The sequence below is a fragment of the Zootoca vivipara genome, chromosome 10 (assembly GCF_963506605.1).
Source record: "Zootoca vivipara chromosome 10, rZooViv1.1, whole genome shotgun sequence".
NCBI lineage: Eukaryota > Metazoa > Chordata > Lepidosauria > Squamata > Lacertidae > Zootoca > Zootoca vivipara.
In genome coordinates, this window is record NC_083285.1 from 58,987,335 (window position 1) to 59,242,423 (window position 255,089).

At 41.6% G+C, this 255,089-nt stretch overlaps 1 protein-coding gene across 15 annotated transcripts; it reads left to right on the top strand.

Moving 5' to 3' along the window:
- The first annotated feature begins 63,035 nt into the window (after nucleotides 1–63,035).
- On the top strand, nucleotides 63,036–240,418 carry PLEKHA5 (pleckstrin homology domain containing A5). Of its 15 annotated transcripts, XM_035127637.2 has the most exons (29): nucleotides 63,037–63,255; nucleotides 63,586–63,662; nucleotides 71,049–71,106; nucleotides 172,795–172,878; nucleotides 173,670–173,790; nucleotides 180,208–180,312; nucleotides 186,401–186,473; nucleotides 192,274–192,374; nucleotides 193,943–194,058; nucleotides 201,100–201,564; nucleotides 207,306–207,774; nucleotides 210,117–210,203; nucleotides 213,692–213,811; nucleotides 214,594–214,647; nucleotides 218,207–218,287; nucleotides 224,171–224,233; nucleotides 225,248–225,328; nucleotides 225,463–225,612; nucleotides 226,057–226,158; nucleotides 227,101–227,215; nucleotides 227,376–227,419; nucleotides 228,332–228,520; nucleotides 229,317–229,437; nucleotides 234,304–234,419; nucleotides 235,313–235,522; nucleotides 236,654–236,836; nucleotides 237,540–237,655; nucleotides 238,943–239,088; nucleotides 240,088–240,418. In XM_035127637.2, exons 1-29 carry the CDS (start codon nucleotides 63,164–63,166, stop codon nucleotides 240,120–240,122), a joined length of 3,774 nt encoding a protein of 1,257 aa, XP_034983528.1. In that variant the 5' UTR covers nucleotides 63,037–63,163; the 3' UTR covers nucleotides 240,123–240,418. The 15 variants fall into 15 exon arrangements, 13 of the variants coding, with proteins under 13 accessions (XP_034983524.1, XP_034983528.1, XP_034983511.1 ...); XM_035127620.2 differs by lacking the exons at nucleotides 218,207–218,287; nucleotides 228,332–228,520 and having other exon boundaries at nucleotides 63,038–63,255; XM_035127621.2 differs by lacking the exons at nucleotides 218,207–218,287; nucleotides 228,332–228,520 and having other exon boundaries at nucleotides 63,039–63,255; nucleotides 210,120–210,203.
- The last annotated feature ends 14,671 nt before the right edge of the window (nucleotides 240,419–255,089 follow it).

Consider the following 255,089-nt stretch of genomic DNA (forward strand, 5'->3'; position numbering starts at 1 on the left):
CCGAGAGAGAGACCCTTTACTGGTGGCAGGAGGTTATTCTATCAATCAGCCTAGAGTTTTTCTTTGATACCAGGCCACGTGAGCTGGAAGAAGAGCCTCTTTACTTACAAACCCACAAGAATAAAGGGGTTTATTTGGAGGGGGCGGGAGAAGAGTGTGTGTGGCTTCACCTCTGGAGTCCTGTGTCGCATTTTAGTAATAGAGAGGGGGGACATTCGTCGCAACCCACAATCACCCTCTCTCCTTCTTCTGATCCTCAGCAACTAGTATTCAAAGGCACCACAGCTGTACTCATCATGAGTCATAGCCACCATGAAATTGTTTAATCCCCTTTTAAAGCCATCCAAGTTGGTGGCCATCATTACATATTGCATTAATTCAAGATTCTTTTTATCTATTCAATGTTTATTTAACATTTTATTTATTAAAAAAAATATGTATATACCACTGTCCCATAAAATATATATCACAGTGGTTTACAATACGAATGCATGAAGCCAAACAATAAAATCAGGAAAAAGTTAAAAGCAAAAAAATAAATTAAAAACAAACCTCATAGACTATTGTGGGGGGTGCATAAGCCTGTCAGAATAGAAAGGTTTTCGGCGCAGATTGTGCCTGCTGTATCTCTAGCGGCAGGGTATTCTACAGGACTGGGCTGTTGACACTAAAGGCTCATGTGCAAGGTTCCCGTATTAATTTATAGGCTACAGTACTTAACAACTTGGGTTCAAAATACCTCGGGGATCATCTGACCCCTTATATCCCTACCCAATCACTGTGGTTTTCAGGGGAGTCACTGTTAGTGGTCACCCATGGTTCAGATTCTTATAACAGTGATGCTACCACCCTACCTGCAAGATATCCATGTCTCCTGTCATATTTGCTGATAAACCTGCTGGAAGTAATAAGTACTGTACTCTTAAACACCAGAGCTAGCAGCTCCCTTCTGTGGATCCACACATCAGCCTTTACGGTTTGATATTTTGCATATTAACCTAAATGCAGATGTAAGGAGTTGACATTATCTAAAGGCAGAGATAGCAGCGTGAGGAAATTCTGTTACTAAGGCAACTGTAACAATAAGTATCACCATTAACTCTGAACAATTCTATCTATATTTAAATTGAATAAGATGGGTGATTTAAATTGAATAAGGTATTTGTACCATATCTACAAATATTTAGGTAACAGAGAATTAAATAATAATAATGAATGGCCTGGTTCCATTTTATTCCCCTTTTCACAAAATGGAACATCCAAGGTTTCAAAAAATAAATAAATGCACAGCTCAGGAACCTTGGATTGGGTTTCTGAAAAATCTGTTAGTTGACACATTTCTAGGTTGCAGAGAAATTGTTTGGGAGGGTGCAGTTCTCAAAGGCAAGCTTAGCATCAAGCCAGAATTGAGATGTGTTCTTTGTTGCATTATCAGTGAACTAGGTGAGAATAGTTCATGTGGCAAGCTAGGCAACGTGAATCAAGAACTGAAGATCTGCAAGTCTGGGTCACACTAAATTCCATCTAGTTTGCTATTCTTTTTCCAACAGTGATCTTTGAAAATTCACAAACAGGACAAGAAGGTGATAGCCACTAGGTGTTCACCAGTTCTTCTTTGGTGATCACTCGTAGCCGAATTGAATAGAATAAGAATAGAATAAATCTTTATTGTCATTGTCCCCTTGCGGGAACAACAAAATTTGTAAGATTAAGATTATCTTCCATAAACACAGTTTTAACCATGAGTCCATAAGTGATTGTGGAGGCCAATTCTGGATCCACACGTCCTTCCACATTGGGGACATTGGTTTCCGGGTGGGAGTTGATCCCGGTGTGGATTTGCTAAGCGTGCCTTCCTCTTAGCACGTTTCTCCCTTGTGTCCTGAATTCGAGTGTCTTCAAAGCCCATGACACCTTTGATAAAGGCTGTTCTCCAACAGGAAAAAAGTGCCCTTTTGCAGGAGGTTTTCCAAAAAAGTGAAAAGGAAGCAGGGGCCAGACCTTCATGTGGGGTGGCGGGGAGAGGCTGCACCTAGAGACCAGGGAGCATGGCTGGCGTCTTACAGCTAAAACAGAAAAAACTAAAACCATCCAGGGGGAGCATTTATTTTAAAAGGGACAAGCATTAATAGTGTGTGTGTGTGTGGAGAGAGGGAGAGAGAGAGGGAGAGAGAGATCTATTAAAACATACAGACCATTACTATATTGGAATCAAATACTATTGGAATTGTTTTTAATATGTTTTGATTGTTGTAACACCTGGGTTTCTTTGGGATGGAAATTGAATATAAATAAATAAAAATGAACCAGACTGTAGGAGGCAATGTGAAGTAGACCCTGGTAAACATCCGTTTTGACCTTTTCCTAGGCTTTGTGTTTTATACTGTGCTATTTTTGTCCATACGAGAAGAACGACCACATATATTTTCTCCCCACTGTTGAAGAACAGGGTCTTAGTCTGACTCCACTGCCATTGGATACCAGAGAACAGGCAAACAGGCAAAGCCAAAGTGATTTTAATTGCTTCCCCCCCTCCTCTCCAAAAAAAGAGGGACATTTACCTAATTTCACTGAACTGCCATTTACAAACCCATAACCCGGTTGGCAGATAAATTAACATTTTGCAAAGCGTACTGAAAAACAAAATAAAAAATAAATCCACAGGAAAAGCAATAAATCAGCACTGGCATCAAAACATATAATTTCAATAGCACTTCTAATATGCAAAGATTTTTTTTTCTCCCCAACCAATTGCTGGGATCCAAAATGAGGCAGCCACTGTCCCGCCCCTGCAATATAAGGGATGGTTTATTTTACAGGGCTGTGTCACAGACCGCCAGTGACTGCCCAATTGCTTATCTTGTTTCCCTCCTGTGGGGGTGCAGGATCAGGGCTCTTGTCAGCAGGGCTTGCTGGTTGAGACTGGCTGGGAGGCAACCCTGCAGCCAGCCAAGACCTGCCATTTCTCCTCCCTGGCAGTGGGGCTTGATAAGGCAGATAGGAACACCTGGAGAATACAGAACTGTTTCAGGTTAAGAACGGACCTCCGGAATGAATTAAGTTCTTAACCAGACGTACCACTGTAATGGCATTGTGACAGCACAACAGTTTAACTTTTAGTTCATTTCCTACTTATCCTACTTATGACCAGCCCCTTTTAAGAGACACCTGGGATTGAACCAAGGCCAATAAATGTACCCTTCCCCTGAAAAATAAAATAAAAATGTTTTTCTCTACAATTTTAACAAGTTGGTTTAGTAAAATCTGGTGGATTGATTTTCATAGGAAAGTTTTTGCTACCCCCAGGCCCCATTTTAAACTTCAGACTGACCCAATGCCAACTGGGACTGGGGCTCAGACAGCGATCTGTTGTCTGATGAGTCTGAGCAATAAGGTGTATAAACAGGTATCAGAGGAAAGAACCTCTCCTCTCTCCTTGAGCCCTGGAGCCAGCCGAGATTTCAGACAGAGGCTCACGGCTGGAGTTTCAGCCTTGGCTGTATCTGATGAAGGGAAGGACACACACTTAAGACCTCAATTTATCACCTCATGCTACAGTGATATTTTAATCTCAGAATGGAGAGATGGATCCAGCGAGCTGAGTTTAGAGGAAATAACTGTAGCTTATTTATCCCCCAAAGTCCCAGGAATAGCTTTGCTTCAGGAACGAGGAAGGAAGGAGGGTGAGGGGAAATGTGCACCAATTGAGGGGAGAGAGCCAAAGGGTCGGACATGTGCTATGTGGGATGTGGGGGTGCACATTTGTCTGATCTCTTTCCACCCCATTCACTTTGAAGGAAAGCGGGTGATGAAAATTGTGTGTAAGTACCACCCACAACGTGTGTACACCCAGCATGGTGTAGTTGTTAAGAGCAGGGGACTTGTAATCCGGTGAACCGGGTTTGCTTCCCCGCTCTTCCACGTGCAGCTGCTGGGTAACCTTGAGCTAGTCACACTTCTCTGAAGTCTCTCAGCCTCACTCACCTCACAGAAGGGAAGGGAAAGGAGATTGTTAGCCGCTTTGAGACTCCTTAAGGGGAGTGAAAGGGGATGCGGGTGGAGCTGTGGGTTAAACCACAGAGCCTAGGGCTTGCCGATCAGAAGATTGGCGGTTCGAATCCCCGTGACAGGGTGAGCTCCTGTTGCTCAGTCCCAGCTCCTGCCAACACAGCAGTTCGAAAGCACATCAAAGTACAAGTAGATAAATAGTAGATAAATACCTTCTCCGGCGGGAAGGTAAACAGCGTTTCTGTGTGCTGCTCTGGTTCGCCAGAAGCAGCTTAGTCATGCTAACCACATGACCCGGAAGCTGTACGATGGCTCCCTCCGCCAGTAAAGCAAGATGAGCACCGCAACCCCAGCAGAGTTGTCCACGACTGGACCTAATGGTCCCCTAAGCTACCCGGATGCTTTTAGGAAGATAATGCCCTACCCTAGGTTACAAAGGATAAAGGGTACAAAACGATAAGTTTTCTAGCTCTCTGACTCCTTGGTCCTTTGCCACCTTACAGGGCAATCCTAACCACATCTTCTCAGAAGCAAGTCCTATTGAATTCAGTGGGGTAAGGGGGGTTAGGATTGCAGCGCTAGACACCTGTGAATCCTCTAACCTGCAGACTCCCAAGCCGGATGCAAGGCGCACACATCCCTGTTTTATATTCCTCTCTTACTTCATTCGAGATCTTTGTTCTGCACTTAAAGGGGCATTTTATTATCTCACTTTCCGGTTCTGGCAAGTTAGAAATAGCAGCCAAGAAGGAAAATTAATATGTTTATAAAAAAAAGGAAAGAAAGAATGCAAAGCTTTGGTTTCCGGAATGGATGTTAATTCATTATATGTGGAGATAATTATGCAAATATCATTCCTGTGTTGTCTGACAACATGAGAGGCATTTGAAAACACTGGTTTTGTTGTTGTTGTTCTTGCTACTTGTTGTGTTTGGAGCATCTTGTGCTGTCTCCCGATGTGCAGCCAGCCAAGCAAAAATGCAAATGTATTTCCAGCTTACACAAATCCAGATGCCTTGGGAGCTGACGGATCCGTGCCAGCCTTCACCAACCATGAAATCTACTTAACTCAGTACTGTACTTTCGCACAGGAAGGGTTAAGTGAGAGGCAGAGCCAGTGGGTGGCTTAAACAAGAAGATAGGAAAGTAAATGTTAAGTGGTAAACAATCCTGACTGCAGGCAAACAATAGCTGTGGTTCTTTTAGGAGAGATGCAGGTGGTAGAATAGAAGCTTCATCCCCTCTGCTATGCCCACTCACAGGGCTGCGCCAAGATATTTTGATGCCTGAAGCAGAACCAAAAACAGCCCCACCCCCACCAGCTCACAACCCTTTGCACCCAACATAACTGAGGCCTTCCTTATACTGAGTCAGACAATCTAGCTCAGTATTGTCCACACTGACTGGCAGCTGCTTTCCAGACCTACCTGGAGACACCAGCAATTGAATCTAGGACCTTTTACATGCAAAGCCATGTGCTCTACCATTGAGCTAAAGGCCTTCCCCTAAATGAAATATCTGTCAAGAGCAGGCTTCCTCAACCTTGGCCCTCCAGATGTTTTTGGCCTACAACTCCCATGATCCCTAGCTAGCAGGACCAGTGGTCAGGGATGATGGGAATTGTAGTCTCAAAACATCTGGAGGGCCAAGGTTGAGGAAGCCTGGTCAAGAGGCATGTGAGGCAAAATCATCATCATCACCCCTCAAGGGTCTCTCCTTCTCACTGTCGATAAAAGTAGTATAGCTATACAGTGGAACCTCGGTTTATGAACACCTCGGTTTATGAATTTTCGGTTTATGAACACCGTGGACCCATCTGGAACGGATTAATTCATTTTCCATTACTTTCAATGGGAAAGTTCGCTTCAGTTTATGAACGCTTCAGTTTATGAACAGACTTCTGGAACCAATTACACACATGCTTCAGTTTATGAACGCTTCAGTTTAAGTACTCCGCGGACCCGTCTGGAACGGATTAATCCACTTTCCATTACTTTCAATGGAAAAGTTCGCTTCAGTTTATGAACGCTTCAGTTTATGAACAGACTTCCGGAACCAATTGTGTTCATAAACCGAGGTACCACTGTATATTAAATAACGAGCTGTTTGCTTCTTAAGACAACTGGTTAAAGGTAAAGGACCCCTGGCAGTTAAGTCCAGTCATGAACGACTCTGGGGTTGCGGCGCTCATCTCGCTTTACTGGGAGGGAGCCGATGTTTGTCCGCAGACAGTTTTTCCGGGTCATGTGGCCAGCATGACTATGCCACTTCTGGCATCCCATGGAAATGCCGTTTACCTTCCCGCTGTTGTAGCGGTTCCTATTTATCTACTTGCACTTTGACGTGCTTTCGAACTGCTAGGTTGACAGGAGCTGGGACTGAGCAATGGGAGCTCACCCTGTCGCTGGGATTCGAACTGCCGTCCTTCCGATCAGCAAGCCCTAGGCTCTGTGGTTTAGACCACAGAGCCACCCACATCCATCTGGTTAGCCACTGCGATAACAGGATGCTAAACTAGATAGGCCATTGGCTTGATTGGCTTATTGTTAAGCATCTTATCAGCTCCTTCTTTATGTTCATGCAAGACCGTGCATGACGAAACCTTTGGAGCAAAGTTTCCAGTTTATGAGAAAAGGTCTCTCTTTTCATTCATTCTCTCTCCCCCACCCCCTGCAACGTATTCTTGCTGGTCAGCCAACTACTTTATTCCTCCAAATCCCATAGTAGCCAAGCAGAAAAGCAAGTAGCCCAGATGGCCCCATTTGATTTCAAGAGTTTGGCAAAATTCTTAATGAGCTGGAACTGACCACCTCTGAAGGGGATTCGGTCTTATGTTTATATATTCAGATGTGTTCTATCTTGAGGTTGAAAAATAATTCCTTTAAATGCCGAAGAAGAAGAAGAAGATCAGTATAGCCTGATGCTAAAAAACAACCAGCGTGGTTCATCTGGGATTAACAAAATTCATCTGGGATTAACAACATTCCTGCATGAATGTTGACAGTCACAGAATTTGGGGCATTCACTGAGACATTTAATTTGTATGCCTCATATTCTGATGTTGTTACAGGCTGGGCTGTGACACTTCCCCCCCCCCCCAAAAAAAAAACACACACACACGGAAGCCTGCAGCTTAAAAAATGAGCAGGTTAGTTCAAATCAATATGTGAATGTAACAAGCCCCACAGGTTTTGCGGGCCTTCATAGCCCATTTTAGATTTCTCAGTCACTGTGCTGCAGTAGAAGTCACAACTGACAGAACTGATCAACATTCATTAACCTCCAGAGGGTTTGGACTACAATTCCCATCAGCCCCAGCCAGCCAAGCCAGTGCCTGGTTAGCCAAGATTGCATTAAACAAAACCCTAGACCTGCCAATGGAGACAGCCATTTTCCCTGAATACTCCTGGTGGTATCATGTATAGAGCATTTTTGTCAGTGGGAAACCCTTCAGGCTGCCCAGATTACAGCTGTTTGCCTGAAGAAGAAGCAGAGTGTTCATGATTGAGGGAAGTGAAGTGCCCTCTGTAATCTTAGATAATGGCTTGCCCCCCCCCCCCCAATGCTGAAAATTCATGGCACTTGGTCAGCTCCCTCAAAGCCACTGAAAATCTCCCCACTATCAGATCCACAACTTTCATGGGGGACAAACGGACCCCACAAGATGTGCTGGTTTCTCCTGGTTTCATTGCCTGCTGTGCACCCTTTCTTCACCCTCCTTGCCTTTGGGCTAGGATTTAGCTTCCCTAACCCTACAATTCCAAAGGGACCCAGGTGGTGCTGTGGGTTAAACCACTGAGCCTAGGGCTTGCTGATCAGAAGGTCGGCGGTTCGAATCCCTGTGATGGGGTGAGCTCCCGTTGCTTGGTCCCAGCTCCTGCCAACCTAGCAGTTCAAAAGCACGTCAAAGTGCAAGTAGATAAATAGGAACCGCTACAGCGGGAAGGTAAACGGCGTTTCCATGTGCTGCTCTGGTTTGCCAGAAGCAGCTTTCTCATGCTGGCCACATGACCTGGAAGCTATACGCCGGCTCCCTCGGCCAATAATGCGAGATGAGTGCGCAACCCCAGAGTCGGTCGTGACCTAATGGTCAGGGGTCCCTTTACCTTTACCTTTAACCCTACAATTGCTTCCCAGACCCCATTCTGTTCCTGTGTGAGGTTTTAATCCCAGTCAAACTGACAACCACCCCTTCTCTCAGAGAATCTGGACTGGAGAGTTTGCTTTGTTCCCTGTGCCACTGAACATTCCGTGCAACCACCCCAGCCAATCCATGCCAGAGGTTTCATTACCACAAGAACAACATCGATACATTAAAACAGATCATTAAAAGGTGCCCAGCACCAGGGAATACTTGCCAGAAAGCCTGAAAATGGGCATGAAGGCAATGGGTTTGCAGAGATCATTGTCAGTTTTGTGGGGAAATCATGGACTGCAGTAGCAGCCTGCTGTTTTGAAAAATGGAAAGCCAACTGTGCCCAGTTGAACCATCCACAGGGTTATCCTTGATTCCCCTGTCTACCATGTGGATAGAAGATCATAAACAGCCTTTTCTAACTGAATGCTTTTGGAAGCAGCAGCAGCTACCTTCCTTCAATTAGAACTCTGTTGGCTGCTAACCTGGTTCTTATTCTGTTTCATATGAATGGAGACATTGTAGAGCAGAACTGCAAAGATAACGGGTGCTTTTCAGATGTGGTGCATACAAGTCCTTACAAAACCCCTGAACTGTCTGCTCCTTTGGACCTCTGAAAGGTTTTTATGTTGGATCTGGAGGGCAGGCAGAGATGAGGCTTCATCGTTGTGACATGGACCTCAGGATATTTCCTATGTTAACTCTCCCTACTTTCTCCAGAAAACTGGAAATAAGAGTGCTGCTGCATCAGACCAAAAGCCCATCATGGTCAGCATCCTGATCTCACAGTGGCCAGCCAGATGCCTAGATGAAGCCTTCATGCAGTTTATGAACTCAACAGCACTCTCCAAACCTGTGATTCCCAGCAGCAGGTGTTCAGATACTGTCATACTGGAGCCAAGGGGTTCATGGCTAGTAGCTGTGGGTAGACTTGTTCTCCATGAATGTCTTCTAAAGCTATCCAAGTTAGTTGCCATCACTATATATATATAATAATTGTTCATTAACATAAAAAAATTCATTCAGTAGCACCTTAAAGACCAACTAAGTTTATATTTTGGTATGAGCTTTCGTGTGCATGCACACTTCTTCAGATACACTAGAAACAGAAGTGTCACAGAGGGTGGTGGGGGTGGGTGGGAATGGGTGGTGGGCTGATGGGAGTGGTAAACCTGGAGATGGCTGTTAATGGCTGCTGATGGCTGCAATTAGTCCTGGGCTGAGGTGCTAAAGAGAGCTTGATCATGCATAATGAGATAAGAATCCGATGTCTCTATTCATCCCAGGTGCTTCCATGGTTTTAAGCTTGGTAATGATTTCCAATTCAGCAACTTCTCTTTCCAGTCTGTTCCTGAAATTTCTCTGTAATAAAACAGCTGCTTTGAGATCTTGTATAGAATGTCCTGGGAGATTGAAGTGTTCTCCTACTGGTTTTTCAGTCTTATGGTTCCTGATGTCAGATTTATGTCCATTTATCCTTTGGCGTAGGGTTTGGCCTGTTTGTCCAATATAGAGAGCTGAAGGGCACCGTTGGCATTTGATGGCATACACAATGTTAGAAGATGAGCAATTAAATAGTCCTGAGATGGTATGTTGGATGTTGTTGGGGCCAGTAATGATGTTGTCCGGGTGTATGTGGCAGCAAAGTTGGCATCTGGGTTTATTGCAGGCTCTGGTACCAGTGTCCATGTTAAGTCTGGTGGTTGTATTATTGTGGGTGAGGAGTTGTTTAAGATTGGGTGGCTGTCTGTAGGCAATGAAAGGTCTTCCTCCCAGAGCTTGAGAAAGGGAGCTGTCATTGTCCAGGAGAGGCTGTAGATCTCTGATGATGCGTTGTACTGTTTTAACTTGGGAGCTGTATGTGATGGCTAGTGGTGTTCTGTTATTTTCTTTTTTGGGTCTGTCTTGCCGCAGGTTCTCCCTAGGTATCAGTCTGGCTCTGTTGATCTGTTGTTTAACTTCATCAGGTGGATATTTTAGTTCTAAAAAGGTTTGCTGTAGATCTCTTAGGTGAGATTCTCTGTCTGTAGAGTTGGAACAGATACGGTTGTAACGTAGGGCCTGGCTGTATACGATGGATTGTTTGGTATGTTTAGGATGGTAGCTAGAAGCATGTAGATATGTTTGTCGGTCAGTTGGTTTTCTGTATAAGGTGGTGTCTATACGTCCATCCTGTATTTTTATAGTAGTGTCCAAAAAAATGTATTTCTTGCATGGATTGGTTCATTGTTAGGTTGATGGTGGGGTGAAAGTCATTGAATGTCTGGTGGAAGGTTTCCAGGGTCTGTTGTCCATGTGTCCAGATAATAAAAATATCGTCAATGTATCGTAGGTACAAGAGAGGTTTGAGTGGGTAGGAGTCTAGGAAACGATGTTCTAAATCTGCCATGAAGATGTTGGCATACTGTGGGGCCATGCGGGTGCCCATGGCTGTGCCACTGATCTGGAGGAACAGGTCATCACCAAATTTGAAGTGGTTGTGGGTAAGGACAAAGTGGCAGAGTTTGGTAGCAAAGTCCGCTGTGGTTTTATCTGAAATGGTGTTCCTTATGGCTTGTAAACCATCATTGTGTGGGATGTTGGTGTATAGAGATTCCACATCCATAGTGGCTAGTATAGTATTGTTAGGAAGATTGTTCAAAGATTGTATTTTCCTCAGAAAATCTGTGGTGTCACGTACGTAGCTGGGAGCACTGATAGCATATGGTTTCAGAACAGAGTCCATATAGCCGGAAACACCCACTGTAATGGTGCCAATACCTGAGATGGGTGATGCTTCTGGGGGGTGGGCTGAAACCAATTTCAAATTTCTATTTAAGGGCAGGACACCTTTGTTTGGGGTTCCTTCATTGCTCTCCTGCGTGAGGGGAAGGAACCTGTTGCAACAGCAAAAATAAAGGCCTTGCTTCTCAAAATTCTCTGGTTGGCCTCTGTTATATTCTCTGACCGATGGAGAACCCAATAAGAGCAGATTTTTGCTTACTACAACTACATCTTGTGGATCTTCTAGATTCCCTGGTTTAACTATGCAGTTTGTGAAGAAGTACCTCATTTTGTCTGTCCTGAATCTCCCATCAACCAGGTTCATTGGAATGAGATTGGAAATAGCCAGTGGCAGGAAGGACTGGGGAAGAAGTGGGCCAAGCTGAATGGTTTATTCTTAAAGAGGAAGAAAGCAAAGGGGCTATGCAAAAGCATTTGCTAGGAACCCATATGTACCTTTCTTGGTGCATGGATGTCTGCACAAATATCTTGAGTAAATACGCACAGCTCCCTGGTGAGCCAGATATTCCTCAAAGAATGCAGGTTTGGATGTGTTGCAGATAGCATTATCTATCCAATTAGCGGGTTCACTCACAAGAGCTATCCCATGTCTAAGCAAACTGGACCAGAGTTCAGAGCTTACTACAATGACTAGGGTTGGTGGGAGACAAATCTGCAGCGGGTGCTCACAATTTTCCTCCTCCTGTTTCCTGAACAGAAAATCACATCTTGCTAAGTCAAGCAGAAAATGGAAAGGAGATGACACTATTTTATTTGGTGATAAAGGAAGCTCAGAGGTTCCTCTCTCTTTGGTCAACACGTCAAGACAACTTTGACTGTATCCATAAGATGAGGTTGGGAGGTCAGAAGGAGGGTTTGTTGCTGATGTTACCATTGATGCTGATTATTGTTGCTGAAGGAATCTAATAGTTTACTCCAGTGACTATTTCCAAGCGCCCTTAACAAACTAAAATTCCCAGGATTCTTTGGGTGGGTGCTCTAAATATATGGTGAGTATGCAGCCAGAACTCAATATACTATCCCTGTTTTTCTAGGTTTCTGTGAGGAAGAAACAAAATCAAAGCTGGGGGCGTTTCAGGGTTTCTATGTTAAAAAAAATATGGTGAGACTCTTCCCATGTGAACTGGGGTTCCTGGCATTAGGGCAAAAAGGCACTGTGCTGGTGTAGTTTGGATACCATGAAAGTCAGGTGAGATGTGGCTACAGGTGATCTTACTCAAGCCACTGTCTCTTAGCCTCAGGGGTCCCCTTCTGCAATAGAAGGATGATTGATTATAATAATAACAACAATCCAAATACTAATTTGCTTATTTTTGTAAATATTAGAGAAATAATGAAGTGCTTGGAAAACTCCGTGTCTTGTTTAAATGCTAACTATTACTAGGATCACGCTACCCAGCAATCATGTTTGCTGGGGCTCTGCTGGAATTTCCCATAGTAAACAACATTAAGTGTGACAGGCAGATGTGCATTCCAATTAACATTCAGGGGCATTTGCCAGAGAACTGTGATTGGCCATGTAAAGTGTGAGCAAATGTTGTGTCTTTCTACCCAATGTCATTTTTTGCTACACATTGCATCCATAAAAGCAATACACAGTAATATTAAAACACCCTTAATTAAGATGCAAGTGGGACGCGGGTGGCGCTGTAGGTTAAACCACAGAGCCCAGGACTTGCTGATCAGAAAGTCAGCAGTTTGAATCCCTGCGACGGAGTGAGCTCCCGTTGCTTGGTCCCAGCTCCTGCCAACCTAGCAGTTCGAAAGCACGTCAAAGTGCAAGTAGATATATAGGTACCGCTACAGCAGGAAGGTAAATGGCGTTTCTGTGTGCTGCTCTGGTTCGCCAGAAGTGGCTTAGTCATGCTGGCCACATGACCTGGAAGCTGTATTCTGGCTCCCTCAGCCAATAACGCGAGATGAGTGCTGCAACCCCAGAGTCAGTCACAACTGGACCTAATGGTCAGGAGTCCCTTTACTTTTACCTTTAATTAAGATACAAAGTATATAAAAAGCTGGTTTTTAGGATTTAGCCTCTGTACACCATATGCATAGACTTTGTGATCATTTTTTAAAATGCAATGTATGAAACAGCTCTCTAGATACATAAATTTGTTTCCTTCTGCTGTCGTCTCCAGACCACACTGACTATTTAATTTCTGCATTGATGTCTCTGGCAGACATGGGAAAATGAATCCACCATAGGTCATAAAAGTTTGTTTGTTCACTGGCATTGAATCATAGCATCCTGTTTAGATGTATGTAGCTTATTGATTGGAGGAAGGCTGTCACAGCTGCTTATAACAGTAGCCACGTTCCAACAGGAGATATTAAAGCTGCTGCGGCCCCTGCCAAACTGAGATCCTCCCCCCACTCAATTGGGTAATAAGGAGATATTGACTTCCTTTGAGGTCAACCTCAAAATGTAATTTATTGAACCTCGGTGCCTGTGGAAAGCACAAAACAAAAGATGTATTAGCTCCACACATCCTGTTTCCAAACAGATGATGACATCCTGACATGGTTTTCCAGTTAGTTCTGTTTTCAGACTTGCAATTCAAGCGATTCCTAACAAGTCAACAGCAGGTTTGTTTTTTTAAAAAAGGAATAATCCAATGATGTCCACTGGGAGGAAGAATGGGCAAGGAAAACCTGCGGCCATAGAAGTGTTGGTGCATTTCCCAGGGCAGAATGGGGAATCTGTGGGTTCCCAGTTAAACCATGGTTACACTATTTTAGGAGTAATAATAATAATAATAATAATTTATTATTTATACCCCGCCCATCTGGCTGGGTTTCCCCAGCCACTCTGGGCAGCTTCCAACCGAATATTAAAAACAGTACAGCATCAAACATTAAAAACTTCCCTAAACAGGGCCGCCTTCAGTTGTCTTCTAAATGTAAAATAGTTGTTTATTGCCTTGACATCTGCCGGCCCTCTGTCTGGTTCCCTGTAACCTCACTTCTCGCATTGAGGGAACCGCCAGAAGGCCCTTGGTGCTGGATCTCAGTGTCCGGGCTGAATGGTGGGGGTGGAGACGCTCCTTCAGGTATACAGGACCGAGGCCGTTTAGGGCTTTAAATTCAACACTTTGAACTGTGCTCGGAAACGTACTGGAAGCCAGTGTAGATCTCTCAGGAACGGTGTTATATGGTCCCGGCTGCCACTCCCAGTCACTAGGAGGAATAATGATGGCCACCAATTTGGATTGCTTTGAAAGAGGTTTTGACAAATTTGTGGAGGATGAAGCTATCAGTGGCTACTAGCTATGGTGGCTATGTTACACCTCCACTTTCAAAGACAGTATATTTCTGACTACCAGTTGCTAGGAATCATGTGGAGAGACCACTATCTACCTTGTTTGGGAAATAGCTTTCTTCCTGAGTCAAACTGACTGCAGATTTAGGGAATGGGGAAGTTGCCTTGATATCCCGACAGCTGTTCCAATTCTGCAAAATGTCCTTTTCTGTGGGTTTCTGCTAGTTGATGGAGAACAAGAGGTGTTTCCTTCGTGGGCACTGACAGGCAATTTGCTGTTCCAAGTATCTTGGGTGTGAGTCACACCCACCTACGGAGGTGAGAACATGCACAGTAATATATGCCTGGCCATACAGAGTTCTTAAAGTGTGGGAGCTGAGGGCTACAGGTGTAATTTGAATTGGCTGTGGAACTGTGTTTAGGAGGGATTAGACAGGTGTTGCAGCTGTGAATGGGGGCTTTAATGGGGGCGAGATCCAGGGAGTTTTCATCAGGAAGAATCTTAGAAGATCCTCTCGCATAATTCAGATCTATCATAACACGAGTACAGTATCCTAATTTCCCACTCCCACATCAATAATGTCTGCAGGCAGGGATAAGGATGCTGATGACATGAAATGCACTGAGTCATGTAGTCTCAGGGCTCGTCCACACTTCTGCTTGCCCCATGTGTAGAAAGCATGGTTTTCAACTTGACCCACGCTTTTTAGGCATGGGTTCAAGCATATATTTTTTCCTTGCCCCACTCTTTTCCCAGGGAAAACCTGCTCTTTAGCGCTAAATCAGAGCAAACGTCAATCTGGAGAAAACCTGAATTGCCGTTTGGTCCGACTAAGCGCTAAAGAGCAGTTTTCTCTGGGAGAAAGCAGGAAGAGGATAAGTGTAGATAAGCCCTCATTCCATAAGCAATATTGGAGGGGAGGGAGAATTTGCTAAAGGCAGGCCATTTCCAGCACCAGTCCTGTATTGTGAGACCCCATATTGCTGTGGATGACATGAACCATGTAGGCAGGGCCAGTTGTGTGATTTCGCACCACCTGATTGGCAGTTGCTCTCCATACCAGTTGGGCAAAAACTGGCTGAGACAAACCCACCCAACTGGTCCTGCCTACATGGTTGCAGTATGAACAGATTTATTGCAATGGCATGGGGATTGCACTGCATGGGATAAGAGAGAGATGGACAAAAATCTCTCTTTCAATTTTAACCAACCTGGTGTCCTCAAGAGCTCTAATAGGCCCTATCCAGCATACATGTGGTGGCCGGGGCTGATAGGAGTTGTAATCAATAATATCTGGAGGACTCCAGGCTGGTGAAAGTTGATCTGTTTCCAATACATGTTTTTACCCATAGTTCGTCATGAACCTGTAATATAGGTATAGGTAGATATAGGGATATAGATATAGAGACACACAAATGTTTACGTCCAAAACACACGTCCTACCTTTCACTGGCCCTGCTTAGCACCCTCCTTGAGTGCTTTGGCCTGGCCTCTTGCTTGCCTGGATGGGGGATAGAGACAGGTAGTGGATGTGTGTGGAAGCTCACAAATATATTGCTCCACCCACTTCTGCCTCTGGTCCCACCCACCACTGGCATGTGGCCCCCAGAAGTTTTCCCAGAAGGGAATGCGGCTCTCAGGCTTGAAAAGGTTTCCCCATTGATGTAATTACAGGGGAGGTTATCCATAACAGACCCACTAAGTCTAAGATGTAACCTCCTGCTATCTTATCCCAGTTAGAACATCTCTAGCCATAATTAAGATGAAGAATCTCACCAGAAAGATTTGTCTGTTGCCTGGGTTTTTAAATCTCCTTTCCAGTGCTTAACTGGCCAATTTTAGAAGCCTCTTCCCTTCCATTATACTTCCCCCCTTGCTGAGCATTTTTCTTTAACCTGCCCTGCCTACCCTGTTACTGAGCTCACATCCCAGAGACAGCAGGAGACTAGCTGCAGAGTCCGGAGTTTTAAGGGGATGTAAAAGGCTGGGCAGAAGGATGAAAGTGTGCAAACAGAGAGAAAGACAGAAAATAGTAGACTGGGATGTTTCAAGAGAAACAGAATTAACACAGAGTGAAAGAATTAGCAAGATTTTTTTTAAAACAAAACAAAACAACTAGGCGTTTCAATGAGGCATTTCATTTTGAAGACTCGCAGGTGAAAAATACCACAAAACTATTTGTGTGCAGGTGTCCACTTAAGAACAGGTTTTTTTAAAAAAAAATCTTCAGGTTATAGTAAGAGTGACCCTACTAGGAACTGTATTGCTGCACCGTATAACTAATTACTTTATTATTACAAGTGATAGGTAAATCTGTCCATTTCAGGGGTTTTTTTCAATCTTAAGTTTTGATACCTGCTTGCATTTCTTTTAAAAAATCCCAGTGGAAATTCATCAGCATTTTAACAAAAAATTGTAGGCAATATTGCCTAATATTCACATTAAACAAGTCCTCTTGAGCTCAGTGGGGCTAACTTCTCAGCTGGCAAGTATAGGAGAGCACTGTCTATCTCTATAAATGTACATACATATAAAACAATAATTCTAAAGATGATTGTGTAAGAGGGAGCATTCTCCTGATTTTGGATGTCACACCATCTCAGAAGAGACACGTCCTCCCATGTAAGAAACAAGGAGAAGTCTCTCTTCTCACTAGCTGCCTCCCACCACCTACGGCTATGTAAGCCCTTGAATATAAAATAATTAACATTTTCTTCTTATTTTTTTTTTAAACTGCTGCTGCCCTGTTAATTAGGAGCACCCTTTTAATTGATTAAAAGATGGTGCACAGCTAGTTTCTCTCATTTTATACATCCTAATTAAAAGTATTACCTGCCTGATTACCGGAAAACCGGCACAGAATGGCTATCCTTTCCAAATCTCAGCTGCAGAGATGAAGTTCCAAAAAACCACTTCCGCATCCCAACGGAGGTGGTGTTGTGGGCGGGACCCTTCTGCACTCTGGCGATGGGGCTGGGAGCCCAGCCCCTCGCGTGCAGGGAGTTCCCGCCTATGTCACGCCCGGGCTGACCAATAAGGTCGGCTAGGGGGTTGGGCCTCACCCCCCTTTAAACAGAGCGGAGGGGGGAACTCTGCCTCTTTGCCCGCTTCCCCCTCAGCTGTTCGGATCACCCGCCCACCCACCCTTTAGGCTAGGCTGACGCTGCTATGGACTTCGGTTGGTTGCCTTGGTTGGCCAGGGGGCCTGGTAGGACTTTTCCCACTTGGGCTAGCCAGGATGGTTTTTTCACCTACCTCATAGCAATTCGTCACAACTTTGGTTTGGCGGTTAGGCATTGGAAATTAGCGTAAATTACATCATCATATGCCCAGAGAGTAGTGAAATATTCCGATAAAGGTGTTGGGGGCGGAGCTTGTCCTGAGCCCGCGGAGGTCAGGGCCGTAATGCACGCCCCAACGGCAGCCACAGAAGGCGGTTCCGGTAGATGTACATCACTGGGCACCTTGCTGGTGGTTAACTTCTCACAGACTGCAACACACGGGTTGCAGTCAGATTTAGTGGTTAGGTTTCCATGCCTAAGCCAATACCGCTCAACATCCGTAACCAATAAAGTTGTGGCCTTTTCACCCAATTAAAATCTATACAGTATGTCTTGTGTCTTATTTCATGGGAAGGAGGGTCATCGCCACACAATGTCCCTACATGAGTCAATGGGTTGGGTCTACCATAACCATACTCAGAATAGATTCGCTAAAACCAATGGACATAATAGACCCATTAATCCAGGGGTTAGCAACCTTTTTCAACCGTGGGCCGGTCCACTGTCCCTCAGACCTTCTGGGGGGCCAGACTATATTTTGAAGGGGGGGAAATTGAACGAATTCCTATGACCCACAAATAACCCAGAGATGCATTTTGAATAAAAGGACACATTCTACTCATGTAAAAACATGCTGATTCCCGGACTGTCCGCGGGCCGGATTGAGAAGGTGATTGGGCCGCATCCGGCCCATGGGCCTTAGGTTGCCTACCCCTGCATTAATCTAAATAGGCCTGCTCTGAGTAAAAAAAAAATAGATGGATACAACCTACAACCTCTTTGTCACTATCAGTGGCTACATTTGTAGAAGACAGTAAGCTATGGTTTGCCATTATCAGACAAAAGAAGAATCTATTGGGTTTAAAAACAACACCCCTAAAAGTAGTCCAATGAGGATTAAGCATTCTCAGAGGTACATAATGCTCAGGGTCTTGGGGGGGGGGGGGGGATGAAGAAGATGGGGAAATGGAATGGAGCATTCTGATACAAACCGTGGCTGGCTGGCACGCTGAACAGAAGCATGCAATGCTGCAACATCTTGTTGCAGGTCCCACTTGTATGACCTATTTACTAATCTAGGCTGAGGTGGTTGTGAGAATATACCCTGATTTTCTTCTCTGTACTGAAGTCATTTCCCCTTTGAAGCCTTTTAAGAGGCCCATACATCTTCTTTCAAAGAATCTGAGGGTACTCATTAAAAAGGCTCAAAGTCCTCCACGATCTGATTTCAGGGAATAAAGGTTTGTGATCTGCTTCATGTCCAAAACTTTGGCTGCCAGGAAGATACCTGCTGTGTGCTCTCCCAACGTGACTGTATTGCATTTGTGAATGAAGTACTTTCTGAATATTATCCTCAAGTCTTCTGCAAAGGGTCTCTCTGATATTTTTGGGAGCTGAGGGTGTTCAGTGGTGTTGAAAGATGTGCCAGCTTCATTTTAGATCAAATATACTTAGGCAGCCAACTTTCCACTTAAACACTTATCTTTGAATCCCCCCCCCCCACCGTCAACATCATCTGTGAGCACTTATATAATACTGTTTAATGTTATTTATTTATATTGTTTACAGGATTCAAGCCTGCAATGGGCCCTCAACATGGCACATATCAGGCGATGATTTAGCCTACATGCTGTCACTACCGAACATATTTTTCTGTTTCAAAAAGCAGAAAGGTCTTGGAATGAATACTTGTGAAATTGGCACAGACTAGAAATAGACCTATCTCTACCTACTACGTGCAAAACATGCAATCTGCTCCCTGGCTATAGTCCCCCCCCCCCAAAAAAAACATAGAATGTACTGTACCTTAATTCCATCTCTCCCACCCAAGCCTCCAATTTCCACCTGGCTCCTGATGATGCACTGGATAGCTCAGCTGGTTAGAGCATGGTGCTGATAACGTCAAAGTTGCAGGTTCAATCCCTATATGGGACAGCTGCATATTCCTGCATCACAGGGGGTTGGACTAGATGATCCTCAGGATCCCTTCCAACTCTACAATTCTTTGATGGACTTCAGCATTCTAATAAAGATGAAAGTAGATCTTGCCAACCTGAAATCTCCCCACTCCCTTTCTAAGGGTGTACTACGGTATTGCTTCACACTGAGTCTTGCTATCTGCCAGGCCTAACTGGCCTGCCTAGTACATACCCAACCCAAACCTGTGCCAGCACATTACTGGAGAAGACCAGACTCAATGGCAGCCAGATTCAGATACGGCAAGCTGGCTTGCGGTTCGAGGACCCGCCCCCCGCAAGAAATAAAGACACAGTGACACGTGGTATTAAGGTTAATGGGTAGAATAAGGCCACAACTTTATTGGTTAAAGCAAGTGAGAGGTATTGGCTTAGGCATTGGACTCCCTAGCAAGCGTGACTCCACCCCGCTCGGCGGGGGGTCATATCAGGTTAACACCCCAAGGGAGGAGCCTGTTGATGCAAATACAACTGAAAGCTCCCCCTGGTGCCACCGGGGTCGTGCCATGGCCCTAGCCACCCGCAGGGCGTCGGACGGGATCCACGACCGCCGGATCCCTTAAGGGGATACCCCTATATGAGGAGGGTTGGATGATGGCCACAACCAGTCCTCGAACACACCAGACAACTCCATATTCCAATGCCTACCGCCAAATACCGAAGAAGAAGTTGTGACGAATTGCTACGAGGTAGGCGAAAAAACCAAGAGGCCGGTGCCAATTAGCCAATTGGAGAAAAAACTCCTACCCGGACCCTTTGTGCCACCAAAGGCGACCCAAAGGCGACCAACCGAAGTCCATAGCAAGGTCAAAATGTACCTGACTAAGGGACGACCTAAAGGGCGGGTGGGTGGGAGATCCGATGTGGTGCAGGGGCAAAGAGGGGCGATCTGGAGCCTGCCGCGCTATTTTAAAGACCTGTTAGCTCCGCCCCCTCAGCTGGCCCTATTGGCCAGCCCTGAGCGCGGCAGGTAAAGGTGGAGCAGGGGGCGGATCCCGCCCCCTGCCTGTTGCGTAGAGCAGGTCCCGTCCGCAAATCCCCCCCTCTCTGAAGAGGAGGGGTCTTGCGGTTCGAGGACCCGCCCCCCGCAAGAAATAAAGACACAGTGACACGTGGTATTAAGGTTAATGGGTAGAATAAGGCCACAACTTTATTGGTTAAAGCAAGTGAGAGGTATTGGCTTAGGCATTGGACTCCCTAGCAAGCGTGACTCCACCCCGCTCGGCGGGGGGTCATATCAGGTTAACACCCCAAGGGAGGAGCCTGTTGATGCAAATACAACTGAAAGCTCCCCCTGGTGCCACCGGGGTCGTGCCATGGCCCTAGCCACCCGCAGGGCGTCGGACGGGATCCACGACCGCCGGATCCCTTAAGGGGATACCCCTATATGAGGAGGGTTGGATGATGGCCACAACCAGTCCTCGAACACACCAGACAACTCCATATTCCAATGCCTACCGCCACCCGAGCCCAAAAGGGGCTCGCCGCCAATACCCTCACCGCTGTAACCAAGCCCTAATGCTTCGTGTGATATCAGCCAGCCAGATGTCGTTTCCTTGATCTGAAAGATGCACGCCATCATCACGGTAGAGAGCCACCTCACTGAACTTGATTTCAGGGTGCTCCACAACATTGCCCTCCATGCTACGCAGTTTGCGTGCCAAAACACGATTCAGCAGTTTCCTGGATTTTTCCAAGGCCCGTGGGTTATGACAGTCGCGCCACACTCTCCTCTTGAGCAGTGTGGACCAAAACAAGGTAGTAGCCGGGAACAAGGCAGCAAGTCCATCAAAGTCCTTCTTTATATGGAGCAATAAGTCCACGCTCTTTTTGTAAGCAAGATCATTTTCCCCCAGCTGGATAATGAGGATATCGGGGGGACCGCAAGCAGCAGCTCGAGCTGTCACAGCAGGCATCAGCTCTTCCCAACGCATCCCACGCCTTGAGATCCAGGAAACGCACACGTCAGCCGGCAAACCCAGGTTGTTGCCAAGGCCCCGATCGCACGCCCGCACTCGCGCCCAGTGCACGATGCTGTGCCCACAAATCCAGACTCGTACTGAGGGTGAAGCTGCGGAATGAAGGGAGAAGAGGGAGGAGGTAAGTGGCTGCCGGCTAAAGATCCTTACGAATGTACCCCTTATAGGCGTTCGACTTCCAACGGCCCAATTCCTTAATCCTGTCTGTAGGGAGGCCTAAATGTGCTGCAGAGGTAGCAGCCCCTATCCTAAAAGAATGTGCAGCATATTCCTTTGCTGGAAACCCACATGCGTCGATTGCCATGCGCAAGACCCGCGTGAATTGGTGCCTCATCAGCCGGGAACCGTCCTCATGAATAAATAGTGGGCCAGCGCCAGCAGGTCTCAGGCACAAATAACGCCTAGTGTCCTTCACAGGACATGGACCTCGATGGTCAGAAGCTGTTAACTTTAACCAGGCACCCTTGCCGCGCTGATCAGTTTTCGAACTGCGGATATGTACTAACAGTTCTGCGCTGGACAACTGAATGTCATTCAAAAGAAGGCCACGATATTCATTGTCTGAGTGCTTTTCCACTACCACCTCTCCGACCCTGAGGGCCCCAAAGAAGGAGATGGCATAGGCAGCAGAAAATAAACGTGCCTCGTATCTAGACCAACAAATTGACCTTAACTTTTGGCGAACCAGGCAGAGCAATTCGTAAGTTATTGGCCTACGCCCTTCGGCTTTTTTGGGCTGAAGCCTGCCCCAACCGTCAATTGCCCTGTGGACGATGAAGTCCGCACAAGGGTCCAAGGAGAACATAGCCTTACTGAAGAAAGTAATTGCAGCTGTATGTATTTTTAAAGTTTTTGCTGCCCGCCCCAAAGTGTACTGATGCTCCAAGTATTGTAAAACGTGATCTGTGGTCGGTGGGATATTATGTGCAAGGGCTAGAACTTTGCACCGGTAGTCCAAAAAGTTACCCCAGATTTGATTGTAAGAACGGAGGGTAGAAGGGGCCACGGAGGCCAATACTCCCTTAATCACGTTGCGTTTCCAAGGCTCCAGAGGTGGTCCGGGAAGGGTTCTGGCCACTGCTGAGCTAGAGGTGCCAGTGACCGGAAGCGGTCCATCTGAAATCGAGATAAAGCATCCGCTATGTCATTATTTATCCCGGGCACAAACTTGGCTGAAAACAGTATGTTACACTCTAGGCAGAGCAGCACAAATGAGCGCAGTAGACTGGAAACCCTATCAGAACGTGAGGACTGCTTGGCCAATATGTTTACCACAGCTTGATTGTCGGTCCTGAAGCAAACCCGGCGGTTCCGGAATTCGGCTGTCCACAGGTGCACTGCAACCACTATTGGGAAAAACTCAAGAAAAGTGAGATCCCTAGTGATGGCCTTGCCTTGCCAGCTCTTTGGCCAACGCTGAGCGCACCAGCGCCCTCGGAAGTAGACGCCGAACCCAAGGGACCCCGCCGCATCAGATTGGACCTGAAAGTCTGCATGTAACGTCAAGGTGTCCTGCCACAATGAGATACCATTATAATGCTCCAAAAATTGTAACCACATTTCCAAATCCGCTTTGACGGACTTTGGGAGGCGGACCCTGTGATGAGGCAGCTTGAGGCCGGCGGACAATCTAGACAGCCGCGAGCAAAAGGGGCGGCCAGGGGAGACTACCCTGCACGCGAAATTAAGATGACCAAGGAGGGATTGGATCTGCCTAAGAGTAAGCTTTTTAAGTGGAAGGACCTCACGTATGGTATCACTAAGGGCACGGATTTTATCTCGGGGAAGGCGGGAAGACTGAGAAATGGTATCTAGCTCAATGCCAAGAAAGGTGAGGGAGTGAACTGGACCCTCCGTTTTATCGGCAGCCAGGGGAACGCCTAATTCATGAGCTAGGGACGCAAATGCATTTAAAAGAAAAGCACATTCTGCTGTGTCTGGTTTACCCACGAGTAAATAATCATCCAGATAATGACACACCCCTGACAGGCCGGTCCTAAAACGCAGGGCCCATTCCAGGAAGGTGCTGAAGGTCTCAAATGCAGCACAGGAAACCGAACAACCCATCGGCATGGCCTTGTCATAGTAAAATTTTCCTTGGAACTTGAAACCTAATAAATGAAAATCCCTAGGATGAACTGGCAAGAGCCGGAAGGCGGACTCAATGTCACACTTTGCCAGGAGGGCACCCGGCCCATGCCCCCTAACTAGCTTTACTGCCTGATCAAAAGATGCATATTTGACTGAGCATAACTCGGGTGGTATCGCATCGTTAACGGAGCCCCCTTTTGGATAGGAAAGGTTGTGAATTAACCGATATTCTCCCGGGGACTTCTTGGGGACAATGCCTAAAGGGGAGATGTGTAGGTTTTGAAGTGGGGGGTCAGGGAAGGGGCCTGCCACCCTACCCGCTGCAATCTCTTTTCCAATCTTTTTGATGGCGACCTCGGGCATTTCCCTGACGGATTTCTGATTTGGGGAATCCTTGGCTGTAAGTGAACCCGCTACAGGAATCCTGAAACCCTGTGAAAAACCTAGCCAGAGATAATTAGCGGCTTTCTTGTTAGGATAGATATCCAGAAGGAGACGCAATGGGGCAAGCTTAATGGGGGAACACGCCAGCCCCGGTTCCCTGTTGGTTTCCTGCGGTTTCATGTCAATTGCGGTTCCCTGCTGTTGCATTGGTGGGGCCGGGGGCACCTCTAGGCCCTTGTTGGTAGTGTCCCCGGCCCCCACGAAAGGGCTGCCTACCCTTGTGGCATGACATTGCTGGGTGAGCTCCTGCGCACTTTTCGCATTCATGCGAGTACCTGCAGACAGACCTGTTACAAACACCTTTATTGTACTCCCAACACAGCAGTTTTCGCCTTACCTCCTTCCTGGCATCTGCACGGCCCGAGCGGTAGGCCTCCTGCGGTTTCTTTTCCACATACGGGCCAACCACAACGTTCCAGATGCCACTCTCAATTTTGTCCCAGCGCGCATTAGGAATGCGAGAAGCCTTCCTGCGGAACTTCTCGTCATATCTAATAGCCGCCGCTTCACCGGCTAGGGAAAAGGCTGTCCTAATATTGGTCAGATAGGCCACCAGATGAAGGGCCCGCTTGGGGTATGCGGCCACTACAGCCCCCATGAATGCCTGGTAGCCGTCCAGCCAGTTCTCGAAGGTCCTAGGTACCCTCGGCTTGCCCCTACGCCTCGAGTAAGAAGGCTTTTTCTCTCCCTTACCCAGCTCCTCAGCAGGTGGGACCAAATCGAACATATCTACGTACTCCCCATTCAATACTTTTTCCCTCAGTTTAGGGGAAAGGTGGTCACCAGGAACTGTGTCCGATTCATTGTGCGTGGAGGAAGTAACATCCGCTACTAGGGCCCCATCCTTCCATTCCAACGCACCCCCAAATTTTTTACGGTGGGAATTAGCCCTCCTACGCCAGGCCCAGTCCGGAAGGCCAGAAATCCCTTCAGCCTTCCCCCAGTAAGACTCCAGAGATGCATCGCTATCATAATCGGATGACGTACCTGATTCTGAACTGTGAGAACGCGACTTCCTGCAGGCATGTTTCTTCTTATGATGTCTCTTTCGTGCTGGCTTGTCCCTGTGATCCTCATCATCTCCAGAAGAGGCATAGGAGTCCTGTACATGCTTACCCCCGGAACTGCCTGTTCGCCTTGCCTGGTGTTTTTTCCGGACCTGACGCCGCTCATCCTCCCCATCAGAAGAGGTGTGGGACTCCTGGATATGCTTCGTCTTGGCACGCCGCTTTCCACCCGGCTGCTGGCTCCTCGGGGCATGAGGCTGTGCTTCCTCGCCTCCGGAAGAAATATCGGCCCCGGGATGCTGAACGCTATGCCGCTGACCCTGTGGAATGCTCAAGGAAGACTGGGGCAAAGATGAGTCACGGAGGGAAGCCTGCACCGTTTGGTCCCTAGCCACAGATGCTGCAGATATTAAGGCAGCGACCGGGGACCTGTCCAGCCTACCTGACTGTGGACCGTGACACAAAGACGCTGACGTGCCCGGCCGATCGTCCTGCTGCGTATCAGGAATAATATCGGGCGATGAAGACCTAGATTCCTTAGAAGAAGGGTTAGTCATGCGTTCCTCGAAACCCAACATAAAGGTTTTTAGTTCGCTAAAGAACTGAGTCACCACCTTTGGGGTAGCACTCTTCTTACGAGGAGCCCGCGGCTTGCTGCCTACCTGTCCTCTCGCGTTAGAGGCAGTGTCAACATGGGCGGGCTTCTTTCCCGACTCCACATCCTTTGGTGGCTGCACGTCCATGGCGACTTTGTTCCCCGACTCCATGTGGAAACCAACCAACAACAATGACAACAGTATATGTCCAACAATCTATTAATTAATTATGCTATAATTATTATTATATATATTTTTTGTTATTTTTCTTTGTTTAATTTATTTATTTATTTTAACTTATTCTATTTATTTATTTATTTTTTATATATATTTTTTATATATATATTTTTTATTTTTATTTTTTATTATTATTATTTTTATTTATTTATTTATTTATTTATTATTATTCTTTACTATTAAAGGAGGAGACCGGCAAATGCAAGCTAAATTAGCAAAGGCAAGCTAAACTGTATTATTCTTACTATTGTGTGCAGGGGATTGGCCTTATCACAAGCAAAAACCGAGCAGGGAGTCCAAGGCGGCAGACACCAGCACAGGCAAGCTGAATCTCAGATCAGGGAAGGCAAGCTAAATTGTAGCAAGGGCCAGATAAAACACACAAGGGAAGCAATTGCCTGGGGCACAGCCGCTACAGGCCAAGAGGGAACAAAAACTTGTACCGGAGAGAACTCCCAATGCAATTAAGTGTCTATTGCTGATAATGCAGCCCCCAAGGAGAGGCAATGAATCAGCCTGCTCAGTGCCCTGGCCCAATTAAAGGCAAGATTCCTGAATTAGTTCGCTTATAAAGGCGCCCAGGCAACGCACTGCTGTATTATTATTATTATTATTATTATTATTATTATTATTATTACTATTATTATCTAGCAAAAGGAAAATAGCAGGAAAACAAAACAGGGCACAAAGAGACACACTCAAAATGGCTGCCCGGGGCTGCACACGTGGGGACACTCAAAATGGCGCCGGGTTTGCAAAACAAAACAGCAAGAGACACATTCAAAATGGCTGCCGGGGGCTGCACACGTGGGGACACTCAAAATGGCGCCGGGTTTGCAAAACAAAACAGCAAGAGACACACTCAAAATGGCTGCCGGGGGCTGCACACGTGGGGACACTCAAAATGGCGCCGGGTTTGCAAAACAAAACAGCAAGAGACACACTCAAAATGGCTGCCGGGGGCTGCACACGTGGGGACACACAAGATGGCGCTGAGTTTAAATAGGGGCCACCGATTCAATAACCAAGTTCCAGAAGGCAACCGCAACAAGCTACAAACACGTACCACGTGCGCCAAGCAGCCGGCACCTAGGGAAGGTCAGGCTCAGGATGGGGCAGAGACTAGCGGCCTCCCACGTGGTCCGACTAAATGGCGTCCCACGTTACCTAGGTAACCAGAGGGGAACAATACGTGGCGCCTGCTAAGGGATGGGGAGCATGCAAAGCCCAGGACTGGCAATGGCCCCAACCACCAAGGGAAGTAAACCACCCCCCGCACAAACACCCTCAACGTAACGATACCACGATACCAAATGGGATGCGCTGATCGCGGGTACTCACTGCGAGGTCCCAAGCACACAGGGCGCAACCACGGCACAGCGGGGAGAGGTGGGATGAACCACGCGGTCACTCCAAAGATCCGATCTAGCGACGGATAACCAGATGACCCACAGCGTCCAGGAAGCGCTACAGTGAGGAGGGCAGAAGCACTACAGGGGAGGCAAGCCGCAGATCCTCAGCCGAGACAGCAAAGGCTGCTGTGTATCCGAAGCTGTCTGCTTTCCCGCTGATCAGCTGAGAGGCGGGAGCGTGGGGGCAGGCAGTACAGGAGGAGCGCAATCAGCAGCGCTCAAAGCAGCCACCCGGCCAGCTGGTCCGCTTGCGGTAGAGGGCTGAGGACAGCGCGTGGTCGCTCTGAGGAAGATCCAACGACGATCCAACGACGATCCAGCGAAGATCCAGATCCGATGTGGTGCAGGGGCAAAGAGGGGCGATCTGGAGCCTGCCGCGCTATTTTAAAGACCTGTTAGCTCCGCCCCCTCAGCTGGCCCTATTGGCCAGCCCTGAGCGCGGCAGGTAAAGGTGGAGCAGGGGGCGGATCCCGCCCCCTGCCTGTTGCGTAGAGCAGGTCCCGTCCGCAAATCCCCCCCTCTCTGAAGAGGAGGGGTCTTGTTGTTAGTGAACTCTGTACTTAAGAACACTGTATAAGCTTCCAAGAATACACTTCCCTAGAATACACTGAAGAGCACCAAACTAAATCTGACATCAAATGCATCTTTAAGTTTGATGTCCACATTTTTAAAGTTGCAAACAGCAGCCACTGGAGAGTTTCATTATTGCTACTGGGCACTCAGTAGGTTTAAGCCTTTTTACCCTGCAGAAGTTTTTACATGCACACAAATAAATCACTCCTCCAAAGCTGCTATTGGCACATTTAATGTCAATCATCTTGTTTGACATAAAGGGGTGTCCCGCGGCATACAACAGCCATGCTGACTCCTCTCTTGCCTAGTTTTCAGAAGACTATATTGCTGCACAAAAGCACAGTTTAAAGTCCTTCAAGCAACCGTTAGTTTCGTTATGTGTCAAGATGCTTTCAGGATTCCAGCTGCAGAAGAACACAGACATTGGTGCCAAGGCCTCTGTCGGCTTCCAAGAAATGCAGTACACATATGATTGTTTTGAAGCAGCGCCCCTGAGTACAGCCTGCCAATTCTGCTATATGGGGCTGGACGGCTTGCCTGCCCGCCTGCTGGCTGTTATTTTCTGACAATCTCTCCTTGCTCTTCCTTACAAGGAACGAACTGCAGAGGAGGCATCCACGGGCAAGCAGCAAATTACCCACCGCCCTTGTCCAAACCGTGTCTCCATCTGCCAATTTGTCCGGGGTGAAGGTTGCCTTTTGCTTGTCACTTGCCGCACAACTCCTAACCGACTTTAAAGATTATTGCACTTTACAAAATTGAATTTAAACAAGCCCCTTTTTAGGCTGCTTGTCAGGCAAAGCAGGAAAAGGAAAAGCAGGCAGAAGGCTCTGGGCAGCTCGCTTAATAGCCTGAGGCTGTGCGGGTTTACTCAAAACTAAGACATTAACAGGATTGACTCTCAAGGAAATGTGTAGAGAATTGCAGCCTTTAGGGAAGAATACAGGAGATCAGATTTCTCTCTCTTTCTTAATTCCCACCACCCCGAGCACACCACAATTTCCAGGATTCTTTGAGGCGGGTGCTTTAAGTCTACTACCGTATGTGCACCTGGCCTGGAGAGCTTCTGCCATTCAGTGTAGACAAGGGTGCCAACTGGAATAAAATATTGCAGAGGCCCAGGTAAGCCCCGCCCCACATAATCATTCAAGACACAGGCACATGCTCACTATTTGAATGGCAATGCCCATCAACTTTGTGGGAGGCCTGGCTCTCTCAAAGGGACCTCAGCCCCTAGGAATTGGCTCCTATGAGTGTTCATAACATTGATCTGACTCAGTAAAGCAGCTTCCTATGTTTCTGTGAAATTTAGGAAAGGGCAGATGGGAACGCTATGGATCTTCCTTCTCCTGGGGATTTGCATAGACATGGCACATCTCCAGGTTGTGATCCAGCAACCCTAAGTGCTAATTATTTATTTTTTGCTAATAAATGAGGTCTTGGAGGGAAGCTGGATCATTTTATTTGTATTTTCTGAATTGGTGGCTTGCAATGAAATAGTGGTAGTCATGACAATAATCTGCTCTTTTTATCCTGCTCTGAGATGCATTGGGGAGGATTTCACAGCAAAGGAAACTTATTTACTCGATGACTAAATATAGATAGGGCTCTCTCTCTCTCTCTCTCTCTCTCTCTCTCTCTCTTCACAATGAAACCCACTGCTATGGTTGCTTATTTTTAAACTGCCTCACCTTTCACAAGTTAATAGAGAAGGCATGAGAGTAAATTAATAAGCCACATATGAATGGCTTAAGAAACTCAATGGCAATGCCAAAGTTTACCTATGAAAATGTGGTCCAACCAGCAGCTCAACATTGGGAAGATACCAACAGAGAGGATTTATTATTTCATTTCATTTATTAAATTTTATTATTTATTTATTTATTTATTTATTTTGTGTACCGCCCTATAGCTGAAGATAACAGGACGGTTCAAAACATAAAAATATAAAATGAGAACACAAAATACAGAATAAAAACAAAAACAAACCAATAACCCCCCCCCTTACAAACACATTTAAAAGGGCATAGAATGCTAATCAGCCCAAGCCAAAGGCCTGGTTAAAGAGAAACATTATGCCTAAATATATTTAATGAAGGTGCCAGTCGAGTCTCCCTGGGGAGAGCATTCCACAAGCAGGGAGCCACAGCAGAAAAGGTCCTGTTCTCGTGTTGCAACCCTCCAGCCTCTCATGGAGGAGGCACACGAAGAAGGGCCTCAAGGTGATGATTGCAAGGTTCAGGTCAATTCATATGGGAATAGGTGGTCCTTAAGGATGAGTTCCCATGAGTTCCCATGGACTGTAAGAAGATCAAGCCTATCCATTCTGAATGAAATCAGCCCTGAGTGCTCACTGGAAGGACAGATCATGAAGCTGAGGCTCCAAGACTTTGGCCACCTCATGAGAAGTGAAGACTCCCTGGAAAAGACCCTGATGCTGGGAAAGATTGAGGGCACAAGGAGAAGGGGACGACAGAGGACAAGATGGTTGGACAGTGTTCTCGAAGCTACGAACATGAGTTTGACCAAACTGTGGGAAGCAGTGGAAGACAGGAGTGCTCTTGTCCATGGGGTCACATGACTAAACGACTAAACAACAACAACAAGGATGAGTTCACGGCATGCTTTAACCTTATTGCAAGACCACCACATATGGAAAAAGTTACCTTCTTTCTCTTTACATTTCCAACACTTATTCGATTTTGATTTATACAGTTTTGCCAATCCACTAGGTGTTGGTACCATCTATATAACATTTTCATATAATTTACTCTTAAACCATAACATGTTGTAAATTTTATATCCATATTCCATAATCGTTCCCATGCTTCCATTTCTATGTTGTGACCAGTATCTATTGCCCAGGATTTCACTTGTTCATCCTTTGTCTCCCATTCCAATAACATCTTATATATTTTAGATATCACTTTAACATAACAGGTCTCTAATGCCATTCCCTTTGAGGCCAGCATTAGCAAGTCCCAGAAGCCATGTCTCTGCACCCAAGCCTAGCAAAATTCACTGTCATCTCTGGATGTCTGCACCACATTCCTTTTCTCCTCCTCCTCCTCCTCTTCCTCTATTCCTGTGGAATTAAGCATCCATTGACCCTCTGATTTCAACTGAAACACCTGGATTCCTTTGCTTGGCTCTTGCTTCAAGCACACCCAGCAGTTAATTGCCATGAGAATTAAAAAGTCTGCATAAGAAAAAACCTTTCTTGCCTCCAAAATGAAGAAATGAAGTCTTTAGTGATGGGGGGGGGGGAGGGAGAGAGAGATAAATAAAGACAAGAGACCCAGCTGGTTTTTCAACATTAAGATTCAGAGCACAGCATAGCATAGCATAGCAGTGGGGGCTCCTCCCGCATCTCTAGAACGTGCAACATAGCTGCCAAGTTTTCCCTTTTCTCGCGAGGAAACCTATTCAGCATAAGGGAATTTCCCTTAAAAAAAGGGGAGAACTTGGCAGCTATGACGTGCAACAGTTGACAGTGACCATGGACTCTTCCTCCAGGGGCTCAGCAACATCTGAATATTTGTGCAGCCAGCTCTCAACACAGTGTGATTAACATAAGCAAGTGTTTCTCGAGAGCTACGGGAGGCCAATTAAATCAAACTGTGGTGGGAGCAGACATGTGGACTGCACTTCAGCCAATGCATTCTCACCACTTGCTGTCTGCTCCCAGTTCAACACACAGCATGCTACATGCTAAACCAGATCGTGCCTGGAAGCATCTGCAACAGGCCACCTATTCTCTGACTGCATGAAGTGTCTCTTAGCAGGGTGGGGGGTTGGGATATACAGTTGTACCTCGGGTTAAGAACTTAATTCGTTCCAGAGGTCCATTCTTAACCTGAAACTGTTCTTAACCTTAGGTACCACTTTAGCTAATGGGGCCTCCCGCTGCCGCTGCGCCGCTGCTGCGCGATTTCTTTTCTTGTCCTAAAGCAAAGTTCTTAACCCGAGGTACGGTACTATTCTGGGTTAGCGGAGTCTGTAACCTGAAGCGTCTGTAACCCGAGCTCCCACTGTAGATACACACACACACACACACACACAGAGAGAGAGAGAGAGAATATTTCTATGTATAACACGCCCCCGTTTATAAGACGCCCCCTATTTTGGGGGACTCCAAATTAAGAAAATGGGGGGAGATTGCCCTGAGTTGTTGGGATTGCTGAAAATCACTCACCCGCCAGAACTACACTGCTGCTCACACATGTCACCTATCGTCTGTCCCCGCACCAGCAGAAGCTGCCTATCGCCCGCCCAATTACCGCAGTAACTGCCAATCAACACAAGCCCTTGCTGCAGCAACCAATAACACACCCAATAACCTCTCATATTCTCCGGCTCGTGGCAGCAACCAATTGCACTATCCATGTATAGTGCGCCCCACAATTTTAAACATAGTTTTTTAATTTAAAAAAACTTCGTCTGATACACGGAAATGTATGGTATATATGAATGAAAACATTTCTATAGAATTTTCCAAAATGCATGAAATACAGAGAGCGCATTACAAAACCTTAAACAAACAACAACAGTAACAAGCCATTTGCTGTTATGGCAAGCTAGGGTGCGACCACATTTGTGCCATTCTCGTTGCCTCTCCTCAAAAGTTGCCGCATTGGAGAAAATGGCAAGCAAGAGGTGGCATAATGGGAGCTGACAAATTAGGCATGACATGGAGAAAGTGGAGAGAAAGAGACGTTTTTCTCCCTCTCTCTCATAACACTAGAGCCAATGAAGTTGATTGTGGTGGACATCCAAGGATGCCAATTCTGGGAGATTCGGGATGGGTAAAAGAAAGGTATTCATTTCTACAACACATACCGGTAGTCAAACAATAGACTTGCTTATGCAAAAGGCAGTGATGGCCACTGTTATGTACTAAGCTTGGATCCTAGAACAATAGGCAAGTAGGATCCTAGAATGCAACAACTGATTGGCTTGCAGGAGAAGACCAATCAGGCTCCAGGAAGAAGTTAATCAGCCTATTAGGCTGGTAGGATCCTAGAATGCAACAACTGATTGCCCTGCAGGAAAAGACCAATCAGGCGCCAGGAGGGAAGCAGAATCAGCCAATCAGACAGGACTCATTGTGTAAATAATGTATATATGTAAAAGCCTGAGGTTTGGGGGGCATTTCATTCACTGTTTTACAAGCTGCAATAAAGAGCATGAAGTCACTATAGGACTCTGAGTATATTTCAGCCACCAACCTGGATGGTTTCAAAAGAGGACTGGATAAATGTATGCAGTGGGTACTAGTCATGATGGCTAGTTTCTGCCTCCACAATTGGAAGCAGCAATGCTTCTGAATACCAGTTGCTGAAAATCAGAGAAGGGGAGAGTACTCTTCTCAGTGGCGGAGGAAGAGGAGTGCGGGGGGGGCGTGATCCCGGTGGGGTGCCATCATGCCTGCCCCACGCCCCCGCAGGCGGTGTGCCACGTCCCCAGGACGCACACCAGCCCCACCCTGCCTGCTCTCCGCCCCCCAGTGCCGGAGCATGAAGCTCCGTCACTGACTCTTCTGCTTAGGTCCTGCTTGTGGGTTTCCCACCAGCATCTGGTTGGCCAGGGTAAGAAGCAGATGCTGGACTAGATGGGCTATTTTCCTGATCCAGCAGGTTTGTATGTGAGACTACCTCGAGGTCCACATATTCTGTACAGGCTGGTCACTGGTACCACTATGTGGCCACAGGTCATGCGTGATTTTGCAGCAGCATAATTAAAAGTGACCCTTTGCCAACACAGAGGATGATGGACATATTAATGGATTTGTCTTTGACTTTGGGGTCTCTACAAGGACTGCAGTGATTGATTTTTTTTCATGCAACGCCAGAAGCCAGACTCTGGCAATCCAACCTTTCACAGACAGGTCATTTTTTTTACAATGGCATGCCACCTCTAATCGAACCACCAGCAGCAGTAATATAATAAAGTGAGCCTTAGGCAGGAGCTAGCTGGGTCAATGGTCAGACTTACTATAAGGCAGATTCCTAGGTTCTTATCTTCTTTTTGTCTGCCTCATCACAGCCACACTATGCATTTAAAGAACATTTAAGGTGGATAACTAAAGTGGAAGCACCCTGGGAACTGTAGTTTAGCCCTCACAGAACTACAATTCCCAGATCCCTTTTTAAAAAACTACAGTTCCCATGATTCTTTGTGGGAAGCCATGTCCTTTTAATATACAGTGTGGGTGTGACCAACATCCTAGTATTAAAGAGAGATGACAGAAACAAAATCTCTGTCCACTATCTCCACGTTGAACACGGTTAGATAAAACTCTACCCACCTCCACTTGGGTCATATAATATTTTTCTAAAAGCCCCAAATACTTTGGCTTTTCCTATTAGGGAACGGTTGTCATTTTTCTCACCTTTTCCAACTCTATGATACCCGTTTGGGAAAGGGCCAAGCTGAAATATACAGTGTTCTCCACAGCTGCCAGTGCACATCTGGGGGAGAGATGTGGTGTGTCAAAGCCAATCATAGCTTGATCAGTAGGTGGCAGTGAGACTTTTTGGCGGTGTTGACTCACTGGGCTCTAGCTCAGTAATCTGCTTTGCATGCAGAAGGTCCCAGGGTCAGTCTCCCACATCTCCAGATAGAGCTGAGGGAGACCCCTGCCCCAAACCCAGGAGAGCTGCTGCCAGGAGGGTCTCACCTGGGGTATATATAAGGCAGGTCTTACACTACAGCAAGCTTGATGATGGTGAAAGCTGCTGCTGCGAGTGATGGAGCTTCTAGGGTAGAGAAAGTCAGTAACAGATGGATGAATCTGCCCTTGCTCTCTGTAGGTACTACATTTAATTAATTTGCTAATCCTAAAGAATTTGCAAGGCACCACAGTTCTTAGCAACTTAGCTCTTGGAAAATGTAGCAGGTTTTCCTTAACATCCAGTGATCTAGCTTGTATCTCTCTGAAAGCCCAACACTCTGAAGCTGTGCTGCCGCCCCGGCCTTCAGGTTTAAGGAAATGCCTCTGGGAGTAATAAGTATTACTATTACTATTATGGTTACAGGTAGGTAGCCGTGTTGGTCTGGGTCGAAGTAAAATAAAAAAATTCCTTCAGTAGCACCTTAAAGACCAACTAAGTTTTTATTTTGGTATGAGCTTTCGTGTGCATGCACACTTCTTCAGATACACTGAAATAGGAGTCCCCAACAGCTATCAGTCAGTCAATCACCCACTTCCACCACCCTTCTGAGTGATACCCCCTCCCCTCCCCACCCCCTCCCCACCCCTTCTGTACATAAGCGCCTGGGGACTCCTATTTCAGCGTATCTGAAGAAGTGTGCATGCACACGAAAGCTCATACCAAAATAAAAACTTAGTTGGTCTTTAAGGTGCTACTGAAGGAATTTTTTTATTTTATTACTATTATTTTATCATATATGTTAATCCATTTTTACAAAAGTGTCTCAAAGAGAATTAAAGGATATATGTTTGATATAAAGGTAAAGGTAAAGGGACCCCTGACCATTAGGTCCAGTCGTGACGGTCATGCTTCCAGGTCATGTGGCCAGCATGACAAAGCCGCTTCTGGCAAACCAGAGCAGCACACGGAAATGCCGTTTACCTTCCCGCTGGAGCGGTACCTATTTATCTACTTGCACTTTGAGGTGCTTTCGAACTGCTAGGTTGGCAGGAGCTGGGACCAAGCAACGGGAGCTCACCCCATGCGGGGATTCGAACCGCCGACCTTCTGATTGGCAAGCCCTAGGCTCTGTGGTTTAACCCACAGCGCCACCCGCATAAGCGCCAAACTGCTTATCAAACATTTAAAAGCGAAAAGTTTGCCATCTCATTTGAACAATGCAGCAAAAGAAGCATTTTTATTATCAAGAAGTTCAAATGCTTTGAATTCAGATTAGAATTCTGTAATTACATGAATGAAGTCAAAGAGAAGCATAAACGTCTGCAGTCACATTTCAGGAAAACATTGCTTATAAAAATCTAAAACCTTCCCTGCAATATAACCAGGCCCTCCTTTCATCCTCATATTTATTAGATCTGAGGTGACTCTGTTTAGGTTTGTTCCTTTATGAAGTTACCTAGAACAACTGCACACTTAACCCCTTTCCCAGCCATATATATGTGCATCAGGGCTACAGCTAACAATTTGTTGATCCCCCTTTGAAATGCTAATTGGCTGTATGCAAATTCCAGTGCTACGAAACTCCCTGTCCTTATTACTTACAAGTTACCTAGAAATGTTCAGATACAATTAAGGGCAGACATTTACAGCCCTTTTTAAAAAGATCAAAGAAGTTTGTCCTTAAAATCTGTGTTGCAGGATGTAAATGAGGTTTAAGGGGGGAGGAATTCTTATATATATATATTTAAAAAACTTAGCATGTTAAATTAGATCATAACCCAAGATTGCCTCTGCTTTTGAAAGTGTGTTTGCATGCACTGGGTTAAAAATTGCCACCGACATCGGCAAGGGAGAAAGTATCTCCATCAAGCCCCTCCTGAAAGGTTTCTGACTGCTGGCGAACTTAGCAGGGAAGAAGTTGGAGGCACAGCCAGAATCAGTTTGCTCTGCCAGTCGCTGGGTCTGGCGCAATCACCTGTTGGTCTCCCTGCCTTTTGCCTTTCGAATGGTAGGGGGAAATTGTCCTGCTCAGCAATACTTACTGTTGTGACGTGGGGTTTGTGATTTCAGCTCTCTTGACAAAACATGCTGGAGACAGTTCTCTAGTAACAGCTCTTTATTAAAGTGAACAAGACTGAAGACTGAGGAGAGGAAAGCTACATTTATAGGGACAGGGGACTAGCTAGGAAGGGATACATTTTGGAGGGAACAATATCAAGCAATCACAGTGCTGCCTTTTGGAGGAAACCAATAAGACAGAGGATCCAAATACAGCAGCTTAAATGAACCAATAGTAGCTGTACCCTCTGGAACCAAAAGGCAGTTACTTTATCCTAATGCAAATACAGACAATAATAATACAGATATAAAATCCTTTGACTCAATACACAACACTTACCAAGTCTGTGATGCCCCTTTGGTGTGATGTGAGCAAAACAGACCTATGGCATGGGACCATTAACTTAAGCTAAGCTGACGAAAGGCACATGGTAGTCTTCTGCACCACTGCATCCCTTGATCAAAATGCTTGCGTGCAATCTTCCTTGCCTTATTTAATGCGACAATAAGGTAAAGAAAAGCCAGATACAGTCAGCATTCCAAGAGATATCAGCTTCCTTGGCTTATCTGTTCACATATACCTCACCGTACCTAACTGGTGAAGATATACAAGGAGTGCAAGATGAATTTCCCTGCAATCCAAGTGGTTTATCTTCTTCAGATCTGTGCCTTTCCACCTTTTGAATTTTGCTTTTATGCTCATTGTATGCACACAGCTTTGAGAAGTTAGCCAGCCCTGCTGCCATGCATGATGGTGGTGTCCCAAAACTGCAAAATTATTATTATTATTAATAATAATAATAATTCCTGAGAGCAGATTCTGGCTCCTGTCAACACGGGGGGACAATAGTTTTCAGCATCTTCAATCCAGAGGCAATCTCTGTAGTCGGTAGTCATTGAATTGTCCACGTCTTGACTGCAGTTAAATTGTAGATAGCAAAGGTGAACAGGTATGGAAGGTTCTTGTTGTGGATAATGCAGGGGTGGGGAATCTGGTGCCCTCCAGAGGCTCTTTGACTCCATTTCCCATCAGTCCCAGCCAGCACGGCCAATGGAGTCCAAAATGTCTGGTGGGCAACAGGCTCTCCGTGCCTGGGATAACAAGGCCAGTGCTGACCAATGCTATAAAGTCTTGTTAATGGGTAAATGGTTTCCTTTTATAAAGTATTTCAGACTTCTCTAAAACATTTTGTAGCAGTGGGAGGTGACAATAAGATCGAACCCTTTTAATGACTAGACCAACTAGATAAATTTATACTTGTGGGGTCTGAAAGAGTTTGCAGCACTAGAATGATTTTTCTGTGTGCTCCCTCACACATTACATCCCGACCCCTCTTGTAGAATTATATTCACCATCTTTTATTTCTATTTCTTTGAGTCTGCCCTTTGACACTGGTGTTTATTTCTTTTTTTCTTTCTGTTTGTGCTGAATTTACTTTAGCATAATCTATAAAGTTGAGGGAATAGAAAAATAAAGAATATAAAGCTGAGGGAATAGAAAAATAAAGGTGGTTGGTTTTTTAAGGAATGGGTGGAGTAAGTCCATATCCCTTTTACACACACATCATGTAAGGAGTATGTCACCTAGTTTCTCACTAATAAATAGCTTTGCTCTCATTTTCCACTGCTGTGGTCTATGGGCTGGAACCAGACTAACAGTGCAATCCTACCCATGTCTAGTCCTGTTGAATTTAAAGTTGCTTACTCTCAGTTAAGGAATGCAGGTTTAGAGAAGATGCACTGAAATAACTTAAGACCCATTGATTTCAACGGATCTGCGTTAAGAATGACTAAGTCTGGATCTAGCTCAAAGAGTGTGAAGGCACTGGGGTAACTGACAAGTGTGAGACCCTCTTTCTTAAATGTTTTAATGTTTGCATTAAGATTTAATAGAATTATTGTTATCCTTATTTACTAAATCCATATCCCCACACCATCAACATGTCAGTATTCCCAGAATACAAATGCATTGCAATAGAATTGAAGAAAAACAAAACATATGGAACAGTGACAAAATCTACAGCTGCTAGTACCTGTACATACTAGACTGTCTGTATTTATGTTCTGGCTGTTCTCCAATGAATGTCAATGTGGTCCCTAATCTTGATGAAGGAGCGATGAAGCAACTGAGCCCCGTGGCTATAGTGTACATTTCAGAGCCCAGGCTACATAAACAGGAGGATCTGCTACAGCTCTTTCCACATCAAACTAAGGGAATGCATGTTTAATATTGCCCCATTTTTTTTAAAAAAAAAATCCTGCTTTTAACCAATTGGAATATCTGGATGTGGGGTTAAACCAACCATGGGTGCTTTGGGACAGTTCCTGTTTTCAATCACACCACGTTGCACAATTTGAGTTGTTTGGGAGGTGCTGTGCAACAACCTACCATACGTCCTCCAAATACTGGAGTTTTTGCAATAAGGACAATGATGGCTAATGCACTGGGATGTGTGGATCAACACTTTTGTTGTTTAGTCGTTTAGTCGTGTCTGACTCTTCGTGACCCCTTCATGGCTCCTTCATGGATCACTGCCTTGACGTGGTGAAGGGGCTTGAATAACTCAGAGAAGCTATGAGCTATGTCATGCAGGGCCACCCAAGACGGACAGGTCATAGTGGAGAGTTTTGACTAAACGTGATCCACCTGGAGAAGGAACCGGCAAGCCACTCCAGTATCCCTGCCAAGAAAATTCCATGGACAAAAACAACAGGATCAACATTTGCTTTGGTGCAATTCAGAGTAGCAAAAAATCCAAAGAATAGCTACGTTTTGATCTGCTGGTTAGTTAAGTTCTTTTATTTTTATTTTTATTTAACAAATTTATAAACTGCATCATGGTATGAAGCCCCCGGGGTTGTACGAGATAAAAAGGCAATATTGAAACTGGTAAGTTGTGAATTTGTTATGTATCCCTGCCAGGAACTGACTGCCATGTAAAAGTAGTGTCTGTATGAGAAAGTGACACTTGCACACAGAACTGACACAGCTCAACTCACCTTTCCAGACATTCTGGTGGTGCCATGCATTCATGACACAGCTGCCGCCTGATCCTGGCAACAAGCCACCATGGATTTGTTTTGCTACAATGAGATCTCATTATTGCACTCAATTATTTCCCCAGAACTATTGATTTGGCAATATTTACCGGAGCTTTGCCTCTTTCCATCAGTACATAGAAGATAATCAATATCCAGTTTATGTGGTGCTGTTTAAGTTTCGGTTTCTGGTGGGGGAGAAGTTTCTGGATTTACAGCATCAAAGTCCACTATGCTTGCTGGCTATATAGAGAGATTGCTGTGTATCTCTGATATATTAATTGTGGCTCGTTTATGTGTCCATGAGCTGCCCCCAGACTTTCCAAAGTCCCACAGCTTGATTAAAAAAGAGAAAGGCAAGTTGACATCACTGGTGGACGGCGCCCATTGATACTGGGGAGAAAGGGTGAGATATAAATTCAATAAATAAATATTGGTAGGGCACAAAGCAAGGAGGCCAGCAGAAGGTGGAGACCGAGCCAAGCAGCAGAGCCACCTCCTGGTAAGAAGGCAGGTAAGTGATTGGGGACAACGTGAGGCTCATGGGGTAGTGTGCCTGTTATAAGAATTTTGAGGTCACACATATATAATAAATTTTAAAAATCCTTCAGTAGCACCTTGGTCTTTAAGGTGCTAATGAAGGATTTTTTTTTATTTTGCTTCGACTCAGACCAACACGGCTACCTACCTGTATATATAATAAATGTTCATAAATGTACCACACAAACAGTACAGGAAGACAGGCCTGAAAACCATTTTGACTCTCCCAAACTGACCAGAATTAAAGTGATATCCATCTTGTTGTAGGAGTTTTCCCCACCCCACTGAATCACACACACACACACACATTTCCACATGACTAGCAACTTGGGAGCCATAATCCTGTCAGCCGGAGGCTCTGCCAACTAGACATTTCCCCATCAATGGTGCCAGACTGCTAGCCATCTCATTCACAATGGAAGACTCCTCCAAACAAAAGACAGTGATCAACTCTTACGAAAATGTTAATTTTTCTTTGTGTTTAGGAATTCACACCTGGGAGGGGTGAGAGGAGGACTAGGAGGTGTCAAAAGTGCTCAGATTTCTACCTTGAACCCTCCTTTTTTTGTGAAGTATTGATTACATAGCTGTGATGTAGGAATGATGTATTGGGGGTGTTTCTTGGTGATGGGGAAACTGATAAAAGTGGAGGTTCTCTTTTGTTCTGGGTTCCTTCCTTGTTCTCTTGCTTGAGGGGAAGGACCCTGTTGCAACAGTAAAAATAAAGGCTTTGCTTCTCAAACTTCTCTGGTTGGCCTCTGTTATATATTCTCCGACCGATGGAGAACCCAATAAGGCTCTTGTGTACCCCATAAGGGAATAAGGCCAGATTTTTGCTTTTAACAGTGCCATTCACCCTAAGAGACCAACCAACCTCCTCTGGTTCACACATCTGTACTGCAGAAGCCCGTGTCTAAATAAAGCAACAGGAAATTGCCCTTTCTCCCAGCAGGACAACTTGGAAAGACCCTAGCTTAGGCAAGCAAGGACTTTCTGAAAGAAAAAAAGCATACATTACTTGGAAAACGCAATGAAGAAATCAATCTTTATTGAGTTCACCTAAATGCACTTAATGCAACAATTAAGATGCTCTGTCCACGGTTGTCTTTACTTAGATACATTAAATGACTTCACACCATTTGTCACTCCCTTGAAGCTGCTTTGATTGCGAGCATTGCTCAGGTCGGGCACTCCTGATTTGTTTGCATCAAATGGTGTTTGCTAATCCTTGCTGATGTATTTGCTTCTTGCCATTCAAGGCAAGACAGGCTCGGCTGGAAAGACCTGCGTTTTGATGGGCGTCTTGTTTGGCCTTGTTGACTGCTTCCTATCCTACACATCATCTGTGTAGGGAGCTGCTCTGAAGATAATCTTATCACAATTGCTCTCGTCTGAAAATGTTCCAGCTCTTAAACTATGACAGATGGGAACCAGTGGAAAAGCAAGCTATTGAGCAAAGCAGCTAATAGTGGCAACATTTGTCTTGCAAGTGGAATGTGCGAAGAGCCTGCTGGGTCATTAGGATTCAGATGATACTGAATAAATCTGATCAGCTGCAGAACACTTGAATATTCTGTTTCAAACCCTTGCAAAGGTCTGTAGAATTCTCTATGTGGGAAGTATATTCCATACACACCGAGTTTTTGCATGCTGTTTTGTCAACTTCGCCCACTGCATCTCCTGCAGCTCTTCCAAACATCTACATTCCCCAAGATACTGCGAAGTGTTTTGAACACTGAACAAGCACAATATAAATATTGCTGCTTGCTACTGACCGAAACTTAATCTGAGACAGGGGAAGTGAGAAACAGGAGCGAGAAACAGAGGATTGTATTCAGTGCTGAGCAGACAGACTTCCACTCAGACAATGGTATTTTGCTGCCTCCTCCTCTCTTCTTGCACACCTGCAAAATTTGGTCCACAGCATCTCCCAGCAGTTTTGAGGGTTCATGGAGAACTGGGAGGGATGAGTCCTAGTTCGAGATGAATAAATCTGTCACTTTTGGTTCTCCAAGTTTTGGTTTTTTCCATATTTAAGTTAAATTCTCCACATTTCCTTAAAAATCTTGATTATTATTTTTTTAAAAAATCCTTGTGCAAATTCATCAGCTTTTTTCAGTGATTCCCCCCCCCCAATGCATGCATTTTTGTATGCAATTTTGACTAATATACACATTTTTTTCAAAGCAATTCCCCCTGATAAAATGCATTTTTGTATGTTAGGATTCTTGCTTCGTGTCTGCAGTCATGGGATTGTTGTCTATCACATGACGGTGTATGTCTTCATTCCACAGTGTGGGAAGTGACGGAGACAGGATGTTTTGGATTACTGTGTTCCGTGATGCAGGACTATTGTCCTTTGTTCTTTCTTTGCTGTCTGATGAGAAAGAGGAAGGAGCTGAGTCAGAAGGCTCCGAGTGTATTATATATAAATAACCATAGTTTAGCCAAAATGCTGTGCTACTGAGTTTGTTACGTGAACTGCTAATACTCTGCAGGATCCCTAAGTGTGCTGATGCTTCTTGGTATCAGTCACTGTGATGTGCAGGCTGGAGAAAGCTTTTGAAGCTCCCAAACGAACGACCAGGAAGGAGAGAACATGCCAGTCGGGCATGTGTCTCTGCCAGGGTCTACATGTGAGTAGGATGACCCTAACAGTTTTCACTGATACATGTGTACTTTATGCACATTTTATCCTAGTTATACACAGTTCTGTACAGTTTGCTGTGGGCACTGCATTGCAAAATTCTGAGAAGTGCAGATTTTGAAGACTGGCTGTTTTGGTTAGCACATTGTGGGTTGAGAACAGCGCATCTGGAAAGGGGTGTGCAGATGGGATTGTATTCCATTTAAAGGGCAAGGAGGATATCTTGGCAGTAGTCCTGGACTTGCAGTTGTCTGGTGAGTCACAGGTAACAGCTGTCGTCAGGAGTGCTTTCTGAAAACACCTGCTAATTGCAAACCTATTTTAAGTGGTCCAATCTGGCCTCGGCCATCCATGCACAGGATTCCTCCAAACTGCAATCCACTTTATTGGGGTCAGCCTCAGAGGCCGATATGGTCATTGCAGCTGGTATAAAATGCAGCTGTTCATGGATGTGGTGGAGGTAAGAAAGCATGAAAACATAACACCAATTTTGTGTCAGCTTTACTGGCTGCCAGTGAACCTCCAGATCCAATGGAAAGTGCAGGTATTAACCCAGGCATCCCCAAACTTCAGCCCTCCAGATGTTTTAGACTACAATTCCCATCATCCCTGACCACTGGTCCTGTTAGCTAGGGATCATGGGAGTTGTAGGCCAAAACATCTGCAGGGCTGCAGTTTGGGGATGCCTGTATTAACCTTTCAAAGCCCGAAATGACTTGGGACCAGGTTATTTGGAGAGCTGTTTTCACCCATATAACCCTGCCTGTACACTAAGATCAGCTTCAGGGTTTGTTCTCATGTGTCTGCTGCTAAGATTGGTTCACTTTGTGTAGAAAAGAAACAAGACCTTCTTGATGGCAGCTATAGAATTGAGGAGCCTCCTTCCTATAGACTTGAGCCTTGCCCTATCTGTACCAGAAATAAAATAAAAAAATAAAAAATTAATTAGATTAAATTCCTCCCAAAGAAACCTAGGGGGACAAGCAATAAAGCAGCAAAACATTAAAAAATTAAAATTAAAACATTAAAGATTAAAAACATCTTTTTAAAAGCAGTCATGTATCCTCACAGTTAATAGTTTCAAGGTTGTCGGGAACTGAATCTTTTAGCCATCAAATGCCAGAGTGAATAGGAATGTCTTTAAATTCCTCTTGAATGTTAACAGGAAGCCGGATGAATCTCACCAGGGAGGGCATTCCACAAACAGGAAGCCACCACCAAGAAGGTCCTGTTGCAGAAGGTGCCGATTGGGGGGGACACCAGCACCACCAAGACCTCCCTTAACAATTGTGAAGCTTGAGAAATTTTGAGGAGATGATCTCTTTGGTACTATAGTGTCCCAAGTGGTTTAGGGCTTTATTTAGTGGAATGAACACCTGAAGCTCACTGGCAGCCAGTGCAGCACTTTCAGGACTGGTGACACGTGGTCCCATCAGACTGCCCCACTCAACAATATTCTGCTCTACTTTTAGGTGAGCGTTGAAAGCCTTCCTCTGCAATGTTGCCTTTATCTGAGAGTGTCACGAGGTTGCTTGGGTGTTACAGAGCAGCTTTTTAATTGTTATGCATCCTCGTTAATGTGGCTATTATAGCACGCCTCGCTCCTGCTTGTGTGTCCCTTTGTGAGGGTGTAGCCCTGAAAAGCGACTACAAACACTTTGCATAATATAATTAAAATAACACATACTGCTACTGAGATGCTGGTCAGCCTGCATCTGAAGTGACGTGTCCCATTCTGAGCACCTTGGCACATTTTTGTATTGGATTTTGGGGATATCTTACAGCAAGAAGGCATGATACAAGCACATCAAAATGCATGCACTACTACAGCATAAAAACAAGTAACAGCCAATTAAGGGAGCAATCTCATCCCTACATCTGCCAGTGTGAGCAGGTTAGGATATGGAGGAGCTCCAGCTCAACTAGCAGAAGTCCCCAGGCCTAGCTCAGCTGGAGATAAACCAGCATAAATCCCTCATCCCCAGGAGCACACAGCCAATCAGATCACACCACTCTGACTGGTTGCTAAGCAAAAGCTCCCCCTCAGGTAGTTGACTAACACTGACAACAAAACTAACCCTTAAGTTATATACTGAATGATCTCTGCTGTTGCACTTCCAGCAGCCACGACAGTGGTCTTCATAATATGTGGAGGATTCTCACACAGAAGATGGATTTGACTGATGGGTTACTCAGATGTAGCATGTCAGCCAAGGGCTTTTAAGTGCGGGTTTGGCAGTAACAACAACAACAACCATTAAATTTGTACTGCCCTTCACTCAAAGATCACAAGGAGGTTCACAACATAAAAATATAAATAAGAACCCAAAACACACAATAAAAACAAGAAGAAAGACAATAACCCCCCTCTGGGCTTATCCATACTTACCTTTCCTCCTCTCTTTCAAGGCACAGTCCATGATTTAAAGTTCTGTGTCCAAGCACACACCCACACACCTTTTTTTTTTTGCTCCAGAGCTTTCTCAGCGAAAACCTGCTCTTTAAAGCTCAGTTGGAGCAAATGTCAGTCTATGGAAACCCAAATTGATTCAGCTTTAAAGAGCAGGGTTTTGTGGGAAAAGCTCTGTGTCGGGACAAATGATTGCCTCCATGCCCTGTTTCCTAATTTATACAAGTGGGGCTGCAAGAAAACATTTCAGCGCGGAGCGCTCCTGTTCAGGATCCCAGCCAGCCACATCCTTTCCCAAGATACTCCATTGCATTCCCCCATCCCCTGTAACTGTCAGTCAGCATTCGGTGGCCACTGAGCATGCTGCGTTCGCACTGGGCTGTTAGCAGGGTTCCTCTCTTAGGGTTTGAGTTGCTTTTTTACTAACAACTTTTGTAAACCTTTTGGTTTTCCCAGAGGAATGGTCAAAGTGCTGGACTAGGACCTGGGAGACAAGGGCTCAAATTCTCATTTTTGCCATGAAGCTCACTGGGTGAACCATAGATGCAACATTTTGCTCCTTGGAGAAAAAGGTGGCCCATTAATGCTGTTAATAAATAAATGAACCTTGGGGTTTTCCTGAGCCCAGTGATATTGGACTACATAAGGACCTATGTTTGGAGTTTGCTGTTGGTACGGTACATATTATGTTTTGCATGTTGTTCATCAACATAAGCCTATAGGATAGGGTGGGAGGGAGTTAAGCTGAAATTAGACAGCCTTCATTTGCTTCAATTTGTATCCCTTTCTATCCTAAGGGCTTAGGGAGGGTTGCAGAATTACATTGGCACCCGGCACCCTTTTCTTCCCTCGTGGCTCTTCAAAGGAACGAACCAACTGAACCGGATGAACAAAGGTAGGCAACCTTTTGTTCCTCAGGTTTGTTTGAATGTTGCAGGCTTGGTCAAATGCACCTTTTTAATATGTCTTTCCCATAACACTGACAATTCTTCTAGTGCGCCTTTCCTCCCCCCCCCCCTTTTAAATAATTTTATTCAAATGATTTCAATAAATTGTTTTTATATATATTAAAAAATCTTATATATTAAAAAAAATTATATATTAAAAAATGCTGTATGATTTCATGCACTTTAATTTTGAAGTGACGGCTTCCTCTTGTGTGTGTGGGCAGCCCAGGTTTAGCTAAAACAGTTTGGACATCTTTAAAAGCCAGTTCTTCAGTCATTGGACCATATTCCTTCAGGGGCAACTTTCCAGGGGCCGTGTGCCAGGGCAGATTGTGGCCAGGGGGACATGGACAGAAAAGTTGATGCGGCTGTTACCTTTATACAGTAGGCACTGCTCCAGCCATGCAAAAGTCAAAGGTTTACAAGCACACCTCCTTCCCTCTAGGCATGCGAGAGGCACTGTTGCAATTCAAGGGCACATTCCAGTCAGGCAAAAGCACTCAAGGTGGGTGAATTAGTGTGTGTGTGGCCAGGCCCACACAGAGAGACCTGGAGGGCCTGAATCTCCCCACCCTTAATTTAAAGGTGATAGCTGCCTTGAGGTGCCAGTCCCAGAACCTGCCAAGGTCTTAGGGAAAGCGCCCTCTGCTTGTCCTGGAAAGAATGTGCTGTGTAAACTGAGAATTCTCTCATTTTGCTTCCAAGGATCTTTGGGATTTGGGGGCGGGGCGGAGATGTTCTTTGGTGAACAAAAAGATGAAGAGGAGCCACTCCCCCCCCCCCAAAAAAAACGGCTTGAAGCCAACACACACAGAGGGAACTGATGTATCAAATGCACCAAAGGATGCATTCTGACATCTGACATGTCACCTTCTCCAAGGGCAAGAAGATCTTGTATGTTTCTTGTAACAGTTCCCACGTAGAATGTGCTGCAAACTTCACAGGCCGATTCTTTGAAGACCACATGGGTCTTTTCTTCCTTTCTCAGATGTGCATCCTACCCATCCTTCAAAAATTAAGGGCAGCAAACACATCACTTAATCATCACAACTACCCTGCTTTCAAGTGCGCATTGAGCACATCTAATGTCTTTTTCCACATCATGATCAGAGAAAAGTAATGAAGTGTGAACCAGCAGGAATCTGCTCATTTACCAGGCACTCTGTCCTGTCAACCCATTACAGGATTTTAGCTGCCTTTTAAATCACTAATCGATCAATTAAATTAAAGCAAAACTTCCAGACAGATATCAAGTGAAAGCGAAAGGCCACAACTTGTTGGCAGAAGGGCGCTGTTTCGCCTCCTCTAACCTCCCTCTGTTGTAAAAGCACTGGAGGGGGCGACATTTTGCTGCCTACGTCTCATTAAGCGTGTCCCTTTTCTTTCTTTTACTCAAAGTATATCTAAGGTCAGCAGGGAACACTGCATTTGAAACCAAAGAAGTGAAGTAGTCAAGAGCTCACTATGGACTGCTGTGAAAACCTGAAGTGGCTGAGCGTGACTTCGGGAGATGATGAGATGGAAACTAGGCCTCAAGGCCCATCTAGCCCACCATTCTCTAAATCTGCCTTCTTCAACTCGGTGCCCCCCAAATGTTTTTGCTTGTACAGTGGTGCCTCGCAAGACGAATTTAATTCGTTCCGCGAGTCAATTCGTTTTGCAAAAAATTCGTCTTGTGAATCGTGGTTTCCCGAATGCATTGAAATTTCTTTTTTTGCCCATAGGAATGCATTAATTACATTTCAATGCATTCCTAAGGGAAACCACAATTCGCAAGACAATTTTTTCGCAAAACGAATTCGTCTTGCGAGTCACCATCAGATCGCAAGACGCATTCGTCTTGCGAAAAATTCGTCTTGCAGGGCATTAGTCTTGCGAGGTACCACTGTAACTCCCAGCAGCCCCCAGCCAGCTCCATCTATGTCGCGAGAGGAGTTATAGTCCAGACCACCTGGAGTGCACCAAATTGGTGAAGGCTGCCCTAAATAACTCATATATAATAAATAACTCTTCCCGCCTGAGATTTCCAGAAACTAGTATTCAGAAGCATTACTGCCTCTGACCATGGAAGCAGAACATAGCCAACAATGGTTAGTAGCCCTTGATAGTTTGCTCCTCCGTGAATTTGCCCAGCCCTCTTTTAAAGCCAGGTGGCGCTGTGGGCTAAACCACTGAGCCTAGGGCTTGCTGACCAGAAGGTCGGTGGTTCGAATCCCTGTGACGGGGTGAGCTCCCGTTGCTGGGTCCCAGCTCCTGCCAACCTAGCAGTTCGAAAGCACATAAAAATGCAAGTAGATAAATAGGAACCGCTACAGCGGGAAGGTAAACGGCGTTTCCATGTGCTGCTCTGGTTTGCCAGAAGCGGCTTTGTCATGCTGGCCACATGACCTGGAAGCTATACGCCGGCTCCCTCGGCCAATAATGCGAGATGAGCGCGCAACCCCAGAGTCGCTCACGACTGGACCTAATGGTCAGGGGTCCCTTTACCTTTACCTTTTAAAGCCACCCACGTTGGTGGCCATCACTGCCTCCTGTGGGAGGGAGTTCCATAGTTTAACCAAGCCTGGTGTGAAGAAGTGCTTCCTTTTATTTGTCCTGAATCTTCCAGCATTCATCTTCAGTTTGGATGTCCACGAGTTCTAGTGTTATGAGAGAGGGAGAAAAACTTCACTTTCTCAATGCCGTGCATAATTTTATAAAATTCTGCCACACCACCTCTTGGTCACCTTGTTCTCCAACCTAAAAAGTCCCAAATGCTGCGACTGTCCCTCCTCTGTGACATGACTGTGCTTTCAATGGGTTGGACATACCCAAACATTCTTGTGATGGCTTTGACATATATCCTGATAATACACTATTAAGCATCACTTTTCCTAAGTACTCGAATGCATAAACTCAATAATCCCTGTCAGGCCTGTGTTATTATCCCCGTGTTAGATAAGGCTGGAGCTAAGAGAGCGAGAGAGCAATTTGCCTAGTTCCACTCAATGAACATACAGCGTGAACCGAGGTCTGAGCCAAGAGCTCCTCGATTTTGGCATTGGGCACTGCACTCGACAACACACCTCCAGGAAGTTCCCAAAGATTCTTCAGGGAGTGGCAGGTTGAGGCTTCACACTGTAGCATTCCAACGACAGGAAACTTTGATGGGTGGAGAGGACTAGGAAGTGGGCCCTGTGGCAGAGCCAGAAGGCACTATTCAAGATTTGCTGCTGAGACAATGCCAGATTCAAGGAGGAGGAGGGGATGAGCAATGGGGAAAGAGAAGGAAGGTGGTGATTACCACCTTGTCATAATCAAGGGCCAGCTCAATACACTTTGCTGCCCGAGGCAAAGGGAAAGTGCTTTCCATTCCATGTACAGAAGCCAACCAGACTGGCTATTGAATCATACTTAGTGCTGGTGATAGGACCTTCACTGCACCTGTGAACAGACTACCGTATAAGATGACCACTGAGCGTATAAGACGACCCCCAACTTTTCCAGTTAAAATATAGAGTTTGGGATATACTCGCCGTATAAGAAATACGACCCGGAGTATAAGACGACCCCTGACTTTTGAGAAGATTTTCCTGGGTTAAAAAGTAGTCTTATACGCAGGAATATACAGTATCTTAGATGGTCCAGGCAAGGCTTTCCATTCTCCTGCAGAAGAGGGGAACACCCAGGAGGCTCAAGAGAAATGAGTGGAAGGAAGCTGCCCCCCTGAACCTCTGTTGCCTAAGGCAGTGGCCTCACTTTACCTAATGATAGGACCGGCCCTGATAGCAGGAAGAAATGGGTGGAGATGGGGTGGAAAGGCAATGTAACTATCCCAGGATGCAGAAATGTAGATGGTTATGGAAAAGCAAGGATAAAGGGAAACAGTTGGATGGAAGAAGAAATGAATGAATGGAATATACAGGAACGGTCAGCACAAAAGAGCAGGGACAGTAAATTTAGTGGGCAGGGTTAGGGTTGCATCAGGCGCAGGGAATGCTCCAGTATTTCTCTACAGAACTCTCTTGCTGAGACATGGAAACAACAGCCCCGTTTTAATCAAAACCAAGAAGATATATTAGTGATTAATTCCCTAATAAAAGGAAGTCAATTGCCCTGCTCCCAAGTATATTAATCAATTCTTTCACTTGAAAAGCAGCAAGCCAAGTTTTCTAAGCTGGACATATACAATTACCTAAGCTCTTGAATATAAGGGACCCAGGTGGCGCTGTGGGCTAAACCACTGAGCCTAGGGCTTGCTGATCAGAAGGTTGGCGGTTCGAATCCCTGTGACGGGGTGAGCTCCCGTTGCTTGGTCCCAGCTCCTGCCAACCTAGCAGTTCGAAAGCACATAAAAATGCAAGTAGATAAATAGGAACCGCTACATCGGGAAGGTAAACGGCGTTTTCATGTGCTGCTCTGGTTCGCCAGAAGCGGCTTTGTCATGCTTGCCACATGACCTGGAAGCTATACGCCGGCTCCCTCGGCCAATAATGCGAGATGAGCGCGCAACCCCAGAGTTGGTCATGACTGGACCTAATGGTCAGGGGTCCCTTTACCTTTTACCTTTAAGCTCTTGAATAGCTACAGTTGCTCCTGATCAAGGCAACTATACCGTAATTCTCTCAGGGTCCAAGAGAGAATTGGATGCAATCAGTAGCTGCAACAGAAGCCTCAAATCTGATGTGACAAGTGAGATTTATGAACACATCTTTGGCCTTTTTTTCTCTATGAAAAAAAGACCCATGCTACAAAGTGGGGGGGGGGTGATTGTTTTGCTTGTCCTTTTCTGAACCTTTTCCAACTCTACAATGTCCTTTTTGAGGCGAGGCGAACAGAACTGTACACAGTATTCCAAATGCAGTCACGTTTTCACAACACACAAACACAAAAGGGCATCAGAGATGTGACTTCAAAGAACTGTAAATACTTCTAGTTCACCCCTCCGGGATGCCACAGTTTTCCAAGGCTCCTTTAATCAAGCACCCTTTTAATGCTATCCTACATTCAAAGTTAAGATGCAGGGCTGATGCAACCTGGCTGTCAGCCAGAAGCATTAGTAACAGGTTTCCTGAAACATGGGTTGATAATTGCTGCACACCTCTTGAAGGCGATAGTTGGGTCTCCTTGACTTGGTGCAGATTCCCATCTCAGGTCACTCTAGCAAGGTGAAGGTTTGCACCTCCTGCTTACACTCACTTGCTCTGATGCAGCAGTGTAGACCCTACCAAGCCAATGAAAATTATGTTCCTGCTACTTAACTTGTTGACCTTTTCCCTACTTAATCTGTTGGTTTGCTGGGGAAGCTAGGCATCAGGGGATGAAGTTAGACATCTTCAAGATGGAGAGGTCAGGCACAATTTGGCTGTGAGTTGGAAAGGTCAGATGCAATAGTTCAGACACTCCCTTCGTTACACAACCTTTGTTACTCCTAAATATTTTTTGGTATTATTTTCTCTGTGGGCAAACATAGTCACACCCAATTTTTATCACAAGAGTGGAGGCTTAAATATATAGCTTACATCAACTATCCTTTAACTTATGCACTGTGGATTAGTTCATATCACAAAGGCCTGGGACGATAATTATTTATGGGCAGCTGCAACAAAATTAACAATTTCTCCCTTATCCTCCATATTAACAGGAAATGAAAAAGAGGATATTGGTGGCTTATTTGGGTTTTTCTGTTTGTTTACATTAATCATTGATCTGCTTTGCATGCCTCCACCAACTAATTTTTGCTGGGTTTGATCAAGCCGGCTGAGAGTAAACAAAATTGTTTTCAAAATTCTCATCAACCAACGCAGACTGTTCAGCTGTCATTCTCCTGGACTAACAAAGTCTTTGGTGGAGGACTTGCAGCAGAGGTGTGAGAGAGGATAGGCGATCTCAAATGTGAATCTGGAATCAGTAATTTATCCAGATGGGAATTCCATTGCTTTAAAGGCAAGTTCAGGAGAAGCGTGGTCGAGTCCAGCTTTTCTTCTCTTTTTTGCTTGTGCTTTAGGCAGGGGTGTTCAGCTATGTGCCCAGCTGTCTTATCCTCCCCAGGATCCCTTTGGATGTTTTAAGTGTCTGCACCCACTGAAACATTCCTTCGAACATAGGGAGCAGGTTGTCTGCGAAAGAAATGGTGGTGAAGTCGGTTTTGCTTCTTTCATTGGAATGCAATTTGGGATGGTGCAGTGGGTGGGAAAGCAATGCATTGGTTCTCCTCCACCGCTAATGACCGGAACAGTCATGTGGAATATAGGAACCTAGGAAGCTGCCCACTGGCTCATCTAGCTCAGCATTGTACACACTGACTCTTCAGGATTCCAAACAGGATACTACCTGGAGATGTTGGGAATTAAACCTGGGACCTTCTCTACCACTGAGCTACCGGTACAGCCATTCTCCAGCACCATCTTGCTGCAGACAGCACAGCAAGCAATGGACAGGACTGTTCTCTCTCTCATTTGGAACTAGGGTGACCAGACTGAAAGAAGGGCAAGGCTCCCATGCTTTTCATAGCTATGCTAAAAAAAGGGGTTGGGGCCACTTTGCCTTTAAGAAGGTGGTGGTAGGAAAATCCGCACAGCTTTAAAAATGCAGGAGCTCTGTCTTCTCTTACACACCTCAACATGCAACGAGAAGCATTAATATTTGTGATGTGCTCCCCAGATCTCCCAATGATGCAGGGGAAGAGATCCCTGGAGGTTGGCTTCCTCTTGGAAAAGAGCTCCCTGGAGATGGATGGTGTGTCAGCAATGCCTGGCTTATTTACAAATATCCCAGAAGAGCCTAGATGGAGGCAAGCGGCATCAGCACTCCTGGCATGCAGCAGATCTCCAGAGAGAGAGGTTATGTGCACACCATCATTGAAAGCACATTTAAAAGAGATCCCTCCCCCAGGGAAAAGTTTCATGGGGACTGTAGTTTACCCTTCACAGAGCAACAGTTCTCAGCTCCTTTACAGTTCCCAGGATTCTTTGGGGTGGCGGGGGAAATGTGCTTTCAATGTATGGTTTCTATGCAGCTGGAGAACCCCAGCAACCCAATATTTTTTTGGCCTTCCCTTAACTCTGTATTTTTCCATTTCTCTGAAAGCTTTCCGAAAGCTCTCCCTTTCTGATAAGATTCCTCATGTCTATTTAGAGTTGGAAGGGACCCTGAGGATCATCTTTTTTTTAAAAAAAAGAAATCTTATTTATTGATTTTTCACAAAAAGAACTTTACAAATTTTGGCATAAAACAAAAGTTGCTTTATCCATTGACCTCCCACCCTCCCCTTCAATGGTTTCCATATTTACCCTTGAATGCTGCATATTCTGGGGGCTCTGAAGATCCTATAATCCAACTTCCTGCAATGCAGGAATATGCAGCTGTTCCACATGGGGATCGAACCTGCAACCTTGGCATTATCAGCATCATGCTCTCTGAGCTATAGAGTCTTTCCAGCCCCTGTGAGAGTTAAATATCTCCCAACCTAGACCTTGGCTTTGGGTGAACTAATTCAGAGGTCAAGGATTTTGAAACCCAGGAAGCTGCCTTCTACAGAGTCTGACCACTGGTCCTTTTAGCTCAGCACCAACCACACTGGCTGTCGGCAGCTCTGTGGGGTTACAGGTAGTGGACACTCCCAGCTCTCCCTGGAGATTGAACTTGGGACCTTCTGCATGCAAAGCAGATGCTCAACCACTGAGCTACGTCCCTTTCGTCATGTCCCCCACTCATTAAATCTGGAGGGGTCCCAAGCATAATTAAAGTAGCAATTGTTTTAACTACTTGCAATGTAAAGGCAGATGGACATGTTTCAAGAAACAGAGAGCTCTCCATCGCTGAGACTTGCAGTACTGATGTCCTGGTACTGTTAGGTGTCCTGATGCAATTGTGCTTTTAACAGATCCATGCTAGCAGCTGTACATGTACTGATATGAACATACCGTGTTTCTCATATTATAAGACACGTCTTATATTTATTTTTTCCTCAAAAAAAACACACTATGGCTTATTTTCAAGGGATGTCTTATTTTTTTCCTCCTCCTCCTGCCGCGGCCGGCATTGCTGCTGCGCCTATCACTATGTCTTATTTTCGGGGTATGGCTTATATTCCTTGAATGCTTAAAAATCCTGCTATGGCTTATTTTATGGGTATGTCTTAAAATATGAGAAACAGGGTACACAGCGTAAATGATGTCAGTAATTAAGTGAGCTTAATTGGATTGTGTGTTGTATGAGGGACATTGTTACTATGTGTTGTTATTTGGGGTATGCAGAGAGGAAAGGGACCCTCGCTGTTCCCATTTTGAGCGGCAGCCCTGAGTTTGTATATTAGCAATTCTGCCCGAAGCAAGGGTCCGCACTCCTATTTTCCTTTAGGATAATCAAATAATTGTTTTCTCTTCAACTATGTTTTTTTTATTAAGCATTTCAGAAGGCACAATTGACCTTCAAGCAAGCTGAACAACAACAATAACAACTGAAGACATTTTTGTTCCAACCAACTTCTCCAGCTGGATGAAAAGGTCTCAGCCTTAGGTCCTCATTTTGCATTGTTTTGAAACCCATCTTTAGCTGTTTTCAAAACTATTTTTAGCTGTTTTTATGGTATGCTTGTGAATCACTTTGAGACGACTAGATAAAGCAATTCCTTATTTAAAAAGGACCTTTTATTTATTTAAATGTACTTATTTGATTCAAATACGAATCACTTCCCATAAAGTATCTCAGAGTGATTTCATAATAAAAAACATCTGCAATAAAAACAATGACATATTTTATAACAAGGTAAAGAACAATTTAAAATGCTATCTTGTATTAAGCCTAACAACAACAACAACAACAACAACAACAACCACTGTACTAGAAAACAAGTATAAAAAATGAATCAGACATAAAATGATAATCATGAGATAATGTTCTTGAATATTATGAATTATCACATCCTTCCAGAATGCAGTGTGGAACTGAGCAAAAAGTTGGTCAACTGGATTTTTGTGGTGGCATATGATATGAATAGAAAGAAACCAATGCTCAATCGAGGGATGATAATCACATTATTTACGAAGGAGCAAGCTATGGGCCAGATGCTAGACAAAATGTTTTTTTTAAGTGGCAGAAGGTTGGCCCCAAGTAAACAGGCTACTAATGACTCCCTCTGTTTTACAAGGGTAATTCCCCCCTGTGTTACTCAGCGAGGACCAGATTTACAGTTGCACTAAACAAGGGGTGTAAGAAGAGGCCAAAAGAAAGGAGTACCCCTGCTGTGGTGTAATTACTTGGGAGTTTCCTAGTGTGGCAAGCAAGTGGCATTCTGTGGCCTGCACTGAATTCCTTTAGAACTCTTCGGAGTAGGAAAAAACATGCAAGTCGAGCTGGAGAGCAAGAAGGGGAAATGTATTTCAATGCTGTTTTCAGACTGTTTTCACATACTTGAGTAATTGTGCTTGGTTGATGTTTTGGTTCGAAGTGTTGTTTATGTTTTTAAGTTGCCCTGTGGCAGGGTTGAAATTGCAGAACTTTTATGCCAGGTGCACCTTTTTGCATGCCGCACCTGTTCAGATTCCTTTTCTTATTACACAGTTATTAAAGCTACAAGAGCCCTATCCTTCTTTGCATCTGGTCACCCTCCAGAACAGATGCCAGCTCAACCTGTTCTTCCTGTCGCGGGAGCAGCGTGGGTGGAGTTCCTTTTGAAGTTCCCCAGAACTGGAGTCAGGGCTTTTCCAGCAGTGGACTCTGAGCCAGAGCGTGCTTTAATAAGCAGTTTGTGCTTCATTTTCCGAGCCTTATCTGCCTCTGCCATTTAGAATGAGCTGCTCCAAGATGCTTTCTGTGATGATTATTTAAAGTATCAATTAGCCACCTTTTGAAAATTGTTGTTTAAATGTGACAGTGAAGCTTCATACAGCTAAACCGCAAGAGTCCACTGTATTAAGACGCAGAGCCACAAATACTTCTGAGTCGGTTTAGACATAAGCATGCAACTTTGATTTCAATGTGAGAGCTCAGGTGTACGATATGGAGGGCTGCTGTTTTTGTTTACAGGTGTGCGCAGGATTTCAGTCCTCCTTCTGCCTTAAAGTACAGCTTACCATGATGATGAAAAAAGTAAAATATATCTGAGGTTGACTCCCCATCACCCCTGTTCTATAATATGCTGCTAAATCAGGAGATGAAAACACTTCTGCTGCTTCCACCAATGATTTCCACCTTCCATTATTTCAATTGCTTGCCTTACCTCCTGTGTACCCTGCTTGTTATGATGGAGCGATAAGGAGGGGGGTGGACAAAAGGGTCAGTGGGGAAATGGGTAGGCTAATCATCTTTTGATTCAGCAGCAAAGGTAAAGTGGAATTTGCAGGGCTCCCAACATTTCGATTGGCCCTTCTCTTGTGCTGCAGCCTGACATGCAGAGCCTCACCAGTAAATAAAACCTCTTCATTCCCCTTACCTGGAAATGCTTCCCCAGTCCCACCTTAATTCTCTAGGGTCAGAGGGCGCTTGCAGACTGATTCAATCACATGCCAGGAGATTTAGGTTGTGCAAATCATAGTTGATTGGGAGGGCTTGCAAAACAAACCTGCTTACTCCAAAAGATCTGGCTTTTTGTGGAAAAAGGAAGTGAAAGGGAAATGCGCTAGAAAGTGTAGAATAACATTTACTGTGATGCAGTGCTATCTAAACCATCCCCCAAACAAATCAAGATAGATATTCAGTAAACAAGTCGTCTGGAAACACTGATGGTGCTGATACAGGCTCAAAAGTAGAGGTTGTTTTTTGTTTTGTTTTAAAGTTAGCCCCTCTAAATTCAGTTAACAGCAGACATAATTCTTACTTCTCTTTCTTTAAAGCAAGGCTTAACTCGATGAAGATGTTGACCCAGTGTGTGGCAGCGGAAGAAGAAGAAGAAGAAGAAGAAGAAGAAGAAGAAGAAGAAGAAGAAGAAGAAGAAGAAGAAGAAGAAGAAGAAGAAGAAGAGGCAAATGCCATGTTAGGGATCGTTAGGAAAGGAATTGAAAATAAATCTGCGAGTATCATAATGCCATTATACAAATCTATGGTGTGACTGCATTTTGAATAATGTGGAATACAGTTCTGGTCACCTCGCCTTAAGAGGGATATTGCAGAGTTGGAAAAGGTTCAGAAATGGACAAGCTAAATGATCAATGGGATAAAGAAACTCCCCTATGAAGAAAGGTTGCAATAGTGGGGACCTTTTAGTTTAGAGAAGAGGCGAGTGAGATGTGGCATGACCTAAGTTTATAAAATTCTGCATAGCATGGAGAAAGTGGGCAGAGGAAAGTTTTTCTTCCCCTATTATTGCACTAGAACAGGCATCCCCAAACTGCGGCCCTCCAGATGTTTTGGCCTACAACTCCCATGATCCATAGCTAACAGGACCAGTGGTTAGGGAAGATGGGAATTGTAGTCCAAAACATCTGGAGGGCCGAAGTTTGGGGATGCCTGCACTAGAACTTGTGGGCATCTAATGAAGTTGACTGCTGGAAGTTTCAGGACAGATAAAGTACTTCTTCACACAGTGCATAGATTCAGGTAGGTAGCCATGTTGGTCTGACAAGGTGGAAAAATATATATATATAATGTCCAGTAGTACCTTAGAGACCAACTAAGCTTGTTCTTGGTATAAGCTTTTGTTTGAATTCTGTTTCAGTGCATGCACACTTCTTCAGATACACTGAAACAGAATTCACACAAAAGCTTATACCAAGAACAAACTTAGTTGGTCTCTAAGGTGCTACTGGACAATTTTTTTGTTTTTTGTTTATATATTACACAGTTAAACTATGGAACTCACTCCCACAGGAGGCAATAATGCCGACCAGCTTGGCTCGCTTTAAAAGAGGATTAGAGAATTCATGGAGGGCAAGGTTATCAACAGCTACTAGCCACGATGGCTATGTTCTGCCTCTATGGCTGGAAGCAGTAATGTTTTTGAATACCAGTTTCTGGAAGGGGAGAGTGTTCCTGTGCTCAGGTCCTACTTGTGAGTTTCCCACAGCCACCATGTGGGAACAGGATGCTGGACTGGATGGACCATTGGCCTCATCCAGCAGGTCGTCTTGTGTTCTTCCAGGGTTTCTCAAACTTGAGTCTCCAGCTGTTGTTGGACTACAACAGCCATCATCCCTGACCACTGGGTCCTGCTAGCTAGGGATGATGGGAGTTGTAGTCCAGCAACAGCTGGAGACCCAGAGACAGTGCCGCTGTGCAGCGTATCTTAACCATTTTCTGTAGTGCTTTTAAACTGACCGAGTATCTTCTTTCATTTGTTGGCGATGGGAAAAGCAATTGATGCTCAAGTTTCGCAAGTGTACCTGACCCACTGGGTAATTGTTTTTCCAGTATCTTCTGGAAACATTCTGCTCCAAGCTGGCTGCATAGCTGCAGAGTGAAAAGCCATTGCCTTTTCTTCTTTTAAAAGGATGGTGCAGAAGGGGGAAAGAGACAGCCTCATCAAATCTCTCAATGATTGCCTGGCTGTCATTTGCCCTGTGGTTTGGGGACTAAACTGCTACACTTTCCCACCGCATGTGAACATAACAGTCTGACTAGGAAAGTTAATACTGTAAAATGAGAGTTCTGGCTGCTTAGGCCCAGGGAAGGTCCAGATGTAGAGGCGTTGCTGGATGGGAGGGATCCGGTTTCAGTGGCAGAGGGAGGCGCGGCCGACAGATTAAGATAATGAGGGGTGATGGTGATCTAATCAGAGATGGAACAGATGTCACAGGGAGTGAAGGAGATGGGAGGGGACAGCCTGTGTACGCAGAGCAGGAAAATATGGAGGAGCGAGGGGTGAGATGGTGGGGAAGATTTAAGCATAGCTGTTAACTTTCGGATTTGAAAATAAGGGATCAGCAGCCTCACCTGTCCCGGGGACTGTCTACGGTATATCTAACAATCCAGGATAGCCGCGGGAAACGATGCTGGAATAAGGGAATTTCCAGCAAAAAAAGGGGGAAGGTTGGCAGCTGTGGCTTGGAATAAGGGAGTTTCCCGCCAAAAAAAGGGAGGGTTGACAGCTATGGATTTAAGTGAGGTTTCTGTGCCACCATACAGAACTCCTGATGCTGGCTGACTGCGGCTTACACTTAAGACGTTGTCTTATATAGAGTCAGATCCCGCTCAGTATTTTCTATGTAGGTGCAGGGAACCTTTTATTCCCTACCCGGTAATGTTTGTGGGGGACATGACAGTGGCAGTGGGTGGGCCCAGGGACAAAAGGAGGCCTAGCAACAAATACCTTTTCACAGCATGCTGGTTTCTACACACACTGCTCTTTTCCCCCATCTAGGGAAGCAAAAGGAATTGGCAGAGTTGAAGGACACGTTCCAGCCAAGCAAAAACACTCGAGGAGGATATGAAACAGGAGCAGTGAGAGGAGGCAAGGGGTGGCTGTGGATAGTACCAAGGATCAGAGAGGGGGAAGACCCACACACACACACCCCACTGACCTGGACTCTGACCGTAAAATGGTGTTAATAAAACAGAGCCTCACAAGGGCTGGACACAGGGCGGGTGTGTGTGTGAAGGAGACAGCAAGCAGCCTTCTAACATAAGGGTGGGCGGGCGGGCAGGTAAAGAGGCATATCTGAGGTCGCTCAGCCCCAGCCAACTAGAAAAAACAAGTGTCTGCTTGTGAACAAAACCTGAGAACAGTCTTCACATCCATGGGGAAGGGCGGGAGGAGAGAAGGAATAGAGAAAGGAGGTGTATGAGACCATGATAATAGAGTGAATTTAAATTCAAGACATAAAACATCTGCCTGCACAATAAAGTATTGTTTTTACTTCTGCTTGTTTCCTTCCAGTCTTTTGAAGGCACTCAGGTACGCAGAAGCCTTCCGAGCGCTCCAGGTTGTGGTCAAGCCCATACCTGCTTAACTTTAGAGACAAAACTACAAAGGTGCAGCTTGTCATCTAGGGGAAGGGATGTGGTTGAAACGTGACCTCACTCTTGGGGTTGCTTTTTCCATGAACAATGCAGTCATTAGGCTGCATTGTTATTACCTGCCAGCATATGTATATTTCCTTGTATTTCCACAACTCCCCTCCACCTTTCACATGACCTCTCACTTGACCTCTGCGATTACTCATTTTCAGTGATTTCTTTTTTGAAGCTGTCAGAGAAAAGGCATTGCTTGACACGAAAGCTCATACCAATAACAAACTTAGTTGGTCTCTAAGGTGCTACTGGAAGGATTTTTTAAATATATTAAAAGAGTATAGTCCTGTAAGAGCTGAAACTCACTAGGTTCAAGATAAAGCTCTTGTTAGTTAGACACAGCCACACGAAGAGCACCAGTTCTTTAGATTATGCCCTCAGGCTCAGACATGCATCCAAAGCCAACTCAGTGGAGCAGCGCGTGTTGAAAAAAATTAGTTTAAACATATCTAACTCTGCATCGAATTGCAGCCTTTGCTGGATTAGTTGCAAAGTTGAAACTGACAAAAGTATTATATAGATTTTGCCCTAGCTTAATTTGTTTCATCGCCTATGCAGCTACCCCTCTTTGCAGGCTGAGTGATCACTCCACTTCTTGCACGGCTGGCATTGAATCTTATGTTTTCATCATTTGTTGGGCAAGAGTGCTTAGGCCAGATGTTTTATCTTATTGTTCTTATTCTTTTTTATGCTTGTTCTGCTTGCTATTTGATGTTTATCTGCCTTGCTTTATGGTACTATGATTACGTTGTTTTACATATTATATGGCTTTCTTGCACCCCCTCTGGGATTGCCTGGCAAGGAAGGATGGTGTGTGTGTGTGTGTGTGTAAACAAAATAAAAAACTGCTTCTATATCATTATTAATTTCTTATTCTTTATTCAATGTATTTGTCTCCTAAAACAAATTGCTCTAGGAGACTTGCACACACACACACACACGCACAAAGTGTTAAGTTTAACAATAAAACATCAATGCTCTAAAACCTAACAGAGAAACTGCAATAAGCATTATTATTATTATTATTACTATTGGTCATCATCATCATAATCAGTTATTAACTCCTTCCCATTAGGCATCCCAAAGTGATTTACAATATAATAATGCATATAAAAGTTTCATATTAGAAAAAGTTGAAGCAATATATAAAAGCGATTAAAAATCAATTATTAATATAAAACCAATTTAAAACAGTAACAGCACATAAATAAAATCAGTTCAAATCCAAGACACGCACCAACTGGGATGAAGATTTTAGTAGGCTTGTTGAAAGAGGAACATCTTTAGGGGGCATCGGAAAGGCCAGAGAGAAGGTACCTGCCTGATATGCAAGGCCCGAATCCAATCCTGTGGAATGGACCTCCTGATAGGCTGACATGTGCAGGATGCCCTGTTCTGCAGAACCCAGTGATTGGTTGGGTGTGCAGAGGATGAGGCAATCTCTTGGGTATCTTGGTTCTAAGCTGTACAGGGCTCTGTACACCTGCACCAGTGTGTTGAACCTAGCTTGGTAGCTAATTGGGGCCCAATGCAATTCTTTTAGCAGTGGCATCATATGACAGCAATTGTCCCATGGAGCCAAGCATCCTAGTGGCCAACCAGATGCCAGTGGGAAGCTGGCAAGCAGCACCAGAGCAGAACTTCACTCTTCCCACCTGCAATTCCCAGCAACTGGTGTTCAGTCCTACAGCCTCTGACAGTGGAGGGAGAACATAGCCATTGTGGCTAGTAGCTGAAGAGGAAGGCTGCATCATGCCCACCATGTGGGGAGTCCCACAAGTCCATGTCTAGTCACTGCTGGAAACAAGATGCTGGCCTAGACAAACAATCCTGCCCAGAAGGGGTTTTTTGCCATCCTTTATATTGGACAGAAATTTAGGCTCCAAGCCTAGATGCAGGGCTTCCTTCTGAGTACGGTAGGTATCCACAGCATGCACTTAAAGCACGTGACTTTCCTCCAAAGAATCCTGGGAACTGTAGTTTGCTCCTCGTAAAACTGCGTTTCCCAGCACCCTCTGCAAGCTACAGTACCCAGAATCGTCTTGGAGAAGCCACATGCTTTGAATGAATGGCATGGATCAGGTTGCAATTCTGCCAACGCTTTCCTCGGGTTTATGAGCGCACGGGGTAGGATTGTGCTGTAATCAATCCATCAGATGCTTCCGGCTGGACTTTGATACTACTCCTAAATCCGTCTGTTTGCCTAGCAGTAATGTTCGCCTTCTCCAGAAACAAGGCACAGCGGCTCCTACATGAGAAATGTTCCCACCTTCCCGGAATGCTGCACTATTCTCTAGCACACACATGCAGCACGGTGCTGAACGGTGCTTTAGTTTTCGCCCCCTCCGGAACCGTGAAGAGCATCGCAGCCTTTGACGCAAACACCCCAAATGACTCCTCTGCCCATTGAATGCCACCGAAGCTCGGGAGGTGGGGGAATGGAGAAAGAGAAATAAAAATAAAATAAAAAGAAGGCTAATATGAATACGATAATTCACTCTGTCATAAACACATTTTGCTACGGCCCATTGAATAGCGCCAACGCGCGTGCATGCTGGGGGGAAAACACCACACCATTCTGCGGACAACATATGTGTAGAGGTTGCGTGGGTAAGCATTAAAACACACACAGAGCCCCTCTTCGCCCTTCCAGGAGTTTTTAAGCAACACCGGAGCGCGTAACCTCCGCTGGTCGCCAATAGGAGGCGCGCTGTTGGGTTTCCCCCGGCCTTTAATTTCAAGGCGGGGATAAAGAATCCACGGTGGGCGGGGCTTCGCAGCGCGCGTTCGCGAGCCAACGAGTCGGCTGCGGAAGGGGGGAGGGAGAAGAGCTGAAGGGGAGATACCGAGGTGGTGGAGGAGGAGCGTGGCAGGAGAGCTCGGTACTGATTGGCGGCTGATAAGCCCTCCCTGTGGGCGGGGCTCAGCTTCTCTCCTCCTCCTCTCCCCCCCCCGCCTTTCCCCAACTGTCTTTTCTCACTCTCTCCAAGCTCGCGCCGCCGTCCAGGTGTTTTCGGCTGGTTCGTTTGCGGCGGCGCGCGCGCGCGGCGGCTGTGTTGACGGCGGCGGCGCGCCGCGCTCCCTCCCCCGCCCATTCCCACTCCCTCGCGCTCTTTCCTTCCCGTGCCCGCGCGCGCCGCTTTCGCCCCGGCTGCTGCTGCCGCCGCCGCTACTGCCGCCTCCTCCGCCGCGCTCGGACATGGCGGCGGACCTGACCGCGGAGCGGCTGCGCTCGCTGCCCGCCTGCTGGAGCTACGGGATCAGCCGCGGCGGCCGCGTCTTCTTCATCAAGTAAGCGAGCGAGCGAGCGAGGCGGGAGCGAAGGCGGAGGGAGCGGCGGCAGCGAGGGGACGCGAGGCGGGAAAGGAGGGAGGCATGACCCTGAGGGGAAGAAGAAGAAGAAGCGGAGGAGGAGGAGAGGAGCGGCTCCGGGGCTGCCCGCCCACCCGGGGTGGGGGCGTCGAAGGCGGCGGTGGCGGCGGCGGCGCTAAGTCGCTCCTCCGGGGTAATTGTGAGGGAGGGTCGTCGTGGTCGGCTTTAGGGTCCGGCCGGGGTCGGGTCACCGCCGCGCGCTCCTCCTGCTCCTCCTCTCACGCGCCGCCCTGTGTTTTCTCCCCTTAGCGAGGAAGCGAAGAGCACGACCTGGCTGCACCCGCTGACGGGAGAGGCGGCGATCACCGGGCACCGCCGCAGCCCAGGTAAGGAGAAAAACACAAAACAGCGCAGCCCGCTTGGAAGCGTCGCTAACCCCACTTTCCCCCTGCCTTTCTCTCTTCTCTGTATGCCATTCTCTTTCAGCCCCCCCCCCTTCCCGTGTCCTCACAAGCCCTCCGTGGAAAAGAGTGTAGAGATCTTATTGCAGGGAAGGTGGAATAGAGTGAGGAAAGAAAGAAAGAGGTGGAGGTGGGTTTCTTGATTTTCCTCCCCCACTTACCTGCCTAGCCCTTCTTTTCTTGCTCTCCTCTCACACACTGTTTTCCCCCTACACACAGGCACACAGCCCCTCTCTCACACCCTGCTCCTCCTCACTTGCTTAAAACCTTCTTGTGGACTTGAAAGCTGACACTGAGTCACTCTCTGTGGTGCTTTCCCCCTCCTTTAAACATTTCGCCTGGAGGTGCTGTCAACTCCTCTCTCCATGTTTAAAAACCCTTCAACTTGGGTGAGGTGGGCTCTTCATACAAAAGCACCACAATGAATCACCCCCATTCCCCCACACCTGTAAACCCTTCCTTCACTCCCATCTCTTGTCTTTGGGGGAAAACTTGTCCCCCCCCCTCCAAATAGAGCCACCACTGAGTCACACTTGCCACATTATAATCCCTCCAATTTGTGGGGGCTTCATATAAAACCACATTTGAGCTTTACCTCACCCAATCCCTTCAATTTGGCATTGCAGACCCTCTGCATATAAGCCTGTCTCTGCTACCTCTTGGACCACAGTTCCGATCTTGACTCAGCCTCTGCCACTGGGTTTTCCTCGACATGTGCTTAAAAAATCACTAAACTCTTGCAGAACGTCCTGGCTGAGTTTTCTTCTTGCTTCCAACCATAATCCAGTTTGACTTGTCTGTACCCCTCATTAACTTTACTTAACCTTTCTTCTTCTTTTGCTGTTGACTGGAGCTTTTGTCCTCACCTTCCTTGGGAAGGGGCAAAATGACAACTCATGCTCAGTGATCATTCATCTCCCCCCGCCCCCGCAAAAACCCCTTTCTTTCATAGGCCCTTTTCTCTCTCCCTGTAACCCATCTCTTTGCTCAACTGCTTCCCCATCTAATTACTCCATTCATTTACTACATGTTTCCAAAGTAGAGAGAGAATTCTCTTTTACCAAAATGCTTTGGATTCACATTCGAATTCAGGCCACAAGCCTGGTACTAATAAATTGTTCTTCCTTCTCCACAAAAAACTCCTAATGACCACAATGACCCACCATTGAAAGGCACTATTTTGTGCTTCTAAATCTCTTAACTCCCTCCCTCCCTTTTCAATGACCACTTGAAAGGAGTGTACAGGTATACTATCCCAGACCCTTTAAACTAAAACTGTCTCTTGCTGTGCCCCCATTCTCCAAGTATCTGCCATTTCAGTCTTTTGTGTTTTCACAGCATCTTTTGAGCTAGTTGTCTCTGACCCTTCACTTTGTACACATTATCCTACTGCCCATTGTAACTTTCATTCCAATGAGCATATAGTCTGCATTCTCAAAACTAACTGATCTCTCAGTTGTTTCCTGCCACCCCCTCCCCATGGGCCCTCTGTCTCTTCAATGAAATTTCCTCAATTCCTAAATCTTCTGTCCCAGCCTCTAGTCTAGGAAGTAAGGAGTGCACACTTCAGGCTAACTTTTTTTTGAAGCTGGTCTATAGTGTGACTGCAAAGTACAGATTTCACATCCAGTGTGAAAATGGCTGGCTTCTGCTTTTATGGCTTGGATGAACATATTAACTCTTGGTGGGAAATGATACACAAGAGGCTCAAATGCCCTTAAGTGAAATGTGTGACACTCCTCAATAATTTTAACTCCAGCAACTCTACTTTCCCTAAGAACTGACACGTAAACATTGTCTTTGTGTGGCTCACCTCTATTACTGTACTGTCATGCCATCCTAGTTAATTAAATTGCACTGATTCACAATTCCAATTAACCCTTAATCCCACCCACCCCTAACTAGGCAGTTTCCTTTACATATTTCCCATTGGCCCTCCAGTCCTTCATTATCTTGTACTCCTAAGTAGTATTTATTCTCAAATGTCCAGTTTACTAATTTCCTTATTAACCCCCCCCAGTATATCTTCTTCGCTGACTTGTTAGCCATTGGCTATCCCTTACTGTTATTATCCTCATCTGCCATTCTGCTCTGCAAATTCTCTTTAGTAACCAACCCTATAATCCTTCTCTCTTCTTTGGGAAACTAAACCCATACTAATCTTTTTCCAGTTGGCTCCTGGATTTCAGCTCAGCTAACCTCAAATCTGTTTTCTTATCAACTTAGTTGTGTTCCTCCAAAATCTAGCTTACTACTCTGCTAAGCTGCAGAGAAATCGGCAGCTCTCTTAATGCATCTTCTTCAGTGGCCACATCTCCACCCACTGGACAAGCGTTCTGAACTGCTTTAAGATCTTCAACATAGCCAGATGAAACTTTAGCAAGAAGCTGTTTCTCCCTTGTCTTGCTTCTTGAATCTATTCCTATTCCCTGTTTGTGCTGCCCTATTCCGTTCTGCAAGTAGATAAAACAAATATAGACATTTATAAACCCTTTATGCAGTATGGCTATAGGGAAATGTTTATTTTCCTCGATTAAGGGACAGTTCGAGCCTGTGACAGTTGCCTAGCCATTCAGGGTCTCTGAATGCATTGTAGGCTAACGGGAACGAAATTACATTTAACCAGCAGCACCCAAGTGCAGGTTGAATAATGAATCTCTCTGCAAAGGTGAAATGTTCTCTGCAGTTAAAGTGTTACAAAAGTCTGGTATCAAAAATGAAATAATTGTACAAGCTTTCAGTTGTCTTGGTGATGTATGCATGCTCTTCTACCTTTTTGTCTGCCTTTTATATTATAACTGCTATGCTTCTTGAAAGTAGCTCACAGCCAATGGATTCCTTTACTGTACTCTCTTGCAGTCGCACAGTCTGTATGCTTAAAGCTTCCTCCCTGAGCAGAACACAAAATCACCTGCTCATACCTTTTCAGCATCATGATCTCTAGAGCTTGGCATCTAATGATGACTGGTTTGTGAAATTCATAGATTGCACTCAAGTGCATTCACCTAGAAACTTCCCCTCTCAATCTAGGATAAGAGAGTGGTTGGGGAATGGTGGGACTGAGAAAGTGGGGGCAGGAGCTTGAGGAATAACTGGGGAGGAGAGGAAGGTAGAATTTGTCTCCTTTGCCATTTGTTTCTCTGGAGAAGAGTAGCAGCAGAAAGAGGGATTGGCTGGAAAAGGGATTTAAAGCAAAGCTTTCTGCTTTGCTACCTGATGGCTCAGTACACTGGCTGTTGAGAGGTGGGTATTTAGAAATGTTTTTCATTGGTGTAAATACCTGTTGTAGGGAAAAAGGAAAGAGAGGGCAGCCTGGAGATGTTCAGTTGGTACATCTTGTTTGCATGTTTCTTATTCACACATTACATTGCTCTTTTGCCTTTACTGCATGTGACCTGGAGGAGAGGTTCTTGTGTTCTGTTTATCATCCTTCCTAGTCATATTTGTGGGGAATGTCTTGGAATAGTTTATAGCCAGATACATTTGGAGTTCAATGTTGAGTGTAGTTGCGTTTCACACTTGGCATTCATGAATTGATGTATGTTCTCCCACTGTATTTAAGCTTTTTTTCTCTGATCACATTTTCAATACATTCTGTTTTCACCATGCACATTGTTGCTCCGCTTCATCAATTTGCCAGTTGTGCCAAAGCATGTTAACAGCTTCCATGAAAACTCAGGGTTTTTTTGTTGTCTTAAGAATATTTTTAGGTAATGAACCAAACTTATTTTTTGGCAAATGGAATGCTTCATACTGCTGGCATGGTGAATTCTGAATAGTCTTATGATAATATTTGGATAACTGATCGTACTAATATACCAACCAGACCTGCTGTTCTTTTTCTTACATGGGAATGAATGTGGAAAGCTTTTTTACTCTAGCTTGTGCAATATTCCCTGATACAAGTTTGCTGTACTGCTTGAAATGCTTCATATTAGCATAAAATATTTCTCCAAAAGATTGTATCTCCTATAAACATTTTGGTTACTAGACTGGTATTTTTCATGCTATGTACTGCAGCTTAAAAAAGACAGGTGATATGTATCGCAATAAGCAAAGCCAGATGTATTAAGACAACAAAGGAAAATACAGTACTCTTGTCTAAGTGATTATTTTAGGCAGTGAAGCTTATGATTAAAAAAGCATACTGTTTTAGTAGTCTAGTTTTTTTCTCTGTGGTCTTGCGTTTTTCTAGTGAAAGAGGAGGACAGGCTTTGATTTTGATTCCTCTTCTAAAAAGAGCCTTTAGTGATTGATGCTCCATTGCTGACTAGAGAGAAACACCGTATTTCTCTTCCTCTGCCACTGGATTAGTAGTGAGAATAAATTCTCAATAGTATTGTCTGGTCTATGAACACTTGCAAGCTCAACTTGAAGATATGGCAAGATGATGTAACTATGCTGTCATAACAAATAGCTTCTGTTGTGATTCTTACCCAGCTACCATTTTGGAAGGATGTGACTTAGAGTGCAATCTTGTTTTTAGAGTGACTTGTGTTCAAATATGTTACAGTTTATAGAGTTACATGACTACAAGTAGTGTCTAAAGTAATATGTGCATCTGAACTAGTACTGATGTATGTTACTGATGCTAGACAAAACTCCATGTGGTGGAATATAAGACAAAGTCTAATAGACAAATATTCCTGAAACTATTTGTTTAAGAGAGCAATCAAAGCACAACATCTGTTGGGATGGGTGAATTAGGATCCAGTGGATCTTATTCTCAGCCAGACTATTCTGGTGTAAGTCCCTCGCTCTAGCCTGCCCACATCTGTGGCGCTAGGGAGGGAGTTGTCGCTGCGGCACTCCTTGGTGTGTGGAGTCCCACAAGGCGCAATCCTTTCCCCAATGCTTTTTAATATCTTTATGCGCCCTCTGCCCAGATTGTCCGGAGTTTTGGGCTGGGTTGTCAACAATATGCTGATGACACCCAGATCTATCTACCTGCCTCGGCCCCAGACACACTGACCAAGTGCTTGGAAGCTGTGGCTGGATGGCTACGTGAGAGCCGGTTGAAGCTAAATCCTTTGAAGACAGAGGTCCTCTGGCTGGGTCGGGATGACATGGGGTTGGGGGCCAACTCCCATCTCTTGCAGGGGCTCAATTAGTGCCAGCACCTTCTGTCAAGAGTTTGGGTGTAACCTTCGACGCCTCCCTTTCCATGGAGGCGCAGGTTGCAGCCACAGCTAAGGTGGCATTTTTCCATCTCCGCCGTATCAAGCAGTTGGTCCCTTACCTCTCTCGCCCTGATCTGGCCACAATGATCCATGGGACGGTCGTAACTCGCTCTACGCGGGGCTGCCCTTGAAGCTGACCCAGAAACTCCAGCGGGTGCAGAATGCCGTGGCGAGGCTCCTTATGGGGTCCTGGCCGCGGGATCACATTCATCCAGTGCTTTACCAGCTGCACTGGCTCCCGGTGGAGTACAGGATCAGGTTTAAGGTGCTGGTTTTGACCTTTAAAGCCCTATGCGGCTTGGGACCCTTGTACCTACGGGACTGCCTCTCCTGGTATGCCCCGCGGAGGACCTTAAGGTCCACAAACAACAATATACTGGAGATCCCGAGCCATAAAGGTGGCTAGATTGGCCTCAACTAGGGCCAGGGCCTTTTCAGTATTGACCCCAACTTGGTGGAACGCTCTTTCACAGGAGACCAGGGCCCTGCGGGATTTGTCATCTTTCCGCAGGGCCTGCAAGACAGAGCTGTTCCGCCTGGCCTTTGGGTTGGATTCAGTCTGACCCCTGTGTTTTTCTCCCTCATGGTTTGGATTTATGGACTACTTAAAATGAGGCTGCATTTTAAATTTTAAATTGTATTTTAATCTGTATTTTAATAAATTGTTTTCTTTTCTTTTATGTCTTATTGTAATTTTATTGGTGTTAGCTGCCCTGAGCCTGGTTTTGACTGGGGAGGGCGGGGTATAAAAATTATTATTATTATTATTATTATTATTATTATTATTATTATTATCTAAGCTGATTGATCCAAAACCAGTGTATTTTACAATAGGGACGCAGGTGGTGCTGTGGTCTAAACCACCGAGTGTCTTGTGTTTGCTGATCAGAAGGTTGGCGGTTTGAATCTGCTAGCTTCTGCCAACCTAGCAGTTCAAAAGCATGTCAGTGGAAGTAGATAAATAGGTACCGCTGTGGCAGGAAGGTGAATGGCGTTTCTGTGTACTGTGGTTTCTGTCATGGTGTTTCGTTGCGCCAGAAGCGGTTTAGTCATGCTGGCCACATGACCCAGGAAGTTGTCTGTGGACAAACGCCTTGCTCCCTTGGCCTGAAAGTGAGATGAGCGCTGCACCCCATTATCGCCTTTGACTGGACTTAACTGTCCAGGGGTCCTTTACCTTTTACCTTACCTTACTTTACTTTAGGGACCCAGGTGGCGCTGTGGTTAAAAACCACTTAGCCTAGGGCTTGCTGATCAGAAGGTCGGCAGTTCGAATCCCTGTGACGGGGTGAGCTCCCGTTGCTTGGTCCCAGCTCCTGCCAACCTAGCAGTTCGAAAGCACGTCAAAATGCAAGTAGATAAATAGGAACCGCTACAGCGGGAAGGTAAACGGCGTTTCCATGTGCTGCTCTGGTTTGCTAGAAGCGGCTTTGTCATGCTGGCCACATGACCTGGAAGCTATACACCGGCTCCCTCTGCCAATAATGCGAGATGAGCGCGCAACCCCAGAGTTGGTCACGACTGGACCTAATGGTCAGGGGTCCCTTTACCTTTACCTTACTTTACACCAGCATAAACCCTGAAAAATTAGCATGCTGGAGGAGTGGTGTGGGTGGGACTAGGTGGGGAGAGGTAAAAATTAGAACCTAACTATGTTCAACTGTGTCATATGACCTGCAAGCCAGTGGAATTTACACCAGCAAAACGTTGGCATATATCAAATTCTATTTTAAAGACTTGTTTTCCCTCTGTCATATTAAAGCTGACTCAGTTACCGGTAGCAGTGGCACCACTTCTGAGTTTGGATCTGATATACTTTATGCGGGTGTAAAGCAGAATAAATTATGATGGCTTCCCCATACTTAGGATTGCTCCGTAAAATGACAATCCTGAGGATATATGTGAGAGAGTAAGTTGCAGTGAAGACACCAAGAGTGAGCTTAGAATTGTTCTTCATCGATTTTTCTTGGTATAATTTCAATCTTATTGGCTGTTGTTTGGAATTTCAACCAGTAGTAAGTGTACAGATAAAAGCATTGCTTTCTTTTAATAATGCATAGATTTAAAATGGACTTGGTTACTGTCAGTTGGTTCCGTAATGTGATCAAATGCTCTTTGTATTCCTTCTTAGACCTACCCACAGGCTGGGAAGAGGCCTATACATTTGAAGGTGCAAGATACTACATAAAGTAAGTAAGATTCTACAATTAAAGACATTATGGATTATACTGCTGAATCTCCGTATAGCTGTATGTCCTATCTTATGGAATTATATGCTGTGCGCATTGAGAGTAGTGAAATGGCTATATGCATATGTGAAAGTATCCTGTAGAATGGGATTTTGGAATGTTAATGGCATAATTGTATGATAGAGATTTCAAGGAGGGTAGACTGGCATTTGTGACATCATGTATTTTTATTTTTGCAGTGATCCTCTGAGGTAGAGTAGACTGTGAAATAGCAACTTGTCTGAGGCAACTTATGCATGCATCCCGTGTTCGTAATGCTCCATAGCTGTGTGGGAACCTGATTCCACATTAAAACTTAACACTCTCACTCCTACATACCACTTAGATCATTACTCCACTTTTAAATATATTAACATATATTGCTTACACCAAGCCATGCTTAATTCTATTTTAAACTTTGAATTTTCCAGAGGTTTCATTGTCTTTTGTTGTTTTTTATACAGCTAGGGCCCTAGCTTTCAGGGATTTAGAATGTTTCAAGTATTTTGAATATTCTAGATGAAAGTTGTACCCCCAAACAAAGTTAGTCTTAAAAAAAAAGACAGGATAATTGTTTGATTACTATGTGGTCGTGTTATGCTTCAGTAATCTCTGTTGAAAAATATTGGGTTGAACCCAAAAGTGTCTTCCTGCTTGCAGAAGGTATCTGCTGTTCACAGAAGTGCTGTTTTTTTAAATATTTCATTGGAAAGATGTACAAGAAAAAAGGAACTTGATCCAAATATGTTCTTACACAAGCAGAAGCATGAGACCCATCATAGACCTTCCTTTTATCCCAGTTGGCACACGTTTCCCTTCCACTCACAGTTCAGTGTTTAACATCTGCTGCAGCAGAAAGATTTCCTTGACTCCAAAACCGTATTCAAAAATATATGGCGTTTTAGGGGGCTTTAAATCTTGTCTGGCTTAATTTGATCTACACCTCGCATTTTACAGCATGCCTCCAAGTGATAAAGTTTTTTCCACGGATCATTATATGTTTTGAATTGTATGTCTCAATGTTCAGTTGGTTTGATGGGTAATATAGCTAGATATTTATGGATGAGGAAATACTTTAAAATCCCTGTCCTTGTCTGTTGCTTGTCTTAGCTTAGTATGCTGCACACGTTCAAGCCATGCCTTGACCAATTTTCTAGAGCCATTTCAATTGACATTTAGGCCCAGTTTTGGCACGAAAAATGCTTTGGAATGATGATGTGTGTCAGGAGAGACACGGGGCCCTATTAATTCTCCTTAATCTCTTAGTAGCTTTAGATACCACTGGCCATGGTATCCTTCTGGAGTGGCTACCTAAGTTGGAGTGAGCGGCAGCACTTTCCTGTGGTTCCAGATCAACTCGGGTGGTTGTTTCCACAGGCTGATGCCCAGGGAGCCTTTAGTGTGTGCTCTGCAGGGTTAGGTTTTATCTTGTATGTTGTTTAACAACTACACGAAATCACTTAGTGGAGCCCTGGAGTACATTCTCAGTAAGACAGTCTGAGTGCATGGCACCAGCCCTGGACCGACTTCATTGGCTACCAGTTAGTTTCTGGGTCCATTTCAGAGTGTTGGTTTTGAGCTTTAAATCCTTATTTGGCTCAGGACCGTAATAGCTCAAGGACTGCCTCTCTCCATATGAACCAACTTGCACCTTGCGATTGTTATCTGAGGCCCTTCTTCATGTGCCCCTTCTTTGGGATGTAGTGGTAACATGAGAACAGGCCATTCCTGTGGTGGCTCCCTGCTTGTGGAATGTTGCTCCCAGGGAGGCTCCCCTGGTGCCATCATTACATAGCTTTATCTGCTACATTTGCATTTCTTTTTTGCCAGGCCTTTGGCTTTTATTAATCTGTGGCCTTCTTCTGGAATGTTTGATTCCTGCCCCCCCCCCTTTGTATTGTATTGTATTGTAGATTGTTATTTGTTTTTCTTTCGTGTCTGTTTAAATTTCAGTTGCTTTGAATTGCCTTAGTAAAAAAAAGCATGCAATAATTTTTAATAGCAACAATAACAATGATAATGCTGCATGTTGCCTTATCTGCCTTTCACCCTGGGGAGACAGGGTTGCAATAATAGCAGAGAACGGGTCTTGTGAAGACTCTGGGAAAAGATTCTGTATGGTTTTCAGTTTTAACACCTTCGTTGGGAAGACACATCCGTTAAATTTGACTTGAAGCATAAAGACTGTGGCTCAGTGCAGGGCACATGCTTTGCATGCAGAAGGTCCCTGGTTCAATTTTTGGCATCTCCAGGTAGGATTAGGAAGAGACTGCCTATTGACTAACAGGAGTTCCAGATTTTCAGTGTAGATAGTATTGAACTAGAGTGACCAGTGGTCTGACTTGGTATACAGCTGAAACTCGGCAAATTAGAATATCATCAAAAAGTGCATTTATTTCAGTAATGCAACTTAAAAGGTGAAACCAATATATGAGATAGATGCATGACATGCAAAGCAAGATATGTCAAGCCTTTATTTCTTGTAATTGTAATTATTTGTTGTTAGGTGGGTCAATTATTAATGGAATTGATTTAATGAAATGTAATAGCGATGTTTATTTTTGTATTATTGTAACTATTTGTTTTATTACTGTGGAATTTCCAAAAGAAAGCATTTGTAAAAATTAAAAGAAAAATAAAAAATAATAAGTTGCGTTACTGAAATAAATGCACTTTTCGACAATATTCAAATTTTCCGAGTTTCACCTGTAGACTAGAGCAGCTTCCTATTTTTTTATTTATTTAGTAAAAAGAAGTGTATAGTATATTTATGACTGGGAAGATGAGGTAAGAAGCTATAAATGTTCAGCTTTTGTGTCAAGTCCTGCTTGGAAGATAGTACTGTATTTGCAAAGCCTTGGATAAATCATAGCTAACATGCATTCATGTAGTCCCACTAATATTGTTAACTTTACAATGATTGAGTGGTCAATTTTTTGCCACAGAGGCTGCAATTCTAACATGCATATGTTTGAACCATTGAAATACGTGGAGCTTATCTTGAAGTAATGCTTGCAGGATTGGAGTGTTGGGCATGCAAGTCATTTTGTACTGTGGAGACTCTCACTTTTTCTTGAGAGTTAGATGTTCCAAACCATATTTGAGTGCTTACTAATTTCTGTCCTGTAAATTTCTGATTACTAATTTCTGCTTTTATTGTGACATGAGGAGAGAGGAAGTGATGTTCCTTCAAGCCAGTTTTAATCATGTTTCTAAAGGTCTTCTAATGGTTAAAATGCAGGGTGACATGTTTAAGTACCTGAATCTGGTTGTCATTGCTATTCTGTCCTTTTACCTGTACTGTATCTTAACAAGTGTGGGCTTGGCAAGACAGTAGTTTTTTCAACAATGCTAATGTAATCTGAGGCTGCAGTCCTGTGCATGCTTACAATTTCCAATGGTGTGACTTATATATGAGTAAATATTCATTGGATTGTGCTGTAAATTACAGAATGCATCCTATCTTCTCCTATTTATAGTTATGTTATTAACAAACACCTATGTTTTCCTATATGCCCTGTGCTACTTCTGTACAGTTATTATATGATGTAAAGCTTTAGCATCTACCATGGTATCCTTCTGGCGTGGCTGTCCCGCACATCTTTGCAATGGTTCAGGTGGCATGGAGTACCTTCCATCAGCTTGGGTGGGTGGCCCAGCTGTGCCCCTATCTGGACAGGGATAACTTAACTTCTGTTGTCTATGCTCTAGTAACCTTGAGATCAGATTACCGTAATGTGTTATATGGTGCAAACATCAGTGGTTAGGTTGCTCGCTGTGACAATTCAAAGTGCTGGTTTTGACCTATAAAGCCTTAAACAGCTCAAGAATGCAATGCTCAAAGGACTGCCTCTCCCCATATGAATCAACCTAGACAGTGCAATAATAATCTGAGGCCCTTGTTTGTGTACCTCCTTCATGAGATGTTCGGAGGTGGCAACATGAGAACGGACTTTTTCTGCTGTGGCTCCCTGTTTGTAATGCTCTCCCCAGGGAGGCTCACTTGGTGCCTTTGTTACATATCTTTAGGCACCAGGCGAAAACATTTCTCTATAACCAGGCCTTTAGCTAATTAACCTTTTATGGCCTTTAAATGTATTTGTGGTAGGCAGGCTATTGGTTTGTTTTTTGTTTTATTATGTATTTTGTGTTCTCATTTTGTATTTTTAAACTGTCCTGTGATCTTCGGATGAAGGGCGGTATACAAATTTAATTTTAAAAAGTGCTTTTACTGCTGAAAATAACCATTTTTAATCATTTCATCTTGCAGCTTTTGTGGCAGGATAAGTACAGGATGTTATCAGAACTGCTAATTGAAAGACGTGTTGCTGATAGTACTTGAACATCAACTTGTTCTGTTGTCATTGAAATAATTATCTAAATATTGTTCCAAAGCTTAGAGAAGCATATGCTCCCCTTCTCTGAAGTACTCTTGGCAAACATGGGAATAGGGTGCTGTATGAATCTGCCTGAAAAATATGCATGGTTTGGAGAGTGCATTGTGTTTGCAATATACTATTGCCATATGAATAGCAAAACAACACTACTGTGCCACATTAGGCTGACAGTCTATCCACTTTTGTTGGTGACATGTTCTTCATAGGCAGGTGCACGGATGTTCTAATATCTGGATTTGAGATAATATCTCTCGACAAGAGCTCCCCTTAATCCTTACTAGTTGAAGATTGATTTTTGCTCGGCAGCATGAATAATCAGATTCTTTATTAAATTGTAAGGGCACTTCTATGGTTTATCAAAGATGGAAGTTTACACTGGCATTAACTAATTGGGATCCTTCTCTCTCCAAGCAGCAATCTAACTATGGCCTGATTTTTACTGTTATATAGCAATGATGACAGCTTCTCCCTCTTCCCAAGCTACACTCTTCTGGATCTCAGGCCATACTACTTTCCACATATGCTGTGCACTGTACTGGGACTTAACACTTTCCACGTATATTTTCCATGAGACATGAATAATTTGGTTAAGGTCCCAACTATGAAAGTTGCATAGGTACAGCTTATTATGGGGGCTCATACTACTGTGGTTAAACCACTGAGCCTAGGGCTTGCTGATCAGAAGGTCGGCGGTTCGAATCCCTGTGACGGGGTGAGCTCCTGTTGCTTGGTCCCAGCTCCTGCCAACCTAGCAGTTCGAAAGCACGTCAAAATGCAAGTAGATAAATAGGAACCGCTACAGCGGGAAGGTAAACGGTGTTTCCATGTGCTGCTCTGGTTTGCCAGAAGCGGCTTTGTCATGCTGGCCACATGACCTGGAAGCTATACGCCGCGGCCAATAATGCGAGATGAGCGCGCAACCCCAGAGTCGGTCACGACTGGACCTAATGGTCAGGGGTCCCTTTACCTTTACCTTTACCTTTACCATACTACTTAACTATTTTAGATACAAAAAGGGTAAGATTGTGAACCAGGCCTTCCACCCTGTTCAGCAGCTTCCTAGCCACACAACCACAAAAGCAGACAAGGGTCTTCCAGGGACCCTGCCATGACATGCCTCCTATTCTGCCCCCTGCAACATATGCAGGGATCCCGGCCTTATAGCCCTGGAAGGGACCCTATGCAGAACTATAGCCAAGGGGAAAACACATGCTCACAAACTCACTCATGTACTCCATCTTCCCTGACAAAAAAGATTCTTTTGATTTCTGACTTAGAATACATGCCAGTTATTGGATCATTTGTGTGTGGAAAAGCTTCAGAAAAAATACCAATGAACTAAAGCATCAGTTGTCTTAAATCCAGGGAGGCCTTCAAGCCGTTTTGACTTGATGTGAAGTAAACACGTATTAAAAATAGATCATTTGAATCAGAATGCACTTATAGAGCTGAACATAGCTAGTCAAATGTTTATGTATTGAATATTTCATTGTTGTTCAGCATTTGGGAAGGGGACATTGCACTGCTGGCAAGTATCTGTGAAAAGTTTATTCACGTGAGCAGTGCCAGAGGAAGGAGATTCCACATACTGTATACCTTCTTGTAAAGGTACTGGAAGGATGATGGAGCACATGGGTAAGAATATTGTTCCCATTTGTGTTCTTATCCGTCATGTTCATAGCTGAGTTTGGGAAAGCTGGAGGGGGTGGCGGCAGTTTTAATGGTGGGGAAGTGGTAGTATTATATAAGAGGGACTCCTTTTGCTTGCCACTCTGTGCCTTCCAAAAACTCTACCCTCCCTCAAAATGTAGTGATGAGCAATTTGATGTTGGCAATATAAGTAGTCTAGCTTTCTACAACCTACTGTATATTTCAACATATCTAAGCCTATGATATTCTTATAGGGGATATAATTAAATATAATAGGCCTTTTCATTCTAAAGTTATTTTTGAGTTTAAATTCATTTATTGGATATGTTTGCTAATAGAACTGTTCACTGCTTTCCTACATGCATTCATTGAATATTTCCCCACTCTGTTTGTAATTGTAGCCCATTAGAGGGCTATATGAAAATGTGTGTAAGATTAGGAAACCTGATGACAATATTAAGTATAATTTCAACATGCTGGTTGAATAAGAATATTTAATGATTTTGCTTTCAGTGTAATAGGGCTCATCCATGTTTGAAATCAAGCCTTTGAAAATGTTTTTTGGTGATGCCTCTAATAAGTTCTTGGTGTGCTTAATGGGTGTGTTTCTGAGATTGGTATTGTATGTTTATGGCTTTGATTCAGTAAAACATGCTAGATAATTGAGGTTTTGAGAAAATGAACGTCAAGCATGATTTTTTTGTGCAGATATTGGATAAGTGTTTCAAATTATATGTCGACATTTTGACTCGTTTAAGATTATTCATTGGGCAATTTTTATCCATATTCTTATCTGTTTTCTTTTTGGAGCTTGGTTCTGTGCTAATTACAAATGGGACATGAGCTCCAAAACACAGACTGGTAAATAGAGTTCTGTTTGCTTTGGGTAATAAGGTTTTGTCTGAAGGTTGTGATAGCATTTTGTATTTAATGAGCTTAGTGAAGGATTTCAAATTGTATTGGATTAGAAGAAGAATATAAATACTGCATTTCAATAATATGGGTTAAAAGAAACATCTTCTGCAAAGCCTTAAAGACCAAAACAATAGTATTGGAGACTTAAACATTTTTATTTACAAGATGCTTTAAAATAAATCTTGCGCAAACACACACACACACACACCCTGCAAGCAAACAGATGTTAATTGGCAATAGTGAAGGTCAGACAGAACATGAGTGATAAATTCATGAAAATCTTTGTTTCTAACTTGTCAGTCTTTTAGCAACCTTAAATGACAGGGAGTTTGCAAACGTTGGTTTCATTGGTTTACCTCTATAGTTCATAGCCCTTTTTTCCTTGATACCACTTTATTTTTCATGGACATTGATGCTCTGTATAGAAAACATGTATCTTGAACCAGTTTTATTTAGTTGTGTTTTAGAGTTAACAGGGAGTGACCTAAATCACTAAATCACTGGGTGATGTGTGTCTAGCATTTTCTCTGTGTGATGAGGGTTTTTGTCCCACAAAACTGTATCAGACTGTGTTCCTACATTAATCCTTTCTCTTTAAATAGTTCTAAACTTCTCTGAGAAATAAGGACATGATTTCCCTGTGGCTACCAGGGACACATGTTGTAGCCAGAAGGGAAGAAATGTGGGGAGTGGCAAGTTGGCAGAACAGAGTTAGGATGTCTACCCCCCCCCCCCCAAGCACCTTTTATGTAGAGGGTGCATGAAGATTTTTTGCTGCTTGTAATCGGTCTGTGGGTGGGAGACTGTGTGACTGCAATGGCTATGAAAGGCCTTTGATAAATTTGACAGGTGTTATACAAAATCTTTCTAGTCTGGCAATACTGCATTTCAAAACATGATCTACTCTCCCTTATAATAATATTGAAAAGGTTTCATTGAAGTTGTGGTCTTAACTTTTGCATTGACTTGAAACTTAAAATGCTTCATCTATAGCCATTGGACATGTGAGCTGAGATCTCAGCTGAGCTCAGGGCCGTCTTAAGGTCATCGGGCGCCCTGGTGCAGGGATCCCTCGGGCGCCCCCCCACTCTTAAAAAAAAACCTCTTACCTGGCGTGCCGGGTGGCAGGAGCCTCACGGCGGCCCCCACACCTCACAGCAGGGCCGCACTGTGCCGGAGGCTGCCTGCCTGTCCGATGCCGCCAGATTGAGTGGGGGAGGAGGCGCCGCTGCTCCACGCGGCCCTCATCCCTTATCCCAGCGGGGTGCCTGGACAGGCCGGGCCACGGCGGGTTCCTTCCTGCCAACAGGGCGCTGCATTTCATTGGTAGTGGCGTCACCTCTACCAATGAAACACAGCGCCGGGGTGAGGGATGACCCTGGCGCTGCAGAGCGGAACAGGGTCCTAGTGCCCCTGTTCCGCTCGCTTCCCTCCCTGTTCTCGCGGTGTGGCTGGTGGAGGGAAAAGGGAGGCCGCCGCGAAGCTCCCCCACTTGCCTGATCGCCCAGGCGCCGTGGTGCATTGCGCCACTAGAGTCAATGGGCGAGCCGGGCCTGGCTGAGCTTTAAAGTTGCTGTATTCTTGCACAATTCCCTGTTTGAGTTCAAGGAAAGTGAACTGTCTATAATGACTTTTGCATGCCTGGCACCACATAGAGTTTGGAAACATATAATTAACCTGCCTCTTGTGATTGAGTTGCAGCATATGGTGGAGCAGGTGGCACGAGACCCATAGTGGCAGCATAATGATATTTCTTCTGTATTTTAACTTGTATGCTGTTTTGGGTTCTCCTTTTTCAACTTATGACTGCCCTGAACAAATACATAAACAAAGTTCCCATCCTGATCACTCTCATAATGGCAGATGTTGTTCCACAAGGGGGAAAGAGGTCAGACATTTTAAGAAATGCTGAAAAGTTGGTTGGCACTTCAAAGAAAAAGAAAGATGAAGTAAGTATAAAGGGATTGGGGAAGACATAAGTTTTGATGGGTGCAATAATAGAATAATGAATGGTAGTTTTTGTAAAATATGCAGGGATTTATGATATGTAAAATGAACTATGGTAAGAAAAGAAGGGAAGTCATTGATATCTTAAGGATGTACGAGTATTTTAAATTGTAAAACAGAAAATTAAATAAAAATTAAATAAAAAAGACATGGCTTCGTCTGACTCCTACCTCGGGGTATAGGGTGGCATATAAACAACAACAACAACAACAACAACAACATCTTGAAGGACAGGGTTTATAGTTTGAGATGTTGTGTAAATTGGGGTGGAGAGTCAAAGGCCAGGTTGGCTAATGTATATTGGTTTAATATTGGCTTTGCTTAACAGACCCATATTGAAACAACATAAAAAAATTCCTTCCAGTAGCACCTTAGAGACCAACTAAGTTTGTCATTGGTATGAGCTTTCATGTGCATGCACACTTCTTCAGATATTGAGTTTTTCTTTAAGAGGTATTTGGCATTATTAGCTAATGATTTTTTTATTAAAAAAGTAACTTCATAAACTGTTTCTATTGAATTGTTCACTTTAAAAGGTCAATCTACTTTATCTCGAGCAAGACAGAAGTTGTGGCAGGTAATGGCAGCTAAATGAGAAGTTAAGAATAATGTTCACCCAAACATTTTGAAAGGAAGAATCGGAAACATACCTTAGTACACCAACTTCCACAATGCATCTAGTTTTGGGGGTGAGAAGAGAAAAGGCATAGGATAATAGTTTGTTTGACCCACATTTACCTGTCTTGTTTCTTGCATTCACTGGCAGCTTCTCTGCACTTGTGAAATAAGTTGCTAATTAAAACATGGTAGCACCTTTTATTTTCCCAAGGTAGATACATCCTTAGGATGCTTTGATTATGAGCTCTTCTTGTCTAGGACTGTTTCTTTGCTAAGTACAGCATATCTAAATACTGAATGTGTGAAATCCTTTCTTGGATTTCCCTAAGAACTTGTTTATTTTAATCTGGGATACTTTGTTAATGTGTAAGAGAAAATGTAAGGGTATAAACATTCAGCAAAAATGTACATCCTGCCTACTTTTTGAGAAACTAGAGACTAACAAGTCATAGGACCAAAACAATATTTTAAATTAAAACAAGCCCTGTTAAGTCCATTTGTAAGAAACATTTAAAAATCCTCTTCAGTAATAAATCCAATAGTGAAGCATAAATGCAACAGTGAAACAAAGACAGAAAAAGAATAAGCTGAAGACCCTTTTGAAAAACAATGTATTTACTACTTGTCTGAAATCATATGGTGGCAAGGTCTGACATGCCTCACTTGGCAAGGCATTTGAGAGAGTGGGTGCCACCACAGAGAATGCTCTGGTTGTCATCAGCTGTGTCTCATGAGGTCAAGACATCTAGAACAGGGTCTGAGATTATAGTTGGAACATGGGCGGGGTGGGGAGTATGAAAGAAGACTGTTCTTAAATTTCCCAGGTCCCAGGATTAACCACCCTTGAGTTACAGAGGCAGTGCAGTACCATCAAAAACATTTTATAAATCCAAACAAATAAATTGCTCTGCCTACCAGCAGTATTCCTGCTTTGTGTGAATTAAGCCATGCCTTGTTCTGGCCCCTTCAAATCCTTCACACATATAGAACAGTGATTCAGCCTTTCAGTTGCCTTTCTAGGATAGTAGTTAAAATGAGAGAATGAGTTGATATTATAATATTATTAGTATTATTAGTATTAAGTAGTCATCAATGTATTGATAACTGCACAGTTCTAAACTCTGCATGAACTCCCCCAGTGGCTTCATGTTGATATTAAGTAGTATGGGGGAACAAGATAGAACCTTGCACTATTCTTTAGGCCAATTTCGAATGGGAAGAGGAGCAGCTTGCTTTGCTTTGCTTTATTTAACTGCCAAGATCACAGGAAGGTCCACAACATAAAAATACAAAATGAGAAGACACAATATACATAATGAAACAAAAACAAATCGGTAATCCCTCACCCACAAACACAATTAAAGGCTATAGAATGTTAATCAGCCAAAGGCCTGGTTATAGAGAAAGATTTTTGCCTGGTGCCTAAAGATATGTAATGAAGGCGCCTGGTGAGCCTCCCTGGGGAGAGCATTCCACAAATGGGGAGCCACCACAGAAAAGGCCCGTTCTCGGGCTGTCACCTTCAGGCCTCTCAAGAAGGGCCTCAGATTATGATCACAGGGTCAAGGTTGGTTCATATGGGGAGAAGCGACCCTTAAGGCATTGTTGTCCTGAGCTGTTTAAGGCTTTACAGGTCAAAACCTGCACTTTGAATTGGGCCTGGAGACTAATTGACAGCCAGGCCTCCACCTATACCTGTCCAATAGGGCTTAGCTGGGCCACCAGCCAAAGATGATGAAAGGCACTCCGTGCCACTGAGTCCACCTGAGCCTCAGACAAAGGATGCAGATGTAACCCCATCAAGAGCAGGCATCTACCCATTTATCTGGTCTATGGAGCCACCCACTAATAGTACCTCAGTCCTATATAGATTGACCTTTAGTTTGTTGGCTTTCATCCAGTCCATTACCCAGGCAAGACAACAGTCCAGCACCTCCACTGCCACACCTGCAAAAGTAAAGAAGAAGCAGAGCTGTGTGCCATCAGTATATTGCTGACAACGTACTCTAAAACTAGCATCACCTTTTGGGTCCCATTTTTCAGATAGTCAAGCCACTTCAACACTGTGCTCCAATTCCCGTCTTTTCACTACACAACTGTTTTGAGGACCAAAAATTAATAGTTCTTCACAGCCATAGCTCTACTGGACAGCATTGGCGAAGAAATAGGACTTCTTTGCCACCATTGCTACATTTACACACTAAATGAAAGAACTTGAGTATTATTTGTGAAGAAGTCTCAGACTGCCTTACCTTAGAGTTTGGATAGCTGTAGTTGCCCTTGCTTCCCTCAATTTTAGATCATACTGTGGAAATATTTTGCATGGAGAATATGCTAAATCATTTTCTTTGACTTTTCTGGTGTGTGTAAAAAGTAATACAGTATTGGGTGTAATCATCCATAATATGAAAACTAAACTCTACTCTATATAGCCAATTAAATTAATTTAAAGCTGCTTAATGTTATGAGACTGAAATTAAATTGGATTAATTGGGAAGATGCTTAGGCACTAAAGCCAATTAATAATCTCACTTAATTTTTAAATTGCTCCATAGTTTTTCCAAGTCTGATGTTTCATTCCTAGCCTTAGTTTTAATTGTTTATTGAGTTTCTAGAAGAAGCAGATGAGTTAAGCATGGCTTCTGTTCAGAGGCTGTCACTGGGAAGTGGTTTATTTCATACTATTTGAGTTTTGGTTTCTAATGCTTAAGGGAGAAGAAAATGCTGTGATCAGAAATAAACAAGGCTTGATGTTGTGAGTGCTGCAAGGAATTTTCAGCCTATAATAACAACTGTGGGACAAACTAGGATTGTTGTTTTTACAGACACCTGCATATCAGAAATTAATTAAAAGGTGAACAAGCACAGGAACTTCTTCATGGAAAGAAGAAAACAAGACAATATATTTGATTTTAAAGGCTCATAAAACTTCCCTACTATCTGTTACTGTGATGGAATTTACTTGTGTCCTGTTTATGGCTTGCTGAATTTGATCAAAGACTAGATACAGTATACAGGTATACAGTGAGGTATTCATTTTTCTGTATACATCAGCAGCATGTTGGCTATTCTAGCTCTCCTTGTTCATCAAATTAGCAGTGTTATCATCAACCCTGAGGCAGTATATTGTGAAATCGACAGGCTGAACTGTCATATCAGGTGTGTTCCTGCGTGGGAGGATTCCAGTGGAATTCTGATTTGTGAGTTTTTGTTTGAAACAGCTAAATCCCCACAATCTGAACTACTATGATTCGTACTTGGATGCTACCCAGTACCTGGAATGACTATTTGAATATAATTACTTGTGTGCAGCCATCCCGGAATGTGATTATCTCTCCTGTTTCTTCTTTACGTTTGGATTTGATTTCCTGGATTTCCCTCTATTTTGTTCCACCTCAGAACAATTGGGAATATAGGTTTTTGGGAGGTTTGCAGATTTCAAGATCAAGCACTGCACTGATCCACTTTAAGAAGTAGTTTGGTTCCAGACAACAAAATCTTAGTTTTTTCAGGGGATGTCCTTAATTGAACAATCAAAAAGTTGTGCTGGAACAATGAATATGAATGGTGTTGCTTTATGAGCACTGTTAAACATTGTTTTGGCGATTAGATGTTTTTATTGCAGGAAAAACCATGGATAAATTGTCCTTTTAAATATTTTGGGACAAGCCATCCAGAATTTACAAATGTTAGTATTGTAGCAGTGTATTCTAAGTCACTGTTTCACAATATGGAGTGGAATCTTCCTTGAAGGACACAAGAGACTGTAATAATGAGGAATGAAGGATTTTATTTATTTATTATTTATCAGATTTGTATACTGCCTGTCATCCAATGTTCACAGGGCGGTCAGTAGTTGTGTACTCTGTAGTTTTCCTGAGCTTGAGTCATTAGTTGAGTCATTAGCAGTCTTTTCAGTTGAGCAGCAGTGCAGGGGGAAGGACAACTCTCTTTCCTGTTTCCTTGCTGCTGTTTCCATCACTGTGTGGCTCCCTTTCTTGCCCCTCAAACTCCAAGTTAACACATCAAATACAGATAGGTCAGTGGGGGCCCATTCAAAGCCAACAGCTTTTGCTGGGGATTTGTGGTGCTGTTGAGAGGAGGGAAGTACAGTGGTACCTCGGTTTGCAAACTTAATCCATTCCGGAAATCCGTTCTTAAACCAAAACCATTCTTAAACCGAGGCACGCTTTCCCCAATGAGGCCTCCCACCGCCAGTGCCCAGAATTCCACCGTTCGGATTCCGTTCTTAGACCGAGGTAAAGTTTGCAAACCGGGACACTACTTCCGGTTTTGCGGAGTTTGTAAACTGAATAGTTCGTAAACAGGGCTGTTCTTAAACCAAGGTACCACTGTACTTGGAAAAACCAATGGCAGCTCTTTCACTCCCTGTGTTGATTTGAAAAATGTAGTGTGCATTCAGAAGGAAAACCAAAGTAAGGAGCTCCATTGAATCTGGAACAACAATCAAGAATACAAATCTACTTTTTGGTTTATTTACTTAATTAGTTAGGGCCAAACTTTACTGTTTGTCATATGCTGTGCAAGTTTTAAAATAAATAAATGGCTGACAGGGTGGTGAAGCTGTATCAGGATGGTGGTGTGAGGGGCTTTAAGCTTTCCCCTCCCCACTACTGTCCCAAATAGAATGGGATGTTATTGGGATTGTGGAGTAGGCAAAGGATTAAAGCCACCCACCTTCTCCTTATGCCACAGTCCTAGTGGCTTTCACACACACCTGGCATCGGCTATTTTTGTGTGTGTTTTTAAAAAATCCCCCATGCTGGACTAACCACATAACAAATATTATGTCTTGTTTTGTCCTTGGTTTGCTGTTAACAGTACTGTTGATTTATATTTGGGTTTACAGATGTACCTAGGGAGGAAGGTGAATTGCATGAGTATTGAATGTTGAAGAGTTTTCAGACTTAAACCTATTATGTTAATAAGTTACCTTTTGCATCTGTTTTGTTTTTTATTTTTAGTTTGTATATTTTTTAAAAAAGATTTTTTAAATTTAATCATCAAATTTACAATGTGTGAATGATTATTGCTTGTCCAAATGAAAGGGGCAAGGATGTGTGTTGAGAACGTTTCTCCCCAGATGGGAAAGCAGCATGGAACTTTCCAAATCTGTGTTGTAGTCCTCTAGTATTGGTTTAAGTCAGATTTTTCTATGTGGTAGTAGTAGGACCACTGATCATCCATGGAAGCCAAGCTTGTAAGTCTAAGCCAAATGTTACAAGGGCATTTGCCTCCTCCGTCCTCTAGAATACTAATATATATGAATAACAAGGCTTTTTTTCTGTTTCACAATTGAAAATGCCTAATTATGAAAAACAGCAAGATGTTTTTTTGTGTGTTACAAAAAGGAGGTAAGGTTGCGAAAAAGCTGGAGAGTTAAGCCAGTCTGGCATGTTACCAGCTTGGCTGTGCAGCTGTCTACACATCCACAAGGATAATGCAATGTGCATGCTTTCAGAACTGGAAAGAACTATGTTAAATCTGTACCTTTAAACACTTTTGCCACATGGTTCTGGCATGGCTAAAAAAATCTGTGAATAATCTGCTTTGTGCAAATGGTCAATGCTTGTAAGAGAAGTATAGCAGTATTTTAGAGGACGACAGTAAAATTGTTGTGAAAACAATTTTGAGCATTTTGTACGTGTGTGTGTGTGTGTGTGTGTGTGTGTGTGTGAGAGAGAGAGAGAGAAAGAGAGAGAGAGAGAGAGAGAGAGAGAGATGTATTTGTCTTCTGTTTTCAAGGTATATATTATGTGTAGTCAAATGTATAGAGTTTTCATTGAAACAAAACAAAACAAAACTGATGCTCAAAACCATTTTACCTTCTATAGGAAGTCTTCCATGACTTTTACCAGAGGGTATTCTAGAATTACATGTCTGGCAAAACATTCTAAATTGGATGCTGTGGGAAATATAATCACCTTGGTAATGAAACCCATAGAAAGTGGGTTCCACCTTGTCAGATGCAAGATGCCCAGACCTGTTCACCAGGAAATGCCTGCTTTCCAAAGCCTCAAAGCATTCTCATTCCTATTTAGATAACAAAAACTATTTGGCACCCCAATAAGCAGTTCACATGCTAATATTTTCTCCTTCCCTTCAAGCAAGAGACCTTCCTTGTAGCTTCAGAAAAAGCACTTTCATTGAAACAGTATCATTGTTGCTTTCCAGAAGAAAACCACATAATAGTTCTTCAATAAGAATGTTGGGGCGGGGGGACGGGACCCTTCTAATAGGAAGTGTCTGATCTGGGCAGTGAGATGCTGCTGATTACAGTACTTGGATAGAAGTTTTGCTTAACCTTAAACTTTAATTGTTCTTCCCTGTGACTGCTGCTGTTGCAATATATGGCATGGGTAGAAATGCAATCTGCTGAGGTGTCTTTATCCAGCAGCTGCCTTAGTGGGCTTATAGATCCATTTTCCTGTCTCTGCGTGACTACTTGCATTTATCTTTGGTGATCCGCAGTTTCTAATCTCAAAGATGGGTTAACTATCTGTGTTGGTTAGGTGTGGGGTTTTTTTGTTTTTTTGTTACTGAAATGGTTCTGGCAAGTGAAATAGTTCTGATCATTTAACAAAACTGGAATACTTTTGATCCTGTGTAAAACATGGCTGTGTGAATGTGTGCTGGACGTTAAGGGGAGGGAGCCTGTTGCCTTGAGATCTGGTGCTTCTCCTAGTAACCATTGTGAATTACAGTGCATATACATTTGCAAAGACAGTACAATGCACTGGTTTACAGAGCTCTTGAAAGAAAGACAATATACTGTACCTAGGGACCTGCACAATGTTTATATACTTTGTTGTTGTTTTTTACAATAGGGGTAATTACTTTCAGTCACTGTTTATCTTAATTATCATTAGGTGATTAATATCTCATAGCTAGCTTAGTTTACATGCAGCTAAAATAATGAGCACTAGAAATATTTAATTTTGTCTCATGAGTCAGCCGTAAGTTAAAACAGCACAATTTACAACAAGCTACTTGTTTGCCTCTGTCCAAGTCCTAACATATTAAACACTAAAGTGATCTCGCCATGTTCCCAACCCACTTTAGCAAAGTGGGTTGTACTAGATGACCCTTGGGATCCCTTCCAACTCTAAGATTCTGTGATTCTATGAACTTAGACATAAACAGCACAGTAGAAACAAAACTAGGCAGTGGTGAAAGGCAGAACAGGTGGTGTCAAGGCTGCAGGTGCAGAAACTGAAGAGGAAATTCAGAGTCTTAGAGAATTGAGTTGGAAGGACAAAATGCTAAGTGTGGATGATCCTCAAAATGTTCATCCTTAGTGGGGGGAAATGGATGCTCCAGACAGTGAAGACGTGTTTGGGAATTGTAGCAGCATAAAGCTTCCATAATCAGTGATTTGGACATGGTTTAATTCAAGGGCTAGCCAGCAAGGAGCCCTCCAGAGACAATGAATTGAGAAACAAGACATGGAACTGAAAGGAGGACCAGGGAGCACTTTGGTTCGCCAGAAGCGGCTTTGTCATGCTGGCCACGACTGGACCTAATGGTGAGGGGTCCCTATGTGGATGGTTACCCTGAAAAGTCTTGGTTTCATCTGGAAGTCTTTATCCCTGGGGCTATCACCTCTGTCCAGTCTGAGGACCCATGGAGATGACTGACCTGCAAAGTGGAGGAGAGCAATCTACAGGGGAAAACATCACAGTGACTAAGCATGGCAAGTGGCTGGTTTGCTAGAGGCAAAAAGGCAAGTTTGAAAGTTGGAAGCCTTTTACTTATATGCACAAGTACAAGTAACCCTTTTAATACATCAAGAATCAAGATGAAAGCTAACCTGGTACAGGAAAATTAAAATATATATGCATAAATGCAACTTTCAAATGTACTTTGAGTGTGTGTGAAACTGTAAACTATATAAGCTACTTAAAAAAGATAACACAACTGTTGGCCACTAGGAAAAAGAGCAAAATGAGGAAATAAAAGCTAGGGTGAATGTGATCTTCTCCAGCTACATGCTTGTCTCTTATAGCTGTTCTTAAACGTATTAATAATTTGGTGGGCTCTTGTGTTATAATTACATTCTAAGATGCCTTATGCAGGCAGGGTATAAATTAAAGTACATGCAGTCAGAATTAGTAAACAAGCTTCATAAAAATTTAGAAGATGGTAGGAGTTAAATGCAGCTCTAGAAGCATTTCATGATACAAAAAGGGACTGATTGGTGAATCTGTTACTTCATTAGGAAGATATCCTGTGTAATTCTGCTTCAGAAATACTAAATTTAGGCCAAGCTTCAGTAAGTTATTTCAGTATAGCTGTAAACATGGTGCCTAAATACGATACTGTAGAACAGGAACAAAACAGGTTTTGTTTGAAGAAAATAATAATTTTTTGCTTCTTTTATACAAATACTAATTATTGCTCTGAATTGCAACACATGTTCACTTTCAAATGATCATTGAGAGAAAAAATTTAGGAAACACTAAGATGGGCCATTCAGATCTTTTGTGATATTGTCTGAGAGTGCTCTGGCTGGCTCCCAGATTCTAGCTGATTAAAATGGTGAAAAAGAGATGTATCAAGAAAAGGAACTGACTTGTTTGGCTTAGTGAAGTTTTTTGTTACTAGGTTGTGCATGAAGAAGCAAACGTGTGAATGTGAGAAGCAATTTAATCTTATTTTAGTAAACCTGTTTATTTAGTTTCATATGCTTTTGAAATTGCTACTTTTACCTTTAATAAAGAATTTATGGTCTCTTCTCCATCTTTTGCTAAGGAAGTCTAGTCTCCTTGCGTAAGCATCTTATACTGCAGAAAAATGACACATGCAATTGTATAAACAATATGTCTTTACTTCTTATACTGTACTAGCTGGCCTTGCCACGCGTTGCGGTGGCTCAGTTTGTTAAATGGAGCCTCAGAGTCCCACTTCAGACTCCCCTCACCTTCAGAGTCCTCCTGTTTTTCGTGTGTTATGTTTACATAGGTGCATTCCTGTGTCTCCCCCCCACCCTGTTCTGACCCATTACCTATCCCTGTCCCTCCCCCCATCCCCCGGTTCATCCCTGTGATTGGGCCCACCCTGTCCCGACCCATGACCTATTCAGCCCCCCCCATCCCCCACCCAGGGAGGCCCCTACCTCCACTCGGCCTAGTCTGGAAAGCGGCCTAGTCTGCAAAGCCAAGCCGAGATACTGTGAAGAGGGCAGGTTTCATCCCTGTGTCTCCCCCCACCCTGTTTCGACCCATTACCTATCCCTGGCCCCTATTCCGCCCCCCCTCCCCCCAGGCAAGGCCCTACCTCCACTCAGCTTAGTCTGTAAAGACAAGCCTGTGGAGAGAGTAGGTTTCCTAGGTGTAGTACCAGTGTAGCCGTCGCTAGAGGGCGATGTGTTGCAATCTCTCCTGTGCTCCCAGCATGCACTTGCAGGTGATTGCTGAGTTCTGGAACACAGGGCTTTGGGGGTTTTACCTGGCGTAGCTGACACATCTGTGTTTGAAAACGGTCTGGGGACACTCACACAGTCACATTTGACTTTGTGTCCAAATTTCAATGCTATTGGTCAAGCGGTTTTGTAGAACATAGGAGACGAAGGAACATACCCAGTTTACATTTAGATAGATAGATAGATAATAGATAGATAGATAGATAGATAGATAGATAGATAGATAGAAGAGTTATTCCATATGAATGCTGCCATTTGATTTATTTATTTTAGCACAATACCAAAGGAAAGTGGTTAGAAGTAGATGAAAATGTCCACATCAGTTGTAGTCCATTAAAATAGGGATGCATTGTGCTGTATTTTATCTTAAACAAGGAGGTGATCCCTTATTAAAAAACAGAGGCCCTAGTTTGTCTTTGAGTGGAGATAATGATACTAGTGCCAAAATAGCTTGCAATAGAAGAGAGTGTCAAAAGTCTTTTGATCTCTTCTGTCATTAAGTGTCTAAAGGGTAATGTATGGCATAAAATATCCAAAGTGAGAGAGATAATGGAAGTGAAGTAGGATGATTTTTGTTTTTTGAGGCCGCTTTCTCTTTTTGACTTGAATGACAGTTGCCAGTTGCACAGAGGAATTATGATGTTGCTGTCTTAGAGTTTAATGACTTCCGCATTTAAACACTTGCCTGACACTCACAAGCCTTATTATTGCTTTTTTATCCTGCCATTTCTCAAAGGAATTCAGAACTTTCAACTTTTCTGATAATAAATTAAGCAAAGATAATGTGACTTGCTCAAAGCCTCAAGATGCATCTCTTTATACCTTGGCCTTTGACAGTTCAGGTATTTTCTTTTGTGGGACACACCTCTTTCTGAATTTATATTTTTCTCTTACATTTGGAACATTTTTATTTATATTCTAACTGTAATGATTTTATGTGTCATTGTTTTCCGTTGCTGTAAACTTGTACCTTATGGAGAAGGGTGGGTTAGGAATATTTTAAAATAATAAAGCTGATATATGCCAGTTCATGAAAGAGCAAGGAATGCACCACATATCACTGGGAAATTATACAACTATTTTTAAAAATTGAGAAATTTGCATAAAATCGTTTCAGGTTATCCTTTCCATCTATCATTATCTTCTGTATTTAAATTTGAAACTCCACAATTTCAAATAACCTTAAAACGCTTCTGTGTCTCCTTGTTGGTGTCCACTGAAATATGGTGCAAATATTTTCAATATGTTAGTCTGAGAAGTTTTTACTAGATATGCTTTCCTTAAAAATCAGTATATTTCAGCTGTCTGATGCAATTTTGTTTTTCCTGTTAAAAATCAAATTTCTTGTATTGTAGGAATCTGTTACTTTCCAGAAATGTGTTCTCCATGGTGTGGCATTGGTTTCATACATCCAACTGTTTATCCTCTAGTCAGCACTAATGTTTCAAATAGTTTGTGGCATTCTGAGCACAAAGTGAAAGATTTATTTTCTCATAGCAGTGACTTTTATGGGGGCATGAAATGACCCAGCCATTGTCAAATGGTGGAACAGGATTCTAAACGTGATCTTCATCTGAAAAATATTGTACTCAGAAAGAAAATGATTGGATTTTGTTATAGGGCGTTCTTTAGGTTAGAAAACCTGCATTCCTTCTGAAAGTAATAGTCTGTATGCAAAGTCATCCTCACAGAAGTTAGATGTCTACGGTAATATCCTGAACCATGTGCACTAACGTTAGGCCAGCTGTTTCAGAATATGGCTGTGCTGGCTGAGGCCGATGGAAATTGTATTCCAAAACTTTTGGAGGGCATCAGGTTCATGAAAGTTGCTTCAGACAGAACAAATGTGAGAGAACCCCTATGAGTTCTTGATGGGAGTAATTTGATAGTACATTACTTAGCCAACCTATAATAAGGAAATAAACAACTATCTGAATTTTAGAAAACATCTGAAGGCAGCCCTGTTTAGGGAAGTTTTTAATGTTTGATGTTTTATTGTAATTTTAGTATTTTGTTGGAAGCCACCCAGAGTGGCTGGGGAAACCCAGCCAGATGGGCGGGGTATAAATAAATAAATAAATATATTATTATTATTATTATTATTATTATTATTATTATTATTATTTTATTATACATTCTGTGTTAGGTTAGCTTGAATGGAGTTTCTGCCAGGCTCTTCATCCAGTAAGAATAATTACTCAAATGAAGCTCCAAAGTATACTGCTATGCCTGAGGAAGAGAAACCATGTTTGGCATCTATTTGTGTCAGGAGACAATGGAGAAGTGTGCCTTTGGAGGTGAGGTCAAGTTGCAGCACCTGCTGTTGCTGTAGAGACCCATGCGGGAGAGACATGTTTTGTTGCACCTGGGGCAGATTAAGACGTCCAGCTGTGCTACTGCAGCTGCACCATGGCGTTTCTTTTCTCTGTACTCCTCCCAGCAGTCATTCTTCCTCTGGTCACTGCTATGGACACACAATTTGACTGCCTGTCTCCAGGCACTGCACATGGCAGAGTTGATGTTGCTAGCCTTCATGTCTTGTTTGTAGACATATTTGTAACACAGTTGGTGTGGCAATTGGACTGGTGTCAGAAGCCAGCTCTCTGTAAAGCACGTCCTTGGGGATCCTGCCATCTTGCAAAGATGCTCAGTGCAGTGCTTAGCCTTGGTGGTTATATTTCATTTATACAGCATGTATTGTTAGTTGTATTGTGGACTTGATGAACAGAAGCATTAGATCAAATCCAGTGACCTGTTGGAACCTGTGTTCTCCATTCCTGTTTGCAATTCATTTTGTAATAACACAATGCTAATTATGGTGTTTTGCTTATGAATGATTGCAGTTAGTTGCATGTATTCTTGAAGGCTTTCATGGCCATGCATGAATTGCGCCCCCTGCCCCGGCGCTTTGCCAACCTACACAGCAGTAGAGCAGTATAGGATACTCTTTGAAAGGGAAGAAGATATGTTGCTTGAAATCATCTGATTGCTTCATTGTATGACTTAGCTTGAAGGTGGAGATAATTGCAAGAGTTAAAGAATTACTGTAACTAGGACTATTTCAAAAATTTTCACCACTACTGGTAATTCTAAAGGGTCAACACACTGTGTAGTTAGTACCGGTAGTACAGATGTAAATGAATAAATTCTCCCATTGTGATGGAGTATTGCTTACCAGCAAGTACCTTGAGCAGCTTCTCCAGGTGTGGTTCAGCATGTTGATGCCATTTTCCAGACAGATGTTCCAAAAAGAAGCATTAGCCTTATTTTGAAGCAATTTATTTTTGGCAGAGACAATGATTTCCTACCGGTAGTTGGATTTTATGAGACTAGATATGTTTAAGCTGTGGTATTACTTCACTTTTTTCCAAAGACAGATTCTACATTTTTTTTTACACACTTGGGAAAAAATAAATTAAAAAAACCAGGCATTACTGAGACAATGAATGATTAATGTGATAACGCCTTGAAATATGCAGTTTTTGGTGAAAAAAACAACAACAAAAAACTCCACGAGAAGACTATATATTTTTATTTAGAAGCAAGAGAGTCCTGTTGTCAGTACAGTTTAACAGTGCTTATGCGAAAAAGTTGCTTTACAAGTGTCAGAAAACTTTGCAGGTGGATAAGGATCTTTGGTCTGACAGTTTTCGTCATTTTTTAGGTGTTGACAGTATCTGCTGATACTTCTACACATTTTAGCAACACACAGGTAATGTACTGTATAGGCATCCAGTCAGATTTTCAAAAAAAAGGTAGCATTGCTGTACAGGATTTTTCTCTCCTTGATAAGAAAAAAACAGGGATTCTTTGAGAGCAACTGAGAAATTGTTAGCTAGATAAGTGTGGATATAGTGATAATAAGCTCATTCTAGCTTAAACCCCTGAGTCTGAGATATGCTTCCTCTCTTCCAAGTTTTCTTTTAAGTGCTGGTGTTTTCTAAAAAAAAAAAAAGTTATTTAAACCTATGATTGAAAATCTGTTCACTTCTCAATTCCTCAGCTTTCAAGCACTTGTAATGTCAACTAGAGAACATCTGAAATTGACATCAAATCTTCCAACCTAGACAAGACCTGAATTTCTAATTTAAAGAAAGAAGTGTGGCAGGACAGGGAGGAGGAGAATGGTCACATTTAAAGCATTAAATAAATCAGCTGAAAAGAAAGCCCCAAAGGGAAGAAATACAAATTATTTCACATTACAGGTCACCTTTCAGAGTTTTAATTGACAGATAGGTGCTTCAAGGTTTGGAACTGCATGAATAATCAAAGTCCCGGTATATGTGGCTAAGATTTAAAATGAAGATCTTGAACGCTTGTGGTTATTAAAAATCCCATGGTTCACTCTGCAAGATTAGCAGAGTTAATTCCTATATCCTAGCCAAATTCTTATTATAGGTAATTGCGTTCTAGCTGTCTTTACTCTCCTTACAGCTTTAATTGGAGTAGAGTCCCTTATACACAAATGTCTATTGAATATTCCTTAGCATTTGAAAGACGTCCTTCCACAGTGGAGCCATTGGTTCCTGGGTGGGAGTTGATCATGGTGTGGATTTGCCAAGCATGCCTTCCTCTTAGCACGTTTCTCCCTTGCGTTCTGAGTTCAAGCTTCTTCAAAGCCCATGACACCTTTGGTAAAGGCTGTTCTCCAACTGGAGCGCTCGCAGGCCAGTGTTTCCCATTTGTTGGTGTTTATACTACATTTTTAAAGATTTGCCTTGAGACCGTCTTTAAACCTCTTTTGTTGACCACCAGCATTACGCTTTCCATTTTTAAGTTCGGAATAGAGTAGTTGCTTTGGAAGACGATCATCAGGCATCCGCACAACATGACCAGTCCAACGAAGTTGATGTTGAAGAATCATTGGTTCAACACTGGTGATATTTGTTTCTTCCAGTACACTGGAATTAGTTCGCCTGTCTTCCCAAGTGATGTGTAAAAATTTTCAGAGACACCGTTGATGGAACATTTTGAGGAGTTGGAGATGGCATTTATAAGTGGTCCATGTTTCACAAGCATTTAGTATGGAGATCATGTTAAGTCACAGTTTTTGGGATGAAAGTAGTTTTATTAAAACTATTATGACTTTCTCTACCAAATAAGATGTGAGAGCCTGTTAATATGCATGATAAAAATTGAAGTAAACATTGAATTTCACCTTCCTGACACATTTAATATTTAACTTTTAAAAAGGAAGAGATGATACTGAACATCTACCATTAGAGTAACTGAGGGCGTTCTTTGTTAAGCCTGAAGTCTGCTTTTTAAATTTCTTTTATCGCAAGAGGGAAACTCCAAATGAGCAAAGCAAACATTTGCAACAAATATTAGTGTACAAAACTTGACCATCAAACAGAGACTCTTCCTTTATTTTGAACTGTGGAAATATTTGCCAGGTTGGCTGAGATTACAGGGATTGGTTAAGTGCCAGCAATCTCTGGTCCCATGTTCCAACTTCCCGCCTGTACCTTCTAGTGTCAGGGCTGCAAATCTGGTTCTCTCTTCAGCATTACTTTGGAAGTGACTGCAGTTGGTACCTTGGTGTGAGGCCTCAGTCACACTCAGCTCAGAGTAGCTCTGAGCCACATATGAGGGAAAGGGAGCTAAGCCTATCTAAGTCGCCGCTTAGGAAGCATAACTCTTGTCCTTGGGGGGCAGGATGCTGCTGCTGGTGTTCTCTGCAGTTGTGACTAACCCCATCACTTTATTAGTCATCATTGTCACCTAAAGGGGTTGGGGGGAAACCCACAGAAAAAAGCATGAATCCACATTGCTGCATGTTTTGGTCTCCCAGGACACTCTGTTACTGCCTAGTTGGAGTAGTAATGTGAAAATTACACTTCACATTTTCTCATTTTTTTAAGGGTGAGTTCAGTAAATACAATTAGTCATTTCTCCCATTTCTAAAAAAATATCTCCATTTGGATAAGGTTATTTTGCTCTTAATTTGGTTTTCCGCCTATGTGACTGGAAAAGAAAACCGATGAATACAATAACATGTTTAAAAGTAAGGAGACTGCAGTTTGATGAAAGACCTATATGCTGGGGAGAGAACCATATTAAGTTTGGTTTTAAGCAGGAGGGAGAGACAGTGATAAGGTGCCCTCCCAACTAGATGAATATATGGGGAAGATGAAAGGTTGATGAGATCCAGTTCTGTTTCTCCTTACTGGAATCAAATGAGACTGTAAAGACCACAGACTGCTTTAGCTGGATGAGGTCCAATGAAGTTTAATCTTGACAAGTTGGAGGTTATGAGTGGTGATGGTTCTCTTGTCCTGGAATTGGATAGGCAATCTGTTATAAATGGGGGTGCATTCCTCTTGAAAGAGCAGGTACATAGTCTGGGGGTGTTTCTTTATCCAGCTTTGTCACTGGTGAATCAGGTGACCTCTAAGTTGTTTTTTCAGCACCTACTGAAGACCTTCCTCTTCAAAGAAGCCTTTTAAGTAGAGATCATTCCCAGTTTGCAACTGGGAGTTGTTTTTAGATGTTTTTGTTGTTTTTGTGCTTGCTTGCTTGTGTGTGCTTGCTTCCCTCAGTATCTTAGTGAGGAAGGGTGGAATATAAATTTAATAAGCAAGTGGCAATGAACAGCTTTTGCTTTCTCACTGTAACTCATGTGCTGACAGCTTAGAGCTGTACTTAAAGATGATGGCAGAAGCTTCAACTAGTGCAAAATGTAGCTGCCCATTTGTTAATCAGGGTAGCCTGCCAGGACTATGTGACACAGAATAATGAGAGTTGCACTTGCTCAGTATGCTACTGGGTCAAATTTACTGTGCTAGTAATGATCTATAAAACCCTCTACAACCTGAGACCTAAATACCTGAAGATGTAGCTCCCCTTTGACCAAACTGTCCATGTGTTGGGTTAAGCCTGGAAGGCTCTTCTTGTTTCCTCACTGCCAGGTGAGATTTGTTTTGTAACAGGGTGGTTAATGGCTTTCTCTGTGGTGCTGCCCTGGCTATGGAATGCGCTCCCTTCTGACGTATGGCTGTCACCATCTCTTTTAAGGTTTCGTTGACAACTGAGGACACTCATTTCGGTAAAGGATGTAATACAGTAACTTTAAATGAGTTGATGTTATGATTGACAATTAATTCAGTAAATTTGCAGTTGTGGAAAATTGTGCATAATACATTTATCCATCAGATAACAACCAAAATGTAAGCCTTTGTGTAAGCGAATATTTCTACAATTCAGCTTTAAGTTTTGCATTCTGAATTTCAATTGTGCTAAGAGCTATGTTCTCAGTGAAATTAGATCACCTGCTGCTCCAAAACTCATATTTTATACCGTGCAACTTCTTGTCAGGGTTTGTCAATGAAAATGGGAAATTTCACTGCCATTATGGCTTCCAAGACTTATCTGACATCCTATCTGGTTACCTATCTTTACTTATTTATTTTATTGTACGGTATCTTTTCCCTTCTATTCTCTCTTTCAGTCTTAAACTTTAGTGTTGCAACAAATTAAATGTGTTCAGAATAATTTTGACCAAGTCATTGTTGTTCAGAAAAAACAAGCTGAAATGAAGGGTAGTTGGCTGAGGCTGAAGGATTTTTCATTCAGAAGTGATGCTTCTTTGTTAAAGGAACATGCTGTAAGGAAATAGGAAGGTATATTTCAATGTTAATGAACTTGCCTTAGTTGAAATGAAGTAATTCATCACCTCATGCTTTGATTACAGCTCAGGACATGAAAACTTCTTTGATGTTTCCATTAATTCTAGCAGCTGATCCTTAAAACATAGATGCAGTGACCTTATTAATCTTTCTCTACATTTTATTCCAGCTTTCTCTTATTAATGTTTTATATTTATATTGCAATTGTTAGTGTTCATGATGCATCATCACTTAAGGATAGTGGGTATCTTGAGGAAAAGGCAACAAATTGCCTGATGTTCTTGATGGTTTCAGTGCAGGTGTATTTGGAAAAAAGAAAAATGGGGTGGAGAGAGTCAGGTCCTCAAAGCGGTACTGAAAAAATATGTAATGTGTTCTAGTCAAGAACTTGAGGGACATTGAAAGAACTATAAAAAAACAAATAACTAATAGATTATATGGTGGGGCAGGGTAGAGTTGGTGGGAGTAGCTGCTAATGCTTTCCCATTGCCTTCACCTAGCCAAGACAGTTGAGCTGAGTTGGGTTGTGAAATAAGGAAAGCTGGGCTGATAGCTCTGTCAGGAATTGTATTGACCAAGCATCCCTCATGGGCAATTGTCAGGAGTATGGGCAGGAGTCAGGCTCTGGGGCCTGTAGTGCCTTGCAGGACTTGGGCCTGCCTCAGCTTGTGCTGGGGAAGCAAGGCGTGGCCACACAGGTGAAGACCTCAGCTTGTGCTGGAGAGGCAAGGAGTAGTCACCCAGGTGAGGCCACTTGAGATCTCACTGCACCTGGTGGCAGGAGCTGGGAGGGATAAAAGCCCAGCATTTCCCTTCAGCTCTTTGCCACAGCAACGCTATCCCTGCCTGGTTGCATCTGGCCTCCTGTTCCTTGGACCCTCGCCTTGTCGACGCCTTGCTCCTCGACCCTTGGACCTTCGCCTTGCTTCTTGTTCCTTGATCCTTCGCCTTGCTCCTTGCTCCTGGGACCCTTGCTTTGCCTTCGCCTTGCTCCTCGACCCTTGGACCTTCGCCTTGCTTCTTGTTCCTTGGACCTTCGCCTTGCTTCTTGTTCCTTGAGCCTTCGCCTTGCTTCTTGCCCCGTGGACCTTCATCTCTGCCTTGCTCCTTGACCCGGCAACTGCCTGCTGCTGGACCCTCAGCCCTGCACCTGTTCCTGCTTCACCACCATCTTGCCTCTGGTCCTGACGCCTGCCGACCGGACCGTGACAGCAATCTTGTGTACTAATTATTTTTCATTTAATGGACAGCTGATATAACAAACTAAGGGTACAGCTATGGGGTCCCATAATAGTACCTGAAGTTCCTAACCTGTGTGTGGTTGCCCTTGAGGCATGCTATATATGTTCTATCCTTAATCCGTTTTTGAACCACTATGTTCTGTTGATGGTACTATATCTTTATGTTTTGATGTGAAAATAGCAATACATTAAATAAATAAATAAATAAATAAATAAATAAATAAATATACACATTAGTTTATCATTAACTAATTCTTTCCTAGATAACGAATCCAAATAGTAGACCAGTGGTTTGTACAGCTATGCACTTCATTAGCCAGGTTCCCAGGTAAATGTGTTAGAAATTATAGCCACCAGTGTAAGGATCGCTGTGCAGGCATAAAGGAATAGTTTGCACCCCAACAAATGAAGAACACTGTATGCTCCCAGAAGTAGCTCTGATAAACCTTCTGTGCAAATATTCCAGGACATTTCAGTAAAAAATCTGATGAAATATTTGGCTCTGCCCAACATGTCTTGAATGCTGTGCTACATTAGTTGCAGTGGCCAACACTTCAGTTTGCACTAATGCACAGTCCTGTAGAATCAGGCTTCCCATAAAACAAACAGACTGCCTTCTTCCTTAACAGCCTCCCTCCTTCTTAAGATCTCTGAAGAGGCAGGCTCTTCTTTGTCCTGATGGTGGCTGAGGTGCAGCTGGGTTGGACGCAGGAGATGCCCTCTGTGGAACCTAGATTGTGAAATGTCTTATCTAGCAGAGATCTGTTTGGCCTCCTCTGCTTTTTTGCTGTTTGACCAAGGCTTTTCTATTCCAGCAGGCATTGATTTGCTGGGTTGAGGATTCTTTTGTAGCTGACCCTCTTGGGTATTTTTAGTTTGCTTTCATCTGCTGCACCTAGCTCTTTTTGTTTGTTTGTTTGCTTGCTTGGTTTGTTATGGCTTATTTGATGAATTCATTGGATTTTATGTTTTGTTGAAGGCTGTGGGTGCTGCAAATGCAATGGAAGGATGAGACATGCATATTTTAAATAATGAACACAAGACACAGCTGGAGATAGCAAGTTTAGATCCTTAAACCAAGCAAACTTTCACTTTTTAGGATTGGTTATTAGTTGTTTCAAATAGGAACTTCTGAGCTCTTTTGCATTTGTTGCATGTATCTGTTTTTCTCTGATTCCAGGAACAAATTGTACTGTTTAGTTCTGGTGAACCCCACTCCCCTATTTGAAGTCATATGGTAGATTTCTTGCTGTAATGCACGAAAATACAGCTTGGATACTAGTTAAAGAGGTTGCCTTGCTCCAAAGCTTTGCACATTTTATTTCAAAGTGGGTTTTTGTTTTTTGGCTTGGCATGTGAAAAGGGGACCCTTTGGGGGAAAATGTTCATGTCTAGTTAATAAGAGAATACAAAAGGCAGCTGTGCCAAAGTAATCTTCTCAAGTTTGTCTGAGCCACTTCAGGTATGAGTTTCATTTCCACACCTGTATGTTCAGACTGCTGTGTGTTTCATTACCAGCTTACACATTTTCAATTTTTGAGTTGCCAGGCTTGCAGGCAATTTAAGATTATTATTTTTTAACAAATCAATTCAGTATATACCTGCAGATTCCACACACATACAAAAATCACTTGGTTGCTATTTAGTACAGGTATCGCTCTATTTTTAATGCAGAATCCATTTCTTAACAATTGCATGATAGGAAGTTGCAGCTTTTTCCAGCATGGAAATAGATTAAGAAATAGTGCATCTGTTGAAGATCTGGCTGCTCCTCTTAAAATAATATAGAAGTTATCCTATGTGGAAGTGGTGTCTAATCTGGAAATATAATGCAAAACCTTGGGTGCCAGCATAATCGTTTTAAGCACTTAGATTTCTTTCGGCCCTGGTTTAATTACAATTGGCTTGCTTGTTTTGCTGTGTCTTCTGTTGGAGCAACTATGAGCTATGCTGCCATGCATGTTGGGTGCAAAAACATCATATGATATTCCTGTTGGTCGAAGTGTTGCATAGAAACACTTAAAAGCTATTTCTCAGCCGCATCAGTGCCAACACTTCAGCAGAAAGTGAAATACAAGCAGGAAAAAGGTTAAGTTAACCTTTGGTATAGATCTGGAGGGGTAGGGTAGTGTCAACTTTGTCATTTGGTCTACTTTAATGACTACAGTACTCCCTGCTCCCACTGTGAAATCATAAAAATCACAATGTTGCTCAGCTTTCCTGGACTTCAGTGCAAGTGAGAAAATGCTTCCCTTCCTTCAAGCCCTCTGGGAAGCACCTTACTCTGCCTTGGCAAGGTGGGGAGGTTTGGATAAATAACAGCAGAGGAGTCTTTTGGGGGGGGGCTTCTCCAGACTATGATGGAAGTGAGAGCCTATTGAAAATCTTCCTCCATGAGTACCTGTAGCACTTATGATTATGATTATTTATTGATTTCATACATATATATCAAGAAAGAAAAATATAAACCATGATAAATAGTATCCTTCTTAAAAAGCAGAGACATCACCTTGCCGACAAAGGTTCGTATAGTTATAGCTACGGTTTCCCCAGTAGTGATGTATGGAAGTGAGAGCTGGACCATAAAGAAGGCTGATCGCTGAAGAATTGATGCTTTCGAATTATGGTGCTGGAGGAGACTCTTGAGAGTCCCATGGACTGCAAGAAGATCAAACCTATCCATTCTTAAGGAAATCAGCCCTGAGTGCTCACTGGAAGGACAGATCCTGAATCTGAGGCTCCAAGACTTTGGCCACATCATGAGAAGAGAAGACTCCCTGGAAAAGACCCTGATGCTGGGAAAGATTGAGGGCACAAGGAGAAGGGGACGACAGAGGACGAGATGGTTGGACAGTGTTCTTGAAGCTACCAACATGAGTCTGACCAAACTGTGTGAGGCAGTGGAAGACAGGAGTGCCTGCCGTGCTATGGTCCATGGGGTCACGAAGAGTTGGACACGACTAAACAACAACAATCCTTCTTAAGAATAATGCAGCAGAAGGGTTTGGCTTTGCCTCTGTTCTCTTTCACTAAATCGTCTATCACTAATACATTTACCTTTTGCCACTGATACATTTGTGCCATAATTCATTTCCCAAAATGAAAAGATAGGGGGATTATCTGTTCATTTTTAGGAGAAAAGCAGCTGAAACAAATATTTTTTAGCAGAGACATGGTCATCAAGGAAGGAGTTAGCTGCTCCCCACAAATGCACACTGGATCTTTTATTCAGCTTGAAACCACCTGCAATACTAGTATTTTTCCTGATGGATGGGAATAGTACTTTAGTTTAGGTGTACATGCTAGCTTTTTAAAAGTAGTTCATTTGAACTTGAACATAACATGCTGTTTTATCTTAGAGGTGTGCCTAAAACCAGAATTCATATATTCTATATAGCAGGCATCCCCAAACTTACCCTCCATATGTTTTGGGGCTACATTTCCCATCATCCTGTTAGCTGGGGCTGATGGGAGTTGTAGTCCCAAAACATCTGGAGGACAGAGTTTGGGGATGCCTGCTATATAGGGATTAGTATCCATGATTTGGAGAAAGCATGGGGCCTTGATGAGAGATAATAGTTTGAATTCATAGGTAGAAGAAAAATGTACAAGACGGAATTTTTATTATTGTTGAGAACATTCTGTAAGATTTAGAATATTATTTCCCCTTTCCTCAACATAATTTGTTTCAGTTAAAATGCTGTACTACATTTGATTCATTGCTTCATTTAAGAGTAAATAGGTTTTGGTCCCAAATCACCAAATAGACTTGCCCATAGAAATGTACATAGAATTCTAATTTTCATTACCAGTCAACAAATTATACACCCAAAAAGGTCTGGGAATAGTACACCTTTAATGTAATGGGTCTTAAGCATTTGAGCATTTATCCATGACCTTTTAGTGTAGGATATTCTGAATTCAATTGGTTTCATTCCAGGGAGGTAAGAAAGCATGATAAAGGTCAAAATACTCTGGTTTACAATTTGTTCTTCCCTCTAATTGTATTTCTTTAGTTTCTGTTTTTAGTGAAAAGTTTAGACATTGAAGTTGAACAGAGTTCAAGGCTGAGCTATCCTTTTATTTAGATAATATGGGTTGGGAGAATGAATTGCTTTTCATACGAATTCATGGAACTTTCTTACATTTCATTGACCCAATGGTTAGAATGCTGAAATTTTAAACTATGGTTAGTATTACATTTCAACTAAAATTTCAGTATGGGAACAATATAGAATAAAAGGCAAGACTTGCTTTGGCCTGTTTGCTTTTGTTCTTCTCTCACTTCCCTGCTGTCATGCTCCTTTAAAAAAAAAAGGTCATGCTTAGTATCCCTGTAGAATAAGAGATTTCTTATTTTTCAAAATAAGAAATATTAGCCCACTTTACAAGTTAGAATTTGCTTCTTATTTCAAACCTTGTGTTAATGCAGCAAACAAATGGTAAGAAATGAAGGTTTGGTCTACCTAGTTTGAATTGTACAGTGTCCCAACTTAAATAATTCATTCATGCTCTCAGGAATCTCCACGGCATTCTGTGGATAATGATGGAAATTGCTTCAAGTCTTCCTTCACTAAGGGCATTCCTATGTCTTCATAGTGTGAAGCTCAAATAAATAGCCCATTCTTACAAGCTACTTTGAGAAGAAGCCTAGTTTTGTGAATGCTGACAAGTATGCAAAGTTCAAGGAGTGAGAAGGTAGGAGATGGTATAGAGTAAGATATTCATCTAGAAGGGTAAGCTCTTTTCGGTTCACAAGTGAAAAGCTCTCTTTTGGGGTGGGGAAGAGGAGTACAGTAAACTGGTTCTAAAAAGTCCAGGTGTGCTACTTTGCTGAGGGACTCCTGAGAGTTTGGGGTGCTCCCTGTCTCCTTGAAAGTTCAGTGTTATTGAGGTGCAATACCTAGATGGAGAAGAATGAAAATTAGCCTGGGAGGAGGACTATGGGGTTCACTTTTGGGAATAGAAGGGGTGTGTGTAAAATCGCATCTTGGCAAGGATTCAGGAACCCATACTAAAACTAAGTTACAGGTAGCATTGGACTCTGACCAGGCTACACAACATAAATGTTACTGTATGCCCTCAATGCTGGAGAGGTTACAGAAAATATGACTCACTAATGCACTTATGGTGGGTGTCACGGTCCGGTCGGCGGGCGTCAGGGCCAGAGGCAAGATGGTGGTGAAGAAGCAGGAACAGGTGCAGGGCTGAGGGTCCAGCAGCAGGCAGTTGCAGGGTCAAGGAGCAAGGCAGAGACGAAGGTCCACGGGGCAAGAAGCAAGGCGAAGGCTCAAGTAACAAGAAACCAGGTGAAGGTCCAAGGAACAAGAAGCAAGGCGAAGGTCCAAGGGTCGAGGAGCAAGGCGAAGGTCCAAGGAACAAGAAGCAAGGCGAAGGTCCAAGGGTCGAGGAGCAAGACGTCGACAAGGCGAGGGTCCAAGGAACAAGAAGCAAGGCGAAGGTCCAAGGGTCGAGGAGCAAGGCGTCGACAAGGCGAGGGTCCAAGGAGCAGGAGACCAGATGCAACCAGGCAGGGATAGCGTTGCTGTGGCAAAAAGCTGAAGGGAAATGCTGGGCTTTTATCCCTCCCAGCTCCTGCCACCAGGTGCAGTGAGATCTCAAGTGGCCTCACCTGGGTGACTACTCCTTGCCTCTCCAGCACAAGCTGAGGTCTTCACCTGTGTGGCCACGCCTTGCTTCCCCAGCACTAGCTGAGGCAGGCCCCAGTCCTGCAAAGCACTACAGGCCCCAGAGCCTGACTCCTGCCCATACTCCTGACAGTGGGAGTGTTCATTGGTTACACTTCAGTGCTAGGCAACTTAAGTATTTTCATGTTGTCATCCATAAATTTCCATGATGTTTCTGGAGGGGCATAAAGTTGACTTCAAGACCATTTGACTTCACATTTCCCCAGGGAGGCCACATGAAAAGCAAACCTAATTCAAATTTATATTAAGTCCTGATGCAGATGTAATGGAAAACATTGCTTTCCTGATTGCTGAACAAGCCTTGGTGTCCATACACCCCCCTTCCTTTCCAGTTATAAAGGGGAGATCTGAAGCACCCACTTCTACTTTTAAGATAACTGCAGTTCCCTGTTACCCTGCATTTTAGAGAACTGTGGTTTATATTAACTCTAGTTACTGAGAGCAAGCCAGAATCCAACCATTGTTTGAGATCCTGCTTTATTCAAGTCAATTCCTTTATTCAAGTTTATTCCTTTCTGAAATGGAAATATTAGGTCCATAGCCTCTGCTCTTTCTTTTCTGATAAGCCTTCTCAATTTTTTATATGTACTCTCCTTTATTATTAAAAATGACAAAGTAGAGGAGCAATTCATTTTACCATTGGTATTTTAGTTATGTGTTACAGTAGTAAGTTCTTCCTCTTTGTTTGTTTTGTTTTGTTTTGTTTTAACAAGGTCCTGCTGACCCAGAGGTTTTTAGAAAGTTGGTCAGTTTCTAATGTTCCATTTCTGGGAAAGGTGATGTCTTGGTCACCTAATTTATGAACTTCATTGGGAGTGGGACAGCAGGAGCTCTTGGTTCTATCTTTTAACATCATTAGCCATGGTGCCTTTCTGGAACAACTTGAAGAGTTGGAGGCACTGTAGTGCAGTGATTTTGCTTCTGCCTGCAGAATTGCTACAAGCAAGTAGCATTAGTTGTTCAGCCCCATTGTTTTTGAACTGTGGAAACACACAGGGGTCAATTTTGACTTGTATGGTATTCAACGTCTATATGGTTACGATGTCTCTCCTTTCCATCTGATTTGGGAGATGCTGTGAAGGTGTTGGAACTCTTGCTACAAATTAGGTGGATGACCTCTTCTGGGAGGGATTGTACTCCCCTTATTATATTATTTCCCATAATTACAGATAGAAGCTTGGCTTTTTGAAAAATTGAAAAACTAGGTCTGTGAACCTGTAATGTAGAGACAGCTTATTATTTTCCTTATCTGCAAATGCTAGGCATTAGTGTTTGCACTGTAGTATGCTTTTGCGGAACGCCCAGAGTAACTGTCATAGCACTGTATAGCACTGAGTATTCTAAGCCAAAGCATAAATAATTTACTAAGCCTGCTATTCTTCTTTGCACATATCTTGTTCTTTAAAATAACTGAATTGCTCCCTGCACAGAGTGCTTTGAAAATCCACCCCTGCTTTTGTAGCCTTGCAGTGTGTGCTTTTTCTTCCCCTTGTTGAAAATAAACACAGTACAAGCTTGTTTAAACTCCTAGAGTCATAAAACTTGTGTGCTAGCTACAGTGTGTTTGAATGGATTTCAACATTTCGTACATTTGGTAGCTTTCTGCAGTTGTTGAGAAACTTGATTTGACAAGCTTCTGAGCTTTTGCATATCCTGGCTTTTTGAAATGGTATTTTTATCCGTTTTAAATTTATTTCTAGTTTCTAAAACTGTTAAGATTCTCTAACCCCTATAAAACAAGAGATCTGGATTTAAGGCTGTAATGATGCTTTTGCAAGGAGAGACATGGCGGTGGTAAAACAGTGGTATGTTCTCAGCCATAACCAGCACAGCACAGGAAAGGAGGGGTTAATTGCCAGCCTTGTTCCTGAATGCTGTTGTGTAGTGGTGGGGTTGGTGGTGCGGAGGTAGCTTTGTAGCAAACTGACTGGCCAGCTCCCAACCTGAGTGGAATTGCCTCTTGTCCGTGCTGTCTCAGACCTGTCCTCTTGTTCCCTTGCTTTCCATGTTAAATCGGGAGCATTTATCTTTTAATTTTAATGCCCTGTTACCACATCTCTACATCTATTTCCCCATTTTCCCTCCTCACCTTCAACTATGCTTCGTGCACTTTATTCATACCTGTGTTGCATATTATAGTCAGTGCAAGTAAGCAAAAGCAGCAACTCTTTGAGATAATTACTTCTCTAAGAAGCTTAGCAGAGTTTAATAGTTTTCAAGCTTTGACGCCAATATGACTTCCTTAGATCCAGCTCCCCACATGGAACTATAATGCATTATTACTTTGTATTGCTTGGTGTATTCTGCTTTCTTATTACCACAGACCCTTGCTGCTTGCTATGTGAATCATTAGTCTCTCCAGAGTGATGCATAACTTTGAATTTCATCAAAACCTCCTGTTTATGAGCGATATGCTATTTTTTCTGTAATAATGCCCAGATTGTTTGGAATTGAAGAATGTAGTATGACAATCTGATGATAAATAGTGTGTGTGTGTATCAGTGTATGTTTGAAGTTGCAGACATTTATGCTTGGAATAACTTCATTTGCAAAATATAAAAAATTAATCCAGTAGCAATTCGGAAAATAATTTCAAGAAAGCTGCAATTTTAATGAGACTTCTTAATCTGCTGTCAACCGCCTAAGGTTTTACTGTTTCAAAGTAATGGCCCTTTATTTTCTGAAAACTTCAGCAAGCCCAATGCTTCACCAATAGCACAGCAAAATCACAGCTGTCAACCTGTTCTGTGTAATGGCTGAACAGCCTGTGCTGCTTAATCTACATTTTGGTCCCAAGCGTTGAGCTTTGTGATCAGCTATTATACTTCCAGCCTCAACTGTACTTAAAAATATATCTGCTGAATTTGAGTGTTCTCAAAGATGGGTTTGTTCTGCTTGTGTCTGATGTGGTTGAGTAAGTACTTCTCTTCCTCCAGTTACCCATTTCCACTTTAGGACAAGGGAATCTACCACCTATGGGCAATTCAGATTTAATCTGGAAGCCAGGCCTATTAGGGTGTTTGGTCCAATATGAAAAGTTTTTTACCTGCTGTTGTTTTGTTGAAGATGTTTGATTGGTTTAATTGTGTTAGTTGTTTTTTATATTCTTGCATTTTATGTTGATTGCCTGGATTCCCTTTTCGAAGAAGGGTGAGCGACAATTTTTAAAAGCTTGCATAACACAGTTTGTTGATCTTCAGAAACTGTTATCTTTGGGATTTGTTGTAGTTTAAAAATGAAACCTGGGGTTCTGGTGAATCTGTGAGCTTTGCAAAAGAGCCTTGAACATTTCTGCCTGCAAGCATTTATACTGTATTGTTCACCCTTCCTTCCTAAATCTGTGTCTGAGCTTCTTTAAGGGAATTAGAATTCTATCTCTTCAGCTTTCAGCAATGGGCAGATCAACATTTATATTGCAGTGGGACTTTGTTTTAGACAGGTGTGATTGCAATCAGTGAAATTTTCGTGTAAACATGGTGAAAAAATTCAAGCTGTTGGACTTGTTACCTAGAGTCAATATACAAGAAGCCTTCATAATTGCTTGGGAAGCTATATATGTAAATTCTGCTGAGGCCTCTGTAGCAGCAATATATCTCCACCGTAAATGAATTGTATAATTCATTACTTCCTTAACCTGATCCCTTCATATGGTTTGGACAACAACTATCATCCCTGACCATTGGCTGGGGCTGATGGAACTTAGTCCCCCCCCAAAATAAGGTCCTTTAGAATGATGAGGTTTGGCAAGGCTGCTGCCGTGCCATAATGCTTTCTTGTCTTCCCCGACTTCCAATGTTTGGCTCTTCCCACCAACTGCTGTATCTTTGTTTGTATTATCAACAAATGGGTCATCTATAAATAGATTCTTTATTTTCATCTTTTGAAAAGTGAACAAATTTCTTTAGAGCAAGTATTTCAGACTCTCTCCCAAGGCCAGTTAGGGCAGGAGCTTTTATGTGTACCCTGCCTTCTGAAGCTGGGAGGAATTTGCCTTCTGTATAATCCTCTATTCTTCCTACTCCACAACCTCAATAACTTTCAGATGCCCCTCTGCTTGAGGAGCACGGTTTAACTGCTTCTCTTAAATTTCTGTTAGTATAGTACTGGCTGCACTTCTCAATTTGATTTTTCATTTTCTGCCCCACTCTCCCAGCTCTTACCCTGAAATGCAGGCATGGAGCTTTCGATTAAAAAAATTAAATGCCTCTAAAATTGTTCTTAAACCCATGGTCTTCCAAACTGGAAGAGATCATTTTGGTGATGGATTTGTCCAGGGAAATGGTGATGTCCTTTGCAAAAATCTGTTGATGTTGATTGCAGCAGGAGGCAAACCACTCTCCCACACACAGCACCTACAACCTATATCCTTCCAACTGGTGTGGCATCTGGGGATCAGGAGGCAGTCTAGGTTTTGAAGGTTCCATTGCACCTTTTTATTTTTGCTGGTTCTTCAGTGTGCTATAAAAGATGCTGCAGGTGCACATGCCTTCCTGTACCCTCTGCCCCACCCCAGTGAACTGCCAGGGTGCATTTATTATACAACTGTTTTCTATTACAAGCAAGTTATGCTTAAGGAAATTGGTTTGAGGAAGACTCTGGTAAAAGTGAATTGGCTTTAAGCATCCATGCACAGTCCCTTCTTTCTGAGTGCTTAATCATAAACTCTGTTTACCTTAAGCACAGTTTAACAGAGTAGATATGTGTATTTGCACAGATTATTAAGCCCATTATACATCATCTTCAGGAAGAAAAGTATGAGAGGGGAATAAGAAAACCAAGGGAATTAAAACAGTCCAGTGAGACTGAAAGTTTGCATTCTTTCTCGAACAGAGGGTGATCTAGGGAAAGTCTGTGTAACTTTAATCAGTCACTTTTTACAGCATTACACAAGCTCAGTGGGAGAGTTGGTGATGCAGGAAGTGACCACTATTATGGGCAACTATCTCATTGCCTCAGAACAGTTTGGATGATGTCTCCTTTCTGTAAAGCCCTGAACTCTGAGGAATAGGGTGGTAAGTTTTAGTTCCTGAGTGAAACCCTTTTGAGAGAACTGTTGGGCAGCAGAGGTAAACAAGAAGAGGCAGGTTTTTTCAGCCAGCATAAAGATCAAAGTTCAGGAAGACACAACCTGAAAGACAAAACAGTGCTCTGTCTTACTAATTTTATAACACTTACATAAATCATATCATTTGTGTGAAAGTCCTTATTTATGTACTGCTGTTTTATGTATGAATCATTAGCTGTAAGTCTCTTCAGAGTCCTTTCATAAAAACATCTGGAAAACAAAAATAATTTTAAAAATAGTTATACTTGCACACAATCAATATCAAGTCACCTTTTTCATGATGGCTATGAGTAGTTTGTAAGCACTTGTGATTTGGTCACACAGACCGAAGATGACTGTTCATAAGTTAAAAGTTATCTTCTCCTTACCTCCAAATACCTTGCTTTCTCTTTGTTTTAGAACTACAGTGGTACCTTTGGTTACGAACGCCTCGGATTATGTTTTTTCGGGTTATGAATGTTTTTAACCCGGAAGTGAGTGTTCCGAGCTCTCAGAGGCCTCGCTGCTGCCCAGAGCCAAGCCCGGACATCCGCAGGGCCTATGGAGGCTCCGCGCTGGGCTACAGCAGCGGGAGCATGCCAAGGCCTCCGCAAATGCCAGGGGCCAGGCCCTGACATCCGCGGGGCCTACGGAGGCTCCGTGACTGGGCTCCAGCAGCGGGAGCACGCTGAGGCCTCCACGAATGCCGGGAGCCAGGCCCCAACATCCGCGGGGCCTGCAGAGGCTCCGCGACTGGGCTCCAGCAGCGGGGACACCTCGGATGCCTCTGCAAATGCCCGGAGCTGGGCCCCGACATCCTCAGAATGCCCAGCAGGTCGCATCCCAGCCCCAAAGTTAGGTAAGGAACACTTATCTAATGAAGACCAAGAGCAGTGAAGCTGTTAAGAAAACAAAGATGAGCCTGGGCCGAAAAGCCCTTTACCAACCCTTGCCCCTCCCCCAGCTGTAGCAAGATGGGTGGCATCTAGCCACGTAAGCCCACCTACCCTGTGCGAGGGGGAGAGTGGAAGATTTTGGGATTTGTTTATGTGAGTCTGCCCTGTGCCTTTGTCTCTGCTTTGCTCCTTTGCTGCAATGACTATCATCAGTGCATGTAAGAAAAAAAATAAATGTTAATTTTTTCATCTACAATACTGTCTTATTTATTTTATAGTACAGTACATTGATTATTGCCTTCATTTTATGGATCAATGGTCTCATTAGACAGTAAAATTCATGTTAAAATGCTGTTTTAGGGGGTGTTTTTCATCGTCTGGAATGGATCAATCCACTTTTCCATTACTTTCAATGGGAAAGTGCACTTCAGGTTAAGAACGCTTCAGGTTAAGAACAGACGTCCGGAACCAATTAAGTACTTTACCTGAGGTACCACTGTACTTTTATGCAGCTTCAGTCTTCGTCGCTTCACCTACCTACTGCTTTTTTTCTTGACATCTGCAAGTATCTGTTGCTGCATCAAATGTTATCATCTCCCCCTCCTTACCTATTTTTGTCTCTCCTAAGCAGTACTTTATACTTTTTCCCTCCACAATAGCATGATCTCCAGTTCTGTAGCTCCAAGTAAGAGAGTATCTTATCAATTGCAGCACTTAAGATGCCATCCTTGAAACAGAATAGAAAAATTTAAAGCAAATATTTTGAGAGTTTTTTGGGGCACATGTAAGGGTGGAGGCCAGGCATGGAACTAGACTTAAATGTAACTGGAGTGAGACTGAAAGAAATAGCAATTGTGTCAGTGCACATTTATTTAATATGTTAAATCATTAAGCTGCTCCTCTACGAAGAAGTATCAAGTAGCTTTGGAACCCTAGCAGGTAGAGACTCTTCCTCATCCCTGATTCAGCTGCATTTCACTCTCCCTGGCCTAACTTTGATCTACTGTTACTCCAGCACTAAAGTAGCTTGAGCTACTTCATAGTTAACAACTTACACTGAGATTATGAATACTTGAAACTCAATTTTTTTATTTTTAATCTATGCCAATGGGGATTAATTTACTTTTGATTCTAAATTATAGACTCCCCCGCCCCAGTGAATGCAATTTTAAAGAGGGATGCTTCTAACAAATAACTTTCTATGTGGTACAGTTCCTGTATTAGCTCCCTAGGTCTATAATTTCACACCTGAAAATAACTTGGTGTACTGAATATTTCCTGCTAAGAATATGACACTGCTTTCGGGTCAATAGCATATTAGAAGTAACATTGCATTATTTTTTAGCTATTGTATCTTATGCATGGACACTTTGTCTCTATGCCTAACCAACCTCGCAGGATTATTGTGAGGACAGATAGGGAAAATCCGGTGTGCTGCATTGTGAGCTTCTTAGAGAGTAGGTAGGCTTTAATTATGTGATAAATTTGTAAGTAATTCCCCACACATGGTGTTATACCTTGGAATGATTTCTTTAAATGTCAGATATTTTTTACAAATAGGTTTCTTGTTGGAGGCCCTAAACCTATCTTGGCTGACAGAAGTCTAATGGTTCATTAGACAGCTGCTGGCTCCAAAACAAAGGCTTTATGCTAATACCCCTTTTCTGGAGCGGTTGAGAGGTTTCACTAGTTGAGGAAAGTAACTGGTTGTACAACTCAATAATGTGCCTGGCTACAGAAACCACAATGTGCATGTTGAAGCAAGTTATGCAGAGTCAGCTACTCTTTTGCATACCTAGTTAATTTGTATGTACAAATACATGTACTCGCTTTTCAGGTTTAATGACTGTGACTGCAGCTGAGAGTTTAGTCTGGTTCAAAGTTTATCACTACATAAGCCATAGTCAACTGGTAGGCAGTTCATGTGCCATTTTCTAATGTGTAATGGATGTTCCTGATGTCAGTATCAAGTATTCCAGTATCACATGTTTTCTGCATTATTTAAAATTTATCACCACTGAAAACATTTGCACATTGTGGAGTGGAGGAAATGAGACATGCTGCAGATGGTGTTGATTGTAGAAAGAGTTCCCCAAACACTATTTTGAAATAGGCTCAATAATAGTGTGATATCTGATTACATCCAAGCCATTGATTATAATTCTTGTTTTGTTGCCATTCAGAGTGCACACAGAGTGCCTGCCTGTCAGTGTTCAACAAATTTTCTTCTAAGTAGAAGAGTAGCGTATCTTTTCTTCAGAGCTGATTAGCAATGAATTCTCACTGTTGTGTTAAACATATCCCGGTGCTGATCAGAGTGACAACAGAGAGAAGAGTCTACCTTGTTATATATTAATACTTTGATACCTCCTGTTTATTTGCACCCAGTAAGCAGAACACAGTCTCTGAATTGGATGGAAAACATGACTAACAAATTGGTTGGTATCATTATGTGACATTCTGAGAACCACATTCCAAACAGCATTTCCTACTGCAGTTGATTTCATTAGCAGTGGAAAAAATTACATTTTCTCAGTAATAAAATATTATGGGTTAAATGCTTATAAAATACACTATTCCCAGACCATACACTACCAGTATCTTGTGGAAGTTTATCTGGATCCCATGGGACAATAAATACCGAGATGAGCGTGCAACCACAGAGTCGGTCATGACTGGACCTAATGGTCAGGGGTCCCTTTACCTTTACAAGAAACACAAAGTAGTGAGTTTTAGCTCTTAGTATCGCATCTAAAAGCATGCCTATTCAAAACACATTGTTGGTAATCCTTGCAACGACCTGCAAGTTACATCAGCATTATTATTTCCATGTTGCAGAAGGGGAACAGAGAGTGGCTTGCTGGGAGCCAGCTTCAAATTCCACGCCAGAGGAGGGATTTGAAATGGAGACATCCTGATTAGTACATTTCCTTTTAACCACACTCACTACACCAGTTCTATAGTAATCTTCTTGTAAAGGAATATGTTCACCACTTCCCAATAGGTTTTCTTTTCTTATGAAGAGACCTCTAATGAGCAGAAAAGCAAAGTGTGTTTTCCCATAACTTGTTTGCAGGTAGTTGATATTGGAGTGCAATTGCTCATCTTCTTGGGCAGGTGGCAGCAGATCTTGTTGATGTTTCCTTGCTCTTGTACGCCCAGCCTTTACCTGCAATTACTACTCAGGAAAATTACTTCAGTATTTTTGCCTTTTTATTGGCACAGTGGGGAAGAGGATTAGCTGCTGAAAATTGGAGCAAGCTAGATGAAAGCTTTTGTCTTGTTTTGTAGATGGTTACATTTAACAGCGTTGGGGATTGTGCTTCCTTAGTGCAAAACCTGCTTTTTCCTGGAGGTTTATGAGGAATTTTGTGAATCTCTTTTATTGAAAGAATACTCTGGTATTTTTTATTTGCTATAATAATAATAATAATAATAATAATAATAATAATAATAATAATAATAATTTATTTATACCCCGCCCATCTGGCTGGGTTTCCCCAGCCACTCTGGGCGGCTTCCAACAGAAAAATAAAACACAATAGTCTATTAAACATTAAAAGCCTCCCTAAACAGCCTTAGCCTTAAATATACCACCCCCTTGCAAAAAAGAAAACCCACAGTCTTCCTGTGGACAACTTGTTTGCGTTCTTCCTTTTCTAAAATAAGCAAAAGTTCCTACAGTGCCATATGGAAGTATCTGCAGTTTTCAGAACTCTTATTGGAGGTAGTGATGGGCCTCTGGGTTGCTTCCAGGAATTGATCTGTTTGTATTAATAGGACAGGCCATTAAATGTAGCGTTTATGCGCATTGGCATAATGCTGTTAGGAATGCATGGTTTTTCATTCTTGTCACCACCAAAATCAAGTCATTGCCTACTGTTTCTGCCCGCCCCCATGTGAGGCAGAAGGTGAAAGGACTCAGCTATACAGCTGCGAATAAAACGTTTTAAGTGCAATATACAATGTGAAACTAAATGGTGGTGGTGAGCCTTATGTAAATAAAACTCAATGTATTTTTTAAAACACTTTTAAAAAATCATTTTCAGAACAGTTTTTATATGTGTGTAGATTCCATCAAAGTGACCTGTGTTGTTGCTCTTTTCTCTTCTAAGACCAATAATATTTTGTGTTGAATCACTCCTGCTCCTCATCCCCACCCCAAGCAATAAGCTTCTCTGTATTTTGATCTGGAGTGTGGGGTGAGTTGATACAATTACTGTATATCCGCCACGTTGTGACCTTATTTATTTATTTTGTTGAATTGAATTGATAACCCTCCCTCCCTCCTGAAGGAGGAATCTAGCATAGTGTAACATAGCTGATCCATGATGGCAGTTCTATCTGATAGCTGCAGCTCTCTTACATAATTCTAACTTGATTGTTGATAGTTGCCAATCTATGATACCACATGGCCCTCATCTTCTATTCAAGGTTGTTGCGCTCACATAAAAAAGCCAATCAAACATGTAATGTGTAAGAGCATACCTTCAGTTGCTGAGCAGGAGTATGACACCCACTAATACAGGAAGGGAAGCAACAGAAGATCTGGCTGCTGGGAGTAGCAAAGAACTGCTTTGGTTTTAGCTTTGAGCAGAAGATTCTAATGGTGATTATGCCAATAAAGATTGGCTGTTATTTTGTGAAGGCAAAATATCTCACCTCACTCTTATCTGAAAAAGAATCCTAATGACATTCTGAGAATCCTCATTTTATAAATATATAAAAACAAAAAAATGTATTGATGCTGGGAGTAGATTAACTAAGAATTCCATTGAGCAAGGCCACTTATGGTGGTTAACTTGGAATTTTCCTTGGTGAGCATAGCTTGCCAGATCCTTCTGGCGGGCTCCTTTAAAATGCAACAATAGCTGTAACCTTAGTATAGGTCAAGGGGGACATGGCCTAGGTCAGTGATGGCGAACCTATGACACGCGTGTCAGATGTGACACACAGAGCCCTCACTGCTGGCACGCGCCTCATCGGCCCATTTGCGCTGTTGTTGTTGGTCCCCCCTCCATTTGTTCTCCCGCTCCTCCTACAGCTTATTTCTGCTAGAGTTTGTCTCCGCTACAGCTTGTCTCCGCTGTTAAAACCCAGATCCTTTGTTGCTGTTGTTGCTGGTAGCCAGAGATTGGTTTTTAACCCTTTCTGTGCTGTTTTTTCCTGGTGCTTTGGCAGGCTATGATTGGGTGTAACAGCGTTAGTTTTTTAACCCATTCTGTGCTGGGTTTTTTGGCGCTTTGGCAGACTATATCGGTGCTGCATGTTAGTTCCAGCGAAGGTATTATTTGTCATTTATTTCTGTTCTCTTTCCCCCCCCCCAAAAAAAGCGCAGCAGCTTTGGGGCATCCCCCCCAAAAAAACCTCCAAAACTTTGGTCAGCAGCTCCCCCAAAAAAGCTCAACAACTCTGGGCACTTTGTGATAAATAAGGGGGTTTTGGTTTTGTTTTGTTAAATAATTAGTTTTTGGTTTATTAAATACAGTTATATATTACAATTATACACTTTTGTTATTTAAACTATAAATATCGCGAAATTATGATTTTTTTCTCGAAGTGACACACCACCCGAGTTATGCTCGGTTTTTTGGCAAATTTTGACACACCAAGCTCAAAAGGTTGCCCATCACTGGCCTAGGTGATATAAAATTGAATAGGTGAATAGGTGATTGAATATGAATCTTACAGGGAGCATAGACTGGAGGAGGGCATTTAGCTGCCCCTAGTCTTTGCGTATAACATGTTCTGAGGTGTGATGCTCCAGAATATTGTTTAGAAGTCCACTCCTTAATCCTGTCCTAATCTATTTTATCACTGAAAGCCTGTTTTGACTTTTATTTTACTTATTTTTAACATTTATTTTTACTTTTGGATGCTTTCCATCTTTTTAAGTGACTTGCAACACGGAGTGTTATGACCAGTGGGACTCACCCAGTTAGGAACAGATTGATTGGAACTCCTTCAGGCTGGATACATGTAATGCTACTCAAATTTGAATCATCTTCTCATTTATGTTATTTATGCAGACGGAACAGACTTTAGATGGGTTCATTTATGGTGAACTGGTGAATTTGTTACAGGTAGGTAGCAGTGTTGGTCTGCCGCAGCCGAAACAAAATAAAAAAAATCCTTCCAGTAGCACCTTAGAGACCAACTAAGTTTGTCATTGGTATGAGTTTCGTGATGACTTCAATGTTCATGAAATATTATAAACATTGCAAAAGGAGCTTAAAAATGCATGTCAAAGGCACCTTCTGTTTTTCATTATAACATCAACTGTGTAGCTATATATATATATATATATATATACACACACACACACACACACACAATATCCTCTCTTTATACTGAATTTCAAGCAGAGCACATATCCCTTGTTATCTGGTGAAAGTAGTTAAGGAAGGTTGACCTTAGAAGTCTCTGATGTGTTACTCTTTCAACTATTTTTTTGACTTTTAGACTGATAAATCTTATGGTCCCAGAGATACAAGGAATGTATAACAGTGATTATGTACAGATGCTTTTTTGTTTTATTTAATTAAGTATATATGAATGAGGAACTTTTAGGTTAGTAATACAATACTTTATGGTAAATATTTATTATTTCAAGTGGTGACCAGTGATATGGGTTTTCAAGAAAAATTTCCTTTCTAAATTAGCATAATTTGCATAGGGTAATCTGCATTAAAATATTAATTTTGATGCCTTAGGGTGGAGTGTGGGACTAATCAGCTGATTACTGTGCAGGTTTTACAGAGTGCTTTGTCCGGGGGGGGGGGGTGTTATCAAGTGCCTGGCAGCATCACCTGCATGAGCAGGTTCTTTGCAGGAAACTGTATTGTGAAGCCAATTCAGCAGGCTTTGATTTTACCACAAATCAGCTAATGGACTACAGAACGTGAAGCAAGCTTTCCTTTGCCCAATGCACAGTTGGGAGGGAACTTTAAGGCAGCCACACTTCTATCTGCCCCACACCTGACATCACATGCAGCTAGTAGGTGTGATTCGATGAAAACAACCTCACAGTCCCAATTTGAACCCTTGGCAGGACAAGTTTGGGCCAGAGGTTTCTACCCCTGCCCTTGAACAATCTAAGTTAGCATGTTTGCTTTAGCTTCGTTTAGTAAACAACCCTAAGAATTTTGATACTTCCTAGTTTATCTAATATATATTAGCAGTGGTAAATTATTAAATGTTTAAGGCTGAATGAACAGCTTGCCTTTGTTTGAACTTAAAAGAGACACTGCCCACTTTTTCAGGACAGATAAAAGAAAGTACTTCATGCAGCACATAGTTAAACTATGCAACTTCCTCCCACAGGAGGAAGTGATGGCCTGCAGCCTAGATGACTTTAAAGTGGGATTAGACAAGTTCGTGGAGAAGAGGGAAATCAATTGCTACTAGCCATAGTGGCTATGCTCTTCCACCACAGTTGGAGGTAGCAATGCTTGCTGGGAATCACAGGAGAGGAGAGTGCTCTTGGGTTCACTTCTTGCTTGTGGATTTCCCACAGGCATTTGGTTGGCTACTGTGAAAACAGGATGGAAGACTAGATAGGCCAGTGTTCTACTGTCTATTGCAACCATGCAGGTAAATAATAATAATAATCATCATCATCATCATCCTGGGATACTGATACCATCTGTTGTGTCAAATGCAACATTCTGGACTCCACAGTCCTGACTGTGTTGCAACATTGAATTGTTTACTACTGACAAGATTAAATCTGCATTCGAAATGATCTGTCACCATAATATCTTTTAGTACTAATTTACAGTATTTCACAACATTTTGTTCCTTTCACAATCTCAAGTTATATATGATGCCTTCTAAAATTGTAAACGGGAGATATTTCAGCTCCTAACATACTTTAATTATGTTATGTTATGTTATGGGCCCCAAAGAGGTGAGCTGCTGAATTCTAGTTTTAAATTACGGTGTGTTCGGAGTTTTAAACTTCTCCCTCTATCTGAAATAGTAGGTCAGAATACAATAACCAAGGGCAGACTCATTCTTGGATTCTTTTGCAGACCCAGCAGGGAATCAGAGCCCCCACCCCCCAGTCATTCTGCAGAATGAGTCGCTTTCTGAATCCAAACACTAGCAACCCAGGGCTATTCATTGAAATAGTGATATGAAGGCAGATGTGTATTGTAGCATAATGGCAAGAGAGAGCCAGTTGGAGAAATTTCCTGTTTGGTAAGAAGGGACTTGGCACACATGGCTGGCTGAGGGTAGCAAAAGGGAGCAGTCCTGTTTGGCATGAAAAAATGGCACCCTCAACAGATATTTCAGGTACCAGTAATTGTACTGTAATTTTAATTTGCAAAACTAGATAGCATTAGCAAGTCTCATTTTAATATTGTTTAGTAGCATGTTTCTGATAAGAACTTAGTTGAGGAAGGTCCTAAGACTTCTGAAAGAAGTCATATCTCTAGTCATATTGAAGTAATCAGTGTTGCTTAGTTTACAAGTTTGTGACTCGGAGGCTCTATCTGAGATCTAGACTGTACTACACATGGTTTGAGAACACACTTTGCTGATTAACATGTATGCCTGTCCCAGCTGGTTTTTCTGGGATGTGCCCCCAAACAATGGGTGTAGTCTGCAGCTGCCATGGGTAGTGTCCCTGATTAGAACCCATTTTTGTATTCTTTTAGTGAAATCAGCACATCACTGAGGATAATTTACCTTAGGCTTCTTCTGAGAATGAGTATTGTAGCATTGCAGGTAATTTTCTAATGCTTTCTGGTGCTTTACAAGCTCTTTAAGCATGAAATGTATAATTTCTGAACTTCTAAACTCTTTACTTCTAAACAATTTACTGGTGACACAGCTTATTTTTTAATTCAGTGCAGCTTTTTGATTTAAATATAGTGAAATGTATTTTATAATACTGTAAAATGTTGGAGGCTCCAATACTTTGGCCACCTCATGAGAAGAGAAAACTCCCTGGAAAAGACCCTGATGCTGGGAAAGATTGAAGGCACAAAGAGAAGGGGACGACAGAGGACGAGATGGTTGGGCAGTGTTCTCAAAGCTACCAACATGAGTTTGACCAAACTGCGGGAGGCAGTGGAAGACAGGAGTGCCTGGCGTGCTCTGGTTCATGGGGTCACGAAGAGTCGGATACAACTAAACGACTAAACAACAACAAAGAGAGAGAGAGAAATCAATTTACAGTGGTACCTTGGTTTAAGAACAGCTTAGTTTATGAACAACTTGGATTAAGAACGCTGCAAAGTAGGTGTTTTTGTTTGTGAACTTTGCCTTGGGGTCACGAAGAGTCAGACACGACTAAACAACAACAAAATGTTGGAGCAGTATCACTTTAAAATCTTGAATTTACCACCACCTGGTGACCATCATTGTTAGTGACAAGCAATTTGGTTTAGTATTCTCCACTGTTCTGTGACAAGCAAATTGAATAAGGGCAGCATTGCATAAAGTGTGCTTTCTCTTCCTTGAAGTGATGTCGTTTTAATTATTTCTATAACTGATTAACTTTGAGCATATCTCTAAAAGGTATGCTAATCTGCATGCACACGAAAGCTCATACCAAAATAAAAACTTAGTTGGTCTTTAAGGTGCTACTGAAGGAATTTTTTTATTTTACTTCGATCCAGACCAACACGGCTACCTACCTGTAACCAGGTATGCTAATGTTGAGGTTGTACAGTACTGTAGTTAGAAAAATTAGTACTATGAAACTGCAGAGATCTTTTTGGCCAGCTGAGGGCACCACCTTCTTTACATTTCTATGATCTTTGTTTACAAGGCTTCAAAAAGCACAATTGGCTTCCCTGATTGCATCTTGAGTAGAATCAGAACGATTGTTTTATTTTTCCACATACCAAACAAAACTGCTCCATGAGTTTGAAGTTTATACAGGAGGCTCCAATACAGGAAATCATTTTAAAGCCAGAGTTTCCTTTAAACTTCTGCACACAGCTCTGCTTTGTAGATTGTATGCACAGCTTGCATGTTTTAGGGATAGATCTGGAATTGCCTCTCCTGTCTAAAACTCGAATAGTTGCTTGGTAGTGAATGGCAGGCACAGCTAATTTGGAACAACTGTTTCTTTGTTGTTTAGTCGTGTCCGACTCTTCGTGACCCCAGTGACCCCATGGAGCAGAGCACGCCAGGCACTCCTGTCTTCCACTGCCTCCCGCAGTTTTGTCAGACTCATGTTGGTAGCTTCTGTTTCTTTGGGAATATAAATAAATGCTGTTTCATTTTTATAATTGTTTCTGGCTTGTATAGCAAGTAATATTCTTGCTGTACCAGGGGTTTGTATATGTGTGAGTGCAATGCATTCCAGATTAAAAACTTAAAAGTTTTAATAGAAAGTACTATATGGCCATTTATAGCAGTGTTTCCCAACCGAGGGTCTTATGGCCCCCTGGGGACCCCCAGGATATTCCAAGGGGGGCACAGGTGAAAATCGCATGAATGGGAGTGGCACAGTACAAGGCTAGGGGGCCACAGAGGGAAGTGAGCAGTGAAGGGGGGGGAATCATTTTTTTTAAAATCCTGATTGGCTATCCGCTTGGCCAAGGTAAGGGGACAGCCCACCAGGGCCTAGCGCTACTTTTTGCAACTTGGGTTTACAGTGGTACCTCGGGGGAGAAGGAGGCCAAAGGCGCACCGATAATCTCCACTCAGGGAGGGAGGTGTGCACAAAGCGAAAGGAAACTCAACCCGGATCGGGCTCGCTGCCACGGACTCCCCTCCCTGCACCCTCCTGTCTCTATCAGCTGCAGGATCCTAAGGGCAAGTGACGCCCCTCCCCCGGATAATCACCCTCGCTGCAGCACATTCCTTTCCAAGTCACGATGGGGATCTCTCCAAAGCATGCTTTGGTACACGGCAGCTGGCATCACTTGTGCATCTCTCTCTTTCTCTCCCTCCATCTTCGGAAGTGTGGCACTCAAAATGGAAGTGCACACCCCGAACAGAGTACGTTTGCATCCCCGAAAAAATCGCAACGCGGAACACTCATTCCCCAAGTGTTCGTAAGCCAAAAAGTTTATTAACTAGGCTGTTCGTAACCCAAGGCATATAAGAATCTGTATAAGAATCTTTGTATTTGACAAGCAACTAGAGGTTCTAAGTCTAGAGGCTATGAGTGAGTATCAAATATACATAATTCAAATATACATAATTCTACTGTTAACAGACATCCCACCTCTCTCTTGAGACACTTTACAGTGGTGCCTTGGCTTAAGAACAGCCCTATTTACGAACTATTCGGTATAAGAACTCCGCAAAACTGGAAGTAGTGTCCCGGTTTGTGAACTTTACCTTGGTCTAAGAACGGAATCCGAACGGTGGAATTCTGGGCACTGGCGGTGGGAGGCCTCATTAGGGAAAGCGCACCTTGGTTTAAGAACGGTTTCTGTTTAAGAACGGAATTCCGGAACGGATTAAGTTCGTAAACTGAGGTACCACTGTACTTGGAGCAGTCCTGGTTTGTTTCCAGTGGGAGAGGGAGATTGGTGAGGCTCCCGTTTTGACCAGTAGAGCCTATGATCCAGAACCCCCAGGTCAGGTAAGTGTGGTGGTGGGGTGGCAATGGGTAGGGCTGGGCGAGCCAGAGCTGCTTGTTGCCATTGCTGTATGTTGCAATAGAACTGGCAACATTTTATACATTTGAGAACATATTTTTATTCCAAATGGTTCCAAATGTTTAAAAATCCAAATGGTTAAAAATCCAAGTGTGTAGATTCCAATAAGTGTTTTAGAAAGCTAATGTTCTCTGTTCAATTGGCTACAGGACAGTTCAGAAATAGCTAAATACTTGTCAGTGTTTTGTAAAATGCTACACAGTTTGTGGCAATAGGATATATACTTGTTTAATCTTTTAATTTAAAATTTTAAGTAATACTTTCATTGAATAATACTTACATTGAAATAGCCCAGTTATTCAGGAATGCCCAGATAGGAACCCATGAGGACTATAAAGAAAATATAATGCCTTAAAACATTTATATTAACTAGGCAATTGTCCACAGCCAAAAGCAAAATGAAAATTTACATGGTTGTGAACAGGAAGCTGCCAGAATGGGAGATAAGCAGAGTTTGAGCCATTTAAATTTGTTGGGCTGCATTAGGCAATCAAAATTAATGTGCTGTGTTCCCTTCCGTACCCAAGAATTATGAAGCCCTCTTGCATGAACAGAGCCAACCTGTTTGACTGTGTCTCTTTGGTGTGAAGTTTGGTATGGCATCAAGAGGAGGTCAGGTTGTGTGCCTGATTGCTGATGTCCTGCATTCATAAAGCAGATGCCTCCCCTTAGTGAGTAGATGGTGCCACTTGTGAAGATAGGTTATTGTCTCACTTAAATAACACATGAAAGAAGTACTTAATTTTGTGAAATGCCTGACAATATTGCACTGTGATCAAAGAGTAGTTGCTTGATAAAATATGAATTATTTCCCAGTCATAATTAGGTCATAATATATTTACATGTTTTATGTAAGATTTGTTTACATAGAACTTTCTTGCTGACAACTTGTGTGAAAGTCAGGTAAATGCAGTCTTTTGTGTGAAATTACTAATAGGTTTTTTAAGATGCAGTAACGCAGCTGAGAGAATTGGACTATACATTTTTATCTAATAATTGAAACCTGAAATTAGACATGGTTATTGGATTTCATCTTTTAAAAAATCCCAGATCCAGGTCAACTTTGCTGTTGCTGTTAAATAAGACAGGGAGAGAACTTTGGTTAAATAATAGTAGATGAGCAAATAGTAAAACAAGATAACGGTTTACATTTGGCCCATTACTTGTAATGAATGGTAGTACTTTTTATTCTGTAGAAACCATATACACAGGTTTTGTTTCTTTTCTAATATGTGGCAAGTGTGCAAGTGCTCCTGTTGACTGACAATATTCTAAAGCTAGGAGTGTGCCATTTGTAACTTACAACTTAAACTTGTTTAACAAGTGCGATTTCAACTTCAACTTTGAAGGCCAGCTGGTGGAAGTCACACAAATTAAATGCATGGGATTTGAAGAGCTTAAAAGCTCTTTTTGTGCAGGATTTTCCTGGTACAGAACGAGCGTTTAAGCTCTCAGACTTGCTTACTGGGCTCTGCAAGGCTTTCACGAAATCTTGTGGGAATTCAGATGAGCCTTTGAGATCTCGTGAGAGGGTCCCAGAGCCCATGTAAGAGCATCCTAGAGCCTGGTAGGCTCCCTTGTTTCTGGTTTTTACTAACCACAGTTTCAGACCAGGATCAGGGACACTATGGTATGTGCCAGCCTCCAAATCATTGTTTTTAAAATTGGGTTTTGGAAATCTAGGTTTGGAACTTGGTTTAGGGTTATTATCACAAAATATATTTAGAGAAAACCAGGAAACAGAAGAGGGAATTGGTGCACAAGGGGGGGGGGACCACAAACCTTAGAATCATAGAATCATAGAGTTGGAAGAGACCACAAGGGCCATCCAGCCCAACCCCCTGCCGAGCAGGAAACACCATCAAAGCATTCTTGACATATGGCTGTCAAGCCTTTGCTTAAAGACCTCCAAAGAAGGAGACTCCACCACACTCCTTGGTAACAAATTCCACTGCCAAAGAAGCTCTTACTGTCAGGAAGTTCTTCCTAATGTTTAGGTGGAATCTTCTTTCTTGTAGTTTGAATCCATTGCTCCGTGTCCGCTTCTCTAGAGCAGCAGAAAACAACCTTTCTCCCTCCTCTGTATGACATCCTTTTATATATTTGAACATGACTATCATATCACACCTTAACCTTCTCTTCTCCAGGCTAAACATACCCAGTTCCCTAAGCCATTCCTTATAAGGCATCGTTTCCAGGCCTTTGACCATTTTGGTTGCCCTCTTCTGGACACGTTCCAGCTTGTCAGTATCCTTCTTGAACTACAGTGCCCAGAACTGGACACAGTACTCCAGGTGAGGTCTGACCAGAGCAGAATACAGTGGTACTATTACTTCCCTTGATCTAGATGCTATACTCCTATTGATGCAGCCCATAATTGCATTTGCTTTTTTAGCTGCTGCATCACACTGCTGACTCATGTCAAGTTTGTGGTCTACCAAGACTCCTAGATTCTTTTCACATGTACTGCTCTCAAGCCAGGTGTCACCCATCCTGTATTTGTGCCTTTCATTTTTATTTTTTTTGCCCAAGTGTAGTACTTTACATTTCTCATTGATAAAATTCATCTTGTTTGCTTTGGCCCAGTTGTCTAATCTGTTAAAGTCATTTTGAAGTGTAATCCTGTCCTCTGGCGTATTAGCCACCCCTCCCAATTTGGTGTCATCTGCAAACTTGCTCAGGATGCCCCAAAGCCCATCATCCAAGTCATTGATGTTGAATAAGACTGGGCCCAAGACAGAACCCTGTGGCACCCCACTAGTCACTACTCTCCAGGATGAGAAGGAGCCATTGATGAGCACCCTTTGGGTTAAGTCAGTCAGCCAGTTACAAATCCACTGAATGGTAGCATTGTCTAGCCTGCATTTTACCAGCTTCTTTACAAGAATATCATGGGGCACCTTGTCAAAGGCCTTGCTGAAATCAAGATAGGCTACATCCACAGCGTTCCCTTCATCTACCAGGCTTGTAATTCTGACAAAAAATGAGATCAGATTAATCTGACATGACTTATTTTTCAGAAACCCATGCTGACTTTTAGTGATCACAGAGTTTCTTTCTAGGTGCTCACAGACCGTTTGCTTAATGATCTGCTCTAGAATCTTTCCTGGTATTGATGTCAGGCTGACTGGGCGGTAATTGTTTGGGTCCTCTCTTTCCCCCTTTTTGAAAATAGGGACAACATTTGCCCTCCTCCAGTCTGCTGGAACTTCACCTGTTCTCCAGGAATTTTCAAAAATTATTGCCAGTGGTTCTGAAATCACCTCTGCCAGTTCTTTTAATACTCTTGGATGTAGTTCATCTGGCCCTGGAGACTTGAATACATCTAAACTAGCCAAGTATTCTTGTACTACCTCCTTACTTATTCTGGGCTGTGTTTCCCCTGCTGAATCATCTGCTCCATATTCTTCAGGTCGGGCATTGTTCTGCCCTTTCTCTATCCCCTGTTCACATTTCACCATCTTCTCCTCTAAGTGACCCCACTGTTTCCTTGTTCTTCCTTTTGCTACGGACATACTGTACCCATAAAAGCCCTTTTTGTTGCTTTTAACCTCTCTAGCAAGCCTGAGTTCATTCTGTGCTTTAGCTTTTCTGACTTTGTCTCTACACGTGCTGGCTATATGCTTGAATTCCTCTCTGGTGATTTCCCCCTTTTCCCATTTTTTGTACATATCCCTTTTAAATCTTAACTCAGTTAAAAGTTCTTTAGATAGCCACCCTGGCTTCTTTAGGCACCTTCCATGTTTCCGTCTCATTGGTATTGCCTGAAGTTGTACTTTTAATATGTCCCTTTTAACAAACTCCCAACCATCATGAACTCCCTTCCCTTGATTAACCCAAACTGGGGTTTGGAGGATGGGGATGTGATGTTCATTAAATCCTAGTCTTTTATTCAATATTTTGCAAACTTTTCTGTAATGACTGACAAATAAATAAATATATTTGTGCCATTATTCATTAATCACTTATCAAAACTGGTCCTCTTATAGGCTTGGTTCATCTATCCAGTTAACCCTTAAGCCTGTTGTTTATAATTTAGAATAATTTTAGATCTGGAACGTACTCTGCCCAATCCTCAGTTTTGGGGCACTGGGGTCTTCAGCTTTGCTCAGTATTCCCAGCTCCTGGTCTGATACTTTAGCCACTAGAGTACTTCTGCTATGGGGCAGCTCTATAAATTATGTAGGTAAATAAATAAATAAGGGGAAATCAAAATTCACCTAGAGAAGGATCTGAAATATCTTTTTTGATCCTTGAATTTGCTTGAATTTGGATTCTTTTATTTGATGTTTAATGTGTTGTAAACCAATTTGAGACTTTTCTTTGAAATATAAAATGGCATAGAAAAAATAAAATAAAATAAAAAAATACTTAGGAGTTTCTAACACTGCTCCAAGAATCACTTTGATGAAATATGGTGCTGATAAGCTCCAAAATTAAATGTGTAGGGAAGGGGAGCCAGGAAGGAAAGAGGTGAAATTCTGCATTTGACTTGAAATCTGGCTCCATAAAAAATGGATTTTAAAATGCATTGAAATCTATATATACTTCCTTCTAGTGGTGCAGCAATACAACCACAAGCACATTTGCAAAGCTAAGCACTGTACAGTATGTTTTCAAATTGGATGGAAGAACCATGTGTTGAGATTATTGCATTGCAGGGAGTTGGACTAGATGACCCTTGGAGTCCATTCCAGCTCTACATTTCTATGATTCAGTATTTTGACACCTGTCACTTGAACAGCAAGTGATAAACACAAAACAGGTTCGGGGTTCCGTTCACAAATTTAACCAAAGACTATGTCTATACATTTTTTCTTTTTTTGCCTGTTTAAAAACTACTTCTGTATTTAGGTAAGCTGATTTAGTTTTATTTTGACACATTGATATTAAGGTTAGAATATCTTTGCTCTTCAAATGCTTCATACACTGATCAAAAGAAATGTGTGAGAGCTGTTGCTGAAAGCATTATTGCATGCACTTACCTAGAAAACAGAACAGATCTTGTTAGATTAAAAAAAAACACCACCACCTCAAGCATCCAAAATATTTGCTCTTCTGCCTTCTAATCTTGTACTGAGCAAGTGTTACCCACACCTTTTTAAAGCTCATAATAAAGTTTCATTGTAGTACTTCTTGCTTGATTGAAAGAGATTCCATTGGTAATCCTCATTGTTTTCTTTGTGGCAAATTTGCTAGACATCTAGAATGAAACTATTAAGAACAAATTGATTTTGGTAGTTCATTCTTCACAAAAAGACTTAGCAATCAAATTTGTGCTTATTTGTGCTACTAAATGAAGTCAATATTAGCACCCCAGGCATGATCTTCCTTTTCCAGATTGATAGCTAATTAGAATGTTTGTTCAAAATAACTTCTGCTTGCTTAGTTCTATGTTTTGTGTATGTTGATATAAGAAAAATACAGGCCTCTCTGGGATCCGATCTTACATTTCTCTGTGTTACTATAAATATTTCTGCACTACTCCAGTTGTGCTTATCTGAGTCCTTGAATTGGTTTGCTCAAGATGCATTTTACTATGGTGCATACTGCTGATAGCTTGATGTTTTGAAGAAGATTGTGCAATAAAAATCCAACCTATCATTTTGTACGAGTTTATAAGGAAATGCCAGGGATGACTTTGGGAATATTGCCTCATTGGGTAGTAAGCATTTTGTTTATGCCTGGATTATTATTTAAATTACCTTAATGTTTATATCTTTTTCAAAACTGCTACTTTTTAAAAGTGTGACTTGTTCCTCTGCCTAAAACAATACAGGTGGAAACAAACATTCCTATTCAAGAGATTGTGATCTGAGTAAAGGAAATACTGGAAGAAGAGGGGAAACTACTATCAGAGATTTCTTCAACTCCTTTGGTCTAGAATAAGAAAGTCTTTAATGAGCACTGGACTGGTTCCCATGCAATACTAAACAATGGTTTAGCTCTATGTAGACAAGTCTCGGCAATCTCAAGTGAAATGTTGAACTGAGTTTCTGCCAAGTTTACATAATTGTGAATAAGTGACTTTAGTGTCACTTGTGAACCAGGAGTCCTGATTAAAACAAGCAGTGGTTAGTTGCTAAACAAGCTAATTTGTTTGAAGGTGGTTTGTTTTGCAAGTAACCATGATTTGTTTGAAACTAGGATCCCTTGTTTGCATGTAATGCTACGCCCATATTCTTATGAAGAAGTTAAATACATATTCATTAAAGATTGACAAGAGGGAATGGTTGCTACTTTGAATCCAAGAACCGAGGGATTCTTGGAAGTCATTGAAGTCTGTTCATGTGTGCTCACCCACCTGTTCACCCATATGTATTATTATAGAGACTTTTATATGCATATCTCATATGCTGTTGGTAGCTTACTCATTAACACAGGGTACCACATATTTCTAAGTGAAATTGCGCAAATTTTGTCTGACCTTGGTTGCCAAGCAAAAACATGTGGCTGCCAAGAGCACTCCACTCTTCCCCAGATTTGGTGCTCTGTATGACAGCGGCTCTAGACTCCACTCCTGTTCTAAGTTGGGACTAAGTTGGGAGCAGGAAAGGGCAATTGATGAGGACTGTTCCTGCAGGTACCCTCTCCATCTTCAAAGTAGGAATGGGAGAGAAATGGTCCATTGAGAATATTGTAGGGTTCCATTTGGAGAGATATGCTTCTGCTGCTTGTTTTCTCATTCCCGCCCCTCATCAAAACAATCTCTCTTAGGAGAAGGATGGAAAGATAATCAGGATCTAACTGTGCTATGTTCTTTTGGGGGATTGGAATAGATTTAGCTCCCTGTTTTCCTGCATGCTATGTGCTCCATCGCTCTCTTTCACTCTGGCAGGGGGTGAAGGAGGGAGATGAAGTTTGTGCTCAGTCTCCATAGCAATGCTATGGATGCTGTCTGTGGGCTGATGTTCTTTTGCCCTCCAAGATTCAATGGCAGCTGCTCCTCCTGGCAATTCACTGTGGGAGTTGGGAGGGAAGCATGCAAAGTATGTGTAGTAGCTCAGAATATGGAGGGAAGGAGTATGAAGACAGGTGAAACTTACGTTAGTGAACTAGAGGGTGTGCAACCTCCCATCTCTTTATTTAACAAGGATGTTAAAATTGTTATTTTGTGAAATATATTATTGCACCTACCCAGCAGGCATATTTTTTTTATTGGTATGTTCTTTTGCAAATATTTTTCCCCTTTCTCATTATAGTGAAGCAGCATCTTTATTATCTTTTGTCTTCTCTAATAAGATGTTATACATATTTGAGAAAAGATTTTACAAGAATCAAATTTCTGACTACTTAGATTACCGGTAATCAAGTTTTATGTCATATTCTTTGCACTTTTATTCCTTGTATTTCCCATTATCACATCCTTAATTTGTAAATACTGTACCGTAATGTTACCTTCGTTCTTCTCTTGCTAATTTGGCTCTTTTGAAGCTTCTAGTTTCAACAACAAAAGTAGATCGATAATTGGAATGTTCAGTTTCAGATGATGGTATACCAACTGTTAGCAATGGGTGATATTCAGTTATGGCAGTTCACTCATTTCAGCAATAATTCTGCTGGCAGGAGCCTTGGTTTTAGTGTAGTGCAACTGCCAAATCCAGAGGGTATATTGCGCTTGCAAATATGTTGAACTAGTGCAACTACTGCTGCTATTAGAGTATTAACAACTGTTACAAAGTACTCTTATTAAGCTTGTGTGCTACCACTTACACAACATCATCTCTTAAACTTATTGTGCTAAAGTTTCATTGGCTCTCACTTACTGATTGGAGAAGCTTAGACATCTAATAAAGTACAGTCATACCTCGGTTTAAGTACGCCTCAGTTTGAGTATTTTCAGTTTAAGTACTCCGCGGACCTGTCTGGAATGGATTAATCCACTTTCCATTACTTTCAATGGGAAAGTCTGCTTCAGGTTAAGTACGCTTCAAGTTAAGTATGGACTTCCGGAACCAATTACACTCATACCTTGGGTTAAGTACGCTTCAGGTTGAGTACTCCACAGACCCATCTGGAACAGATTAATCCACTTTCCATTACTTTCAATGGGAAAGTTCGCTTCAGGTTAAGTACGCTTCAGTTTAAGTACTCCACGGACTGTCTGGAACGAATTAATCCACTTTCCATTACTTTCAATGGGAAAGTTTGCTTCAGGTTAAGTACAGACTTCCGGAACCAATTGTGTTTGTAAACCAAGGTACCACTGTACAATCAAAGTCCATTTCCCAGACCTAGTGGGAAGGGTTCAGAAAGAGTTCAGTGAGAGCTGCTTATCTTGTTTGATATAATAGGGATGGATCTGTTTTATATTGGATTTGTTTTTTTGTTTGAAATTATAGTAAAACAGTGAAATCTGGTTTCACTGGCTTTAAACAGAAACATATTCAGTAGCCATGGCAATACTTAAGTGCAGTGTTGAAACAACATAAATAAAAATCTTAGTTGGTTTGCTGTTTTTCCATGGCCTGCCAGCTATCCGTAAGTCACTTAAGCTGTGACGAATAGTAAAATTCCAAAGTGCAGTGTTAGAGTGTTGTCTTTTCTTATTGTATTGGGAAACAGCATATTATTCTGGGGTACAGACCAGTGCACAGAACAAACTAAGGATGCTAGATAGTACCAGACTAAAGTGGACGCGGGTGGCACTGTTGAACCACAGAGCCTATGGCTTGCCGATCGGAAGGTTGGCGGTTCGAATCCCCGCAACAGGGTGAGCTCCCGTTGCTCGGTCCCTGCTCCTGCCAACCTAGCAGTTCGAAAGCACGAAGTACAAGTACATAAATAGATACCTCTCTGGCGGGAATGTAAACGGTGTTTCCGTGCACTGCTCTGGTTTGCCAGACGTGGCTTAGTCATACTGGCCACATGACCCAGAAGCTGTACGCTGGCTCCATCAGCCAATAAAGCGAGATGAGCACCGCAACCCCAGAGTCATCCGCGACTGGACCTAATGGTCAGGGGTTCCTTTACCTAAAGTGGATTATATTTACGAATGCTAACATGAACTTCAGATGCAAAATTTATGGTTGAAAGAATATTCTGCTAAGATTTGAGGGTCAAATGGTGATCCAGTTCAGTGTTATTCTCGTCTATCAAAGAATAGTATTGAAGTCTGGGTACATGTTACAGCCAAATGTTGCAAATAGCCTCTTGCACACATGGTCCAATTAATTCTAGGGGAATAGTGAGATCATGAGAGAGGAGAAAATCAATACTTCATGGTGGTTCTGATTTGCTTATTGCAGTTAGTGATTTTTTAAAGATTTGATTTACAGCCCTGTGTTGCTTTGAAAGTAGGCCATCACACACAGAGATGCCTAGCATCAGACTGTTTTTTCAAAGTGGATACAGAGCATGCTCATATTGAATATTTACTCTGAGATTGCAGCCTCTCAGAGCTCCGTCAGTGAAACAGTCATCGAAGTGAGAAGGAAAAGAGCACAGCATGTCCTTTTGTCACTGTTATGTTCGCGAGTACATGATTTATTAGTAGAGCTGAAGACTTAAGTTGGAGATAAGCCTGAATTTGGTGAGGGCACAATTTCAACAACAAGCTGTTCTAGGTGAGTTAATATGGGCTATACTTTCCTCTCCCTTGTGTCTAACACAGGAATATAGCTTTATTTTGTTTCCAAGTCTAGCCCCAGAAATGCTCTTTATTTCTTCACACAATTGAATAACAACAGATTATTATCGTCATCTAAACTGAGCTTCTATATTGGCAGTAGAAAGAATATCATTTAATTGTTGTGTGTGACCATTACCAGTGGAGTGAAGTAAAGTAGCATGCCCTTTACAAAAAAAGATTTCAAGGAAGTGGGACCATTCTATAGGAATGAAAAACTGACACGAGGCTTATTTTCCCTTCCATGGGCTGCACATGCTTAATTGTCCTAGTAATATCTAGTGAATTTCTTCATGTTCTGCATTGGTTGTAGTTTAAATCTGTTTCTTTGCCTGTTGAGGCTCTTTGAAAGCATGATGATCAATGTTTTTAAAACAATTACAGAGGTGAATCATATAGCATTCATTGTATAGTTCCTAGCAAAAACAGTTCTGTTATACTTTAATATATTTGTTTAATCTTGATATTACGCACTATATGAAACAGAAGGCAATTTATTTTAGTAAACTTTAAGAAATGGTTTGTGTGCAGTGGGAGGTATGTGTGGATATACTTACCTGAAGTAAAATTAATGGTAGGTAATGTTGCATCTATTTGTACTGAATGATTCGAGTAACCTTTTGAAATGAGTATAATTTATTTGACAGGCATTTTGTTAAACTTGTCTAATTATTTTTCATAGCCATATTATTCCCTCAGTTGTTCAAGATTCTATATTCTGTGTTGCATTTTGCAGAAGTGATTTGTCTGTTTAACTTAAACATAAAACTGCTAAAGGTGAACCATGTACCGGTAGTTTGTGCCTACTGATCAAATAGATACTGTTGAAAATATAATTCTTTTTAAACAATCAGATTACAAACTGATTTAAGAATACCTTGTGATTTTAAGGGCAGGTACCTGTTGCCTAGTGCAATATGATCCATGAACATACACAAGTATACGTAAAAAGATTGCATGCATGTAAGCATTTTGGCTCACTAGTTGAACATTGTATCTTATTTGGGGATGATAGCTAGGCGCTTTGTAGATGTTTTAAAAAGAGGAAGGATTAGGTACAAAACAGATTGCTCACAGGCAAAGGCGGGGTTTCCACCTTTCAATTCATTTTGAATTCTAGTCAGGGAAGCAGTAAATGATGCAAATGGGTACTATAAATGTATCTGTAGGTACCATGTACATGCCAAGTTATAAAGATGGTGCTATTGTTTATTATTGTGTTGGTCACAATTTTATGAAGGCTCACAGTGTTTAAAGTAATTTCAATAACAGAAGATTTGCCAAGACAGTAGTCACTAAGCCCACATCTATCTCTATTTCTTTGAGTAATGCCTCTATAAACAGTTATGTGTTCAGCTTATTCAGAAAATGAGGAAATCTAGAGGATTATTTCCACACCTGTGATGCCATTTTTAGACTTGGTTTCATTTTGGACAACTCAGTTGTAACAAATTACATCAGCATAATAACTAGTATTTGGAAATTTAACGCATTTTATAGCCCAGTGTTCAGAATGCTTTCATGTAAAAATACACGAAGTAAGCTTGAGTACCTTTTAAGAGGCTAATGCTCACTCTAGAAAGCTCATCATGTATGCTTTTGCAAGCAATTTGATTTTTTTTTATTGTATCGTACACAGCATGCTTTCCAGTGCCAATACCTATATGAAACACACACGCTGCTGCTTGCTGATTAATGTAGAGCTCTCTCTGCAGGGGTTGAAGGATGTTATGAATAGATATATTCTGTGAAGAGAGGCTTGCTGATTTTTGTTCAGTTGGCTTTTCAGTAAAAGGGCTAGGCTAGCATGAATACACAAATCTGGAGCAATATGTGTTTATAGGGTGTTTGAAATCTTTGCTTCACAAGGCTAGGGTTTCATACTACCGTGTTTCTCCGAAAATAAGCCATACCCCGAAAATAAGCCATAGTGATAGGCAGTTTAACCTTGTAGGTTAAACTGTACCATACTTAATTTAAAAAAAGACATCCCCTGAAAATAAGCCACCGTGGTTTTTTTTGAGGAAAAATAAATATAAGACAGTGTCTTATTTTTGGAGAAACACGGTACATATGGATCTGAAGACATGCCTAACAGTGAGAGTTTTTCATTTTGAGCAATAAGAAATAAACACACACAAAGTTTCACTGTGGAGAACACATGTTTTACATGCAGAAGGTCCCAGGTTCATCCCCTGGTAGCTAAAAAGATTTCAGAGAATATGGTTCCTGAGAGAGACCTGGCAGACCTTGGAGAGCTGCTGTCAAGCAAATTAGACAGTACCGCCTTTTGAACAGCAGCCCTCCTTGCCATATGACAACCTACTTTCAAAACCAAGGGGAATTTCCAAAGATAGGTTGCGAAACATCACAGGGGTCTGATAAGAAACAAGAATCAATCCTGGCAGACCTGAAGTAGGCATTTTTCTACAAGCTGGCATCTTGGAGGAATTGTGGTTGGAGGGGAAAGGCCTAATATAAGGTGTAATATTATATAATAATAATAAATTTTTATTTATACCCCGCCCTCCCCAGTCAAAACTGGGCTCAGGGCGGCTAACACCAATAAAATTACAATAAAACATAAAAAGCAATTAATTAAAATAAAAGATTGGCTCTTCTCTTCCCTCCCAATTATGTTTACCAAGATTTTCCCCTAAGAGAGTCAGTGTGGTGTAGTGTAAGAGTGGTAGACTCGTAATCTGGTGAACTGGGTTCGCGTCTCTGCTCCTCCACATGCAGCTGCTGGGTGACCTTGGGCTAGTAACACTTCTCTGAAGTCTCTCAGCCTCACTCACCTCACAGTTTTTGTGGGGGAGGAAGGAAAAGAAGATTATTTGCCACTTTGAGACTCCTTCGGGTAGTGATAAAGAAAGTGGGATATCAAATCCAAACTCCTCCTCCTCCTCCTCCTCCTCCTCCTCCTCCTCCTCCTCCTCCTCCTCCTCCTCCTCCTCCTCCTCCTCCTCCTCCTCCTCCTCCTCGTGTCTGTGTTCTTACAGCATTCAAAATAATCTGTAATGCCATAACATAGGCTTTACAACAGCGTAGCACCAGCAGATGAGACAGGACTTCCCCTTCTCCCCTGCAGCTCCTGAACCCTTCCAATCTACTCCAAAGTATTCAGAGGAGATTTGAGGATACTGCAAGGTGGAGGATAGGGAAGGAAAATGGTATGTGAACATAGAAAATGATACTTTTTCCTTCTGTTTCAGTGTTTTAGTTTGGCTTTAGTTCAATCAGTGTTTTAGTTTGGCTTATTTATTTTGTAAAATTTATATACTGCTTGATTGGGTTTTTTAAAAACAAAAACAAACGAACAACATGCCTGAATGTGGTTTCCAAAAAGATTTTTTAAGAATAAAAAGAATAATTCCAAAAGCATCACTGCTTACAGGTATAAGAGTATTTCACTCCTTACCTTAATATGCTGCTTACTGTTGGAGTGTACAGAAAGGGGAGAAATTAGGTACCAGAGTAGATTTGTGGAAGATATTAAAACAGGACTCTAAAATGCCAAAGGGTCGTATTTTCTCTTGGGCCTTTAAAATGTGTATACAGTACAGCTGATACAGTACTGAGAAGCTCAGTATAAACTCACTGCTACTAGGGAAAAGCTGGATGCATTGAGAAGAAAAAGACCACCAGGAGTGTGTATTTTTAACGGACATAGAAATTTCCATCACTATTCTTCTCTCATGAAATACATGGGTTTGATAGATGTGCACACGGTAGTATGCCACCCTGTAAATGGATTGATTAGACTAAATGCATGATGCTTAAGCATAACACATGAATTTTTGTTGAAATAATATTGTATGTTGAATCTAGGGATCACATTATCTGGATATCAATAGTTGGAGTATGTTAAGTATCTTAATATAAATCACGATGAAAATGTCTTTTGCTTCTACTGGAATTGTGCTGTGTTCCTTGGGCAAGGTCTTTTCTCTGTTCCCTGTTGTACTGAGGACACTATCAGTAGAAAACATAATGATGGAGTGCAATTAAACTGACTGTGTCTAGATTAGCAAGATAAGAGATGCCATTCTGAATCAACCCATTTATTCATCAAATCGGATATCGTGCTTTTGGCAGTGGTAAATGCTTAAATGCTTCAAAGGAAGTAAGAAAACCTCTTCTTAATGCACCTGGCCAATTGTGGAATTATCTGCTTTCTTCCCGAATGCTCAGTTTATAAAAATAGCTGTTTTACAACTCCCATGGTGCAGAGGAGGCTTCCTGGATTGGTATTGGTATTGATTTTAATTGGGCTTACCTCAGTAAGGTTCAGGTTGGGAAGAAGCACAGAAAAAGAAATCTGATTCCAGGATTTTTATTGTACAGTAATAGCAAATAGTGTAATAGGTTAGATTCTGCTGCAGCCTATTTGCTCCTGGCTGTTACTGCAAATTCTCTCAATCAAGGCAGGTTCAAGTAGGTGATGAGGAAACTCAGTTGTAATTGCATTCCATCATGCCTGTCAGCTGATTGGCTGTCAGCTGAATGGTTGGCCCAATATGATGGAGGGAAATTTGCACCACTTGTTTCAACTACTAGGCATAGAAATGTTCCCTTTGTATATTTTTCTAACAATAAATCTTTGGAGTACTTGTACTCTCCTCATTTTAGATTTATGTTGTGGGAGTACTCTTAATAATTTTGATACCCACATATAAAGTTGGGTGTGAAGTTACACAACAAAAGATATTGCCAGCAAAAGATGTTATCCAGAGGAAAACCATGATGTAAAATTATGCAAAACGCAGCACTTTGAAAAAATCTGAAAGAAATGAGTAATAAATTATGGTGAGGGTATTGATGCACGTTCAAAATACACAGAAAGAAGAGGGGCACGAGATGGGGGAGAGTGACCTTGCTCATTCTTGATCTGTCAGTGGCTTTTGATACCATTGACCATGGTATTATTCTGGAGAGTCTCAAGGAAGTTGAAGTTGCGGGTGCACTGTACTTCAGTTGTTCTGCTCCTACCTGCAGTGCCGGTTCCAGAAAGTAGTTATGGGAGGCCAACAACATGGGAGTTGTTGGATCCTGTGAAGACAGAGGTGTTAATGTTTTATAAGTCCAAGAGTTAGGAAGACAGCCTATTGTGGGTGGGGTTTCACTGCCTTGCAAGAAGAAGGTTTTTGTACCTTGAGATTACTCATGGATTCAGCATTGTCACTTGAGGCACAGGTGGCTTCAGTGGCTAGGAGGTCTGTTTCCAGCTGTGGTTGGAAAGAGCAGTATAGATGTGAGCCATATTGGAGCCTTACACACATGAGCAAAAGAGCAAAGAGCCTTGTGTCCCTCTTCAAAAACTGAAAAAGGAGAGCTTCATGCATGCTTCTGATTTTCTCTCATTTGTGAAAGCAGGGGATACTCTGGTACCACTTTGTTTACCTCCATCACAGAGAGAAGCTATTCAGAATATTAAGCAAAGAGATTAAAACACACTTGACAGTTTATTTGGCAGAACCAAACAAATTATACATCCCTTTGATAAGCCAGCTGGGAAGACTGCTAGTGGTGATGGAGAGGGAGCTGGAGTCTCTAATGGTATTCTAATTCTTGAACATGACTGTTTTTAAGAAGTAATATTCTTATTTCTCTTCAAATGTCAGCATGTGTTGTTACCATTAGAAAAAAAATTATCTTCAGCATTGAGAACAAATGCCTCTGTTCTTCCCAGCTGAACTGAAACATTTACTGAAATCGACAGATTGCAAATAGAGGCTAGTCCACTTAGAAGATAAGCTTCTTCTGCTACCAGCTATTACTTTGTCCTTTTAGTGCAGGCACCCCCAAACTGCGGCCTTCCAAGATGTTTTGGCCTACAACTCCCATGATCCCTAGCTAACAGGACCAGTGGTCAGGGATGATGGGAATTGTAGTCCAAAACATCTGGAGGGCCAGAGTTTGGGAATGCCTGTTTTAGCGGGTATCTGTGCTGTAAATCTAAATAAGCTTATATTGCAGCTCCACAGAATTAAATCAGAAGGTCCACCATAGATCGAGTTGGAATGTTCTCATAGCAGATGCTTGGTGGACTTTCTTTTACAATTCTAGAACATGCTTTGTTGGCACTTAGATTGGAATATTCAGCTTTGAAGATGCTACAGCTTTTGTAACCAATTTCATGATCAACAATTAGTCAAAAGGGATGAGGATGAGGGATAGACACAGTTACAAAAATAGAAAAGCAGTAATGAGCTCCAAATACTATGTTTGTCTACAGCATGGGTCGGCAAAACTAAGGCCTGTAGGCCGGATCAGGCCCAATAGCCTTCTAAATCTGGCCTGCAGATGGTCCAAGAATTGCCGTGTGGATCGCCAGTGTGTGCGTTTTTTCCCTCCCTCTCCCTCACACGGCGGTGGTGCCGGCACCTCCTCCCTCTCTCCTCCTGGCTTCTCCCCACCCTGCCTAGAGGAGGAAGGGGGTTGGGTTTTGTTGGTGCCAGCCCCTCTCCAGAGCCCTTTCGTGTGCCACTCATCTTCCCTCCGCTGCCGCCAGTCCTTGCCGCTCACAAGACATAGGAGCTGAGCGCCCCTCTCGAATGGCCGCCATTTAAAGCAGCCCCTCTCTGGAGCCCTTTCACACGCCACTCATCGTCCCTCCTTCATTTTTCCCCCTTCAAAATATAGTCCAGCTCCCCACAAGGTCTGAGGGACAGTGGACCAGCCCCCTGCTGAAAAAGTTTGAGGACCCCTGGTCTACAGTATAAAGCTCTGTTGCACAAAAGAGAAATACAAATCATAAATGTATCCATCTTTATCGGTATCACGTAAAATGTTACAGTACCAAACCAATTAACTATGGATTGCAATGAATTAAACTCAAGCAATCCCTGGGTGAAAGAGGTCCTCATCAGAATAAAATACAGCTGCTGTGAAAGCACAGAAACAAGTGCTATTAAATATTTTTACACAAATTATTATTTTTACACAAATTACGTTTTCTTCTGCTGAGGGCCTCCAGGTGTTCACAGAATTCAGCACAGTACATACCATATTATTCCTGAAATTCCCTTTTGTGATTGTCCTGTGTGTCTTCATTCCACTTCCCAGTTTAGAGGTTGAAACCCCATTTCATACATTCATCCTGGTATAGCCTTGTAATGGTGTGGTGGTGGAGTAGCATAAGCCTCTCTTCTCTATTCACTTAGTCGCTAGGGTGAACCGAAACCCTCTAAGTATATGCAAGTACTGTACATTCTTCTCCCCTCAGTAAAAAACGAGGAAGGAAAAAGAGTGGGGAAATCTGTAAGCAAAACAAAAAAACAGGTCAAAGCTGACTGTCATCCCACTCCATTAGGAGAGCTTTTTGCACGGTTTGGCTGAGAATGTCAAAAAAAAATGCTCTTCATCAATCCTTCACTCACTCTTCAAGTTGCCAGTTGACAAGGACTTTTCCCTTCAGAGCTGGTACTGACGTTTGTGTTACTTGGCACCTGCTCCTTTGCTGTTTTTGTCTGTTACTTAATATTGTGCCTCTGTGATGGATTGGAACTAGAGTGAGGAGAAAGCGCAGGATAGAAAGGACAGGACGTTTCCCCTATGCTTTTATGTTGAAAGGAAAATTTGATTCAAGGTTCTGCAGAGAGCTTTGGGAGTAGGTTGCTTCTATGGCAAACCTATGTTGAATTTTCAAAATGCTTTGAGGAGCATCACATTCCATATTTTACCTGTAGCTTTAAATAGCCCTAGGACATGTTATCATCCTTTAAGAATGATATTTGGATTTTCCAGAATGCATTTCCTCTTACTTCAATAACAGTTCCCAACGGAGTCCCATTCTTGGGTATTAAAGAGCTGATGATAGCCTCAAAGTTGGCCAAGTTCTACTTGGCAGTATACAGTACTTGTGTAGGAAAGAACCATTTTTATTATGAATACAGTGGTACCTTGGGTTACAAACACTTCGGGTTACAGACTCCGCTAACCCGGAAGTAGTACCTCGGGTTAAGAACTTTGCCCCAGGATGAGAACAGAAATTGCACGGCAGCGGGAGGCCCCATTAACTAAAGTGGTACCTCAGGTTAAGAATAGTTTCAGGTTAAGAACGGACCTCTGGAACAAATTAAGTTTGTAACCAGAGGTACCACTGTAACTTGGGGTGCGGGGAGGGGGACACACACATGAATGTATCTGCTGGTTCCAAGCATGAGGCATGTGATAGGCCATCTCACAGAAAAGTTAATTTTAAGATTCTATGTGAATTCTGTCTTGTTTTAATTGATGGGTGTTGTATTACAACCAAATGGATGAATCTTTTTTTTATCAAGCTGTTTATTCTGTCCCACCAAATCCACATCTGATGCAATGAAATTATCTTGAAGCTTATTTCTGCTATCTACAACTTGAGCAATACTTTTACCATAACACTAACTTTTACCCCAGCATATTATAAGCACACCACCTGCCATCTTCTTAATAACCTAGAGTGTTTCCACCACCATGCTCAATTATTATAACTATAAGGGGTTCTGCAGTGAATGAATAAAACTGCTAGCACATTTGCAAAGCTACGCATGGTCCAGTATAGTTTCAAATTGGATGGAAGACTGTGTGTTCAGATCCCTGCATTGCAGGGGGTTGGACTAGATGACCCTCGGGGTGGGTTCCTTCCAACTCAATAATTCTGTGATTTTAAGAATGTTACAAATCTCTTTGGTGTTTCTACATTGGTGTACAAGAACTTTATTTCTATTCATATTTTACTCCTCTTGCAGTGTGTTTTGAAGTAATTATATAATATGCCTAAATTTACTTCTCAAAATTTTCTGACAATTCTGCAAAATTCTTGGGACAGTTTTCTTTTTTTTGTCAAAATTGTTCTAGCCAAGGTTAACTCAAGGGACTTCATTTTCCTTCAAAAGAAAAAAAACCATCCACATGTGATTAGTTCCATTGACATAGTGGGCTGATTGTTGGAGGAAAGCATGTATGATCAAACCTTGCTTTTTCAGGATTCTCAGAAAAGGTTTTTTTGTTCTGTAATCACTTCTAAGGACTGTAACTGTCAAATAACAAAATACATTACAATTGGATTGCATTACCAGTATTTCCTGAAAGCTGGCAAGAGATGAAATTTTTTACCACAAGAGGGAGCAGAAGATGCTAACAGTTCTGAAAAAGGGTCTCCCTCTCTCCACCTCACATCCAAGCCTTTAGGGTGTGTGGAACTTAAAGTAGTGAATGTTTGCTGTTGCTGGCCTAGCTGTTGTTGGCATTATTGTTTAAAAACCTAATCTTCTATGCTGGCCTCTTGGACTCAGGTGGGATTAGCTCTGCTAACAAGGCAGGAATTTATTGCTTCCTTAGGTGCTCCTGGCAGTGACTTCAATTTCAACTTTCTGCCTCTAGCTCCAAGCAGTGCTGGAGATACACTCTGCATTCCTTGCTTAAGACTTCTGGTTACTTCTTTCTTCTTCTATACTGACTTTCAGGGCCTTTCATGTGATTTCATGTACCGTAATCTTAAAGTGACTCGATTTTCACTTCACTTCCCTTTCTCCTGGAAGCCCCGCTGCAGAGGGCTCTTTCAGGAGTTCAGCCACCTTTTAATGTTACCACTGGCCTCACTGTTCTTTCCTAACCTCTTTTCCTTTCATGAAGTGTGCATTTGGGGTTTTTCTTTCCCCCCTGTTTTGCTTACCACAGATTACCAGTGAATATTAGGTCTCTTTGCCTGCAAGGGCAGCTTTTACAGTTTTGAGGTGGGTTAAAAAAAAAGCGGGGAAGACGACCTTAAATCTTCCCGTGTGGGTGGGTGGGTGGGTGGGTGGGTGGTGGTGGTGGTGTTTTAAAAAAGGAAACACTTGTAGGAAACTGGTGTGAAAAATAGCAAATGTGTGAGAGGTGCCCTGTATTAAGATACCATGTTTCAGACAACTATATCCTAGGGATTTTGTGTCAAGCCCCTTCAAATTGATTTGAGGGAGGGGCAGACTTAAAGGGATGCTCTATTCTCCTGTAGTTGTGTTTGTGGGCACAGATTCTGTGACATTAGGTAGGTGCCCTAACTAGTACTGCATATAGAACAACAAGCAAGGTGTTTTGATTTGAAGAGCAAGCACTGAAAATGTTCATCTGGAGGAGTCATACTTGCCTCACTCTCAAATCCTTTTCAAGTTGCTGAGCTAAGCTGCTTCAGTGATGGAGGGAGCTTGAGAGTGGAAGGGAGCTTGCCCTCCTTTGCATGCCTCTTCCCTTCCATCCTGACTCCACCTCTTCCGAAAGGAGGAGGGACTGGTGCTGCCTGCACATGATGAGGCTGCCCCCCACCTCCGGGCTCCGGGCTCAGCTGTTTCCTGCTTCCTGCAAAGTTGGCAGATGGCATAGCTGGGCTGTTCTGCCAACTGAAAGTGATCCCAGCCTATGCTCTGCTGGTTGCTCTCACTAATAATACCGCCAGCCTTAGGAGGAGGGGGGACTTACAGCTGCTGCATTTAATTATTACTGCTGCCTGCAGCAATGATGGTGTGTTTGGATTTGTTGAGGGGAGAACTCAAAAACTGCAAGTGCTGCTGCCAAGACCCTTCCATTGCGTGAATTCTGCCCCAACTCCACATACATTGATCATAATTAGACACGCCATGTATTGTTTGCAATAGGGATGTACCTGTGTAGTAGTGTTGCTGATAAATGACAAAAATGTGTGTTGTGTTGCGATTTGCTGTTTACAACAGTTGAGTGCTTGTGCACACAATCATTGTTCTGTAGCCAGTAACTGTCTGTGGCTGCTTCTTGCAAATGGTTCCCTGCCCTAAAGGTAAAAGACCCCTGACAGTTAAGTCTAGTCGTGAACGACTCTGGGGTGGCGCCGCTTATCTCACTTTCCTGGCCAAGGGAGCCGACGTTTGTCCACAGACAGTTTTTCCAGGTCCTGTGGCCAACATGACTAAGCTGCTTCTGGCAAAACCAGAGCAGCGTACGGAAACACCGTTTACCTTCCCGCCGGAGCGGTACTTATTTATCTACGGTACAGTGGTACCTCGCTAAACGAACACCTCACGACACGAAAAAATCACAAGACAACAATGTTTTGCGATTTTTTGGCAGACTTGGAAGACGAAGTTTTCTATGGCTGTGCCATAGAAAACTTCGCAAGACGAAGCAGGGCGCCACGAAGAGAAGGTCAGACCAAGAGCCCGGCCACCTCGCGCTTTCCCCGCCCACCATCGCCCGGCTTCCGCAGCAGCCAGATCCCCCCTCACTCACCTTAAGCCTGCCTGCCTGCGCGTGAACTGTCTGGTTGGGCGTGAGGGTCCGGCTGTTGGGGAAGAAGGGAGGGAGCCTCTCCCTGGCCCTCCTCCTGCTTCCCCCTCCCCAGAGCCTTAAAAACTTCCGGAGCGGCCATGGCGGGTGAGTCGGCCCCTTTTTTTGCACTCCCCCCATAGGAATGCATTGATTATATTTCAATGCGTTCATATGGGAAACCGCACTTCGCAAGAAGCAATTATCGCAAAACGAAACAACTCGTGGAACGAATTAATTTCGTCTTGCGAGGTACCACTGTACTTGCACTTTGATGGGCTTTCGAACTGCTAGGTTGGCAGGAGCTGGGACCGAACAACGGGAGCTCACCCCATCACGGGGATTTGAACCGCCAACCTTCTGATCAGCAAGCCCTAGGCTCAGTGGTTTAAACCACAGCGCCACCCTATATCCCTAATACTAACAAGTATTAGCAGAATCATCTCCATAGTGCTGTCTGTTATTGCAAAAGTGTAAAGGTGTGCCTATTTAACATACATTGAAGCTCTAATTATCACTGACTGTAATTTCTGCATCTCATTGCATTCAACTCTCACCTTAATTTTTTTTATACCTGCCAAGTTTTCACTTCATCCATCTAATGAATATGGCTTGCATTTGAGTCCTCAAAAGCTTATGCCATAATAATTTTGTTATTATATAAAGTGTCACAAGACAGTACTTGTGTGTGAGCAGCAAGACACACTATGGCTTGGCTATAAATTAAATCAAAATAATTTGGGACAGACTAAGAGTTTTGTGTATAATACAATCCAGCTACCTAAGAACATATACAGTAATTATAAATGAGCCTCTTACATATGTACCTTAAGTATGTATGCAAACTCAATGAAAGATGGTTACAGGTAGGTAGCCGTGTTGGTCTGGATCGAAGTAAAATAAAAAAATTCCTTCAGTAGCACCTTAAAGACCAACTAAGTTTTTATTTTGGTATGAGCTTTCGTGTGCATGCACACTTCTTCAGATACCTGAAGATATCTGAAGAAGTGTGCATGCACACGAAAGCTCATACCAAAATAAAAACTCAATGAAAGATGTGAGCTTGCTTTTTCCGGGTAATCTCATGTATCTGAGATAGGTCTGATTTGAGATTACCCATGTATTTGAGATAGGCCTGATTTGAGACAAACTCTCACCTCCTCATCAACACAAAGAAGCATTTCTCTTTTCTGATCATATTTTTCAGAGTTGAAAATCCCTGTTCACAACAAATTAGTTGTGGAGAGCTGTAGAAGAATAGCCAATGCTCTTGAAGAGAAGTGTGGATGCTGTTTCTGGCTGTAGAAATATTTTGATAATGTACTGAAATGTTTAAATGTTTATTTGATTGTCCTTGAATCTTCCCACCACACTTGTTTATTTGATTGTCCTTTAATCTTCCCACCACACTTGCCATCCTCTCCTGGCACAACTGTGTGGCACGCCACACCCTTTGAAAACCACTGTGCTAGTAAGTCAAGTTGTGCTTTAATAAAGTTAGTTTGAGAAATGCTGCCCTGTCCTGATTCTGTGCTTTCTATATTTTTGTTTTTGTTTTGTGGTGATGGATTTAAAGGACCAGTGCTGACATAATGTTCATTGTCCCAAGCTAGTTTCAAATTCTGCTTAAGATCAAACACTGGTAGGCATTAGCCATGGCCAGTTGGCGGCAGCATTGCTTCTGAGTAACAGTTGCTGGAAACTGCAGGAAAGGAGAGTGGTCTTGTGCTCGGGTCCTGCTTATGGGTTTCCCACAGGCATCTGGTTGGCCATAGTGGGAACAGGATGGTGGACTAGATGGGCCATTGACCTCATTCAGTGGGGCTCTTCTTATGCCAAGGCTTGTGCCAATGTACTCCTTAGCTGAGAAAATTTGCACCAGACACAAGAGAGAGCATGTAATATTGCAGCTTGCCCATGATCCCTTAACTGGTAAAGAGGCTGATTGTGTTCTGCTCCAGTCCTGATTGAGGCTTTCATTATGTGAGGGTGTGTAAGTGTTTTTGTGTTCATGTTTATAGACAGCACAGTCTCATTTGTGCTTCTTGTCGCTTGCCATTTCTTTTGTTACAAAAGCTTTTCTTCCCCAGTGTGTTTCTGCCATTCCTTGAAAGTAACAAAATAGGCTTATAAAGGCTAGAACATGTTGATAAGAATGCATATTTCTTTCCTTGCACAATGGAAATTCTGCCTTCAAAACAGTAAAGCAGGGTGAACTGCCAGCAGTCATGGAAATGAAGTTTTTTCTTTTCTTTTGCAATAACATAAACACTTGGGACAAATGTTGTTTAGTCAAAGTTGCTTGACAAATATACTATTCTGTCATCATAGGGGTGAGATGGTAGTTCATTCTTTATCCCTTTTAAATCTTGATCACCTGTAGAAGTTGTGATTATGTGTGCCTGTTCTTCAGAAGCAAATTTTAAGAACAGGCTGTAAAAACAAATCTGTTGGAAGTATATTGGATGTAATCCATTAAAAACTGAGATCAGAAGTGCTGATGTGAGAGCAATTATAGTATTGGGAGATTTACTAACTTGCTAAATTTAAGTGTTAAGTGCTTAGCTTTTTGAGGAGGAAAGAAGCATTAAGAGATCGGGAATCGGTTTCTTATTTTCCCCAAACAAGCAAGGAATAGCATGTTTGTAAGGAGCAAAGCATAAAACCTGGATCACTCTGGGGATGCTATAATTCATGGGTATCAAAACACCACTTTCTCTAAGTGATCTTACAGCTAAAATCCAACCATTTGAGGGTGCCTCTTGTTACACAACAGTGTTTTACTTGAGAGAACAGTGCTGATGATTCTGAGGTTCAGTAATTTTTCAGAAGCAGTGTGACATCACTCTTGTATCGGTTTTCTAGCTAGCAACTCTCAGAGCCAGGATGCTTTTTCTTGGTGGCAGTGCTGTGCACAGCTCATGGGGGAGCAGCTTCAAGACAAAAGGGTTGTGCCTCGTATTTTTCCAAATGCTGTTTGCATTGAGGCTTTGGTGAAGAATGAATTTCTCTGAAGGCTGGTAAGTGATTGTGTATTTTCTTTTACAAATGGATAATTTCTTTTGGTAAACTAAGCCACTTTTTAACATGCACAGTTAAAGTACATTTGCTTCAGATTAGATTTGGAGAAAGAGCATGTGGGTTTGTTTTTTGTTTTTTTGGTAAGCTTTACTCATCTAATTTCCATTATCATTAATTGTGCATAACAGGAAAGATTTTATTTTTTAAAAAAACACAGCTGTGTGGTTGTTGAAAATATTGCAAGCTGGAGAATAAATTTGCATGCTGCATGTAAAATAAATAAATAAAATTTTAAAATAGCTTAGACATAAGCAAGTTTAGAAAACAAACTTGTCAGCTTCCTTACTTTGTCCTGTCTGATAGGTTGAGGAAGATAAAAGTGATAAAACACTTAAAAGTTCCATAGAAATTATTAATGGGGACTTCAACATTTTCTGTAGATTGTCCAGTTCATGACTGCTGTTCTGCATTGAAGAATTCAAATGGAAAATGCAGGGAATTCTGTTTTGGCAATATGCATTGTGAAGCTGTTGTTGGAATTGATTCTGTGAACGTTACTTGAAAAGCAGGGCATATCTTCCTCCATTTAAGTAGTGAAGAAAGTGATGTTTGTTCTAAGCGAAGGCATAGAATCAATACAACTGTGGAAGTTGGGGATGTTAAGACTCTTCAGAAGATCTTGCATCAGCCCCTATCCATCTAACTGAGGAGCTTGTGTCATCCATAACAGATGCTTGTTTATTTTTACAACATCCAGAGAGGCTTTGGTTTCTCTCTCTTAACTTATTTTTAAAATTGTGCATGTGTTTAGAATCTCTTTTTAAAATTTTAAGCTTAGTTTTTGAGCTGCAGTGCTAGTATTTTATCACTTGCCTGAAGCAATTAGCATAGCAATCATTAATGTTAAATAACTTCTTTTTAAACCTATCTAGAGGTCATGATGCAAGAAAAATACTGCTCATGGAAACTGAATATGCACTTTTGAATGAGAAATGCCCACACAATAGTCTGATTTGTGGGCATTAAAGATCAGAATTGCATGTATGAACTTGCGTTCCATTTATAAACTGCTCTCTTCCCTCCCTAGTATCACTGAAAAAATCAGAAACATTGCCTTTTTTACTAGCGAGAAAAATCTTTGTGAGAGAAGCAGTTTTTAATTATAATCACCAGAGCAGTTGTTCATTCAAAATCCTACCATGTCAAATCTGGTTTTTGTGCAGATAAAGTTATACAATTATTTATGAACATATACATAGATATCACCTGTAGCGAATCCTTGAATTTATTACAATAAGGATGTTAGGACTTCATGGATATATATAATATTAAGCCTATCTAATCCAACTTTTCTGGGGTTCCTGTAGCGTAAAGCCCCTAATCTCGGCAAATGATAGATATCTATTTCTGGCAGGGGAGAGGCTGTGCCTGGAATTCAGATGGATTGATTTAGTCTATTTTTGTACCAAGCAGCTCTTTGCTTTCAAAGCTAGAATAGAGTCATTATTTTCTAAAAATGCTTTTATTTCATTTTGCAGTATGTAATAAACAAGAACTGTTATAAACACCTTGACTGTCTTTGTATTATTCATCAATAAGAGCATTCAGGCTATCATGAATGGAAGGGAAACACATTGTCACACCATACAGATAACATACAAGACTATACTGTAATCAAGGAGATCTCTCCAAAGTCCACCAAGATCCAAGTTGCTATTTAGTTCAATAACACTTTTTTGTTTTTGTTTTTGGTACTCTAAACTCTGTGGGTTAATGCCAGGATCTGTCCAGGTCTTCTTAGGCCCCTATGCCTGGGCAGGACGTCTGGAACACCTTCAGCATACACCCGGGAATCATGGACTCATAACTGGGCTTTATGAGCACCAAATCAGCAGTAAACAGCAGAAGCATTTGTAGAGGTTTCAAAACATTCCTCATTTATTTCTATTAACTACTGCATATTTACAGATCTGGCTTTGTGAGTGTTACAGCCTCTCACTTAGCCATCTTGTCTACAGAAGATATTAAACTGCACACAGCACACGGCAGAGAGCAGAGTCAGGACTGAAAAACAACAAAGTAACAATTCCTAACTGTTCCCTCCCAACAGCAGATATCACCAGATTTTCAGAATGGGAGGGGTGAAAATGCTCACAACCTCCCCCTTTTCATTCTGACCATTATGAAAATCTAGCACAAAAGCAATTTCTTTACATATATACCAAGTTGTTCCTTATTAACAGCTTTAGTCAAAGCATCAGCAGGTATTTCTTTCCCTGGCATATATGAGACTTTTACAACTCCTTTCTGAATGCATTCTCTGGCACGGTGCAATTTGATTAGCAAATGTTTTGTTCTTTGCTTGCACCCTTCTGAATGGATTAGTTCTATGCAGGCTTTGTTGTCCTGATAAACTTGAACTGGACAACAAATTTTTACTCTCATATCCTCACATAGTTGCAACAACCACTCTACATTCATGAGGGAAAAATTTAAAGCGTTGAGTTCTGCTTCACATGAACTCATGCTTATTGTTGCCTGTTTCTTACAAGACCAATCAAATAGGCACTGATTGTACAAATAACACACACCTGAGGTGCTCTTGCCATCAGTTGTATCACTACCAAAACTGGCATCGGCATAGATCTCAAGACCTCCAGATTTTTGGCTAGTAAGCTTCAACCTGTAATGCATAGTGCCTTTTAAATACCTAACTATGCGTTTCAGTGCCTTCCAGTCTTGCACTGTAGGTTGATTTACATATCTGCTGAGCAAATTTACGCTAACAGCAATGTCTGGTCTTGTGCACCTTGCTATAAAACTAAGTTTACCCAAAACACTTCTGAACAATGTAGTGTCAGGAAAAACATTAGCATTAGTATCATGTTGGTACCCTGTGACCATGGGGGTGTCTACAGAATTGGCATCTGTCAGATTTAATTTTTCAATCACATCATTGATCTTACGTGATTGATGCAGCAAAACATCACCTTGCTTATTTCTCTCTACTTCCAGTGAGAGATAATTGCTGACTTCCCCTAGGTCTTTCATATCAAAATGCTTTTGCAGTTTTGCAAGAGTGGTTTTGTAAATATTTGCATCCTTCCAGAAAAACAAAATATCATCCACAAAACAAATGCAGTACAATTTGTGCTGGTTAGATTCTTTAACAAAAACACAAGAATCAGCCTTTCCTTGCTGGAAACCTAAGGAAAACAGCACTTCTGTCAGCTTAGTGTGCCAGCATCGAGCACTTTGTTTTAGACCATACAGGGATTTTTTTAATTTACACACCATTCCCTTTTTTATCTGCACTCCGTCTGGCGGTGACATGTAAATACTCTCATTGAGAATTCCGTACAAAAACGCAGTATTTACGTCGTGATGAGATATGGTCATGCCCTCTTCTGCAGCAATTTTCATCAACAGCCTAACTGTCTCAAATTTGACTGTCGGTGAATATGTCTCATGATAGTCCTGATCAGGAACTTGAGAAAAACCACGTGCAACTAATCTGGCTTTATATCTGACCACTTTACCAGTCTGATCAGTCTTGGTTTTGTAAATCCACCTGCTGTCTACAAGTTTCATGCCTGGTTCTACTGGAACCAATTCCCACGTGTCATTTTGCTTTAGGGAATTCAATTCAGCTTTCATGGCATTAAGCCAAGGTTCGGCATCTTTTTCAGGTAAATTTTGAACCTCTTTGTAGTTAGTTGGTTCAAAAACTGAGTTTGGATTGCTAGTGGCAGCCATATCTGAAATAGCAGCTTTAGCAAATTCTTTAGAAAATCGTTTAGGTGCTTGTCCCTTGGTAGTTCTCTCAGATCTACGCAATACTCTGGGATCCTCTGGGTCTGGTTCCTCCTCCTTGGGAGAATGGTGACCTGTATCTGGCAAAGATTCTACCTCTAGATCAGTGTCAGACCCATCTGATTTCTTAAAAGAGGTCTTTTCATTCTGATCATCTGTATCAGTGTCAGAATCTGTGCTACCATCAGCATCAATTACAGGTTTTGCCTCTTTGTTAATTGGTTTCACCACCTCATCATCTGAAATGGGATGACATTGAAAAATGCCAACTTTGTCCCATTTTGGATTACAATCCATGCTTCTGGTCAGCCTAATTGTGTTTGTGTCTGTCATCAGCACACGATAAGAACCTTTTTCATAACCTAGAAAAATGCCATGTTGACCAGATTTGCTCAGTTTGTCACCTTGCAGAGTGTGCACCCAAACTTCAGAACCGAAAATTTTTAAATGTTTTACAAACGGTTTCCTTTTGAACAGCATTTCGTATGGGGTGCAATCAATGGCTGATTGATATCTGCGGTTGTAAATATAGGTGAAACACGATAGAGCTTCAGCCCAAAAGGGGTTGGGTAGGCCTGAATCATGCAACAGAGTTTTAATTCCTTGTTGCAAGGTCTGGTTTACTCTTTCACATAAACCATTCTGCCATGGAGATCTGGGCGTGGCAGTCATGTGCTCTATGCCCTGTTCTGCAGTAAAGTTTTCAAACTGTTCTGAACAAAATTCTCCACCCCTGTCAGTGAAAAGACAACGTACATGCTCATCGTGAACATTCCTGAGCCATGCACAAAATTTTTGAAACTTAGAGAAGGCTTCAGACTTCTTTTGTAACATATAGACCCAAACATATCTAGAATAGGCATCTATCAGAACCAAAAAATAACATGAGTTTCCTCTAGAGAGCGCTAGAGGTCCAACCAAGTCTGCATGCACAATCTCATAAGGTTTCTTAACCTCCCTCCCAGATTTTGTACCTTTGGGAGCTTGCTTAATTTTGTTCTCTGCACATGAGACACATTTCATATGATAAGGACACTTTTGAACTTTCATGCCCTCAACCATATTTTGCATTTTACCTACTGCCTGGAAATGCAAATGACCAAACAAACGATGATAATCATGAATACAATGGTTATGCAATTTCTCATTCTTATCTACTGATATATTACAGCACGCCTTTTCAGTTTCTTTAGTTGCTCCAGCAGCTGTACCTGTAACAAAAGGCAATACATATAAACCATCAACACACTTAGCATAAAGAATGAGTTTGTTGTCTCGAAGAATTTCACACCGAGAGTTTGCAAACACCACTTTAAATCCTTGAGCGTCTAGCTGAGAAACACTCAAGAGATTATCCTGCAAATGAGGAGCATACATAACATTTTTAACTGTTGCATTAAGGCTCTGCAAAGAAACCGTTCCCTGAGCCAAACTTTTAATAGTCGTTCCATCCGCTTGATGAATTGCTCCTCCCTGTTTCTCAAGATGAAGAAAGAGATTTTTATCATTGGCCACGTGCCTTGTGGCTCCTGAGTCGACAACAAAAACAGAACGTGTGAGTTGATTAGAACTGCGTGAAATCAAAGCCTTTGATGCAGCTGGCCCTTGGGGTTTTCGGCCTCCTCCCCCTTTGCCTTTGAAGTTGCCCTTCTTCTTTGAAGAGTTTTTACACTGATTTTTAAAATGGCCGACCTCTCCGCAAGAAAAACAGCGGCGCATTTTAAGAGCTTTTGCAACACTTTCACTTTCCCCTGTTGAAGGCTTGTAGGCATTTCCAACAGCCTTGTCCCTGCTTTCTCTAGCAGTCTGTCTGCGATCCCACTCATTCAAGAGCACGCTAGACACATAATCTTCTGTTAGACGGTCATTGGGCAAAGACGACAATTGAGCAGCTACAGCATCATAAGATTCATCCAAACTGTTTATGATAAGCATTGCAAAAACAGCTTCTGAAATATTTAAGTCTCGCTGGACAAGATCCTGTCTGAGACGTTTTAATTGGGCTAGATGGCTGGGCAAATCACCATCTTTCTGCAATTCCAGCCTACACAGCTTTTTAAAGAAAAGCACACTGGATCCTGCATTTTGTCTTAGATGCATATCTCGAAGTTTATTCCAAACAGCCCGTGCAGTCTGCTGGTTCTCCAAGTTGACCAACAACTGGTCCTGGACACTCAGAATAATTGTCCCCCTGGCTCTCATGTCTGCCTCATGCCACGCTGGCCATCCATCATCATCCTCATTAGGGGGGTCATCTTCTATAATATGGTAAAGCTTTTCCCTTTGTAAAAGTGCTTTCATTTTGACCTGCCATGTAGGATAGGTCTCTGGTGTAAGGAGAGGAAAAGATAGAGACATCTGGCCAGAATGTGCAGAAGCCATGCCTGTGTTTAGTTAACAGCAAGACACTTCCCTTCATGCACCCCAAATACTCTTGACTCTCTCAGCAACTTCTCTCCCCACTCAGCACAATTAACAGGCAAACTGGAAAAGCGTCTCTGCTGTCTTCCTGGCAGCCAGCAACATACCTTTCTGTAAATCAAACAGCAGCTTGAAAAACAGCTTCAGCTCACAGCTCAACTCCGATGTGCAGCATCAGATGGAAATGGATCAGAAACATCCAATTATCCAACCATCAATAGCCATCTGCAACCACCAGTCTGCTACCAGCAACCATCCGCCTGCTACCATATGTGGGTTAATGCCAGGATCTGTCCAGGTCTTCTTAGGCCCCTATGCCTGGGCAGGACGTCTGGAACACCTTCAGCATACACCCGGGAATCATGGACTCATAACTGGGCTTTATGAGCACCAAATCAGCAGTAAACAGCAGAAGCATTTGTAGAGGTTTCAAAACATTCCTCATTTATTTCTATTAACTACTGCATATTTACAGATCTGGCTTTGTGAGTGTTACAGCCTCTCACTTAGCCATCTTGTCTACAGAAGATATTAAACTGCACACAGCACACGGCAGAGAGCAGAGTCAGGACTGAAAAACAACAAAGTAACAATTCCTAACTGTTCCCTCCCAACAGCAGATATCACCAGATTTTCAGAATGGGAGGGGTGAAAATGCTCACAAACTCTGAGGGTGCTATTCAACTAAATCGAAGAGCAGACCCATCAGAATCAATGGACTTAAGTTAGTCCTTTGAATGGGTCTGTTCAGACTAAGATTTTTTTGAATACCACCCAGAATACTGAAAGTTCTTCTGTAGCGGGAACTTCATGAAATTCTGTAATTGTTTTCTTTTAAAATACATTGTGATTAAGTCTTTTGTTGTCCAGAGCACTTTCTTTGGCTTCTTGGAATGTCTTGCTTCATGCTTAGTATCATACTTGAATATATGGATTGTTTTAGCCTAGCCCAGTAAGGCTTCTAAGTTCTAAAGCAAATGTTTTCCATAGGATGGTCAGGTCTCTGTGATGCTTAACTCCTATGGATGAAGAAATGTTTCTGTAGGGACAAGTGCAATCCTGTAGCAGCTTGGGAGCCATGGTGGTTGGTTTTGGGAAAGTGATAAGTAGTTGGCTGGGGTCTAGAGCTCCCTTTAAGGCACTTCTGCTCATGTAAGATGGTCCCCCAAATTTCTACCAGTTGCCCCCTCTAGTTACAGTCATTCACAACATACCCCATGCCATTCTATACCCCCTCAACCCTTAGGAACCTTTAGGAACAGCTTTCTTGGGGGGAGGGCATGGGACTGGAGAGGCAGAAAAGCCCTATTTTGCAAGTTCTGTTTGCATATCTCTTGAATTATTGATTATTTTTAGAAGTCAAGATATCAAGGATGTAATTTTCAAACATCACTTGAATTCAAGCTGTGATAAAGAACATTAAACCAAGGATGTCCTTGTTTGTTCATTTAAGTATTACATGAGTAGATCATTTTTTAAAAAGCAGCATTCTTAATTCTCCATTAATATCTCCATTCTTAATTCAGGGGCAAGCAGTATGTCTCGCTTAGGAATATAGGAAGCTGTCCTACATCAAGTCAGCCCCTTGGTCCATATCAATTAGTATTGTCCATACTGACTAGCAGCAGTATGTTCAGAGCTATTTATCATTGGTATGTTTGAATTGGTCTATTTTATTCATTATAGCTAAGCATTCTCTAACTGGGTTCAAAAGTTGATTGTATTGAAGATCTTGGGGTATGTAAATGCAATTACCTAATACCCTTTTCTTCATAACAACTCTGTGAGGTAGATTAGGCTGAAAGTTGCAATGACACCCTTCACCTTTATGGCCACCCAGGGATTTGAACCCAGGGACACCTATCCAAGATGATAATAATAATAATAATAATAATAATAATAATAATAATAATAATAATAATAAATTATTTGTACCCCACCCATCTGGCTGGGTGTCCCCAGCCACTCTGGGCGGGCTCCAACAAAAATTTAAAATACATAAAAATGTCACACATTAAAAACTTCCCTGAACAGGGCTGCCTTCAGATGTCTTCTAAATGTCAGGTAGTTATTTATCTCTTTGACATCTGATGGGAGGGCGTGCCACAGGGTGGGTGCCACTACCAAGAAGGCCCTCTGCCTGATTCCCTGTAGCTTTGCTTCTCGCAGTGAGGGAACAGCCAGAAGGCGCTCGGCGCTGGACCTCAGTGTTCGGGCAGAACAATGGGGGTGGAGACGCTCCTTCAGGTATACTGGGCCAAGGCCATTTAGGGCTTTAAAGGTCAACACCAACACTTTGAATTGTGCTCGGAAACGTACTGGGAGCCAACGTAGGTCTTTCAGGACCGGTGTTATATGGTCTCAGCGGCCGCCCCCAGTCACCAGTCTAGTTGCCGCATTCTGGATTAATTGTAGTTTCCGGGTCACCTTCAAAGGTAGCCCCACGTAGAGCATGTTGCAGTAGTCCAAGCGGGAGATAACTAGAGCATGCACCACTCTGCTGAGACAGTCCGCAGGCAGGTAGGGTTTTAGCCTGCGTACCAGATGGAGCTGGTAGACAGCTGCCCTGGATATAGAGTTGACCTGCACCTCCATGGACAGCTGTGAGTCCAAAATGACTCCCAGGCTGCACACCTGGTCCTTCAGGGGCACAGTTACCCCATTCAGGACCAGGGAGTCCTCCACACCGGCCCACCTCCTCTCCCCCAAGAACAGTACTTCTGTCTTGTCAGGATTCAACCTCAATCAGCACTATGCACTACACCACATTGACTAACCATAACATTCTTATTTTTTATTATACATGCAATAAAGGGATAACTGTGTCATCTGCATTGGGGGGGGGGATCTCTTAAACTGATCAAATCTGGGAAGATGGACTGCATTCCACCCTGTACTTTATCGAACATTTATGCCTCTGTCAAATCAGTGCTGTTGTATTTGCAATATCCTGGTGCAAATAATTTTTGTTTATTGTGAGTGAACTATCCAAGTCCACTTGGGTAGCTACAGCTATCTGCCAATGTAACCTCAGAAGTAAGTTATGAGCCAGTAGTTAGCTCTTTCATCTCTCCCACTGGCAGAACAGTGACAGTGGAGCTCATCAATCAACACCTGAAGATTATACTTACTCTAGCAATGCTAATAATGTAGGTGGCAGTGAAACACCTGAGCTATGAATGTTCATAGAGAGAAGTGTTGGCATGTCCTGAGCTACTTACGGTAATTCCAAAGGTTACACTGCCACAGATGTTACAATGAGTAGAATGACAGGTGGTTATTCAGAATTTAGTTTGAAGGACCACAACGTGTGAAAGCGGAAATTGAATTAATTGTATGAATTGTGTAGATTTGAGAAACTACACATATAGCTTAGCCCAAATCCATAAAATGTTTACGCTTTGTCTAATAACTAGAGTTGAGCTGAAATAGTTTTTGGCTTTGTGCTTGCTTTTATTATTGTTGAACGCCTCAGTGTTCCTGTGCACTCTTTATTACCCTCTAGAAATATTTGTCTTATTTTCATCCAAGATTTGGACACTAGAAAGTGTGCGCAACCCCAAAAGGGTTTTCTTGGGGGTGCTACGCTATTCCCCAGAGGACAGCCCAGAAAAGCTCAGGAGCCCTGGGAGTCAAGGAGCTGTGTAATTCCTGAGTTTACTTAACCTGATTGGAGAGAAGCCACCCCAGCTGAACTGAACTGAATTGAAGTTTTGGCAGTCTCCCTTATTTTATTCTCTGTGGGGTGGAGCTGTGGACCAGGCCTAAGAGCAGTGAAAACACTGGGAATTTGAGTGCAAAAATTGCTGACAAGCTTTCATGCCAAAGGAGGGGCACATCCAACCATGCACATATGCCTCTTTCCTTGAACTTGTAAAATGGTAAGCAAAGTATGAGCAGAAATTATGGTGAACTATAGAGAAGAATAGCTAATTAGAGGCCAAAATAGATCTTTTCCAACTAGTCAGGGAAATGTGGCCTAAACAAATAGGGAACCCTGAACAGATCTTAAGATCTGTCAACGTTTATATACTGGTTAAAAGATGAGTTTACAATCTAGAACTGTTTGCTGTGAATTGCCTTGTAGTACCCAAATACAACTTTATTGTGATGAGAATAAATCATGAGTGGTAATTACTGTTGCTGCTAAAATATTTGATGCTCTGCGAGAACAGATTTCAGTCATAAATTCCAAGAAAAGAAAAGAAAAACACATGCAGCCTATAATCTTAGAGGAGAAGAACGAGAATGAAGTTCACTCATTTCCTGAAGCTGTTTCAAATTTTCTGTGGGAGTGAGTGCTTGTGCGTATATTAGTCTAGTGGCAAAGGAGAAGTGAGTAATGTAGCATATGGCAAGATGCAATTAATTTGAACAGTTACATGCAAATTACTAATTACTTGGTATTCAGTTAAAAAAGAAATTTCAGCAAAAAATAAGTCAGCATTCTGTTAACAGATCAGTTTTCTTTACACAGTGCATATAATCATTATTAGAGAAAGAATAGTGAAACATAGAAGACCAGCAAGTTCTATATCACATCCATGTAATGTTTTAGGTGCATTTTTGGTAAAAGGATACTGCTCTGGACGTTTTTTCCTCCAAATGATGACACTTTTTTGCCTATTCATTCCAAGTGTATACTAATGTAAGCAGTGTTTCCATGTGCTCTGGCACTCATCATGGTCCTCAGTGTGCTGGTAGTGGTTTAGTCATGCTGGCCCCATGACCTGGAAAGGTGTCTGTAGATAAACGCCGGCTCCCCAGGCCTGAAGCAAGATTAGTGCCACACCCTATAGTCGCCTTTGACTGGACTTAACCATCCAGGGGTCCTTTACCTCCCCCCCTTTTTACTAGGCTTGTATCAAATTACCTTGATTGGGAGGGAAAGGTGGGGAGGGTGACACTGATTCAAGGTGACTAAATTGACACCTGAAATCAGAGCTTCGTTTCTTTTTGTGGATGAAAAAGCAACAGTGCTCTGACAGTGCAGATCATTGCATTTTTTTAGTGCTGATTCCACACGCACATGTGCGTGTACACACACACACACACACACACCTTACCCTTACCCTTACCCTTACCCTTACCCTTACCCTTACCCTTACCCTTACCCTTACCCTTACCCTTACCCTTTGCTGGGTCCCAGGAAAAATCTACCCTGTTGCCTCAAGGGTCCTTTGTGATGGTGGGAATTTTCCCCACCAGTCATTTCCAGGGGTGCAGTCTTCAATGCAAGACAACAAAGGCTGTGTGTAGAAATGTGAAGGCCTGGGGGGAAACCGGAAAAATTCGGGGGGGGGGGGAACCAGGTTTTTCCCTCAGGTTTTTTCCTGAAGCCTTTTTTGTTTTTTCCCAAAAAAATGGAAACTCACCAGGAGGAATGCTGGATTAACTCCTCAGGTGCATCTGGAATGTTTTATTTTAACATGATGAATAAAATATTTTAAGATAAGGGGTTCAAATATTTTATAAATCATTTCTTAAAAATATGTATGGTATCAGATTATTCTAATTTCTGTGAGGACAAGCAAGTCCTAGGTTACAAACTGAACTCTCCAATGTAAGAACAAGATACATTTCTTCCTTTAGGAGGTGCTGTTGTCACCAGAAAAGAAAAAGGTTTCAGTTTTGTTTTTGCATATGTGTGGTATGCATTGGTTCTGTTCCTCTTCACTAGCCTCAAAGCACTGGAAGAAAAGGGTAGAGAAGCTTGTTTCAATCAGAGCAAACCTTCAGTTTTTAGAAGTCCATAATAACTGTGATAATGGCAGACACAACAGAGTAGATAGATGCAGAAGCAGAGACTGACACTGATACTGATCATTACAGCTCAGAAAATGATTCTGTTTAAATTTCATGCCCATTCATTGAAACTTAGTCCCACTTCCTTCTTCAGTTCTTTTTATGTGAATGTTTTTTAAAATACTGTGGAGCGGAAATATGAATAATTGTTACTTCTGGATTTTTAAAAATTGTTTTGTGGGGTTTTTTGTGTGTTCCACATAAACTAGTAAACAGTTCAGGAGATTGTTGCTCCATTTGTTACAAATACAAATAAATATTGTTTTAAAAGTAAATTCTGCTTGTAATAATTGTTTGGATACACTATATTTTTAATATGCTAGGTGTGATAACTTTATTCCCCTTGAAAACTGTCCATAGTTATATTTTATGTTTCTAAAGTAACAGAATGACTTTCAATCTGGAAAAGAAATGCTAATGTAGCATTTTTTTTTAATTTTTCAAAAACATCCGTTTTCCCCCGAAACAAAACAGGTGGTTTTTTCCGAGCTTCAAAATTTCCAGAAATTTTACACCTCTAGCTGTGTGTGTCCTCATGATTAGCTTATAAGAAGATTAAACAAATACAGAGGATAAGTCTATCAGTGGCTACTAGCCTTGATGGTTGTGTTCTGCTTTCACTGTTGGGAACAGTTTGCTTCTGAATACTAGTTGGGGGGGGGGAGGTTGTAGCCTCCGCCTGCCGCTCCTTGATAAGGGTATCCTGTTAAAGGAATTTGGGGGCTTGGTACCTGTCCGAAGCCTGGGTGTGGGCTAGGGTCGTGGCATGACCCCAACGGGGACCCGTGGGGTGCCCTGATTTCACATATGTCATTGGGCTCCCCCATCTGGTGGTTTACCCTTAGTAGACTCCCTGCAGATGGACAGGAGTCAAGATATAGCATGGTTTCACCCAACGCCTAAGCCAAACCGCTCACATCTGTAACCAATAAAGTTGTGGCCTATTTTATCCCATTAACCTAAAATATTCGTGTTTGTGTGTTTATTATCTAAGGGAACTGCGGGGCCTGGGGTCTCTGCACGCAACTAGTTAGTGGAAACTACAGGAGGGGAAAGTGCTGTTGTGCTCAGGTCCTGCTTGCAGGCTTTCCATGGGTTTCTCATTGGCCACTGTGTGAGCAGGATGCTGGATGCTGGATTCGATGGGCCACTTGTCTGATCCAGAAGCACTCTTCACATATTATTACTTTATATAAAAGAAGGTGTGCATTTTTACATAATTTATGCATGTCTCAGAACTTTGGTTTTTTGTTTTAGTGCTGAGCATATGATGCACTCCTGCAAGATTGCTTACACAGCATATTCATAGGTTCAGCTGAAAATGTGAGAATCAGCTTTGAGTATTGATTACTTCCAGCAGTCCTTTTGGTTTGCATGCTGTATTTCATACCCAGATCTCTAAACTGTGTTACCCAGCATGGTGTCCTCCAGATGTTCTGAGAAATAGCTCCCATCATCCCTAGCCAGCATGGCGAAACCTCTCATCCATGAATTTGTGATGAGTAGGGGAGAGATTGGAATAGCTGCAACATCAGCTTGCCCCTCTGGTCATACTCCTTGTGCATGCATTGCAGCCCCTTTCATGAAATCTACATAGGCATCAAATAAATGAATGATCTTGCTTAATATCCATGATATGTAAAAACAGAAGCCAAACAAATAATTACAGTGGTACCTCTGGTTGCTGAGAAGAGAAGACTCCCTGGAAAAGACCCTGATGTTGGGAAAGATGGAGGGCACAAGGAGAAGGGGACGACAGAGGACGATATGGTTGGACAGTGTTCTTGAAGCTACCAACATGAGTCTGACCAAACTGCGAGAAGCAGTGCAAGACAGGAGTGCCTGGCGTGCTCTGGTCTATGGGTTCACGAAGAGTCGGACACGACTAAACGACCAAACAACAACAACCTCTGGTTGCAAACATGAGCAGTATGCAACCCGCTTCTGCGCACGTGCGGCTCGTAATTCGGCGCTTCTGCGCATGCGCAAACCGCCAAACCCGGAAGTAACCCATTCCGTTACGTCCAGGTTTGGCACATTCACAACCTGTGTTGTATGCAACCCGCAGCATTTGTATCCAGAGGTATGACTGTAATTTCATAGTTGCTCCCATTTCTCTAGAAAAAAATGTAGTGCAAAAGGCATTTGCACTACTACATTATTAGATGTTTAGAATGATGCTTCTAAACATTTTGTTTTATTATAAACTAATACATTTTCATTTTTATAGCAAGCAATTCATATGAAAGCTTGTTCAAGAAATACATGAATTAAAACTTGAAAATTAGATTTAAATGAAACTTCTTTTATTGGTGATTTTGCAAGCTAGTAGAAATGTATTGCAATTATTCAGGCTTGGGATTTGGTTTAGAAGCTCAAATTCTATATCCCTTCTTCTCTTTGTGTTCATATATTTTTGCAAAGTAATGAATTCTGTAATTGCTATCTTCAGTGCTGGTTCCTATTTTGGTAAATACATGGTATACATTCTTATTATAAAATACTTGGAATGGCATGGTGCAGTTAAAGGTTTACAGATGTGGGGGCCATGATGTGGAGTTGTGAAAACACATAATGGTTAAACACTTGCTGCTAGCAGGAATACCAATCTCTCTGGGTTTCAATTTAAAGTTGACTACAGTATTTTGGCTGGGGAATAAGAGGCTGATGTACATCATATAAAGTCATCCAAAGTCTTAATAGTGCTGCTCTGAACTAGCCCTAAAAACTAGATAGATGTTGTAATTTTGAAGCAAACTTTTAAAGTAAGATTTAAGTTTAAGAATTCTATAAAAATGAGTAATCACTTGTTACCTGGATGACCACCTTGTAATAAGCAACTTTTAGGCAGCATTCCTTGACAATTCAGTCTCTTGAAATACCTGAGTGAATCTAAGTGATTCTGAACTCGTAGCAGTTAATCTCCCATCTGGGTTATGTCTGTCATTTTCTTTCCTTCCTTCCTTCCTTCCTTCCTTCTTACTTTACTCTTTGTCCCCTTTTGGATCCTGTTGGCAGAGCGGTATGGGAGCTGCTTTTAGGAACTAGAAGAGAGGTTAGTATTATTTCTTCTGGAATCACCATGCTGGAATTATTTGTTTACATCAGTTATTGCAGTTATTGGCTAATTAATTTTTCCACTCATGTATACTTTGTGAAATGACAGTAAAGAAAGACGTATTTTCACATACAGTGGTACCTTGGTTTACAAACTTAATCTGTTCTGGAAGTCCATCCTTAAACCAAAGCGTTCTTAAACCAAGGCATGCTTTCCCATAACAGCGGGGGACTCAGTTTACAAATGGAACACACTCAACAGGAAGTGGAACATGTTCTGCTTCCAAGGCAAAGTTCACAAACAAAAACACCTACTTCCGGGTTTGCAGCGTTCTTAATCCAAGTTGTTCATAAACTAAGCTGTTCTTAAACCAAGGTACCATTGCAAATTGATTGTTCTCTCTCTCTTTGTTGTTGTTTAGTCGTTTAGTCGTGTCCGACTCTTCTTGACCCCATGGACCAGAGCACGCCAGGCACTCCTGTCTTGCACTGCCTCCCGCAGTTTGGTCAGACTCATGTTGGTAACTTCGAGAACACTGTCCAACCATCCCGTTCTCTGTCGTCCCCTTCTCCTTGTACCCTCCATCTTTCCCAACATCAGGGTCTTTTCCAGGAAGTCTTCTCTTCTCATGAGGTGACGAAAGTCTTGAAGCCTTCTGTCCTTCCAGTGAGCACTCAGGGCTGATCTCCTTAAGAATGGATAGGTTTGATCTTCTTGCAGTCCATGGGACTCTCAAGAGTCTCCTCCAGCACCATAATTCAAAAGCATCAATTATTCATTGATCAGCCTTCTTCATGATCTAGCTCTCACTTCCATACATCACTACTGGGAAAACCATAGCTATAACTATACGGACCTTAGTTGGCAAGGTCATGTCTCTGCTTTTTAAGATGCTGTCTAGGTCTCTCTTTGTAGGGTGATTCAAAATACAAATTAAGTAGTGGAATGTGTTGCTTTCCATAGGCTAGTAGTGGAAAGGATTGATAATCTAAAATATGCAAGATAATTCCTCAACATTACAAATGCTTGTAGTATCTTGTTTTAATTTTCTTTCCTGTCATATCCTCAATGGTGCTTTGTTAGAGCTCTTTTTAAATTCATTTTGTATGTTTTTAGTTTATTAAGAGCCCAATCTCAGTAGGGAGATAGATGTAAAAACCAATGCCTTCATTTGTGTCCGGACCACCAGGAACAATCTATCTATCTATCTATCTATCTATCTATCTATCTATCTATCTATCTAGTAAAATTTATACAAATTGTATAATTGATAGTGTAAAAAAATCTCAAAACCATTGCAAATGCTGGAGAAACGAAAAATCAAGCTACGTATGAATTGCATTTCCACTTAAGTAGTACATCTAAAAATTAATTTATTCCCCGTCTCATTAATGAATAAAACAGTGCAACATTTTCACTTTGGCTGAGAAAATGTGACCTTCTGTGACTAACATATTGCTGCTGATGTAGAGTGGATGAGTCTGCACTAATGCTGGCAGATTTTCAAGTAATTAACAAACTGTTGAGGTTCTAGCAAACACTCCTCTATTAAAGAGATCCTGAGATACAGAATATACTTTTTTTCAGTTTGCTTCTGGTCTGAGCAAACAAGGGTGTAATCCATCACACCTTCCAAAAGCAAGGATGAAAATACAGTAAGCTGGAGAGGAAACTATGCTGAATTTTTAAATTTAATATTGTTGGCCAATCATGATAAAGAGAATATTTTCAGAGACAGATGATGTTGATCTGCTTAACCAGTGAAAGAAATACTGAAGATTGTTTTTGGGTTTTTTGTATGTTTTGAGGCTGGGAAAACTATATTCCAAAAGAGGTTGCAAGTGGATCCAAAAACAGTTGCACTATTTATAACGTTAATTAGTTGCCTTTAGATTCTATTATGTAATCCAACTGTGTTCTTCTGTATGTGTGATAAAACAGACATCATAAGAAAAGGCTAACAAAAGATTTTTTTCTTTAATGCCTCTCAGATTTCAAAAACATTTTTTTATTAAAAGTGTCACTGTCCCAAGGAATGTATTTCTCAGATTTGCACTGTGCTGGTTATAGTCCATAGGAAGATTGCTAGGAACAATGGTTGGGGTATATGTTTGTTTAGTCGTCTTAGTCGTGTTTGACTCCATTTATAGCAGGTAAGTAAGTAGCCCTGAGTGCATTTAGAACTGTAATGTCCCTTAAATATTCTGAAAAGAGTTGCCATCATGAATCAAATTTAAGCACCCCCTCCTCCAGTTAAATAAGGCAGGAGATACCTTTGCTCCTTACTTCCCCAACTTGAACTGCTCAGTGTTATTGCTAGCCATTACTAAACAGCTGCTTCATGCCACTTCCAATGTGGGTGAATTTCAGTGGGAAGTGAAGTGATTTGTGCAAGAGCCAGATGGTCTCTTACAAGCTTAAAACAATTATCTCTTGGCTTCATCCAGAGAATGAGGCAAGGCCTGAAATTATTTGAGTTTGGGACAATGTAGAGCATATGTCCACAAGCCAAACAAAGCTTCCATCTAGGAGTAGAAATTCAGGCTTGCCAATCACCATGACCCTCCAAAAGCAGAATTTAGAAACCCATCTAAGTAAGAACTATTAATTCAGGTTCTCTGTTTAGTAGCTGATTAAGATCTTGATTATTCACTGAAGCCAAATGGTACTTAACCTTTTGGAACAGCTGCAGTAATAGCAAAGGGTCAGCAGACAGTTGGGCTCATGCTTTTTACTGCTCTGCTGTGGTTCCAGGTATTCACATTGTGAAAGTCATTTTCTCATTAAAAAGCTATAATTAAGACTAAATTTTATAACATGATTCATCCTGCTTGTTTTCAAAGATGTTCAAGGGACTAAGAAAATGGTTGCCAAAATACAGCCTGCCTTATTTTCTTACATCTCAAGATGCCTTTGAGAGGCACCACACAATGTTCTGAGATACCTTTTTAAAACATCATTGGAATATATCCAGTCTTATTAATAGTTGACATGGATAAACTTACTTAAACACTCTCTCTCTCTCTCTCTCTCACTCTCACTCTCACTCTCACTCACTCACTCACTCTCTCTCTCTCTCTCTCTCTCTCTCACACACACACACACAAAACGGACTTGTTATTTCTTCTGTTTCTCTTCCTCTGCATTGGGTTGTTGCAAGAACCTGAAGCAAGGCATGACACGGAGGGAATATGCAGGAAATAAGTCTCTTTCCATTTCTTCGCAATTCTCTATGCAGGAAAAAATGGGAGGGGAATAAGACACTTCTTCATAGTTACAGCAATGTGGTTACCTCTCCCTTCCTTTTAGGTTGGCTCTTTCTGTAAAAGCTGACCTAACATAGCACCTTCCTGGAGAATGGGGATGAAAGGGAAAGCAATTTAGCAATTTGAGGGAATTCAGCAATTTGAAGGAAGCATACAGTGCTCATCAAAGAGGAGAGGGACCATCAGGTTTATCAAACTGTGCCTGGGGTAATGTGTGATGATACAAAATCTCTGTCTGGTTCTTGCAGTTGTAGAAAGACTGTAAAGATGCATGCAACCCTGGTGTGAATTTGTATTTCTCCAGGGGAGCTTGGTCATCTATATTATATTCCCAATGGGAAAGGAAGATTTTTGGCAGACATCACACACTGATGTGTGAATAAATTTATGTCTGGTGGTGAATTTGCACGTGTAAACTGCTCTTGAGGGCTTTTATGTGATGTTTGTTGTAAAGACATGTATGAAGTATCTTATCTACCTAAACAAATAAATACTAGATTTTTTCAAGCTCTGGTAAATATACTGCAGTAAAATAAGCAAGTGATCAGCCCTACATTGAGAGAGCACTCATTGATCATAAGACAATCCTATCCATTTTCCTGGGAATAAGCCCTATTAAATTCAATGGGACTTACTTCTGAAGCAGAGATGTATAGAATTGTGCTGTAAAGCATATATGCCTAAATATATGGTAAAACAGCTCTTGGATATCTTAGAAAAGAAACATTTAGAATTATTCAGTAGATAGATTGCTCTTCCTGTAATTATACAGTGAGATGTTCTGACTATAACATTAGGTAAATTATTGCATTGTAGGCTGTGATGCATTTACTTTTCATTCCTGGTAAAATGTTGTAAATTTGAAATAATCTCGTTTGGAAGGTAACTCCCCCCCACCCCCCAAAAAAAATCAGGTTCAAGGAAACACTTAACATATATATAGAAATATATTGGAACACACTTCCAAGTTGATTGTGTTCTTTTTAATATCTCTTAACAGCATTGAATTAGTTGTTCTTTGTTCTGAACAAGCTTGTCAAGCTTATCTTTGTGTTTGAAAATCTATCTTCTAATATTTCCAGTAATAAAGCTCTGTATGTTATCTATAAGCAAATCATAATTATATTTTAGTGAATGTTGGAAATGTTTACCAAGAGGCTGTTTATGCGTCACCTTTTATTCCTTTATCAGGTTTACTGCTTGGGAGCTGTAGCCCTAGTTCTTAGCAAAGAGGTAGTTCACTAGAGGCATATAAGAGGCTGCTGGGAGTAACAGGCAGAATGGGAGAAAAAATAGTGGTTCATTTAGATAAAATTGTTAACCCTGAACAAGATGTTGCAGGTGTGCAGTGTGCTGTTAAGGAACAATGTTGGGTATCTGAGAAAATTATATATGTGGTATTGTTTTTATATGTGGAATTTTGCTTTTCTGTCATTTCCAGGGATGGTTGAATGAGTTGTTCTTGTATAAGCCAGAAATTCCCTACCATGTTGTTGAAATATTTTAGTATAAAGCCTGTACATGGGTAGAAATGATTTGTGTCAGTTCATTATTTCCCTCCTTTCCCCCTTTCCCACCAGACCTTGTGCTTACCCTAATGCAAGTTTACACACACACACAGAGAGAGAGAGAGAGAGAGAGAGAGAGAGAGAGAGAGAGAGAGAGAGAGAGAGTAGATATTCCATATATTGGATAGTTTTGTAGCAATCGTTCTGTTTTGAGGGACCCTTGTGCTAGAAGTTCAGATATATGTTTCTGGGGTGACATTTGAGCACACTGTACTCTTCCTTATGTGTCTACACAGGTGTTTTGTTAAGTATTCCAAGTCTTACAGTTATTGTTAAGCATTTTTGGCAAACTGGTCCCTTGAATAAAGAAGTAAGCCTAACTAGATCAAATGGCAAGCTGCCACCTCCTTAGATTATATTCCTCAATTCTCTCCAGCAAATTGGAAATCTATTATCATAGGTGTGCATGTGAAATTGTGTGGGAGCCAGAGAGATGATTAATGTGGATTTCAAAACTTGATGTTCAACAGCTAAAATGAGTACCTTTGTGTGAGAATTCAATTACTTTGGTGTTCCTTATAATGTTCTTTTGTTACCTTTCTAGTTAAGCATTCTAATTGGGGAGCCTGATAGTAATCCACGTTCCAGGAAAACCTTTTCTGCAGAAAGCTTTCAAACTGTTTTCTTAAATAGATTAATTGGGGGAAAAGTTCATATGTTCAGCTGAATGCAAATGCTTACATGTGCAATATAGAGTGACATTTTTTGGGAAATGGAAGGAGCTTGTGCAGCCACAGACCACATCCTTACTGGTAGTAGATATGAATATATTATATTACATTTTTTCCTGTCTTCAAGCAATATTTTATTAGCTTCCATCTATTGTATTTGTTTTATTGAAAAAGAAATGTTGGGGCAAAGAACAAAAATAACAATAAATTTTGCTGACTTTTTACTCCTTAAGGAATGGAAAGTTTGGTGTGCTGGGGTTTGGTTGTGTTGGCGCTTCTTGACTCTGCCTTCTTAATTTTAGGCCTCACATTCCTAATGAATTTGTAAATGGAGGAGGGCTGCAATTGTGTATCTATTATTATATGAAATTACTGTAAAAACAGTGAAATGTCTTTGTGGTATTTAAACTAACATACAATTTAGTTCTGGAGTAAATGTGGAGGAAAATATAAAATGTAGCGAGCATTGCAGGATTAATAGAAAATACTTTATAAAAAATTATCCTTGTTTTCTTAATGAAAATTATACTTAAACTCATTAAGCATATGGAGGCATCCATTTGTCCCCTGCGGAAAGCAGAAGTCTTTGGTCTGATCTAGCAGTGCTGCACTTGAGCCTTAAGGATTAACCCTCCAAGTTACTGAATATCCTCAGGCACCATTTTGCTTTATCTTGTTTAGGTGAATGGTTGCCATGCAGTTACTTATATGAAATAAGTAAAGCATTGAACTTGGGGATATTGTTAAGGTGAGAGTGAGTCGCCCAGGCCTTGCGGTCAGGGTTCACATCTGAGGAATGCAATGTGTATTTGCCTAAGGACTAAGGATCAAAAAGAACAGTAGAGCATCTGCTTTGCATGCAGAAGATCCCGGGTTCAATTTCTGGCATGGCCAGGAAGGACTGGAAACGTCCCTGGCTGATACAAGGGAGAACTGCTGCCAGCCAGTATAGATAATACTGGTATAGATGGTGGTCTGACTTAGTGCAAGGCAGTTTTCCATATTCATGTGTTATATAGGTGTAGTTGCAAAGAATTTGGACTCCAGTGTCTTGTGCTAAAATGCAATATTGAGTCAGTAGCCTCATAACTAAGAGCCTGCAGGTGAAAGGATTTATGATGTGAGCTGTCACTTAGTTTCTGGTGAAGACATGTCTTAGTCAGCTGTGCATTTTTGAAGGTTTCATGTGCCTGTGTGTGAGAGTGAAGTGCACCACTTACATATTGATTTGTGGCAGAATAGTCTTGCATACCAATTAAATACCTTGGAGGATTCTGGATTTTTGGATCTATGAGCATATTTTTAAGAGCTTGCCTTCTGTTCTTAACTTGTTCATGCTACCAAATATTTTATGTAATGACCTTCAATAACAGAAAATATAAAAATGCATCTCTACATTCATTTATCTCTTGGGTTCTTTAATTCTTCATGTTGATGATATATGAATTTACTAAAAGAAAGCTGTTTAGCCCAGGGAATGGTAGTCTAAGTGGATTTCATATAATTTAAAAGGGTATGTAGAAATGAGAGAATAAATGCTTACTCTTTAGAAGAGGGAATTCTAAACTTGAATTCTAGGCAGATAAATTTAATTAGCCAGCAAGAGAACCTTCTAGAATTATGTGTTGTGCAATGAAGCACAGAATTGGGCTGCAGTTCACCTAACAGAACAAGCAAGGTGTCTCGGAAGGCTTTTGAATTATTTTTCTTAGGAAGCTTTAGGAATGTGTCTAGAATAAGAGCACAGTGGAAAGTGGAATTGCAGTTTTGAGTTGTGCAAGTGGAACACGAATATTCAAATCAAAAGCAGATTGGTTACTGTTAATTAGTGAAGTGATTGCCTCTATAGCCTTACAGTGAAGTTATTTGTGGGTCACTGAGTTATATGGTTAACTATAGCTACTCAGATAGACGGTGTTGTTTTCGATATTGATTTCACCAGTATAGATTCTGGATATCAACAAATGCCTTTTCTTATGCTGTGAAAATGAGAATTGTGTGTTGATGTTTCTGCACACTGCTGAAAAACTGTTTGAACACATACACTAAAATAGTGAAAGAAATTCAGCTTTCAGGGAACCAAAATAACCCTGTATGCACACCCACACATGTGTTTTTAAAAAGCAGCTTTACTGGGTGATCATTATATTTGAATCAATCAGCATGCATTAACATATGCCCTTGAAATGCCCTTGAACTGAATGTGTCAGACTTTGTATCTGAGTACGTCTTTGGGCCCAAATCTGACATATAACCCAGTCCTTCACATGTTTACTTAGGAATCCTACCCAGTTCAGCAGGGCTTCCTTACAAGTACCTATGCATACAATTGCAATCTTCTACTCTGAACTGTAACATGCATTGGCTGTTTTCTCAGAGAGAGATGCAATGTTTGTCTGTGTGTTCAGCATCTGCCTCATATGTGGATAATATGACAGCATTCATGGCCCCATCCTGTAGGCACTGTGTTGTAATTGTACCCACTTCATGTCTTGTGATGTGACAGTATTCCACCATGCAAGATGGATGAAGCTTTTCTGGCTTCACAGTGGCCTGGAGTGAACACATCAACAAGTTAATCCACATTAAGGGCCTTTTTCTTCCATTGTTTTAAATTGGAACTTTGTTTTTGAAAAGCCTCCTTCTATGGTTTTGAAGGCAGCTTACAGTAGACAATAAAGCAGACAAAATTACAATAAAATAGGGGAATCACCCTCTTTGCATCTGAGGAAAATCTGTGCATTCCACATTTATGCTTTAATGTTCAGGAATATGTGGCAGTACATAACACTTGATCATAAAGATAGCGGGTTTTCTAAGAATAATTTCTCCTACCTTTGGTTTGTGTATGGAATATAATCTCCCCTTTCCTTAAGAATCTACTTGCTCTTTCACACACACACACACACACACACACACACACCTCTACACCTCTTTTAAAATGGTGTTGTCAAGATGTAGCACAGAAGCTACTGTTCCCAACAGTAAGCACAGGTTTTCATCCCAGTCTTCAGTGGGTGTATTCATGGCTGTCACGTAGCTAATGCTTTGACTTGTCATGTTTCTGCTTTCAACTGTGTGCAGACGTCAGAAGGCAGGACTGCTGTTGCATTCTGGAACAGTGAGGTTAAATGAGCATAACAGCAAACACCTAGGGTTACCTTCCAGCACCCAGGCATGAATGAGGAAAGTGGGAACAAACTACTGTAGTACTGTACCAGAAATGGAAAATTCAAATAGCACTCCCTCCTAATAAGCAATAAGAACGCCACATGGTAATATATTTAGGACAGCTCTCATTCGTTTCAGTGGAACTTACACTGGAGAATGTCTTAGAGGATTTTACTCCATGGGACAGATCTGCTTGTCTTCTATTCTCTTGCCATTTATGTCACGCAAAATCTGTGGCTGCCTTGCCTTGTGTCATTGTTGGGTCACCTGCGTGTGAAAGAGACCCTGATTCCCCACATTCCTATTTGTGGTGTTGAAATTTCTGAATTATTCGATCCTATAAGAACCATGGTGATAGCTGTATGGAAAGAATATGCTGCTCTTTATTCCTGATGCATATTGAAGGTAACTCTTTACAAGAGATAAGATTTGATAAATTTCAAATAAGTACAAATTGGACCAGTGTATGAACCACATCCATATTGTTCTAGACTAGAAGACTATATATTTTTACAAGTTAAGGATTTTACAGATTTTAATCCTAGGAATTGATTGATTTTCTGTTCCCCTCTATTAAGAAAAAACATACACACAAACACAACCAAATTGAACAATTTCCACATAAATCATAATAAGATCTAAAAATAAAGATACAAAAAATATCAATAAAAGCAGCATCCCCAAAAAGACACACTATCCTAATCCAATATTCTGTCCAGCAGCCTCAGCTTTTGTAGCTGGAGTCAGTCAGGGCTCCGCCCACCCAGGGCAGGGTGCAGGTCTTTCAAGACTCACAGCCAAGATACTCAGATATACTCAGGATGCAGAAGCAGTTTCCCAAAAGAAACTTCATCAGGCATTAAATCTAAACACATGACAATTGTGATTGTTAGCCAAGTTCAGTGCCAGGGCTAAAGTCGCCCCATCTTTTATGTATCATAGTACTGGTAGGCATTGTGGGAACCTTTAAATCCCTGAACGTTGCCTTTCTGAATAAGGGATATAAGTTCTAAAAGAAACTGATTGTTCACCCCTTTGCATTTATTATAAGTGGTATTTATCATGCTTCTTGCCAAGGAACAAAGCTTTTAATTTTGTACTGTAGGTTTTTGTGTGGAACGGGACTTATGATTAGAGCATGACTGTGTGAAATTGCAAAGTGATTAAGATCTAAAGAGTTTTAACAAAAGTACCAACCAGGGAATTGCTAGGATTATCTTGCTGAAGGTAAGTCTCCAGGGGTTTTTGAAGGTGAGCAGCATATCAAATGCAGATTTTTATTTTAATGACTAAGCCTGAACAATGTCACAGAAAAATTGGTAAATGTGCAGGTAAATATAAAAAGGTAAAGGACCAGTCAAAGGCAACTATGGGGTACAGTGCTCATCTCGCTTTTCAGGCCAAGGGAACCAGCATTTGACCGCATACAGCTTTCTGGGTCATGTGGCCAGCATAACTAAACCGTTTATGGCACAACGGGACACCATGACGGAAGCCAGAGCGCATGGAAACGCCGTTTATAAGTGCCATGTACAACTTTGCAAAACACTGGAAAATGCTAGACTGAATTTTTCCAAGTAGGATGTCAGCCCCGAAAAAGACTTTTGATATCAATACAAGTGTGTTGCAGAGTTGGGAGTACTTTCAACCAGTAAAACAAAAATGTGAACAGCCTTCTAGTTTTCCTGAAGTGTCAAAGCATTACTTGTATATTGACCTTGTAGCCATGTAACAGTAAGCCTGGCCATTAGGCTGGTACCATGGCGGGGAGGGGGGACTGCAGCTGCTGTTTGTGGTTTGTTTGGAATGAAGCAAACAATAATGAGATTGGGGTGAGATGGTAGTACTGCAGGAGTGGGGGAACAGCAAAGTAGGCACCTCTTTCTCCCTGTGCACTGGCATGCTTGTCATAATTTGAGCTAGCATTTCACATGAACAAGGGCATTGTAAGCAATCCTGTCATGGTAGGCTGATTGTTATCTACTTGTTTCCAATAAAGAGGCTGAAAAGGTGTGACATGCAGTGAATCCATAGCCAGGATGAGATTTGAACCATGGCCTTAAAAGTTAATACACTTTCTTAACCACTGTGCTTTGCCAGCTCTACCAGTGTCATCTGGGTTTCTGCGCTTCTTTATTACAAATATTTTTGTTTTGTGCTTGCTGGCACACACACATTTAATGTATGAATATATTATTTTCCCCACTAAGTATGTATGTATATAAACAGGAACTGGCTTCTGCTGAACAAATCTGAATAGGGGATGTATTCATGAGGAATATGAATCATGATCAACTTGATCAGTCTGTGGCAAACCAGCTGACTTCTCATTCTTCTTTCAAGATCCCCCCCCCTTTAATTTTGTAATGATACCTGCCCCCCCCCCCCAGATCTGCCTTTATTTTTCATGTAGCCCGGAGTATGGTCCATCAAAACTTGTGTTGATAGCCATTGCTCACACTGGTTATATTCATTCGTGGGTTAAAACATTAGCCCGCGACCTTAAAAAAATAAACTTCTAACTATATCCAGGCTTAATGTGGATAGAGAGGGAATGCTTACCACAAATGTTCTGTGCTAAGCTCTAAAGGATTGCCAAACGCTTGAGTTTAAAATAAAAATATCCTGCCTCAAGTATCATCAGTTGTTGGTACTGTATCACTGTGAGAAGCTGCACGTATGCACTAATTAATGCCATGATGAAGCTGCCTGCCTGCTGTTTCTGAATTTTGCAGTTGTGCATAGAAAAGAGTGATGTGCTTATGTATTTCCTCTACTTTGTCTCCCCACAGTCACAATGAACGAAAAGTGACTTGCAAGCATCCAGTCACAGGGCAGCCATCGCAGGACAACTGCATTTTTGTTGTGAATGAACAGTAAGTGATTGTTTTGCTTAATGAATACAGAATTTAACAGCTATTCACATTGGTGTGGAACTGCCAGTCAGTTGACCAGTCAAATATTATCAATTGACTGGCCAGATGACTGCATGTTATTTTTCAAACATTCCAAGTAGCCAAGAATGCCCTTATGTAGGTCAGTCTGTCTTTTATATTACATAATGTCATGACCTCATAGCAAAAGAAAGACTGAATACTTCCTTGCTTTCCCTGCGTTTAGGAAGTGGTCCACAGACATGCATACAATGAGGTGGGGGTGGGGTGGAAGTATTTGATCCCCTGCTAAATTTGCCCGTTTGCCCTCTGACGAAGAAATGACCAGTCCATAATTTTAATGATAGGTTTGTTATAGCTGTGAGAGACAGAATAACAACCAGAAAACCCCCAGAAACCCTTTTGTTCTTTTTCCAGTACTCATGCAGGCATGAGAAGGTAGTGCTGGAAGTAGGAGAACGAAAGGGGGGAGATCCTCTGGAAAAGAAACCAAAAGCTTCACTATACCTTAGGGATAATGTCATGCATGTATGTAAATAAATTGTCTAGATTGCAGTTGTTCTATTTTTAGAGGCTGCTCTATTGAGAATCCACAAAACATAATTTAACAACATAGTTTTTTCTTTAAAAATTCGCACAATTCTGCTGCAGCATTTGGGAAATTGTATGAATAGCATATATATACCCTTTACGAAAGGAAAGCTACGGATGCTTTTTTAATAGCAGTCTACATACACAGAAGGTTCTAATCTTGTTGCATATTCTATTTTCAGGACTGCAGCAACTATGTCATCTGAAGAAAAGAAAGACCGGCAAGTAAACATGATAAGTGAAGCTGCACACTATAATTTGACATCAGATTATGCTGCACATCCAATGAGTCCTCTGGGCAGAGTAAGTTACTACAGCCAACATACATTATTTATTAGTCTAAAATTACTCAGCTAGTTGGTAAAACATTTCTCAACTCATTTCTAGAAATAACCAAAGCTTGTTTGCATGCTTTAAAGACACTTAGGCCTGTGATTTTAATTTGAAATAAAAAATGTCTGAAAACATCAGTTTTCCATCTCCTAGATGAGCTACCTTCCCAGGTTGACTAGCTCCACCTGCCCCTCACTTCCCTCTGCGGCAAGTGCAGAAACAACCTTCTTGACCGTTGAACTAATTATTAGTTTTGTTCACTCAATCTGCCAAAGCCTGTTTTTGCATGCAGGTGCAGTACATCATTCACAGAGGGTTTGAGACCTGTTGGCTACCCTCACCTGGTTTAGCAAGCCAGTTGAAACCATTCCCAGCATGTGGCCGCTGTTGCTTACTGACAGCTTCTAGGAGTCACAGAGGATAGCTGAGTGCAGGGTGAGGACCAAAGGCGTACAGACTACCTCAGAAGGAGCATGACATGTCCCCCATCAGAGGTACTACCCCTCCCCTAACACTCCATACACACTTAAATATGTATGACTTAGATATCCACATCTACTCCCTATGTTACCTCTTTGTTGAATTTTTGACTGTAATATTTTCAAGGCAGAGACCTCTGGCACTTCATTTGTGTGCATGGCATTCACAGCCTGGAGTTATAAAAACAGAAATAATTGTATATGCATCTCCAGGTGATGCACTGGATGGGGAATTTGGTTCTCCAGCTCATTTGGATTTTACACCACCTACAGTGCAGGATTTGAGCTTTTTTGTGTCCAGATTTTAATGTTGACATCTGGGCAGTCTCTATCTTTTTATTCCCCCATATTGCAATCTAATGAGATGGGAGAGTCACTTTCATGGCTGAAAGTGTCCACATGAGAATGATTGATACTTTCATTTAGCTCACAGAAAAAGCACTTGTGCTGCTGGGCCACTCAACACATACATCTTTTTCTAGTGTCTTAATTGTTCCCATATGATAGTTTGACACAAATGAGTGCCTCGCAGAAGTGTCCCTATACTTTAAACTGCAGCATGAGGTCAAGCTCTGTTTCCTCTCCTGCTTCTGTAAATAGCCAGAGCCTGCGTGGCTGCCTGCTTTTATATCATATTTCCAGTTGCTGCTGGTGGTAATACAGAATGAAGAGAGATGAAGGGTTGTGATTTCTCCTTGGAGATCATTAATGTGCCTCAAGTTCACTGCTATCCTGTAGCCATCTTGCTTTGGAATGTTCTGCCACAACTGATTGATTAGATGGGCTTAGTTCATTTGAAACTGTATCAGCTGTGTGGTGGGGAGATGGAGTTTAGAAGGTTCAATGTTCTTGTTAAGAACAAACCTGAGACCTACTTCCTAACTCTTGTAAAGAAAAGTGTGTGTTCCATTCTAGCTGAGGGGAAAATTAATAATATTTTTTATCTCCAGTGTGTGTCTCATGAAACTCCATAAAGCTGTATTCTTCCTATGACTGTCCATCAAAATAAGTTATTGTGCTGCTTTTTCTTGAATTCTGAATTTAACAAAGTAGTAAAGCAAAACATATTATGGCTGTTCTTCAGTGCTGAGGCTTAAAATACATTTCAGTTCTGCAGAGCTGCTATCCAAACAGATTCAACAATTGTGCTCACACGCTGCCACCCTGCCGTGGCAAGTTGTCAGACGGGGCTGCAATACAGGAGCTGCAGAGAGGGATGGCTGACCTCCACTCTTGGTGATTTCTGCTCCTTCCAGGCCCTGAATGTGGGTGGAAGCTAGTTTTTGCACCCAGTGGGCAACTGGAATTTTAGAAATGCAACAGGCAACATAGAGAAAGCCAGCAAGACTCTGCTCACCTCTAAGCCCTTTGGTTTGTCATGGACATTGTACTGTGTTTCAAGGGTGCAGCATAGGACCTTGTCCCTTGGGTTTGGACAAACCCTGGTGACCACAGGTACTACGGTATGCTTAAAGCTTTGGGCTTCTGATTCTTGACGATAAGTTCTGGTTGAACTCTGAACTTCTTGTTACTGTTTGAAAAAGAGCTGCATGGATTATCATTGAAACCTTGTCCCCCATACAGTTGCTCACCGTTGAAGGTTAGACTAGAGTTCACCTTACCTACTTTCATGAATGTTGGAACTCATAACAGCAGCAACACACTGTCAAGTAGGTCAGGCGTCAAATGCAACTGACATCTAATGTGCAACCAAGTGGGAATATATTTTCATTAGTTTGTCAGCGTCTCATCCTCTTGATGAGTGAAGGCAACAGCACTAAATAAACAAAGTACAAAGGGGGCATGCTGTAATGTATACTTGTACTGTATTGGCTCTTTTAGCCTCCCTACTGTATTAATCAGCATGACTTACAAGGATGATGCCCAGTGAAATTATTATGGCCACTGTGGAAGAGTGTGTTCATATGAAACACACAACACTAGAAGATGTGATTTGTAGTTTCTGGGAGGAGAAGGAAAAACTTAGATCTAGATCTTTGGAGATTAAAGTCGTGTTTTCTAGATTATATCTGCAATGCCCCAGTTCATACATTTGCAGAAAGGGGAGGCGGATATGTGGAGCAAGGCGCTGCCCCTGAATATGATCTGGACCCTCTTTACATGATCTTCTTCCAGGTTGAAGTCTGTTTATCTATCTGTTTGTTTATAGCATTTGTACTCTTCTCTTCAGCCAAAAGGCTCCCGGAGTGGCAGTGCTGGAGAGGGGCTTGTACTGTTTCAAAAAAGAAAGAATGAAAGAAAGAAAGAAAGAAAGAAAGAAAGAAAGAAAGAAAGAAAGAAAGAAAGAAAGTGCCCAGCTACTTTACACACACACACACACACACACACACACACACACACCCTGAAAAGCTCAACAACTTTTGTGTCTGGATTTTCACTTTTGAAATATGGCAACCCTAGACTAAAGGCAAGCACCTATGGTTGGAAAACCCTCCTAGTCCACAGCAGCAGGTATACAGTGCCTTATAAAGTTCATACAACAAAACAGAACCTGATCATCACACTCCCCAGCCCACCTAAGAAGAGGCTGTGTATGGCTGGGTAGGGATGGCAGCAAGGATCCAAAAACTTAGCCTCCTTTGACTGGCTTTCCCAGTGCAGAGACCCCAGCCTAGGGAACAGTTATTTTTTACTTCAACAGAAGAAAATCAGCGAAAAAATACCCAAATGTATTTTTTCTCCAAAAATGACCCGACATGTTTCAAACTTGACAAGTCCTTTAATTTTTTAAAATTTTTTTAAAACCTATAAAAAGAGGCAGCTTTCTTTATTCACCTTCCATCTCTCTAAACTTTTTTTAGAGATATTTTTTGGTCACAAATTGGTGAAGTTCTTCTTTCTGGAATGCATATGGATCTACAACTCCCATCATCCCTAGCTAACAGGACTAGTAGTCAGGAATGATGGGAGTTGTAGTCTCAAAACATCTGGAGGGACGAGTTTGCCTATGCCTGGTATAATGGAACTCTCCAAGAAATCCAGGAGAAGAAAATCTTGCCCAGGGAAGCCCCAGACATAACTTTTTTCCAAGTTTCCAACAATGTAACAAAGAGGTTTGTTTGCCCCATATTTTATTGCAAGCTTTGCTTTAACTACTTCTTGGGTGCATGTCCATCCATTCCTGATGTACCAACGTCAAAAACAAAAGAAGCATTGGAGGAATATGGTGAAAAAAATGTGAGCATGCCTTCAGAAATTGTTGGCAGATTGGAAGCATTTTTTAAGTATTGCTACTGGTTTCATATAACCTCCAGTGAGGAGGTTCAAAGCCATGGAAAATCCTTCCTCTGCAACCACATAATTGTTTGCAGATTCAGAAACCCTTCACTATGTTAGTCCACATTTCAGAAAACCATCTTCTGAGAAAGTGCTTAAAACAATTTAGCACACGAAGGGGAAGACTGCTGACAGTCAAGTCTACTTTAAACACTAAGCAGTACATTTGCAGTTTTATGTAATTCAGTTGATAGAGCATGAGACTCTTAATCTCAGGGTTGTGGGTTCGAGCCCCATGTTGGGCAAAGGATTCCTGCATTGCAGGGGGTCAGACTAGATTACCCTTGTGGTCCCTTCCAGCTCCACAATTCTATGATCTAGTATTGTGCATGCCCATTATCTTCAAGTAAGTAAGACACAAGTTGGAAAACAAGGTCTGTACTGCTTCACACCATAAAAGTGCACACCTCTTCTTGTATATGGGGTGGGGGGTGCTAGGATTTACTTGATACCACTGAGTATTTGAGTTCCTTGAATGGTTCTGTTAGCTAGAATCGGAAGAAAATTAACAGTGCACTGATTCAGTTACTGTAATGCATATTCACAGTTGTGGGTAAGATGTGTGTGACTGTAAAGATTCACTTTGAGTTCCATGTTGTTCCTTGTACAAAAGTGAGCAAGTTTATATCCCAAGTTCCCAACAGATGTTTGATTGTCATATTCCATTTATTATTTATTCCTGAAGGCTTAGCATCCTCCGATAGATTAGAAAAACAGTGGGGTGTCACCACTGCTCTTGTAGCCTTTCTTGCTTAATGAGCAGGCTTGTTCAGTCACATCACTTTTACTTTGAGACATGCTGCAAGACATTGATCACTAATCAGCTCTCTAATGGACTGTATGTCACAGAAATATATGCAATAGTTATAAAAATTAATGGAGCTTGATTGTACATAAGTGAGCATAGTCTTCTAGTAGAGTTATGAGAATACACGATACAAAGAGCTGAGGTTACGGAGTGGGTCAAACGTTGGCATTTAATTCATGTCAGGGTATTAATAGGTTCTGGAAAGTGCAACATAACTGTTAAGCACTTTCTTCAATAGTTTTGCTGGATTTTTAACCAGTATCTCTAACTTTTCTTCAAGTTTTGCAAGTTGTAGTATTTATCTTAAGAATGTTTTTAAAAAGTTGTTTCTGCCTCTTTGGCGCTGTTCCACATATTTCAGTTCTACTGCACCTAGAATAGTATCCACGAAGAGAACAGTAGCAGACCTCAGGTATGCTCCCTCCAACCCACTCCTCTCACTGTAAAAACATGTGAACGGCCAAATAGGAGATGCTGCTGTTATTTCAGCCCATTAAGGTTTCAATTTTTGCAGTGAGAGAAGAAACCTAAAAGGAGTGATCCCAAAACTCAATCCCACTGTCTCTCCAGGAATGATCCTAGAGAAGGGGGAAGGATCTGAACAAAGTCAGCTTTGTTCAGTTGCTTTGGTTTCACATTAATCTAATATAGGTCTTAACCAATCTCTCACAAAAATGCTTATTTCACACTTTTGAAAGTGTGTTTTTAACCCTCTGGTTTTACATTAGATTGCCTCCGATATACAGTGCCAGTTAAAAGGTGCTGGGAGAGGGGATTCATTTCCTTCCCTGCTTTGAATGGCCTTCACTAGTGTTTTTTTGAAACCTCTTTATAAATTGTTGTCTCCTTGCCAATGGACCGTGCTTTCCAGACATTCCCTGGATAGTACTTTCACTAGCAAACATCTAATAAGATGCATTCATTGTATCAGTGGTGTAGCTGACAGTACACGATGTACACCGTTCTTTGCTTCTCAAGGGCAACTTGAGAGAGATTGAACATAACCTTATCCATCTTTTCTAAGTGTGGGCCTGCTGGTTCATGCTCCTGCATCCCAGTTCACTTTTGCTCCTTCAATCAGTCTCAAAGACCTGCAAAAACAGCTATCAGGAAAATACCAGAGTGAAACAGACTTAATCCCTTATTAATTCTGGTTTCTGTGATGTGCAACTTGTGGAAGTTTGATTTAGCAGATAATCTTCTCCGTGTTAGATTCCCAATTTGTCAAGAGCTAAGCAAAAGAGTGGCATGACCATCGCCATCTTGAATTTGTAACCTATGTACCCAATAGAGATGCTCTGCCTACTCCTAAAAGTCCAAGATTATAGAAGCCATGGAGCTGGTCTACTGTATTTGTGCGAATCGCAACACAGAAAGAATTGAAACAGTCAAGTGGAAATTCAAATCTCTTCGTGATTTTAACCCACCCCAACCTGTTTTCATTTTCTGCTGAGGTCTGTCTTCTCTATTTTTAGTTCTCTTCCTAGAATCTGTACTGCATTTAATATTTTTGGCCCTTTTAAAAAGTAGTGCTATGTTTATGTAATATCCTATTAAGTCCCAATTTAAATGTTTTGATCCTGGTATGTCCTGGGATTTGTTTCTTTCCCTCTGTAGAAAACTTCAAGAAATGCCTAAACCAGCAAAACCTACAAGGCAGTTACTTATTTACCCAACTAACAGAATAAAGCTGTTTCTTAACAAGTCCTGAGGGGATCACATGATGAGGAGCAACATGTGTATTTATTCATTGTAAAAGATATTGGCATTGCATTTTCTAATCCTTTTAATTTTATTTTTTAGACATCACGCTCTTCAAAGAAAGTTCATAATTTTGGAAAGAGGTCAAATTCAATAAAAAGGAATCCCAATGCACCTGTTGTTCGACGAGGATGGCTTTATAAGCAGGTATTATTCCTTCCTGAATATGATACAAATAATAACAGCTTTATCTATTTACAAATTGTGTTTTTAATTATGGGTGATAACCTCTTCCAATACACACTTTTAATATTCCTCAATATATGATGTTGTAAATTTGCTAATGCCATGCCCATGAGAATCCTGTAATTGCAAATTGGTGATTTCCCTTTTTGAATTTCTTGGCGGAAATGGTTTGCTGGCCCTTTTAGTGAATATTCCATTTGAGACACAGCAGTAATTGCAGGATTGTATCCAGTTTTGCGCAAGTGGAGTTCTGTTTGCACAGTGTTTCTTTTCTTAGAAACATTGTTTCTATTCCTCCCCCTGACAAAGGATACTTCAACCCTCTGAAACTAATTGTCAGGGCATGTGAGGGGCTGGAAAGAAAGTTCCTTGTCTCCCCAGACCCCTCCAGGCACATGTAGTCCCTGAAAAAACTTCTAAGGGCTTGGTTGTTTTATTGAACAATGTGGGATGGGATGAGGGGGGTTGCCCCACACTGGGCTCAGAATCTAAGTGAAGGCAACGTAAGGACATTGGTGGAAATACACCCCCCCCCCAATGCTCCACCTGTGCCTCATTCCACTTTGTTGAAGGGTGCATTGTGGAGAGGCTTTTCAGCAGTACCGGTAGATATTACCTCCCACGAGCTTCCTTAAGTTATCTTATTATTCAAGCCCCTGGCTCAGATTTCAGGGTGATCGGGACCTACCTCTGTCCAGTGTTCTGGGATCAGTAGTGACAGGTTTAGCTCACACTCCAGCGGTGTCATCAAGTGACGGACTTCAATTTCACCCATTTTTAAAATGTTGCTAATAATCACCTAACACTTTTGCTTTACCCAAGCTTTGCAGTATAACTCAATTGGCATTCTACGTTTTGTCATGTCTATTGATGAAACCTGTTCTTGGGATCAGGAACATTGTTACTTTGATTGCATTTTTTAGTTACTATATGTTGCTGAAAGAGTTTCATTAAATGACAATCAATAATGCCAGCTACAGCCTTTAAGCAGCTGTCACAGGGCAGAACTTCTGCTTTTATTTTTGTATTAATGAGCTAAGTAATTGAGTATGGAGTTTATTGGTGGCTGGTCACGGAATAGAAATTAGACAACTCTTTGAGATTTACATGGCATGTGCACCCTATTTTTCTCTGATGAAAGCTTATAACATCTGGAATAAGATAATTGCTTCTGTACTTTGGGTTTTTGATACAGCTGAATATTTTGATTATACTGTAACTACAGTAGTTTGAACCACTGTTTATATAACACCACAAAAGGTAATCCCACTGTCAAACAATTTTTTTAAAAAAATAAAGCGTCAAACATGTACAGGGGGTGAGATGTTTTGAATCCTATCAGGGGGCTCCCAAAGGGTCCGCAGGAGGTGGGGAATGCCAGATCGGGTTACAGGGATCCCCGGCCCCTCCTCTCCAGCAGTACCTCTTCCAGCCAAGGTAGCAGCGAGTCGTCCAATGGGGAGGAAGAGGAAGAGAGGTGGGAAGAGGGCTCAGCGATGCTAGAGAGGAGCTCCTGCACCACCTTCACCAAGAGGGCTCAGAGAGAGAGAGAGGGGCGACGTAAGTCGTCTCTCTCTCAGCTGCGCAGAGGCGTCAAACGCAAGGAGGGGAGGCGGCGCCTGGGGGTGCCCAAGTTCTTATGCTGGGGGTGGAGCAGGCAGGGGGCACTCCCGGATTCTGCGATACATTGTATGCACAATAAACCTGTAAAAAGCCAGGTTGGATTCCAGCGTCATTACTCATGAGCAACCACCTCACGCCCATTACAAATCCCTATGCCAGAAGTCTCCTGCACATGCAAAACTAAGTCAGCCTGGATAGCTCAGTTGGTTGGAGAGTGGTGCTGATAATGCCAAGGTTGCAGGTTTGATCTCCATATGGGTTAACTTAGTATTCCTGCCTTGCAGGGGGTTGGACTTGATGACCCTCAGGGTCACTTCCAACTCTATGATTCTAACATCTGGAGACCCTAGGATGGGAAATGTTGATATATAAACTAGTTTTCCATTTGTAGTGCCCTTGAGAGAACGTTACCACGTTCCACGCAATAAAAGTTGCAAACCCAGGTATATAACTATTACTTTGGCATATGCAAGATAACATGCTTGCCTCTTTTAATATGCAAAGCTAGTACTAAACTGTAGTGCTATGGTGGGGGACTATGATCTTCCAGGTCCTGTTGGACTACAACTCCCATCATTCTCCCATCCAATGGGAGCTGGGGTCAAGCAAACTCAAGAAGTACCTTTCCTCTCAATATTCAGGGGGGAAAACACTTTCTTTTAACTGAAGAAAGGATAATCTGCCAAAATACTGTAGAACCAAACTAGCCATGCCACAAGTTTCCCATCTATGCTATAGCATAGTCACATACTACAGTTAGTTATTTTATTAACGGCATTTATACTCTGCCTGTTCAACATTATTCATACTACCAAAGTAATAAGAAACAGTAAATGTATTTTGTAAAAAAAAAAGAGGGAGGGAACTTACATGCTAGCACAGCAAACGAAAGCATCAGTTCAAATAGATAATAAAATCAAAAGTGACCTAATTCTTTTTTATTTTATTTATGAAAGCAGCTTAACATGAGGAGTTCTTAAAAGCTTGAGAAAACAAGACAGGTGTTTGCCTGGCATTTAAATGACAGCAATAAGGGTCCCAGGTGGGGTTCCTCAAGGAGGGCATTCCAAAACCCAGGAGCCACCCTAGAAGGGTTCTCTCTCTCTGGTCACCAGCTGTCACACTCCACATGATGGCGGCGCCTAGAGAGAGGTTCAGATAACAATCTTGAAGTACAAGCAAATTGATACGAGAGTGACAGGCCAACAGGTATTTGAGTTTTAAGCTATGCAGAGTTTTAAAAGTTAAAGATGAGAACTTTGAATTGAATTTGGAAGCTTACAGGGACCCAGTGGACTTGTTGCAGTACTAATGAGATATTATCTCTTTACCCAGTCAGTGTTAGTGATGTGGTGTTCTCTCTCTCTCTCTCTCTCTCTCTCTGTGTGTGTGTGTGTGTTTAAGACAATCTATTTTGAATAAATAGACTACCTGCATTTTTTAAACTGTTGTCAGCTTCAAATACTTTTAGGTACAAAAATTACACCAGTACTTAAAATATGTTGAGAAATACATTTGGAATATGTGAGTTAAAAACAAAACAAACAAGACAGAGCAGAACAGAGAAAATATTGGTGGTGGGGGCATTTTATTTTTGTTTAGTAATCATTAAATGCTTGGGAAAGTAGCATATTTGTTTGAAATAAGATTGTCAGCTGAGAAGCTGGCGCATTGAGTAGCATTTGGGGTTAGAAGTCCATAAAATTCCTCAGTAAAAGTGGAACATCTAATTACTTGCTTTTCTACTTAGGGGTGCATAACTTGAGAACAAGAAAACGGACACATCTGATGAGAGATCTTAGCAAAATAGTATACCAACTGCCCTTTTCTGTTTTAAGAATATTCAAAGATTTGGCATTCATTATTCTGCCACCCCTGGATATCATCTCAAACCCATTCATCAGGAGAGTACTTAAAATTCACTAAAACCTTTTCTTCTTTAGGCTGATATTAACATATTTATTAAATTTTATTATCGGAGAATGCACACACACAGCTGTGGTGGCGGTAGCCATTCATCCTGTGAAACACATTGCAAATTGATTATAAACATAAAAGCAAATAAAATTACTTCAGGAATAAAGTTTTGTGTATCTGGAGGCATTTACTTGACAGTGGCAGTATGGCCAATAAGAAGAGTAAAAACTCTTCTTTCCCACATTTTATTGTTCTTCATATCCTGCCTTTCCTCCAATGAGCTTAAGCTGGCATACATTATTCTCTTCTCTCTCCCTTCCTGTTTTATCCTCACAACAACCCTTTGAAGTAGACTAGGCTGACATTGTGTCCATAAGAAGCTGTCTTATACAGAGCCAACCATTGGTTTATCTAGCCCAGTATTGACATCGGAAGCTGCCTTATACAGGTGAAACTCGGAAAATTAGAATATCGTCGAAAAGTGCATTTATTTCAGTAATGCAACTTAAAAGGTGAAACCAATATATGAGATAGATGCATGACATCCAAAGCAAGATATGTCAAGCCTTTATTTGTTGTAATTGTAATTATCTGCCGTTAGGTGGGTCAATTATAAATGGAATGTAATTAATGAAATGTAATAGCGATGTTTATTTTTGTTTATTTTTGTATTATTGTAACTATTTGTTTTATTACTGTGGAATTTCCAAAAGAAAGCATTTGTAAAAATTAAAGGAAAAATAACAAGTTGCATTACTGAAATAAATGCACTTTTCGACAATATTCTGATTTTCTGAGTTTCACCTGTATTTGGCCAGGCTGTTTGCCCATCTATCCCAGTTTTGTCTACACTCATTGGCAGCAATTCTCCAGGGTCTCTGGCGGAGTTATCTCCCATCACCACCTACAGTAGAGATTCCAGTAGCCGAAGCTGGAACCTACCCCAGTGCTGCTTGTTCTGTCAGCAGCTCTCCCAAGATCTCAGGTAGAGATCCTTAAGTAGTGATGTTAGAGTGAGAACATGTGAACCTCCACATGCAAAGGATGTGCTCTGCACTGAGCAAAAGCCTCTCACCCTGAAGTTCCAGAAGTATCCATCTACAGACCATATATAGCTACCTTCCACATAAGTTAAATTAGGAGCTTGTGGGTCTGGCACTAGTTGCTTCTTCCCTGTACCACTAAGAGTGTGCACATTTTTGAAAGAGCTGGGGCTTCCAGCATTCTATATCTGTTGGGTTTCTAGATACTCAGTTTACTGCTCATTGGCATCTCCTTACAACCAGGAAGGATTTGTAAGTGATGAGATGCCCACCTCTCTCACCCCCTGTGAAGTCTTCTTCAGCCGCCTGGAGACTGGCTATAATTGCTTGGGTGAAATGGACAGTTGTTCTCTGCTTACTCATTGTTGGTTTACACAAACATGTATATTACAGTGGTACCTCTGGTTAAGAACTTAACTCATTCCGGGGGTCCATTCTTAACCTGAAACTGTTCTTAACATGAAGCACCACTTTAGCTAATGAGGCCTCCTGCTGCCGCCGCACCCCCAGAGCACGATTTCTCTTCTCATCCTGAAGCAAAGTTCTTAACCTGAGGTACTATTTCTGGGTTAGCGGAGTTTGTAACCTGAAGCGTTTGTAACCCGAGCTCCCACTGTACTTGATCTCATTGCTCAACTGTTCTCAGATAAATGTGCCTCTACTAAAAAATGAAAAATGCTATGTGGTGACAAAGAAGAGCCCTGCTGGATCAGGACAAAGGTCTCTCTAGCCAAGCATCCCAAACATAGTGGTTGACTGGTGCATCTGGAAAGCCCATGTGGGCAATAAGTCAAATTTCTGCAATTGTTTCCAGCAACTGTTTTTCAGAGGCATCCTCTTGCAATGTGCATGTTTCCAAATAAGATCCTAAAGATAAGAAAAATAACATTTTGAGAAATTAATTTATGAGATAAATCACTTTTTATCAAGCATATGCAACTTGTTCCTCAGAGGTATGCTGCCTTTGATCCTGGCAATAACATTTAGACACTATGTGATGAGGAGTTCTATTTGTGGTGATGAACCTTAATGGCTTCCTCACAGATATAACAGTGCTACAGTGACTTCACGGTTGCAGTGCTGAACTCTGGCTTTTAGAGCTGAGGCTTGGTGAGCTTGAGCTCAGGTTAAACCTTTGACCTAGGACAGGCACCGCATTCTCCTGTGGTGAGGAGGGCAAGGCAGCAGTGGCACTTTTCTTCTTACACCTGTATTAATAATCCATATAACTTCTGAAGAAGACCTTGTAATGGTAGCACATTACATGACCCCCCTCCAAAGCAAAAGGGTGTCAGGAAGGGGCCTGCATTTTGCTCACAGCAAGTCCAGGTGCCTCCTCAAGAGTCACAAGAGGGGGATGCTGGCTCTTATTTTGCCAGTTTCCTTAATGTTTTTATTGTCTGTTAAATGTCATCAAAGCCTTTGGATTGTTGATTCTTATGGATTGTGTGTTTGATTTCATACAGGATAGCACTGGCATGAAGCTATGGAAGAAGCGATGGTTTGTTCTGTCCGATCTGTGCCTCTTTTATTATCGGGGTAAGTTTCCAATTCTTAGAGGCTAACCTAGGCTTTCCAAAGATGACATATGTTGAACTTGTAAAATAAAGGTTTTGAAACTGTCCTGCTGAAATAAACTTAAAAGGGCTAATTTAACCCTCATCTTAATGTGCTCCACAGAACATGATGATAACTGCATCATAAGACAAGACTGTGTAAAGGAACTCTCTGAATTGCAGTGTGAATAATGTAACTTTGTTCTGTTGATCTGATGCACTGCCAGAGGCCATGTCTGATGTCGTTTCCTATTACTCCACCCATTTGCTAACGAAATAATTCTTGCATCCGCAAGAATTTAGAAAATTAGGATTTTGTAAAGTTCACACACTTGGCTGTTATGCCCAGAGAACCCTCCTATTCCTCTTAATTCACTGGTTCCATGCAAGAAGGCAGTTCTAACAAGAAGGTTAACTACAAGCAACCCAGGGCAAGCTCTTAGTAACTTTGTCCTTTATTATCTAACTTTTTTGTCAGCATAATACACTACAATTCTCCAACTTTGCCCCAGTACAAGATCTACAAACTTGTAAAAATATATTCTATATTGTTTATACTTTAGATGTGCGAAACACCATGTTCATGATATTATGTTCTGCGTATCTGTGGTCTATCTGTGTCTTGAAACAACTATCAAGCCCAAACTCAAGTCAAAATGGCAATCTGTCAATCTGAGATGGAAGAAGTTATTTAACTAAGGCCAAATCAGCAGTAATTGAATATCGGCTGTTCATTATGTGAGAGAGTAGTAAGGGGAAAGTATCAGTAATAATTAAACTTTTGAGTTTGGGTGATGAAATACAGAGCATCCATTGATGAAATCAAGAAAATTAATATGCAATTCATGATATTGAAATGAGGGGGGAATCATATTTTGCAATATCATAACAGCAATCTGTAAAACTTAAAAAATCATTTGAGATTGAGTTAACCCCTCTGCAAAATGGCCATTATACATTTAGGTTTATCAGGGTAATTTTAAGTACCAAATTTCTCATGCAGTAACAACTTAATGAATTCAGAATCATTGTGTGGTTTTTTTCTTTAAAAAAAGAAAGATTATAGGTTGTTGAAAAAACCAAGTCACTGCTGAGTCAAAATTAGTGTAACTGTAATACTGTAATTTTAGACATGGAGACTTTGGTTGAGCTAAAAATGTACTATAATTAGGTAGGTGGCCAGATTGTTGGTGGGTTTTCCTACTTAGAAGAAAAATCAGCTTAGCTTTCTTCACACAAGTATGCAACTTCTTTGTTCACGGCAACCATTTTTGCTTTTTTGAGAAATATCCCATTGTGCACATCGAGAATATTAATCATAGCCTAGTACAAAAGTTTTACTTATCTGTGTTGCTAATTCTCTTTAATATTTTCCACTTGATTAAATTATTGGTTTTAGGCTAGATAAGAAATATAAAAACTGATCTGCTTAGATTGCATGAATAAATAAACCAAAGCTATTTATATACCTATCCTCTGGGAAGCAATTGAAGCAGATGGAGTTAGATAACCAGATGTTCTAGTAATCATTTGCAAGCATTAGTAATGGTTATGAGAACACATCAGACATATTAACCCTCACCTATTTACGTTTGAATGCTAAGTTTTGTTTTGTTTAGGTTTTTTTTTTAAAAAAAACCTTAGCTTATACTTGATATATAATACCATTTGATAAATGTTGTGTAGGTTCACACAGAGTTCTCTGTTTCTGATTTGGACCTCCCTCGGTTGCTAAGAACAGTTTGGAAGGAGAGTGTGGTTCTCTAATTTTGTTTCCTCCCATCTTTTCTGATTTGGAGAATGTGGGTCCCTGAAAGCAGAACGTGCACAGAGAGCAACTATGCTCTGTCCTGTCATTTTGGGCTGGGATTGTCTCTGATTGATCTTGCTTTCCTTCAGCTTGGTCCTTGGGAAACTTTAAAACACATGATAGGTTCAAGTTGCTGTCCTTGTTTTTTCCTCCTGTTACCTGAATCCGCTTTGTCCTTCTTCCATCTTCCCTAGTGCATTTTCTTCTGCAGCAGTTCTAAAGCATCAAAAGTGGAAGCTTGGGTTCATTTGTGCTTTTAAAACAGCACTTGTTTATTGTTTGGAATTAATATAATATCATGAGAAGACAAGTCCCTACCCCAGAGTTTTTGCTATCTAAGGAGAGAGCAACAAGGAAAAAAAAGAGGAAATTGACGCAATTAAACAGGGGAAGAATAGGCAATCTTCACCAGATGTTGCATCCGATAAGTTGGACTGTGGACAACAGATGTATATGCCATAATAAATCTATTAGTCCTCTGACACCTTCAATACAATGTTTTTTTTAGCAATTATTTCAGTTTTGTTTACTTAGATTTAGCTACAGTAGAATAACATAATATGTTTATAGCTGCTGCCATCACTTTGGTAGTGTGCAGTTTTAGTGTAATTGGACTTGTTATATTTGTAATGACAGAGAGGCAACCTATAAAACTTAAAATAAATTTATACTTACATAGCATTTCCCCCAATTGCTCAAATCACACTTACTCAGTAATCCTTATAATGATCCAATAAACTAGTCCAGTGTTCTTAACTCCATGTTATAGATGGAGGATTGGGTTTTGAGGGATCCTGACTTGTCTGAGGCCACTTTGGAAGTTAGTAGTTGAGCTAAGATTTGAACCACAGGTTTCCTAGCCTGTAGTTCATGCTTTTAACTACAACATACTATGCTAAGTTGGAATGGACCGCAGATCCCATACATACTGTTCCAGGGAGCTGTGCAGATCTCCACTCTATTCTGCATCAGCACTTTAAGCAAACCCACTCCAAACACAGAGCCTTCATTTATGTTAAGTTTCAAACAGTTTTTCTATTCCTGGCAGAGGCTTGCTATTCTGGTATTGTAAAAACTCTGTTTTTCAGCATTCTTTTTATTGCTTTTGCTGGAGGATAAAAGACCAATTTCACCTTTGTTGCAAACAACAGAGCATTCTAATTGAATGAGCATTCTAATTGAAGGCCCAGGATAAAAGAGTCTTCTTTTATTTATTTTTTCCTGTTCATTTTCTATGTGAAAATAAAAATAGATGCAGGAGGCAAAGGAATCTGTGGACAAAAGCTCATCTAAAGGGAATTTATAATACAATGTTGGTACAGTAAATAAATTCAGTATAAAAGTGGTTGTGTACATATCTGTTAGAAATAATATCTGGCCATAATTCACACAAAATTAGGTAGTTTTATCTGTGGTATAGATTGATGAGAGGTTTTCTGCCAGAATAGGGGATCCAATTCTTTTAAAGAGTTTCCCCCTTAGTAGATAAAAGTCTCAAAGCTTGCTTCAGTGTGGGTAATAGAGAGCAATCACTGGCCTCTTGCTTTGAATGGAGTCACCATCTATTTATTGTTTGGCTGTGGGTAGAGCCAGGCCATGTCATTTACCAACAACAGGAGGGGGCTGTATATAAAACATAGAACTTATGCTTTGGGAAGAAGGCACTAAGCCACAAAGCCGGATCTTGATTTGGGAACCATTGTTTTCAGGGAGCCACAATTGCACCTGCACTGGGCTTCTTGTCACAGATATTCCTTAATTTTGGATATACTCCCGTCAGTTTCTCTGCTCTCTCGTTTCACCATTCCTGGCCTTGGTTCCACCACTGCCAGTTGCGTTCCAAGGTTGATGCTGTGAGCCAGTCAGTAGTGGTTGGTTTGCCTTTCTTTTCTCTAGTGAAACTAGTATTTATACCGTAGTAAGCATTGTGTCTACATGGATTTGATTGGTTTCCATAGGTCTTGCATAGATCTGGTGGACTGTACATGCAGGCAGCGACCATTTTAGACACATCGGATATGTGTGTGACCATGCTGAACCTGGAAGTGACCTAAAAGCATCTCACAAAGGGGCGGAATAGGGGGTGGGCGGGGGTGGAGGCAGAACTGGGTGTTTGCAGGCTTTTTCAGTGGTGCTTCAAAAATACGTAATTTCACTTAAACACACGGTCCCTTGGAATGTAACCCCCCACGTAAATTGGGAGTTGCCTGTAGTCTCAAATGATGACCATAATACTATAATTAAGATAAGACTATACATGAGTAAATATAGCACAATCTAGAGCATCTATTTGTATAGATGCCTTTAAGAGCATGTCAATTAATATAGTACTTTTAGATACCGTGTTTCTCATATTATAAGACATGTCTTATATTTATTTTTTCCTCAAAAAAACACACCATGGCTTATTTTCAAGGGATGTCTTTTTTTTCTCTCCTCCTGCTGCCATGGCCGGCATTGCTGCTGCACCTATCACTATGTCTTATTTTCGGGGTATGGCTTATATTCCTTGAATGCTTAAAAATCCTGCTATGGCTTATTTTATGGGTATGTCTTAAAATATGAGAAACAGGGTATTACTTAGATCAAAATATGTTAAGACTTGCTGTGGCCTTTGATGAAAGTTAAGATGGCCAAACCTTATGATATTATGAATTTCATGCTGCTGAATTTCATACAATACTTGTACAGATACATTTTTCTGTCATGTGTGCTAGCATACCGAAATGCCCTCATATATTACAAACTTTGCACCCAAAAGTGTATTTGGTCAAGAATGGCTTGTACTTTCTGTATTGCAGAAGATTTATGTTTAGGCATGGTCCTTTTAGTCTTGCCTGCCTTGCAGGCTGCATGCTCACTTTGGAAAAATAGTGTCATTTTCCTTCGATGTTGCCATTAAAGACAGCCGTAAGAAACATGGCTTGAATACTTAGCATTCTGCTGTTGTACGTGATCGCTTTTGTTTTGGGCCAGGCATTCCTTGTGTGACTGTGATTGCTGCACTCACACAGGGGGCATTGGCAGGCACATGAACTGCAAATTTGTGTGTTCGCTTTCATGTATTAAACAGCTCCTCTATTGAAGAGGCATCATTAGGCTCTCCACACTTCATAGTGCTTTGAGGTAGAGTTAAAAGCAAGATTAAAACCCTTTTCTCCATTCCAGTGATTAACTGTAATATCCAGATTTAATTCAGCTATTCAGGAGACAATTGAATCCTTCATAATATTTGTTTAGTGAAGTATTTCTGTTAATGAGTGGTGGTGGTGGTGGTGGGGAATTCATAACACTGTTCCAGTCTGCTGAGATACTTCACCCAGGGTTTGTAAGAAGAGAACCATGGGCGGTCTAAGCTCACAATGACTATTACTCTGAGATGCTCCCTGCTGACATTCGGTGAGGGATGGATGAATAAATGCAGAGGGCACTGCAGAGATAGCAGAGGATTAGATGCTTGCAGTGGTATTCCTTGCTGATTGCCAAGGATTTGCGTTAAGTTTTTACCGGCTGAGCTACATGATACAGTATCGATGAGCTCTTCCAGCTCCTGAAGGCTATTTCTCTTTGCACAAATGCTGTCTGTGTGTTCAGCATTCAGTCAAGAATCCTTGTTGGCAACAAATTTTATAAGAGGTCTGCCTTGAGGAGGGAATAGACAATGATGGGTTGGGCCTCGCTCCCTCATCTTTCATAAAGTGGACTTCCAGGAAGGTCTCAGCCATTGTTTTCTCATGGGCTAGTTTTGCTCCTTGGGGTCCAAAGGCATGGTCTTTGGCTCCCTAAAGACATGTTACGAAATGTGGAAGCTTGTTCTAAAATGGTAGAGTCACTGAATTTGCCCTGAATTTCCTCCACAAATAATTTTAAGCATCTGGAAAAAGTTTTAAGTGCAAATGTCTGTTTCAGTGTTCTAGAACACAGAGCAGCAGCAGTTTGCTACCTTAGTCAACCATTTTTATGTTATTCCTAGATGAAAAAGAAGAGGGAATATTGGGGAGCATACTTCTTCCCAGCTTTCAGATATCTATGCTTTCTTCTGAAGATCACATCAATCGCAAATATGCTTTTAAGGTAAGAATATTATGTATCCTCTGGTCTGTGGTGTGCAGGTGATCAAGAAACCATGATTGTGAACACATTCACTGTTGATTTCAGGTTAGGCAAAAGCTGCCCCAAATTGAAGACTACGCCAATATCATAATTTATTCTCTAGAGAGCTACAAAAAAACCCATCAATTGTAAAGGCAGTAAATTTCACTATTTAGTGTTATCAACATTAGTGGCTCCTCCAATGTGACTGCATATTTTACAGCTTTTTGTTTCAAACATCCTGATTCTTTAGTTTAGGTGTACAGTACTCTTCTTTGATGGTGTGGGAAATGAGCAGTTCAGTCCATTTTGTGTCTCAAGATGATGTCTACACATAATCACATTTTTGCAACTTCTTATCAGCAACCTCCACCATCTAGAAGTTGTACTGGGTCATTTGTCAGTATTGAAATCCATCACTTGAAGCCCTAAATATGTGCACACACTTCTTCCCATCCTTGTGTTAGCCTTTTAGAAAACATTTGTTTACCCTCTGTTTTTACCTTCTTTTGGATTTCTTTGTAATCCACCTGAAACTGGATGGTTGTAACCTTAACAATAGTAGAAGTCCCCTCATTCCCTGGAGAAATGTATGTGTCTGCAGACAACCTTATATCCTCTGCCATGTTGGTGTGTCTCAATGGAATTCAGTTATCTCGCTGCCTTAGCATCCCATTCATTGATATCTTCCTTCCTCTGCTCTCTGGGAGCTTTTTGATTCTCCATGGAACAATTGGGCCTGCAAGTGACACCAGGTGCGAATGAAACTCATGGGCCATCTTCTCCCTATATGAAGTATAATCTACATTCCTAGGCATAGTTCACTACTTGCCCACTGTGCCTCTATTTTTGTAGAATGGCTGCTTAAAAGATTTTGCTTGTAATCTATAGTTCTGTGAGCATTTGCAAGCTAGTTACTTACTAACTTGGACAACACCAGAGTAATTAATAGCAGCTTTAAGTTGTGCCCTTGAACACTAATTTCATTTTTACAAGGTTTATTTTATTTAATGTATGCTGGGTGAATTGTAGCTACTCTTCTGTTAAACAATCTCGCCTAACTTTACATTTTGTTTCTTGGATTTGAACTTCTTTGGGCTCCTGTTGATGATGAGTACACTAAACTGCACTGCATGTTTTAATGGGTGAGTACATAATTTAGAACCTACTATTTTGTCCTGACTCCCAAGTATCTGAGCTAATATATTTCTATAATCTGTGCTTCTCAGATGCCAACAGTGAATTTTTATTCAGTAATTTGTAGAAATCACTTCGAAGCGCAGCAGGTGCACAGTGAAACAACAAGGCTTACAAATTTAATTCTAATATGTTTTTCCTCTAGTATAATTGCCGCAAAAGATGAGCATGATGTTGAATAACATTGTATTAGTTACCGTGTGATGAGTTTCTAGAGGCAGCCTGAATAAATTTTAAAACCAATGAATTACTTATTAAGGAAACCAGTAATATTCTTCTATTTGTTTTCTTCTCGCTCCCTTACAGACTATCGTAACTTCCCCCACCACAATGACCATGTCATTTCCAATCAGGCAGCTCATCCAAACATGAGGACCTATTATTTCTGCACAGATACAGGGAAGGAAATGGAGTTATGGATGAAAGCCATGATAGATGCAGCTCTTGTACAGACAGAGCCTGTGAAAAGGTAACACAGGTTGACAGTGCTGTAGCATCTGTGTTAGTTTATACTACCAGGCTTTTATCCTTCTGTCTTGTGTAGCTACATCTCGATAAATGAGTCATGCTTATTCTGATAGATACTTAATTGTTTTGTCAGGCATAAACTTTTTAGAAATACATTTTTCAGTTAAAAGATGACTCCCCTATGTGAACCTTCAAGGTCATGTTTAGGGGTGTGTTACTATATCTCCTCCAGCTTTTAAAAACTTCCTAGCAACCCATACTTGGAAGAATGGGCTTTTCCCTCCATCCCCATCAAGGTCCAGGGGTTTTCAAGAGACTTTTATGAAGAGGCAGCACTTGTTCAAAAGTATTTACTGGAGCTGGGGAAGCAGACAAGTATACATCCAACTGAGCAGCACAATTTGAGGCTTACATAGTTAGAGTTTGACTCCATTGTGTCAATAATGAGGTGATGAATTGTAAGAGGTGATAAGCTGATTTGAATGACCCATAGTACTATATTATAGAAAAATTTTATGTAGCATTAACTCTTTACAATAAACTGAGTTAATGATGGGGTAACTTTCCCCCGACTATTGTAGTACATTAAACCTCATCCCTTGCATTGCTAGCGTGATTTTAGCTTGTAAAAACAAGACTTTTAATTATAAATATAAAGGTTTCTGTGGGCTGATGGTTTGAGGACAAGAGCCAGTGGAATTAGAAGTGTGCTGGACCAGATTGTTGAAACCTTTAACCTACCCCATTCAAAAAACTCAAACAATAAATTTAAAAAAGTTAATAGTTCTGGAGAAAATGACTTAAGCAATTCCACCTGCCATTGAACCCAATGTGTTTTGACTTTTCGTTATTTTGGCTTTTGGCTTGATACCCGAAGCGTAACCTTCACGTAAGTTGTAGGCTGTCCTGCATTTTTAATAGTTGAAATAGGTAGTTATTCCCATGTTAGAATTAGAGCATACTGAAAATTGGGTTACATTCTGCTGACTACACTAATTTGGAGCCCTCTTGAATGAGTCATAGCTGAAGATGGTGCTTGGAGAGGAGAGAAGCTGCAACTTGCCTTTTTAAAAAATTCCCTTTTTTCATGCCAAAAAAATAACAGCCTGAACATTTGCTGATGAAACAACATTTCATATGAAATGAGTCATGTATGACCTCTTGCCTTTTCTGATTCTGTCTGGAGAAAGTGGAAAGTTTTCTCTCACTCATAATAGTAAAACTTGGGGACATCCAGTGAAGCTGCATGTTAGAAGATTCAGGACGAATAAAAGAAAGTACTTCACACAGCACATGGAATTTGCCCCTCCAAGATGTAGTGATGGCCACCAACTTGGGACAGTTTTAAGGGGGATTAGACAGATTCTTGGAGGACAAGGTTGCCAGTGACTACTAGCCACAATGGCTAGTATGTTCTGCCTCCACTGCCATTGGCAGTATTCTTCTGAATACCAGTTGCTGTGTACAGAAAGTGTTGTTGCTTGTGGGCTTCCCAGGGGCATCTGGTTGTCCATTGTGAGGATAGAATGCTGGGCTCTAGAAGAAGGCCTTTAGCCTGAACTAGCAAGGTTCTCCTCTTATTCTTATCTTTCTGTGTTCCTTTAGCAATATAATATATTTTCTAGATCTCTGCTCAGTAGTAATGAATATGTATAATACACATGTTATTGAAGCTATTTGGCCTTAGAGACTTAACTGTAAGTACCGTGTTTCTCATATTATAAGACACGTCTTATATTTATTTTTTCCTCAAAAAAACACACTATGGCTTATTTTCAAGGGATGTCTTATTTTTTTCCTCCTCCTCCTGCCGCGGCCGGCATTGCTGCTTCGCCTATCACTATGTCTTATTTTCGGGGTATGGCTTATATTCCTTGAATGCTTAAAAATCCTGCTGTGGCTTATTTTATGGGTATGTCTTAAAATATGAGAAACAGGGTAGTCTCACGGAGCGAGGTCTGGTGGAGTTATTCTGTTATATGTAGACTCAGGTTTAATAATGTCCTGAGGGGTCTATTGAGAATAATTAATCCTAACTGTTTTAAATAAGCAAAAGCCCATTTAAACTTGTCACTCAAACAATGAAACAAGCTCCCATGTGGTTACATCTTTGATTATTTCCCTAATTTAGGTCACTCGTAAGAATGCCCTGGCATTTTCCAAAACACTGTTGCTTTTCCTTTATCAGTTAAATTATGCTTTCCTACAACAACTTTGTGCTGAAATATCAATAAATGATACCCCATATTCATTGCCTATAATTTTTGGCAATTTTGGCATCATATGCAAGTAAACTATTAAAGAACTATTAAGAATGGAATAAAGAATAAAGGGACATGGGTAGTGATACAGTCAGTGGAGGAAAGGTGGAGTGTAATGCATGCTAGGACTTCAGGCTTTGAAGGAAACACCAGAATGACATGAGCATAACAGCAAAAATTACATGGTTTTAGCAGATGTCTTTTGAAATTCAGTTTAAGGAAAAGATGATGACAGGGGGGGAATGTCCCACAAGGAAAAGGCTGCAATAATCTAGAATTTAGACCTATAGTTTTGAAATCCTTTTCTGGTGAAACGGGGGTTTCTCAATGAAAAGGCTACGAGCAGATAGCCTTCCATGACTGAGAGCTTGTTTTCCATTACTGATCCCCTCCTGTAATTTGTAGTTGCAGGAAAGTTGTGGTTGTGACCAAAGTCTCATTCATGGAGAAAGAATGATATCAATGTTTTAGGCATGAGTAGGCAGATAGATGAAGAACAAAGGACGGCATTGTGATTTTAAAAGAGTTGCTTTAAAAGGAATCAAGCCCATATGATGTATAAAAGAAATGGTAATTTGAATTCTGTATAAAACTGTAAATGTCTAGGATTGCTTAGATAGATGATTTAAGATGAGATAAAATCAGGGTCCCCAAACAGGGGCTTGTTCCATGAATCCTTTTGGGGTGGGGATTATTTCAAAGTGCTTCAAAATGGAATAGAATTCTGGTTACCATTGGTTACCTGACAGCTTAAAGCAAATCATGATCTTTGATTTTTAATATCTATGAGTTTTTATTATATATAGATACTGTTGTACATTGTTTTGATATTTTTATGATATAGCACTGTATAAACAAATAAATCATCACCTAGGTATTGGAAAGTTTAGGGGAAGAGAATTTAATTTGTTTGGAAACTCAAGTCCTCCCTACCTACTCTAAAATAACCATAGTATTGGCAGTGGGCATTAACCCCGCCCTCCCCTGTAATGTGGACCAATAAGACTCCTCAGGCTGTAAAAGAAAAAGCTTGAAAAAAGCCAGTTAGAAAAGCATGAATGAAGTTGTATTGATGGTGAGAAAAGTGTTGCACTGCAGTAAGGTTAGCATTTCAAATGGGAGTAAGGTGGGAGAGAGATTCCATGTAGTCAGGATCCATGGTGCTTCTTGGTGAGGCTAGATGAATGATAATGTTCCCCAAATATTTGGGGAATGCAGGAGTTGCTAAAGCCATTAAGCAGACATATCAGCAGACAGGCTTGCTAGAATAGGCGATACTGAGAAGGGGGGTGGGGTAGAGAGAGTAGTGCTAATTAGGTTAAAATAGGGGTTCCCAAACTAAGGCCTGGGGGCCGGATACGGCCCAATCGCCTTCTAAATCCGGCCCGGTCCGGGAATCAGCATGTTTTTACATGAGTAGAATGTGTCCTTTTATTTAAAATGCATCTCTGGATTATTTGTGGGGCATAGGAATTCGTTCATTTTTTTTAAAAAAAAAATACAGTCCGGCCCCCCACAAGGTCTGAGAGACAGTGGACTGGCCCCCTGCTGAAAAAGTTGATGACCCCTGGGTTAAAATCACCACCAAATCCTTACCACCAGGATTTCTCAATAGATGAATGAGTCCGTGTGAAAAGGGTTAATTGAAGGCAGGACATTTGAAAAAATTCATTAGAGATGGACCTTGGCCAGTAATGAAGTGGGAGAATGTATCTGGTGACAGGTAAAGATGACACACACACACACACACACACACACACACCAGTGTCAATGAATAAGAAGTGGAAATGATAACAGTGGTAGCAGGGGAGGAGAGAGTTGGAGCATAAAGATACTTGTCTTCATACCCATATTATTTTTTGAAATGTCAGTGAGGCATTTAGGAAGAACAGTTGATTTGACAGTTCAGTGGGATTGGGCAAGGTGAGAGATTAGTTTAGAAAAAAAGTAATCCACTTGAAGATGGTAGCTGAAACTTTAGCAGATATGAAAATTGTTGAGAGCTCTGATGGATTCCTACAGAGATTGGGAAAGATGAAAAGGGACAGGACAACAATTGGCAGTTATAACAGGAGAACCAGAAATAGGGCAGTGTCCTATATCTCAAGGGGAAGGAGTGAAAGTGAAATAAGATACAAAGAACAGACAGAACAGACTTGGAAGGTAAGAACATGGCCAAAATGTAAATGAGTTAAAATCAGCAGCTGAATGCAGGATTTTTTATGAGGAAGGTATTTCAAAAGTAGGAACAACAAGATTGAAATTTTAAGCAGAAAGGAGGAGCCAGCTGACACAATGTATGTGAGTAAAATAGATTGGTGGGAGAGAGGGAGAACTCAGCAGGTTGTGGGACTGGGACGGGCGATAGGATAGGCCTACTTAAATGCAGTAGACTAGTTGGAAGATGAGAATGAAAGAGAAAGTGGGATGGTGGTGAAAGCAAGCCTCTAAAATTTAATAAGAGCGGTAGATCTGCCAACATCTGAATGGGTAAATTCAGGGTAAATATGCTAACAGTGCAGCTGTTACTGTTTCTGATAAATACAATTATTTTATACCACAGTTCAAGTCAGCAGATATTTTCCCCACTGTAATTATAGAAGCCACAAGTGTTTACCCAAAGATGAATAATAACTGACATGAAACTTGCCAAATGAAGCAAATTGATGATGTCAGTGACCATGTAAAATTTAAAATAGAATAATATTTCCCTTTATCTATTGAATGTCAAGCACAGGAGGTCCAGGAGCTAGACAGCTCTGTATATTGCTCCATCACAAAAGATGGCTTGAAATTAATGAGGATTTGAGAGGCTTTAACTGCTAAAAAGAAGTCAAAGTGTACTTTCCCAACACTTTGAAGTCTGAAAATTTTGCCTTCACATTTTTATCCCCTTTCATAGCTATCAGATTGAATACTGCGGTTGGGGCTGTTCCCTGTGTTAACAGTTATATCAAATGCAGAATTTAAGTAGTAGTAGTTTCTTCTAGTGCTGCATCTCTAAGACAGTGAGTGATGTCCAACATAAGTGATCGAGTAGGCCCATAGAAATCAGTAGGCTTAAGACCACTGATGTCAATGAGTCTGTTCTGAATTATGACTATCCCCCTTCTAAAAACTGTCCATTTTAGACCCAGTTACCTGTCCAATCTCCAGCCATCCTCACAGTAGATTTGCTTTTACTGAGCTGCATTTTCAAGCTATGCCCTCTGCCATCTTTGATGGATGATATAACAGGGTACCATACGAAGACAGACTTTGTATATGTGGGCAACCACAGGTGGAAGACATCTTGCACTATTTACTATATTGCCCATTATACGTTGGACTTGGGAGGCGGTTTCTCACCCTACTGTCCGCACAGATAAGATGTCTCTCCCCAGAAAGAAGACCCTGGACAATATAGCAGTGAACTGTAAGGGAGACACAGAGATCTAAATAAAGACCATTATTTGTGGCGCAACACCCCTTTTGCTTGTATTTATTTTTGATTCAGATTTGTCATGGCCAATGGCTAGTAAAATAAAGTTATTTGGATTGAATTATCACTAGCATGGGATATCACCAATTTCTTTATCTCTGCTGTGTTCAGTCTGTTGCTGAGATTTCTGTTCTTGATCTTTGGTGTTGCTTTCTAGGGTTTCATCCAATGCTACAATTCTGTTCATACAAGAGACTTCCATGTCTGCAACAGAACTTAGCATACCACCCCTACACACCCTGAAAATCTTCTCCAGGGTGTTGCGGGACTCGCCAGATCAGATATTGGGGATGCATGGGGAAAGGGGAATAGGAAGTCATGTCAGTGCTATCAGTTCTGGTGATATCCAGCATTGGATAGAATCCTTGATCTATTGTACAGCATACAAATGTAATAAATAAATATTAAACACTGGCATGCCCTACCCCATATGCTAAATATAGGAGCCCTTCTGGATTCATTTTGTCAAAATCCAAGGTATATAATATCATTTTATGTGATGATTGTGCAGTGTGAGATTGTGTGTTGCATGTATATTGCATATAAGCTCCTCTCACACAATATTTAGAAATGCTCGGGGCAACGGGAGTGTGCTGTTTGCCCCACCCCTGACATAGATGTCTATATGCATGGGAGTTGGAGTCCTGGTCATACACATAGAGATTTATTCATGTAGGCTTTTCTGTTGAAAATGTTTGTGCCTAATGCATGGACATCAAGGGCAAGGCTGGGACAGGCTGCTCATTATTGGGATAGGGCCAATGGTGGATTCTCATGCCTCTCTCTATGAACATTGCCCCTTCATGCAAGTAACCTGTGAAGGAGGCTGTAGACATGGGGAGTTGATGCTCATGTCTGGACATCCAGCAAGTAGCTCAGTGATGGGTAGCAGAGGTAGACACAGTCCTGATCTCTCATCATGCTTAGGCCAAAGGATTGTTCAGGATCATCCCTTGTTCTCTTCACTTCTTTCCTTTGTTCAGAGAGAACTCAAGCAGGGAGCTTATACCATGCCTTAGTAGCTTTTCTGTTTGGATGCAAATATATCAGTGTGGGTTCAAAGTTCAATACTTTTGTTGAGGTCTGTAATCTTGTACCCAATATGGCTGCCTAGCTTGTAAGTGCTGCATGAGTTGCAAGAGTTTGGATTAGATGACCCTCAGAATCCCTTCCAACTCTATGATTCTTTGATTCTAAGACTGAAGAAATTGCACGCTGCTTACTAAACACGCCCAAGTGTACCTGTTTCGGCATATTTCTAGTGATGTTGTTCTCCAGTGTGTATTTCTTTCTTTTTTAGAGCAGACAAGATGACTGCTGAAAACACACCACCTCGTGAAGTGAATAATATTGCAAACCACAGAGTGCTAATTAAGCCAGAGGCACAGAATAATCAGCGGAACAAAGAAGTGAGCAAAATGGAAGACAAAAAGGCCTTAGAAGCAGAAAAATACGGATTTCAAAAAGTTGGGCGTGATAGACCTTTAACAAAAATCAACAGCGTAAAACTGAATCCTTTGGGGTCAGAGTATGGGACTTTGCCAGCAAACACAGTTCCACCAGGACACTACAGGCCAATTCATTTAAATGGGTCAGAGAAAGCTGTCAACCTTATTCTAGGAGACTCTGGAGATGGACTCCATCACAACACCATTCACTCACACATAGAATCTGAACGTGTTATACAGAGAACTAATTCAATGCTTCAGCTGGAACAATGGATTAAAATACAGAGAGGAAAGGGGCAAGATGAAGAAACAAGAGGGTAAGTAATTTCAGAATTATTTGCCAATCCTGACTTCTTAGTCTCAATGTATACTGTGACCCTGTTTAGTGCTACAGTATAATCTTAGCTGAAGCGCCAAAGGATTCCTGAAACGATCCTATATTACCTCTGTTGCTAAAATATAGGATTTCAAACAGCATCTCAAGGCCTATCTAGAACTTAAATATATTTTGATTTATATTGTACTCTGTCCTAAAGACCTATAGACTTCTTTTAACAATCATGTTAAAAGTTGGGCATCTTTCCCAGAACGGCTGTTCCAAGCGCAGACAACAAGGTGCCTTCCAGTTGTTACTGGACTAAAGCTTCCATCATCCCTGATTATTGGCCCATTCTGATTGCGGCTGATAGGAGTTATAGACTATCCGGAGAGCACCACTTTGGATATACCTGGTCTATTCCCCGTTTATCTACTGCTCTGTCCCGCTCTTCATTCTAGATTTCTTTCTTTCATTAAGAAGCAAAAGTGGAACCAGTCATCAGAAGACTTTCCCTGTTGCAAATATTAAACCCTCTTGTATCTCATCTTAATATCAGTAGCTTGGTTAGTACCGGTAGCTCTTCATAGTCTCAGAAGTCTTTCACAAATTTGCTGATGATGCTGGGAGTTGGACTTCTTCCATGAAAATCATGCATTTCTATGATGAGCTTATTATTATTATCATCACTATCATCAACATTAAATTTATTACCTGCTGTTCACCAGCAGGTCCCAGGATGGGTTTTTTTAAAAAAAAACTGTTTTAAGTTGCATAGCTCTGTTGCAAACTTTCTCACTCCTTTCTCAGTTCAGCAAGGCAATGATTAAAATGTTGAATAGCCTTTTTCCTTATATTTTTGTAACAGAAAATACTGTTGATCAACTAAGTTTAATAAACCAATGTATGAATAAATCTAATTCCCTCACACAAAGAAGCCCCCCCCTGCTTTGTGTGAATGAGAAAGCAAGTCAGGGAGCAATCAGTTGCCTGTAATTTCATGCTATAGCTGAAATATGGTTAGTGGGTTCCAAATAAGCCAGAGTTCAGAAGCCATCTTATATGGTTTCATATCCTCGCTTGTTCAGAAGCCAAAAACCATCATTCTTGGCTCATTTCCCAGCTTCTGTGAAGAGAGGAGTAATGTGATCGTATGTTGGTGTAGAAGGTTTTTTTTTCATATCTCTGTTAATTAAGCCAATATATGAACATCGAAATGCAATCATTAGGTCTCTTTCAAATTACAAGCAGTGGCTTGGCTTACACATCATGCTAAACTGAGTGAAGTCTATGCACAAATGTGCAGACTACCGAAAGGAAGATTGCAGCTTCTTCGTTCCTCAGCTACACTGATCTAGGCCATAGTTTGTTTTAGGGTGTCATCAAAACCGAGACTTGTGGCTTACTTCTGTCTGGATTAAGTATGAACTGTAACCAAGGTTCATTTCATGGTTTACAGTTTATTGTTTGTACGGGAAGCCTAAACCACAAACTCAATTAGGCTCAGTTTGATGCACCAGCAAAACGACCATGGATGAGCAAAACAGATGCAGACTCATTCCCCAGAATATGCACATGTGTGTGAAGTCATGGCTTGGCTGATCACAATGTTCAAAGCAGGCATGTGCCTTTTTATACTGTGGATGTGTTAAAAGTTGAAAATTTATGATACCAACAGAGCATTTCCAATACTTGTTTAGAGTGTTTTAATGCTGTGACTAAATGATTGACACCACTAAGTAGTAAGTAGTGTTAGGATGTGAAATTGTGGTTCTGCGTGAGAGCAAACCCTTGGCAGGAATCTGAACAGCAGTGCCTAGTCCTCATTGCTCAGTTTTTTAAATGTAAAATATTGCACTCCAGCATTACTCTTAAGTATCTAGAAGTGGCACCACAGTATCCCACCTTCTTCTCTAACTCCCAGCTCCCAACGTGAGTGAAGACTCTGGTTCCATAGTTTGCTTTGGGAAGAGCAGTCACATGATAGGTCAAGCAAAACATTGCCAGTCCCCACTTCTTTAAATGTAACTTGTACTTGAAATATCACTTTCATGAGTTAATGAAAGGCGCTAAGAAGTGTTTGAGATTTCAAACTTCAGTTACAGTTGCACTTGAGGAGAAGACAACAGTTTGAGTTATATTGGTTGTTTTCTTGGGATATTACTCAATTTGGCTTTATTTTGACGTCCTCACTTCGGAACTTAGTTGGCTTAATGTTGATGAGTATCCTTTATCCTGGGTCCAATAGTCACTCAAATATTTAATTTTTTTTATTAAACTTAAGTCTGCACAGAGGTGCCCTGCGATTCTTAGAATGTATTTCTCAACCCATTGTACATTTTTATCGTACCTCCCAGCTTCCTCCTCTAGCCGTAACCATGTTAAGTTTTCCTCCCAGTTTCAGTGGGGTTTTAATTTATGTGTTACACGTGGAAAAGTATATATATCTTAAGGAAGGGTATGCATGCATATAAACAAAATTTGATAATGACATTTTTTTGGCGGGGGTGGGACACAACCAGGGTGGATTTGATTTAAATCAAACTGATTTAAATCACGATTTAAATCACGATTTAAATCACTAGTCAGTAAGGCTTGATTTAAATCATAGTTGATTTAAATCATAAAGACTAATTCTTGCTGGTATAACTTTAATATGCAAGTAGATGAAGATTTTTAGAATAACAACTTTTCATATTAGTTTTTTTATCCCCAGTTTAATAGGTTAATCATTCATATTTGGACAACTTTACTGTTGTACTTAGGAAGGAGAAAAATAATCATTACCTTAATAATAACAATTTAAATAGATTTATTCAACTGAAACAATAACATTTCAGCAAATGTTATTTGCTTAAACAAACATCCATGTTTGTTAACTAATTTGGCTAAACAAAAACAAAATATATATATTTTAAGAAACTTAGACTGTCAGCCCAGCCTACACATGAAAAACTTAAATACTGTCCACTCCAAACAATCAGAAAAATATTGTTTCTATTCTATTCACTGAACTTCTTGAAACTTAGCACTGAAGGGGTTGCTTCTGTATTCATAGGTTTGTAGAACAATAGGATTAAGGTCTTTTTCTCAACTCTGTTCATGTTATAACATTTTTGCTGTGAAGAAGAGGCATGTGATCTCTGTTGAGTCAAATTCAGTTTTGAGAACTGCAAAAGTAAACCAAGCACCTGTGATAATATCTTGTAGGCAGAGAAACTGCCCAATAATCTTACAAAAACCTCTGGAAGAGCATGACATTGTGAATGGATTAATGGAATTTATTTACCCCCAAAATTAAACATATACAACCTTATACTACAAAATTAAAAAAACTAATCTTTATTTCATGATGGAATAACCTTTGGATGGTAATATGTTTTCCTCAAAAAGCATTTTATTAAAAAAATCAATTTAAATCAAAAAAATTGATTTAAATCAAAAAAATCCAATTTAAATCAAAAAAATCCGATTTAAATCAAAAAAATCCGATTTTTTTGATTTTTTTAAAAAAATCATTGATTTTTATCCACCCTGGACACAACCCATACATGGAAAATTAAGATCTATTAATAAAAGGCATAACTCTGCACTATGGTTGACTTTGAAAAAGTAAATTAATGTGTGAGGGGGAAGGAGGAAAAGCACAAGTGCACAGCGCAGTCCCATTCTCCAAACCATGATTATGTGATCAGAAACATTATGTTCATTCTGGGACACAGTGCTAAATGTGTACCACTCAAGGTATATAATAGAATGAATCGAGTATTCCCAGAAAGAAGGGGTAGGAGTGGAATATTTTACATTTCATCACATGTTTGCATTAAATGGTTTTGTTTTCAATGTAAACAGGCATAAGAACTATGAATCTATCCCAATTTGAATTCTTTTTAAAGGTTTTGTCGTGGTATTATTACATTGGCTATAGTCCCAAACAAACTCATTCCATTGTAGGAGTTTTATAACAGCAGAAGCTATTCATAAAACATTATTAACTGGCAGGAGCCAAATCCTCTTGATCATGGAGAACATATTGTTAGTTAAATATGGATGAAGTTGTTAACACAGGTCATATACTTAGAAACGATGGCTTTGTTTAAAGTTAATTTGTAAAAGAGAGATGCCGGGGTTTATGTCATTATTTACTGCTTTGGAATAAATAAATTCCATTCTCTTTGAACATACTGCGGGGATATTAAACCTTTAAAGCACAGTACTTAGAGCAATGTAATGAAAGGAAGTCAAGTTCAGAAGCACAAATATAATACAAATAGTAGAAATGAGATAGAGGGAACCTCTTTTTTACTCCCTCTCCTATCTAAGCCAGCAAATTGTCACTCTCACTTGGTTGCCGATGGTGATTAGCAGTTGCCTCAAGGCAAGTTGCAGATAATGCAACCCTTTTTAAGAAATAATACCAATATTGTAACTGTCTTTATCCTGCCTCTGCATAGCCTCAATTCAGCTTTCAATGTTCAAAATTCCCTTAAAAGCACTTGGTTTTTTTAAATGCCTGGGGCTGTACAGCAGCGGAAGGCAGTGTTCAGCCTTGTGGAATCTACTTTGTATTTTACTAGAACCCCAAGATCCGCCAACAGGAGCAAGGTGTAAGACTTAGAATGAAAGAAGATGAAACCCTCTAAGCTGCTAACGAGCACAAAAATTTGTTTTACTCCTCCCACACACAAAAATAGTCTTAGTCACCCTCAGCTTTTTTTATCCCCCCCCCCGCCCACTTACCTGCAAGCATACCCAGTGCACTGCCTTCACATGAAGCTATAGTAAGGGAGAAATGAATCAAATGGACTGGAGCTTTTGGCCAATTTGAAAATATATAATTAATTGAACAGGTCATGTATTGGCCGCAGATGGCCAACTGCTCCATAAAACTAGTTCACCACACCATAATTCTGAAGGAGGATTTCATGGTTATTTCATGGAAAGAAAGAAAAATAGTCCTTGAAACTAAGAGATGTGCAATGTATCCCATAGTATAAAAGGGAAAGGAGATAGAAGGAAGCTGGTAAACCTTAGGAGAGATTAGCAAAGCCAGACATTGCATATGTTTAACTGGAGAAGACTCATTTTTATGGCTGTGCAACCTCCATAGATTGACTACAGGTAGATAAGGCCTCTGCATTTCTGCACGTTTTTCTTCCCTCTTCTTGTTGTTGTGGCTGCCAGAACAATCATTTTCCCTTAAACATATATGCATACACCATGAGGAAGCATGGCTGCTGCAGCGTTAGTTTCCATCTAAGCAGTAGGGAAATGGGACTGATCATGGCCCCTAGATCAGTAGCTATGGGATTTGCAGAGTCCCCAACAATGTGAATACTCCTTTTCACCATACATATGGGAAATTGTGTATTTTGGCTGCCTGTAACCCAACTTTCCTCCAAGGAGCTCATAGGGTTTTCCCATCTTATTGCCACTGCTGTGTGGGCGATCTCCTCTGTGGCACCAGGGGAATCTCAGCTACCTCTTTCAGGGATGAGTGCATAGATGGTTCTCCTTGGATACAGATAAACCCAACTTTAAAAAAAGTCTATTACAAATGACATGTTGTGAGTTTGACTGCTCAGCCACAACAGATGTAGCCTTAGCAAAAAAAAAGAAGAGGGGTTACAATAATTTTTGTTACCCTCGAGATACTGTAGACTAGAGAAGAAGAAAATTAAATGTTGTTTATTCCTGTGCCTACTTACATTTTGAGTTACTAAAGGAGGATTCTTGTTTCAGCATAATTTCATATCAGACATTGCCAAGAAACATGCCAAGCCATCGACCCCAAATTGTACCTCGATATCCAGAAGGTTATCGAACTCTACCAAGAAATACCAAAACCAGGCCAGACAGCCTCTGCAGTGTGACACCCTCTATTTATGACAAGTCCCTTGGATCACTGCCAACTGAAGACAAAAGAAGATCTATGCGAGATGACACCATGTGGCAACTCTACGAGTGGCAACAGCGGCAGTTTTACAATAAGCAAACAACACTTACTAGACATGGTACTTTAAGTAGTCCCAAAACCATGATTAATATATCTGATCAAACAATGCATTTGATTCCCACATCACCTTCCCATGGTTCGATAGCAGGTTTCCAAGGATACTCACCTCAGAGGAACTACAGATCAGAAGTGTCCTCACCAGTGCAAAGAGGTGATGTAACAATTGACCGCAGGCATAGGCCACATCATACGAAGGTGAGATGTTTTTATTGTTTTACTTCAGTTACTATGTGCTATAAAATGTATAACTTGGAACTATAGTCTTTCCATCATGTATTGATATTGTGTGGCTCACAGAAGAAATACCAAATATAAAGTTTCAAGTTAAGAACATACAGTTAGCTTTGATTTATATGCTAGCTCTCTCTGTGATAGACAGAACTAGCATATAATTGAGAAAATTGCACTAGGAGTTAATGGGAGTAGAACATCTTAAGGGTGGGTTGAAAGATAAAGTATTTCCGTTTCATATGCCAGTGCTTCCTCTGACATGAGATGTTCCCAGGGCTTTTTTTCCCAGGCAGAACTCAGTTCTAGCACCTCTCAGGTGGGCGCCATTGCCATAATAAGAGTACAAGTGAGTTCACTGTAAGTTTTGGCACCTCTTTTTCTAGAAAAATGGCACGGGATGTTCCCAAATAAACAGCTGCTTGTTCGAAAGGACCCAGCTAAGCCTCCCACCTCACCTGAGCAGTTAGCATGTCTGTGACAGATCTCTGACCCTTGAGAAGTCCTTGCTTGAGATCTTCATTTGAGGCCCTTTCTCACATTGGCCCATCCAATGAAGCAGGGCAGGCAGTCACTAGGGAGAAGGCCTTTTCAGTGATGGGACCATCTTAAGGTTTTTTTTAATGGGCCTGTACACTGCCCAGAGGACAACGTTTTATGTGCACTATATAGATGCACAACAAACAAATAAAATAACGAACTCCACATCTGTTGTGTAGGTCCCACCCATTCAACCACTTATCCAATAGCATAAGAACATAAGAAGAGCCCTGCTGGATCAGGCCAAAGGCCCTTCTAATCCAGCTTCCTATTCTCACAGGGGCCAACCAAAAGCCTATGCTGAACCCGCAAGTAGGACCTAAGTGCAGCAATGCTCTCCCACTTGTGATTCCCAGAAACTGGTATTCAGGGTCATACTGCTTTGAACAGTGATGGGGAGACAACATGGGCATTGTGGCTACTATTCGTTGATAGCCTTTTCCTACATGAATTTGTCTAATTCTCTTCTAAAGCTATCCAAGGTTATGGCCATTGCTGCCTCTTGTGGTGGCAGATTCCATAGTTTAACTATGCACAGCATGAAGAAGTATTTTCTTTTATTTGGCCCGAGCCCTCCAACATTCAGTTTCATTGGATGGCCTTAGGCACTTGTATTATGAGAAAAGGAGAAAAACTTTCCATACCATGCATAATTTTGTCTATCATGCCCCTCCTGGCTCACCTTTTTCCCTAAACTAAAAAGCCCCAAATGTTGTAACATTTTCTTATCTTCTCCCATTCACTTCTTCCATGTGTACAAATAGGACAAGGATCTGATATTATGTGCATTTTCCATTCTTTGCATATATGGAGTGTATTTATTTTGTGCTTGAACATCTTTAGCCTTTTTGAAAGTACTGCTATTTGAGAAGTTTCCCTTAAGACTGTTCCCTTGTGCAACATTTTTCAACCCCCAGCTTCACACTTAATGGGTGCATTGCATTGTATATTGTTCTGAAATCACAGGAAAAGTCTTAAGAACATATGATGGGAAGGAGCTGTGTATGTGTCTGTTTCTAAAAAAGCAGCTTTGCCAAGAATTAGGACAAAACGTGTCGTTTATTCAGTGCATGAATGTGTATAAACGTGTCCTACTTTAGTTTCTGGACATTTTTGTTGTTGTTGTTTAGTCGTTTAGTCGTGTCCGACTCTTCGTGACCCCATGGACCATAGCACGCCAGGCACTCCTGTCTTCCACTGCCTCCCGCAGTTCGGTCAAACTCATGTCCGTAGCCTCGAGAACACTGTCCAACCATCTCGTCCTCTGTCGTCCCCTTCTCCTAGTGCCCTCAATCTTTCCCAACATCAGGGTCTTTTCCAAGGATTCTTCTCTTCTCATGAGGTGGCCAAAGTATTGGAGCCTCAGCTTCACGATCTGTCCTTCCAGGGAGCACTCAGGGCTGATTTCCTTAAGAATGGATAGGTTAGCAGTGGCTTATAGGAGAGCACTCAATGGCTTTTTAAAAAGCAGTTAATTAGGAGCACTTAATGGTACAAACTTTAGTGAATGGAATACCTTATTAGTTGGAGTTGGGGCTTTTTGGACCTTCGAGGGCATTTTGACATTTGCAAGGTTCAAGCTGAACGTGTGGTGATTTAGTGTATTTCTGCTGGCACGTTATTAACCAGAACCTTCACTTTAGACACCTTTCATAAACCCTAAGTTGACTTGGAAAATCATACTTTAAACTCAACATTTAACCTTTGGTTTGAAAAGCTTTGACAGGCACCCCGAATTATATGTGCACGGTTTTGTTTTTTCCCCAAAGCAGCATGTCTTTGTGCCTGACAGAAGGTCGATGCCAGCAGGTCTGAGTGTACAGCCTATTACTCCCCAGAGCTTGCAAGGCAAAACGGTGAGTGGCATTTTTATATTTAGCCCATCATTTTTTATTTAAGAACAACCCATAAAATACAACACGTAGCACAGTGACTACTCTAGTTATAGAATCTGTATTAAATGCAGTTTCCATCTTTGTTTTTGCATTAAATTGAGGTTTTCCTTCTAAACAGTTTAAATCTATTTGGATGCTGCATTAAATTTTACAAGAGTAATCAGATAACCTTTTAATTCAAATGCTATTCGTACTATATCTGTGAGTAATTTGTCTTTTTGAGCAATGTAAGTATTTCATTTTAAATATCTCTAGAGCAACAGCAAGGCACCTTTAAGATTTTATTGTTGTTCATTTCACAAATTGACCTACCATTAAGTTGTTAATTCAGTTGTGGAGGGAAAATACCAATTACCAGAGCTTTTCATTGCTGCAGAATGGAAGTTGCAGTTAACTAGGAAATTGGTGCTGCAGGCAGTTTATTATACATTGTGCTGTCTTATGAAAGGAAACTATCCATCCACTAATTGCACATTTTTATTTGCATCATTAAAAGTATTTTACCATTCAATACCTAAGGTTTAGATGAGGGATAATAGATTTGAGCAAACATTTTTGAGAGACCTTTAACTCAAATATGACCACTTTTACTAGCTGAAACCTTAATTTCTTCCAGGCGATTTCTCTTCCCCCTCATTTCTTAGTAAATAATGTTTTTCCAAGTGAAACACCAATGAGTATATACTGTATTAGGGGAGTGTAGGTTAATCATTATGAAACCTGTTAGCTCTTGAATATAGGAAAATTTCCTGCTCCCTCTGCTGGAATTCATTTAACACTGCCAGTTGCTAAAACCATATGCTGTAGACAAGGAATACTTTCAGTTCATTACTTGTACTATATAATTCAGGATTTCTGATTATTTAGCTTATCAGCATCACAGTTGAAGCCCTTTTCCAGAACTCTGTGGGGGCCCAGTGATGTGGATGCCTGAATAATAGACCTGACCTCTCATGGTTTATATGTTAAAGAATGTGTCACACGAGTACTGGAACATTTCCATGGCCTAAATGGAGCAGTCCCTGGCTCAGAAAAATTTTGTGCATGTGATAGAACTCGCTTAGGTCTTTCACATATACAAAGCAAATTGCTCCATTTGACATCTCGTGACAAAAAAGATGCTTTACATAATTGGTTGCTTTATAATTATGAGAGAGCTGATATATGTGTCAGTATCTGAATTGTAAATTAAGCTCAGATTTCAAGAACTGTTAAGAACTGAGGACATGAATCTTTGGGATTTACTAGCTAGTAATACATTGGGATAGAGTGAGGGAACAAATTTCTGCTTGAGAATCACATTGGAAGTTGCATTCATAGGTGGGTAAAAGTGGGCTGAGTGATGCACAACTCATACTTTTGTTCAGTAGAAATTGCTTGTTTATGTCGTTTACATACAAACAACCTACAAATACCAATGGTTTTAGTTGTTTCATGTTGCTTTTATTGAGGATCTTCACTGTGCACTTGCTTCAGAAGAGAGAAGTGGGCAGAGCATCACCATATTTAAATCTAGGGAATCCACTTCCACAAAAGAGCAGTGATGGCCACCAACTTGGATAGCTTTAAAAGACGATTAGACAAATTCATGGAGGATAATGCTAGCAGCAGCTACTAATTGTGATAGATCTGTTCTACCTCCATAGTTGGAGGCAACATGCTTCTGAATACTAATCCCTGAAAACCACAGGTGGAGAGAGTGCTGTTGGGCTCAGGCCCCGCTTGTAGGATGCCCAAAGCAAGTAAGGAATGCTGCAATTACAGGATGTGCTTCTTTGTTCACCACTGCTGCAAAAAGATGGTGAGCTGAATGAAAAGGCACTGTGACTGGTCCACATGCCACCAGTTTCCCACCCCTGCATTAGGAATACATAAGAATAAATTACAACGAAGGGTTCCACTGCAAAGGTGCTTTGTTCAGAAAATTAAATAGATGTGGTCATTGTAGGAGGAGCTGTCTATGGAAGGCTGAGGTCAGAGTGCAGGTTGAGTGGGAGCCAAGGAAAGCCTGTACAACAAAGAGAGAGTACTTTGGGGGTTGGGTAGACCACGTATAAGTTATGAAGATTTAGTCAAGTGTTAAATTTGGATGAGATAAAAAGTGTACTCCTAAGACAGGAGTGGGGAACCCATGGTCTTCCAGATGTTGACTACACTTCCCGTCATCCTTGACTAGTGGCCATGCTGGTTGGAACTTATGGGAGCTACTAAACATCAGGAGGGCCACAGGTTCCCCATCCCTGTGCTATTGCTTTCAAGAACTAGGTTGGCTCTCTTCGACAGATACAAATCAGAACAACATGGAGCACTGACTGGGTTGCATCCAATTGTGTCCCTCCACTGATGGAAGCCTCCTTAGTTCAGCTAGCAGATGCTTCCATTAATGGAAGTGAGCAGAGGCAACATTTGCTGATTTCCCATTCCCTCTTCAGCCCTGAGCTTCCTTAAAAACTGCCCCAGGTGGTTAGGGGGATCTTAGTGTGGTAGGGGGCTGCAGGAGGAAAGGGAGCTTTCTGAACATCAAGCACACCCCTTTTTAGTCTACAGAAGTATTGGTGGATCAAATCAAATCCTTCCATCAGAGGATGGACACAATTGGATAAAACCCTATATTAGTTAAGAATTTAAATATATGTGTAGCTGCTTTGGTTTAAGGGCTGCAGTCTCCTTCCTTTGCGTGAGTGGAGGCTTTTGGGTCAGTAGCATGGAGTTCCCCCAGAATATATTTGGCTTGGGCTAATGGTATTACAGTACTGTTCTTTAATTTTTCCTTGATTCTCAAGCATTTGGATCTTCCTATTCAACCTTCAAGTTCTAGCATGTATAATTGTGTTGAAAAATCTTAGATGTGTTTGGGAAATAGACTCTCAAAAAACCTGCTGTGATTGCTTTAAAGGAGAAAAAACAGAAAGTGTGTTGTGTTTTGGATCTACAAACTTTGACAGTGTATTTTTACAATGCATACTTTTAGTAAAAGTTGTATGTGTGTTTTTAATATTTCATTCTTTGTTTTTTCTTTGGCCAGCATTTGAAAAAATTACTCAGGTGCTACAAGACTCTTCCTTGTTTCAGATACCTTAGTTTCTGTTGCTATCCAATTCTTTTAAAACATACCAAGCAAAACTTGAGTATACCCAGCCTCTATATTTCGTGACCGTGGTGTGTTTTTTCTTCCTCCCTTCATGCAATATTGCTAGCTTTTGTGTGTAGAAGTTATTACCATGAGTTTCAGAAGCTTTGCAGTTTTAAAGCTCTTCTCACCTCCTCTTAGTTGAGTTGTATTCTATTGGCAGACATTGTTGATTCCTTTTTATTTTGAAGAGGTTCACACAGTTTAGATATAGCATGATATCCACCATTATCAAACACAAGTATATATCTGAAGTCTTGTGCAAGATAATGATTAACCTATTTTCCACTCTTTGGCTTCTCATACGATACTCCTTCAGCCAGAGGAGCTCACGCTGCTGCTTATAAAGCTGAGAAGGCAGCAAGCCGAACTGAGTAGTATCCGGGAACACACATTAGCACAACTCATGCAACTAAAACTTGAGGCCAGCAGCCCAAAGGTCAGCTATGAAGTGATGTTTGTCATGTGCCATCTTCACTTATTCTTAGCCATTCATTAATCCAAGCTTGCATTGTACCATTGGTGCCAACCTCCTCTAATGTAGCTTTTTAGAGCGTCATTGTTTTCCTGGCATCTGTGGTGGTCTGCTATTAACCCTTTGAGTTCTAATGTGGATGTTGAATACATTGCAACAAAAAAATAGGAATGCATTCAAATACATATCACTTTAATTGAGTCTGAAATTTTGCAAGTTACGCAGATTACACATAAATATGAAGCCCAAGTAGGTAAGGGTGGTGATAAATACAATCTACCATAACCATTTCATTTTGTTTTCTCATCTTTGAAATGATTTATAATAAGCATTTAGAAGCAGAAAATGCACACAAATGTATCAAAGGGTTTATAGTTGTCTGTGTAAATTCAACATGACCATGGTGGTTTTTCTTAATTTTGTTTTAATGTTACGAAGTTGTTTGTGTGGCTGATATTACTAAATCTGCAATTGCAAACTAATGCTTTATTACTTTTCAAAAGCAGATGTTTGGTTATAATTTTGCTTCCTTCTGTCATTGGAGTATTGATTGGCTTTTCAAAATATGCTAATGAAAATTCTAGGAAGACCAGAATTCAATGTAATTCTCGCTTGGATTAATATGACAATATAGTCTAAAGGTTGAAATTAGAATTTGTAGTTCTCTTTCTTTTCTGACTGACCTTTTCCACATCTTCATATCTGTCCTTTTCTTCTCTCCTTCCTCTTTGAATGCTGCTTGCTAGAATGAGATTCTTTCTCATCACCTTCAAAGGAATGCCATATATTTGGATCATCAGGTGGGATTCATAGCTTATTCTTGTATATTTATATCTGATAACATGTTGACACTATTTTTTATCATTTAAACTTTTTAATGGTACTGTCTCATCTAAAATTTTACAGGGCAGGTGGTGAAAATGTTTCTCCAAGTGCAGATAGCACAATTTATATGCAAAGGTCATTGTTCTGTGCCATTCATACTCTGTCCTAATGCTGCAGCTTGTCTGCTAAAATAAAATGGGGTCCAATATTTGAATGGGTTCAGTTATTTACATGTCATTGTTAATGTGAATGCAAAATGAATATTTTAAAAATAATCCTAAAAATTTAGTGTTTATCACAGTAGCTATACCTGGCTTTTGTCTACCTCATCTCTGCAGTCAAAGTCTAAATATATACAAACATTTAATGTAATGAGTAAGGATATACTTCTATCATAGCCATCTATTTGGGGGATGGGGAGGGGGAGGAATACTTCAAAAAACCTTTGCACAGAACTTGAAAACTGCATATCTGCCCATTATTTTTTGCGCCTGCTGAGTTGTTGGCACAGGAATTCGGAGTTCTTTAGATTTTCTCAGTTCCCTTTATCTGCTTCCCGAAATGAGAGCATGTATTCACTTGACACACCACCAATAATGCAGCGCATTTACAACTCAGTCCATGGCAGCTGTGCTGAGGATGAAGTGCTTTCCATCAAGCAGTAGCACAAAGTGGGGTCATCATCCACTTGTGCTGGCACATGGCACCATTCCCTGTTTTTACGAGTTGCTGCCAACACCCAATCTCTTCCTTTTTAATTTTATTTTTTGATCTAGACATAATTGGTTGATTCTCTGTTTTATACCACTCTCATATGCATAAGGATAAAATTGTATTTGATAAGGAATTCTAGTTTCTTTTTACTACATAACTAGGGATTAGGAGAGAGTGGACCCTGGGGTTAATCATTCATTCTGGTAGGAAGTTCAGAAGTATCCCTGAGTTCATTTTAACCAGGTTACAATAGCCATAAAAAGGTAAAGGGACCCCTGACCATTAGGTCCAGTTGTGACTGACTCTGGGGTTGCGGCGCTCATCTCGCATTATTGGCGGCGTACAGCTTCCAGGTCATGTGGCCAGCATGACAAAGCCACTTCTGGCGAACCAGAGCAACACACGGAAACGCAGTTTACCTTCCCGCCCCAATGTAGCGGTTCCTATTTATCTACTTGCACTTTGACATGCTTTCGAACTGCTAGGTTGGCAGGAGCTGGGACCGAGCAACGGGAGCTCACCCCGTCGCAGGGATTCAAACCGCCGACCTTCTGATCGGCAAGCTTTAGGCTGCGTTCCTACAATAGCCATGTTTAATGATAAATCACAGACTGATTCTATCTGCCTGCCACTTGGGCTTGTTATCTAGCTGAGTCAGAGTTAAATGTACAGTTGATGTGTAATTTAATATAAAAGCAGCAAAATCTGAGATGCTTGATTTGTATTCATCTTTGAGCAAACTGAAATATTCAAGCGTGACAGTGCATGAATTTATATTCAGTTCTGTCTCTGACTGTAACTGCAGTTCTGAGCAAAAAAAGGGGTGATATTTCTGGGCCCTTGAATAATTTTTGATCATGGAAGATTTTAGTACCGGCTATGGATATTCTTACAAAGGGCATTGTTTCCCATTCTGCTATTGGAGCAGCTTATGACCATCAGAAGGACTTATAGACTAAACTTATTAGAAAATCTACCCTAGGTTTGGAATAGTTAAATTGTAGTGAACCAGGCAAACTGTTTAACTGCAATTTAACCTCCAGAGGCTACTTGTATGCATGAGAATTCTCAGCATATGGAATTCTCAAGAATCAAAAGCTTTCCTATTCAATACAGTCCTGTTCAGAAGTTTATAATCTAGTGTTGTCTGTAAGATGCTTAACAACATGCTTTTTAGCATCATTTCTATAGGATGTGGACTCTGTCTATAATGATTTTAAAAGCAACCCTCTACTCACAGTTTTTGAGTCGCGTTCCTTACGCGCAGATGGAAAATGGGCTCCAGAAGTGTGGTCTGGAAATAACTGCTGGTCTGCCATTCCATCCTTCCCCAAGCCCTTGAGATATTTTGGACTACAACAGCCGTTAGCCCCACCTGCTTGGCCAATGGGGAGGGATATTGGGAGTTGTGATCCAAAACATCTGGAGTGCAGTTAGGTTGGGGAAACATACACTGTGCTGTAGATAAGTCCACAGCGAAGTCTAATCACATAAAAAAAGTGGGCCTCCACTGTAGTCCTCACACAATTTCCACTCTGGTCCCTATCACCTTGTGCCACATACTTAAAGTTAGGTTTTATGTTTGCCATGTGGCCTGCATGAGAAACCAGTGTTAGCTTGTTGCTCCCTAAGTAGACAGATGAGCAGGTTCTTTGTTAAGGGCAACCCACAAATTGCTTATGACAGTATATATGATATAACCTGTGTATTTCCTTGAATATTAAAATGTATATACTCCCTCTTAGTTGAACTGAATCCTTTAAAGGCTTAGTTCTCCAAGCACTCATCCTCCTTTCATTTAAATGAGACTTAACAAGCTCTACTGAAATGAAAAGTAGATGTTCTGAAACTCTGCTTCCCAAATCTGGCTGCTTCCCAAAATCTGTTACTGACTTCATCAACACAGAGTATTTGTGAACATAGTTAATAAATAGTTTATATAAATAGTTATAATGTAGCCTTGAAAATTATTATACTGTAAAAGATAGGTACTGTATTAGAGTTTGGTAAATATAGTTGCTGTATGTTATCAATGTTATGGTGTTACATTGCAGATCATAAAGTACCGTATTTCAAAATAAAACACTGACAAATGAGCACTCACTGTCTAGGAGGGCTTACATTATTGCCGTTCACACTGTGAAAAGCTATAATAAGCACAATTGTTCATGACTACCTCAGTCTACAACTTGGACTAAGATTTTGCTTGTTCACTATTCATCTGTTTACATGTTGTGCCATAGCTTTGGACTGACCCAACACAGGTGTTCAGGAAAATAATAATATACAGTACATGGGTCAAGGTCACTACTCTCCATAAAATGACTATCAAGTTGAGAAAAATCTGGACTAAACTCAACCATCTGCCCAGTATCTAGTCCCCATGTTGACAGTGAGGATTTGCCCCAGAAACCTCCCTTTTGCCCAGAGTTAATGGTGTGCAACTATCCCTAATACAATTAATGTGTTATTTATGCTGTAAATCTGATAATGTGTATGGGTGGTTTATTTAATGAGGCTAGCCATTTGTCCATCATATCCATTTGTTAAAGATGATTGAACATTTTCAGCTTGAGTTAGAGAAACGTCTGAAATGCTTATTGGTAATCATTACGTTAAACTTAATATGGGTTGTAGGTACTCTAGTTTGGCCTTAGCAGGCTTTTCAAATGTACAGCTTTGCTTAAGCATGAGAGGAAATATGAACTGCTGCACTAACAGAAAATAATTAAAGTAGAGGCTATATTTACAGTGTCGTCTTTCAAATCTAGCCGTGCTGTAAACTGATGTTTGCTGTATGCTCCTCCTGATTTGAAATAGATGAAAGAGAATGAACCTTTAATCATCATGGTTCACACTATGATTGAGAACTCGGCGCTAAGACCACAACTGTACCATCAAGTAAGGTCTTGGATAGTGAATGAAATTGCTTTTTATCATTGCAAATTTTTCCTCAGTGACAGTTTTTGGTTGTCCCCTCCAGTTTACCCATAACATTGGTGTTCCTCCTCTTATTTGTTTTGGAAAACCACAAGTCATCTGTGTTTTATAAAATGCTGCAATATTGTTAGCATGGCTTTGCTGAACGTACTTGTCAATGGGTATTGAGTGTATCCCTTTGGATAACTTTCTCTGTTTCAGAATATTTGGCAATTTGCTGGTTTTTGTAGGTTAATTCAGTAAATTCATAAAATCGCCAACAAGCTTCCAACATTTGTCATAGCATGGATCTATGCGATTCATTTTCTTTTGTTTATTTCTTTTTCCGTTGAAGGAACAACTTCATTTTGGTTTAACACTAAAGCATGACAGCAATGTTTACCTTGTCATTCCTGGCAGCTTCTCATTTTAGGAATGAATTTACTAATTGTTGTAGGTTCCTAGACAGCTGCTTTGTTTTGCCCTTGGGAGTTAAAAAGGATCAAAATAATTTTGATCTGGGGGCTATAGCTCTTAAGGGCCGTGTGTTCAGAAAGTCACAGCAAACGAAGTCAGTATCAAGTCATGATAAAATATTTGGAGGGGAAATGTGCTGAATGGAAATATAACATCAACTTGTCTGTTAGAAATTAATTTGTGAAAGAATTTTATCCTAAACAACATGGATGTCAACAGGTTTTTCACCCCGTACCAAATAAAATTTCTGGCATTATGTTGTTTTTCCAAGTAATGGCATTATTTTTTTTCAGCCTATGAACTCAGAGGCTCTCTAGCTTCTAGTCCAAAGTTAGCCCTAGCTTTAGCTTTCACCAGTGCATAAGGTTGCTGCTGCCTTTTCCTTTAATCACACCATGTACTGAGAACTTGGGAAGATGCAGCTTCTGTCACTGCAGCTATGATGGTAGAACCTGCATCTGTCAAATGTCTGCCGAATAAGCAGCTGATAAAGACACAGTCTCCCTCTTGGGGCAAGACTTGGTAACCTTGCCAACGTAGGCAAAAAAAATTGTGCCACTTCACTGGCATCTCCTGTGAGTAGAAATTGTGTAATGAAATGCTTTTTGTGCCACTACAATCTTGCTCAAACATGCGCTTTGTTAACTTTTAAGTTAACATGCTATCTCCCTTGCTTCCATCTGTGAATTATTACATAAGTTAGGGGGGGAAACAGCATGCAGTATTACTGAAAATGAAGGGTGAACGCTGGCTTCATTATCTGCTACTTGGCTGAGACTCACTAGCCAAATTGGTATTCAGATTTATCTGCCAAATTGAAACTAGCGTCTCTAAGGAAAGTTCTGCAGCTTGGAATGAAAAAAGAAATGAGGTGCCCTTGAAGTGCAGAGAGTTGTTATCAATTTTTTAGCTACCTAATTATTTGGTTTTGCTTTTCATTAGGTTGGAAGGACTAAAATTGGTTCATCATTTTACACTGAGTTAGCACCATACTTGATAGTTTGACTCTGGAAGGTCTTGAAGGCTGAACTGCCTGATCATTCATGGATGCATGGTACCTAGAGAAAGCCTTTGAGGCCTAATGGAATTGAGAGCACAGGTGGGAAGTGTTGTTTTCACAGCTTTTAATCTTGCGTTTATTTAAAAAAACAGCTTGAAGAAATAGTCTTCCAACATGTCATGTTCATTAATATCAAATATATAATTAGGGATATGCAGATGGTGACTTGGAGAAGCTCATCCTGTACTGAATCACTGCCCTTAAATTCTGAAATGTTTCCATGGGATTTTAAATAGCTGAGCTATTTAATGAAAGATTCATTATAGAAACTGGCATGTTGGGTGGGTGGGTCTGTGTCAGAGCAGGTACTGCCTACAAACCTTTTTCTGAGCAAATCCTTTGCATCTTTATCAACATTTTCAATCCACATACAACTCACTATTCACATGCCAGAGTTTTATGTGGTGTCTGATAGAAACAATTAAATGGATTTTTCATGAAGTTGCCAGTTCAGTTTACCTTTGCACATGGAGTTGGAATGGGTGGGTGTCATCTTGGCTTTGTCCCAGGCAACAAACTTTGTTTAGCCAGTCCTAGTCTGATGTTCCCAAAGTTATACTTCCACAACTGCGTGGAAAGCCTGGGGAAATGGGGCATGGTAGTACTCTTTTTAGGGTTGGAGCCTACAAAGGACCAGCCCCATATGGATGATACTTTAAGCAGCTACCTTGAAAAATGCCTGTCAGCTTCCATCCTCATTAGAACTGTGAGTTGTGTAGTAGCTGCAAGTCTTACGTGTGCTGAGTCCACAAGCACACAGAGGCTTTGTACTATTATTCGTCCTTTCCCCAAGCTGCTAAAACCATTTTAATGCCCTCAGGCTTTGTGCTTTGTGAGTTTTTAAGTCATAACGAGCCAAAACTCTTGCACACATAGGGTAGCTTTATAAAATAAGATTTCAGCAGCAGAATTCAGTATGTATTATACATAGCTATCCATAATAAATTTCACTTCTTCTTGAGTACCAGAAAGAGAGAAATCTGTCTGTGATAAATGAAGAGATAGGGTACTGTACTTGAATTAAATTGTGAGGTCGGATAGGCAGTGCAGGTGCTTGGGCACTAGATGGCGCTGTGCCCTGAGTCAGTGCTCTGGTGTTAAGCAGTTGAGCAGAAACTGTTTTCTGATGAGCTTTTATTGTCATGTGATGTGAAACCTACAAATATCAAGAGCATTTTGCATTAAAGAGTGGAAAAATTACCCCTGTCAACTTCACTAAATGTTATGCCTCAATCATAATGGTGGCTTCTGGTGTGTGTTTTGAGAAACATATTGAGAAACCTTCAATCACCCAAGCCACTGCTACAGTTGGTGATGGTCTGCTATGACTAGCATCTAAAAGGGTCTATTATAAAGTGGTGTTGCTGTTTTCCACTGAGAGAGAATTATGTTCTTTCTCTACTGTTAAAGGTCATATGCTTATGAATACCCATAGCTCAAAACTTCGAGAGCAGGGAGGAAGTGAGTCCTATTGTTATCAGGATTTCTTACATGTTTCCTGTAAGCATCTGGTTGACCAATGTGAGGGTACTGGTCTATATAGGCCTACTGGCCTGATCCAGGATTATCTAATGTCCTCTGATCTATGGAAACTATGCAATGTCTCCCCTAGAGCACATTAGACTATATTCTTCCATATGCCCATTAACGAGATCTATATATGATGAGCAGGCTGTCATTCAGGAAAATGAGTCTTTTATTACCAAGCTTCTAAGTGAAGAAGCTTCATAACCTTCACAGGAACAACAGGGTTCCCAGAAAAGAGTTGGCAAATTACTGAAAGCTGGTGCTGCATTTTGTGGTCTTCCATCAACTAAATTTTTCAGGCTACAGTTCTGGAGCCAATGACAACCTCCTGTGACTCTAGACATGCAACTGAATTTAAAGAATGGCTTCAGTAATCCTAGCTATGGTTCACATGTAGCCTCAAACCATGGTGGCTAGTCAACCTGAATTCTTCATACCTTTGTTTCTGTGAACCCAGAAGAAAACTGAATTGGCGCTCATGAGAAGAGAAGGGAGTATGCAAACCCTAAGGTAACATATTGTGAATTATCCCTATGTAGAATTAACTCTATATGAGTTTATATACGATAATTGGAAAGATAAGGCTGAGCAACAGATGTGTAAACACCTTTGTGATTTTTAGAGTACAGATCTTTTTAAATAAGCAACTTATCTTCCAAGAAATCTGGAAAATAATCTAGGGGGGGGGAGTTTTAGGCTTAAACCCGTTCCAATAGTAAACTTTTCAGAATTGCCTACAAAGTGATAATTGGGTGCATCTTCAGAAATGTACGCATCCATGCCATAATTCTTAAAAACAAAGGCATATATCTTGTATTTTTCCTTTTGTAAACTTGGCCAGATATACATTGGCCATGTTTGAGCATATTATTATTATTATTATTATTATTATTATTATTATTATGAAAAAAGATATTTCCATTCTTCAATTCTTTCTCCAGTCAACATGGAATCTGTAGTCCATTTTCAAGTGGGTTTAAAAATGAGAAAGCCCTGTTAGGTACTAAACATCACAACAAATTAAAATCTGTAATTTTCATGACACTCAAAGGTGCTGTGGCTTTTTCATCTTCCAGTATTCATTCCATTAAATGTTCATTTCAAAGCAAGGTTACTTATATGGCTTTATCACACCGTGCATAATCTCAGATCGTCACACAGTGCATTTGCATGAGGATATGCCTTGAAATGAAACACTTAAAAGTCCTCTGAGGTTCTATTCTGTGGTTGGAATGCTTGTCTGGCTAAACCCTTGCCTCATGCTTGCAGATGTAGCCCTTCCTTAAAAGCAGAGAGAGAGAGCTTACATTGTACACAAAAAACCCTGTGCATGTATGTGAAGGTAGAGAAGATAGTCGACATGTGAACTGTTAGCAAATATGCTTTAATGTAGATTTGCCATTTTCTTCCTTTTCCCTCTCCCACCTTCCTTGTCAGTTTTAAACATCATGTAACATTATGTTCACATTGGCACTAATCAGCATACCTAATCAGCAAGCTAGGGTTTGAAAATGTACTTCAAATATGCTCTGGTTGGCAAGGCAATCCCTTTACACATCAGCCACAGTTACTGCTAATGCAGACCTGGCACTACCTCATGGTTATACAATGGGAGCCAGGAGGGAAGCAGTAGGAACGCAGGAGCCTGCAGCTTGCTCCCAGTATCCTAACCACACTCTGGAGATTGGCCCAGTGCAGAATATCCTCAATGCCCCATTCATTAATACACTTTAAAATGCATGTGCTGAAATGTTTGTCTAGATATTTTGACCTGTGTCTTTATACTAGGCAGTCTGAAATCTAGAATTGGAAAGAGAACGTAATATGTCAACAATCTGTCTTCATGACTGCAGTGTGATTATTGTGTTAGCTGCAGTCCCATTTAGCCCCTTATAATATTGGGGGCAAGGAGGTACAAACAATAACATTGGAGCCATATACAGTAGAGCCACACTGGAAAACTCAGGTATCTAAAGTCCTTACTGGCACTTAGACATCTGAATGATTTTCCAGCCCGTTGTAGAACCCCAACTGTCATCCTCTGCTATCTGAATTGATTGTTTCTCTTCCATGTAGTCCCTCATCAGTGTAACTTTGGTGTAAATCTTGCTTGGCTTGATACATTTCTTTTAAAATTTGTCAAAATAGTGCGTTGCCCCTGCCCAGTTGTTTGTGTAAAGGAGTATGTAGTGTATAGCTACTTGTGTTGTGTTAAAAGTCTTATTTAACAGTAAAGCTGAGAGTGAAGTAATAAAACCTGCATGTCAAAGACAGGGCATTTACAGTTTTCATTGTGTTGTCTTCACAGATAATGTCCTTTTTTTGTAAATCTCATGTAACTCTTCTTGAGTTTTTCGGAGACTAAGAAGTAAAAGAAAAGAAAATGTTCAGAATTCTCAACTGAGAATTTATTCACTGTCCCCCCGCCCCGCCCCAAATTGTTTGTTGGTTCTCGCTTGTTTTGGCTATTATCTAAGGTTTTTTGTCATTTTTTTCTGAAGACTTTTGAACATCACTAATGAATGGAATTCCAGACTTAGCTTTACCTTCATAGGTTACCTTCATAGCAAGAATAAATAGCTCTGATGTGCTTTCCCCTTCTGACAATCCATATTTGGCATTCCATTATGAACTGAAATTTACATGGTGTGTGTGTGTGTTGATTAAATGCATTCAGGCATATTATGTGCTTAACATTCAATATGAAGTAATGTATGCTTAATTAAATGTTAACTAGACTGCACACTGTTTTGCATGATTTTAGTGAATTTGTTTGATGGGAGTGTTCTTCCTTATTATAGCTGACACAAGATGAATGTAGGGGAACTCTGTACAAATACAGATCAGAAGACCTAGATATTGATGTAAGTACTGTTGGCTTTCTGTATGTTGCATTTGTGTGTTTTAAACAAACTGGTATGCTTGACTCATGTAAAAAACAGTTCAAACTCAATATGGCATTAGTCTGTCACATCTCCCCGGCTTTCTGAAACAGAGTTGAGATGCGCTTTGACTAGTCTGTGGTTGAAAGTCTGCAAAAAAAAAAAATGCACAGTTTTACCCACAGCCACCTTTGAGAGAACAGAAACTTTTGAGCCCTGCCTTTTTTCAAAAACAGGGTGCAAGAGGAATAGCTTTTCTGAGACAAAATTTGATGTGACTGTATGGCCAAAGCCTTAAAATGAACATTCTCTTGTTTGTACAGAGTAGCTTGTGTTGCAAATGCATACAAAGTAGTCACTGTAGGAAGTTATCTTTCAGTTATTCCCAGGGCCCCTTGTAAATTCAGCAGTGTTATTTCCCCAATGAATAGGTCATCCTATCCCAGATATTCAAGAGCAGTATCATATAATGTGCACAGTAAGTTGAACCTTTAATACACACAGTCTGTATTAAACAAAGCCCCACTCACTTGACTTTACCAAAAAGACAGCACTCCCTTCATAAATCAGATATTGTACCAGGTTTTTGCAAATGCCACAGCAGGTTCGCTATTTATCCTAAGTTGGACATGTGTAGTGGGTACTCAGTTCCCTATCTGCAGGAGCTGCCCCTTATTAGATAATGTATCATAGATTCCCCATGGTGTGTATGGAGCGTTCCCTGACTTAGTGAATGGGACAGGTACACCAGGTGCATAATGGCTCCTACTGACTCAGGGTAATAATAAATAAATAGTAATTAAAGCAGAGCACTCCACTGTGGTTCAGACCTAGCATGATGTGTAATTTAGGGTCATACCTGTGATAATCTGCATTTAGATTTTCCAGGCTGCCCCAATGTGTATGCACTTTTTTAAATAAAAAGGCTGTGCATCAGTTGGCAATCTGCAAAACAGCTAGTGGCACTAATTATTACCATCTTCACTTCCACACTAGACTAAGCTTAGCCGATTATGCGAGCAAGACAAAGTGGTTCAAGCCCTGGAAGAAAAGCTTCAGCAGCTGCACAAGGAAAAAGTAGGACAATTATATTTATTACCCAAAATGGATCTTATTTTGCATGCTTTATTATCAGAACACTGATAAGTGAAGTAAAAAGAAAATTAGTTCAATGATGTGGAACATTAAAACTATTCTTTTTATTACCATAGTATACGCTTGAGCAAGCTCTGCTATCAGCCAGTCAGGAGATAGAAATGAATGCGGAAAATCCAGCCGCCATACAAAATGTCATCTTGCAGAGGGATGATTTACAGAATGGACTCCTTAGCACTTGTCGAGAAGTGTCTCGAGCTACCGCAGTAAGTAATGCAATTTTTCTTCAGCTAGTAAAGCTCAGTGGTGTGTTAAGAGGGGGCCTTCTTTGTGTAGGCATTTTTTTAAAATAAAGAAAACGGCTATATACCAGTATAGTTTTCTTCTTTATTACACTCTGGCAAACATTTATTTGTCTTGAATTCACCACTCCTTGTGTGGGCATGGAAATAGGGGGCAGGGGGCTCATTTTGCTACAATGGAACAACAGAATGCATTTATTTTGGAAAGTGATCCACAATTGCAGAGATGTGTATCAGCTGTTCAACTTTTAGACCACCGCACACCCACAGTTTCTGGCAACCCAACCTGTCTGAATGTAGTAAATCCATTTATTGTTCTTAATCATGCATACTCCCAAATTTATATTTTTTGCATTTACCAATGAGGCAAAACTAACATGCGTACATTTTGTATGTGTCTGTATTTAGGAGCTTGAGAGAGCTTGGCGGGAATATGACAAACTAGAGTACGATGTAACGGTCACAAAGAACCACATGCAGGAGCAGCTGGAGCGGCTGGGAGAAGTTCAGGTGCGACCAGTGTATAAACTTTGTATCATATCCATATATGCCAGAAATAATATGAAAATGTATGCAGTAGTATTAGAATGTACTTGTGGATGTGATGTGCAAAGATGAATGAGTTCACCCATATTTGTTAAAGGAACCTGAAATGCATAATGGCGTAGAACAAATTACACGCCCACCTGCTTCTTCAATCTTCAGAACAGTCGGCTTTGTTATGGTCATAGGCCTTATGCACATGGCTTTCTACTGGAGATGTATGTTCTTGTGTAGCAAGCTAGATACAGTACTAGTATATCGATGCGGTGGGGGAAATTCCCAAAGCATTGTAATGTCATTCTGCCAGTTGATAGTCCAGCCAATAAGATTTTTGCCCCATAAGAGGTTGGAATGCAGTGAGTGGGGATGAAAGGACAAAATCTCAATGAAATATGTGGTGCAGTCAAAATTTGGGTCAGAAGTTCAGTCTCTCCTAGTTTTTCCTTCATTTCCACCCAAGCACATCTGCCTGAATTTGGTTACAAAATAAAAAGAAACCTTTCGGAAAATACAGCTGAAACATAATGTGCCAGCATGTGCATAATGTTCCCTCATTTTGCCTACGGAACATCTTAGAGAGTCCTCAGTACTGCAGTTAAAATAAATATTATTAAATGTGTAATGTGAATGGATTCTACTGCCTTTGTTCTCCACATCCTGCACTGCCCCCAAGCTCCAGGAACAGGTCACGGGGTAGATGAAAGCTGACATCCCCAAATGCCCCATGTGGGTAGCAGTTGACAGCCTTGGATAGCTTGTTGCCTTGGGAGAGGCCTGCAAGTGGCTTTTGTTTCAAAGGGCATTGTATCCAGAATGAAAAAAGTGCATGATAAAAGACAGTGAATCCTTCAATGCTTTTTATAAAAAGTGGAGGCAGACAATCTCAATTTTAACATTTCTCTCTGGCAGACTGAGTCAGCCGGTATACAACGTGCTCAAATTCAGAAGGAGCTTTGGCGAATTCAGGATGTCATGGAAGGTTTGAGTAAACATAAACAGCAAAGAAACAGCACTGCAGAGGCAGGTAAATTGGCATGCCAACCTCTTAAAAGCTGTTATATACGCTCTTGATCGAATACAGTTTCATTTCAGTTATTGAAAAGGAAATATTTAAGCTGTTGATCACTACCAAGGATTTAATTCATTACTCATAAAAATAAATGTTCTTCTTTCTTTTTAAATAGATATCGTTGCATTAAAGGCTTTTTCATCTAAATATAAAAATGAGGTATGTCCTAAGGATTTTTTTGGGGTGGGGTGGGCTTTTGTAATCACTTTCTGATTCAAATCTCCTACTTGTCCTTTTTATTAAAGTTGTTTTATGTATGTTTGGTATATTTAAATAACCAGATTTCAAAACAAGGTTAATTCTAAAGGCTGAACTCCCAAATGACAATTCCTTTGTATGTTTTGTGACTTCTTACTCTTATAAGTTCATATATCTCTTCCCATTTCTTATTTTCTATTTATCCTGATTCCTCTCCCAGCAAATTGTGAACCTTGATTCTTCACCCTGCCCCACACACATTTCATATAGCAAGAAATGCTTTACATGTGTGTTTGCACCTATAAGCTCAGTTCTGTAAGAGCTGAGCACCCACAATTCCTGCTCAAAATGTTGGGGAGTTGATAGTGCTCAGTGTCTCTGAGCCTATAATAACTTCAGGAATTGGGTTGTTTTAAAGGGACACTGTGAGTGACATGTGGGAGGCAATGTCTAAAGGAATTGGAATATACGTTTTAGTTTTTATGAGAGAATGTACACTTTTTAAATTGAAATGTGTGAGAGTGCATCAACACATGAAATATAGGGAAATTGGGGGGGAAATACCATCAAGAAAAATTGACCTGAGGAAAGTTCATTTATTTGCTCAGGGGTGGGTGAGGATTGCATGCTTTGTTCTGTTCCCTCCCCTCCCCCCCATAAAGGGGACCAGAGGTGGACCAAGAACAAATTGGTAAAATGTTGTGTCCACTGGTGATGTACTAGAGTTATTTTTTTTTAATCTGTCCCTCTCATTACAGCAGTGTCCCTTTAATTCCAACCTGCAATATAACTGCTGTAAAATATGTGAAAGAAATTATAACTGTTGTGATAGATGAGCACATCTAAATCAGGTGACTGTTCTGCAATCTTTAGGAAGAGGAAGTAGTCCCACCTCGTCCTCCACTCCCTCGGTCCTATGACTTTGCAGAGCATCCTCCCATAATCCCCCCTCTGCCCAGTGATAGCAGCTCCTTGCTCTGTTATAGCAGGGGCCCTGTACATCTGCCAGAAGAGAGGAAGATTCACCAAGTTCAAGGATACCAAAGAAATGGAGCTCACTCTGTAAGTGGCCGAAACTGCCACGTTCTTCATCAGTCATCCCACCACCCCTGCACAGTTGCCATTTTATTTTGACATCCAGCTACTTTTGTGTTGTGACGTTGCTTCTTTTCAGCTTAACTGCGTTATTCTCAGCTGCATTGTTCATGTTTGCCGCTTCTGTTTTCATCAATATTACGTGAATGCCAGTGTACCCATTGACTCAGACTGGTTGCATTTTGTACTTTGTCCAACAATATTGGTGGCTCTGAAACCAGATTTGAGCTCATGCTATGTTCCATTTTGCTAGGTGGGTGCTTAATTTATTAATTTAAAAAAATCATATTTTGAAACAAGTCCAACAGGTTTTTTAAAGGAATTATTGACAGTACCTGGCACTGTCCATAATTATTTAATCATGCATAGGTAGCTGCCACAACAAGCTTACATTCTGCAAGGGAAAATGATGCGATAAGCAGAGAACACTTTCCTTCAAATTTTCCATGTGATGCTCTAAGGAAAGAAAAAGCCATAGGTTTTCCAGTAAAAGCTGAGTGTTGTTTCACACAGCTACAAAAACAAGTTCTGTACTTGTGAGTTGTGCCTATCCAGCCTCTTGGCATATATTTTGCCATGCAGTTCACTTAAAAATATATCTACACAGAATGTAAGCAATCTTTTGTTCTCCTGGGCCTTTAGAAGAAGAGGGCATTTCAGAACATACTACCATCATTGCCATACTCTACTCTATCTTGCTGTTATGTTCTGACATGTCTTATGGGAAAATGCTAATGTATGTTTTACTGTGGTTGACTTCTAGGGTCCAGATTACCGTCTTTATAAAAGTGAGCCTGAGCTAACAACTGTGGCAGAAGTTGATGAATCAAATGGGGAAGAAAAGGCAGACCCAGTTTCTGAGTCGGAAATGTCTGCAGCTAAAGGTCGGTAAAATAATATATAGGCTAAACAACAGTTGGTTGCTATTTCCCCTGATAGGGGAATAGGGAACTCCTGTAATCACGCAGAAGAAACAGCACAATTGGTTATACAGTGGTACCTTGGGTTACAGACGCTTCAGGTTACAGACTCCGCTAACCCAGAAATAGTACCTCGGGTTAAGACCTTTGCTTCAGGATGAGAACAGAAATCGTGCGGTGGCAGCGCGGCGGCAGCTAAAGTGTTACCTAAGGTTAAGAACAGTTTCAGGTTAAGAACGGACCTCCAGTTCTTAACCCGAGGTACCACTGTAGTTTTACAAATAGAGTAACTTGTTCTTATCGTAAGACAAACAGCTAGCATAGTGAAATTAGGTTTAATTATACAAAAAGAGCCTGGCGTGCTCTGGTCCATGGCGTCACGAAGAGTCAGACATGACTAAACAACTAAACAACAACAATACAACCAGAGAAGGCTTTTAGTCAGTCGCAGGAAGAAGAAAAATAAAAGATAATACTGAGAATCAGCCTTGAAATCCATATTGACGCTATGCCTAATCACATCTCTCATGTTCTGCACACACCACTCCTCCAAACAATTGTTCATTTTCAGTCATTGCCCTTGAACAATCTTTCCATCTTTGTTCTTCCATTTCCTGCATTTTTTTGCTGGAACATCCTTGAAGGCAGCACTACAGAACTTCAAGATTTGTCAAAAGACAGGGGGGAAAGTGTGTTCTTAAAAAGAAAAGAGAAAAGTGTAATATTGCAATTGTCAAGTTTTCTCTGTCTCCTAGACAAATACCCTGTAGTGGTTGGTGTGGGTTTGTTTTTTGTTTTTTTTAAGCCACATTGCTTCTCTTTGGTCTACTGAATCTTAAGTCTGCAAGTGGGAGGCTTGTTCACCTTGATTTTACAAAGCACTTAGTTTGGAGCATTAAATCAAAATAAGGATATTATTTATTTTTATATGATGAAATACCTCATGGGCTTTATGGCTGAGCAGAAATATATCCTTCTTGGCAGCATTCTAGCCACTGCAGCATCTGTTCTGTGCAATCCATTTTGAATGAAACTCCCTTAAGCTCAGTTCACTCACGTAAATAGCATACCAAGCCACTTGAAGCCCTGGCATGTTGAGATTGCTGCACAAGGCTATGCTGCCTATTTATTACTTATTTGAAGGATTTTTAACTCACTCTTTGGGGAAGGCGGGCGAGGCTCCCAGACCAGTTCAAAGTGAACAGTAATGAGACAGTACTTGCTCCGGTGGTTTCAATTCAAAAGGCATGACATGAAAGGAAAACTGATTGGGAGGGAGAAGGGGGGGAAGCAAATTGAGGAACTTAGATTTTAATTACAAAAAGATTATTCATATTGGTCAGCGACAATGATATGTATGTGCACATTACACACCCACCCACACATATATAAGTAAGTATAGAACGGTTTGTAAAGAGTTATCAGAAAGGATATAAATAGCCATCACAAATCCTTGTACAATATGCAGTCTAATCATACATGTGCTTGTGTGGAGCAGCTCCCCTCAGTCATTTTTCACACCATTGGATTCCTTAGCGTTTGATGGTGAGGTGAAAAATGCAAAAATAATTGGGGGGTGGGGGGTGGGGTGAAGAGCCTGAACAGTTTCACATGTTGGGCTGCCTTACTTTTTCAACATCTTCTTGTTTGCATCATGCCAGTTGGCTTTATCCAGCTTTATCACTGCCTTTCAGTTTGAGGAGGGTACTCTTATAGCTCTTTGATTCCCGTTTCCCCTCTTTTCCATCTTACACTAAATTCAATTTAAGCATATGAAGTGCCTATATAAGCTGGCAACTTTGAAGTCTGTGGAAGAAGCAGTGAGGTGATAAACTTCAAACAAAGGAAGTGTAGGCTGGATTGGAAGAAAGTTTTGTCTATAAATGTGCTGTAATACCGTAATAATAATAATAATAATAATAATAATAATAATAATAATAATAATAATAATAATAATATTATTTATACCCCGCCCATCCTGCCGGGTTCCCCCAGCCACTCTGGGCGGCTTCCAACAAAATATTAAAATACAGAAATCCATCAAACATTAAAAGCTTCCCTAAACAGAATAGAAGTAATAGAAGAAACAGCCTTGGATGCTGTCATATCACCTTCTTGGAGATTATTTAAATAAGCAATTGGGCATTTATCTGGGGATGCTGTAGGTCTAGATAGACCAGTCTCAGAACAAGGAACTAGACTGTTATTTCAACTTGAGACAGGAAAGGGGGGGGTCTAATAAGAAGTATTGCTTTGCCTATAATGGTTTATATTCTGAAGCAGACACATTTTCTAACAGTCCCTTTGGAAATACCAGACCCATTTTGTTCATCTTGCTAGTGTCAGACCTCTGTCTGCTCCTGTACTAGAGAGATATGGTCAGATAAGGCAAATGCGTGAGCTGCTTTCAGCAATCTAATAAACCAAAATTGATGCTTTACTAAGACGATTGTCCTTGCATCTGCTTACTGCGGAGGAAGTGGTGAGCTAAAGTCTCAGAGTAAATCCTATTAACTTAGTCTGAGAGCTTTAGGGGCTTAGGTAGGGAATGTTAACCTGTGTGTTTATTCTGCTAATCGCATTCATCGCACAACTAGTGATCAACAATTTAGGCACATACACTTCATTGGAGCTGTCAAAACCTATCATGCAGCAGGGCTGGGAGATGCAAGGCACAAAGCAATGCAGCTTTTTAAAACTATGGTGTGATACTTATTTCCATCAGTATGCATAGAAAGTCTTGCCACATCTGTCTTTCCAAAAGTGGTGGGGAAAACAACTTGCAGGATAGCCAATAATAAAATCCTCTTATCTAATTAAAGTATCTACGATGTATTTTGGAAAGTTGTTTGTCTCTTCTCTCTGCATTTGGACACCTCTTAAGATACCTTCACAAAATCTTGCATGATGGTCCCTGCGATCAAGGAGCAGGTTTTCATCTGTTTGGATACAATTGGATGCCATTTGGAATCAAAATAGCAATCTGAACCTTACCAAAAATAAAATAAAAAATGGTTTCTTGGAATTCCTGAGCAGCTCTGGGTATGATGCTGCTAGTTTTAAATAAAGAATCCTAGTGACAATGTACCATTTCCTGCTGGAGTAATACATTTCATCAGACCAAAGTGTTCAAAGCAAACAGTTAAAGCACGATGAAACCCATTTTTAAGGATCCAGTGTTGAATTGTCAACCACCTGCACTGCTTTGAGAACAAGGAGGGAGATCTGGGCATGCTGCATTCATTTTAATTGTCATTTTTGTGGCTGTACCTGCATAAAAGGATTAGGATTGTATTTTAAGTTCCTTAGATGAAAGCTGGCAGAAAGTGGCCACGGTCCAAAATCCTGCCTACATGATGTGACAAGGAATACACAATATAAATATTATTTTATACATAGAATATTATGGCCTGTTGATATTTGCACTGTGAGGATTTGTTTGTGTCTTACTGTTCTGTAATGGAGTTAAAAGTAGTACAGAGAAACTGAAGAAAAATTGATAGGTCCCCCATGATTTCTTGGTTGTAAGATCGCCACTAAAATTGAGATTTTACTATTGCCTTACCAACTTTCTAAACTCAGATGTGTGCTGCAAATAAAATCTCAAAGCACGCCAGACATTCAAAGCTCTCCTACTGTGTGCTTGCTGAGATGATCGAATTTTCCCACCACAAATGGCAGTGATGTTCTTGGGAGCAGGAAGGATTGGGACAAAAAGAGAGCAGCACCACCTCTTGAGACCTATTAGAAGTAGAACATACCGTAGGCAGAACCGCAGATTGGGTCTTAACACCACTTTGTCCAGGTAAAACACATAAGTCAGGGATCAGAATACAAGGCCCCCAGCTCAGAAACTCGCTGTGCTGAAGTGATAGCCACCAAAAATCTCTTAAAGGTCAAGATAATAATCAGACAGGAAGCCCTGAGCTCAAAGGAAGCACCAGTAAAAAATGATACTGTTTCTAAGATTGCAATTGTAGAGCTTTGAGGATGGAACACATCATTTGTGTCAGCAGCTGTTGAAGGTGGAAATCAAAATGTTTTTTTATAACAATATAAATGTTCTATTTCGTTAGTCACTGGTGTGTGTGTGTGTGTGTGTGTGTGTGTGTGTGTGTGTGTGTGTGTCTTTTTAATAGGAATTCCCAAAACAGCTTGTAACAATGGTAATTCAAAAACAAACATTAATAGCAAATGGGTTTTTTTTATTTAAAAAAATACCCCATACAACACAGATATTCTTAAAGTAAGCAGTAAATATAACTGAACTCTCAGCAACTTATTGTCCAAAAGCATGGCAGAAAAGTTAAGCTCTTATTGTTAATCCATCTAAAACCCCCAAAGCCTATGCTGGTTACATAGACCTGAGCTTTCCCTTGCTTAATCCAGTGTGTGCCCCAGTTTCAGCAACTGCTGCAGCGAATCCACCACCATCTGTCTCCCTTCTTACACCTCATAAAGCACTATTGGCAGAATGGGAGCGCAGAAATTGTGGGCAATACAGGAGTGGAATGATCAGGGTCTAAGGCTCCTTGGCACCAAAGATTGCGTACTTGTACATGGATCTTAAAAGAGAAGTACCAGCACTTGGGGTCCATCATTCTAGAATTACTTACAAGCAGGAATCATTACTTCTTCAGACCTAACTTTTATCTATAATCATTAGATTTCAATGTAATGTATTTTAAAATCCTTATTATGAGCAGACTTATTGTTAGGAAGGTGCTGAAATACGTTAACTGCATGATAAAACATGTTTCACATTAACTGTGTCTAGAGTTTGAGTTAAGGTCTTTACAATATGCTTTCAACCCCCCTCTTGTTTTATAGGCTCTCATTTTCCCATTGGAGTTGTGCCTCCGAGAACAAAGTCACCAACACCTGAATCTTCAACAATAGCTTCCTATGTGACTTTAAGGAAAACTAAGAAGATAGATCTAAGAACGGTATTTACTACTTTTGAATTGTATCCCTTGCTGCCTCCAGTTCTCCATCTGCATTGCACGTCAACTCAGTGCAACTGTGTGGCTATTCTTACACCAGCAGACACCACCACTGTTCAACATGTAATGTAAGATCATCATGGCACTGCTCCTGCTTGGCACAATATTCAGAAGGACTGTGATGAGAAGACAGAGAACAATTTCATATAGCAGAGGAAAAATACTGACTTGCCGGATTGCCACCATCTGTCAAGTGCATGTTTTCCATAATGCCCAGTGGGCTTCTGCATATTGTATATATGAGAACATCAACACCACCCTCTCACCCCCTGGCCAAATGCACAGGGATATGAATGCCTTACTGAAAAACTGCAGCTGATTCATGATGATATACGAAGAACTAGTCTTTAAATAGCACAGCACCTATCTCTTCCCCGCCTCCTCTCCCCAGTCACATTTGTCGGCAGCATTGTTGATAGGCAAAAGACAAAAACCAACTTGCCTAATAAAATAGAGTGCTTTCATTCCATCAGTGCAACCTCATTCTGTGAATCAGAGATGAGAGTTTGTTCAGCATTATTGCAGTCATCAGGTTCTACGTAGTTCCATAAGGCTATTGGCGAGTTTTTTTACATGGTGCTCTTTGAATAGAGGCAGTGATATTTTATGGAATTTATCACAGTGCAATGAATTCTGTGGATGGAAATCTTTGACATGGATTAAAAATTATAGATTCACATTCTGTGTAGCTGACCTTGTTGCTTCAAATCATGCCAGTTTCTATGTATTGGGAATAGCATGGTATATCCCATTGCAACAGCAGAGTAAAGGTGTCCCTCAAACATTGCTTCCTTTTTTAGAAGTGCTTTTTTACCATACATTTCTTTCCTTTCAAGGAAAGGCCAAGAAGTGCAGTAGAACAGCTATGCTTGGCAGAAAGTGCTCGTCCCCGGATGACAGTGGAAGAGCAGATGGAAAGAATAAAGAGACATCAGCAGGCCTGCCTAAAAGAGAAGAAGAAAGGACTGAATATTATTGGTGTCTCAGATCTATCCCCATCACAAAGCCCATCCCTTGCCAGAGAGAATCCTTTTAAGTTGTCTCAGGTATGCCACACATTCATCCCCCCACAACCCTCTCCTTGACAGACAGAAACTCTTAGAGCAAGCATAGGCAACCTTGGCTCTCCAGATGTTTTGGAACTACAACCCCCATGATCCCTGACCACTGGCCCTGTTAGTTAAGGATCATGGGAGTTGTAGTTCCAAAACATCTGGAGAGCCTGTCTTAGAGTCTCAGTTTATGGCAGAGGACTGACTTCTGTGCTGCCTCAAGAATCTGGATAAGGATGTGGAAACAGATATTGCAGGCATTCCCAAACTTCAGCCCTCCAGATGTTTTGGACTACAATTCCCATCTTCCCCGACCACTGGTCCTGTTAGCTAGGGATCGTGGGAGTTGTAGGCCAAAACATATGGAGGGCCGCTGTTTGGGGATGCCTGTCTTAGAGCAACCTTGCTCCCCAAGAAGATGAGCAGCTTCCTCCCTGTTTTTTGGAATGGACAGTAGCATCACTAAAAGATAGAGAGGTCTACTCTTTGGTTTAAAAAAAGTGTTTTGAGCAATGTTACTCTGTGTGGACACATTTGGTGCACAGGGAAGGTACAGGCAATTGCAAGGTCCTATGCTGCAGGTGTGTAGTGACCACCCATTATATCAGTACCTGTGTGTCATGTACAGAAGGAGTCTCATGTAAGATGTTTTCTACAAGGAAGTTAACAATCTGTGAGCCCCTCCAGACTGATGTTATATTGTGGGCATATTCTGCAATACGTTTTTGACACAATAATGGTGCTTTAATAGTAGATTTGTTTGGCAATGCCACCACATGCTGCCACATTACTGCTGTCTGGAGGGGTTAGAGCACAACAGAAGTGGGGACAAAAATAAATAGAACATTTTTGGTATAAAAAGTTACAGTATTTCAGCAGGAAGTTACAGAATATGTTCTGACTGCAAGCGAAGGAGTGTGACCACTCCAAAACCTTTGAAGGCACAAACAGTATTGAAGGCACCCAGACAGCATCACAAGCACAAATCTTAGGAATGTGCTTTAAAAATGATGTCCAGAGGGGCCCTGTTGTATCTTGTTTCCTAACTAACCAGTGTCTGTCTTTATCATTGTACTGCCAGTTAGTTGCCTTGCTTGTTCACAATAAATCAAATACTCTCTGCAGAACCAAAGGAAGGATGATTTTGTATGCATTACCAAGGAATTAGAGTATGCCATTAGAGGAAGTGATGCAGACCAGAGCCATCAAAATTGTGCAGAAGACTTACCTTGGATTAAAGATAATGATCGTCCAGAGGATAAGAATAATGATCATCCAAATGAACATCATGCTGGTTTTATTACACAGGTACTGCTTTTTTTCCTGATCACAGAAATTTATTGGCATGCAATCAGAAAATAAGGAACTGGGGTCAGAAAACATAGAACCAAAACCTTCCCCACAAAGACACCTCTAGAACTTGCTTAATTAGTTAGCCTGGAGCTCTTGTCTACATTTTAACCACTTTTTCTAATCTTCTTTCTCTTTTGCAGGGCATGCTTTCAAACTAAAATTATAGTTTGGGTTACTACAAATCACTGAGCAAATGTTGGGTGAACAGTGCAGAGTTCAGGTAGTCCACAATTAACTAGGAGAAAGAGGGGTGTGAAATCTCAAGGGTACACAAAAATAAAGATATTGTTGGCCAAACATATTTCAAAATATAGTTCTTCCTTAGCAGCACTTAGAAAGCACATCTCTGTGTTCTCTGCTCATGACACAGAGAATGCAATGATGTGCTTCTTAAATGCTCCTGAACAAAAGTGTTTTTTAGCGTGTGTACCTTTGAAACTTTACCTCCCCTTTTTTCTTTCCTTGGTGCCTCCTGGTTGTCCCAAACTTAATTCTGCTTGTTCATTAGGGACAGCTTTAAAAAGTGCACCAACCTCAATGCAGGAGATTGAGTAACTGAAATTAAAAACAGAAAATAAAACTCTTCTATCTACACACCTCTTCAACTTTGGTACTCAAATAGCTAACATTTATTATTCACCTTTTTGTTTACCCTCAGTTATCAAAAAATGAAAGTCAGCTGTCACCAGATGTCTTAGAGCCAAAGGAGGGGACTCCCTATGAGGCTTCTGAAAAGCTAAAAAAAGTAGAAGAGAAACAAGATGCTGACTTCAGGTAACTTACTAGTAACAGCAGCTGTGTGGGGCTTTGCAGTAAAACCAAAAGTCATTGCATTGATTCCATATCTGCAAATTTAGGGGGTGACTTCACCCCTGCATTCCATTTCTTTTCAATTCATAGGAGGGGATTCACAAACTAACAGTTACCCCCTCCACATCAGCTCTTGCTTTACCACTTCATGTACTTATTTCTGGGACCTGAAAATAAAGTACTGAAGCTATTACATAATATAGGTTTCAAGAGCATTTTTTTAATAAAAAAATGTAAAATTGTCCAGTTTGTTTCTGGATCACTACCAAACTTTTAAATAAAGGAATTAAAATAGTCTCACAGCCATAAAAAAAACAGCTGTGTTGGCCTTTTACCTAGCATGTGAAAGCTAACGTAAAAGTTCCTGTCTTCCAAAGGCTCCAAAATAGATTTTCCCATTTTGAAAAAGTTAGCATGATAAAGGTGTCAAAATTCATTCCAAACTCATTCTACTTCCAGTTGGGAAACTACAAGGCTGGGATCGAAAGAAGCCCATGCCTACCTGCAAAGCACTTTGATGTATACCTAGGAAGCAGCTGCTCTTGGCACATTGCAAGCCTTTCCACGAGAGCCGTGACCTTCAGAAATTATTTTGGGGTAGGAGTAAGGGATGCAAAGGGCTGAGTTAGGAAAGGAAGGCCTGAGAACCTTGGTGAACCTGCAGTCTTTTGGATCCCTGCCCAAGTCTTTAATGACCCAAAACCAGAAACAGTATAGTCACTCACCATTCAGAAGGTGTGACTAGCAAGTTGATTTGTTTCAGGGGTTGCCAAGTCTTGTGAATCTGACCGTGCTTTAAGATCATCTACAGAAGCTCCTCTAGGTGTCTTCACTACAGAAATAAGTTTGGTGTGTTCAGGAAGACATAGCACCAGATGAGCCTTCCTGGGGAGAGCATTCTACAAATGGGGAGCCACCGTGGAAAAAGCCTGTTCTCATGCTGCCCCCCTCCAGATCTTTCATGGAGAAGGCACATGAAGAAGGGCCTCAGATAAAGATTGTAGGTCAAAATACGTAATCTGATTTCTTAGGTCTTATTTAAAAAGTGCTGTGTGTGTGAAGTAGAAAGCAATACTGATGTCCTCCCCCCCCCCTTATAGAAAAGCATAGATTCTGAGATTGGGTTACGTGATCTCATAATCCTATATACACCACAACTAGTATTTTAGGCTTTTATTGAAGTGGTGTACAATATCAGTTAACCCAATTAGAAATTAGAGGAAACTCTAAACTTAGATCGTTCCCCCCCAGCCTGAAGAACGAGGCCCCAGTTGCAAACCACAAACCTGAAAGTAGCACAGAAGAGAGTGAAGAAACCAGCATTCATGAGCAGGAGGATACTATTTCTTCGTTTGAGATGCCAGCACAGACTTCAAGAGGAAACTCAACAGCAGCAGGTTTGATTTAGGATATGTAGACTGCCAAAATGTATTATAACAACATGTACTATAGTTATGCTTCTAAATTTTTATTTAAAAATAATTAAAAAGAAAATTTTGAAATAAAGCAAACATCTTAGATTTCTGTGGCCAGGCCAGAGATGTCATAAGCATGCGCTGGCAGAGCTTCGTAAGCACTGCTGCAGTGTTACAGCAGACATCTAAAACACCAGTTAAGAGTTGGTCTTGGTAAATAATTTGGAATGTTCAAATACTAAACCTTGGGGATAACGCTGGAAGCTGCCTTTTGCCAATATAAAGTATTTGTGTGCTCAGTACGGTCTGTTCTGCCTGGCAGTGGCTTTCTCTCCAGGGTCTCTCCTATCATCTGTCTCTCGAAGTGGAGATGATGGGGCTAGAACTAGGGATCTCTTGTCTGAAAAGCATGTCCTCTCCCACTGAGCCACCAGTCTTGAGTTTTATGCCTTTGTTCTTAGGATACCAGAAATGGCACATTTCTGACCCAAACACAGGGCTTCCTACCACCTCTTAGAAAATAATGTCCAGGAATCATGTCTGTGTGGTTAGCATCAAACTCTTTCTCTCCTGTGCCCTCAAACTCTTTCTCTCCTGTGCTGTCAAAATCAGTGCCTGTGTGTTGAGTGACGCACACCCCAGATAATATTTTGCGGGTGCTAAAACCCAGTGAAAACTGATAGGCAGTTGATTCGGGACAGAAAAGAGAGGGCCTTACTTTTAAAGAAAATTACGAGATTCGTGGAGGATAATTCTGTCAATGGCAGACTATCAGGAAAGAAGGTGGCTGAGCTAGATCTGATCCAGCAACAGGGTTGCTCTTCCATTAGGATTACTTCAGATTACGGATAATCACAGCTTGCAGAAGGTGGTCTCCATTATCTCTGTCCAGGTTCAAAAAGAAAACCCCACATACTGTACTTCTCTTTTCAGTGGCTTGGTTTGCAATAAACCTCACTCAGCTTTTTCCCCCCCCCCCAGCTCTTCCAGCTTCTGCTGAAACGATTCATGGCTAACAAAACGGACCTACGGAAAGAAGATACTGTACAGTCAATTTTATTAAATCTATGAAATTCATAGTTCGGATGCTTTTGGCCACAGAGCATCATTTTTATCACTTCATGGAAAATGTTTATTCCAAGAGAGCTTTAAATGCCTCCCATGGTACCCTCAACAGTTTGGAGATTGTTCTTCTGACACCAGCCTGCTGCTACTATGACTTCCATCCACATAATTAAGGGTTCTTTTTCAAATGTGCGGCCTACAATCGGAACCTTCGCAAGTGGTTTTTCCCTGGTGTAAGGTTTTTTTTTTTAAAAAAAAAGAATTTAATTAAGTTTGCTTCCTTTCTAGTTTTTTCATGGGTTGCTTTTACAGATCACCACTTAAACCTCAGTTATGCTTCTAAAAAATGAATCATGTATTGTTTTCACCTTTTGATTTGTAAATGTTTTATGCCCTATTTAAAATGTGCCATTTATTATTATTATTGCCGAGTTAAGATGTGCTCTATTTCTGATCTGTAATTATTTCTTGGTCAAGTTGCAATGTCAGTTTCTCCCATACTGTCCTCAACATAGACATGAATGTTAGTGTTTACTTTTCTCTCTCCTTTACTTTAAACAAAAATGAAGGGTTAGGAAACTTGAGGTACTGGGCTTTTCCTCTTTTGGAATAGGGTATGTACAGCAATAAGCAGGTATTCAGTTCCCAGTTAAGTTTGTGTACAAATGTAATTATGTTCATTGTGTATATATTATACAATGAGCACAACCAATGTAAGTATAAGAAGCCACTTACTATTGTTCAAATAAAAATGTTCATATCTCATTTCTTTTATATCATGTTATAAATAAATGTTCTTAAGTAATTGTGTGGATGTTATCTTCATCTGCAAGGAAATTTTTAACTGGAAAACATGGCTCCTGCCTCTTAGAGATGTGGGCGATCAGTTTCATGAAGTCCAAATGAAGAACACATGATATGGGCCAGTTCCAGTCCACATTAGAATGAGAATAGAATCAGAGGGTCAAGATTACTTTGGAACCATTAAGAAGTGTCACAAGGCTCCCTCCTTCATAACACAGTTTCCATGTCTAAAAGCAGAAGAGTAGAATTTATGGTATGGTTAAGCTCTATAGATTTAGAGATTTTGTGCATGACACTTAAATGGCTCAGTTAATCTTGATAATGCCTTCATTTGCGGATTATATTATCAAGGTCCCTCTACCTCAAATTATTGCATCCACAGTAAACATGACATTGATTATTTTGTTCTCACATTCTCATGTGGACTAAATCAAACTTTTATATATTTTTAATTATATTAAACAGTGGAAATGTTTTATAAATCAGTACTGTATCTGCCACAGATATTCCCAGAACTACTAATTTCAGAATAGCCCTCTGTAGATTGTAATGGGGAGTTTTGTATGCTTCACTCTTCCCTTTTGTTTCCACTAATAGAGCACCATAAGTGCCAATCTTTCTGGTGGAATGTGGCAACAATGGGAGCTTCTTTCCTAACATGAATTGTTGTGCTGAGGCAATTTCCGCCTGAATCTTGTTTGGGGCACAAAAGGTTTCTTCCCCCTGTGTGCTGGGGTCCCAGTGAAAATCAGGACCACTTTCTCCACCAGTTGAGGATTACATTTGTAAAAGTTTGCTAATTGCACAGTAAAAGTAACAGCATTGGATTGGCCCTCAGTGTTAGTTCTGTAGGATATTTTATTGTCTCCTTTAATGTGTGACATTGTACCTTTATCAAGGACAGAAGGATGTCTTAGAATCATAGAATCATAGAGTTGGAAGAGACCACAAGGGTCATCCAGTCCAACCCCCTGCCAAGCAGGAAACACCATCAAAGCATTCCTGACATATGGCTGTCAAGCCTCTGCTTAAAGACCTCCAAAGAAGGAGACTCTACCACACTTCTTGGCAGCAAATTCCACTGTCGAACAGCTCTTACTGTCAGGAAGTTCTTCCTAATGTTGAGGTGGAATCTTCTTTCTTGTAGTTTGAATCCATTGCTCCGTGTCCGCTTCTCTGGAGCAGCAGAAAACAACCTTTCACCCTCCTCTATATGACATCCTTTTATATATTTGAACGTGGCTATCATATCACCCCTTAACCTTCTCTTCTCCAGGCTAAACATACCCAGCTCCCTAAGCCGTTCCTCATAAGGCATTGTTTCCAGGCCTTTGACCATTTTGGTTGCCCTCCTCTGGACACGTTCCAGCTTCTTTCCAGGCCTTTGACTATTTTGGTTGCCCTCCTCTGGACACGTTCCAGCTTGCCCTCCTCTGGACACGTTCCAGCTTCTTTCCAGAAGCATTTTTTTAAGACACCAACTGAATTTAAATATATATATATTGGTGGTGTGTAATAAGATAATGAAAGCATTTTAAAATCATTAAATACAGAGCAAATGACCAGTACTGAAGCAAATTAATTTTCTTTAAAAAAATTGCAAAACCAAAACATTTTCAGCAGTTTGAGGGCAGAGCAAGAACACACAGTCAAAAGGGTAAAATCACTCTAGCTTTGAAAGTAAAGTTTTCCATGAGTATTTTTGGGACATTGGAAACAAAAGCATATGTCAAATAGATGCAATAGATATCAAGGCTGTAGTGAAAGCCAATAAATAAGCTGATTCATCAAATATAAATGCTTGATCAAAAGAACAGGAATCACAGGTGTTGGACTTTATCCAGATGCTGGTGATTTTATATATATATATATATATATATATATATATATATATATATATATACCCACACACTTTAAAACTCAAGGCCCATTTCAGCCCGTGGTTTAAGCACATCTACAGTAAGTATGCACTGAATTGAAATCAATGGAATTGTCACTAGATTGTGCCCCTGATAAGTATATTGTTGCAATAAATACAAAAACAGGAATAATTTGGCAAGGGGAATTATAATTAAGAGATTCTGATCTGAAGCTTCCTATTAAAGAGCTGTTGGCTTCTCTCCCAGAACTGTCTTCATTGGAGCATTTTTACTTGGCAGCACTAGAGGGCGAAGTGAAACAGCAAGGCTCCTTCCATTGGCTCAGCTGCCACAAACTGCCACTGGGAACTTCCAGTATCAGCTCCCTCTGGGACCTTCCCACCTAGCAAGAATCAGTATCTGAATTTGCTTATCTTCTTCCTGTTCCCTCCCCATTCTTTCTTTTTTAAAATCATGTCTATTAAAATAGAAGTATGCAGGCCGGGCCCCTCCATTTATATTTTTGTATAGTAATTTTAGGTATGTGCTTTATAAACAAATAATGATGTAGTCTCTGGTGGCTAGTAATACTGTGTACTACGTCCAAAGTGCTTCACTTAATATCTGAAGCAACATTTTAACAGCCACCCTGTAAGGTAGGTCAATCCTATTTCCGTATTTCAGAGGCTTGGAGGGCTGTGGGTGAGAAATCGCAGCTTGTCCGAGATCATGTAATCATAGCTGGAAAGGGTTGAATGGGAGGCTCTGTAGTTCATGACTTCCACTCTTGGCTGCAATCCTCTGGCCAACTCCTCCAATGGAAAAATGATAAGTAATAGACAATGCATCACTGAATCTTCCAAGTGAAGAATGATGACTGTCCCCTCTATTTCCAGATTCTGAGTGCCATTGGTTCTGTCCCCATAAAGGCACTGGGCATGGAGAGGTATCATGCAAACGAATTCTTCCAAGATGGCCGCTGTGTAAGGCTCCTCTTTCCAGCTCTCTCCGACCTCTCCTCCCGAATTGGATTTTACTATCGTTGGAGTATCATGCAAACTACAGAAGTACAAATAAATTGAGTGGCAGGGAAGACTCCATAGAAGCAGGAACAGACTGGAAAGGGACGTTGCTGAATTGGAAATCATTACCAAGCTTAAAACCATGGAAGCACCTGGGATGAATAGAGATATCGGATTCTTATCTCATTATGCATGATCAAGCTTTCTTTAGCACCTCAGCCCAGGACTAATTGCAGCCATCAGCAGCCATTAACACCCATCTACAGGTTTACCCCTCCCATCAGCCCATCTCCCATTCCCACCCACCCCCACCACCCTCTGTATATATATAGGGTCTGACACTTCTGTTTCTAGTGTATCTGAAGAAGTGTGCATGCACGCGAAAGCTCATACCAAAATATAAACTTAGTTGGTCTTTAAGGTGCTACTGAAGGAATTTTTTTATTTTCCATAGAAGCAAATAGATTCACTCAGTGAGGGCAGAGGTGTATCTGGCCTCCCAAACGGGAGCACTGCACACTGCAACATTTTGTTGCAGGTTGCACTTGTAGTTCATTAATGAATTCCAAGAGCAGGGGTGCGATTGATTTCACTTAGCCAATTTAAATGAGGTTCTGCTGATCCCTTGGTAGTTCATCTTGATATCGGTCATCAGTTAATCCCGAGAAAAGCCACTTCACTCAAATGAACTGTGGCCTTTTCTTGCAAAACTGCTGCCTTGGGTTCAGCACAGTTTGCAACCGTCTCAGTTTCTGTAAGCATTCTTAAAAGTCCCATGCTGATGCTCTCAAAAACAATTTGCAGTGCTTTACGGTGAAAAATTGCTGGCTTTTTGCTTCTACACAGAAGCTGTCCCCTCCACTTATTTCACCCGCTTGAAATGCATTTCCTGAACATACCTACGGTACCGGCTGTCGAGCCAGGCTTTAGAGAGTAAGAAAGCACTTACTCTGTGCCCATCTGTGAATGCAAGTACAGGATTGTCCTTACTGCAAGGAAGTGACTGACTGCTTCATTGGTCTCTGCACGCCACACACACAAGGAGAAGGGGGTTTTCTTTTCCAAATGAGCGACCCATTGGGATAGTGGGACACATGCTCTACAGATGTTCATGCTCTTCAAAATCAATTACATCTTCCATCTGGAGCCATTGTTCTGAGAAGGCCGGTGAACGTGCTCTTTTCATATCCCTCACACAAGCAAAGCCCCTTAATAAAAAGAAAGAAAGAAACCTCATTCCTTATGTGAACCGTGATTGCTCAGCTCCATTTTGCAGGAAGCACACAGCCGCATTGTGTTCTTACTAATAAGTAGTGAGTCACACTTCAGTTTGAGCATTACTTAGCCCAGCAGGTAGATGAGCTGATGAACCCTGGGTCAAACAATGCCTTGGCAACAGCTCTCGCTAAGGTATGGAAAGAGTTGGTTTTTCCCCCTATCCTACATGCCAGGGATTGAACCAAAGTACATACTCTGCCATCTCAGTTACAGCCTCCTTCCTGAACAAACAGATTCTGGTAATGGATACGAGAGAGCTCTTTTTCTTTTAATAATTTGTTTTGATGAATGTATATACCTCTTATATGCCCCAATGGGGAGACACCTGTGACTCTTCACTAGCTTTACACATCTCTGCCTCTTGGCCTCTCTCCTCCCACCCTCCTGCTTCAGCTTCTGCTTCCGATTTTGGATTTCTCTCTGCCACAGGCTCTCCCAGCTCACTGAGTCCTGTTAGCCCTTCAGCTTTCTGACACCACCTCTTCCCAGTCTTCTCCTTCTGCCCACTCATTGCTGTCCCTCCACTAGGCTCTGAGCCTATTCCAGGCATCCCCAAACTGCGGCCCTCCAGATGTTTTAGCCTACAACTCCCATGATCCCCAGCTAACAGGACCAGCAGTCAGGGATGATGGGAATTGTAGTCCAAAACATCTGGAGGGCCAGAGTTTGGGGATGCCTGGCCTATTCCCTTGGTTGTTTCCCCAGCAGGTTCTTCCCACCATTCCATGTGGTCCAACCAGTCTATGACAGAACCTGTGGCCCTCTGGATGGCGATGATAGACTACAGCTCCCATCATCCCTGACCACTGGCTTTGCTGGCTGGGGCTGATGGGAGGTGAAATTCAGCAATGTCTGGAAGGGCACAACTTCCCTACTCAGTTCTCCAGCAAGATCTGGGTGTTTTCTGTCTATCAACAGCTAGCACTGCTTGGTGGCACTATATAAACAGTAGCTGTAGGAAGCATTTCTCCTGCAAAGCCTGTTTCACAAGATATTGAGGCCACCTTGTTTTAAAAGTATTAGGAAGACAAACCAAACACACAGTGTTTCTTATTTAAGGCATTTATAAGCCGCTTAAAATTAAACTGGTGTACAACCAGTATCATTTTTATGAAAAAGAGAGGTGCTGGAGCTCACCATGAACTTCTCCCATGTTCTCTTCGAATGGCAATGGAGCCCACCTGAGAAGCTCCAGCTGGAGGGGGGTGGGGAGAAGCCCTGCGTACCAACATGAGAACTATAAATACAGTAGTGTCATTTTTAGAATGCGTAAAACCAGTAAAACAGATGTATAAAGGCATGCCATAAAACATCTTAATGGGGGCTTAAATAAAAAAGGTCTGATCTTAGGGGGCAAGCAAATCCTCAAAAAGGTGTGTCTTTACAGAAGCCACCGGGGGGGGGGGGTGTTGCTGCTGCTTCATGTACGGAAAAAGGAAAATAAGGGGCCTGCACTCTTCTATCCACTTACCTGGGAGTAAGCCCCCCTTGAATTCAGTGGGTCTTGCCTTCCCATAGCCATGTGTTGGATTGCACTGGGGGTGCAATCTTTAGGTTGGAAAAGAATCCCCCATTTGAGCCAGAGAGGAGCAGGCACTGCAGAGCTGCCTTCTCTGAAAGATGCAAAAATCTAGCCTTTCATTTGCACAAGTTGAAGGTCCCTCATTCCCCCCTCCTGCACCTAACCAGGCTTATTTAATTCCCTGTGTGCACACTCCTTAGGCTAGGAGGAAAGGGAGCTGGATTGGGTCTGAAAGCCTCAGTTGCTCTAAATTTGCTACCCCATGACTTTTTAGACGTATTATTCTCTGGCTTGTCTTGGCAGTCCTTGGAAAGCTGCTTTCCAGAAAGTTTTATTGGCAAGTTACGGTCTACTGGTGAGCCGTTGCACAGGAGAGGCCTGTTTCCAGCTCATTTCCAGTTTGGGACACCAGGGAGATAAGCAACACCAGAACCAAAGGTGGGGAAGTGATGGGGCGGCTGGAGTTTGGGAAGTGAGGGGGAGAGTTGTTGGTCCGTTGAAGAAATCGAAGCTGAAAGGGCCGCAAGGACAGAGTTTGGTTTTCAACAGCAATTGCAGCTGCTTCCTTCCAGCACTTTGCTTCCTCCCCCCTTCTCCTCCCCCCCTCCCCAACAGCTTTTTGTCCTCCTGCTGTTTGCTATTGTCCAGGAGTTTGAGAAATGAAAGCTGGTGATTGACAGGATGGCACCTTGCATAGGAATGGAGATTGGCTCCCAGGAGCTGCTCCAACAACAGCCTGAGGAGGCGGCACAATGGAACCCCAGAGGACTGTCGGCCAGGAACGCAAGCAGCTGACAAAAGAGGTTGTGTTTTGTCACTGCTCAGAAATAACCGTTTTGGAAGGAGGGCTGGGAAAGCGGGAAAAGGGATTTCTTCCTGCGCTCCTTTGACCCATTTTTATCCCATCTGTATGAACATTTTTTTGGGAGGACATGTTTCTGCTCAGGTTTTTTTTTTATGGCAAGGTTTGTTGAGATAGGGCTGGCCCAGGACATTTTGCTCTTGGGGCACAGGGCCGGAGCTCAGCAGTGTTAGGATTCTTGACACACGAGTAGGACGATCCTAACAAGCAGTGGAGCATATGCCTCACATGCAGAAGCTCCCATCTCCAGGTAATATTGGGAAACCCTGAAAGTCTGCTGCCAGTCAGTGTGGACAGTACTGAGCTAGTTGGGCCAATGGTGGTGTCTCAGTCTAAGGCAGCTTCCTCTGTTCCTAGCTGAGGCAACGAACACGATACACACCCAGAAGGGAACTGAACTTAGCAGCCAAATCTTACTGCCATGAGCCCCAGAAGAGGCATGAAGTGAGAGGAGCAAAGACAGGCAGGCGCAGTCTCTCATTGCACGGGGGGGGGGGGGGAGCTGAAGAGAAGGAGACTTAGATAGCTGTGGGGAGGCGAGGAACTTCAGTCTCCGCAACTGCTTCATAGAGGCAAGACGTATCAAAGAAGAGTTGTCATGCTCATTACACCCGGCACTCCTGTGCAGATCCCTTTTTCTTTTTTTCCCTAATAAAGAGTTAACTCCACTTCCTTCGTGTGACTTACTGGGGAGGTCTCATGTAACAAACTCACTTCCTCAAAAGATTGGCAAGAAAAGTGATGGGGAAGTGCAGTGGAAAGTGTGAAGTAATGCTTGGTTTGATGCAGTGTCATCTAGCCTCCCCACAAACAAATCAGGATGAATTAAATAGTCTACATATCTGCAAACAAATCTGGAGGTTAATAAACTGGACACTTGGAAGTGCCTCACTTTTCAGCTATGTTCTTCAGCTACGAACACACCATATATGAAAAGCACACAACTTTCCTCAAATAAACCTGGGAGCAGTGGTTTGTTAAGGGTGCTAGGAATTGTAGCTCTGTGGTGGGTAAACTACAGTTCCCAGGATTCTTGGGATGGGGCATGTGATTTTAAATGTGGTGTTTATGTGGTGAGCAGCTCTTCAGGTGGAGAAGACACTTCTAGAAAGGTTTTATGGAATAGCCCCACAATCCAGCTTTTGCAATAAAGATTGCGGTCTGTTCCAGGGAAGGGTAGAGTTGGGCATGTTCAAGCAAGCTACAATGCTTCCATTGACTGCTGCCCCATTGACTGTAAATCTTTGCCTTCTTTTGTCCCTTGTAAATCTAAAGTTAAAAGAACATCAAATTCCTTCCGGAAATGTTAACCCATTATATGGACAACAAAACCTCACTCCTCCCTTCCCCACAGTGACTAATCAAGAAGTTTTGATGACCTGAGGCTCCCACTAGAAAATATATTTTAATCTCTTTCCCTTCCCTCTTTCTGGACAGCAGAATGAAGATGCATTTTTGGAAGCCATTTCTAGAAGATTTAGGACAGACTCCACTTTCCCGCCACCATTTATGTATTATATTTTTAACATCCAACAGCTATCTGAAAGCATACTAACCAGGTATTTTTAGGGCAATTTACCCTGCCTCTGAAGCAATTTATCACACCACCCAAATCCTGACAGCCGTATAGGAGGAGTAGACTTTGTCTTTCATTCTTAAGCCCATCTTGAGTCTAATGGATTATGCATTTCACTTTAGCAACTAGGAATCATCAGAATCTGTAAAGAAACCTCACTCCTCACTCATTCTACCCTGTGCTCTTTGTCATTCTGGGATAGAAGAATCTGAACCTCGCCACATCAAAAGACAGCCTCAGAGAAATGACCAATGTCATGGACTGGCTGGACACATAGGAATGGTGGGGGGCAGCAGCTGGGGAACCCCCAAGGGAAGGCAGCTCAGGTCTTTCCCTAGCAAACTGAGACTACGGTATGTCTGCTTTTCCTCCTCCCACTTCATACCTCTCCTGGTCCTGAGAAACCAGGGGGGAGGAGAGGTTGTTGCAGCAGGAGGGGAAGACACCCATGCCTCTTCAACAACTTGACTCATCTCTGCCTCTTGACCTCCCTCCTCCCACTTGCCTGCCTCAGCTTCTGTCTTTGGTTCTGGACTTCTCTCTGCCACAGACGCTCCCAGCTCACTAAACCCTGTTACCTCTTCAGCTTCCGACACCTCCCCTCCCCCCCTCTGCCCCCTCTTCTCCCTCTGACCACTCACTGCTGTCCCTCCCCAGGCCCCAAGCCGTCTTCCCTTGGGGGCTCCCCAGCTGGTTCCTCCCACCACTTCTCAGTGTCCAACCAGTTTCTGACATCATGCAACTTGAATTTCTATTTATTAGGACAATTTATATGCTGCTTATAGTTAAGCAAAAGTCCCAGTGGTTTACAACATAGCTTTAAAGCATCTGAAATAAACAGCAAATATGCAAAAACCCAAATACAGAAATAAACAGCAGATACCAAATAATAATACAGATCAGACCTTTGCACGCTAAATTAAGGAACTCTGTTTCCCAAGGAACGCTGAGGCCTCATAAAACCAGATGAAGGTTCAAGCTCAAAAGTAAAGGCGGCCACACAGACCTTAAGACAGTATCAATAAAAGACAAGACATGTCTTCTAAGTTGGACAGACCCCAGAATCAGCAAAGTAAAATTAAACTGCCATTTTCATGTCAAAGCACAAAATGCAATCATAGGCAAATTAAATAAGCTAAGGGAAACATTTGCAGCTAGGCAAAGGCATGAGAGAAATCAACAACAAATAACCAACAGAATACTGAAGGAGCATCTCCACCCCCATTGTTCAACCCGGACACTGAGGTCCAGCGCTGAGGGCCTTCTGGCGGTTCCCTCACTGCGAGAAGCGAGATTACAGGGAACCAGGCAGAGGGCCTTCTCAGTAGTGGCGCCTGCCCTGTGGAACGCCCTCCCATCAGATGTCAAGGAAATAAACAACTACCGTAGCTGACATTTCGAAGACATCTGAAAGCAGCCCTGTTTAAGGAAGTTTTTAAGGACTGATGTTTTAATGTATTTTTAATCTTTTGTTGGAAGCCACCCAAAGTGGCTGGGGAAACCCAGCCAGATGGGCAGGGTATAAATTATTATTATTATTATTATTATTATTATTATTATTATTATTATTATTTATATGCAAACGTTTTGTACAAGTATCAGCTACAAAATGCTAGGAACTTTCACAGCACAGTAAACGAATAAAATATCCTGTGAACACCAGGAAGTCTCACTGGTCTACTGATGGAGTGTCAAGGTAACAAGTGAGTTAGGCAGCAGACCAAGGAGGCCAGCACCTTTCTGGAGGAGAATAGCCATTGTTCAGGTAGAAAGGCAGCAGGGGTGTTGGGGCAATTCAGTGTGATGTACATAACATGAACATACATGTATGAATGAACATGCATGGATATCTGCTTCCTGGACGAAAGCTGCCAGGGTGGTGGAGACTTGCTGCAGAACATCTAGGCATGTACCTTGGCTTCCCCATCCAAAAAAAGAGTTGCAGCCTCTTGAGCAGCTGCCTAAAAGCATCAGCAGTTTAATAAGACAGAGCATGGGGCAGAGCAGCTGGAAAAAGTCAAGAGTTCATTACTTTGCAACTCTCCCTGGCTTAGCTCCTAACAATTCCCTTGATTCTGAAGAGAGTATTTGTGGTAAAAGACTTTTAAAAGATTGCTTTTACAACGTCGGAGCAAAACTATGGAAAGAAGAAGAGCTGCTATTTTTGAAAGCAAAGCATAAGAAGGCTGAAATCTTATACACGCTTAGCTGGGAGTGAGTCCCATTGAAATCAGCGGTGCTTATTCCTGAGCAGGCATGTCTAGGATTGTGCTGTAAAATATCTTGGCAATGTTATACAAAAATGTGCTCTGAGGCTTTCCCCCTTTTCTATTCTCTGAAAGAAGATCCTTAACAATTGTCCTCCTTCCCTCATGCAGAGCATCTCTTAGCACTCACTATTTTTTAGTGTTATTTAACATGATTGCACAGAACCGCTATTGTGCTGTGTGGTTGTGAACTTTCCCTAGATTGCTTGTGCATCTGCTGGGGTTGCAGTGTAACGGATGCAGACTCCTCATTTCCCTCCTTTCCCAGAATATTTCGTTCTGTTCTTAACAGCTCCCAGATATTCGAGGTTTAAGCTCTTGGGGCACTCCCGCTGCATTGGCCGACGTGTAAATCTGCCGTTGAATAAAATCCAAACCCGTCATGAGTTTTGCACAGTAATCTGTGTAGACAGAGCGAAGCTTCTGTGATGGAGGTCATGGGGAGTTCAAGGCTGCTGACAAGGGCCAATTTCAGGGGGGGGGGAAACCTGACACCACTGAGACTCTGTACGGGATCCAATTAACGTGTAGGGGGTGATGGATGCAGAACCACACGCAGCACAGAATATTCTAGAAGGCTCCACGTATATGGTGTAGAATGACCTATTTGTTGCACCAGCAAGAGACAGGCAAGAGAGTTGTCTGTAGGTGTTAGTATCAGTCTACACAGGATATGTTCCATTTACCTGAGACTCTTTCAGCATAGAACACCTCTGCTGCTTCGAGGTCTTACTCTCAGTATATAAAGCCCTTAACTTGGGACCAGTTTACGTGCAGGATCGCCTTGCCCCCACACGTGCCGGCTCAGCCACTCCGATCTATGGAACTGGCATGATCTAATGCGCCATGTAATACTTGCTCCACATTTGTAAGAAATTGATCTGGTCTTGCAGCACTCACACTTTGGAACTCCCTGCCTATTGACACATGCCCCCCCCAAGGGTCCCGATTTTCCAGGGACAACCTGGGAATTACAGAATTCGTCCCAGTTTCTGTTTTGATCCCAGAATGTCCCGGTTCTCCTTTCCCCCCTCTCCTCCACATCTCGGAGAACAATTACAAGTGGTGGGTGTGTAGGTGTAAAAACAGAGTCCTGTTTATACTGGAAAGAAAATGTCTGCACCCAGTGGAGGAAATGGTGAAGCTGGCATATGAAGCCTTTCCTAATTCTGAAGGAAAAGGTCACCAATCCACCTTAGATTCTTTAATTGCAATGCTTCAGCAGCCAGTCATTTCTTAGGAAATGCGTGGAGTGCTTATTCCTTTATTGTAGATGGAGCCTTACATTGTGCACTCTCAAGTAAGTCCCGTTGTATTCAATGGAGCTTACTCCCAGGCAATTGGGTAAAGACTGTGCAGCCTTAACACTGCAATCCTAAGCATTTTTACTCACTCCCACTGAGTTGAATAGGATTTACTCTCTGGTAAATTCCTGATAATTCTCACTGTTGATTGTTGTTGTTACCCACCTTTTTCCCTGACAGGGACTTAAGGCAATTTACAGCTTAAAAATTACTGTAATTCCATTTATCTGTTGAAGGTGTTGTACATGATCCCTTCCCTCACACATTTTTTATTTACAACAATATTGTCAGGTAGGTTAGGGCGAGAGGTTGTAATTGGCTCAAGGTGACAGATTTATATGTGTATATTACTATAGGTCAGGCATCTCCAAACTTCGGCCCTCCAGATGTTTTGGACTACAATTCCCATCATCCCTGACCACTGGTCCTGTTAGCTAGGGATCATGGGAGCTGTAGGCCAAAACATCTGGAAGGCCGCAGTTTGGGGATGCCTGCTATAGGTTAATGCAGACCAGGAGTGGGAAATCCATGGCCCTCCAGATGTTGATGGACTCTAACTCCCATCAGCCTCAGCCAGCATGGTCAATCATGAGGGATGATGGGAGTTGTAGTCCAACAACTTCTGGAGGGCAGCTGGCTCCCCCATCTCTGTTGTAGACAATACTGAGCTAGATGGATGGACCAATAGCCTGGGTCACGATAATGTTCCTATGTTCAAATTTCATAGTTCTAATGGCATACTTCTTAGCTATTTCATATCAGATTGTGCTGGCTTAGTTCTGCTCCACAGCTGCTGCTGCTGCTGCTTGAAGTTTGTACAAGCAAAGTATCGGTTTCTAGCTTGTTTGTATTGAAACACACAAACCAGCTTTTAGAACAGCAGCTGCACACTTTCAATCAGCCCCTCAGATGAGGGTAGCCAGTTGGTTTTAGGGCCACTGATGTCTCTGCCATCCTGGAGAATGGATGAGTTTGCTACGTCAACTCATTTTCGGGAATGACTTCATTGTGGGCTGCATATATTTGCTCCTTTCCTTTCAAAACTGGAAAAGCACTTTGGAAAGCTGAGCACTTACTCAGATCCCCAGCTTGAAGCTTTACGCTAGGCTAGGTTCACTTTCGCTGAGAACAGTTTTAAGATGCCCCAATTGTTCTCTTTTGCTGGTGGATATGGGAGAGAGGGAGCAATAAAGTATGATTTCTCCCTTGCCTCCAGTTAACCCCATGGAAGTGTATTTCCAGGAGGGTTACCTTCCAATTCCAAATCTCTTCTTGTCAGGATGTTAACAATTAAATTGCCTGTGGTTCCACCTTCTTCCTTAACCTCCTCCTTCTCCACCAGCTGCTGCTCCCTTTCCTAAGAAGAGTGCTGTTGGCTGGGTCAGGCCAAAGGCACATGTAAGCCCTCTACTCTAGCATCCTGCAACCACAGTGGCCAAGCAGATGCATAGAGGAAGCCCACAAGCAGGACCCTCAACGCAACAGCACTGACCCCACTCCTAAGTCCCAGCAACTACAGTCCCCATGATTCTTTGTTTAAAGTGGTATGGTGCTGCTTCAAATGTAGGGTGAGACTTTTCCTCTGTTGTCCCAATGGGCATGACTAATGGGCTTGAGTGACAGCAGAGTAGATTTAGTTGAACATTGGGAAGTACCTCTTTACAGTAAGGGCAGTTCAACAATTAACTGGAGTGTGTGGGTGCAGATGGCTTTCCCTCGCTGGAAGTCTTCAACCTGCGCCTGGAGAACCACCTGTTGGAAATGGCTTGGGCTGGCCCTGTGGAGGAGTGGGATGGGCTGTCTAATCTAATTTGCCACTTGCTGCAAGAAATTCAGAGTCTACAGAGCATTCAACCCGTTAGGAGACACCCCATCCTGAAACTGAAATTCCCAGAGTACTGGAACCCATCATTCCCTCTTCCCGGGGAACTCAAGTGAAGACGGTCGGAATATCATTATTTTTATAGCAAATGTCAGATTATGATGATTCTTCTCATCATCATCCCGTTACATTTGCAAGAATTAAATGCATTAAAATAAAATAAAATAAAATTGAGGCGATCTTAAGCTTAGTATTTTTTACTTTTGTATGTTTTGAAGTAGGGCCATGAATCCCCTCCCACCATTTTAGCATTACCATTATTAAATTTCTGAGTTGCTTTACCTTGCCTAGTGCAACCCAAAGCGACTGGCAACCAAAGACAGTACAGACAATAACCTAGCCCCGACCGGATACATCACAACCAAGAGGAAAGAGATATGCACTTATTTATCATTGTACAGCGTTACCTTTCAGGTGTCTCTGTGTGTGTGTGTGTAGTTTTTTTAAAAAACAAACAAGCCAGGTATTAAATTGCATGACAAAAATATTATATGAAACGAAAAAACAACAACTGCCTTGCGAGGTAGGCTGGGGCTCACACA

What these genes read in the sequence shown, in the direction of transcription:
- PLEKHA5 (XM_035127637.2), top strand. Translation starts at nt 63,164, where the DNA reads ATGGCGGCGGACCTGACCGCGGAGCGGCTGCGCTCGCTGCCCGCCTGC. An exon ending in AAAGAAATGGAGCTCACTCT is followed by an intron (nt 228,521 to 229,316) that starts GTAAGTGGCCGA and finishes GTTGACTTCTAG; the next exon opens with GGTCCAGATTACCGTCTTTA. An exon ending in AGAAGATAGATCTAAGAACG is followed by an intron (nt 234,420 to 235,312) that starts GTATTTACTACT and finishes TTTCCTTTCAAG; the next exon opens with GAAAGGCCAAGAAGTGCAGT.